This window comes from Ursus arctos, unplaced genomic scaffold, assembly GCF_023065955.2.
Source record: "Ursus arctos isolate Adak ecotype North America unplaced genomic scaffold, UrsArc2.0 scaffold_26, whole genome shotgun sequence".
Lineage (NCBI taxonomy): Eukaryota > Metazoa > Chordata > Mammalia > Carnivora > Ursidae > Ursus > Ursus arctos.
The window spans coordinates 39,234,108-39,512,131 of record NW_026622941.1 but is presented as its reverse complement, the minus strand read 5'-3'; the positions used below and the strand labels follow the sequence as shown (position 1 = coordinate 39,512,131).

The 278,024-nt window shown below is 46.7% G+C and overlaps 13 protein-coding genes, 1 long non-coding RNA gene and 3 other non-coding genes across 30 annotated transcripts in view; 11 read left to right on the top strand and 6 right to left on the bottom strand.

Moving 5' to 3' along the window:
- Positions 1 to 1,060, top strand: part of WNT10B (Wnt family member 10B) — a 5,642-nt gene extending 4,582 nt beyond the window's left edge. Inside the window, exon 5 of the mRNA XM_026501975.4 lies at positions 1 to 1,060. This exon is cut by the window's left edge and continues 127 nt beyond it. Coding sequence (XP_026357760.1) covers positions 1 to 332 — 332 coding nt within the window. The 3' untranslated portion in view covers positions 333 to 1,060.
- Positions 1,061 to 5,082: 4,022 nt separating this feature from the next.
- On the top strand, positions 5,083 to 23,043 carry ARF3 (ADP ribosylation factor 3). 2 transcript variants are annotated; one of them, XM_026501976.4, is made up of 5 exons: positions 5,083 to 5,327; positions 18,064 to 18,304; positions 19,123 to 19,233; positions 19,456 to 19,580; positions 20,105 to 23,043. In XM_026501976.4, the coding sequence occupies exons 2-5, from the start codon at positions 18,157 to 18,159 to the stop codon at positions 20,264 to 20,266; spliced, it is 546 nt and encodes a 181-aa protein (XP_026357761.1). In that variant the 5' UTR covers positions 5,083 to 5,327; positions 18,064 to 18,156; the 3' UTR covers positions 20,267 to 23,043. The 2 variants fall into 2 exon arrangements, with proteins under 2 accessions (XP_026357761.1, XP_044241432.1); XM_044385497.3 differs by lacking the exon at positions 5,083 to 5,327 and adding an exon at positions 14,069 to 14,191.
- Positions 23,044 to 30,080: 7,037 nt separating this feature from the next.
- Positions 30,081 to 33,172, top strand: FKBP11 (FKBP prolyl isomerase 11). Its single transcript, XM_026501980.4, has 6 exons — positions 30,081 to 30,319; positions 30,497 to 30,562; positions 30,958 to 31,045; positions 31,324 to 31,357; positions 31,726 to 31,796; positions 32,934 to 33,172. Exons 1-6 carry the CDS (start codon positions 30,191 to 30,193, stop codon positions 33,149 to 33,151), a joined length of 606 nt encoding a protein of 201 aa, XP_026357765.2. The 5' UTR covers positions 30,081 to 30,190; the 3' UTR covers positions 33,152 to 33,172.
- CCDC65 (coiled-coil domain containing 65) lies at positions 33,149 to 44,229 on the bottom strand. Of its 2 annotated transcripts, XM_026501977.4 has the most exons (8): positions 43,842 to 44,225; positions 43,120 to 43,287; positions 36,972 to 37,141; positions 36,296 to 36,434; positions 35,199 to 35,396; positions 34,782 to 35,000; positions 34,072 to 34,224; positions 33,149 to 33,957 (listed from the first exon to the last, which is right to left on the bottom strand). In XM_026501977.4, the coding sequence occupies exons 1-8, from the start codon at positions 43,971 to 43,973 to the stop codon at positions 33,640 to 33,642; spliced, it is 1,497 nt and encodes a 498-aa protein (XP_026357762.2). In that variant the 5' UTR covers positions 43,974 to 44,225; the 3' UTR covers positions 33,149 to 33,639. The 2 variants fall into 2 exon arrangements, with proteins under 2 accessions (XP_026357762.2, XP_057174805.1); XM_057318822.1 differs by lacking the exon at positions 34,782 to 35,000 and having other exon boundaries at positions 43,842 to 44,229.
- A 4,542-nt stretch (positions 44,230 to 48,771) lies between these two features.
- LOC130544864 (uncharacterized) lies at positions 48,772 to 70,099 on the bottom strand. The gene is made up of 4 exons (XR_008961544.1): positions 69,746 to 70,099; positions 66,821 to 66,895; positions 66,175 to 66,342; positions 48,772 to 49,279 (listed from the first exon to the last, which is right to left on the bottom strand). It is a non-coding gene; the product is annotated as an uncharacterized LOC130544864 (long non-coding RNA).
- Positions 70,100 to 72,708: 2,609 nt separating this feature from the next.
- On the top strand, positions 72,709 to 79,419 carry RND1 (Rho family GTPase 1). The gene is made up of 5 exons (XM_026501981.3): positions 72,709 to 72,928; positions 73,715 to 73,802; positions 76,422 to 76,531; positions 77,419 to 77,553; positions 78,306 to 79,419. The coding sequence occupies exons 1-5, from the start codon at positions 72,809 to 72,811 to the stop codon at positions 78,549 to 78,551; spliced, it is 699 nt and encodes a 232-aa protein (XP_026357766.1). The 5' UTR covers positions 72,709 to 72,808; the 3' UTR covers positions 78,552 to 79,419.
- A 3,164-nt stretch (positions 79,420 to 82,583) lies between these two features.
- On the top strand, positions 82,584 to 97,033 carry DDX23 (DEAD-box helicase 23). The gene is made up of 17 exons (XM_026501982.4): positions 82,584 to 82,726; positions 86,604 to 86,812; positions 87,232 to 87,342; positions 88,924 to 89,017; positions 89,126 to 89,191; positions 89,746 to 89,884; positions 90,162 to 90,295; positions 90,425 to 90,537; positions 90,787 to 90,930; positions 91,028 to 91,253; positions 91,556 to 91,701; positions 92,798 to 92,975; positions 93,708 to 93,950; positions 94,373 to 94,524; positions 94,737 to 94,845; positions 95,581 to 95,755; positions 96,134 to 97,033. The coding sequence occupies exons 2-17, from the start codon at positions 86,604 to 86,606 to the stop codon at positions 96,355 to 96,357; spliced, it is 2,463 nt and encodes an 820-aa protein (XP_026357767.1). The 5' UTR covers positions 82,584 to 82,726; the 3' UTR covers positions 96,358 to 97,033.
- Positions 97,034 to 97,820: 787 nt separating this feature from the next.
- On the bottom strand, positions 97,821 to 110,116 carry CACNB3 (calcium voltage-gated channel auxiliary subunit beta 3). 3 transcript variants are annotated; one of them, XM_026501984.4, is made up of 13 exons: positions 109,975 to 110,116; positions 102,834 to 102,956; positions 102,499 to 102,621; positions 101,936 to 102,051; positions 101,697 to 101,761; positions 101,460 to 101,479; positions 101,182 to 101,262; positions 100,921 to 100,979; positions 100,641 to 100,750; positions 100,191 to 100,342; positions 99,908 to 100,003; positions 99,637 to 99,786; positions 97,821 to 99,187 (listed from the first exon to the last, which is right to left on the bottom strand). In XM_026501984.4, the coding sequence occupies exons 1-13, from the start codon at positions 110,014 to 110,016 to the stop codon at positions 98,873 to 98,875; spliced, it is 1,452 nt and encodes a 483-aa protein (XP_026357769.1). In that variant the 5' UTR covers positions 110,017 to 110,116; the 3' UTR covers positions 97,821 to 98,872. The 3 variants fall into 3 exon arrangements, with proteins under 3 accessions (XP_026357769.1, XP_026357768.1, XP_057175025.1); XM_026501983.4 differs by lacking the exon at positions 109,975 to 110,116 and adding an exon at positions 106,644 to 106,886; XM_057319042.1 differs by lacking the exon at positions 109,975 to 110,116 and adding an exon at positions 106,167 to 106,419.
- Positions 110,117 to 127,677: 17,561 nt separating this feature from the next.
- ADCY6 (adenylate cyclase 6) lies at positions 127,678 to 148,321 on the top strand. 5 transcript variants are annotated; one of them, XM_057318764.1, is made up of 22 exons: positions 127,678 to 127,754; positions 132,758 to 133,610; positions 137,196 to 137,345; positions 137,727 to 137,848; positions 137,942 to 138,053; positions 138,193 to 138,320; positions 138,806 to 138,964; positions 139,040 to 139,181; positions 139,289 to 139,417; positions 139,686 to 139,711; positions 139,946 to 140,093; positions 140,334 to 140,431; positions 140,608 to 140,695; positions 140,871 to 140,987; positions 141,269 to 141,427; positions 141,728 to 141,906; positions 142,824 to 142,859; positions 142,943 to 143,072; positions 143,389 to 143,652; positions 144,462 to 144,666; positions 145,489 to 145,613; positions 145,831 to 148,321. In XM_057318764.1, exons 2-22 carry the CDS (start codon positions 132,759 to 132,761, stop codon positions 145,954 to 145,956), a joined length of 3,495 nt encoding a protein of 1,164 aa, XP_057174747.1. In that variant the 5' UTR covers positions 127,678 to 127,754; position 132,758; the 3' UTR covers positions 145,957 to 148,321. The 5 variants fall into 5 exon arrangements, with proteins under 5 accessions (XP_057174747.1, XP_026357773.2, XP_026357776.2 ...); XM_026501988.4 differs by lacking the exon at positions 127,678 to 127,754 and adding an exon at positions 128,233 to 128,302 and having other exon boundaries at positions 132,755 to 133,610; XM_026501991.4 differs by lacking the exon at positions 127,678 to 127,754 and adding an exon at positions 128,243 to 128,302.
- Positions 148,322 to 148,330: 9 nt separating this feature from the next.
- Positions 148,331 to 183,462, bottom strand: SPMIP11 (sperm microtubule inner protein 11). Of its 2 annotated transcripts, none has more exons than XM_026501993.4 (4): positions 183,318 to 183,462; positions 151,780 to 151,902; positions 149,345 to 149,489; positions 148,331 to 148,899 (listed from the first exon to the last, which is right to left on the bottom strand). In XM_026501993.4, the coding sequence occupies exons 1-4, from the start codon at positions 183,349 to 183,351 to the stop codon at positions 148,851 to 148,853; spliced, it is 351 nt and encodes a 116-aa protein (XP_026357778.1). In that variant the 5' UTR covers positions 183,352 to 183,462; the 3' UTR covers positions 148,331 to 148,850. The 2 variants fall into 2 exon arrangements, with proteins under 2 accessions (XP_026357778.1, XP_026357779.1); XM_026501994.4 differs by lacking the exon at positions 183,318 to 183,462 and adding an exon at positions 176,957 to 178,958.
- CCNT1 (cyclin T1) lies at positions 157,891 to 218,922 on the top strand. 2 transcript variants are annotated; one of them, XM_026501992.4, is made up of 11 exons: positions 157,891 to 159,009; positions 167,642 to 167,811; positions 183,303 to 183,970; positions 185,684 to 185,765; positions 192,270 to 192,398; positions 195,369 to 195,429; positions 197,003 to 197,065; positions 198,301 to 198,346; positions 200,031 to 200,194; positions 200,357 to 200,427; positions 212,847 to 218,922. In XM_026501992.4, the coding sequence occupies exons 3-11, from the start codon at positions 183,810 to 183,812 to the stop codon at positions 214,248 to 214,250; spliced, it is 2,181 nt and encodes a 726-aa protein (XP_026357777.1). In that variant the 5' UTR covers positions 157,891 to 159,009; positions 167,642 to 167,811; positions 183,303 to 183,809; the 3' UTR covers positions 214,251 to 218,922. The 2 variants fall into 2 exon arrangements, with proteins under 2 accessions (XP_026357777.1, XP_057174748.1); XM_057318765.1 differs by lacking the exons at positions 157,891 to 159,009; positions 167,642 to 167,811; positions 183,303 to 183,970 and adding an exon at positions 186,283 to 186,385.
- Positions 218,923 to 223,007: 4,085 nt separating this feature from the next.
- On the top strand, positions 223,008 to 241,271 carry KANSL2 (KAT8 regulatory NSL complex subunit 2). 4 transcript variants are annotated; one of them, XM_026501996.4, is made up of 10 exons: positions 223,008 to 223,088; positions 223,644 to 223,902; positions 224,651 to 224,829; positions 225,364 to 225,478; positions 229,170 to 229,333; positions 229,555 to 229,721; positions 230,234 to 230,330; positions 234,329 to 234,582; positions 239,756 to 239,875; positions 240,533 to 241,271. In XM_026501996.4, exons 2-10 carry the CDS (start codon positions 223,652 to 223,654, stop codon positions 240,662 to 240,664), a joined length of 1,479 nt encoding a protein of 492 aa, XP_026357781.1. In that variant the 5' UTR covers positions 223,008 to 223,088; positions 223,644 to 223,651; the 3' UTR covers positions 240,665 to 241,271. The 4 variants fall into 4 exon arrangements, with proteins under 4 accessions (XP_026357781.1, XP_026357784.1, XP_026357782.1 ...); XM_026501999.4 differs by having other exon boundaries at positions 223,010 to 223,088; positions 234,329 to 234,480; XM_026501997.4 differs by having other exon boundaries at positions 223,010 to 223,088; positions 239,756 to 239,906.
- Positions 230,422 to 230,558, top strand: LOC113258131 (small nucleolar RNA SNORA2/SNORA34 family). The gene has a single exon (XR_003317144.1). It is a non-coding gene; the product is annotated as a small nucleolar RNA SNORA2/SNORA34 family (small nucleolar RNA).
- Positions 238,402 to 238,534, top strand: LOC113258132 (small nucleolar RNA SNORA2/SNORA34 family). The gene has a single exon (XR_003317145.1). It is a non-coding gene; the product is annotated as a small nucleolar RNA SNORA2/SNORA34 family (small nucleolar RNA).
- Positions 240,206 to 240,341, top strand: LOC113258133 (small nucleolar RNA SNORA2/SNORA34 family). Its single transcript, XR_003317146.1, has one exon. It is a non-coding gene; the product is annotated as a small nucleolar RNA SNORA2/SNORA34 family (small nucleolar RNA).
- A 15,756-nt stretch (positions 241,272 to 257,027) lies between the features above and the next one.
- On the bottom strand, positions 257,028 to 259,751 carry LOC113257675 (lysozyme C, milk isozyme-like). Its single transcript, XM_026502000.3, has 4 exons — positions 259,450 to 259,751; positions 258,238 to 258,399; positions 257,566 to 257,644; positions 257,028 to 257,216 (listed from the first exon to the last, which is right to left on the bottom strand). The coding sequence occupies exons 1-4, from the start codon at positions 259,586 to 259,588 to the stop codon at positions 257,150 to 257,152; spliced, it is 447 nt and encodes a 148-aa protein (XP_026357785.1). The 5' UTR covers positions 259,589 to 259,751; the 3' UTR covers positions 257,028 to 257,149.
- Positions 259,752 to 266,600: 6,849 nt separating this feature from the next.
- Positions 266,601 to 272,950, bottom strand: LOC113257468 (olfactory receptor 11A1-like). Its single transcript, XM_048216570.2, has one exon. It carries the CDS (start codon positions 268,333 to 268,335, stop codon positions 267,304 to 267,306), a length of 1,032 nt encoding a protein of 343 aa, XP_048072527.1. The 5' UTR covers positions 268,336 to 272,950; the 3' UTR covers positions 266,601 to 267,303.
- Positions 272,951 to 278,024: the final 5,074 nt, after the last annotated feature.

Genomic DNA, 278,024 nt, shown 5'->3' with positions numbered 1-278,024 from the left:
GTCGGGCCATCTTCATCGATACCCACAACCGCAACTCCGGAGCCTTCCAGCCCCGCCTGCGCCCCCGTCGCCTCTCAGGAGAGCTGGTTTACTTTGAGAAGTCTCCCGACTTCTGTGAGCGAGACCCTACCGTGGGCTCCCCCGGCACTCGGGGCCGCGCCTGCAACAAGACCAGCCGTCTGCTGGACGGCTGTGGCAGCCTGTGCTGTGGCCGTGGGCACAACATGCTCCGGCAGACGCGGGTCGAGCGCTGTCATTGCCGCTTTCACTGGTGCTGCTACGTGCTGTGCGATGAGTGCAAGGTCACAGAGTGGGTCAATGTGTGTAAGTGAGGGGTGGCTTCGCCGCAGGGCTGGTGGAGGGCAGGAGCGCCTTTTCAGCCCTTTGCTCTGATTTCTGTCCAGGGTCAGTCTTGGCTCCTAGAAGCTCGAGGTGTCTACCTGGAAGCAGCTTTGGGGGTGGCGGGGGTCAGGCAGAGTCTGTGATGTGCAGCCTTCTCCCCAACAGAAGGAGGGCCTTGGAGGGAAAGCTGTCACCCCCTCTTCTGCTCCTGAAACACCTGAAATGAACCAAGGTGAAATGCACTGTATTGCCTCACTCTCCCCAGCCCTGGGGTCCCTTTAGCTCTGGTTCATACTCTTGGCTGGGGTGTCCCTGTAGTTTGACCACTCCTCTCCTTTGAGGGATAGCCCCAGGCATTGTGTGGAGCCCTGAGACCCGTATCCAGGGAGACCACTCATTCCTATCTGCTGTTCCCAAACTCCTCTATAGCAGCCCGGGCCCCTTGTTGGGGGGAATAGGAGACAGTGGTAGAGAGGTTTTTCTTGGGGAAGGGACAGAGTGCTGGGGGGGGGGCTCTCACTTGAGTCCTCGTAGAGTTGTTTGTCTAGGCCCTTAGGGAAACTGCTCCCCCCATCCAGATGTTAAAGGGAACCATCCAAGACTCTCTGAGCCTCTTATTTGTTCGTTAGCAGGAGGGATGGGAATGGATAATTTATTGTACTGAGACTTGTTCTTGGTTTCTGTTTGTAACTAAAATAAATTAAACTACTGGACCAGTGGATGCAGGTGGTTATGTTTCTGCCTACACTTGGGATCCCAGTGCATTGCTTCTTTTCCAGGTGAATTCTACTCTTATACGCCCAGTGATTTTACTTATGTGTATCCTGCCTGGTTCTGCGAAGGATTTGAAATGGTCCTCAGTGATTTAGTTGGCAACCTTCAGTGTGAAAAACCAGGGGGGTACTTCTAGGTATGAGGGACTAGATATCCAAACATAGGCCCAATTTACTTTTTATGTGCTTTAATTCCAGACTTCACCTGGGTTCTTACCCTAGAACAAGGGTTGGCACATTTTTTTTTCCTGCAGAGGGCCTGATAGGGAGTATGCAGTTGACCCTTGACCAACATCAGGGGGTCAGGGGCAACACCCTCCCCACGCAGTCAAAAATCTGTGCATAACCTTTGATTCCCCCAAAACTTAACTACTTATAGCCTGCTGTTGACTGGAAGCCTTACCGGTAATAGAAATAGTCGATTAACAGATTAACACATACTTTGTATGCTATGTGTTTTATATACTGTGCTCTTACAATAAAACTAAAGAAAATGTTATTGAGAAAATCATAAGGAAGATAAAATACATTTACAGTAGTGTAGGTATTTACTAAAAAAAAAAAAAATCTGCGTATTAAGTGGACCTGCACTTCAAACCTGTGCTGTCCAAGGGTCAGCTGTATTAGGCTTGTGGATTTTGTCACAACTGCTCAACTCTGCCATCATTACTCAACTCTGTTGTTGTGAATCAAAAGTAGCCATAGACCACACATCAACAAATGGGTGTGGCCGTGTCCAATAAGGCTTAATTCACAAAAACCGACTGCAGATAAGATTAGGTTCTCTGACTGTACTTCATTGACACCTTGCTACACCGCGTGGTTACCTCTGTTCTGGAGATTTCAAGACCTGAACGTATCTCTACATTAAGCCCGAACCCAAAAGAGCAGGTGCTTTCCTTTATGGCATCAAGTCAGAGAACTTGGGAGGTAGATATAAGACAAATCAGAATGGGAAACATATAAAAGAGATTCCAGTGCTCAAGAAGGGAGTGTTTTGCTCTGGAAACCAGTAAAACCAGCATGCTTTCCTACTGAATTATTTGCATGTGTATTTGTGTCCTTCCTTATTCAGAGCTCTTCTGCATTTAATCTTAAAATAATTCCTTTATCTTTTAGGAGATAACCAAAACTAGAGAAAACAGGTTTTTTAAAATTACAATCTGTCTATTCCTAGCCCAGTATCTTTGAAAACAAACGATTTTCAATTCAGAAAAGGGACAGGCCTCAGGCATTTAGAACTTTACAAGTGACTAAATGTGTTTGGGGTTGCAAGATGGTGCCCCTAACAGGTCATCTCCTTGGCCAGGGAATGTAGAAATGGTTTTCTCCATTTCTCTAGGCAATAGATATATCTGCTACTTAAATTACCCTCAAAATCAGGTGATTTTGCTACTCAGGTAGCAAGGGCATTTTGAGGAATGTTGGGTTAGGCCAGTACTTTATGGCAAAATTTTATGTCCTGAATTTCCACTTGCGAATCCTGGGCTTGGAAATTTGACGGGAGCAGGAAGATATCTCATCCTTACTTGAGTCACTGACTGACCTGGTGTGTTTGGCGGTGTCAGGCAGAGAGGGGATGCAGCTAGAATGGACATAGGATATGAGAGAGAATAATGATCAGGAACATCCAGAATGGGAATTTCTCACGCTAAGAAAGAGGGAGGAGAATCTCCAATGGTAGTACAGCAAGAATATTTCAGCTTTTTCCTGTTTCCTTCCTCTGTATTCCCTTTGGCTCTCTCTCTTTCTAGCTTTCTCTTTCGTCAGACACACTCTGTGGCAAACTTAAGCCCCAAACCACAACCTTGAGAAATTCCAAATGGATTTTGTCAGCAAGGCCAACACCCCCCCACCCCTGCTCCCGGCACACGCACTGGGCTCAGACCCAGACCTGGGGTCAGTGAGGAGAGTGGGAGTGTGCAGCCCACAGAGTGGGTGGCTACAATTTCAGCTTTTACTTAGCTCCACTGGCAGTCAGAGGGAGGGAGAAAGACTGATGAACTGTAAGTGAGGCCTCTAGGCCTCCTTCAGCTCTGGATGAGCTCTTTTCCCTTCGCCTTTCAAGTTGTTGGGAAGCTGGGGAGTGGCGGTGGCTGGCTAATTGCCAGCTAGGCAGTGCCCCCCCCATCTCTGCTCCTGTGGGAAAAACCCAGTGATGCTGCAGTGGACTCTAGACTCCAGACAAGTGAAGGACAGAAAGCCTGGGAGATTCTCCAGTCCAATTCGTCAGTTTATTTTATTTTATTTTATTTTATTTTATTTTATTTTATTGAGAAAGAGAGAGTGAGCACGGGGGGGGGCAGAGGGAGAGGGAGAAGCAGACTCCCCACTGAGCACGGAACCTGACAGATATGGGGCTCCATCCCAGGACCCCAGGATCCGAAGGTAGACACTTAACCATTTAACCGATTGAGCCACCCTGGCATGGCCCCATCCATCAGTTCTGACTCAAATGTCATGGTACTTGCTGCTAACCATATTAGGCTGTCACCATTTCTGTCCTTCTGTAACACCTGGGACCCAGCCTCAAGAGGATCTGAAGTCTCAGGCAGGAACACTGAATTTCTGCCTCCTGTCAGAATCTCAAAATGCAGGTTGGTGTGGTTGGGGCAGTGGTGTGGGGGGGTGCAAAGCATAATTTTGGTGGTTGGTGTGGGGACATAACTTGGTGGGGTGCACATTTTAGGAAAAGAAATGGAAACAGTAGTCATGTGGAAGTATCACAGTCCCTGATCCAAGATTCTGCAATAAAACTGAAGAAGTCTTCTGCTATTTGCAACACAGAGCTTAGCGGGGCAAAAGCCCTTAACAGCAACAGCCCAGGACATACACAACTCTCTTTGTTATAAACATGCTCCTTGTTAACCAGATTATCCATCCCTCACCATCTTAAATTAGGGTCCTCTTGGCTTCACATTCTAGGGTCATGTTATTCTCCACATTAGAATAAGAGAGAAAACAGACTGGGATAAGAGGAAGAGAGTGGTGAAGGTATACACCAGGGATTGATGGGGACGAGGGATAGACACGGTGTGGCTATCTACCAACCTGGTTCTCCTTGAAAGGGACAAGAAATAAGGCAAAAAAAAACCCAGAAAGGCAACAATTTTGGCTCAGGCCTTAGGGAAGAGCTATGTGTTCCCTTATACTGAAGAGAGAGGCCACTTAAAGAACCTTCTTCTGTTCTTAGTGTTGCTCGTGCCCTTCTTCTATCACAGCGGAGACTGTTCCAAGGCAGCTCTGCGTGTCTAGATCAGGCGCAGAAATGAGTGTAGGGGAAGTGGGGGTGGGCAGGAGTGGAGAAACATGGGTGTAAAATCTCTCATTTTCCTTGGGATACTAAAATTCATAGTCATCTAGTACACTCCCTCAAACCACACCTCTGAATATTAGGCTTCCACCGTTTGTCTTTCACTTTCCAACACTTTCTAACTGGACCAGAGTCCAGTTCTTTCCTCAGTCTCAAATTCATCACTCTCTCTCCTTTTCCTCATGGGGGAAAGGATCTCCTCATGATCTCCTGATTCAGACCCCTGAGTAACCTGGTCTTAGCTTGGGAGTAGTGAGTAGCAACAATGATGCAGCGAAGGCTCTCAGGGAGATGCATCTAGCCATGGTTAAGAAATAAAAATGTTGTCTGGAAGAATAGGGTGGGCCACAGCAAAGGCTCTTCGCTCATACCCTACTCCTGGCTTTGCCTCTCCACCCAGCCCCTTCCAGTATGGCCGGCACGCAGCTCCAGGCCTTAAATCGCAGGAATGGCCCCGGAGCTTGGGATTCTCACCTCAGTGCCCACTGCCTCATCCCCACTTCCCGGCTCCCGGCTCCCGCCTCCGCCGCCCGCAGCCTGCAGCCCCCACATCGGCCCCCGCCCAGGCTTCAGCTCCAGCACCCGGCTGCCTCTGCTGCAGCCGCTGCCATGGTGATGGATCTCGCGAGAACTGCCACTCGCTACCGCGCAGTTCTCGCGCGATCGGGGAGGTGGGAAGTATCCCGGTCTGGGGGTGGGGGTGCGCCGCACAGCTCCTGTCGCCGTCGCGGCTTCCGGTGCTAGGTGGAGGAAAGGAAGGAGGGAGCTGGGGAGCGGGGCCAGGGGAGCAGCCTTGCCGAAATCGGCTTGGGGGAGTCGGAGGGAGCGGAACCAGTGCCGAGCGGAACCTGCGGGGGCGGAGGCGGCGGCTGCGGCGGCGGAGCTGGGAGCAGGAACAGGTGAGGGGCTGGGGAAGGAAGGCGGGTCCCCGTAAAGGAGAGGCTCGGGGTGGGGGCTGAGGAGATATACCCCCCCTCCCTCCGGCATTGCCGGGCATGGAGCGGTGTGGTCCTTCCCACCCGAGAGCTCGGGGAGGGGGCGCCGGGCCAGTCTCTCGCCTGCCCCCACATTTGAAGGACGCGGAGCTGGGGTGGGGGTGGGGGGCACACATGAATTTGTGCTCTGCCTCGCACGCGGGGGCGACCCGGGCTGCAGTTGGGTTCCCCTCGCCTGCAGGAGGTGGGTTTACGAGGGGTCGGGGTTGAGGTGGGGGAAAAACAGTCCAGAGAGAGGTGATGCGGGGGCGGTGATGACTGTTTCGTATCCTTTTCCTGTTAAAGGGCTAGGGAATGCCGCTTTTTCCTACCCTCTCTTCTGCTCCACCTTAGTACTAGGAGACTAGAGCCTTGTAGCGGTGACACCCTGTACTCCCTTCATGGGGCAGGGGTGCATAGGGGGTTTAGGGATCAGTCGGCCAGGCAAGCTAGTGGGGCAACCCAGGGGCACTATTCCGGTAGAGGTTGCGCTTTGGGTCTTGGGAACCGCACGTTGGTCAGAGGGCAGCAGGTGGGGACCGGGAGGAGAAGAGGCAGAAGAGGGTGGGGGGATCAGATCTTGCTAGGAGAGGAGAGGTGGTGCCTTCCTCCCCCAGGCAGAGCGGGGGCGGTCTCACAGGAGGAGGGAGCAGCTTGTCGCTGGCTCTGAGTTTGTGTCTTCCAATCCGCTTTCTTTCTTTAGGAAGTACCAGGATTCCCGGAACAGAAAATGGAGCCATTGCTTACACCAGTGTTTGAGGGAAGGAGGGGGAGGTGGAGTTCCCTGTTAACCCCGGCCACTTGCATAGCAAAGTGGTAGCTCCTCTTTTGGGGGAGTTCCCTTCTTTCTTGGTTGTATTACTGCCGCTCTCCGTCTGGCCAGGCCAGGAGGAGTGTGGGATGTGGTCAGGAGTGAGAAGAAATAGTGAGGTCATCCGGTTGAGGGAGAAGCGTAACTCAAAACCTGCCTCTGCTGCTGTTGGATTGGGTCACCCCTGGTCTATGGCATGAAAGTTTTATGGGTAGGAGATCTGCTGCAGGAGTCTGATTGCTTGGGTCCATGCAACAGGACAGAATCTAGTCTCTGCATACTTTTCTCCTCTGGCCTTAATCAGGTGGTGACCATCTTTGCTGCCATTTTGTCTTGAGCTTCTTGGGGTAAGTGTCTCCACTTGATAAGACCGGAGTGGAGCAGTGAATTGGTTATTGCACATTAGACCTGAGTTTGAATAACATGTCTCTAAAAGCTCATTTTAAGAAAGAAGCTGATCCACCGAGGTCACCTTTTCACAGAATGAATCATTGACCTTGGATTTAGCTGGGAAGGGCCCCCTGTGTATCACATATTTACATACTTCCTGCCTACCAGCATAGAATTATTATTATTATTATTATTTTAAAGATCTTATTTATTAGAGAGAAAGCATGAGCAGGGGGAGAGGCAGAGGGAGAAGGAGGAGCAGGTTTCCCACTGAGCAGGGAGTCTGATGTGGGGTTTGATCCCAGGACCCTGGGATCGTGACCTGAGCTGAAGGCAGATGCTTAACTGACTGAACCACCCAGGCACCCCCCCAGGATAGAATTGTTACCTTGGGTCGTCAAAAATTTTATGTATAAGTCTTGTTTTTCCAAAGAGAGGAAACATTTTGATCTCAGGGATTGGATTTCATGTTGTGTCTCCCACAGTGCCTAATGCAAACAGTAGGCACTCAGGATGAATACAGGATGTGAATGGGTAGGACTCAACAAGCTTTCTGACTACAGTTTAAGGAAAGAGAAAGAAACGGCTTGGCTGTCAGGGAGAGTGCCTGGAGATAGCTGAGTGTGAGGGTACAAAGGTTCTTATGCATTGTAATTAAGAAGTCTTGGTCTCTCCACCTTCCTAAGAAGCACAAAACAGGCATGGATAATGGAAACTAAGAACCCAAAAGAAAAATATTACTAGAACACAAAGTTATTATTTATCTGAAATCCCAGATCTCCTGCTTCCCCATTGTGGGCAAAGGGGTCTCCGTTACATGTTAAGTCCTTCAGAGTATTGTCAAAATTGGAATTCTGGAGATTATGGAGGAGAGAGCCAATGTAGGTATGTGGTGCCTGGCACAGAATTGGTGCTAGTGAATGGTAGCTGCTAATATTAAACGGAATGCAAGTGTAAAGGAGGGGTGACCGCAGGCTGGAAAGAGTGGAAGCGAAGTCTCAAGTGCACAGATGATCATATCGTGTGTGTTCATTTCTGCTACTCTCTTTCCCACTGGAGTCATAATAAGAGGAAATGGACTCAGAGGATAGTGGGTGGGATTTGTTGCTCAGAAGGAGGAACTTCTTTAAAACCAAGTTTGTTAAAGCTGAGTAAATAACGGGGAAGTTGTGGAATCTGCTTCCCCATACACCTTTAGAAATGGATGCCAAGTAGCCCGAGTCTCAAAGCGTATCACCGTTTTTGGCTCTCCTCACCATTTTTGTTGCAGGTCAATTTAGAGGCACTGTGGTATGGTTATTCAGAGTATTTGGAATCAGACAAAATTGGGTTCAAACCCTGCCTCTGCTAATTACTAGTTGTACGATTTTGGTGAAATTGTCCTCCCTTAGCTTCATTTTCCTCATCAGCAAAGAGCATGATAATGATGGTGCCTACTTCATAGTATTGGCCTGAGAATTTAATGAGATAATATATGTAAAGTACTTAGCACTGTACAAAGCACATAGTAAGCCCCAAATAAGTGTTAGTTGCTATTAATAATCATCGTCATAATAGTAATAATGATATGAGCACTCAGGGCTGCCTTAAAGGAGAGGAAGTTGACAAAAGAATAACTTGCCGCCTGTGTAGAGGAATGATTGTTACCATGACTTTCTTTGCTGGTCGTAGGCTTATGAGCAATGAAATCTTTTTTCAGCATCGGCTTCACAGAGGCAGCTCCTGCTGCCTGAGTGGGAGGTGAAGCAGGAGCAAGGCAGGGGCCCTGAACCATCAACTTGGATGCAGGGTGAGGACGTGGGGGCTCAAGAATAGTGTTCATGTTAGAAGAGTCAGCATGATTGAAGTAATGGTTGACTTCTTCATACAAGAGCACTCTAATTGACCAAGGTCGGGGATTTAGGTTCCTGGGTCCCTTTATTTTAGGTCTCAGTCAGTATTTCAGCATCCTCCATTTCCTGGGCCACTCTTTTCATGTAGTCATATCTCCTTTATTTTTTTTTATTTTTTATTTTTTTTAAAGATTTTTTATTTCTGTGACAGAGAGACAGCCAGCGAGAGAGGGAACACAGCAGGGGAGTGAGAGAGAGGAAGAAGCAGGCTCCCAGCGGAGGAGCCCGATGTGGGACTCGATCCCGGAACGCCGGGATCACGCCCTGAGCCGAAGGCAGACGCTTTTAACGACTGCGCTACCCAGGCGCCCCCAATCAGTCATATCTCCTTTAAATGTCTGCCCCTGAGTATGTTTCAGAATGTACTGTATTAAGGTTCAGAGTTGTGATATCTGTGTAATTCTATCTGCCGTACCTTTTCAACATCTGTTGCAAATATAGGTAGAGTGCCGGTAAAGCTTTTTGATAATGAAAGAAACAGGGAGCATTTGGAAGTTCCACAAATGTTCGAAGGCTTGCATTATAGTCTGGGAAAGAACTGATGGAGGTAGGGATTCCGTGAATGTTTTAGAGCTTTGCATTGGACTTCTACAAAGGATCTGCTGTGCCATATGGACCAGAAGGGACATGGCTCGGGATTTCACGGATCCACCATTATCACCATATTCCGAAAGAAAGGTGAGATGACTGGGTATAGCAGATCTCATCGTACCCTTCAGCTCTTGCATTACTGCTGAGAGCCTGGTATAACCCTTCCTTTATGAGCTTTGACACTAGAGCGCAGGCATGGATGTTTAAACTTCAGCATGATTTAGGATGCAGGAGAACATTTGCTCTCTGTTGTAGTGGTTTTTGACCACGTCTTCCTCTTCTGTTAAAAGCAATTAAATGTTAAACCTTATATAAAATCTCATTTGAAGTCTAATACATTACATGGATAAGAATGGAGCTGCTCTGGTGGTAGTGTAGAGGGGAGGAGCATAATTAGAGCCTTTCATGTGGTTCCCCCCCCCCAAGCCTGTGAATCCCATCCAAGGAACCCTAGGACTCTGAGAATATAGTAACCATTTCTTGAGTTTGTCAGATACAGGAAAAAGATTAAGGATCACCTATAGAATACTGTCTTCCTCAGTCTCAGAAATACTTTACCACCATCAGTAGAACCGTACTCCTCAAAAGCAAGCACGTTAGTCACTAGCTACAGATTAGTCATGGTGCTGGGGACATGAAACATGAGTAAGGCATGGTCCCTGCTGACAGGGGCTCATAATTTAGTGCAGTACTTCCCTAACCTTTTGTCGTTATGGCATACACAGAACATGGTAATAGTGAGACAGACATAGTGCTTGCAACCTGAGATAACTGGCCCTTGGGCTCTAGCCGCCTTAAGCTCTTCCTAGCCATTCAGTACCGATGGGATGTATGGCAGACCTGTCATGCATTAAAGGCACATTATTTGGAAAGCAAAACAGACAAATGTGAACAAAACATACTATGGTAAGTCCTGGAGTAGGAGTGTGTTTGAGGTGCTAAAGGATCACAGATAACTCTTCTCCCCAGGCTAGGTAGTTCCCTGTTTTCTGAATCCTTAGACTGCTCTGCAATGGTGGGCCTTGTCTAAACCATAGCTTCCTGTGTCATTTGTTCACCAGCAGTTCCATCTTGACCTGTGAAGTGGGAACTTGACTGGGGCAAAGGTTTATTAGGGCTTTAGGCTGACTACTTATGGAATTTCAGTGCTTTTGTAATTAAGAAAGCATAGTGAAACATCAAAATAGTAGAATCCACAGGATTTAATGACTGATTAAATATAGGAAGGAAGAGTAGAAGAGTCAAAGATGATTCCCAGGTTTCTGGCTTGGGTGATCTGGTGGCAGTTCTTTAGCCAAGAAATACAAGAGGAACAGATCTGAGATTGAAGATAATTTGTTTTTATTTTTTATTTTTATTTTTTAAGAGATTTTATTTATTTGAGGGAGAGGGACAGAGCATGGCGGGGGGAGGCGGAGGGAGAGGGAGAAGCAGACTGCCCACTGAGCAGGGAGCCCAGTGCGGTGCTCTGTCCCAGGACCCCAGGATCATGACCTGAGCCTGAGCCACCCAGGCTCCCTGAAGATATTTGTTTTTAGATTAAACTTCAATTTTGAGGTGCTAAGGTATGAAGCTTAGGAGGAAGTTTGGGCTGAGTATTTGGGAATCGTCTGCACAGATGGTAACGTGGAGCCCTAAGAGAAACCAAGATCCAGGTGACAGCAGTTACTGGCTATCTACCCAAAGAGCCATTCTTTCCCTTCTTGCTTCTAACAGAATGCCTACTCTGTTCAGATATTGGGGTGGGGGGTATAAAGATACCCTTCCCCAGCCCTAGGGTATGAAAACTGATCAGCCTAAGGGATGTGGGCATTCCATTTCCCTTGCCAGTGACTGAGTCACAAATGGTCATGTACTGATTCTAGCCAATAAGATATGGGGAATGTCTGCTGGGAGCCTCTGGGAAAGTTTTCCTAAATCTTAAAAAAAGACATATGGCAACATTCTCTTGTCCAGCCTTTTTTTTTTTTTTTTTAAGATTTTATTTATTTTACAGAGACAGCCAGCGAGAGAGGGAACACAAGCAGGGGGAGTGGGAGAGGAAGAAGCAGGCTCACAACGGAGGAGCCTGATGTGGGACTCGATCCCAGAACGCTGGGATCACGCCCTGAGCCGAAGGCAAACGCTTAACGGCTGCACCACGCAGGCGCCCCTCTTGTCCAGCCTTTAAATGTTGATGTAGAAGAATGAGATGCTGGAGTAATTCCAAGAGCGTGAAGAGACAGACATAGGAACTCTAGGATGTCAGAGCAGAAAAATGGAGAAAATTTGGGTCCCTAATAACACTGTAGAGCTGGTGGATTAAAAAAACAAGTGTTCTAGCTCTAGATTTCTGTGCGTGCGTGTGCGTGCGTGTGTGTGTGTAGGGGAATATACGTAACACAATTTACCATTTTGATCATTTTTAAGTGCACAGTTCAGTGGCATTAAGTACATTCACACTGTTGTGCCGCCATCACCACCATCCATTTCCGGAACTTTTTCGTCTTCCCAAACTGACGCTCTGTGATTGTTAGACCATAACCTGCATTTCTGCTCCCTCCAACCCCTGGCAGCCACCATTCTACCTCTGTCTCTGTGAATTGGACTAGGTGCTTCATATACATGGGCTCATACAATTTTGTCCTTTTGTGTCTAGCTTATTTGACCTAGACTTCAAGCTCTGTGCTTTAATAAATCTACAGGTGTGTCTTCTGTCTTTTGCAGCTGTTGCTACGCTGACTGATGTATCTAGGGAGACTGTGTACAGTGGAGCAGGAGAAAAGGCCAAAGGCAGAAACTTGGGGGCACATCAGCATTTAAAGCAGCGGGCAAAAACAGAGGCCAGGAAAGAGAGTAAGAAGCAACCAGAGGGGCCAAAAGGACATCAAGACAATGAGACATCATAGACACCAAAGAGGGAAAAAACATTTTAAAAAAAGGGAGAAAGGTCAAAGGCTGTAGAAAGGGCAAATTAAAATAAGGCCTGAAAGGGGCGCCTAAGTGGCTCCGTCAGTTAAGTCCGACTCTTGGTTTTGGCTCAGGTCATGATCTCGGGGGTGAGATTGAGCTTCACTGTGGCTCTGCGCTCAGTGTGGAATCTGCTCGAGATTCTCTCTCCCTCCTCTCCCTCTCCCTTTGCTGATTAGCGTGTGCGATTGTACTCTCTAACTCTCTCAAATAAACAAATAAAATCTTAAAAAAAATAAGGCCTGAGAGATACCTATTAGACTTAGATACTAGGCATTTGATGATATTCTTACAAATTAGAAAACATATCTAGCTAAAATTAGGTTCCACTTAACAAATAACAGTGTTTAGGCTCAGGCCAGAATCATTATGCCAGTTTCCCTTCTAGTCTGAGATGACTCCAGTACAGGAGAACCTGAACGGAGGCCACATTATCAAGCAAAGAAGGATCCTAACTTACGCTGACTGATTGGAGAGACCCAAACACCTGGGAAGGGTCTGGCTTTTCGCATGGACAGCCCTTTTCCCGTGGACAATGAGCAAGTGAGTCAGAACAGAGAACCAGGTCTGTTCCAGAATAGGTGGCCAGATAAAAAAGTGACTAGATAAAAACTAGACTCATTTGTCTTTGGAACATTCCGTGGCACCGCCCTCTAACCGAAGCTTTCAGCTTGCCCTATTCTTAGAAACTGACCAGCTTACAACCGTTCCATCTCCTGATAGTCCATGGCTGCTCCAGTGCCTCTAGCTATAGCCTTGAATATTCAGAGCACTATGCTTTCTTGTTTTAACATTTTTTAAATTAATTTTAAAGATTTTATGTACTTATTTGAGAGCGAGTGCGCACAAGGCAGGGGAGAGGGAGAAGCAGACGCCCTGCTGAGCAGGGAGCCTGATGATGCGGGGCTCAGTCCCAGGACTCCAGAATCATGACCTGAGCCTAAGGCAGACACTTAACTGACTGAGCCACCCAGGCGCCCTGTTTTGATGTTTCAAATCTGTCTTCGTTTTTATTACCACCTGTGGTTAAGAACTTTAGATTTCTCAGCTGTATTACTGTACCTCCCACATGGTCTCTCTGCCTCAAGTCTTTTCCCCTTTTAATTTATACCCTAAATGACTGCCAGAATGGTCTTTTTTTTTTTTTTTTTTTTTAGCAAGCTTTACGCCCAACATGGGGCTTGAACTCACAACCCTGAGATCAAAGTTGGATCCTCTACTCACTGAGTCAGCCAGGTGCTCAGAAAGAATGGTCTTTCTAAAGCACATACTTGATCACGTTACTCAGTGTGGCCTTTATGGCCCTTCACGATCTAGTCCCTTCTTATCTCTCCAGTGTCGTCACTTCCTTTTACTCCCCATGCGGCACCCACATAAACTGACTCCCACCTGCACCTGGCTTTGGCTAGTAAAAAGTGCTGTCTCTCACTCAGGGCTTTATGCCTTGGACACACTGTTCCCTCTCCCCCACCCCCTCTTCTTTATTGTTTGATTACTTCCTAGTCTTCCATTAGGAGTCAGCTCAGGGGTGACCTGAGAATCATGTCTGGGAATTGCCCTTTAGCCCTCAGTCTTGATTAGCTGCTCCAGGTTTCTGTCCCCATAATACTTCGTGTTTATTCCACTCTTACCCTCGTGCAGTTTTGTAATTGTTTGCTAGTCTTTCCCACTGACGGAGTTTCATGGAGGCAGAAGTTGTCTTCCTCACTGTATCCCTAGTTCTGTATACTCAGTAAGTGCTTAGTGAACGAATGGAAGCTGACATCAGAAGCTGTTTCTCGGCTTTGGGAAATCTCTGAGCCCAGTAGAAGTCATTGAGATATTAATCTAGGAGTTCTTGTGTGCTTGTGATCACCGTGCTCTTGAGACAAAAACTTGGAAAGTTTATAGAGGTCACAAGCCAGCTGTGCTAAGGAAACTAAATACAGGCAGACCCTGCTTTTGTTTCCTTACGTTTTATTGGTCTGCTCCACTGGCTGTACTAAAAATAGCATCTCTATTAGTGATATCTCAATGTGAAAATTATCTGGGAACAAAGCTGCTTTTAGTGCTCCCTGCCTGGCAGCAGAGGGCTGGGGAGACCTTGGTCTTCCTTTCCCTGGACCCATGCAGCCTGAAGACGAGGAGGTGGTGCTAGATCAGAAGTCCCCTCAGAGGTAGGTGTCGTGGGATGCAAGCCCGAGTCAGCCACCAGAGTCAGGTGGGGGGAGTTGTGTGTGGCACACTGAGTATGACTCTCCGAACCGCTTGGAGAGTGAGGCAGGCATGTTCCTGCAGCACACACAGCCAGGATGGCTGAGCGGTCCCAGCAACAGCCTGCCTCTCCCGGGGGGGTGGGAGGATGGGCTTGGGGGCAGTAAGTCGTCAGTGAGGACATCCTCAGATGAAGCCTAAATCAGGCAATGTGCTAGATTGAACTCCTGCAGTGTTCCACACAGATTGTACTGGAACACACTCTTAAGAGCTCTTGGTATTTGTACCACTGATGACACAGTTTGTGACTGTAAAATAGAATGTTGAGATATACTTTTTTAAAAATAGGGATATTGCTGTAGTCCATTTTTCATCCTAAGCCACTCATTTTCAGCTTTAACTGCTGATTCCTGGTTTCTCACAGCCCATGGAACCCTGGCATTTTGCCCTATCGACACAGGAGTGCCATCTGTAGTAAAAGAGAGTAACTATAGGCTGTACTGTACATAGGGAAACAATCCAGGGTTTATGTGTTTTTTTGCCATTCTGCTTCCCAGAGCTTTTTCTAGGAATGCATTGTGGGTGAAAGTGAAAATCGGCTATGTAACCCAAGATTTGTGTTCATGACACAAAGCTGAAAGTTGCCCCCTTCCTCGTGGCAGAGGCAGAATGCTATCCAGTAACAGGGACAGAGAAAGCCAGGACAAGAAAACGAACCCCTGCTTTGGAATGCTCATCTGAGTCCAGCTCCTGATTATATTAAAGAGGAGTCAAAATGTCCACTAATTTCAAGGCGTGGTGCTGCCCCCAGAGGACACACACGCAGTGACTATGTGGGCATTTCATCAGTTATCCATCAGGCCCACTGCGTATTAAATGGCAAGAGAAAATTCCACTGATTTTAGTCCTCTAGTCCTTTTGTGGTGTTTCCAAACCAGTCTTGGGGTCAGCTATGGCGTGAAAAATGGCCAAGAATTGAGAGGGTATCTGAGAAACCATCTGTGCATTACACAGAGATACCAAGTACTGCGAGGGGAAAAGAAATGATACAAGGACATCCTCAGAGCAGGCTTAAATCAGCCCGTGTGCTTGGTTGAACTCCTGTAGTGGGCTTGGCACTGGGAGTGGGGACAGATCCAAAATAAATAAAAGGCATAGTCCTTGCCCATGGAGAATACAGTTAAACTGTAGAGACAGTAAATGTACAGACTTCTCAGAGAAACAGCTCCACGAGGTAGTAAGTGCCACATGAGTGGCTCAGATAATTCAGGGACCTGCCGGGAAAGAGAAATAAGTGTAACACTGGGATCAGCTTTTGAACCAAGACGTTAGCATGCTAGCTTAGCAAAGAAACAAACCAAAGGACAGCGTGTGCATGTTTTGGGGCGAGGGCTATTTTTCAGCCACTCACGGTTGGTAATCCTTTGATCAGCAATCGGCTCATTCATGAAGGGCAGCAAGATAAATGCGTGGTATAAATTCAATTCAGAACCTGGGCCAGAGCCTATTACCAAAGCCTTAAAGCAAAGTATCATCTAAAGCTGGAGAAGAGGAGACCTGAGTAGGAAACAAGATAAAGACTAGGAGGACTTGGGGAAGGTTTAAATTTCTGGAGGTGAGGGTGGCAGAACCAGAAGTCTGACTACTCCAGATTGCCAGGGTTGATGGAATCTGACCTTATTAGCTGGGCAGGTGTCCCCTCCTGCCTGGGGATCCTCCAGGATCTGTCTGCCTGGGTGGGTTTAGGCAGGATGGGCAGGAAGGGTGGCTAGTGGGCGACTTGGCTGAAGTTGAGCCCTAAGGTGGAGCCAGGTCCTCTCCCTGGGGTGTGAGCCTCTCGGTCAGGGGCAGGGCTCATCTGAGGAACCTACCAGGAGTACCACGCCTGGCTCATTAGTGGATGTCTGGGAAGGCCTTTGAAGATGAAACACTCCATAACACTCATTGTTTCTGTGTTTTGGACAAACTAGTACTTTGGTCTCCAGGGGCTGTCGATCTGGCTCCTTTGTACTAGTCTGGAATTTGCTGCAAACTGAGGGGAGTAGGAAACAAACAAACAAAACTGAAATAGTTTTTGAGAAAACAGCTCAACTCGCACTAAGCCCCCGTGCTTTAGCCTGTAAATCAGATTCCTCCCCATCCACCTTTCACAGTCTTGGGTTTGGGTGCACTCTGTCTTGACCTGTTCCTTCGCCTGCTGGGTTTGGGGTGTGTGTGTCTGTGCCTCTGGTTCCCAGACTCTGTAGAGAATGCCAGCAGCTGGCATATGGTGATTGCTGAATAAGCTGCCCGCTGACGCATGTCTCCCGCGGGCACAGAGAACTGGCTGCCATGGGCGATTCTGAACGCCTATTTCATTGTCTCAGAGATGCATTTCTGTGGTTGTCCTGTGCCATAGAGAAGGGAGGGAAAAGGAGAGGGAATGAGTGACTCTAGGATTCTGTCTTTTGGAGGCAGTGGGTGGGGTGGGAAGATGGACGTTTTGTACCTTCATAGTGCTTCCTACCGCCATCTTCATTTTTCCAGCAGATATTTGTTCAGATCCTAGCTGCTCAGTAAGGTCACTGTTAGACCCTGGGAGTTTTAGTTCGTTCGTTCAACTGCTGTGTACCAGGCACTATTCGAGGTACCGGGAACACAGCAGTGAGCACAGTAGATAAGGAGCTGACATTGTAGTGGGAGAAAAACAGTACAACAAGAAACAAATGTGTGATGTGTCTGGTAATGATAAATGCTATGAAGAAAAACGAAGTGGGATAAATGGGGTAAAAAGAGTGATGTGCGTGTATTAGAGGTGGTTGTGAAAGGCCTCTTTGATAAGGTGATATTCAAATGGATACCTGAAGGAAGTGAGGGAATACTCCATGAAGGTTATCTGGGAGACAAGCATTCAGGGCAGAGCGAATAGCAAGTACAAAAGCTTTGAGGCAGGAAAGTGTTGGGAGTTAAAGTGGAGTAAGCCAAGGGAAGAGTAGTAGGAGATCTGAGAGGAACAGGGGCATGCAGATCGTGCAGGACCTTGTAAGCCACGATATGGCTTTGGATTTTACTGAAAGGGAGACAGGAAGCCAAGAGAGGGTTTTAAACAGAGAAGCAGCATGACCTGATTTTGGTTTTAAAAGTAGTCTGGCTGCTGTGTGGAGAATAGACTGAAGGGGGTTGAGGAGGAGGCAGGGAATGAGGTGACTGCCTCATTGCAGGTGAGAATGTGGAGAAGCTGTCCTTGGATGGGCCACGATGAGCCTAGGAATGAGAGGTAGCGTCGGTACGCTGTTGTATGAACAGGGCGCAATTTTCACCTTATTTCTTCCTGATTAATTTTGGTGTGTGGAAGAAGGTGGAATCGCAGACATATAGAAAGGGAAGAAGTGGAGTCTCTTGATTGGAGCGTAGACCTTGGGAACCTGGCAAGCCCAAACCTTGTCAGGAGTCACAAAGAGCCACTCCTCATTCTGCTCCCTCCTCTCCCAGCCTTTCCAGGAGTCTCAGGGTAAGGTTGGGGGAGGGAGGGGCATTAATGGTCTTGCAAGGCCCTGTATGGTACAGAGTGTTAGAACTGAAGGAACTTCAGAAGTCCTCTAGTTCAGTCCCCTCCATTTATAGGGGCAGATATGGCTGGGTAGAATAACTCGTCCAAAGTCACACAGGTACATTGTGGCAGAGCGGGGGTCCTGAGTGTTCACGGCTTTGTCTGCGCTCCCAAAGACTCAGGATGTGTCTGAGTGGGACTTGATCTTCATAGCTTGTTTTGAACTCCAGCCATGACTTTGGCAAATCCCATTTACACGAAATTCTGACTAGCAGATGGTGGTAATGTGTTTGTTTCTTTGCCTAGCATCGAGTTCTCCATACCAGGGACCAGGCCAAAACCAGACTGCCACTGCTCCCACTTGAGCCGTCCTGTCTTCAGAAAGTGGTTGCTGTGATCATGGGTAATATCTTTGGGAACCTTCTGAAGAGCCTGATTGGGAAGAAGGAGATGCGCATCCTGATGGTGGGCCTGGACGCCGCAGGAAAGACCACCATCCTGTATAAGCTGAAACTGGGGGAGATCGTCACCACCATCCCCACCATTGGTAAGGGCACAGCTTAATGTAGGCTTTCGTGCCAACAGCTGGGTCAGGCAGGGGGCCTATTCCTAGATCCCCCACCTGGCCACCAGGCAAGTCCATGCAACTTGGGGGGATTCAGGGAAGGATGGTTATTTAACTTACTAGCAGGTGCTGGGGCTGCCGTTTGCCCACCTACCCGGGCCCTCTCTGATGCGGGAACTTCCGCAGCCTGGCACTGAACAGCTGCCCTCAGGCACTGAGCTGGTTTGTTCTCTGTGTTGTTTGGAAAGCGGGTGAAAGGCTTTGATGTTCCTGCCAGAGGCCAGGAGTTGTTTCAGTTTAGATCCTCAGTGGCCCTGATCCTGGTTAAGACCTGCCTGTGGGAGGGAGAACGTTTGCCTTATAGATGGGGCTCCAGGTCGTTTGTCCGCTGGTTCTGCATTTGGGGCTCCAGGATTACAGCTCACTTTTTCTTCGCTGTGTTTCCCAGGCCCTACATTTTAGCTGCAGCAGGCTCTGATGGCTGAGGTACAGGAGTGGGGCTGAGTCATTTCTTTGCAGGAGGGAAAGGCAAAGACAGAATGAGCAGAGAAGGTTAGCTCATGTTACCAAGGAGATTGTGAACCTCCTGACTGGCCCTCCTCATCCTCTTCCACTTTTTCTCTAAGGTTTTCTTTTTGGCCTTTAGGCTACCAGGTGAGGGAATACTAGGCCATGAGGAAGCCTTAGCTGTCTTTCCTTTGCTAGGATCAGGGCCTTCCTGGGGGAAACAGAGACCACTGGGGTATTGTTTGCAGGCCTGGTGTTTGAGGCCAAGAGGCCATTGTCTGTTTTTTCCAAAGGGTTCAACGTGGAGACAGTGGAATACAAGAATATCAGCTTCACAGTTTGGGATGTGGGTGGCCAGGACAAGATTCGACCTCTCTGGAGACACTACTTCCAGAACACCCAAGGTATGGCATATGAATTGCCCAGCTTGGCATGGGTTGGTTAGGTGTGGCTGTCATTCTTGGCTATGGGCAGCCAATCCTTGCCCTGCCACAGCTCCTAGGGGTGGGAGAACAGGAGGAAAGGGAGCAGATGTTTGGAGGGTGTACCGAGGGTGTTGTCTTTCAGTGGTAGGGATGAGGGGAGTTCATCTGCTCTCTTACGCAGCCCATGCTCTGCTTCCGTAGGGTTGATATTTGTGGTCGACAGCAATGATCGGGAGCGAGTAAATGAGGCCCGGGAGGAGCTGATGAGGATGCTGGCAGAGGATGAGCTCCGGGATGCAGTGCTCCTTGTCTTCGCAAACAAACAGGTGAGGTTTCTCCCCACCCCTGGATTGGAGACAGGTCAGCCTGGCTGTGGAAATCATGGGTGTTGGGGCTCCTTGTAGGAAGTGTGGGGAATATGATTAGCTGGCTTCTTTATGTTCCTCTTCTTGTCCCCTACCCAGCGCTAATCAGCAACACTTCTGTCCTCAGGGATTGGTGTGGTAGATAGCTCAAATCCCTTCTTCATCTTCCTTGTTGTCTCCTTTAGTGGAACTGCCCTCACTCCTACAGGCAGGCAGACCTGATTCTTTGCGCAGTCTGAATCACTTCTTCACTTCCCTACCAACCCCATATTTGGTTTGCCCCTCCCCAGTGGAATGACCTTTAGCGCCTTGGATCTGTGGTTGTGGGATGATTAAATCCAGAGCAGCTCTTTAGGACCTTGTTCTGGTTCCTACAATGAGGGAGGAGGAGAGGGAGCTGGTACACATCTCTTTGGTCGATGGGTGCTCTAGAAGCCTTTGAAAGACCCTGAGCCTCCTTTTTGTGTGTCTCCCTCGTGCTCCAGGATTTGCCTAATGCTATGAACGCTGCTGAGATCACAGACAAGTTGGGCCTGCATTCCCTGCGTCACCGCAACTGGTACATTCAGGCCACCTGTGCCACCAGCGGGGACGGGCTGTACGAAGGCCTGGACTGGCTGGCCAATCAGCTCAAAAACAAGAAGTGAGAGCCAGGCAGCCCTGTCCGACCACCCCACCCACCCCTGACACACCTCCTGTCTCCCTGCCCCAGCCCTGCCCCTTCCTTCCCATTGCCAGTGTGGCCAGGGCCCTGGGTATCATGTCCGCATGCCCAACAAGAGCCTTGCCTCCCCTGCCTCCCCTCTTCTCCCCTGTCCATGACCAGTCCCCAGTTGCTGTCTTGATGATGAATCATTCCAATTTATCGGATTTAAAACAAAAACAAGGTTGTTATGGTTTCATGGGTGGCCCCCCCATCCTCTGGGGTTTGGGAGGTGGGGTGGGGTATCCTCTCCGTTCGCTTCGTTTGGCTCTGGTTGCTGTGCTCTTGGCATCTCAGTCCCTTCCCTCTCCCCACAGGTTCCTCTCCTACTCCCCATCTTCCTTTGCCACTCTCTCCCTGTTCTACATGGAAATTGCACGGGCCTCTCTCTGTGTGTGCGTGCATGTGTGCGCGTGTAAATACATGTATAGAGAGATATATATGCAGGGGCCAGGGAGAAGGGTGGAGGGGTGGAGTGCAGCTGGGTGCTGGGAGCCAGGTCACTGCCCACTCCAGCCTATCACCTGCCTCTCCCATGCTGGTGAGATAAAGGGAAGAAGGTAGAGGGAAGGCTGCCCCAGTCTTGCACTGGTTCCTCTCCTCTCTGCAGGTAGGTTTTTCTGGATGATAGGACGGATGATGGATTTTCCACCACCATCTTCCTTGTACCTCTCTCTCCACCCCGTTCAGGGCAGGGGGTGGTGTTTATCTCTAGATGACTGTTCCCAGGGAGATGCCATTGTGCCCTGCCTTGTTAGTGGGTAGGAGAGACGAGCCCACTCACTCTTACCAGCCCGGTGTTCAGCTGATCCTTCCCTCATGCTTAGATCTGTTCCTCGGGAGCTTGTGAGGAAGACGGGGGGAGCAAGACCTTGGGGCGTGTTTGGGATCCAGGGCACTGGAGGGTGGGCCTCAGGTTTTCCATCTTCATCCTCTTGTGTTATTAGGAGAAGTCAAGGCATGGATCAGTCTGTTCCTGCCTTCCCGTGCCCCCCCTTCCTTATCTTCTGATCTTGGGGACTGGGTGGTTCATCTGTCCTTCGTCAGAAGTTTCCTCACCCTAGTAGTCCTGCTGACCTGACCAGGGCTGGCTGGGTGGTTAAATGGGGAGCAGGGGAGTGGGGGTGACATAGCAGACCTCAGTTTCAATTCCCCTATTCTCCACTTCTTTCTTTTTCTAGTCCAGGATGTGCTGAAGGCTGAAAATTTTCTATTCTGTTTCTAGACCCTCAGACTATCCTGCTGTCCCTCCTCACTCCATCCCAGCAGTTTTCTCCTGCCCATTTCAGCCACTTCCCATGAATCAATTTGAGGGTTGGAGTGGAGGAAATTAAAACTCTGAAGTAGTTGTTGGTGCTGGTGGGATGCAGTGGTCTTCAGCGTCCTCCCACTATTATCATGTAGTTGTTCAGAAGCTGCTGCTACTGCGTCTCTCTGTACAGGGGGCGCTTGTCCCTGAGGTCCTGGCCCGGGTCCTGACTGCGGTTTCTGTGAAGCCGTGGCTTTTCTGTGGGCTCCTGTGTGTGCTGGCTGCGCCCTGAGCTCCAAAATGGCCGCCCATAACCTTTCTGCTATGGTCAGGGCCCAGGCCCCCCCGCCCTCCCCCCCAGCATGCCTGAGGGACCCCTTCCCAGAAGGACTGTCCCAAGCCCCACCCCATGGGGCCAGGCTTCCTGCCACCTTTGTCTGCACAGGCAGATCAGTACCCCCACCCTACCCCAGGTCGAACTGTGAAAGAGAGGTTCCAGGGGTGTCTCCCTCAGTGCCAGTTCCTTAGTGATGTACTATTTACACAAGATGCAGTGGGAGTGTGCAGGTCTCCTGATCTCTAGGCCTGTGTGTGTGTGTGTGTGTGTGTGTGTGTGTGTGTGTTTGGTGGCAGGGGTGAGGGGAGAGGTGTGCTGGAGCTTCTAGTTCATTTTAACACGTATTCACTCCCCTGACCCCACGGATGCTTCCCTCCACCGCTTTCCTTTGCCTCCGCCTCCTCATTATTTTGCTCCTGCTCCTGTGGCCTCTCCCTTCCTGAACTCTTTCCTTTGCCTTCTCAATTCATTCACTGCTGTTGCCTCTGTCTCCCCTTTCCTTGTTTCGTTCCTACTTAGGATTCCCCACTTTTGGTCTTTGCAGTAGCTGAGGATTTTGCCTCTTCTCCTGCCTCCCAGTCTGACACCCCCCTCCCAGTTAGATGGCAGTCCCAGTCAGGTTTTTCTTATTTAAGGCCCACCCCTACCTTGTTTTGGGGGGCTCCTGCGACGAGTGGGCCTGAGGGTGTTAGGGAAGCAGCCTTGGAGGTTGCCTCGGTGCTGCTCAAGGATCCATCCAGCAGGGGGCAGTAAGCGATCTTGATAGTATCCCTGGCTGCTAGGCCCTTGGCAGGGGTGGTCCTTTGGACATTCCCATTCCCCTAAAAGCTCTTTTTGGATTGGGTTCCCATTCCATTTCTGCCTGCTCCCTCGCACACTCTCCTCTGGTCGATTTAATTTTGTGTTTTCCTTTGTTACAGCCTTTTCCCCCTAGAGAGTCCCCTCTGCCCCCTTCGCCTCCAAAGTTTGTTTTGTGGTGTTACAATGGTAACTGCAGTTCTGGTTTTTCTCTTCTTTTTTTCTCCTCTGGAATGTAGACTGTATATGTTTAATAACTCACCTTCTCTCTCCTTGCCCAAAATGTGGGACACGCGATGACTGTGACCCTGGTTGGAAATTAAACTTGTTTTATGCAGCTTTGGAGCAGACCTTCATCCTTGATGTGCAGCAGCCATGGGACAGTATTTTAATGGTGAGGGTAGTTCTGTCTCTGGTCCCTCTGTCTAGACTGCTCCTTCTCTCAGCAGAGGGGTAAAGGTACACTTGACAGGCGGAGAGCGAGGTTATGGAGGAACTTAGGCTTCGTTCTGCACTGCTTACTACTTTCCATCATGCTCTGGAGGGGAGCTTGAATGAATTGGCGCCAGGATGTGAGGGCTTCGTGACTTTGCTCTTTTAGTTCTAAAGGATTTCATTCTGTTCTTAGCCTTATTTATCACCTGTTGGTAGACATGAGGGACTTCAGTGGCTAGAGGGCCCTGAACTTGGAGTGACCCACCCTGCCTCCAGTCTCAGATCTCCCCAGCCCTGTGCCATCAGGTGCTTCTAGTTGGAATAGGTTCCCCTCATCCATAGATTGGAGTCCCCTCTCCCGCCTAGTTCTGGGCTTTGGCCGTGAGTCAACGTGAAGGATAAAGGTCTGGATAGTGTAATGAACTTGATCCTCCTTACAGCTGTGGCGCTGCTTCTGCTCTGCCTTCAGCTGTGCCACCTCTGCTTCAGGCACGTGGTTCCCCATTGTCAGGATGCCAGGCTTCATCCAGAGATTCAACAACGTCTTGAAGGGAAGGACAAGCCTCTGCCCTCCCAGCCCGCTCCTGCCACTACTCTCTTCCCCCCCTGCTGCTACTGTCTAGCTCCAGGAAAAGAAAGAGATGGTGCTCCCCTTCCTTCGGTGGGTGAGTTCTAGGTGAGCCAGGTAGGCCTTCCCCACTCTCACCGCTTTCTTAAGCTTTGGGGACAGAGCCTTCCCATCCTGATGTTGTGGGAAAGGGACAGGATTTAGGCATACAGAGCCCCAAGTACCAGTGTGAAGTGAAATCATTTGTATTCAGTCACCTTTGCGCTCAAAAGTCCTGCTTAGTGATCAAGGTTACTGATCACCACTTTCCCAAGTGCTTTCTTTGTTCATTAATAATCATATTCCTTCTAGTACGGTAGCCCCTCGTAAGATAATGATAATGGAGAGGACTTTAGCTTAATGGCAGGTCAGTGGGTGTCTTTTGACCCCTGAGGAGGATGACCTAGTCCCTTTTGTCCCTCAGTACTCCATTTAAGATGACAGGAAGGAGGTGGGGGGGGGGCCGCCTCTGGTGGCATTTGCTTTTTAGGGGCACATGGTGGGATGAGGGAGAGACTTAACCTGGAAGGTGAATGTTCAGCGTCTAGCTCTTAGGGCAGAGACCAAACCGTATCTGCCCAGAACTTGAATAGCTCTTCAGTTATGGCTCGACAGAAGACTTGGGCCCAGGGTCTACTTCAGAATAATCTGGGCAAGGGAGTTTCCGGCATGAGTCTGGAGACAGACAGCAGAAGGCCTTGGGTTGGCTGGGTGGATTGGAGGACAGAATTGTCCCCTTCATTTCAGAGTTTGGGGACAGTGATGGAGAAGATGAGTGTGGTATGTAGGAGTTTCTCAGACTTGAGGTGTAAGGTGTAAAGTCTCGGGGGGTTCACTGCATTGCTTCCAGTTCAAGTGCCTAGATTGGTCAGAGCAGGAAATCGACAGGTATTTACTTAGTACCTTTTAGGGTTCCAGACCTCTGCTAAGAAGGAAGTCAAACCACTGTCCTGATGGAGAAACCTGGGAATCCATTTCTGGGATGCTCTGAAGTCCTTTGGGATATCCATAGTATAGCACATGGGGTGGTGAGAGTTGGGGAATGACTGTGGGGGGGATACTCCTTTGCTGCTCCCTGGTGCCCGGAGTGGTGTCTTTGGGCAGGCAGTTGTAGTACTAAGAACGCTGCTTTTCCTGTTCTGAAGGGTGTGGAGATAGGAGGGCCGAAGTCCAGCTCTCTACTTTCTAACCTGGTAGGTAACTGGAGGGGTAGAGTAAGTATCCTGCTGGTCACTGGGGAGTGATAGGATCCAGAGGCCTTCCTTCCTCTGTAGGTTTTTCAGTCTAATTGGGTTTCCTGGCCCTGATTGCTGGGATTGGGTAAGAATGACCCCAAGTTCCTGAGCAAAGGGAAGAGAAGGTTAAGTCTGAGGAAATCCAAACTTTGGGAAAGGGAGCAATGCAATGGCTGAAGGTCTGGAAGTGAGGAACTTGGGTCAGGACCGTCACGGCTTGAAGGTGAGTGTCTGCTTGTGTGTGTCACTTTGGCCATGAGTGGCAGAAGGGAGTGTCTGGGCTGAACGAGGGCATAACCATACCTAAAAAGAAAACATTTTGTCATCCAAGGTATACATGCCCTTGAAAATATGGCATTCGATTTTGAATCCAGATTTACATATGCTGACTCACAGGCTTTTTGTTTATTAACACTCTGTTAAAAATAAACATATTAAAAATATTTAAAAAGCAGTGCCCTGCTTACTGTCTGGCACATAATAGCCATTCAGCCTTGATGAATGAACAAACATCATTGTCCTTAACCAAACTGGACCTGGTGGGTACCCTGTGAGTCCAGGGGGCTGTGGTAGAGTTTCTTCTACTTGCTGACAGAGACATCTTTGAAGGTGGAGGCCTTTCCAGGAGTGGCCCTCCGATTTCAAAGCTGTGGCTCCAGTCAGGGTTGTGCCAGTTCCCCTACCTTTCCCAGAACCATTTCACCTTTCTCTGTCCTTCAGGTTCCTCTTAACTTGGTCCAAGGAGAAAGCTCAGGTGGACTTGTGCTGCCCTCTGGGGGTGATATTGTTGTCTTAGTTTTGCCGGATTCCCACTACCTCCCCCCCAACAACATCCCCCCCCCTTCCCCTTCCCATCCCGGACAAAGCCTCAGACCTGGACTGGGCAGTAGCCTTCCAACTTCACGACACCACTCAGTCAGCCCACGCATCAGTGCAGTGTGCGCGGTCACGGCTTTGCTCAGAAGCCTTCGGTGGGTTCCCACCGCCTTCATCTGACATTCAGGCTCTCCACAGCCAGCTCCTGCTTCCCTCTCTAACTGCCTCTCGCTACTCCTCTGCCTAAATCCGTTACTTTAGCCAAACTGGTCCATTCATTTTTCTCAAATATCTGACCTGCTGCCTTTATCCCCTTTCTCACTTTTTAAAAAAATACTTTTCTTTAAGATTTATAAAGCTGTCCGTGACCTCTCTAATGACAAGGGCTACCCGGCTGGCTCCTTTGGTTTCATTAGCACAACTCATTCAACACCTCCCATACATTCCCTTGTATTGTTATATATTGTGTTCGTTCATTTAATACTTAATTTTAAAACTTATTTTTGTAACCAAAGTAATTTTCATTGCAGAACATGCAGACAATACACAAGTATACAGAGCAGCATGTGGAACCTGTTCCCCTCTACTTTTCTCACTCCCATTCCCAATAACCACCCGTGGCTTTTAGTGTGCCTCCTTCTGGTAGTTTCTTTTTAAAATATATATACCTCCACACATTTGGGGGAGGGGTTAAAATGTAAGTGGACTCCTTTCATATCTATTAGTCTTGCTTTTTTTAAAATTTTATTTTTTTAAAGATTTTATTTGTCAGAGAGAGATTGAGCACAAGCAGGGGGAGCAGCAGGCAGAGGGAGAAGCAGGCTCCCCTCTGAGCAAGGAGCCCAATGTGGGACCTGATCCCAGGAGCCTGGGATCATGACCTGAGCTGAAGGCAGACACTTAACCAACTGAGCCACCCAGGCTCTATTCTTGTCCCTATTCTTGCTTTTTTTTAAGCATAAGGGTATATATATTTGTCTTGGAGTTTTTCCAAGTTAGTATAGTTATATATATTTTACAGATTTATTTTTATTTTAGAGAGGGAGAGAATCTCAAGCAGACAACATGCTGAGCGCAGAGCCTGACTCAGGGCTTGATCTCACAACACCGGGATCACCACCTGAGTGGAAACCAAGAGTTGGATGCTAAACCAACTACGCCACCCAGGCGCCCCAGTATAGTTAGATATTTTTAATTCTATTAAAAGTATTGCATCGCATAATATTTATTCAATACAAAACTCATTTGTCTAGAATGTTATGTGGGGGGTATTGTGCGGCTAGTACCTAGGAGACCCCAGGCATGATCATAACCTTGTCTTTGCCATCAGTGATCTGGCTCTTTAGAGAGAGGGAGAAGTGGAGCGCACACAATTGCAACACAAGGAAGAATATGATAATGTCCCCCAGTGTGTGCTGGGAGTTCAGAAATAAGTGACTTCTAAATAAGGGAATCCGGACTTCACAGAGGAAGTAATATTTGAGCTTGGTTTGGAGGAAGCTTGACAGGTGAGGGAAGAGCACGAGCCAGGGCACAGAGCTGGAAACACATGATGCAGGTTCATCTGATGCCAGACCACAGTCCATGAGCAGGAAGAGGATTTGGTTCAATTCATAAATGTTTATTGACCCATATATGTATCAAACACCATACTAGGCAATGAGAATATAGAAATGAGAAAGATGAGGTTGCTGTCATTAAACGGCCTTCAGTTTAATGGAATAAAAGCCAAGTTTGGAAAGGCAGATTAGGGCCAGATGGTAAAAGCTTTCAACTGGCATGTCATGGAGTCTGAACTGTATTCCCCTGGGCAATGTGGGGCCGTAGGCTTCATGACTGGAGCTGAGCAGATAGCAGCGGTGTACAGAATGGGCCAAAGTAGGGAGAGGCTGGGGATGAGGGGCTTAGAGTGCTCTCTCTCTCTCTTTTTTTAAACCAGATAGAAACTCATTTCTACCTCAGTTAAATAGTGTCTGGTGGTAGGCAGTCCAGGGCTGGAGTGATGGCTCTATGGTTATCGAGGCTTAACGTCGTCGTCTTCTCCTTCTTCTCTTCCTCCTCCTCCTCCCTCCCTCCCTTCCTTCTTTCTTCCTTCTCCTCTTCCCTTCCTCCTTCTCCTCCCTCTTCCTTCTTCATTCATTCATTTTTTTTTTAAGATTTTATTTATTTAGGGAGACTGGGCAGCTCAGTGGGTTCAGCACCAGCCTTTGGCTCAGGTCACGATCCCAGGGTCCTGGGATCAAGTCCCGCATCAGGCTCCCTGTTCAGCGGGGAGCTTGCTTCTCCCTCTGCCTTCCACTCCCCCTGCTTGTGCTCTCTGTCTCTCTCTGACAAATAAAATCATTTCAAAATTTATTTATTTGAGAGAGGGAGAGGGAAAAGCAGACTTCCTGCCGAGCAGAGAGCCCCATGCAGGACTCCATCCTAGGACCCTGGGATCATGACCTGAACCAAAGGCAGACACTTAACCCACTGAGCTGCCCAGGTGCCCAGGGCTTAGACTTCTTTTTGCTTCACCGTCCTCGCACATAGCTTCATCCTCACGGTCACCTCATGGTCTGATGTGACTGCTAGAGTGTAATTCATCTCATCTACATTCCAGGCAGCAGAACAAAGGAAGGGAAGGAGCTTGGGGAGAGGAGGAGGAGCACACAATGACACACTTCTTAGCTGAATTAATTCCCTTTAAGGAGCCTTGCTGGAAGTCCAGGACAATATTTCCACCCCTTCTGTTTATGTCTTAGGGCCAGAACTTAGTCACGTGGCCTTATCCAGCTTTAAGGAAGACTTAGAAATGTGTTTATTATTTTTTTAATTTGAGGTATAATTTGCATGCAGTGCAATGCACAGATCTTCTCATGTAGTTTGATAAGTTCTGACAAATGCATACACCCATGTAAGCCACCTCCCTATCAGGATATAGAGCATTCTATCATCCCTAGAAATTCTTTCCTGCTGAGGGGACTTTTTCAACAACTCCAGAGAGAGGTAATGAGGGCTTACTTAATTAGGGTAGTAGCCTTGGGAATGGAAAGAAAGCTTGGAGAGGCGGTGGAAGGAGAATCCAAAGGAGACTGGTTGATGTGGGAGATGAGAGGAGAATCTAGGAGAATGCTAACAGCAGAGCCACTAACAGAAACATAAAATTGGGAGGGAATTCTAGATTGTTACAAATGGGATGGATGGAGAAAAAGGCATGAGTACAGTACTGGGTGTGTTGATTTGATGTCCTGGTGAAACATCCAGGTGAAGATACCCAGTAGGCAGTTATATCTAGAACTTGGGAGGGCATTCAGAGCTCAGTGGCACCAAATACGAGAGAGATGCTAAAGAGGACAAGGGACCAAGAAATGACCTAGAAAGTTAGTGACTGAGCTCACTGAGGACTTTTTGAGGGAACAGAATTCAGATGCCATGGCCTGAGTGGGCAGTGAGGGATTAAATCATACAAAAGGGGACTGGTTGCGTTGCCTGAAATAACTTAAAACCCCTTTAAGAAACTGAAGTCCTTGGTGTACCTGGCTGGCTCGGTCTGTGGAGCATGAGACTCGATCTTGGTGTGAGTGGGGCAAGATAAAAATAAAAACCGAGGTCCTTGCACAAACACAAAAGGGTTATATGTAGTTGCCCTTTTTGCCACTCGCTGATAAAGGAGGAGGAGAAATGTTGGTGTCAGAAAAAGATCAGGGTTTCGCCCCATCCTTATAGGAAAATAGCTCCTGGCTCTTTGAAATTAGCTTTCCAAAAGAACAAGGAGATGAGACAGCTCCCTGCCTCCTGTGACCTCCAGAATTCAAGCTGAAGGGCTGGAGGTGGGAGAGGGATGCCCTCTTTAACAACTGCTCGGGTGGGGTGGGCCAACCAGACACTGCCAGGACAGGTGTGAAGAGAACCATAGCGTAAGAGGAAAGAACAGAGCACACAGGCTGGACTCAGGCAATTCTCGGTTTGAATCTTGTCTCTGTCGCCACCTAGCTAGAAGACCTTGGGCCAGTGACTTAACCTGAACACCCCGCTCCTCATCTGTAAAATGGAAACAATTACGCCTACCTTTTAGGGTGGTTTTGAGGATTACAGAAAAGTGGCACACAATACGTCATCGTAAGTGGGTGCTCTTAAGTGATCCAGCCCCTCGCTATGGGACAGAACGGCTAACGGATGGGCCCTGAAACGCGACCTCCCGAACTTAGAGGGTAGGGAGGGCTCCCAGCCGCCTCCTCCCTCCAGGAGGTGGGGACAAGGTGGAGGAAGGGCTGCTGGAGGAGGAGCTGGCGCGTCGCGACCCGCCCCGTCCCGTCCAGTCCGGCCTGGGCGCCGAGGGAACCGCTGTCCTAGCCGCCGCCACCCGAGCAGCCTGTCCTGGTGCCCCGTGCCTTGCCCCGCGTCCAGTCATGACCCTGCGCCCCTCACTAATCCCGCTCCGCCTGCTGCTGCTGCTGCTGCTCAGTGGGGCGGTGTGCCGGGCTGACGCTGGGTTTGAAACCGAAAGTCCCGTCCGGACCCTGCAAGTGGAGACCCTGGTGAGGAGAGGCTGTCCCGGGGCTGCGGCGGCTGGGCCTTGGGAGGGCAGGGGGGTTCTGAACGAACCTGGGAGCGGGGAGGTGAGCGAGTGCGGGAACCGGCGGGGGAGTGCTGGGTGTAGGGGCAGGAGCGGGATCTCTGGAGGAGGCTGCGTGACTCCGGTAGTCCGATCATAGGTGGAGCCCCCCGAGCCGTGCGCGGAGCCCGCAGCCTTTGGAGACACGCTGCACATACACTACACGGTGAGGGATCTGGGGGGCCGGGGCGGGGCCTGGGAGGGGGCGGCGCCCAGCTGGAACACGTCAGCGTTGGCTGGGACACGTGGCAAGCGGTTCGGGAGTGAAGTTGGAGCTCTGGGGTCGTCGAGCACGTGGCGGGGGGAGGGGCGCTCCTCTCGCCTGCCCATTTCCCTTCCCTGCTTTTCCGCCTGTTCCGCCCCGGCTCAGAGAAGCGAAGGGTGGGGAGATCTCCGAGAAGTGCCAGCCCTTTGGGGCTTCCTGTTGCTTTCTGCCCAGAGGGGAACGCCGGGCTGCAGCTGCGAGGGGTTGCCGCCGCCGCCCAGGGGCCCGGTGTGTGTGGTGCACGCCTGCTGAGAGGGGGCTACTAGGTGTGCGCGCTTGCTGCTCTTTCCCCACAGGGCAGCTTGGTAGATGGACGCATTATTGACACTTCCCTGACCAGAGACCCTCTGGTTATAGAACTTGGCCAAAAGCAGGTGATCCCAGGTATGTGACCTGCGCCTCGCATTCGACTTCTTCCCAGCCTAAGCCCATCTTCGCCTCCTCAATCCCTAAAATACATTGGACATGCTCCCAGACTCTACCAGTTACCTCCTGAGGTTCAAACCCGGCTTCTAACACTCCTTTTGCCCCACACGCGACTGGTAACCAGGGATTGAGAAGTGGGGAGCTCAGTTGAGGGTCGTAGGGAGTCTTTGATCCTCCTGTCCTGGGATTTGGGGAATGTAGGTAGCTTCCTGTTCAGTTGTGTCTTCTTCCTCAAGGTCTGGAGCAGAGCCTTCTAGACATGTGTGTGGGGTGAGTATCTGGGCAGGGGTGGGCTTGGGTACCCCCTTTGCATGGGTGGAGGCTTACTTTGCTATCTTTGCGCCTAGAGAAGGCAGAAGAATGTGTGATAAAGGCTTTGCACTGGGCAGGTCCAGGCCATTGGGGCCCCTAGAGGCATCCAGAGCCACTGTGCCTATCTGGCTGTGGGTTTTGTTGGAGGAGTTGAGGCCTATGGGGGGGACAGAGACCTTTCCTGGTCACCTGTTTGGTGCTCAGGTGGCAAAGTTCCTGTTTTGGGGGGAATATCCAGAGAGTTTTGCTGGTGGGGCTGCAGACGGACTGAGGCTGCTGGCCCACCTGGTCCCACCTCTAGCTGTGATTTACATTCCTTCCCTCAGAGAGAAGCGAAGGGCCATCATTCCTTCGCACTTGGCCTATGGAAAACGGGGATTTCCACCATCTATCCCAGGTAATCTGACTAGGCCTCTCTCTCAGGCAATCAAAATACCCGGTCCCTCAGAGCTTTGTCTGGAGCTTGAAAAAGTCTAAATCCAGTTTGCTGAAAAGGCTGGGGGTGGCTGGGGCCTCCTTCTGCAGGGCTGCTTTTTTCCTCTTCACATCACCAACAGGGACTAGAGACAGGTCTGTTGCCTCTGCTACCCCTCTGAGAATTCTAGACTTCTTCCTGCCTTTTCTCCACAACTCCAACCTGTGTCATTTGTGCAGCTGGCATGGCTTCTCACCACATCCCCACCCGTCTTTTCAGCCTCCACGAGGGAAGAGGCAGTAAAAATAATCGCAGTCAAGTGATTCAAAACCAAGCAAAACAAAAACCAACTTTTAGGAGCTAAGCCCACTGTATAACTTTAAAAGCTGCCAACAGGTCCCTGGACAGATTTCCTAAGATGCGATCTCTTGCCTTGGATTATAACAAATGTTCCCGTAGCCAAAATGTTTTGTACTTCAGAGTATAGGATAAAAGTTCTTATCCTAGTTCCAACTTAGAGGAAGGACCGCAAAGAGGGTCATGGGACTAAAGAAAAACTCTTTTACCCAAAGCCCTATTATCTCCCCATTTCCAGTGTTTGCAGTTGTCCCCTGACTCACTCCAGGAGTTCATTCACCCACTCCTTCTTAAGCCACGTCCTTCCTCTGTGTTGCAACATCTGTGTTTTCTAACAGTCACATTGTGTGTGCTCATTGGTTGGTGACATCCTAAAATGTGTAGGTTAAATCCAGTTTAATTTCCGCCCTGCAAAGATTCTATCAATGTGGCTATTTGGAAGTGAGAGTACAGTGAGTATAGAGGTTCTCTCACTTATAAATGGAGAACGGCCTGTATGTCTTAGATCCACAGAAAGTTTCCCTGTCCTAAGACTCGCCGCTACACAAGCCACACTTGTAGATTCGGGGTAAAGGTCACTCTCAGTGGAGTCTGCTCATAACCCTTCTCTACTTTTGTCTGAAGGAACGCGGCATGTGTGTCTTGCGAGCTTCATGGTTGTTGCTCCGGTGGGGCCTGCCCCCCCCCCCCCGGCTCTCCTTTAGATTCTGAGCGCTGGCTAAAGTGCAGAGATTCTAACCCTCGCCTCCTCTCTGCCTCCAGCGGATGCAGTGCTGCAGTTTGATGTGGAGCTGATTGCACTGATCCGAGCCAACTACTGGCAAAAGCTGGTGAAGGGCATTTTGCCTCTGGTAGGCATGGCCACGGTGCCAGCCCTCCTGGGCCTCATTGGGTATCACCTGTACAAAAAGGCCAACAGACCTAAAGTCTCCAAAAAGAAGCTCAAGGAAGAGAAACGAAACAAGAGCAAAAAGAAATAATAAATAATTTTTTAAAATTTCTCTGGATTCTTCACCTGATACTTTTCTGAGGCTACTTCTGTAAGTGGGGTGAGGTAAAGGGCTGGGGAAAAAGGCACTCTGAGTTGGCTCTTGCCTGACATGGGGGTGGCTGGAGGCTTTGGATCACCTCTTCCCCTGCCTCCGCTTCTTGTCTTAACTTACTGCCAAGGACCTGCTCTTGAATGTTCCCACAGGAGCTCTACGTCCCAAAGGTATGGGTTCTGGGCCTCATGGTGCCCAGACTCAAAGGAGCGGTGCTTCGTTGAACAAGGAGCCTCCTGATAATTGCGTAGCTGTTATCTCCACTCTCCGGGGCCACTGTATTCCTAGGATCTTCCGAGTAGACTGCTCTGCCCAGTATGGCAAACATACGAGGAGCTCATACACCTCATGGGCATTTTTAATAGCAAAGTCCTCCAGTCTCTCCAGAAATTGTTTGGGGTTTGAAAAGCGATTTTCTCCTTCTGTCACAGGGTGTGGGAGATCACGTGGGCTGCTTCAGTGATGTTGTAAGTGGTTGGAGGTGGTCTGTCGCCTGGCTGGGTGGTAGGTGCGGACAGAGGCTGGGGCAAGTTACTTCGATGGTTGACGATAAAGAGCGGGTTGAGCTGGCTGAGCACTTCGTCACTCACCGAAATGCCATCCAAGTACCGCCTCAGCATCGCTCGCAGCTTCCCATTGATTTCTAACAACTGGCCATGTCTATGTTGGAGGCTCAGTTGCTCCAGTTTCACTTTGTTGTACCTCTTCCAGAAATTCTCCATCCCTGTGTAGTTCACTATCACCTGGGAGTTGAGTTAAAGGAAGAAGGAGCGTGTTGAGGCCCATCAGCAAAGGCAGCCTGGTGCCCCGTCATCCCCAGCCTTGGGTGATGGCCTCTGGGCCCTAGGAACGTTTACCTTTGCGAGCTCCTCGGTAAGCTCCTCCGGATGCATGTCTTCTATCTCCTTCTGCTCCTCAGGAGTCAAGACCGATGAGTAGAAAGGCAGCACTTTTTCTTCCTCTGTTTCAAACTTCCTACATATTTCAGCAAGTTTCAGGATCTTTTCACCCTATGAGAAGCAGGAAGAGACCTCTTATTAGGAAAGGGGGTGGGAGGGGAAATAGTGGAGCTGGTTCCCCTGCTTGAACCCAAGGAAGCTATTCATCCACATGTGAGACCAGGGTAATGAGTACATCTAACACAGAGTGCTTACTAGATGCTGAGCACCGTTCTTAGCAAATTCATTATTAATTCATTTAACTTAAAATGTGAGAGGGGAGGGGCGCCTGGGTGGCACAGCGGTTGGGCATCTGCCTTCGGCTCAGGGCGTGATCCCGGCATTATGGGATCGAGCCCCACATCAGGCTCCTCCGCTGTGAGCCTGCTTCTTCCTCTCCCACTCCCCCTGCTTGTGTTCCCTCTCTCGCTGGCTGTCTCTATCTCTGTCGAATAAATAAAATCTTAAAAAAAAAATGTGAGAGGGGAGGGAACATGGGATAAAAAAGGTACTCCAGATGGCCACTCAGGCAGGAAGCAGGAGAAAGCCCTCTTCCTCTCTCAAACCCCTTTCAGTTTGTAGGGAGCCAAGTTCCTTGGCATTGTTTTGACTACCCTCTCCCCTGTCACCTTATCGACGATCTTTCTCAGAGCCTTGAGGGTGGCATTACTTTCCAAGGTGAGTTTGACTAAGTTTTCCTGTGATAGCTCCCGGGCCTGAGTCCTTTGGGCCTTCAGTTTTCGCAGTTGGGCAAGGACCAGCTCCTTGTCCTTACGAATGTACTGGTTCTGGTCTTCACTCTCTCGGCCGTGCACCATGATCTTGCTTTTTAAAATAATTATGGAGTCCTGGAGGAACAGTTTAGAGGAAACCCTTGATGAGCTAAGGGTCTTCAGTGAGACAGGTAAAAGGACAATCTGGGGACTGAAATCCAGAGATCTCGTCTTTCCCCAGCCAGTGACAGGGTCCAGTAGAAACTGGGAGAAGCCGACCAGGGGATAATGGAGCAGTTAAAGCTGTGACTATTTGCAGTTGGCTGCACTCACCTGTAGTCTCTGTATTTTTTTCATCTGTGCTTCAATCTCTTTGGAGCTCTTCTCATCTTTCACCTTCAGAGTTTCAAAGGCAATCTTTTGGTCCTCTGTGGCATCGACGTAATTCTTGAGTGCGTCCTGGAACCTTCTCCACAGATCTTCTACTATGTTCTCCAGTTGCAATCTTAGAAAATGCTTCTCTTCTAAATTCTAGGAAGTGGCACGAGAGGAGCCAGTGCTTGGGATTACTGTATCCATGCCTCCAGCACCCTCACCCGCTTGAACTGTTTATAACCTAGCACAGTGCAGAGGTTGCCAATGAAAATGCCTCCAAAGACCAGGCAGATGATGTAAATAGCTGTAAGCTAGAGGGGGCCTGTGGTGAGCCAGAGAACTGCTCCCTGGCGTTGGGGGTGGGGGATAGCATATCTGCTTAGCTCCACACGAATGTCCCTACTTGGAAATGTGACCCAGTGTTACCAGATCTTTTTTCAAGAGAAGCTAAAATTTTGGGTTTTTATGTGAAATCTCCCCCATTTTTATTTTTATTAATTTCTTTTTTAAATAAGTAGGCTCCATGCCCAACATGGGGCTTGAACTCATGACCCTGAGATCAAGAGTCGCATGCTCTACGGACTGAGCCAGCCAGGCACTACTGCTGAAATTTCCCAATTGTTAAATGTAGGAAGCTTATTTTAAAGATTCACAAAACACTATGGAGAAAAACCAAAAAAAACCCAAAAACCCCATGCCCAAGCCCAGGTCTGCAAGACAGCTAAGTCTGCAGCCTCTAGGATGGTGGAAAGCACTTCGGGCCAAGGGCAGACCTGGATTCTCCTGGTTCTCCCCCAAAGCAGGAGCATGACTCTGCCAGATCATTTTACTTCTCTGGGCCTTAGTTCCTTCATCTACAAATCACAGGAGTGAAGCCAAATGACCTCCTTGGCGCCTTTTAGCTTAAACTGCATTTCCTTGACATTTCAGAATGTTTCTGCCCAATTTCTACAAAGTTACAAAATGCAGTAGGGGTACAGGCATTTTCTTGGTTGTGTTGGCTAGGTGTCTCTAGGGCCTCCAGTGGCCTTGCGCATTTTTCTCTCCCTCCATACCTTGTTTTTGACATCCTCCCATATGCTCTGGAACTCCAGCTTACTTTCATACTCAGAATCTATATAGTTCTGCTCCATGGCCATGAAGACATCTTGTAAGTAGTGCATCTCTTTTTCATGCTGGTCAGTAATTGTTTTCCTGTGGGAGATAAGACACTGTCCCTGCTCTGAGGGATAAAGCATATGGACCAATACTGACAACTCGAAGCAGTATGCAGTAAAACTATGAGTGGTACAAACTCCTAGGTACTGAGGGGTCACAGAGGGAGGGTAGGCTCTATTCGTTTTAGGGTCAGAAAGCGTGAATAAGATTATTTTGATTTTTGAACAGGCAATCCATCCATACGATAACGAAAAGCAAAAAAGTACAAAAGATTTCAGTGAGAAGTCTCCCTCCCCTCCCTGTCCCCTGCCAGATGGGTTGGATTTTGATAGCTGAAAGTAGGTGGTGAGGGTGTTACAGATAGAGACCTGGCATAGGCCTAGGGAGGCTAAAGCCACTAGCTTAAGCCCGCAATAGTTTAGAGGGAACACTGGATGTTCTCCGGTGGGGGTCATGTCATAAGCAGGGTGGGATGCTCCAGGTTGCTGGCTGCCCGCTTAGAGGTAGCTCCTTGACACGGGCTCTGGCTACTGTCCTGGACTCAATCCCCGATTTCCTTTTAGGCCCCCATACCTTTCTGTCTCAAACTCTTTGGTTAGGGCCTCCAGCTCCGTGGTGTAACTTTCCTCTAGGAGGCCGAGCCGGCATCTCTGCAGGGCTAAGAGCTGGTCAATGCTGTGCAGGTGGCCGCGCAGGGCGTGGGCGTACTGCTCCTCTGCTTCTGACAGGTCCCTGGCTAAAGACTGGGCAGGAAACAGAGAGTTACCATTTTGGCTGAATGGCATCAGTGCGAGAAAATAAGAGTGTATTCAGCTGGATGGCATGAATGGCATTTTCCCTTAGTTCCTGATGCCAGCTCTTTGGCTCTAGGAGAGCTGGTTCTCCCAGTCATGGTTGGAAAGTAAGAGTGACATCAGGGAACCCCACGTAGCCAGGCGCTGTCCTAGGGACAACAGACATTTATAATGATGAGGCTACCGCTAAAAGGAATTGAGGATTCTTGGAGAAATGGCTGCTCCAAGGTCTGAGGCAGAAGGTAAACAAGCAGAAGCTAGGGTACCTTGTTGTACAAGGTAGCAAAGCAGTTGTGAAAGATCAATGGGGTCATGTCAAAAGAACTCAGGAACCAAGAAAAGTATCTCACTGGGGCAGATTTTATCTTCCAAAGATGGGCATAACACTATCTGCTTTCCTCCAATCTTCTGCAATGTGACCTTGCCACTCCTCCGTCAAGAGGTATTCTCTTCTTCCATCTCCTTGATTGTGGGCAGACGCTGTGACCAGTTGGACCATTAGAATATGGTGGAAGTGACACTGTGCCAGTTGCCAGCATAACCCTTACATGACCTGGCAGCTTCTGCTTCCGGCCCCTTGGAATGCTGGTTCTTGGGACACTCCCTCCAGGAACCCAGCCGTCACTGTGAGAAGGGTAGTGCCCGGGGAGAGGCCACGTTAAGCCATTCTAGTCAGCAGGCCACTCGAACTCCCTCCCAGCTGACTGTCCAAATCAACCGCCAGCCACCTTAGACATCCAGCCCAGTCAAACCTTCAGATGACTAGCCCCAACTGACATCTGACCAAAAACTGCAGGAGAGACAGCAAGCAAGAAACACGTGGGTGAAGTAGATCAACAAATTGTGAGAAATAATAAATTGTTTTAAGTCACTAATTCGGGGATGGTGTGATATGTAGTATTGGATAACTGGAACACTTCACAGGCAAAAAGGGGACAATGTGAGCATCGATAAGGACAAAAACGACAATGAATTGAAAAATATCAGTTATGTTTATGAATTCGTAAGGATACTTAAAAAACTCAGTTACCATTGGAGCATACCAGACAACCCATTCTTTTTTTTTTTTTAATGGTGTATAAAGGGCAAAGAAAGAATCAAGCATTTATGCTGCCTTTATTATATAAACTATACATCTTGATAATTGAATGGTAAATGACAGAAGGTATCTCTTTATAGACGTATTCAAGCTAGGGGCACCTGGGTGGCTCAGTAGTGAAGCGTCTGCCTTCGGCTCAGGTCATGATCCCAGGGTCCCGGGATCGAGCCCCGCATCAGGCTCCCTGCTCAGTGGGAAGCCTGCTTCTCCCTCTCCCACTCCCCCTGCTTGTGTTCCCTCTCTCGCTGTGTCTCTGTCAAATAAATAAAATCTTAAAAAAAGAAGAAGTATTCAAGCTAATAAATGAAAAAGGAATGATACTCCTAGAAAATCAGCATTTTGCAACCCCCAATGAATTAGTGGATAGTCAACAGCTGCTAACATCATGGAAAGAGATAACCAGACAGGATGCCTGGGTGGCTCAGTCGGTTGAGTGTCTGACTCTTGATTTCTGGTCAAGTCATGATCTCGGGGTGGTGCGATGGAGCCCCGCCTTGGGCTCCACGCTCAGCAGGGAGTTTGCTTGAAAATTCTCTCCCTCTGTCCCTTCCCCCACTCGCATGCGTGTGTGCTTTCTCTCTCTCTCTCTCTCTCTCAAAAAAGAGATAACCAGACACATGTGCTTCTTGATGGAAGAATACAACACCTCCAGCCTTCTAGATCTAATTACCAAGATCTGGGAAATACAGAAGACAAAGTAACATGTTAAACTACAATACAGAATACTATACCGTTGTTAAAAAAAAATGAGAAGCTCTTTATGGGCTAATGTGGAATAGTCCCCAGGATATATTGTTTGAAAAAGACAAGGGGCAGAACAGTATGTAATACTACCATTTGTGTAAAAAAAGGCTTACTCGTGAAACTAAGATGATTGAGAGAGGCTCTGTGTGGCTGGAAGGCACAGGTGGGAGGGCACTTTTCTCTATATAACTTCATCTTTTGAATTTTGAATAATGGCAGTGTATTACCTATTCAAAAACGTAAAACAAATTAAAATGAGTGAAATGGGTGACTGGCTGGCTCGGTCGGTGGAGCATGCGACTCTTGATCTGGGGGTTGTGAGTTCAAGCCCCACGTTGGGTGTGGAGATAAACATAAAATCTTTATTTTTTTAATTTAATTTTTTTAAAGATTTTATTTATTTACTTGACAGAGAGAGAGACAGCCAGCGGGAGAGGGAACACAGGCAGGGGGAGTGGGAGAGGAAGAAGCAGGCTCCCAGCAGAGGAGCCCGATGTGGGGCTTGATCCCAGGACTCTGGGATCACGCCCTGAGCCGAAGGCAGACACTTAAATGACTGAGCCACCCAGGCGCCCCTAAACATAAAATCTTTTTAAAAAGTGAATGAAACCAAAGAAAAGGATTTAGTGAATGCCCACGTGATCGAGGCGTCTTGAGCCACTCCTTGTAAACTGCCACAACCTCTGTGCAGTCAGCTTTTACCTTAAATGTTTGGTATGAAACCGGATCTTTTGAAATAGGTGCTGATAGTGGAAACCTCTTCATTCCCTCAGCCAGTGTTCACTAAACCTGTCGTGTACCAGCGCTGTGCTGGATGCCAAGCATTCGGGGATGAAAAGACATGCTCATTGCCCCCCAAAGGAGCATGCGGTCTTGCAGTAGGAAAGGAGTTACATAAACAGGAAATTACAATAACATGGAAATTGCTATGCGGTTGATGATTTGCCAGTGACAATGGGATACCAAAGACTGAGTGCCTGCGTCTGACTAAGAGCACTGGGGAAGGCTTCACAGGACAGATGTCATTTGTAGCACTCCTGAAGGAGTGAGAGATTGCCAGGGAGACTGAAGAGATGGGGAAGAGAGAATTCCAGATAGAGGGAACAGCATGTGCAAAAACACATGTCAGAAACAAGGCGGGCTGTGTGAAAGATACAGGCAGACGCCAGATCATGGAGGGCTTTGATGTTCTTTCCCTGGAGTTTGGATTTTTTTCCTGTGGAAGGGGTGGGAGCCACTAAAATTTAAGCAGTGGAATAACAGGATCAGATTTTTGTTTCGAAAAGGTAATCCTGGTAGTTGTGTCGACAGTCATCTAGAGGTGGCTGGGCATGAAGGCTGGAAGATAGGACACTGTTGGAAGAATCCATATGAGAGAAAATGCCCAGGTCTCACCTGCAGCAGAACAATGGGGAAGGAGAGCAGGGTATAGCTTTGAAAAATACTTAAGCAGAGGGTTTACACAAAACTTAGTAACAGAAATCAGGGATGGAGGCAAAACCTAGGATGATTCCCAGATTTCTGTGTTGGGTCGTTTGGTGAATGGCACTGGCCACCTGAATAGAGAGTAAGAAAGACCAGATTGTGGAAAACTTGGTTTGGGCCTGGCCAGGGAAGGGAGAGCTCCTGACTTTGGTTGTGAGGACAATGCAATAGCCAGGAACAGATATCTAGGAATCTTGAATAGAATGATGTGGAACTCACGCAAGAAATCCAGGCTGGTGTCACAGAACTTGGAAGTCATTAATATAAAAGTGATATTTAAAGTCAGGGTAATGAGGGGTGCCTGGGTAGCTCAGTCGGTTGAGCACTGACCCTTGGTTTCAGCTGGGGTTGTGAGACTGAGCCCTGCATCAGGCTCCATGCTTAGCGAGGAGTCTGCTTGAGATTCTCTCCCTCTCCCCCTCCTCCCACCTATGTTCGCTCTAAATAAATAAATGAAATCTAAAAAAATTAAGTCAGGGTAATGAGCATGACTGTCTAGGCCCTAGACCCCTGGCTAAAAGGCGAGACGGCCAGACTCAGAAACGTGGGAAATGCTAAAGTTCAGGTGTTGGGAGAGAGGAAGATAAACTCACAGAGGATTCGCTATATATCCCAGAGGCAGGAGAAAAGCCAGAAAAGAATGGTGTCATGGAAGCCAAAGGGGAGTTTCAAGGAGGGCATGACCAAGAATGTCAGTGCCACAGGGGCACCTGGGTGGCCTAGTTGGTTGAACGTCTGACTTTGGCTTAGCTGGTGATCTCGGGGTCCTGGGATCGAGTCCCACATAGGGCTCCTTGCTCAGCGGGGAGTCTGCTTGGCCCTCTTCCTCTGCCCCTCCCCTCCGCTCAGGTTCTCTCCCTCTCTCTCTCTCTCTCTCTCAAATAAGTAAATAAAATCATAAAAAAAAAATGTCTGTGCCACAGAGGAGTCGGGTTAGATGAAGACTAAAGGATGGAAAGTGTCCGAGATTCGGGCCTGGTAGTCTTTCCCAGAGCCACTTCCTGGGGAAGAGTGGACATCAGATGTGGGATGCAGGATAAACAGGAAGTGAAGAAGTGGGGACAGCAAGTGAGGGTCACTAACATTTGCACATTTAACACCGGGTAGGTTCGGTTATTCAGGAATGACCCTGCAGGAGCTCCATTAGCAGTGTGTGATTTACCTAAGGCAGGGACCGTAAGCATTAGCTGCAAAGCTGGAAGCTGACTGGCTTAGGTCAGGGGGAGCCTGACCACTGCTCAGCATCCCTAAATGAACACTGCTGGTTCTCTTCTCAGCAAGTATTTGATAACTGCCAATAAGGGTCTGAAGAAGTCACTTAAAAAAGCCATGAGGTATAACTGGTGGGGTGAGGAATTCTAATGTATAATGGGTTTTTTTTTTGCAAATTTGGGGACTCTTAATATAAATCACTCGAAGCTTGCCTAGGTCTACTGAAATTGTTTTACCTCAGGAGTTAGGCTGTGAAGGAGAGACGCGTCTTTTCAAGAGGGGGCATGCCAGGCTGACAATGTGTATTTTGCTGTTACTGTGGGATTTCTTTTTTTTTTTTTTTAAGATTTTATTTATTTATTTGACAGAGACAGAGACAGCCAGCGAGAGAGGGAACACAAGCAGGGGGAGTGGGAGAGGAAGAAGCAGGCTCATGGCGGAGGAGCCTGATGTGGGGCTCGATCCCAGAACGCCAGGATCACGCCCTGAGCTGAAGGCAGACGCTTAACCGCTGTGCCACCCAGGCGCCCCTACTGTGGGATTTCTGTTGCTGTTGTTTTAAGATAGAAAAGACTAAGGAGGAGTCAGTAAACAGAGGTTAAAAGTAGAATGAAAGAAGGGATATAGCAAAATCCCTTAGAAAAGAAGATGGTATGGACTCAACTCAATCTCCCAAGAGCATATGGCTGACTGAGCTGCTTAGAAATCCAGAACTGCTCTTACGCATGGAGATCTCAGATTCCTCCAAGGCCACTGAACTTGAATCAAAGAGGCCAAACAGAATTTGGTTAAATAAAGCACGGGAGTAGGAATCAAGAAACTCATGCTCTGGTTCCAGCTCTCTCGCTGACTGGCTGTGTGACATCAGGCAAGCCAGTTCCCCTCTCTGGAATGGAGTCTTCTCACATCGAAGTGAAGATGCGAGACTAAGTTCAGGTCATTGGGTGATGTCTGCTGTGCCTTACAACTCTAATATTGTATAGTGCTGGTTTCAGGCAGTAGACCAAGGAAGATGGCTACGCTGGGGCAGGGGAAAGGGAGGACAGCCCAGTAGTCCACTTTTCATTTCAGTGAAGACGTATTACTAAAGCCAGCTCCATTACAGCCTGCATCTCGTAAGGGCTTTAAGACTGATGAGAAAATCAGGGGCACCTCGGTGGCTCAGTCGGTTAAGCATCCAACTCTTGATTTCAGCTCAGGTCATGATTTCGGGGTTGTGAGATTGAGCCCCCCGTCAGGCTCCACTCTGGGCATGGAGTCTGCTTGGGATTCTCTCTCTCCCTCTCCCCAACCCAAAGAACTTGATTAATAAATTAATTCAGTAGGCCCATTCTATTAAAAGATCAAGGCAGCCAGGTTCAAGTGTTTCCTTGGGAAGAGTGCCTACCTTGATGACACTGTCCTTGCAGTCCACCACTCGTTCAAATGTTTGACTGAGGATCTCAATGTCCTTGTGAAGCTCTCTGGTCTTGACTTCCCTAAGGACGGTTCTCCACTGTGTGTTAATCTTGTTAAGGTTCAGAGCACTGTTGTGCTCCTCCTTGGCCAGCTTGTCCTGTGTGAAGGAATAAATACACCCCCAGGAGGTCAGGGCCTAAAGCCCTGTTATGGTAAAACAAACAAGATCACAGTTTGTCACTGACACCTTACCCTTTGTCTTTTCTGAGAGACCAAAGTTCCTGATGACTAACACTCAGGGAGTTCCTGTTCTTGTTTTTGGGAGGGTCTGAGGTAAGACAGGAACAGCCTGATGGCACTTCAGGGAGGGCAAGGGTGAATTTCCTTCACGTGAAGACATCAGAGCAGGATGTGGTTTGTAATCCCCAGGGAGCATGTCAGAATCGCTGACCGCTCTGACGGCTGATAACACCTAGTGTCCCAGTCTGGGGCTCAGGTGTGACGGCCAACCTCTACACCACTGCCCCGCTCTGTGCTTCACAAAGAACTGCCTTCTTCCCAGTGTTGCCAGAAACCTAAGTATACTTGGGTTTCAAGATTTCCGGAGGAGGGGAGGCCAGCATGAAAACAGGCTGCCACAATGAGAGGGTCAAGGCGTGCAGTGCAGGGGGTGGGTGGGGTTGGGAGGAGAGTAATGAAGAAAACCATCACCTTCAAGAACTGGCTTAGGAGCCTCTCTTTCTTCTTGGCCATCTCCTCCTCTGCCAGCAACTTCTGCTGAAACAGAAGCAGCTGCTCCTCATCGGACAGGGGCATCTTGGCCTTTTTCCCTTTCTTAGGCATAGCTGGGTGGGCGGTGGGGGTGGATCTAGGCAAGGATCCTCAGTCCGCTTTGGCTAGCTTTAGGGGAAGTAGGAGGAAAAAGCCCCCAGAAAAGGGCCTCCTGGAACTGCCCCTGGATGGTAGTGGGACCCTAGATCTTAGTCCGCCCCCGAGAGAGAGCCTGGAATAGCGGCGAGGCTGGGGTCTGGAGCCAAAAGACGCATCTACGTCTCCTAGCAACGGGGATCTCGCTAAGATGGCGCTGTGAAAGGCTGGGAGGAGAGCTCCTGGCTTGGCGCGCCCTCTGCTGGCTGGAGGACCGCAGTTCTTGAAAGATCCTCGTTTTATCTCTCAAAAGCGTAGCCTCCTCACTGAACGTTTTAAAACTTGGGTGGGTGGGTTGTTTTTCATAGAATGTCCATATTTTAGCATACAGGTAATAACAGATTTTGGAGAGAATATGGAGAAATGGGAACCGTCACACTTTGCTGATGGGAATGTACAATGGTGCAGCCACTTTGGAAAACAGTTTGGCAGTTTCTTAAAATGTTGAACATAAATTTACTGTGTGATCCAGCAATTTCTCCATTACATATCAACCTAAGAGTAGTGGAAACGTATCCACACAAAGACTTGTACAGAAATGTTCTTAGCAGCATTCTTCATAATAGCCCAATTGGAAACAACCCAAATGCCCACCAACATGTGAATGGCTAGACAAATTATGCTCTTTTCATACAATGGAATACTATTTAACAATAAAAGGAACAGGGGCGCCTGGGTGGCTCAGTTGTTAAGCATCTGCCTTTAGCTGGGGTCATGATCCCAGGGTCCTGGGATTGAGCCCCGCATAAGGTTCCCTGCTCGGCAGGAAGCCTGCTTCTCCCTCTCCCACTCTCCCTGCTTGTGTTCCCTCTCTCACTGTCCCTCTCTCTCTCTCTCTGTCAAATAAATAAATAAATAAATAATCTTAAAACAAACAAAAAACAAGAAAAGGAACAAATTACAGATGCATACTACCACGTGGGTGAACTACAAAAACATGCTCAGTGAAAGGAGCCAGACATGAGAGACCATATATTGTATTTCAATTTATATGAAATACTCAGAAAAGGCAAAGCTATAAAGTCAGAATGTAGACTACTGATTGCTTGGAGGAGGGAGAGGGGAGATTCATATTAAATGTGCATGAGAGATCATATTGAGTTGATAAAAATGTCCTAAAATTGAATGATGGGGGTGTCTGGGTAGCTCAGTTGGTTAAGTGTCAAACTCTTGATTTCGGCCCAGGTCATGGTCTCAGGGTCATGAGATCAAGCCCTGCATTGGGCTCCATGCTGGACATGGAGTCTACTTAAGATTCTGTCTCTCCCTCTCCCTCTGCCTTCCCTTCCCCTGACTCTCTCTCTCTCTAAAAAAAAAAAAAAAATAGAAATAAGTAAAACATAAAATAAAACTGATTTATGTTGGACAACAATGAATTTGGTTTAAAAAATCATTTGTATTGTATATTTGAAAGGAGTGAATTATATGATATGCAAATGTGCCTCAATAAAGTTGTTTTTTTTTTCAAGACAAATACAACATTGATATAATATTTTTAAAGATCTAAATTAAGGGCACCTGGGTGGCTCAGTCGGTTAAGCGGCTGCCTTCTACTCAGGTCATGATCCCAGGGTCTTGGGATGGAGTCCCGCATCGGGCTCTTTGCTCAGCGGGGAGTCTGCTTCTCCCTCTCCCTCTGCTCCCCCTTCTTGTGCTTGCTCTCTCCCTCTCTCTGTCAAATAAATAAATAAAATCTTTAAAAAAAATTAAACATCTAAATTAATGCAAAAAATCCTGATGAACAAAATATCAACATTTTATTTATTTAAATTCAATTAATTAACATATAATGTATTATTGGTTTCAGAGGTGGAGGTCAGTGATTCATCAGTCTTATATAACACCCAGTGCTCATTACATCACGTGCCCTCCTTAATGTCCAGCACCCAGTTACCCCATCCCCCTACCCCCAATAAAGTTGTTTTAAATGTGAGATATAATGCTTGTATTAGGGTTCTCCAGAGAAACAAAACCAGAGGATGTGTGTGTGTGTGTGTGTACACACACATCTGATGTTTCAGTCTGAGTCCAAAGGCCAGAAGAGACCAGGCTCGACAGACAAACAGGAAGAAATCACTCTTGCTCAGCCTTTTTTTTTTTCTCTATTCAGGCCTTCAATTAATTGGTTGAGGCCCACCCACAGCACAGAGGGCAATCTTTACTCAGTCAACGATTCGGATGTTAATGTCATCCAGAAATACCTTCACAGACGTACCCAGAATAATGTTTGACCAAATGTCTGGACATCTTGTGGCTCAGTCAAGTTAACACATAAAATTAACCATCAGAGGTCTACTTCTTCTCAATTCACATCTTCTTAAAGCATACTTAGTCTCCAAATAAAGACAATAACAAGATATAATATTTAAATACCATGATATAAAGTCATAGGATACTAAAGATGATGATAAGGAAATTGAGAGGAAAGAAAACAAATATATTTTATTTTTATACACACACACATACACATATTCATGGCAAAACAAGGAGGAGCTGGTATGACAAGTATAGTTCTGTAATTACAGAAATTACATTTCTGTAACTGGTCATGTGGTTGTAGCTGACAATTTATAACTACCTTCTTCCACTATCCCTTCTGTATTCTCTTTGCCTTCAGCAAGCACCTCCGCTGGTCAAACTCCCATTTCTGAAGGATCTGGGCCATTAGTAGTCCTGCCCATTGACCCAAACATGGGGCACAGTAATACTAAGAGACACCCTGAGGGATCTCCTGTATCCCAGACATGCTTTTCCTTACCTCCATTGTGGAACAGTCATCCAATTTCCCCTTGGTAGTCAGAATCAGTCCCAGCCAGCACAGTGACTCGCTTCTTTGCTTGTTGACTCAGACGCAGGAGGAGCCCTAAGTGGCTGGGTGACCGTCTTAACTTCCAGTTCAATGGAATCATTATTGTGTCACCTGGTGAAAGTATTCCTCCTTTGGAGCTAAGACCTCCAGGCCAGCAGAGCATAAGTTTATAGGGCAGAGGCAAAAAATTTTGTGAGTGGATCACTAGGGATAATAGTTATTGGGGCTGCTCCCATCCCCCCCGCCTTGATTCCTAGACCTGTGCATCCTGGCTGTCAGAAAAATAGCATCATATGTTGGATGCTGATTCGGAGCACTTACAGCCTTCTGGAGCAACTTGCCCCAGCTCTGCAAGGTATTGCTGCCTAGCTGGTACTGTAACTGAGTCTTCAAAAGGCCAGTCCACCATTCTCTCAAACCAGCTGCTTCAGGATGGGAGGGAATATAAGACCAGTGAATTCCATGAGCATAGGCCCATTGCCATGCTTCATTTGCTATGAGGCGACTTCCTTGATCAGAAGCAATGCTGTGTGGAATACCATGACAATGGATAAAGCCGTCTGTAAGCCTGTGAGTGATAGTCTGGGTAAGAAGCATTATAGGCAAAGAGGGCAAATCTGTATCCAGAGTAAATATCTAGTCCTGTAAGAGCAAAACACTGCCCCCTCCCGCAGTGGAAGTGGTCCAGTGTAATCAACCTGTTCAGCCAAGGGAGTGACACGATGTCAGAGGCCCAGTGTTGGTCTCTGCTGCTGGCCGACCGAGCACTCAGTGATGGTCATAGCCTTGGGGAGTGAAAGTCCATGTTGCTGAGCTTATGCAAGACCTCCGTCCTTGCCACCATGCCCACTTTGTTCGTGAACCCATTGGGGGATGCAGGAATGGGCCACAGCCCATCGGTCAGTACATAATTGCACATCTGGCCATTTCTCCTTCCAAGCAAGACAGACAACCAGGTGCGCTGCTCACAGTTCTGCCCACTGGGAGGATTCCCCTTCACCACTGTCCTCCAGGGATGTCCCTACAGGGGCTGTAGTACTGCCACTGTTCACTTCTGGGTGGTGCCTGCACGTTGTGCAGAATAATCCATAAACCAGGCCTGAGTGTTTTCTTTCTCTGTGAAATGGTCTTAGGTAAGCGTGCCGGAGGCCATAGGTGCAGGCTGGGGAACCACGGGCCCTTGGGCCACATCTTCACATAACTCACTTATGCCATCAGGGCCTATATGGACCCCATCTCATATATTCCAATTTCATTTGCTGAGACAATGCTGCCATGCATGCCCAACTTCCGTGGCTTGGTGAGTCAGATAACCCCCAGTTCGTGATGGACAGCTCAGGTCACGAAGTGACTTGGTGGTCCGTTGTTAGGCACTCAGTCTCTACTAGGGCCCAGTAAGCAAGCCAAGAGCTGCTTTGAAAAAGAAGAGTTGTTATCCGTGGAGGATGGCAAGGCTTTGCTCCAAAATCCCATGGGCCTGTGCTGCAGTTCACCTACAGGGGGCTGACAAAGTCTTGAAACAGCATCCCTGTCTGACCTGCTACTTCAAGCACCACGAAATCTACTAGATCAAGTGACACAAGTGACAGAGCAGCTCGTATGGCAGCCTGACACGTTGCAGAGCCTTCTCAGGCTCCGGGTCCCATTCAGATCTAGCAGCTTTGCAGGTCTCTCGGTAAATGGGCCAGAATGACACAACCAAATGAGGAACGTGTTGCTTCCAAAATCCGAAGAGGCCCGGTAAGGGGTTGTGCTTTTTTTTGGTTATAGAGGGGGCCAGATGCACCAAGTTATCCTTCACCTCAGTAGGGATATCTCAACATGCCCCACACCACTAGACCCCGAGAAATTTCACTGAGCTAGAAGGCCTCTGAACTTTGGTCAGATTTATTTACCACCCTCTGACATACAAATGTCTTTTTTTTTTCTTTAAGATTTTATTTATTTGACAGAGCGAGAGCACAGCAGGGGGAGCGACAGGCAGAGGGAGAAGCAGGCTCCCCACTGAGCAAGGAGCCCAGTGCAGAACTCGATCCGAGGGCCCTGAGATCATCACCTGAGCTGAAGGCAGATGCTTAACCGACTGAGCCACCCAGGCGTCCCTGACATACAAATGTCTTACTAATAAGTCTAGAGTAGTTCTACTTCTTTCTCACTACATCCAATTAGTATGATGTCGTCAATGTAATGGACAAGTGTGATATCTTGCGGAAGGGAAAGATGTTAACCAGAACTCATGCTTAAGTGTCAAGGGAAGGTTCCAACTACATGGAGGATAGCAAAGATCATCACAGCACCAGTCACCGGAAATAGAAATCCCAACACTTCTGCCCAGCACATCGCGGTGTCAGAGTCACCAAGGAAAACACAATGCAGTCAATGCAGTCAAGCCCTGGATGAAACAATGCTGCTTCTGCATAGAGAAGAGATAGAACAAGATCAGCTTCAGTCATGGGCATTGGTCCCCCATGGCCAGCAGGTGGCTCCTGGAAGCCAATGCAGGGCAGTTGACAGGCACCCCTCTGATGCCACAGTAGAAGGATGTCTCCCCCTCACCCATGGAGCCTGACATAGCCGGGGGCACGCCTGAGGACTGTGGATGCTCACACTTAGGCAGAACAAAGGGGTACACATTGAGCATGAAACAGGCAAAGATATTCCCACACAAGGTGGTAAGTCTAGCACAGGCTGGGTGGGCTGTTTATCTCTTGGTAAGAAAGTGTTCCAGCCCCAAGATCCATTCTTAACGTGGCTGAGCAGGGGTGGAAAAATGGCAGGCATGAGATTGGCTTTTCCAACAAAAGGTGATCAAGATTCTTGTGAACTAAATGATGATATAGGGCTGGAGAGTTGGTATATCCTGGAGGTAAGAGTGTGAAGGTGTATTGCTGGCCTTGCCAACTGAAAGCCAGCTACTCCTGGTGGTCCTCATTGACAGGGATGGAGAAAAATGCATTTGCCAGATCAACAGCTGCACACCACGTACCAGAGGACATGTTAATTTGTTCAAGCAATGAAACCACATCTGGCACAACAGTCACCAAATGGAGTCACCACCTGGTAAAGCTTATGATAATCCACCGTCATTCTCCAAGATCCATCTGTCTTCTGCACAGACCAAATAGATGAGTTGAACAGGAATGTGGTAGGTATCACCACCCATGCACCTTTCAAATCGTTGATGGCACTAATTTCTTCAATCCCTCCAGGAGTGTGGTATTGCTTTTGGTGTATTTTCTACTATTTTCCTAGGAAAAGGCAGTTCTAGTCACTTCCACTTGGTCTTTCCCTATACTTCACAGGTCAGGGAACCAAAGTGGGGATTCTGGCAGCTGCTGAGTGCATCTGTTCCAGTTATGTGTCCAAAGCTGGGAAATTGACCATAAGATGGGTTCAAGGACCCATTTCCCAACTGTGAGATGGACTTGAGCTTAAACTCCATGATCACCTGACCTCTGTAAACCCCAAGTCTCACTGGTGGGCCACAGTGACATTTTGGGTCTCCTGGAATTTGTGTCTGTTCATAGCCAGTGTCCAATAGTCCCCCCAAAGTCTGATGATTTCCTTTCCCCCAGTGCACAGTTACTCTGATAAAAGGCCATTGGTTGGGGGGGGGAGGCCAGGACAAAGATTAACAATATAGATCTTTGGCAGTGTCCTGGGGTCCTCCCTTAAGAGGACCCAACCTCCCCTTCATTCAGGGGGTACTGGTCTATCAACTGGCTCAAGTCTGGAAACTCTGTTTTTATGATTAAGGTTAGAATTTTGTTCACTTGATCTAGAACTTTTCTGTTTGTATAGACCAAGTGAGAACTTCGTAGGCTTCTTATCTATCTCACTTCTATGTCACCATAATCAACTAGCCAATGGCATAAGTCTTTGTAAGTCACACTGTTGTGGGGTTTTTTTTTTTTTTTGAAGTTTATTAGGTTTTTTTTGTTAATCTCTACACCCAACACAGTGCTCAAACTCACAAGCCTGAGATCAAGAGTTGCATGCTCTTCTGACTGAGCCAGCCAGGGGCCCCAAGTCAGGGTGTTCTAATTTCTGCTTTGACTCTGCTGTCCCTTATGGCAACTACTCCCACATCGCCTTTGGTGGTTGGGTATGACCACTTGGCGTCTGCCACCCTGGGATCCAATTACTCCCATTGCATTTCGTTTTACCAATTCAGCACCTGCAGTTCCCATCATTAAGGTCTGGCCTATAGAGAAGAGCAATCACCAAGCTCTATAAGGATGCTGAAGCTCCCCTCCCAACTCCCCACTGCCCCTGCCCTGCACTCATGGTGACATATGTCATCTGAACCTTCCCGATGTGTGTGAGGAGATCTTAAATGACAACTCCACTCTAACATTCCAGTTCCCCTAACCCTTTGCATCCCTTTCTCTACCATAAACCAAGTCAGGGCTGGCGTATCCAGCTTGCTCAATGTGGATCAGCTTTTGGTCCATGTTTCAGCCAACCCATCAAACTGTTAAAATCCCTTCTAACCCCCAGGATGCAATATTAATTGCAGAATCTGTGCTTAATGAGCTCATGTCAATAAATTGAGCCAGATCCAACTTTATGTTTCTTCCGTCATTACCCCAGACCCTTCATATCCATTTTCACACATGTTCTCTAAATTTCTGTCAGTATCAGTTAGAATACTCAAGTAGTTCTTGGAGTGGAGTACACCTCTCCCAGGTCACACTTTGCACCTCCCCTTTAGGGGCCCGCTGGGACCTGAGTCTAGTTATAACTCTAAAGCAAAGAGGGCTGGTGGGTGTGGGTCCTGAGGAGACTAGGCCTTGTCTTGCATGGCAGCTGCCTCAGGGGAAGCCAATACTCTGTCCTCAGGCAATGCAAGGTCAGTTCCCTCAGATGGGGGGTAAGAAGGCCAATGCCACAGGGGGTAGGGAGGCCTTTTCTCCTGGTAAAGACTTGTTAGAATGTAGGGGCTCAATGTCCACACCTTCATCAGGGTCTTCCCATGTATCCCCATTTCAGCTTTCAAGATCCCATCCCTTGCCAGCCACTGCCCTGCTTTAGAAGTAGACACCCTGGGAGACCGGGAGTTCAGCCTGTGTTGTGATTCAGCAGGATGACATTCTATGTTCGGCTTTCAGCAGTGTCCACCCTGCAGCCATAGGACACGGGGGCTCTTTGAGGACACACGTAGTAGCTTTGAGGTCATTTATGTGGCGCTTGAGTTCAGAATCTGAATCTCTAAGCTCTTCCTTTTCTTTCCTTGTTTGTTCAGTAACAATCGAAACAAGCAGCTGATCGCATTATTTTTGTTAGTTTGCCCAAAATGTTAGCGTATCATATACACAGCCACCCAGGTCCTTGCTTCTTATAAGTGGTTAAGACCATCCAATGGTGATATTTTGCAGACCTCTCTAGCCAGATCATGCCATGGACAATCAGCGCTCCCTTTATCACTGGAAATAAAATTGTGTCTTTATATCGAATCAGATTAGAGAGTCAATTCCAGAAACCCCGGAACCAATTCAGAAAACTCACCTTTAAAGCTCTGTTTACCTAGAACCACTCCTAGTACCAACCAAAATCTGTAGTAGTCAGGGTTCTCCAGGGAAACAGAACTGATAAGAGATAGATAAGATAGATAGATAGATAGATAGATAGATAGATAGATAGATAGATAGATGATAGATTTGTTATAGGAAGTTGACTCCTGTGCTTATGGGGGCTGAGAAGTCCCAAGATCAGTAGTCAACGGACTGTAGTTTGGTATTGCCTTTTATTGAAGTGTGAATAAATAAAATCAATATGCTTGTATTATTTATATATTACTTACCTTTTTTTGGTTTTTTTTTTTAAAGATTTTATTTATTTATTTGACAGAGATAGAGACAGCCAGCGAGAGAGGGAACACAAGCAGCGGGAGTGGGAAAGGAAGAAGCAGGCTCATAGCAGAGGAGCCTGATGTGGGGTTCGATCCCATAACGCCAGGATCACGCCCTGAGCCGAAGGCAGACGCTTAACCGCTGTGCCACCCAGGCGCCCCTTCTCTCCTTTTTTTTATTTTAAGATTTTATTCACTTATTTGAGAGCTAGAGAGAGCATGAGCAGGGGGAAGGGGAAAGGAGAAGGGGAAAGGGCGAAGGGCAGAGGAGAGGGAGAAGCAGACTCCCCTCTGAGCAGGGAGCCCGATGTGGGGCTCTATCCCAGAATCCCGGGGTCATGACCTGAGCTGAAGGCAGTCGCTCAAGCATCTGAGCCACCCAGGAGCCCCTCCTACTATTCTTCTGTCAGTGCACCTTTGGATAGTTTCCCGTTTAGAGCTATCACGAATCATGGGCAGTGAATATTCTTGGACACGCTCCCTGGGGGCTCATGTGCATGTATTTCTATGGGTGTGTACGGTCCTGGTTCACAGACTGTGCGCGCATATGAAACTCCATCAGCATAGCCTGAGCTATTTTCCAAAGTGGTTGTGTCAGTGTCTACACCCACCAGCAGTGTATGAGAGTTCCTGGTGCTTCACATCCTCCCCCCACTTGTTATTTTCAATCTTTTTAATTTGAGTGTTTCTGGGGGGTGTGTATTTTCTTAATGATTAATGAAGTCAAACGCCATTTCCAATGTTTATTTGCCATCTGGGCGTCCTATTTTGCGGTGCGTCCATTCAAATTTCTCGCTCATTTTTATATCAGGTTTTATGCCTTTGTCTTATTGATTTGTGAAACTTCATTTTATGTGCTGGCGGTAGGTCCTTTATCAGTGTACGTGTTCCAAATGTGTTCTACTTTGTGGCTTAAGTTTTCACTTTCGTTTCCTTTTTTATCCAAATATAGTTAACATACGGTGTCATATTAGGTCAGGTGTACAATACAGTGATTCAACGCTTCTATACATTTCTCTGTGCCCTTTCTTTTCCTTTTTACAAAATTTAATTCACATACCATATTATTAACATTGTTCCTTTTCACATTTTAATTACGCTTTGCTTGTTTCTGGCCGACAGAAGATTTTAAAAATTTAATGTGGGCAAATGTATCAGTCTTTTTCTATAGGCTTATCATTTCCTTTCGTATACTGTTCCAGATGTCTTTCCCAGGGTGCTTGGGTGGCTCAGTCGGTTAAGCGGTTAAGCAAAATGTCTTTTGCTCGGATCGGATGGAGCCCGGCGTCTGTCCATAGTGGAGCTCCCGGCTGCGGGGAGTCTGCCTGCCCCTCTCCCTGTGTCCTTCCCCCCACTTGTGCTCTCTCTCTCAAATAAATAAAGAAAATCTTAAAAAAAAAAAAAGATTTCTTTCCTTATCCTAAGATTGTCAAGATAGTTTCCTGCCTCATTTTCTAGAGGCTTTATTTTTCTGCCTTTTATATTTATGTCTGTAATTCGCCTGAAGTTGATTTTTTTTTTTAAAGATTTTATTTATTTATTTGACAGAGATAGAGACAGCCAGCGAGAGAGGGAACACAAGCAGGGGGAGTGGGAGAGGAAGAAACAGGCTCTCAGCAGAGGAGCCTGATGTGGGGCTCGATCCCAGATCGCCTGGATCACGCCCTGAGCCGAAGGCAGACGCTTAACCGCTGTGCCACCCAGGCGCCCCTGAAGTTGATTTTTGTATATTGTAATTTTCTATATGCCTCAGGGATATTTCCTCACTGCTCTGCACTGTCCCCTTTGTCATACACCAAATGTTCATATGCAGGTGAGTTTGTGTTTCAGTTATTTATTCTATTCTGTTGGCCTGTTTCTTCATTCCCGTACCAAGACCACATTGTCTTAATCCTTATAGCTTTGTTGTAAGTCTTCATATATGCTACACCAGGAACTCACATCTTTTTCTTGAAGAGTATCTTGGTTATTCTTGGCCTTTTGAATCTCTATCTAAAATTATAAATCAGGGGCGCTTGGGTGGCACAGCGGTTAAGCGTCTGCCTTCCGCTCAGGGCATGATCCTGGCGTTATGGGATCGAGCCCCGCATCAGGCTCCTCCGCTATGAGCCTGCTTCTCCCACTCCCCCTGCTTGTGTTCCCTCTCTCGCTGGCTGTCTCTATCTGTGTTAAATAAATAAATAAAATCTTTTAAAAAAATAAAAAATAAAATAAAATGATAAATCAGCTTGTCGGTTTCCATTAAAAAATCCTGTAGGTATTTTATGAGGGATTGCAGGAAATCTCTAGATAAGTTGGGGGAGAAATGCCATCTTTATAATATTGAGTCTTCCAATTCATGGACATGATATGTCCATTTCTTTAGGTCTTCCTTAATTTCTCTTAATATTGTTATAGAGGTTTCCTATTAAAAGTCTTGAACGTATTTTGTTAGAATTATTCTTAGATATTTGATATTTCTAATTCAAATGTAAATGGTATCTTTTATAACTTACTTTTTCTGTTTGTTGCTGACATATTGATTTATATGAAACATTGATTTTTGGAAATTGATCTTGTATTCAGCAATATTGCTAAACTGACCCTCTTAATTCTTATAATTTATTTGTAGGTTTCTCTAGATTTTCTATATCATAATTATATCATCTGTGAATAATGACAAGGTTATTTCTTCTTTTCCTTAAATCTTTTATTCCCTTTTCCGGCCTTCCTGCATTGGTTAAGACCTCCAGGTCAATGTCAAGCAAAATTGAATAGAAAAATGATAGGGAGCATTTTGTTGTTGCTCTCCAAGGGAAAACTTTCAACATTTCCCTGCAAAGTGTGTGATGTTTGGTCGTGGGGATTTTGAAATTATTCTGTGCCAAAGGAAGAAACTTTTCATTTATTCCTTAGTTTATTAGATTTGACCATTTTAAATCATGAATGGATATTGAATTGTCCTAAACAGTTTTCTGCATTTATTGCTCTGCATTGTCTCCTTTGTCATAAATCAAGTGTCCATATATGTGGACATAATTATTTCATTTTTCTCAATGTTTGTTTGTACAGTGAATTACACTGATTTTCAGATGTTAAGATAACTTCATTTTTTGACTGAGGTGAACATAATCATTATATATTATTCTTTTTATAAATGGCTTGTATAGGGACGCCTGGGTGGCTCAGTCGGTTAAACGTCTGTCTTTAGGTCAGGTCATGATCCCAGGGTCCTGGGCTCGAGTCCCACGTTGGGCTCCCTGCTCGGTGAGGAGCCTGTTTCTCCCCCTGCCTGCCACTCTCCCTGCTTGTGCTCTCTATCTGATAATAAATAAATAAAATCTTGAAAATAAATGGCTAGTATAAATGTTTATACTATAAACAGAAGACTTGCTTATAGGACTTTGCATCTGTGGTCATGAGTCTAATTTCCCTTTCTCACAATGTTTTCTTCAGTTTTGGTATCAAGATTATGCTTGCCTTATAAAATGAGTTGGAGAGAGTAGCCTTTCTCTCTATTATTTGGAAGAATTTGTGTTCAATTGGTTTTTCCCCTTAAATATTTGGTGTTCACTGGTACCACTTCGGGGCCTGGTATTTGATTTGTGGGAATTTTTACAATAAGAGCTTTATTGAGATGTAAGTCACATATCATACAATTCACTCACTGAAAATGTGCAATTCAATGGTTTTCAGTACATTCACCGAGTTGGGCAGTCATCACCACAATCAATTTTGGAACATTTTCGCCACCCCCAAAAGAACCCCAAACCATTAGCAGTCACTCCCCTTTTGTGGGAATGTTTTAAATTATGGATTCAATTCAGAGTTTTCTGCTTCCTTCAGGGTCAAACCCCACGCCTACATATCAGGATTAGCTCTTCCCCGAGACTCTCGCTCCAGGCTCAGTGTCAACAATGACAACAGTGAGGTACTGTCTGTGGCACCGTGCTGGGCACAGAGACACAGAAAGGAGGTGAGTGAATAGGGCCATGAACTCAGGCTTTCTAGAACCCTGAGTTATAGCGTCAGGTTAGAGCTGAGCTGTTAGACAAGCTTCAACTCCGAATCTGCATCTTTGTCTGCCAAGTGGAGAGAATAATCTCTTCTCTCTTTTTCAGGATTGAGGTGGGACACATGAGAGAGTGTGTGTAAAAGCACTTTGCCAAGTGTGAAGTGTTAAGGCATTATTACGGAAGGGCTGCCGGTTGAGCCAGAGAGACACAGTGATAGATAGACATGGACAATAATAACCGTATTTCTGAGTGCTCACTACGTGCTAAGAACCGTTTTCAGTGTTGTATATGCATCACCTCCTTGGATTCTTGCAATGACCCTGCGCAGTAAGTGCTGCTGTTATTTTTATTTTACATTTGCCGATGAGGAATGTGATGCTTAGGGGGTTAAGAAGTCGCTTAAGTTCACCACTCTACGAGGGACTGCCCGGTGGGGAGGGGTTTGTCGGTGTGGACCGACCTGTGGCCCAGGAGGGGACTGCATTTACGGCCTGTCAAGGAAGGTGCCTCTCTTCGCAGGGTACAAGGTATTCGAATAACCCCCCCACCCCGATATCTCTCCTTGTCTCCACGATTTCTGTGAACGTTCTCTCTTTGGCCTTCCTATGTGCCCCCCACCCTCCACCCCAATCCAGAGTCTTCTCCTAGCTTCACAGATCAGCTCTGGGATGGACGCAGAAGCTCCCGTTTCCATGGTGACGCAGGGAGGCTGGTACAGCACACGCCAAGTGTAGGCAGGCGATGCGGAGAATTGGCTCAGGATCCCAAGGTGTCGGCAGTAGCCAGCTCCAGGGAAAAAGACGGATCCAGCAGAAAGCCAAGTGCCTCGAGTGACTGGACCGCCCTTGAGTTCTAGAAGAACCTCCACCCCCACCGCGTCCTCCGCCCTCCCTAAACTCCTAATTTGGGAGAAGACAGGACACTTGGGAAGGGAAGCGGTGGGGGGTCCCAAGCAGAAGCTACTGCCCCTGACTTGATTGAACATAAAGGCTCCTCTTGCCGGGAAAGACTGCCCAGCGGGGGCCGCCCCCTGCCTCCCCCCCTTGCCTGGCTCCCCTCCTTCCTGCTCTGACCTCATTCTTTGAGCCCGCGCTGAAGGGGAGGAAGGCAGCCGGCAGGGGGCAGAGTCGCCCTCACGCAAAGCCGCTGCCGGACTCCTTCCTCGGCTCCGCCACCCCTGCTCGCACGAGGGTTATTTTCAGCTGACAGGCTGCAAAGGCGCAGTGGGTGGAACTCGGGACGGCGGCTCGGTTCCGGCGCTCGGTTCTGGCACTCGGTTCTGGCAGGGGCTGGGAGCCGCTGGAGCGTTGGTCTTCCCCACTGGGGGAGGCGTATTTAAGGCCACAGAGTTAGGGGCTGGACTGGCAAAGGTTTCTTCTGAGGTTGGACTCGATCCGTTGAAAATCCTAAAAGCACCCTAACCTTGAGGTGGAGGCACAGTCATCCCTTCAATAACTGTTGGTCGCGTATCAACGCCCGTGTTCGTGGATGGGTGATGCAATCAAGAACAGGTGTCTACCGGTGCCTGCCTTATAGGTTCTTAACCTTTTGCGGGGGGGAGGAGGGAGGGGTGTGACAGGTCTTTTCGAGATGATGATGAGAAATACAGACTCCTAGAAAGAATGCGCTACAAATCCGTAAACATTTTCGTATGGTTTGGGGAGACTTGTGAACCCTTGGAAGCTCATCCGTGGGCCCCAGGGCACAAACTCCCGTCTATTCTGGGCTCTGTGCTGGGCACTGAGGATCCAATAGCAAATGAAATAAATGTGATCTCTGCCCTGCCTGGGTGTGGCAGGCTAGTGGCAGACAGGTGAAGAGCTGCTTAACAGAGAGCAGGGAACTCCAGGTGCTGGAAGACCCCCTGGCGCAGACCAGGAGCCTTACTGAAGCCTTCCTGGAAGAGTGTCAGGTGAGCTGAGACCTGAAGAAGGAGTAGGAGCTGGCCAGGCAAAGAGCCGGGGAAGAAGACTTTGGGCAGGGAAAAGAGCACATGGGAAGGCCCGCAGCAGTGCTGAGACGCTGACAGCAGGCCTGTGTGGCTGGCTCAGAGATGCCAGCAGGGGGACCGGAGAGAAATGAGGCTGGAGGGGGACACCCCAGTTTAGGGGTACAACAGAGAACAGGGGACAGTTGCTGCCCTCAAGGCCACACATAAGAAAGCAGGCAGTGACAATGTGGGAGAGTCAATGCCACACTAGGAATGAACACAGGGTAGTAGGGGAGCAGGTGGGAGGAGCTTTAAGTTCAGTCTTGGGGATCAGGCCCAGGGCCCAGGAAATGGGGCTCAGTGATATGTTCAGCGTACCCAGAACACCCTCAGCTTCTGAAAACAGCTGCCTGGGGAAAAGGCAGGGAGGAGTCACGAGTGCCTAGGTTTGACTGCAGCCTACCATTACAAATACCATCTATTCTTTAGGTGACCAGGGCTGGGCTGGAGTGAACTCAGCTCTGCCTTCTTTTTATTTATTAATTTATTTTTTATTTTTTCTATATTTTATTTATTATTTGACAGAGAGCACGAGCACGTGCGCACATAAGCAGGGGGAGCTGCGGGCAGAGGGAGAGGGAGAAGCAGGCTCCCTGCCGAGCAGAGAGCCTGACATGGGGCTCGATCCCAGGACTCCGGGATTATGACCTGAGCCGAAGGCAGACGCTTAACCAACTGAGCACCCAGGTGCCCCCTGCCTACTTTTTAAAGTACCCGACTTGTGGCCAGAGACAGCCATGGCTAGAAAAGCAGAGGAGGAGAGAGAGCAGAAGGCTTGGCCCCTGGTTGGAGGTCCGGGGTTGGGGGCGGGCGGTGGGGGTGGGGGTGCTGGGAGAGCATGGGATGAGACAGAGAAGATGTTGCAATGATTTATTGGCAGTGATTTATTTCACGTAACAAACACTCCTATTGTGCTTACGACATGCCAGGCACTGTCCTAAACATCTCATAAATGTTAACTCATAACATTCCTAGGAGGTAGGCCGGATCATTATCCTCATTTCACACATGGAGAAACTGAGGCACAGAGCAGTTAGTAACTTGGCAAGATCAAATAAGGGACAGAGAGCCGCCATCTGAACGCAGCCAGGCTGGCTCTGGGGTCTTTGCTCTTCACCACTCAACTACGCTTCCTCTTGACAGGAAAGGCCGTTACAAGGGGTAAGACTTGAACCTGGGGGGCGCCTGGGTGGCACAGCGGTTAAGCGTCTGCCTTCGGCTCAGGGCGTGATCCTGGCGTTATGGGATAGAGCCCCACATCAGGCTCCTTCGCTATGAGCCTGCTTCTTCCTCTCCCACTCCCCCTGCTTGTGTTCCCTCTCTCGCTGGCTGTCTCTATCTCTGTCAAATAAATAAATAAAATCTTAAAAAAAAAAAAAAAGACTTGAACCTGGGCCTCCCACATAAGACAGGCGAGAATCCCACCCTTGCAGCTCCTAGGACACGGAGAGGAGCACCTGCTTTGTGGGAGAATGAGAACTTCATCTCTTCTCATTCTCCCCTCACTCACAATTTTCTTACCACACTGCTCTTTCCTGCCCCAGGGCCTTCTTACTTGCTGTTGCCTCTGCCCTGACACGTCCCTGACAAGCATACACAAACACCTTCCCTCACCCCCCTTTTCCCAGGCTGACCCCCACCCATCCTTGATCTCAACCTCACTCTGGGTTCTTCAGAGAGGCCCTCTGTGAGTCAGTCTCTGGATTAGATTTCTTCTCTTATTCTCTCATAGTAGTATCCGATTATTTTCCTTTATCGCCTATGTCATCTTTTGAAATTATAGATCTGATCGTTTATTTGTTTAATGCCTGACTCTCCCATTAGACTCTAAGTTCGTTGAAGGCAAGGACCCCATCTTATTTTCCACAGGACACCTTGCTCCCGGCACAGCGCTGGGCACATAGAGATATTCCATGACGTTTTGCTTAATGAGTTCATGAATTTAGAGGGATCTCAGAGGTCTACTTGTCGGATGCTTCTACCTTCTCCTTGAATACTCCCAGTGACAGAGAACTCACTATTTCACCAAGAGGCCCATTCTACTTTTGAAGAGATTTAATAGTTCGATAGTCTTCCTTATCAAAGGAAAATTGGACCCCCTGTTACTTCTTGGTCCTAGTTCGGCCCTTTGGAACTATATGCAATTAAGATAATCTTTTACAGAGTTACAGAGAGCCGTCATGCTCACCCCTTCTGCCCTTGATCTTTCTCTGTGTCGGCTAAACAGGTCTTTCAGTTTTGGTAGGCTCGGTTTCTTAGCCCTTCTCTACCCTGTTCCCCTTTCTCAAGAAACACCCCCTTTGGTCAGCACACAGAATGTAGGCTGATTTATGAATTATCATCCTCCCCAGCCACCCCCACCTGGAATACAAGTCCAGCAGGATAAGGGAGAACAGAGAGGAGAAAGTGAGAAAAGAGAGCTGTTTCTCACCGATGTGACTGGGGATGTATTTCTCCAGGAAACAATGTTATTAGGGATGGTTGGGGCCCCGGGCTAGTCCTGGACTAGATGGACCATTGTCAGCTCCGTTCTGGGTCAAACGGTCTTTCTGGACCCATTTAATACTTTTTCTCTGGGAACAAATGTGTTTGGCTCCCAAACAGCCAAGTTATATATAAACCCTTTAGATAACCAGCTTACGGATTGGGAACTGCTTCCATAGAATATTTAGGTAACACCGAGTGGGAGAGTGAAGGGATGAGAACAGAGTGGGCTTACTCAGAGAAGTTTCCAAGAGGTTTTTGGAGCAAAGATGGTGAAAGTGGTAAGGCACACAGGCTTTAGTCAGACAAACCCAGGTTTAAATCTGAGCTCTGCACTTAATGGTTGTGAGACCTGCTGGCTTTATCTAACTTGCCCTCAGGTTCCTCTCTCTAAGGAAGACAGTAGTTTCTACCTGACAGAGTTGGAGGGGGCATGAAGGAGAGATGGTTTGTGGCCTTCAGCACAGGGCCTGGCACGTGAATGCTGATGAGGGGCAGATGTTGTCATGTTTTCAAAATGGCGGTCTTTCCACTGAGGTGACAGGCCAATGTCCCGAAAGCCAGCATGCCCCTTTCCCATCTGCGGGAGGGAGTTCAAGCTGATTACAGTGAAGACCGTCCTCTGCTGTCCTAAAGAGACATTCCAAAGAATGGCTTCGAAAAGGGGACTCCAGAGGGGGGCTAGGGGGACAAAGGCGTAGGGGGTCTGCGTGTTACCAAAGGCCCCCGTGCTTCGGCACACACTGCTTCTGTAGAGTGTGTGTCTTTGTGGGCCCCGTGTGGCTCTGCTGACTGTGTGTGTCAGTATGACAACATGCGCGAACCTTCTACCAGTCTCAGTGGGACTCAAGATCCCCCTCCCTCTGTCAGGCTCCATTACTCAGCTTTCGCAGCCCCAGGCCTTATCACTTAGCTGTCTGCCCTCTGGCCTCTTCCCTTTGTTTACCAACTTGGCTGGCTTTCTCCTCTGGGAACAAAGGAGGTGTTCAGTTCTGGGCAGTGCCTGGCTCCTGCTACCCCACCCCCACTCCCTTCCCTTTCCAGGAGCATTGCCCCTCTCTGTCTCAGGCAGACCCCTTGCTCCTGAGAGGCCCCTTCCCACAGTTCCAGGGAGAGGAGAGACTGAGCTCCTTGCTGGCACCCCCTTTTTCTCACCCTCTGGCCCCCATTCTTGTCCCCAGCGAGGCCCCTAAAGCTTCACTTGTCTAGGCTGGAGGCAGCTCCTCTCCCCATTGTCTGGCCAGGATTTGGAAGCTCTGGTTTCCATAGCAACCCCTGGGCATTTAATTAAGGGAGGAGGCCTTCATCTCTTCTAGTCCAGGCAGTTCCAAATCTCTACCCGAAAAGGATACCCTGAGGGGGTGAGGAGAAGCATTGTCCTCCTGTACAGCACAATTCTGCCTTCTCCGCAGAGACCGTTATAGCTTTCCCAGCCCGCCTCCTCCCACCTGCCACCCCTGTCCCCACGCCACACCAGAGCAGGCTGGGGAGACCTCGCGAACCAGCGAGGGCAAACCCCAGGTCCCAGGATAGCAGGGGTTTTGAGGGGTCGTGGGCATCCTCACCCATATACACTTTTGCTTTGTTTACTGGTTGGGGATGGGGTGGGCGATTCTTCAACATTGACCCTACTATCCCATTGCTTCTACTGTGGCATGAATGGGTTCAGGGGCTCTTTGAACTCCCTGAAATGGAACGTAAGTAAAAGATTGTACGTAAGTTCATTACAAGCTTTTTCTTGGGTACTGGGTACACGGCTTTCATCAGATCCACAAAAGGGACTGTGAGCTCAAAATGGTCCCTAGCTCGGCCATTTGCCAGCTGTGAGACCTTAGGCAAATTCCTCAACCTCTCTGTGCCTCGCATTCCTCCTCTGTAAAGGGGGATGATGGTACTTCACAAGATCGTTGGTATCTGCTGAGAGCTCAGTAAGGGGTTGTTGTTAGAGTTTTTGTTACTATGAGAGAGGGTGAAACGGAAGACCCCGAGGCTTATCCACTCCACACTGATACCCCCTCAAGGTGGCACGTTTTTTAACTCGGGAGGCATTAACCCCTTCCCCATCCTCCCCCCTTCCCCCCCTCCCCCCCATCCCCCCATTCCCTCTCTGCCCCACCCCAGGCTGCTGGAAAGTGCTCTCAGGACTCTAATCGGAAGCTGGCAGCTTTCAAGAGCCTCGTCATGGGCTGGAATTTCCATGCTCCGGTCACTGAGATTCCAGTTCCTGAAATTCCTGCCTCTGGTTTCTCAGCTGTGGCTGTGAGCACTTTTCCCCATTTCTGGTTAGTTTGTGTGTGTGTGTGCTTCCTTTGCAATGTATTTTTAGACTTAGGGAAAAATAAACACAGTTCACACACTAGCACCTTCCTGATAGTTCGGTTCCTCGCAGGCACGAGGGTGGGGGCACTTGTTTTCCCTGACCGGTCTAGAACTCTGCCCTCCCGCTGCTACGTCCTTACCTTCTGTTGAAAATTCCCAGACTTACCCCACCCATCTTTCATCACTCTGCCCCTTCCACCCCTGCAGCACTGATCAATGCAGATCGTAACACAGTTCTGAACCGTACGCGCCTCTGGGTCTTTTATCCTTGTTATATTTTTATCCTGTTTCCCTCCCGGAAACTTCCCCCACTGTCACCGTCTTTTCTCCCTTCGGAAGAGGCAACTCTATCCAGGCAGCTCTTGGCTTGTCCCGCTGATTCAAAGGAGGAGCTGGGGAGTCAGAGGAGCTGGGGACCCGCACCCCCACCCCCAATTATGTTGAGGCTTCATCATCACGAAAACAGTGTTTACCTAGGACAGCTGCGGAGAGAGCTCAGCGCAATAAGCCGGGAGAGCCCCGAGCGCAGTGCCCCACAGCAGCAGAGGCCTGAGTGTCGGAGCGGTTACTCCCCGGACCTGAGGGTACCCCCACCCCGGACAGTATAGCCCTCGCTTCAGTGCCCACGGCAGCCTGAGTCACGGAGCTGGACACCAGTGTCAGAAGACCTGGGTGACACAGGGAGGCGCGAAGGAGAGATGTGGGAAGGGCTGAGAGCTAGCCTGGGGAGACAGAGAAAGGGACTTACTCAATCTGCACAAAACCCAAGAGGGAAGGACAGGCTTCCTAAGAACAGCCTTCCTTCGGGCCTTTCCGGCAACTCGCTTGACTCTCCCCCAGGGAAGAGGTAGTGGAAGGGCTGGAGAGACAGGCTGGCCAGCAGAAGAACGCCCTGGCTGTGGCTGAAACCTCTGGCTCGGGAAATCCAAAGTTCTGGCTGAGGAAGCGGAGGCTCCCAGAGGTCGAGGCTTGTCGAAGGTCACGAGATAGCCTGTGCTGGGCACCTGACGCGGGGCCCCAACCCGCCCAGCGCGGACGCAAGGCTCTCTCAGCCTGCGAACTGTGCCCTGGAGGCGGGTGGCACCGCACCGGGCAGGTGGCAGGCCGGCCCGAGGGGAGACTCCCAGTTTGCTTAAGATTTGCACCCCGTAGAAAGGGCCAGAAAGAACACAAGGTAAGGCCAGTAATGGCCTGTAATACTAAAGAAAGCTCAGGAAGAGGTTGAGTCCCCTACCCGAGGTCACAGGATAGTGACTGAGGGTCAGGATCAGATGCAGGCAGCCCACGTGGCTTGAGCCTGCACTCTTGACCTGTGCTGCCTCTGGAAGTGCGGGACTTGGGTTTTGCATGTGGCCTGCCTGCTGCTGGACTCTGGCTGTCTGGAGTGCATTCTCGGCTGTGTCCTGGAAGACTGACTGTACGTACAACCAGAAGGGCTCTCAGAGAGCAAGGCCGAGTTCCAGTTCTGTAGATGACAAGCCTGGGGCCCAAAGGGAGAAAGGGCATTGATCTGAGTCATTCCTTCAGGTCTCCGAGTAGTTATTGAGCACCAGCTATGCTCCGGGCACTGTTCTAGGCCCCAGGGAAACAGCGGGGAACCGCGAGGAAAAGGCCCTTCTCCCACAGGGCCCACCTCGTCAGAGTGGAGGAGAGAGACAAGCTATAAAAAAAGTCAGTCGACAAAGAACATAAACCAGAAAATATAGTGACAAATGCCAGAGAACATGAAAGAGAATGATCGGGTGGCTTCTTTAGCCTAAGTGACCTCTCTGGGTAAGAGACACTAAACCTGAGCTATAGGGGATGAAAAGGGGCCAGTGGGGACAGTCAAGAGGAAGGGCATTCCTGGCACAGGGATAGCAGTGAAAGGCCTGAGCTTAATTCCCAAAGTGAATGCGTTGGGAAACTTTTGATTTCAATATAAATGTAGTGTGTCTGTGTGTCTGTGTGTCCGTGGGCTACCCATATGTATATATACATAATAGGTATGTATATAAGCATGAGTGTGTCTATGTTTTGGGTTGTGATTAACATGTTATTTCTAACTGTGACTTGGCGACAGAAAGTTGGAAAGCCATTATTGGAGGAATCAAACCAAGTTCAGCATGGCTGGAGCATAGTGGGAGAGAGGAAGACTGCAGGGGAGGAGGCCAGCTGGGGGCAAGGGCAGGTCCAGGGCAGGTCATGTATGGCTCTAGAAGCCAGGATAAGAATTTGGATTTTATTCAAAGTGGACCTGCCCCCATAGGAAGGCTTATGCCAGGATGGACATGATCCATGTAGTTTTTTGGTTTTGTTTTCAATCTAGCCGTTTAGAGAGAGAGAAACGGAGTCTCCTTGCAGTCATTCTCCTGCCAAAACATATTTGCCTCGCTTTTGCAGGCAAGATTTGTGGGGAGCGTTGGGGGGTAGTTATACTTATGTCCATCTTTGCCTGATCAAGAAGGACCAGATCAAGTAACCCAGGAGGGGCTCCCCAGGGAGGCGGTGAGAAGGAGGACAAGAGAAGGCAGAGGAGGGCAAGGGAATTGCTACGTGGGAGGATGGACTTGGGAGTAGGTCTGGCTTAGGGTCCACACCCTTGTCCAGCTCACTCCCATGTTTCTGAGGTGTTTTCCTCCCTGTGGATGCCCCCGCCACCCACGGCATGAGGCCTCCCTACTACTCACCCGGCAAGTGGTCACCTCGGTCCTCCCCGAGCCCTGGTGATGGTGAGAGAAGGCAGGCAGGTGCACCGCTGTGGTCTCATCGCTCTCCCGCTCCAAGTGCCTGCCCTGGGCACGGCTGCACGGCGCTTCCTCCGGCCGCCGCCTGCTCTTCTGTTCCTCCAGCCGAGTCTGAACCAGACAGAACACAGACTTCTTCCCCTGTTTCCCCTGCTGCCCCACACTCCACCATCCCATACTTCCCTCCTAAATCCCAGTCCAGCTCACGGAGCTTTGTGCGTGTGTCTTTTCTCCTCCTGTGCCCATCCTCACTCACACACGCAGACATGCGTTCCCAGGTCCTCTTTCCAGACCTCCATCTCTTGCTTCCAAGCCACCCCATTCCCCCAGAACATTCCCTATTCCCTGGCTCCATCTCAGCACCTTTGTTTTTTTAAAGATGATAAATAAAGTTTTATTTATTTATTAGAGAACGAGAGTGGCAGAGGGAGATACAGGCTCCCTGCAGGGTCCCTGCTGAGCAGGGAGCCTGATTCGAGGCTTGATCCCAGGACCCCCGGGATCATGACCTGAGTCGAAGGCAGACGCTTCACCGATTGAGCCACCAGGAATCCCACCCGCCCCTTTCAGCATCTGGTTCTTGTTTTACCTCATAGCTCAGTGCTGCTTCCTCCAGAAAGTTTTCTTGGGAAATTCTCCTTTTTCCGAGTGTCTCAGCAAACTCCTGTAACAACAGCCAGCCCCCAGGAAGGGGAGTGGAGAGCATGAGAAGGCGAAAAGCCCCAGGAATGGGCCTGGCACTCACAGCTTGGCTTTGGTTTTCTCCCGGGGAACAGAAACAATTTCACAGGATACCAACATCAACACCACTCTCTGACCATGCGAGGTCAAGAACAACACTTCCCTGTAGTCACACCCAAACTCAGACAAAAGCCAAACATTGTCCAAGCCACAGTTATGATCAAATACCCCCATCCTAGCCCGTGGCAGTGGCTGCTCTTTCTTCTACCCACCCCACTTTTGGCCCATCCCCTCTTCTCATAAGATGTATTACGTTTCCCAATCACAGAATTCCCCAGCTTTCCGATAACAGAGCAAACCCTCGCTTCCCTGACCTCTCCCTAAATCAACAAATATAAGTCGAAATCCCAGGTCCTTCCTATTGCCCTTTTCCCGGATGCCCAGAGTTCCACGGCGGTGTGTGGTCTCCTTGTTGAAATGAATCCCTGTGCCCAATTTTGTTCCCCTAACACTGTTGCTGGTCTTTGGCTGGAGGGCGTTGACAGGAGCAACATACAGGTGCACACTTTATGTAATTTTTAAAGTACAGATGCCTAGATTTTGGTTTTAAGTGCACTCTATGTTATTTTATTTATTTAATTTTTAAAGGTTTTATTTATTTAAATAATCTCTACACCCAACACAGGGCTCGAACTCATGACCCCTACATCAAGGGACACACGCTCCTCCGACTGAGCCAGCCCCCATTTTATGATGCTTTCGTGTCAGATTTCCTTCCCTATCATGTTCTGCCCTGAATCGTCCTCCCAGTCGATTGGATTGATTCTTCAGTGCTTGGGCACGCGTAGCATTTTCCTGCATCTGTACTCTCCCCTCACCAGTCTTATAACAGATTTGAGACCCTGGGGCCACCCGGGTTGCTCAGTCAGTTAAACGTCGGACTCAGTTAAGACTCTTGGTTTCAGCTCAGGTCATGATCTCAGGGTCGTGGGATGGATCCCCACATCAGGCTCAGCGCTCAGCAGGGAGTCTGCTTGTCCCTCTCCCTCTGCTCCTCCCTCTCTCGCGCTCTCTCTCAAATAAATAAATAAATAAATAAATAAATAAATAAATAACTTAAAAAAAGAATCAAGACTCTCTTCCATCGCCTTCCAGATTATGTAACCAGATCTGAACCCTCCCTCCTCATCACTCCCACTGCACTGGGTGTTAACTACCCAAAGGGCTCTTGCTTTATTTCTCCTCATAGCTGTAAACCCTCTGAAGGCTAGCACTGAGTCTTTAAAACTTGGTTAGCGCTCCAGCGGCTGCTCCAGCTAAAATGCCCAAAGGTCAAGGGTTCCCCAGTGCTCGGAGCCAGAGATCCTTGCGATCATGAGACGTGGTGGCTTTAGACTAAAGGAACAGGGCACCTGAGTCCTATTAAGGGGAGGGGAGAAAGGGCCTCATTCTGCCACACTCGTAGGGGATGCTGGTGGCAGGTTGCCTGGGAGCTCTTTGTAAGAATCCCTAGGGCAGAGAAAGCTGGGGCTTGTGTGCCCTCTCGTAAGAGTCTGGGTGAACTTGAATTTGCCATCACCCTGAACACCTTCGTGTGTTATGTCACTGTCCCAGATAAGGAATCTATCAGAGTAATCGGAGCCAAAAAAAGATAGGGCAGTTCTGAGCTTTGACCATGTGGTACACACACACACACACACACACACACACACACACACACGCTACCCAGGCTAGTGGGTTTTTTTTTTTTTAAAGATTTTATTTATTTGACAGAGATAGAGACAGCCAGCGAGAGAGGGAACACAAGCAGGGGGAGTGGGAGAGGAAGAAGCAGGCTCCCAGGCTAGTGGGTTTTAAACGGTGTCGCCCAGAGTTTGTTCCTTGGAAGCACCCCAAGAGGGGAGGGAAGGCTGACTGAGCCCCGCTCCAAGTCCCTCATTCTGATTCAACCGGAGCAGTTTGGTTTTTCATCTTTTTTTGTGTTTTGGGATTTTGCATAAGATTTAATATGTAAAGGAGCTTTACTACATGTAAACAGCACCATGCAGATGGAATGAGCAAAATCCCAAATCTGGAAGACACTGTAGAACAAACAACTTGCTTTCTTCAACAAACAAATCACAAGAAAAAAAAGGGGGGAGGTAGAACCTATGAAATAAAGACATTTACGAGCCGTGTCAACCAAATTCAACATGCGCGCCTTGTTTTAGATTAATGTGTGACGCAGCTGGGAAAATGTTAACACTGACTGGCTATTCGATGATACTAAGGAGTGAGTTACTTATTTTTAGTTGTGACCATGGTATTATGGTTATGTTAACACACTCCTTTTAGAGATGAGTACTGAAATATCTATGGATTAAACGGTATGATGTCTAACATGTGTTGGAAAATCATCGAGTACAGGAGGTCTAATGGTGAGAAGTGGGTGGGGGGATAGATGGAGCAAGATTATGTTGATAATTATTGAAGCTGGGTGACAGGTGCATAAGTGTTCATTGTTATTATTCTTTCTCCCTTTTAAAATGTTTGAACATTTCCACACACGCACAAAAGCCTTCTAAAAAAATAAGCTAAAGGAGACTATATAAATAAGATTCGGAATTATAACCTTAGTTTTTAAAGTAACAGATCTATCAAGATATGATTCACATATCATACAATTTGCCAATTTAAACTGTACAATTCAGTGGTTTTTAGTAAATTCACAGAATTGTGCAACCATCAGCTGACCAAATTTAGAAGATTGGCATCACCCCCCCCAAGAAACCTCGAATCCATTAGTAGGCACTCCCCATTCCCCTGATCCTGACGGCCCCAGGTAGCCACTCACCTATCTGCTGTTTCTTCAGTCCGTCTGTTCTGAACATTTCACACAAATGGAATCAGACAATATGCAGTCTTCTGTGCCCAGCTTTTTCCACCTTAGGATAAGGTTTTCAAGTACAACCTTGTTTTCAAGTATAACCTCTTTCTTGATAGGAAAGAGCCACCTTGTAAGTTTCTTACTCTGGCTATGGATTTTTAAATAAAGACACTTGGATAAGGTTTAAACAAACTTAGGGGAGGAAGTCTAAGTAAAATAAGAGAGAGAGAAAGAGAGAGAGAGAGAGAGACAAAGAAAGAAAGGCTAAGGGCCCCTTCTCCAGTCCAAACCCCTCACATTGCGTTTAAGGAATGGGCCCAGAGAGGGAAGTGACTTAGGCAAACATCCTAACAGCTTGTTAAAGGCAGAGCAGAGTCCAAAACCCACACCTGCTGAACTTTGGCTCCGTTCTCTATTCAGGTTGCCACGCTGCCTTCTGACCTCACACACACACATACACACACACATCACTTTTCCCACCGCAACTCATAACCATGTGACTCGCAAAGTATCTTCAGACACATCTGGAGAATCCGCCATGATGGGGGCTGTTTTGTCTCAGCTCAGGCTTTCCGCGGCCCTGCCCCGAGACGCAGCCGCCCAGGGGAGAATGAATGTTAGCACAAGCTCCCAGAAATTCTCCCTCAGAGGAGCTCAGGAATAGCAATCTTGTTAGAAGCCAGAGGAAGCTGTTTGCACGGCACGAACGGTTTTCACTTACATTGAGTGTTTCTTTGGAGTGGCTGGTAGAGAGGGTGTATATGGCGGCGGGAGGCTGGTGGAGAGCATGGGGGAGAGAGAGGGCTAAAGCCTTTTGGGTTTGGGGTCCATTGGGGGCTGCCATCGGAGGGAACTGAGTTAAGGGTTAAGAGGATGTATGGGAACCCCACAGAGGCCTCCAGAACTGAGTCCAGATGAGACTGAGGGTGAGGAAGAGGAGGGAAAGGTCAGGCTGAGGGAAAGGACTGCATGTTGAGGCAGTCTGTGATCTTACAGCTCTTCCTGGAACTCTCCCAAACCTTACTTATGGGCAGTTCAGAGCGGCTGTCAGCCTGCTGAAAAAGGGCAAGAAGAGGACAAACTCTATAGACCGAATATCATCCGAGGGCAGAAAATGAAGCCTCAGGGATGAAGTGGGGAAGAAACTTCCAGAGAGCCTGGGAGTGGAGGCTGTGGTAGTACCTGGATACCTTACTACTCAGGAGGTTCCCTTAGGAAGGGGCACCTCAGGAGAAGAGTAGAGGATCATGCAACACTTAGTCCTGGAGCCCTCAGCCCAGTAATTTAGACTGGATGCCACAGAATTTGACGAGAGGCACACAGGCTAGGCTGTATTCTCAAAGTACCCTCCATTCTCCTATCTAGAGTGAGCATGGAATCTCACTCTTAGAGGTCTGTTCCTTTGGGTCTGGGAAAGGTTTTTAAACATCCTTTATTTATTCATTAATTTATTTTTAGAGATTTTATTTATTCATTTGAGACAGAGACAGACAGACAGACAGAGAGAGCATGAGCAGGGCAGGAGAGGCAGAGGGAGAGGGAGCAGCAGACTCTCCGCTGAGCGGGGAGCCCAACATGGGGCTCAATCCCAGGACCTGGAGATCATGACCTGAGCCAAAAGCAGATGCTTAACCATCTGAGTCACCCAGGCGTCCCTAAACATCCTTTACATCAGGGGAAATATCCCTGGGTGGGACAGCAATGAAGGGAAAGCTCAGATGGGACAAGACCCAGGGCATCATGCTCCAGAGGCACTGAGCTCGACAAGGAGAAGAGACCTAAACTCTGCGTGCTCTCGTTTTTGCCCAAGACCAGCTTTACTCCAATCCCTGATATCCAGGAGGCCTTATTTAGACTGTCTTGGTTCCTGAATAATCAGTGGGCTATTCAAGCTGTGTCTATCCCACGGTTCTGCCTAGTGGAGAGGCTCCTTAATATGCAAGGGCTCTGAGAGGCAGGGCTGGTAGGCAGTTACGTAGCTCCTCTCAACCTTGGGTTGCCCTCCAGCCTGCTAATCCCAAAGTCCCAGGCCCAGGCTTCCAGTCCGGACTTTAACCAGATGACACACAGAGCGTGTCGGCATTAGTAGGTATCAACCTGGAATTGGACCTGTGCCTGATTCATCCAGGAAGCTGACCCCGGGCGGCAGAACAAACACCCTTAAGCAGCTCCTGCCAGGGTGAGAAGTGATCTGGCCCAAGAGGGACTTTGTTTGCTTTGTTCTCTTCTCCCTCATCCCCAGTTGCCAGACACCCTCATTCCTTTCCCTCTGCCCATCTTGTGTCAGGAACTACGTGGGTTTTTTCCAGATTATGCAAGAAGACTTATCTATCTATCTATCTATCTATCTATCTATCTATCTATCTATCTATCATCTATTTATCTATTTAGGTGAAGGCGATTCCAGACTTGGGTATTGAAAGGGGTACAGCGGGAACTGATAAAGGGGTACAGCAGGAGTCTCTGGGAGAGGAAGCCAGAAGTGGTTTGGATGGGGATTAGATGGAACAGAGGTCAGAGATCTGTGGGGCCACCCTCCCACCCCCCAGCCCGGCAGCCACCTGTCTATAGTTGAGGCAGATCCTGCTTTTCTCTTGGGACAACGCCAGCTTGACCTCATTTTCTGCCTTCATGGCCAGTTTGCTTTTGACACTAATTGATGGACACTCGAGACCATTAATTGTGCTTCACGTCCCCTCCCCCCTTCCTAATACAAATGCAAACAGCGTGGGAATCCCCTTGCAGAGGAAGCAAAGATGCAGCTTTAAGAGAAAGGGAAGGGAGGAAGAGGGCACTGACTCAGATTCTCCTACCATTGGCTGCCGGAGGGGATCCCACCTCAGGGATTGGCCTTGACAGAGTCCGCCTCCTCTTGTGATTGGCTCAGCCGGGGAGATATAAGGCGACCGTGCCGGCCTCCTGCTCATTTGGAGCGAGGCGAGGAATCCGACCGAGTTTTTGTGCCGAGGCGCACCTGGCGCAACCCTCTCCTCTCAGAACCTGAGTCCAAGTCCCGCGGAGGCTAAAGCCATGAAGGAGAGACGGGCCCCCCAGCCAGTCGTGGCCAGATGTAAGCTCGTTCTGGTGGGGGATGTGCAGTGCGGGAAGACGGCGATGTTACAGGTGTTAGCGAAGGACTGCTATCCCGAGGTGAGCGGCGCGCCCACCGGCCGGCGTTCCTCCTGGCCTGCTTGGCTTCCCCGGGGCTAGATTGCCACCTGCCCGGGGGAGCTCTCTGCCCCCAGCTTACCGCCGCCGCCCTGCCCCATCCTCACCGCCCGGCTGGAGGGCCGCCCTGCCGTAGCTTCCCCTGAGACCTGTTCCACTTCTGCCGTCCCGCTGGCTCCTCCTCACCTCTTCACCCACAGGCCCCGATCAGATGCCCTCCCACCTCCCTTCATCGGAGTCGGCTCTCGGGAGAGGGGCCTGGAGGCATTGGAGAGTCTGGGGTTTCTTTCTGACGTAATACCTGCCCGTCTCCTCATCCCCTCCTCAAAGGATCCGCGGGCATGTCTCCAGGCGGGCTTCTGCTGCCCTGCTGATCCGGGGGGCTTGGGGGAGAGAAAGAGAGCTAAGCATTTGCTTGTGCCTCTGAAATTGGGAGACGTGCACATCTGGAGAAGAGAGAAATCTGTGGGTTTGCCTCCCTGACCATCTAGGATGGGGCGGGAGGGGAGGGGGCTTGTCCCCGGCTGGAAGTCATTCAGATTCCTTTTTTCCATGGAGCAAAGTGCCTGTGCCTCTACACTCCCCTCCTTCCTGTGCCCTGTGGTCCCTCCTGCCCCAAGTATCCTCCTCCCCTCCGCTCCCCTGCCCCCTATCTCCTGCCACTTTAGTGTCTCGCTAGGGTGAGTGGCTTCTTGTGTGGCCAGCACTAACCAGAGGGTTATGAGAGTAGGGGCGCCAAGGGTGTGACGAACTCCTCTGTTTCCACAGACGTATGTGCCCACCGTGTTTGAGAATTACACGGCCTGCTTGGAGACAGAGGGACAAAGGGTGGAGCTCAGTCTCTGGGACACCTCAGGTAAGACTGCTGGCCCCAGATGCCCCCTTCCCACCCCCACTGGTCTGCTGCAGCTGCTGTCTTTAAGAGATTGTTTCCCTCTTTGACGGGGAGGAGTGTGTACGATGCTGCCCAGGAGACTGGCAGAAGGGCACCTGAAGATTCCCTTGGTTGGCGGGTCCAGGGGTGCAGAGTGCATGAGCCCCAGAAGCCACTTCCCTGGGTCTAGCTCCCTCTTTCAGAGGGCTGGGATGGTGAGGTGAATGGACCCATGACTATAACTGGGGGGCAGTCAGGCAGGGCTTCTCCATTGCCCCTCCCTGCCCTCCGTATCCCCCCACCCCCACCTTTACTGCCCCAGAGCCAAGCCAAGTAAGAGGCAGGAGTCAGTGCTGCTGGAGGCAGTGGTGGTGAGGCCAGGAGACGAGCCCGCTTTGGGGAAATATTGCTCCTGACTCAGTTTTCTCTCCTGCATTCCATCTTGGGCCACTGCTGTCCGCCTGCCGCCTGCCGCAGCTCTGTTCCCCTTGTCATACCGCTGCGGCTCAGGGATGGAGCGATGCATCATCGATGTTTTGGAGGGTGGGGGAGATGGCTTTAATGTGGGGCACAGTCTCGTTGTATATAGTTGCAGGGAGGGGGGTGGCTGTGACAGTCACCCCCCCACCCCCACCGCACCGTAAGGGGCTGAGGTAGAAGATGCCCGGTCTTTCTGGAATGTAGAAAGCAATATTTTTCCTCTCAACCCTAAACCCTCAGTGCTAGGCAGTTCTTTTGCTTTGATTCTGATCCGTTCCCCTTATCTCTTTTACTCCACTTCTTTTTTAATAGCCTGGACTCAGAGTCATAATTAAGGTCTAAAAGCTAGGAATAACAGAAAGAAAATAAAATCCACCCTCCAAAAATGCACATTCGGGCTGAGTTTAAGGAGGAACTGTGTAAATCACTACGGGTTTCCTGTTACATATAATAAATATGCCACCCTACTCCTCAAAGAGCTGTTGTTCCCGGGATCTAATTTTTGGGGTTTGAAAAGATTGGGAGTAGGGGATGGATAAACAGAAAATGAGACTCCCCCTCGCTTCCCTCCTTCCCCAAACAAAAACAAAACCAAAATTCCTCCACCTGGTATGCCTTCCTCCGTCGCAGTTCCAGGGGTTGGGAGGCAGGGTTCTGGTTATCCTGGACTGTGCTATGCTGGCTGGATCTGACTGGAATGCAGCTTGGCTGCATGATGTATGGGATTTCGGCTGCCCTACCCTGCCCACCCCTCAGTCTTCCCAGAATCTTACCGCAGCTCACCTCTTTACTACCACTGCCCCAAAGTGCCCCCGGCCCACCCCCATGTCAGAATGCAGCCCTTGAATCCCAGTCCAGAGAATGGAAAGTCAGCAAAGTGGTGTCTGTTCCCCGTGTCGCATCCCCACCCCCCAGTTTCAGAAAGGATGCAGGCTGTCAGCCATCCTCCAACTCCCGCTTGCAAATGAGGTGCCCACAAGGGAGGAAGAAGTGGTAGTGGTGTGTGGGATGGGGCTTCCCAACATCGTGGCCAGGGTCGAACCTGTTCCCATTATTCACTTGCTGGTCTTAGGGGAGGGGGACTGCCTGGAGCCAGAATGGAGGCCTCGTCCCCTCCCCTCCCCCTTCCCCAGTGCTGCAGTGCTCCCTTTGCTCAGTGCTGCCAAGCGAAGACCCCACCTCAGACAGGGGATGGGGGCGGATGGCTGAAGGGGCAGACAGTTACTGAGACTCCTCTTTACGCTTTTTTTTTTTTTTTTTACGACCAACCCCCCACCCCAGCTTGGATTCCCCCCAGTTTCCATGGCGATTGCAATGCAGGGAGAGGGGCTGCTTGCTATTCTGAGCACGGATTGTCTGGGTTCCAAATCTGCTACTGTTCCTTCCCCGGGATGGAGGGGGGGCAGGCCGAGCCCCTCGCCTTCTCCCATACTGGACCACCTGGGTCTGCATCGCCTGCTGCCCTCCCTTCCTTGAGCCTCCGAATCCCTAGCTCTGGGTGCTGCTCTCTTTGAAACTGCCTCCCTGAGATCTTGGGGGCTAGGGGCTGCAGCTTTTTGCAGGCAGAAAGAGTAAGGCACTGAATCCGTGATGTTCCTGCTCCCCTGCCAGCCTCCTAGAGTTCTGACCCCATGGCAAAGAAGCAGGGCAGCCGGTTACGTAACAGGCAGGTTTGCTTCTTTGTTGGAGAGACCCTGGAGCAGAAGCGGGGAGTAGAGATTGGGCAGCAGGCCGACTCTAGAAAAGACACCTGATATAAGCCCTGGTCTCTCTGCAGGGGTGAGGGCATCCTCCTCTGGGACTCAGAAAACTGGCAGACCTGAAATTTAGCGCACTGTGGGAGACCCAGACAGGGCCAAATTACAGTCTACCCCCTTTTTATTTCCCCTTTTCCCTTTTTCAGGACTAAGGAAGATGATATTTTTGTACTGCTTTCTGGCAGGTGGTCAGGTCCCAAGCTTCTAGGCTCTAGCATGTTCCCCTGGGAGGTGGGTGGGGCCAATGAACCTAAGGGCCAAGAATGGTATTCCCAGGGCTTGCTGGGCTTAGGCTCGCTGGGCTCAGGCCCGCAGGGCATGGCAAATCCCCGGCTCACCATCCGCTCTTTCTCCCGCATACCAGGATCTCCCTACTATGACAACGTCCGTCCGCTCTGCTACAGCGACTCGGATGCAGTGTTACTATGCTTTGATATCAGCCGACCCGAGACGGTGGATAGTGCACTCAGGAAGGTGAGTCTGGGTAACTGGGCAATCTCTGGCTCAGCTGGAGAGCAAGAAGGAATCTCGGGGACCTTGTTGTCCAAACCCCTCTTCTGTAGCACGAAGAAACTGAGGCCAGGGAAGGAAGAGATTTGCCTGAGACCATACCATTAGCTACAGCTCTAGGACTAGAACCCAGATTCCCTCCCCCTCTGCCTCCTGCCCTTGCCACAGCCTATGCTGCTCTGCCAGAGGCCGAGCGAGGGAGGGTGGTACTGAAGACGCAGGAGGCGAAGGATCGAGAGTCAGAACTTTTCAGTGGTAGAGTTGGAGGGTTGGAGATGGGGTCTTTTGGAGGCAGCTTCTGTAGCCCTGGATCCCAGGCCCACCAGGACTGGGCAAGCCAGGCAGGCCTGAGCAGAACTGCTGGTAGGAAACGCCTGGTCTAGGGGCAAAGTCTGCCCATACTGAGTAGTCAGGATACCTTGTGGAAGTAGTTTCCCAGAAGACTTTGGGATTCTCTCCTTTCCTTGGGAAGAGACTGGTTGGCTGCCTCCCTTTTCCTCCTGGCGTTCTGGACCCGTGAAGCCCTTTCACTGGGTTGAGGGGGCAGATCCATGCCCCACATGCTTGGCAGAGAATGGGAGGAGATTTTGCCCCTGTGCTTCCTTTGGTGAACTGGGCCATTGAATGAGGGGACAGGCTCTCGGGTCAGCACTCCCGTGGCCCCAAAGTCCTCACCGGTGGGAAGATGATGTAATGAGTGCATTGGTGATGCTGTGTGACTCAGGGAGGGCTGGGCTGGTGATAAGCCGGATGGCGTATGTGATGTTGCCAGCTGGGCTTCTCCAGGTATCTGCCAGCCACTGACTCTTCTTCCTTCTTCCTCCCCCCTCCCCTTTTACATGGCTCTTCAGTGGAGGACAGAAATCCTAGATTATTGTCCTAGCACCCGTGTTTTGCTTATTGGCTGCAAGACAGACCTGCGAACAGACCTAAGCACACTGATGGAGCTGTCCCACCAGAAACAGGCACCTATCTCCTATGAACAGGTGTGTGTGTGTGTGTGTGTGTGTGTGTCTGTGTGTGTCTGTGCGCGCGCGCGCATGGGCACACGCATGTGTTACAGGTGGGCACACGCATGTGTTACAGGTGGGGTGGGCACACACATGTGTTACAGGCTGCAGGCAAAGGACTGGAGATGTGGCCCTTGCTCAAACTCTCACTTCGGCAAGGGGAGAACTGGCGTGCTGGGGGGCCATCTCTAATCAGCAAACCAGCCGTCTTGCTAGAGGCGGTAGGCAGCTGTCCGCCCCGTTCATGCTGTAGATTCCTGGGTGTGCCAGTATTTCTCTGTTTTTTGTCGACCACCTGCATTAGAATCACTAGACGTGCTTGTTAGAATTCTTGACTCCATACCTGTCGAGTCACTCTGGGAGAAAGATACAGAAATTGGGTTTTTAATGAAATTCTTGGGTAATTTCCTTTCACATGTGGGAGCGTAAGGATCATTTCTTTTAAACCGGTGGTTCATGTTAGAATCGTCTGGGGAGCTCTTAAAAATATTAATGCCTAGGCGCTACCCACAGAAATTCTGATTTACTCAGTCTGGCATCAGTATTGTTTTAAAAGCGTTACAGGCGATACTAAGGTGCACTTAGGCTTGCCCTTCAGAAAATCATCAGTGGAGGGTGGTGGTGGGAGACTGGCACTTGGGTCCCATCGGGACCACTAAGCATAGAAGGCAGTGTCTCCGAGCCATGTGGGACAACTGCCCTGATGACAAGACCTCGCCCCCCCACAGGGCTGTGCCATAGCCAAGCAGCTGGGTGCGGAAATCTACCTGGAAGGCTCTGCTTTCACCTCAGAAAAGAGTATCCACAGCATCTTCCGGACCGCGTCCATGGTGTGTCTGAACAAGCCCAGCCCGGTGCCCCCAAAGAGCCCTGTCCGAAGCCTCTCCAAGCGACTGCTTCACCTCCCCAGTCGTTCCGAACTCATCTCTTCTACCTTCAAGAAGGAAAAGGCCAAAAGCTGTTCCATTATGTGAAGTGGGGGTTGGAGAAGGGAGGCAACCTCCCACTTCCTCCCTTGGGTTGCAGAGGCACGGGGAGAGGGAGGATGGGACAATTTAGGACACTGGACATGCGTTTTTCAGACGGCCACGGTGAGGGCTTGGAAGGAGACAGGAATGGGACGAGGAGAGAGCCAGGCCCGGCTTGAGGACCTGACACTGAGAAAGAACCATCACACCCCAAGCCAGGCACTAGGTTGTGGTGGGGGCGGCTGCCCCAGTGTCCCCCCGCCCCTGCTCCAGAGAAAGGAAAGGTGTGGGGGTGTGGGGGGCATGCTGGCCTCACGGGCTTGGGGGCCGACAGGAGCCTCAGCTTCAGCATCATGCCTCTTCCACACAGCGCTTCCATGTGGGCCACAGTGGGCCAGGGGATGGGAGGGGTCCCCGAGCCCTTCCCTTCCCCTCTGAGGAAGCCGCACAGGAGTGGAGTGGGGAAGCCAAGAGGCGGCTCCCTTGGGAGCTGAGCCCAGGTGCTTCATAACTGAAATCAGAAGGGCAGGAGCTGGTCCGAGCCAATGAGAAGGAAACCTCATCTTTGCATAGCCCATGCCTCATGGAGAGGTGACATCATACATTCATATGCTTCTCACCTAAGTCCGCAGGGTCCAAGGGAGAAGCCCCAGACCCCCTTCTCTCGCAGTGTGGGGGTGGTGGTGCTGCCGGGGGCAGGGCTGGGTGGGCGTCACCAGACTTTTTCTGCCCTAGGGCAGTACAGCTGGCATTTGTTTTATAGACTCTTGTCTTTGGAATCGGGGGGAGGGGGGAGTGTTTCAATCTGTTCTATGTTCTGTGTTTAAAGAAGAAAAACCTATTTATTAATGAAAAATATAACACATATAAAGAAGTGGGCTCCGTTTTCTTAGTTTCTTTCTCCGTTCTCCTTGTTTGTCCTTGGCTGATGCGGAAGAAGCTATCCTGGGGCCCTTTCTGTGGGTTGCAGAGTGGCTGCCTCCACTGTTCTCTGGCATCTCCAACAGGATCTGCCTTTCCCCCTACCTGCTACCTCACCCAAACCCTGCCCGAGTCCGATAAGCCAGTGAAGAGCTCCTTAGCTCCAGCCCAGGGTTTCTCAGCCTTGGAACTAATGACATTTTAGACTAGGGAATGCCTTGGTGCTGGGGCCTGTCTTGTGTATTAGAGGATGTTTACCAGCATCCCTGGCCTCCACCTGCTAGATTCAGTAGCACCCGCCTTCTCTCCACTGCCCGCCCCCCCCCCCCCCCCCCCAGTTCTCACAGTCAAAATGTCTCCAGATATTGCTAAGTGTCCTCTGGGACAAAATCACTCCTGGTTGAGAACCTCTGCCCCAGAGAGTCCAGAGGAGAGAGACAAGGTTGGGTGAAACCATCGGTAGAGGATCCAAGCCACTGAGAAGCCAGCCCCTGCAGAACGTGGGGCAGACTGAAGTCACGGTGGGGGGTGGATCCTGGGGTTCTCGTTTCCTCTGAGGTCGAGGCGCAAGTAATGTCCTCCGCTTTCTTGACCTCCCAGTTCCACTGCCCGTTGACGGCAGCTCAGGGGCTTTAACATCCCTTCCTTTCAGTCACTTGGAGCTCTTTTCTCCGAGTTTCATAGTGTGCTGGAAATAAAAAGTTACTATGTATTGAGTATGTACTATGTGCTCCGCGCTGTGCTGAGAGCTTTACCTACATTATCCCATTTAACTTTATAAATGATAATAGCTGACCTTTGTTAAATGTTTACTATGGGTCAGGAGCATTTATGAGTTCTTTCTATGTTACTTATTCCTGTGATAACCCTATAGGGTACTATCTGCCTCCTTTTACAGACAAGGAAACTGAGGTTCAGAGAAGTTAGTTAATGTGCCCAAGGTCACACAGAAAGTGATAGAACCTGGATACAAATCCGGCAGCTGCACTCCAGAAAATGTAGTTTTCTTTCCCCTTCCTCCCTCCTCCCTTCCCCCTTCCTTCCTTCCCTCCTCCCTTCCCTCCTCCCTTCCTCCCTCCCTTCCACTGCTATCCTATTCTGTGAGGCAAGAAATATTCCTATTTCATAAATGAGGAAATAGAAAAGTCAGAGATGGTATATAACTTGCCTAAGATCGTCCTGCTAGTAAGTAATGGAGTCAGGATTTCAACCGGGTCTCGATGTTTTTGTTTTGTTTTGCTTTTTAAAGATTTTATTTATTTATTTGACAGAGAGAGACAGTGAGAGAGGAAACACCAGCAGGGGGAGAGGGAGAGGGAGAAGCAGGCTTCCCACCCAGCAGGGAGCCCAATGCGGGGCTCCATCCCAGGACCATGCTTAACGGCTGAGCCACCCGGGCGCCCCCAACCGGGTCTCAACGTTAACTATACTCCCATGGGCTCCTTATTGTTAGCCATGTTGTAACTAAATAGGAGACTCTACCTATAGGCCTAACTAGAACGTAGTTCCTCTGTCTCCATCTCCAAAGGCGTGTGTTTGTGAAAGAACTAGCAGGGTAGGACAAAGCATAGGAGTATCGTTTAAGTACGATGCCTTACATGTGTAATGAGAAAGCTGTGCACAAACACTAGGGGAGCTCTGTCGCTATGAACTTGAACAAACTTCATCACCTTTCTGGTTTCTTAGTTTACTTATCTGTAAAGAAGAGTAGAAGCCTGGAAATAGGGGAAGAGCATGGATTCCAAAGTTAAGTGAACCTGGAGTTGAATCCCCGCTTCATTCTTTTAATTATGTTGCCATTGAAGGCATAGTTAAACAGTAAACTGATGATAAAACCCGCCTCATACTGTTATGAGAAGTAGGTAAAATAAATAATATAAGTGTCCAGCACAGAGTGGGGCACTTTGAAGATTCTCAGTAAATACTAGAGTTGCTGCTCTTAGAGTCTGATTGCTAGTTCCATTCTGTGAGTGGAGAGCCCTCCAGTGTTCACTGCATGAGTTACCTCTAGTACATCGCACACATCCTTTCCCTTCAGATCTACTTTAGGGTAAAAGTGGGCTTTTAAAGGCTGCAGAGTTCTAGGAGCAGAAGCCTATCTCTCCCCGGGTTACTTTGGGCCATTGTGTGTGATGTTCAGGGTTTTAGGATTATTTGGGTCTATCCTGAGGCTCTGTTTGAAGAGAACTGAACATACATTCAGAGAGAAAAGCCAGACCTACAGACCCGTGGTATTCAAACCAAAAAGCTGATGATGGGAAAATGGGAAGGGAGAGGGCATTAGACACTTCCTGGTATCTATCTAAACCATCCTAGAAGTTGTAAGGTTTGGGTTTTTTGGGGGGGTGGGGCTGGTGAATTATGAACCATAAGACCAAAGAGAAACGAAGTAAACATACAATTTGGGGTAAAGAAAGCTCAGTGAAGAGGGGGGACTAGGAGGAAGAAAGAAGCAAAACTGGGAAAGTAGCCCAACAAATGGCCAGATTCCAAGGGCAAGAAAATGAGGAAGCCAGGATCCTATTAGGAATGTCGAGAAAGCAGGTGCCACAGCCCAGGTGATACCATCCTTCCAGGAGGACTCTATAATCCACGTATGGGTTCATCTGGAGTTGACACAATAACTGGGGGTTTTTCCTGCTGGGCCAACATTGCCAAAATGTCCTCCTAAATCTGGATAGTACCGCATAATGAATTGTCCCACCCTCATTGTGAAACACTAGGCCACTTCTGTAACCCAACCGTTAGTTTGTCTACCTGTAAAATGGTACTAATCTATCTCACAGATTTTTTTATTTTTTTGTAAAAACGCTTTTCCACAAACGGTACAGTATTTGTTGTTACTGTAGTTTCTAGTGACAATTAAGCACTATCGATAGCTGAGGAAACCCTTAAATTCCTTCATCGTAAGCCACAGACCATGATGTCTGGGAAGACCAGCATATTCCAAGGAAGACTGCGCAGCGAAGAGAACCTCGGGCTGGAAGCAAACCCACGGGTAACTCTCACTCCCGCGGACTCAGATGTTTGGAGAACCACATTGCCCAGCAGAACCCTCGGCCCGGGGCCGACGCTCGCGCGGTGCATTATGGTATTAGTAGTTCTCAGGCCCCAGATGTCAGCCCGCGCCGCGCTGCATCAGGAACTCGCCTTCCCAGCTTGCCGCGGGGCCGGGGAAGCATCTCGGCGACCAGGAAACGGGAAAGATGGCGACTGCTCGGCGACGTTGAGGCCGCGTTGGGCGGTTCAGACTCAGAGTGGTGAGTCCCGAGCGATGGAGGCGGTCCCCACGAGCTTGCAGAGAGGGCGAGAGTGGGGGCACGGCGGTGGCCCCTGCCTCCGGGACGAGGCGGGGAAGAACGCTTCAGGGTAGAGGCACGAGCCCGGAGACCTCTGGCGGGCTGGAGCGAAGGGGCGCGGGCCCCAGGGCGGAGTGTTGGCTCCTGGGGACACAGGCCAAGTCTCTGGACGATGTTACGGCCAGACCTTTGCCCATGAGCACGCAGCACCTGTGATTCCCTCCATCCGAGCTTATTCCTTCATGTTTCGAGTAGCCCTTGCTCCAGCCAAACTGGAACTTTGGCTTTTCTCCCAGAATCAGTCATGCTTTCCCGCCTCTGCGCTTCCTGTATTATTTCTTTTGCTGGGAATGACTTTTTCCGCATCCTCAATTACACATCTTCAAATTCTACCTATACTTAAATGCTCAAGAGCCACTTCCTCCAGAGATCTTTCCAAATCTGCTTTTGCAAATGAAAGGAAACTTCCTTGAATTCCTATGATATTTCATCTGAGCCTTCCTCTTGGTAAGTGCCTCATACCCTCTATTGTTCTGTAATCTTCCTTTGGACAGGATCTTCCGGATTTCTTTTCGTAACTCAACACGACATCTAGCACGGTGTCTCGCATATAGTAGATGCTTGATAAATACTTAATTGGATGAGAAAAAGAAATCTGCCCCTACCCTGTAAGAACTGAGGAACTCAAAGACCTGGGGTTTGCAGGGAAGGCTGCTGGGAAGCGATGACCAGGGTAGGCATGGTTATCAGGCCCTTGTAATAAGTATAACCTATAATAAAAGTTGCCCATATTTACTGTTTACTTATTCTCACTTCTCATTCTCTTCTAAACCCACTCCACTCAGGCTTCTACTTTCTCCAGGCCGTCAAAACAGCTCTTGTTAAGGTCACCAACCATCTCCATTTTTCCAAGTGCGCGGTTCACTCCTCTGTCTCCTAGTCTTTTTCCATTTGGCAAAGTTGACCACTGTCTCCTTGAAACACACTTTTGGCTTCTGTGATGTCATACTTACTTTTCCTCCCCTTTTCTTAATGGTTGTTGCTTCTTTTGCTCTTCCTTTGCCCGACCTCCAAGTGTTCCAGTGTTCCAGAGCTTAATCCTGGTTCTCTTCTCTTTCCTTCTTTATACTGCCTACTTAGGTAATGTTATCTAAATAATATTTTGGCTTTAAAAGCCATGTATATATCGATGACTCAAAATTTTGTCTCCAGGTTCTCCTGAGTTCTAGAATTGCATTTTCAAAATGAAACTTTTGATATCCTCCTAAATCGGTTCCTTCCCCAGTCATTTCTGGTCACTAATGGCACCATGAACCATTAGTTTGGTCAAACCCTAAGTTCGGAGCTATATTTGTGTCTCCTCTTTCCCTTTCTCCCTTCATCAGCTCTGCCTCCGAGTATATCCTGAAGCTCTCTACTTCTTTCCATCTCCGTTGCCACTTTCCTAGAACAAGCTACTGTCATCTCTTGCCTAGACTACTAAATGGCATTCTCAGTGGTTCTGTTTCTCCTCTTGCCTCCCTGTTCTGCATTTTCTTGCAAGTCACCAGATTCTTTAAAAATATAAAAATAGATCACATCACTTCCTGTTTAACATCCTTTAAGGTTTCTGTTGCTTTTAGGTTGAAATCCACGTTCCTTTTCCCTGGCCTAAAACAGATTTCCATGATCTGACTCCTGTCTCCCTGAACTCCTCTTGAATCAGTCTTTCCTCTGGGTCACTGTCACTCAGCCACACGAGTCTGTTTTTAATTGGCAAACATGCTGAGCTAGTTTTTGCCCCAGTGCCTTAGTACTTGCTGTCCCATCTACCCCACAAGATCTTTTCCCTTATCTTCTCAGTCTTTCCCATCGTTCAAGTCTCAGCTGACCTGTCATCTAAAAAATTCTTTTCCTGAGCCCTCTCTTGTTCCTACCCCTCCCTGTCATATCCACCCTGTTTTATTCTGTTTATTAGTTCTCATGACTATTTGAAATTCCTTTATTCTGCTTGTTATCTGCTTCATTGGAATGTAAGTGTTATGAGATCAGAGACGTTGTTTACTGCCATATCTCCAGTAGGTAGAGCAGTTTCTGGCACCTACCAGGTGCTCAGTGAATATTTGTTGAAGGAGTGAGTGATGTCAGGGATGCTTTATAGAGAAGATACCGTTCTTCTGGATTGTTTTCTTAGGGTTCTAAGTAGAAGAGATAGAAGTATAATTGCATGATGTACTGATAGAGAACATTGTCGTGTCTCAGACAGCTGTGAGACACGATGGGTTGTCTTCACCTTTTGAAAGTGCTACTTGTTCATTTTTTTTCTCTTTACACATTATCCTTTCTTAAAGATATATGGCAGGAAATTACTTGAGGAAAGGAGACTGGAAGCGAAAGCCTGGGGGGCTGATACTCCAACGAACCATTGGGGATAAAATAAGTTCTAAGAAATGTATTCTTTTTTTTTTTTTTAAGATTTTATTTATTTATGTGACAGAGAGACAGCCAGCGAGAGAGGGAACACAGCAGGGGAGTGGGAGAGGAAGAAGCAGGCTCCCAGCAGAGGAGCCTGATGTGGGACTCGATCCCGGAACGCCGGGATCACGCCCTGAGCCGAAGGCAGACGCCTAACGGCTGAGCTACCCAGGCGCCCCTAAGAAATGTATTCTGAGTCTTACGGGTGATGGTGATGGTGATGGGGTAGAGGTAGGTTCAGACTTAGTGTCATTATAGCTCCTGGCTGAAGCAGATTTTGTAGTCTGAAGGACAGTTGATGGGGCAGCACGGTGTCCAGTGTCCCCCAGGCAGGAGGGGCACAGACAAATTCCTGCTCAAACCTTGCATGGGACCGGGTGGTGGTCAAGGCTGTGAGAATCTGAATAGGGAGTGTCAGTCAGGGTTCTGTGACCTTTAGTTTTTGGTACCTTTCTTTTTTTCTTTCTATTTTGAAATAATTATAGATTCACAGTAAGTTGCAAAAAAAAAAAAAAATGCATAGAGGTTCTGTGTACTCTCCGTGAAGTTTTTCCCATGGCGTAATGAAAAGCACAGTTCTTTTGATCTGGGTGAAAGTGAGTTTGTTTCTCCAGTTAAATTAGGTTTTCTTTGAGGTGCTGATTATAGTCCCAAATCTCAAAGTTAAACTCATTTTTTCCTCTTTTGAGCTTTCTTTACGAGCTCAAGAGAACTTACTTCTCTTAGCCATGTATGTGTCGACTGATCCCAGTGGGCTGGCAGTCTAATAGACTCCTAACAGAAGCAAAAGGGATGCTTCTAGAGGGAGAAGCATTACTAGCTTCACTAGCATGTCTTTTAATGCTCTTGCGGTCTAGTTATAAAAATAAGATATATTCATTATATACCTTTAAAATTAAATATACATGGGGGCACCTGGGTGGCACAGTCGATTAAGCATCTGACTCTTGGTTTCAGTTCAGGTCCTGATTTCAGGGTTGTGAGATCGAGCCCCGCATTGGACTCCGTGCCGAGCAGGAAGTTTGCTGAATTTTCTCTCTCCCTCACCCCTTACCCCCATGCCTGTGTGTGCGTACGCTCTCTAAAATAAATAAATAAATCTTAAAAAAAAAACCCAGAAATGAATATATACAAAAAAGGAATCACAGAGGGACAGTATGGTATGATGAATAAGCAGGAGTCTCTAGAGCCCAGACTGCCTGGCACTCTGTCACTTACCACCTGGGTGTCCTCTGGCGAGCTCCTTTATTTACCTGAGCTTCCGTTTCCTCATCGAGAAAGCAGGCATTCCAGTACATCTACCTGTTTGGAATTAAGCAGGTTATATACAAGCAGTTGAGAGCAGTCCCCAGTACATAACAAGTATCCCTCTTACCCGTGACAGATGGCAGGAGAGCTAGCTGACAAAAAGGACCGGGATGCATCACCTTCCAAGGAGGAGAGGAAGCGATCTCGGACTCCTGACAGAGAGCGAGATAGAGACCGGGACCGGAAGTCTTCTCCATCTAAAGACAGGAAGCGGCATCGCTCAAGGGATAGGCGTCGGGGAGGCAGCCGTTCTCGCTCGCGTTCCCGTTCCAAGTCTACGGAAAGGTGAAGTAACTTCGTGTGTCTTATATGGGAAGGGAGAGTACATTTCAAACTTCTTTATTCTTGGTTCCTCTGATGCCTCCAGTATTGGGACATTCGTCTTTTATATATTTCTCTACACCTAGTAACCCAGTAGCTCTTAAAAGTTAAGAGGGAACTTGTACGATGAAAGTGCAGATGTTCGAGGAGTATAGTTCCTCTCTTCACATAGGCCATGGCCCGTCGTTGCCATTAATGCTTAGTAGTACAACTCTGATCTGGAAGACTTTCTTAGAATTCCCTCATAGCTTCCCTTGGACATATAAGCCCCAGTTTGTAAGATATTACTTTGTGGAGAAAAGAGCATGAAAACCTGTTTAGGGCTGCAGTGAAGCTGGATACTCTTGAAATACTATGTGATTTCTTAAATTTGCTGTCTTTAGAGATCGAAGGCATAAAGAACGAGAACGGGATAAGGAGCGTGATCGGAATAAGAAGGACCGAGACCGGGACAAGGATGGACACAGACGGGACAAGGATCGTAAGCGATCCAGGTACCTGAGAGAATGGGAGTGGGATTTAGGAGAATGCTCCCATCTCTTCCTCTCTGCCTCTAAGCTGGCTCAGCATCATAGGAAAGTAAATTGTTCTTAGTGGCTCCTACTGGTAGCGATTGCAGAGCTGTCTTTTTTTAGAAGGTGTGTATCCTTAGATGCTACAACCAGTTACTGAAGTCACAAGCATTTAGGGTCAACTTGTTCTTAAAGGTTAGAAATTAGTTTGAGAGGGTTACCAGCCTGTAAAACATTCCCTTATCTCCATTAGACCATTCAGGTTTCTACCCAAGATAGACAACATGTGTTTGTTGGGATAGCTTAATGCCCCAGTATCTTGATCTCTTTCCCCTGGAAACTTTGTGTGCAAAGTTGTTTTTTTTTTTGTTTTTTTTTTTTTTTTAAGATTTTATTTATTTATTTGACAGAGAGAGACAGCCAGCGAGAGAGGGAACACAAGCAGGGGGAGTGGGAGAGGAAGAAGCAGGCTCCCAGCGGAGGAGCCTGATGCGGGACTCGATCCCAGAACGCCGGGATCACGCCCTGAGCCGAAGGCAGACGCTTAACGACTGCGCCACCCAGGTGCCCCTGGATGCAAAGTTTTTATTAGGCTCTGAGTGTGTAGGTTAGAATTCAGGGCAAAGGACGTAATTCCCTAACAAATACAAGCGGTTGTTTAAGATCTCTTTAGCTTGGGGGCGCCTGGGTGGCGCAGTGCAGTCGTTAAGCACATCTGCCTTCAGCTCAGGGCCTGATCCCGGCGTTCTGGGATCGAGCCCCACATCAGCTTCTCCACTGGGAGCCTGCTTCTTCCTCTCCCACTCCCGGTGCTTGTGTTCTCTCTCACTGGCTGTCTCTCTCTGTCAAATAAATAAAATCTTAAAAAAAAAAAAAGATCTCTTTAGCTTGGGCTTGTAGCAGTTGTGGGGGAAGGATCACTGGGGCTGCTAGAAAGGGAGCATGGGGATACAGAGCAGATACAGAGCAGTATCTGGGAAGGGCGGATTGGGGGGAGGACCTTGTAGACTAACTTCATTGTGTATTATAAAGTTAAGCAGGATTTTTTTTTTCAATGTGCACCTGCTATTTGGAAGAGATGATTTTGCCCTTGGTACTGAAGACCCACTTGTTTTTTTTTTTAAGATTTTATTTATTTATTTGACAGAGATAGTGAGAGAGGGAACGCAAGCAAGGGGAGTGTGAGAAGGAGAAGCAGGCTTCTCACTGAGCAGGGAGCCCGATGCGGGGCTCGATCCCAGGACCCTGGGATCATGACCTGAGCCTAAGGCAGACCCGTAATGGCTGAGCCACCCAGGCGCCCCTGAAGACCCACTTGTGAGAAAAGATTAGTCTTGGAAAAGGAGATTCAGGTAGAATGGGGCCAAGACAGTGCCATCGTTAGGTTTCAGAGCAGACAGTGACCATGCCTGCAAAGGGAGCTTCAGGGTATGATGGATGGCCATGGGCCAGTCCTGTGGAGTCATAGAAAAACTTCCATCCTCTCTGGGGCTTAGCCTGACCCTCATCTAGGGGTGGGGGTAAGATAGTGATATGGACCTTTCCTGTTCCTTTTTCTTAAAGCTTATCTCCTGGGCGAGGAAAAGATTTTAAATCTCGGAAAGACAGGGACTCTAAGAAGGATGAAGAGGATGAACACGGTGATAAGAAGCCTAAGGTAAGGGAGAGGAAAGATTTCTATTTTCCTCTTCAGTTCAAGTTCTCTGTTACTGATCTTCAAAGGGAGAGAGCCTTTATTGACTGAAGTCCTGTGGTTTATCTTCAGGCACAGCCATTATCCCTGGAGGAACTTCTGGCCAAGAAGAAGGCTGAGGAAGAAGCTGAGGCTAAGGTGAGAACATGGGGGTCTCTGTTGTCGGCGGGGCTGCTCCAACAGAACACTGCAGACTGAGGGACGCAAACAACAGAAATTAATTTTCTTACAACTCTGGAGCCTAGAAGCTGAGATCGAGGTGTCTGTGGGGTTGTTTCTTCTGAGGCCTCTCTCCTTGGCTTGTCGGTGGATGTCTTGTCGGTTCTCACACGATCTTCCGTCTGTGTGGGAGTGCCCCCAGTGTCTCTCTGTGTCCACATTTTCTCTTATAAGGGTACCCATCAGATTGGGTTAGGGTCCACCTGAGGAGTCTCATTTTACCTTAAACATGTCTTTAAAAGTTCTGTCTCCAAATACAGTCGTATTCTGAGGTCCTGGGGGTTAGGGCTCTGACATACAAGGTTTGCGAGGGACGTAGTTCAGGCCGTGGCGGGGTCTTAGACCTCTCCGTGTTTTCCCTAACAGGTGTGGTGCCTGAGCAGCCCTTGTTGGGTCCCTGCCATCTCCTCATTAGTGGTGCGATTACACTGTGCTCCTGTGTCCTTTGTGTACAGTTCCAATCTGTTTTGTAGCCCAAGTTCCTCTCCAAAGCAGAACGAGAGGCTGAAGCCCTAAAGCGACGGCAGCAGGAGGTGGAGGAGCGGCAGAGGATGCTCGAAGAAGAGCGGAAGAAAAGGAAACAGTTCCAAGACCTGGGCAGGAAAATGTTGGGTTCGTCTCCCTCCCCTGTGTAGCCCCCAGACCAGGCAGGAGAGGGTGGGATGGGACTGTCGTGTCACTCACGAGGTCCAGAAACCAGTTTGGTCTGGAGTTTGGAAGAGGGAGGGATGGGGGAGTTGATGAGAACACTATCTTTGTATTAGATTTCCACTTGCCTTGTGTCCTGGGTCTGCCCCTTCTCATTTGGTGGCCGTTGTCTGGGTCCTCCCCACGCCCTCTCTTTTCTTGCGCTGAGCTCTTCTGCAGCTTTGCTTTCATTGCTCCGCAGAAGACCCTCAGGAACGGGAACGCCGGGAACGCAGGGAGAGGATGGAGCGGGAGACCAACGGAAATGAGGATGAGGAAGGGCGGCAGAAGATCCGGGAGGAGAAGGATAAGAGCAAGGAACTGCATGCCATTAAGGTGCAGGCCTTGGTTCTGTGTTCATCCCCCCCCCCCCCCCCGAGAAATTTGGTTTGGCTGTTTGGCCATTCTGAGCTCCGCGTGTGAGGCCGGGCTGCGCCTCGAGCTTCGCGTTCTGTCCCTGGGCAGGAGCGCTACCTGGGCGGCATCAAGAAGCGGCGCCGCACGAGGCATCTCAATGACCGCAAGTTTGTCTTTGAGTGGGACGCGTCCGAGGACACGTCCATCGACTACAACCCCCTGTGAGTGACTCCAGGTCTAAGTGCTAAGTCTTTTGAACTAGTCCTTTCAACTGTTCCTGGAGACAACTGGCAACTATGGAAAGAGAAGATTCTGGGCCGGGGAAATTGGCCGGCGCGTAGTCAGCCAGCTCTCTGCGTGAGGAGGGACCCTGGCTGGGAAGGCGGACGGATCTGGACGTGTGGGTAGTCCGCCCTTCCTCCTGCCGCTGTCACAGCTTCTCTGTTTTTCTTCCTCTGTCTCCATCTCAGCTACAAGGAACGACACCAGGTGCAGTTGCTGGGGCGGGGCTTCATTGCAGGCATTGACCTGAAGCAGCAGAAGCGGGAGCAGTCGCGTTTCTACGGAGACCTAATGGAGAAGAGGCGGACACTGGAAGAAAAGGAGCAGGAGGAGTGAGCGGCAGGGCTGGGGGTGGTTGGCCAGAGCCCAGCGCCTACACACAGGAGCTGCAGGGTACTGATCCCACTTGCTCCTCACGTCCTGCTGCAGGGCCAGACTCCGCAAGCTCCGTAAGAAGGAAGCCAAGCAGCGCTGGGATGATCGGCACTGGTCCCAGAAGAAGTTAGATGAGATGACGGACAGGGACTGGCGGATCTTCAGAGAGGACTACAGCATCACCACCAAAGGTGGCAAGATCCCCAATCCCATCCGGTCCTGGAAGGACTCTTCTCTGCCCCCACATATCTTGGAAGTCATCGATAAGTGTGGCTACAAGGTAAGGAGGGGCAGATTGGCCCAGAAGACCTGACATGTTCCTACATTCCAGGGGAAACACACTTAACTTGGGAACAGAGAGCTTTGTTCCTTTGTTCCTCTGTTTGGTGCCTTCTCTGCCAGGGAGCACTCAGGTGACCCTGTCTACCCCTTTCTGGTGGAAGTATTGGCCTTTGGTGACCGTGTTTCCTCGCTGTGAACTGGCGTCCTCTTCCTGTGCTGGCACACGGGCCCACTCTTGTCAGCAGTAGCCCGGGGAGCAGAACTCCATCTGTACCCACTGCTCTCTCTGGGTCACTGCAGGAACCGACACCGATCCAGCGTCAGGCGATCCCCATCGGGCTACAGAATCGTGACATCATTGGTGTAGCCGAGACTGGCAGCGGCAAGACAGCAGCCTTCCTCATCCCATTGCTGGTCTGGATCACCACTCTCCCCAAAATTGACAGGTGGGGTCAGCTAGCACCAGTTGGAGTGGGTTTGGCTGGGTGGGAAAGGTCACAGTGGCAAATGAGCGTTTGGTCCCTCCCCTCCTCCCCCCCCTCCCCTCCCCCTCCCCTCCTCCCCCCTCCCCCTCCCCTCCTCCTCCCCTCCCCCTCCCCTCCTCCTCTTCCCCTCCCTTCTCCTCCCCTCCCCCCTTTTGTTCTTTCTTTTAGTAAGTTTTATGTATGTATGTATTTTTTTGAAGACTTTATTTATTTGTGAGAGAGAGCACAAGCAGGGGGAGCGGCATGCAGAGGGAGAAGCAGGCTCCCCGCTGAGAAAGGAGCCCAGTGTGGGATTCAGCCCAGGGGATCATGGGCCCTGGGATCCCAGGACCCTGAGATCATGAGCTGAAGGCAGATGCTTAACCAACAGAGCCACCCAGGCGTCCCTGTATTTATTTATTTTTTAGACAATGTTTATTTTAAGTAGGCTCCACGCCTAGTGTGGAGCTGAACACGGGGCTTGAACTCAGAACCCTGAGATCAAGACCTGAGCTGAGATCAAGAGTCGGATGCCTAACTGATGGAGCTACCCAGGCGCCCCTATTCTTAAGTAATCTCTACACTCAACGTGGGGCTCGAACTCACGACCCCATAGTCAAGAGTCTCGTGCTCTTCCAACTGAGCCAGCATGGTGCTCCCATTTGGTTTTCTTTTTAAGTCTATAATCAGAAGCCCCCTTCTTTAGTCTGGGTCAGATATTAGGGAATAATTGGATCACAGTATCAAAGAAGTATATGATTTGGTTGGTCAGGACCACTCCCTGAAGAACTTGGCTGTGCTGGAGTCTCTGATTTTTTTTTTTTTTTTGGTGGGCAGCAAAGCAAAATTTATTGAGCGATAGTAAAGTGATAGTTCAAAGCTCCCGAAGAGGGAGGGGACCCGAGAGGGTTGCCCTGGAGTCTCTGATTTTTAAGTGAGATCTTTGCATCCTTTTCCCACCACCCCCCCCCCCCCCCCGTCCCCATAGCCACCCTTAAGAGTGACTTTGTCTCGCTCCTGTTTGGGGCTGGATGAGAACCAAAGCTCACGGAACTGTGGGATGCCCCATTTACCACAGGATCGAAGAGTCAGACCAGGGCCCTTACGCCATCATTCTGGCCCCCACTCGTGAGTTGGCTCAGCAGATTGAGGAAGAGACTATCAAGTTTGGGAAGCCACTGGGCATCCGCACCGTGGCCGTCATTGGCGGCATCTCCAGAGAAGACCAGGGCTTCAGGCTGCGCATGGGCTGTGAGGTTGGTTCACCTTGCCGGCAGCCAGCCCGCTGGGCGAGGGCTCTCCGTTTGGGGGCTGTGTTTCTAGTTTCTGCCCTGGATGTACAGTAAACTGAAGAAAGGACTGGCTTGTATGTATGTGCTGTTACTTACTGAGAACTTTTGCACCAGGTGTTGTACTCGCACGTCCTTAATCCTACCGACAGCCGTGTGAGAATAGGTAGGGTCCCTCCCTTGTACAGGTGACGCTGGGGCTCGGGTGAGTAACTTGCCCAGAGTCACACCCGGCAGTGAGCAGAGCTGAGGTTCATATCCAAAGCCTGTGCCCTTAATTACTCTGCCAGACCGTGTCTTCTCGGAGGCGGGGGGGGGGGGGGGAGCTTTCTATAAGAACTCCGGTGCAGGAATTGTCTTTTGCAGACTTCTTACCATAATCCCTTTATGTAACCCTCTCCATAGTTGCCCTGAGTCCTTCTTCCGTCTAAGAAAGTTCCTTTGATTTGGCCTCTTCTAACTTCTGGACCTTATTCAGAGACCCTATTCATTCCTTTAAAAAAAAAAAAAAAAAATCCAAGGTGGCAGCAAGCGACTTCGTGCCAGTTCTTAGGAACTTTTGCTGCCAGTCCTAACCGGAGGTCGGGGTCCAGGTTCCTTAGCATTGGAGGTCTGTCGCCCAAGCGGGCGGATAGTTCACAGGCGGGAGAAGGAAGAAGGACGTGCTGGGGCCGCATGTGTTCCCACCGCGCTCTCCAGATCGTGATCGCTACCCCGGGACGGCTGATTGATGTGCTGGAGAACCGCTACCTTGTGCTGAGCCGCTGCACCTACGTGGTTCTGGATGAGGCAGATCGCATGATTGACATGGGCTTTGAGCCAGATGTCCAGAAGATCCTGGAGCACATGCCGGTCAGCAACCAGAAGCCGGACACAGATGAGGCTGAGGACCCTGAGAAGATGTTGGCCAATTTTGAGTCGGGAAAACATAAGTACCGCCAAGTAAGGCTGCCTCCCGAGGCTGGGAAATGGGGGCAAGTTGCCAAACCTGCTCTGAGGCCCTTCTCGTCCTGGGTGGGCCGGGAGTACCTTTCCCGGCATGTCAGTCCTCTGAAAGTCCTAGCAGTGGCGCCACTGGCTGTGCCCTAGAAAGTGGTTCCAGGGCATCGTGCTGCTGCCCACCGTGGGTGCCAGCAAATGCTCTCAGCCCTTCCTGTCATCACAGGATGTAAAGGACCTTGGTGAACAGGTACTGAGGAAGGAAGGAAGGGGGAAGGCCGAGGACATGATTCCCTCCGGTGGTGGTTGTCAGAGCTTACTCGCGGCTCACTGTAGGTTCTTCAGCCCAGGCTCTGCGGCCTGTGGCGATGGGGGTACGTGGCGCTGTCTGCCTGGGCCCAGGGCTGAGCTGCCTGTTTCCGTAGACAGTCATGTTCACGGCCACCATGCCCCCGGCGGTGGAGCGTCTGGCCCGGAGCTATCTTCGGCGACCGGCTGTGGTGTACATCGGCTCTGCGGGCAAGCCCCACGAACGCGTGGAACAGAAGGTCTTCCTCATGTCCGAGTCAGAAAAGAGGTACGGGGCAGCTGAACCAGGAGGAACAGGATGGAGAAGGGGCTTTTTTCAGTATGAGGGGTGGAGGGCAGCTGTCGGGCCGTGTTAAAGAGCTGGTTTGCTTGCTGGGGCCGCCGCGGGCTGGCGGGTCGTGGGATTGGTGCTGGTAGGGCAGGGTGAGCATTTCCCACGGAGGTGTGCCTCTGATTTTTCTCCTCTCCTCTTCTCCCCAGGAAAAAGCTGCTGGCAATCCTGGAACAAGGCTTTGATCCACCCATTATCATTTTCGTCAACCAGAAGAAGGGCTGCGATGTTTTGGCGAAATCCCTGGAGAAGATGGGGGTGTGTCTGGCAGGGGAGAACCAAGTCTGCTCTCTTTGGTGGGGCTTTCTCAAAATAGAGGGCCCCTCTAAGGCTCCTCCTCTCAGTTCCGTCCCGTTCTTTAGCCTCTCTAATCGTCAAGTCAGGGCCAGAGGGAGCGGGTGGCTGGATGGGGCTGACGGACTGGGTCTGTGCTGGGCTTCCCTGTGCAGTCCAGCAGTGCCAGCCAGAGCTGCCACGGGTCCTCCTCCAGGGGACTTAGCCAGGGACAGGTTCCGAGACTCACGTCCTGGCCAGATCTAGGCTCTGGAGTAGTGGGTCAGAGGTCTTCGTGTGGATACGTGTTTGGGAAAGGGGAGGGAGATGGGGGTGATCAGTGTCCTTTCGTCCTGGTGCTGGTGTTGGAAGGGAAGGGTGTGTCCCGTCCACTCCGCACTTGAACTTCCTTAAGGGTTTTGGTCCCTGCTTGCCGCCCACATCTCAGCCTCATTCTCTCTTTGATGACTTCCCATCTCTGGCTCCACATCCCCTGCCCCCGAGCTGCTTTACCTCTGACCCGACTCTGTCTGCCCCTGCCACACCACACCCTGTTCTCCGGCTTGCCTGTCCTCTTGCTTCCAGTTGCTCTCCTGCTCTCCCCTTCCGTTCCCTTCTACCCTGCTGCTGTGCAGCCCTCCCTCAGTGTCTTCACCCCCTTCACTTCTGTGTCTTTCCCTGACCCCGCTGTTCTTCCTCACCTCCCCATTCTCCCCACAGTACAATGCTTGCACGCTGCACGGTGGGAAAGGCCAGGAGCAGCGAGAGTTTGCACTGTCCAACCTCAAGGCTGGGGCCAAGGACATTTTGGTGGCTACAGATGTGGCGGGTCGTGGTATCGACATCCAAGATGTGTCTATGGTTGTCAACTATGATATGGCCAAAAACATCGAAGGTACGTGCAGGGGAAAGCAGCTTCCCTCCAGGTAAAGGGAGGCCGCTTGTCGGATGGGCATTCCTCACAGCTCCGAGTCCGGGATTGCTTGTCTCACTGAGACGAGCTCTGCTCTTTATCTCCCATGGGTTTGTCGTCCCAGTATGTGGGACAGCTCTGTCTTGGGCTGTGGGGAAGAATGGCGCTGGGCTGCTCTCAGTCTAGGTGTGGGGGGATGACCGCCGTCTGTAGTGGTGGGAAGAGCACGGTGGGTGCTGCAGGGTCAGGCGGCACGAGTGGGATTGACTGCCCTCGGAGGCGCGGTGGGGTGGCCCGGGGTGGGTGATGCCTGTCGGAGCGAGGCCTGGGACCCTCAGTGGCGTTCCTTCCCCTCCCCAGATTACATCCACCGCATTGGCCGCACGGGGCGAGCTGGCAAGAGTGGTGTGGCCATCACCTTCCTCACCAAAGAGGACTCCGCTGTGTTCTATGAGCTAAAGCAAGCCATCCTGGAGAGCCCGGTGTCCTCCTGCCCCCCGGAGCTAGCCAACCACCCGGATGCCCAGCACAAGCCCGGCACCATCCTCACCAAGAAGCGCCGGGAAGAGACCATCTTTGCCTGACACAGACGCTTCCCGGCAGCTTAAGGGCATGTTCTGAAGCCTGTTCTTCAGGACCCTCCCGTCTCTCTTTCCGGGTCCTCACTCTTACGGGGCCTTAGGAAACAATCAGACTCCTTGGCCCCTACCCTCAGGGCTGCAGGCCTGAGCGTGGGGCTGCAGAGGGAGAGGAAACTGCTGTGGGTGCAGAACCAAGTACCCCGGATTCTGGCCCAGCTCTGCCCCTCCGGAGGGCTTCGGGATTGCACTGGGCCTTCAGCTCTTGCCCATCGTGGGGCGGCCAGTTGGCGTTGCCTCACAGACGCAGCAAAAACCTGGCTACCTGGCCGGACCTCTTCAGCACAGACTCGACTGCGGGAGCGGCAGCAGTGTCGCCGTCCTCGGTGACCCCGGGGGGGTCTGGCACGGTGAGAGTTAGGGACCTTGGACTCTGTCGTTTCGACGGCCGTTTGCCCTGTTGGATGATGAAGCAAGGTGAGAGCCTTGCTTAGAGCTGTGCGCGGCCCCGCGCCAAGGGGCGCTCTGCACTCTCGGCACCCCGCACCCAGGGAGTTTTTTAGTAGACGTGGGGACAGGGTGAGCTGGCTGTGCCCATCTTGAAGTCACTGAGTGAAATTTCTGTTTTTTATTCTCTGAGAAGATGAGTTTGTATGTTCTGAGAATAAACACATGAAGACGAGGGGTGTGTCATGTCCTCGCTACACGCGTCTCCCAGGCTGTCCCTGCTGCCGCAGAAGACAGGTGGACGGCACGGGGCTCGGTGGGTTGACTTGGGGATGAAAGAAAAGCACAGCCGGGGAAGAGCCTCGGGCCTCTGCTCATAGTCCGAATGGACGGGAGGCCCCTTGAGGGGAGCTGTAAGAGCCGCTGACGGGATCAGAACCATCCTCCCTGCCGGCTCTGGCCTCACCTGGCTTGCGGCTCTGCCCGCCGGGGCACCGTCTGCAGAGCTCCGCAACGGGGTGGGAACAGAGCAGCCGTAGCCTCTGGCAGCACGGCTGACGTCCAGTCTTCAGTACGTCTGCTTGCGGCTCCCTCGTGGCCAAGCCCGCTGCTCACGGGAGGGGCGGAGGTGGGGGCCAGGGGCATTGAGGAGGGATGAGCCGGGGCCCACGGAGCTAGGGGGTGCGGGGAGGGCTGCAGAGCTGGGCGAGTACATGGAGTTCAAGTTGCAATGACTCTTGGGCCTTTTGGACCTGAGGCGGGGACAGTGTAAGGCTGTGACAGCCTCTTCCCCACCTCCCAGAATAGGGCCCTTCTGTGCTGCCGAACGTTCTCCCGGCACCTGGGCGTGAGGGGGGGCCTGGGAGCATCGTGTCTCCCCCAGTTCTGTCCTTGTTCCCTTCCCACTCAGTGGCTCCTTTGTGAGAGCGAGGGCCCAGGGTACTTGTTGATCTCCGGACTCAAGACTGCGCAGGGACGAGGCTGGCCCGCTGAGCCGGCGGACACAGAACAGGAGCCCGCGAGACTGTGCATGGTGTTTATTCGTGATGACAGTGAGGTGGGGGTCTTGTGGAACATGCTCTGTAGGTCACACACTAGAGCCGTAAGGCAAGGGTAGTCGGGTAGACAGGGCCTCGGGGGGCTGTCCGCTGTGTCCTCTCTCCCCCCATCTAACCCTAACTTAACAAGCAGCAGCTATGAATCAGCAAATAAAGTTGGGCCCGTGTTCCCCAGGAGGCGTGAGGGCCAAGAACAGAAATGACAGGATGCAAGAGCAAAAGAATGAGGGGGGCAAGGAGGCCCCCAAGCTGTTCCATACATTCTCCGCTATACACGCCCTCCCTTCCCAAACCCCCAATCCTGGTTGGCTCCTGCCCGCCACCCGTCTGGCTTGCCCTGCTCCGGTCTCTGGTGCTGTCACATGTTCAGAAGCTTTCCCGGCAGGTGAAGAGAACCGTTGGGAGCTTCAGCCCTGAGGCCTCTGGCCCCAGCCTAGCCTGCCTGCTGCTCCAGCCTTGCGCGTGGATGCCCCACCCCAGCTGATGGACGGGAGTGTCACCCTGTTGGGCTCTGATTGTCTCATTTCTAATGTGTGGCAGTGAGGTGAGTGGAGGACCTCGAACCCCAAAGCACAACCCCTGAGTCCCTTGACTGTTAGGACTCGTGCCTGCTCAGGGACCTTGTTTCTTCCTCATGCCTTGCTGCCCACACCCCCACCCTCTTGTCACTTTGAGGGGGCATCCCTTCCCTGAGTCTGGTGGGAAGGCCCCGGCGAAGGGGATCCTGGCCTGAGGGCACTGCCCAGTGGGGCAGCTTCTTGTGCAGGAGAGGAAGGTGCCAGGGGTGCGGTACCTGGAATGGGAGCCTAGGGGGGTCACTGTGCCCAGGAGGTAAGGGGGCTCCCTGCTTCTCCCAGAGCCTTGGGACCACAGGCAGCTCTGGAGCTGGGGCCGGGCAGGGGGTTGCGGGGGCTGAGCCTAGTGCCAGCCTAATGCCAGTCTACCTCCAACCTGCCTGGAGTGGGCACCCCAGCCAGCTGTGCCTGTGCCTGCCAGGGTAGGGCAGCAGGAGGCGGTCAATAGCTGTCCTTGGGCCAGGGCCGGTTGCGCTGCCAGTTCCGGTCATTGTGGTTGTGCTCCGAGTCCTGGGCGAGGAGCCGGTCTTGGGGGTCGTGCCCGTTAGCACTAGGCAGCCCCGAGGTGTGTTGGCGGTGAGGCTGGTACAGGTCCTGGTAGGCGTCTGCATAGTCCTCCTCCAGGTGGCGGGAGCTGCGCTGCGAAGACCCTGTCCAGGCCTGGCGGGAGCTCTCGCTGGCCTCGTCTGAGGGCATCAAGCTGTCCCGCTCCAGCGGTGAGTGCTCCTCGCCGCGCTCCCCCAGCAGCTGCTGGTTCTGGGGGCGACACAACAGCTCTAAGTAGAGGCGGCAGACCTCGCCTGGGCGTCCCTCCCACCTCTAGTGGGGTAGGGGTGGCGACTCTCCCCCTCAACTCTCAGTGCCTAAGTGGTGCCAGGAGGGAGAAGCATCTTCCACGTAGAGAGCCGTGGAAAGCCGGAGCTTTGGACTCCTGCAGAATTCAGCCTCTGCCCTCAAGACAGACTAAGAGAGGGAGTGTGTTTCTTCTGAGCCCAGAAAAGTAACCTCAGATTACCCATCTCATTGATTTCTTCCCTCTCTCATCAGGAAGTCCCTCTGCCCATCTGCCCAGCTATGTACAGCGGAGCGGAGTTCTCCAATCCTTTGGCCTTCGAGCTGAAGGCCAAGGACAATCCTCTGGGCCAGGAGGGGGCAGTGCTCTGGCTGGCTTAGCCTGAGCTTCTGTGCCCACTGCACACGGGTACCTGAAGTCCGGGGATGGCACTGGGAGGGCCCAGAAGTCCGGGGCCGGGGGCTGGGTGGTGGGTGGCCCTCCAGTAAACCTCTAGGTACTCGGCCAGGTGCTCGCAGGCATCCTCCAGCTGGTTCTCATCCAGAATCACATCAAACGACTCCTGGGCAGGAGAGGGAAAGAGGGGGAGATCGGCTTCCTCTCAGCAGCGGCCCCCCCATCTCCAGCGCTGCCCCAGCCCTGGAGAAGCCAGAGCGGCGCAGCAGTGGCTGACGAGCGCTCACCGGTGGGCACTGAACCAGCTTATCGTAGGCCATCATCTGTACCGTCAGGTGCTTCATCTGTGACTTTCCCCGGGAGCGGATGAGGCGCTGGAGGACCTGCGGGGGAAGGGCAGAGCTGGGCCTACAGAGAACTGGAGTGGCCCCCATCTGGGGTACAGCCTCAGTAGCAGGTGAGGCCGAGGTGGGGGGGGCAGCAGGGAAAGGGAGCTCCGGAGCCCTCGGCAGGGACCACACTATGGGAGGGCAGCCCCAGGGGCCTCCTCCGTTGCCGCGGCTGACCTACCTTTGGTGAGGATACTTTGACAAAGACGATGATGGGGGCCAGGGAGGTCTTGGCCAGCTGCGCCGGGTGGTTGATGGTGTCAGCGTCTAGCACGACCAGCTGCAGGGATTTGGCCAGCTCGAATATGCGCTCAATCTCACTCTGTACTTCAGCTGTGGAGGGGGCAAGCGAGCCGTGATGCTCCCGCCGGGAACCACCGACTTCTTCCTCCGGCGGGGCTGCGGGCTCTCCCAGGTGGGAGATGGGAAGGACTTGGAGGGCGAGGGTATTCATCAAGGCCCCGGGGCAAGCAGAGAAACAGGGAACCGGGGTGACTGGGGTGGTTCTCGCCATCGTGGGGCAGGTGGAGGAGCTGGGCAGGACTGCAAGGTGCCAGGGAAGAGAAAAGTGGGAGGAAGGGTCTCACTAATGCTCGAGCGGCCCGAGAAGCAGGAGACCGGGACTTCTCACCGATGCTGGAGCGGGCGGAGGAGCGCTCAATGATGGTCCTCTTGCCGGGATTGTTGAGCACAGATCGCTTTGCCAGCGAGAGGTCCGCTGTGACTCGCGTGATGGAGATCCTGGGGTGGGGGTAGAGAATCCCAGCCCACCTCTGAGTTTCGAGCCTTAGGCCTCTCCTTACCCACGTCCCACTAACCTTCTCTTTAGAGAAGGCCTTGCTACAGGCACCTGGAAGGAGTCAATGATCTCCTCCCCGGTTCTCATGCCACCTGCGGCCAGAGCAGCTCACCTGCCATCAAACCTATGTTTGAGGAAGTCGAAGAGAGCCTTCTGCATCATGTCTGTGACCTGGGTGGGAGGGGTGAGGGGAAAGGCATGCGACTGAGGGCCCTCTGGGAGAGAGGCAGCATCCCTAGGCATGGCCCTGGAGCCCGCCCCCTCTACACACAGAACTGATGAGGGGAGAACACCCCTTCCCACCGTCCCTGGGGCCTTCCCATGGTGCAGGCTAGGTAGAGACAACTCTTTGGGGTCAGGGACCTTCTCTCACCTCATAACCTTTCAGAGAGGGTCCCACCAACACCACAGGCCGCATGGAGGGCACCACGTCATATGGGGGGACATGTTCTGCCTGCAGAATTGACCTGAGGTCAAGCAAGGCCGTGGCCCTGTCGCCTGTCCTATGCCTGACCGGTGTGGGGCAGATTCAGAAGTTCTGGCCTCCCTCCCTTCTCTGTTTTCCTGCCCTTCCAACAATGACTTTCCAGAAACCTGTCCCCACAGCCATAAGCCATGAGCCCCCCAGCCCCGATCCCTTCCTTGACTCACCTGCTTTTGCTTCTGCTTGGCTTTTTGGAAAAGGAAATAAAAGATTAAGGTTGGTGAAGGGGGAAAGGCCCTGGGGGCATGGTATTCCCTTCCCCAGGGGAGATGCTGGGTTTCTCTGCGCTCTTTTGGTCCCTCCACCAACCCCTTCCCACACAGCTCACCTGGGAAGCAGCTCCCTTTCCCCCCTGTGTCTTAGTCACCCACCTACCCAAGATGGGCGGGTTGAGGGGAGGCTACCTAGAGATGGAGGAGGGGAGCGTCGGTTGCCAATGTCACTCAGGCTGGAGGGGTTCCCGGATCTCCTGAGAGCAGAAAGGGAGGCCGATAAGCGTCCTATGCACTATTTAATACTTGTATACATTTCCTTACATCGTAGCTAGTGAGGAAGGGGGGTGTGTGCCATCTGTGTTTCTGCACGTGTGTTGCTTCTGGGCACGAGGGGGGTATGTTGATGGAGTCACGAACCCTGCTCTCACCTGGCCTTCTGCTCCTGCTTGAGCCGGATGCTCTCCAGGCGCTGGGGGCTGGGGATGAAGGCAATGTCCCCGCCCTCTTTCACTAGCCTCCCGATCCACCAGTCATTGCTGTACTTCTGGGGGAAGGGGCGGTGAGAGGAGGCAACCAGGCCTCAGTCCTGGCTCTTCAACGTGAAAGAGCCAGGGAGGCATTCAGAGAGCTGGTCTGAGGAAGGCAGCATGAAAGGAGGGGGGCAGGAGAGGGAGCCGGAGGGAAGGGCAACCGGGTTTGAGCCACCCAAGGTTTCGGTGTGAGGTATCACTGACGTCACGGGGGACCTAAGAGGCAACTCGTCTACCTGCTCGCTTTACACATACGGAGACTGAGGCCCAAGCCAGGTCTCGGAAGGATGGAGGCCCTGGGGACTGGGTTTTAGATATGAGGGGCATACGGGTGTGTGTTCTGGGTAAGAGCTGAGGAGTCTGGGGACTTGATGAGAGACGAAGACTGGAGTAAGAGGCATGGGAGTTAGGGCGGGAGCAGGGGCGTTAGGCGGCTCCTCTTTGGGGCTGGGGTTGGTCACCTCTTTAATGTGCAGAAAATCCTTGGCCTCAAAGTTGACTCCAGAGCCCTGGACTGGGCACTCCTCGTCCAGTACGCCACAGTAGCTGACATTGGTCCTCACAGCAAATGCCACAGGTTTGTGCTAGGGAATTTGGCCATCCGTGCAAGTGAGGGGAGCGTCACAGCACCCCTTCTAACTTCAGTGCCCCATCAGTAGAGGGCGGAGGCCCCAACAGATCGCCCATGACACAAACACACTCTTTCACACTCATGAGCATCCTGCCCACTGACCCGTGGGGACTTAGGACCGAGTCTCCACCCAGCCTGGTCCGACCCGCCCACCCAAGTCGATACCTTGGCCCTTTCAAGCTGCTGCTGAGCCTGGCTCTCCACTTCCCGCCGGGCGCTCTCCCGGTCCTCCTCCAGGGACACGTCTGAGTCCAGAGATGGGCGGCTGGTATAGGAGTCGGCTGAACCCTGGCATGGAGGAGAGGCTGTGACCCCTGGGCTCAGGTGGGAGGGCACTACAGGCACCCTCTAAGCCCTACAGCAGTGCCTCCACTAACCCTAGCCTGTCCATGTCCACACGGGTGGCTGGGCCCCAGTGGTCCCTTCTATCTCCCTAAGAAGGGCCCAGCGCCTCTGGGACTGCAGGAAAGCCAGCCCGATCCATATGTGCTAAGATCTGGGCCCCTCCTCCCAAGCCTATTAATACTGCAGCCTTGAATAGAGCTTTCACTTTCCTCCTTGCTCCCTTTCCTCCCCTCTACCCTGGCCTCTGGGGCAGAGTGAAGGGAGACGTGCTGAAGATGATACATTGGAGATGATTCTGAATCTAAAAGACCCAGCCCTCTTGTTCGCATCAGCCTGCAAAGCAGCCTGGACCTTATCCCTTTAAAATGCGTGGCAGCAGTACAGTCAGCTGGGAACAGTCAAGAGACTCTGGTTGGCATGGCACTGGTCCTGAGTGTCAGGATAGAGCCGTCCACCCCCTTAGATCTCAGCTCCCCCAGTGCCTCCCTCTCCAGGGTGAAGAGGAGGACACAGAGCTGCCAACTCCTGGAAGTCACTTCCCCTCCACTCTCCCCGCCCCCACTTTCTTTCCTCTCACACCTGCTGGGGCAACTGGCCAGGTGTGGGCAGCAAACAAGACACAGACCGAGAAGGCAACACAAAGGTGTCTCCCTGGGCCCCAGGGAGGCTCGGCCACACCTACCATCTGGCCTACATCTCCCCAGCCCTGCCCCAAGGGGTATCAGCCCTAGAGGAAGGACCTCTCAGTGCCAGGCAACCCAGCCAAGGACCCTGGGGATGTTCGGACAGGGTCTTTGACAACCTGAGCCAGCAGAGTCTCTGAGTCCTGCCCAGAGGAAGGGTCTTTGGGCAGGGGGTACATTTGGAGGGTTGCAGAGCTCACCATAAGGGAGGCCCTGAGAGAGATGCACAAATGAACGAGGGAAGCTGGCCCTCAGGACAGGAGGATGGAAGTCAGGGTGTCTGGGGAAAGAGAATCTTTTGTTTTCTGCCTCAGTTTCCCCTCTTCATGATCAGAAGCCTGAAGCGGTACTTCCATCAATTCTGAGGTGCAAGTGGCAGAGATGAGATAGGGGCCTAGATAAGGGGTCCATGTGGGAGTGTGTGTGTGTGTGTGTGTGTGTGTGTGTAGGGAAGGGGTTTTAGAATGTTCTCAGACTGAGGAACATTCCGTCAAGCTCCATGCCTGACCACTTACAGAAGGCAGCGGAAGCCAGACTCAGTGGGGGAGGAAGACAAACTCACATATCGCCATGCCCTCTGCCCCAGTCCCACCACCCGCAAGAGGGCTGGTCAACTTGATATCGGCCCAGGGCCTTGAGCCTCAGCTAAAGACAATGTCTGCGGTAGAGGGAAGGCATGGAGACAGCACAGAGGGGAAAAGTCTCTCGTTTTACAGAGGAGTAGAGCCTGCCTGCTATTCCCCATCTCTCTTGAGAACAAAATAAGGCTGGCTTGACAGCAGGATAAAGAGCAGCTGAGCCCCGGCAAGAAGCTTTGCCCTGTCAGAGGAGTGGGGGGACGTCCTTGCAGGGGTCCCGGACGTAGGAGGTGGCTGTCTAAGGTGAACAGGGGCCAGTGGGAAGGGAGGCAAGAGACACGGCGGGATGACGGCTCACTTAGATAAGTATACGTCAGACGCCTCCTAGATGTCCAGGCCTGTGCCGGAAGAGGAGTCTGACCTTTACCCTCTGCTCCACAGGCTCTCGGCCTAATTTAGTCATCTTCACGTCCCTGCCTGGGGCATCTGGGTTACCCGGCCTCTCACCTCAGGATGGGAATGACAAGATCTCCCCCTAAATGTTTAGTGAGTTGTGCTCAGAATGGAACCCCCTCTCCCTCGTTCCCAAGTCTCAGAGCTCACCCATCCCTCATGCGCGGGTACCACCTGGGAGGCCAGGGCCGCCCTGCCAAGTGTGCCCCGGGGTCTTGCCTCCCTCACCCCCTGTTATGCCGAAACAGCCAGAGGTTCAGTACTTTTGGAGCTGCCAGGAGTTGGCACAGTGCCCTGGAGGTGCCCCCCTTGCCTGGGGAGTGTGTGGGCAGGCTGCAGCTCCGCTCTTGCCTGGCAGGGGGAAGAAGAGGAGGGAGATGAGCCGGTGGATTTATTTAGAGCCTGGTCTCCCTCCTACTGCTTCAGAGGGGGCCTCAGGGAGAGCAAGGAGCCAGGCAAGAGAAAGGGAAGTGGGGGAGGGTGATCCAGGAACCAGCAAGGGGTGGGGAGCCGGCGAGGGGGCAGCAGGCTGCCCCAACACCAGCCCCATGTCAGCCTTTACCTTACAACAGCCCTTGCCTTCTCACCAGGAACAGGAAAGAATCTTCTGGGGCCCTCCAGCCCCTCAGAGTTTCATTCTTAAGCTCACCTTGGCACCCTGGGCCATGCCAGCTGTCCCTTCAACTGTCAGAAAGAGGTGTCCACCAGAGCCTTGAAAATGAGCTGCTCTGGCTGCAATGTAATTAGCCCCGGAGGCCCAATGGGGAACTGGGCCCAGCAGGAGCCCAGTCCCAGAAAAGGACTGATAGCTGTCTACTCTGAACCCTAGAACTCCTGTATCCTGGGCCTGGCAGCAAGACACGGAAGAAAACGCAAATAGTCCCCTTTTGTCCGGAGTGCTCTACCCTCCACACCTGTCCGGGACCCCTTCCAAGCCACCTAGTGGTCCTCTCCGAACGAGGCCTTCATGCAGGAGGTTCGAGGGAAGGGACAGAGAAGCTGCTCCCCATCCTTGCCCCATCTTTCCAGGCACTCTCTCTGCTCCCTGAGCTCCGGGAATCACTGCCTAATGAGCTGATTTGTCTCAGTGGGTCAGGAGATAAAAGCAAAGAGGAGAATTAAATATTTATCAGTTGCCTAGTTCTCTGAGCAAAGAGCTTCCTCTCCATCCCCAGGCCCTCGGCCCCTCTGGCCTCACCTCCAGGCCCTCCATGCTGAGTAGGAGCCCGGGAAGCCCACTGCTCTGAGGACGCCCCAGCGGGAGGCGTGGAATGGATGGGGCTCCGTCAGCTGGCCCACCCATGTGCTGGGTGCCTAGTTTCCAGCCTGGGAGAGAAGCTGGGCTACAGGCAGGGTGAGGAAACGAGGCAATGCTCAGGGATGGCAGCAGAAGGGAATAATGGAGGTCCTCAAGTTTATGATCCTTCCGAGGCTGGTACCTGATTCTCTGAGGTTCTCCTAGGCTCTCTCAATTTGTCCTTTACTTGAAGCATGGGAGGGCTGAATGGTCCTCCTCCCAGAAAGCCCCAGCCGCTCCTGTAGCTGCTGTGTTCAGACCCCGTCAATCCTCCTTTGGGAACTCCAGACACGGCGTGTGCCCGCTCTACAGCCTCTGTGCCCTCAGCCTTCAGCCCTTCCTCCCTCTACCCTTCAGTCCTGGGCTCTGCAGCCACCTGCTTGAGCCTTTCCCCCGCACTACCCCCGCCTTGCACACACCCTAGACCCCTTGGTCTAGGACTGGGGTCCTGGGAAGCCCTGGGCAGGAAAATCCATCTCCCCACTTTCCAGGAGCGCCCCCCCGCACGCCCTGCCCCTCCACTGAGGCGTTTTTCAAAGTCCTGAACGGGGGGAAGGGTCCAAGGGAGAAGAGGAGTCACCCCAACTTCCCCACCCCCACCCTCGCCGTGGGCACTCACCGCCTCCGAGTCCTCAAACCCGGGCACGTAGGAGTCGTCATACATGGGGGAGTCCGGGTGGGGGGGGGGAGAGCGCGGCGCCGGGGGCGGCAGCAGCCCGGAGGCAGGGGCGAGGACAGCGGGCCGCGCCCGAGAGATGCCACCGAGCCCCGCAGCCCTGCGGGCGGCGGCGGAGAGCGAGAGAGCGCGAAGGAGAGAGCGAGCCGCGAAGACCAGCTGCTCGGAGCTCAAATCACCGCTCCCCCCACCCCACCCCCCCAAACCCTGCCGGTCCCACCCCGAGCGCGGCTGAGGAATCTGGCGCCGGCTCCTACAACAATAGTGCCCGCCCACCTGACCCCCTCCCCGGGAGCAGGCGGGGGCGGCGGCGGGGGGCGCCGGCCACCCGGGGAGCCCAAGACCGGGCCGGGAGAGGGGGGCCGGCCGCAGCCGGGGAGAAGGTGGGTCCCCAAGCACCTATGGGGCACAGGGGCGGCGGGGAGGAAGGGGAGGAGAGACTGCGGGCGGGGCGGATCCAGGCTCGGAGGAGGCGGGGCGAGGAGAGATGCGGAGACAGAGACGCTCGGCAACCCAGGAAATACTCCGCCGGGAAACAAAGGGCTGGAGCGGGGGAGGGGAGGGGGCGCCGAGATGGTACCCGAGCCGAGAAAGCGGAGGGCGCAGGTTGCGGGGAGGCAGGAGTCAGGGAAAGGAGGGGCCGAGGCAGAGGGAGGAAGGAGGGGAGACAGGAAATTGGGGAGACTGGGGGAGATCGGAGAGGCGGTGCGGGCGGCCGACGGGGGAGGGGCCCCAGGTGAGAGGGCGGTGTGTCGGGCCCAGGCGGCCCAGAGACTCGGAAAGCAAACCCCGCAATGGTCCCGGGGAGGAATGGATTTGGCCACCCCAGGCCAATGCCGTGACAGTAGCCCCTACCCCGGCAGGTGCTCGGCCCCCTCAGGCCTGGGACCTTGCAGCAAAGGGCCTTGTCGCCAAACCAGTGCAAAGGGGGGTTGGTTTTGGGTCCTGCCGCCCCACACCTGTTGCGCGAGCGGATTCCATCCTCGTCCGGCCGGGATGGGGGTTCCCTTCCTCACTTCCTTGCCAAGGACTGAGCCAGGCAGTGCCAAGGCATCCGTGGGAACTGGGGGAGGGAGGGGCTGTTTTAGGTGAGCCTAAAGGGAGGAGGAAAGAAACCGGAGGGTGGAGGTAGGGGGACTGTCAAGGCTGGGACAAAAGGTGGGATGCTGGCCACACTGGGGTTGGGAGGGGGGGAGGGCAAGACGACCGAATCACTAGTGTAAAGCCAGATTCTCTCCTTAGAGAAAAGATTGGGGGTGGGGTGGCCGATATCCGGGTTGGAGCCACAGTGCCACTCTGTACCCGTCAGTCTCTTTCCCAGGAGCACTGAGATGTGAGGTTACAGACAGAGCAGCAGCCCTCATCTCGAATAAACTTCCCCGAAGGTCCACGCGTTTGAGCTCCCTCCTTTCTTCCATTTCCTGGAACACTGTTCCTTTGAATTTTGATTACCTACCTGCCGCCCTCCCCCACCACTGGGGGGGATGTGAGATAGAAAGATGGTTACACTTGGAGCCCTTCTGAGCTCAGTCCTTCTCCAGTCCCAGTTTCTCACACCCAGGAGGGTGAATCAGGAATCTGCTCAAGGCTTTACCTTTCTGAGCTACAGGGGAGTCAGAAGACTGAAACTGACCCGGTTTGATGAGTCTGGGGGGAAAGCACTGTGCCCGGGAGAGAGGAAGACCACCCCACCCAACTGGCTTCCCCGTTCATGTCCCTTGTTCATGTTCCACTGCCAAGAAAGAAGGAGAGAAGGGGCCTCATCGTAAGACTACTTTAGTCTGCCTTTAGTCTGTCTCCCCCGTGAGGGAGCAGCCCAGCTCTGCTTAGCATCCTTGTCCTGCCGAATTGGGCAGACAACTTTGTTGGAGCCCCGAGGCCGGCAAGCACTGCTGGGGGCGGGGGGGGGGGGGGGGCAGCTGGCTTCACGGTTCCCTCTGCGGAGTCCTGCACCGTTTGGGGCTGGTTATACACTGGATTCTTTGGTAGTGCCAGTTCCCAGACGCTGTTCTTTTCACTTTCGTGCCTCTTCCAGTTCCTCAGAATTCCTCGGATCCTCCTCTTTGATTCCCTGCCTCTTCAGTTCCTTCTGTTCTTCCAGAAAGGCAGAAAGGAGGCATGAGGTGTGAAAGAATAGGACCTTCAAGGCGCTCCCTCTCCTGGAAGATGATCCCAGTGAAGACAGCTGCAGAGGCATCTGCTTTCTTCCCATCCCTGAATCTATTCTCCTGGTCTCTCCTTTTGGGACTCTTTCCACCACCAGGGGGTCCTGGGGATTGTAGTTATACAGCGGATCTGCCATCAGCTTCACTCCTTCCTCACACACCTTGTTGTCTTCGTCCCCATCTGGGACAGTGGTTTCCAAGTCTGCTTCTGAGGCATGAGTTGCCATGCCAACCACCCCCGGGAGATGGGTTCAAGTTTTTCATACCTGGGCTCATCCCTTGGGTCTTGCGGGAGCTTCGGAGCTGCTCTCTTTCCCTTATCTCTGAGTTGCTACTCAATGTCCCCTTCCATTTTCCTCACCTCACCCACACCTGCCTGGTCCAATTCTCATGCCAACTTCCTGCCCTGGAACAAGACCTGCGCCTGTCAGTATCCGTGTGGCCTCTAACCCCTTATATTTTCCGTGACTGAGCCTAAGGGGAGAGAGCGAGGGCACAAAAAGGATTTGAGGAGAGGATTCCTCGTTCTAGGAGAGATCTGTTAGACTGGCAGCTGGCTGGTAGCCAAGGCATGGATGCAGAACATGGGGGCGGGGGGGTGGTGGTGGTGGTGGCAGGGAAGCCCTGATAACCAACCAGGTTTGGGAGTTGGAGTTCTCGGGAGCCTCCAGAAGGCATTCTAGCTTCTCCTATAAGTGCACCAGGAAGCTGGACAGATCTAATCCCTCTGTATTAGGTGAGGAAACTGAGTCAGGAGCCAGTACCTCTGGGAACTCCTTCTCCCCAGCAGTCTTTAAGATTCGGACCAAGCCGAACCTCCCAGCATTCCAGCAGCTAGGCTGCCCTCAGGAAGCCTGGAGAGGGACACCAGGGGAACTTGGTCCTTTCATCTAGCCCCTTTTTTGGCTCTCCGGGCAGTCTTCCCCCTCCCATCCCAATCCCAGTGCTTAGAAGCTGCCAGCTCTGGTTGCTCCCTCTTCCACCCTTAGCCTCACCTCCTCGACCTTCCCTCCTCCCCATCACTGCAGTCTCCCCCAAATGCGGGCCCTCTTCCTAGCTTGGAGTGGGGCTCTCCTTCCACCCACTGGGGAGGGGTCCCCCGCGTTTACCTCATTCAGCAGGAAGGTTGCACTGGAGTCAGAAAAAGACATAGACCGGGCTAGCGGCCTTTTCCCCCTCCCCCGGGCCAGGGGCTCCGAGGCGGGAGCAGGACCAGGCCGCCGCTCTGCACACTGGCTCCCGCCTGCACGCCTGGCCTCGCCCCACGCCCTCCCGGCTCGCCGCCGGCTCGCGTCCCTCTCTCCGGGTTCCCTCCCCCTTTCCTCCTCTTTCCCTCCCTCTCCCTCCCTCTCCCTTCCTTTCTCGCCGCCTCTGTCACTCTCCCTCTCTCGTCGCCTTTCAGCCCCGCTCTCTCCATTTCCGTCTCTTCTCCTCCCCTCTACGGTCCATGTTCTCTGTTTATCTGCGTGCCTCCCACTGTCCTTCCATCCCCACATCTCGCCTCCCTCCTCCGCCTCCTCCTCCCTCCTCAAGCCGACCCCCAGAAAAGGCTGGGGCTCTGGAGCTCCCGCCGCCGCAGGCAGAAGGGCGGGAGTAGCCCCGGGGCTGCCCGGACTCCGGAGCTCCAGGCGGAAGGTTCTGGTCCCTCCCGACTCCTGCTCCGTGAGCCCAAGGCAGCCTAGCGCCCGAGCTCGACCCCGACCTCAGCAGGGGAAAGGATCGACGGGAGGAACGCCGGTGTGTGGCTCGCTGGCCCCCGCGGCAAGGCGCCCCCTCCGAGTTCCGGGGAAGCCACGTGCGGCCACCCGTCCCGGACCCAGAGCCTGTGTCTCCAGCGCTCCCGGAAGTCTCGATCTCCCCTCTCTGCCGGGTTCTGGCGCCGCGGGACTCAGCCCGCGAAGGCGCGGGGCGAGGAGAGGCGGCTTCTCCCGGAGCGGCTGCAGCGCCCCCTAGGCTCACTCGCCCGGTGGCCGCACACGCCCTCCAGGTGGCGGTACCCGCCCGGGGGTCCAGTCTGTCGGCCGGCTGGGGGCCAGCCCTGCCAGCAGGAGGCGCTGCCCTGGCCGGAGCGGAAGGGGCGCAGTTCGCAGCCAGACCCCCACCGAAGCCTAGGACGAACCCCTCTCCTTCTCTGTCCAAGAACTGCGGTCCCACTGGTCCGACCCCCAGTATGGGACTCCCAGGCTGCACCCTATCTCCACCCCCGCAGGATTCCTTTGAGACGCTTGGCTTCTCTGGGGTCTTAGACAGCTCCTACCTGCATGTTGGTCTCCAGGGGCGCCCCCGCTGAGCCCAGCAGCTTCTCGGCCAGGCCTGGGCAACTGGGAGTACAGAGTCGCGGGACCGCTGCTTCGGTCAGTACCCCCCTCCGCCCCCTTCGGCGGGCACGTCAAACAGGACAAGCCCAAGTTCTGGCGGGGGAAGGGGGAGCGGGGGTGTAGCCCCAGCCGGCTCTCTCCCTACACCCATCTAAGCGGATCAGCCTCTCATTGGTCCCTCCACACTCCCAACACCCCCAGGCTGGACTCTTCTGTATACCCAAGGCGGTGACTAAAGGGGAGGGGGCGGCCGAACCCCTCACGGACACAGACACGCCCGGATGTTGAGTGACAGAGTCCCTGAGTTCCCCTTACACCAGCCGGAACTCTTCCCCTTAAGACGAAGGGCGCTCCACCGATCCTCCTGGGCCCTTCTTTTATATCCCTTCCCCTGGGGGTTCCTGGAACACACCCTCCCCCCAATCCTCCCATCCCCTGGGGATCTTGGAAGACTTCTCTCCTTCTCTGTTGAGCTGACCCTCTCCACTGCCCCTATTTCAGAGGGAGCTAAACTGGGGAGAAGCAATTCTCCTCTCTCCACCCGTAGCTTCTCCTCAGGCTGGGCTTAAACCTGGAACGTGCCTTGGGAGGAGGGCACCTCCTCCCCTCCCTCTGTGGTCTAGTCCAGTGGGTCCAAGGATCTCCTACCACCCACCAACCCCCAAGTTACTCAGCTTCAACTATTCAGATAAAGAGGTCGTGTGTGTGTGTGTGTGTGTGTGTGTGTGTGTGTTATTAAAATGTGCATGGAGGTTTTTTATAGGTTTAGTTTTTTAGCTTTAATAGATGGAGCAGAGCTCTTTGCATTTCATTTGGCAATAAGACCTGGAGGGAGAGAGAGCCACCCCCCCAACACCCCTGCTGACCACAGCTAATGGACTGGCTCCTCTGTGCCTTGGGGCAGCTTAAGTTTCCATATGGGAAAGGGGGGTGGGGGTGCTGGCCAAAGCAAGCAATTGTCCCTGGCTTCCCCGTTCCTCCCCTCCCTCCCTCCAATCTCCCAGAACCTACTGCCCAGAACACCATCTCTCTCTCCACCCCTTATTTTAAAATAGAAATATCAATGACTTCTCTCGGAGCCTATCAGAGGGACTGAGGTGCCTCAGGACAGCTCTGCGCTCTTCACTTTTTCTTATTTTCACTCCAGCTGCTGGACCACACCCCTCTCCCTTCTGCCACAGAGAGAAGGTAGGAACCTCAGAACTAGAGCGGGGAGCCCAGCCTGCGGGCCCCCAGAATGTCCTCTCCCACTCCCTCTGTGTGAGATGACAAGCAGAATTATCCCTCTCTGGGCCCTGTGCCGGCCGCACACCCTCTTGCTCCCCAGTTTACCTACCTTGGGCCCCCCATCTCTGGCTCTGACCTCACAGTATCTGGCACCTTGCTAAAGGGGGACCCTAGACTGGATGCACTTCTGGGAACCACGCCTTAGTTGGGCCCTTTAGGCCTTCAGGTCCCGCATACAGACCTTCAGGGCTTCCCACGAAGTCTATCCCTGCTCTCCGGGGTTGGCTCACCATATTCTGTGACCTCCCAGACTCCCAGGGTCTTAGGACCTTGGCATATTTGGCCGGGCCGCTGCTAACCTTTTTGGCTAGTTTTTGTGCAGGTATATTCCGGGCCAAGGGGTTGTCCTACTGATCCAGAGTTGGATTTCAATCACCGCTTGCCTCCCCAGCAAAGGCATAACCTGCAAACTCTACTTGGTGGCCCTGGCATTTGAAAATCTGTGTATCATGGGGACAGAGAACAAATATCACCATGTCCATCCCTTTATATCTATTCTACTGAGACCATAAAGGGTCTTCCCAACTCTCCTGAGAAAGCTCTAGGAGGTAGCTACCACAGGGAATCCCCATTTGCCAATTCTGTGTATCACTCTGGGGAAGTTCCTCCAACATCCAACCTCAATCCCTTCTGCTGCAACCTCTTTCTTCTTTTTCTGGGCTCCACCTCTAGGCCCATGGTGATATTTGATGCGTCTAGGCACTTCTAGTCTCCATCCCCTGACGCAGCATTTGCTATAAATATGTCGGAAGAGCTTCTTGCTGACGGTACCCAGCGAGATTGCACCTTCCTTCCCACACCAGGCCTCTCTGGAGGGCCTGGGCTCTCAGCTGTGGCTTAAAGACCCAGCACTTGCCAGCTCTGGTGCAGGCAGTGTGACTGCTCTGTGGGTTTGGAGGTTCCTTCTGGTGCCCGGGAAGGAGGGAAGGTGAGAGGGCTGAGAAGCTCGGCTCTCATTCTCTTGCTGCCCAGAGTCTGGCTCAGCCTGGCACATAGTAGGTGCTCGATACATCTTTATTTTAGTCTTAGATCTCAGTTACCCCTTCTGCATCCCCTGCATGGGACTGGTGATTCCAGTTCTCCAGGATGAGCTGGAGTGAGCAAGGAGGCCGGGACAGGAGCAGAGCGAGAACTGTAGGGCTGCCTCAGGTGGAGGAAGGGGCATCAGCAGGGGGATCCGTAGGGTGGCCTGGGGAAGGGGGCCTGTCCTAGACTTCACTGGCCTTCTCTCCTTCTCTTGCTAAACCCTGAATACTTTAGGACTCTGAATCACAGCACTGCCCAAGGGGTCCGTTCAAGTCCTTCCTTCGCTCCCACATGTTTACAAACTTTGTAATCATCAGAGGTTCGCCAGGGAACTGGGGTTGAAAAGAGGTGGGTGGGGGTGGGAATCCCTGGGAGGCCCACCCTGTTCTGAGATGTTTGACTCAGATTACTGGCCTAAGCGGTCAGAGCTCTTTGCGGGAAGAGTTCCCCAAGCAGGGGCAGCTGAAACATCCCAGGGCTTTCAAAAGTCTGGGCCAAAGGGGACTTGGGCATCCTTTAGGAGGTGGGGCTGCTGACAAGGGGCTGAAAGTGGCCTTAAGAAGGCTCAGAAGGTACCCTTCTGCTTACTCTCACTAGCCCTCTGCCCCCTCCCGGACTCCCACCGCTCTCAATTTACGGATCTGAGTGAGGTAGTCCTCGCCGGCTCAGCGTGGGGCATGGTGCCCACAGCCTCCCTGGGAATGAATTATTGAGGACAGCGTGATGTTAGCAGCTCGCAGCTGCTGCCCCTTGGGCCTGCCATTGCCTCTCACTGCTTCTGCACCAGCTCCAAGGGGCATGAGGGATGGGGGTGTGAGGGAGAGGCAGGAACTGTGTAGAGACGAGGAAGTGTAGACTCAGACCCCGGGGAGAAGCCTCCTGGGGAGGAGGGAAGACGGCTGGCAAAGAGTTGTGGCCCTTCCTCACGAATCAGGAGGGCAGAAGGAGCCGACAGCCACCCTGGGGCTGGGTTGGGAGCTGAGACTGGAAGACCCTTGACCCCAGCGACTGCCCACCATTGGAGGTCGGAAGTCTTATGTGCGTCTGGGTAACACAGAGCCAGAAGGAGTCTGGATCCTTCTTTGACCTGGAGTCAGCACCAGGAAGGGTATTAGGTCATTCAGGGATGCTCTGTGCAGAGCCCTCCCTCCCTCCCCGGGAGATGGCACCTGCAGAGAATAGCTGCTGGGAGCACATGCCCAGTGCTGGGGACCGTGCAGCTGGGCCCCGGGTCCTGGGTAGGCTGGCTGCCCTGGTGCAAAGAACACGGGGCTTGGACTCTGAAAACCAGAGGGCGCGTCCTCATTCTATCACTTACTAGTTGTGGGCAAACGACTTATTATCTCGGAACTGGAGTTGTTTTTTTTGGTTTTTTGTTTTTTTACCTTTACAAGGGAGAAAGGACAGTGCTTGCTTAACAAGAGGTTCTGTGAGAATTCAACAGGAACCACTGTATTTCATAAAATGGAAATTGCTACGTAAATGTTCGTTGTTACTCTTGGGTAAGACTGTCAGGTGCAGGGAAGCAGCAGGCAGTGGACAGAACCCGTACACAGTCGTGGCCTGGGTTTTAGTCCAAGCCCTGTGACCAGCTCTTGGTCTTTCCACATCGAGGTCAAATGACTTTCCAAAGGCCAGAATCAGTCCCTGGTTGATGGAGATTCAGACCGAGATCTTTCAGATTCTACCTCCTGGGTTCTTTCCATTACGCTGTGTGGGCTGGATAACTCGGCTCCAGGCTGACCTTCCAGGCGCTCAGCCCTGGAGACTTCCCCTGAAAAGTCCCCCACACCCGGATGCCACAGTGATTAGTACTTCATTCCTTTGTAATTTGTGTGGCCACACCCCTCTCTCCTTTAGGAATAATGCAGCAAGTACATCCCCCCCAGACAGCATGAATAATATTATCTTGTATTTGGAATGCGGTTTAAAAACTAGCCTTTTATTATTACAGAAGGAATACTTCTTCCTCACACGATAAACAACACGGCACGATAAATCCAAACAGCATTCCCACCACCCAGAAATTAGCACCATTAATACTTTTCGTGTAATCCCTCTGGACTTTTTCTTAAAATTTTTTTAAAAAATTGACATATAACAATTGTGTACAACGCACAAGTATTAAATGTATAACTCAGTGATTTTTTTGCATATCGATCTATATCTGTGTAACCACATTCAAATCAAGGCTTATGATATTATCCCTGGCCCAGGGGTTTTCCTCAGGCCCCATCAGCCTCCAGGGGCCATGATTATTCAGTCTCTTACCACGATTTGCCTGTTCTTGAATTTCATATAAAAAGGATCATACAGTGTGTACTCTTTGGTGTCTGGCTTCTTTCCTGCAATATTATGTTCTTGCGATTGTTGCATTTATCGGCGGTTTGCTCTTTTTCTGGCTGCGTAGTATTCCATTGTCAGATCATCTCATTATTTATTTATCCATTCTCCTGTTGATGAACATTTAGGATGACTCCAATTGTGTCTACAATGAATACAGTTGCTGTGGACGTTCTTGAACGTGTGTCTTTTGGTTGGTATACGAATTCATTGCTTTGGATATATAGACCTAGCGATGGAATTGCTGGGTTGTAGGGTAGGCTGTATCTATTTTATGCACCACACACATACATACGTGTGTGTGTGTGTGTGTGTGTGTGTGTGTGTGTGTTTAGCAAAATGAGATCATAATGAACGTGCTATTTTGTACCTTCTTGTTTTTACTCAATAGTCTCCACCTTTCCATTTTATGCATTTTCGTTTTATCTAATTCCAGTCACTATTCAAATCTCCCCAGTTGGCCCCCAAAATGTCTTTTGCAACTGATATTTCCTAATCAGCATCCAGTCAAGGATCACACCGTGTCTAGGAGTGGCCTTCTGTAAGACCTCACCTTAGGTCCTCGCTGGCTGTTAGCAGGAGACATCAGTTCCTTGTCCCGGGGACCTCTCCAGAGGGTGACACACATCACGGCAGCTTACTGCTGACAGAGAGAGAGATCATCGTCCTTTTGTAACCTGGTTTTGGAAGTGACTTTTCTTCACGCTTGCTGCATTTTACTCCTTAGAAACAAGTCAGTAGACCCAGCCCACACTTACGGTGGGGATTACACGGGAGTTGAGAGCGAGCAACGGAAGGAGCAGAGGGACAGGGACAAGCAGAGCCCACGCTGAGTGTGGAACCAGATGCAGGGCTCAGTCTCAGGACCCCAAGATCATGACCTGAGCAGAAGCCAAGAGTTGGGTGCTTAACCCACTGAGCCACATAGGCGCCCTTGAAAATAAATTCTTAAAAATCCTCAGCGCCCCTGGGTGGCTCCGTCAGTTGAGTGTCCAACTCTTGATTTCGGGTCAGGTTATGATCTCAGGGTGGTGGGATCGAGTCCCGTGGGCTCTGAGCTCAGCACTCAGCCTTTCTCGCTTGCCCTCTGCCCCTCCCCCCTCATGTGCACGCTCTCTCCCTCTCTCTTTAGATAAATAAAATCTTAAAAAAAAAAAACCCTCCACCAGAGTAGTACATTTATTAATACTGATGGAGTCTGATTTCGACGCATCATTAGCACCCCAAGTGTATAGTCTCCATTAGGGTTCGCTCTGGGTGTCGCACGTTCTGTGGGTCTTGACAAATGTGTAATGACATCTATCCACCATTATAATATCACACAGACCAGTTTCACCGCCCTAAAATTCCTCTGTGTTCTGCCTCCCCCAACCTTTGGCAACCACTGAGCTGTTTTATAGTCTCCATAGTTCTACTTTTTCCAGAAGGTCATGGAGCTGGCTTCATAGGCTACATAGCTAGATTCTGCAATATACGTTTCACGATATGTAATTGTCTTATTCATTTGTCTTGCTGGCTGCTTCCCTGAAGAAGAATGCAAGTGGCCTGAGGGCAGGAAACTTGTCTGTCTTCTTGACTTACCCCTGTATCCCCAGTAGCTATCATCGTGCCTGCTAATTGGCCCTAATGCGTATTTGTTGAAAGGAAGACAATGTCTTGAGATTTGCCCATGTCATATTCTAATTGATTGGAATCTAGGTCTCCTGGACTTCACAGCCCCAACTGATGAGTTCATTCCACCACACTGGGAAGGAAAAAGGTAGTGGTGGGGTGAGAGAGAAAAGGGAAAGGGCAGGAGGAGCGAAGGGAAGCGAGAAGGAGAGTAGGGGCAAATAAATTTTTGACAAAACACATTGGCCAAGGGGGCAGCTCAGGAAGGGTCTCTTTTCCCCCCAAAGGGGAGCATAAGCCCCTTGTCCTGGTTCTTCTCAACATAGCTTAGAGAGGCTCACATGTGTTTGAAGCAAACAAAAAACTTTACCCAATATTAAGGAAGAACAAAAAGCAAATAAACAATGACAATGCATGAACAGTAGAACAGTCCAGGATAGACTGGAGTATAAAGTTTCCATTCGCATTGCAGCTAGCTTTATCCCTGGACTCCCAGACTTGGGCTCTCTGCATATCTTGCTCCCCAATTCTAAAGGGCTTTCTACAATTTTTCAGTCCCCTTGAATGCCTGTCTTCCTGGTTTCCCTGCCTCCCAGCTCCCAGTCTGTTTGCCTCAGTGGGTGTATGGACACATTAAGATGCCCTAAGCATGAAAAAGATTATGATGAGCCTTGTGCAGTGAAAAACAATTCAACAAACAACTCAACTGTAAAAAAAATTTGTCTAACAAAACTCTGAAAATTTCCATGACAAATCCCATGTTTAAAGGAAAATGACAAATATCAAAGTCTTTCTTTTTAAAAAAGATTTTATTTATTTATTTGAGAGAGAGAGAGAGAGGCAGAGCACAAGCAGGCGGAGGGGCAGAGGGAGAGGGACAAGCAGACCCCACTGAGTGGGGAGCCTGACGTGGGGGCTCCATTCCACGACCCTGAGATCATGACCTGAGCTGAAATCAAGAACTGGCCACTTAACCAACTGAGCCACCCAGGTGCCTTCAAATTATTTCTACATAAATATTTTTCAGTGCATCTGCTGGGCTGGCACCTAACACTCCATGTGCCTACTGAGTAAATATTCACTGTTGCACACCCCCTCCCCCGCCTCTGCAGGCAACATGAAATTTAGAGGAACCATGGTACAGTGTCACTTTCCTCATTTGGAGTATTTTCTTGCTGGCATTAAAACTCTGAACTGGCATTTCCCCTAATTTTTTTCTTTCTTTTTTTTTTTTTAAGTTTTATTTATTTAAGTAATCTCTACAATCAACATGGGGCTCGAACTCACGACCCGAGATCAAAAGTGGTATGTTTTTCCTACTGAGCCAGCCAGGTGCCCTTCCCCACATTGTTATCTTGAAAAATTTTTAACCTTTCTGTAGGTTTAAATTTGCAAGAGTCCAATTTCATCTAGATTCACTGGTTGTTAACACCTCCCCATATTTGTTAGGTTGTTTTTGCTGAAACATACGAGAGTTGATTGCAGACATCAACTTCATTCCTAAATGCTTCATCATGTGCTTACCAAGAACAGATATTACCACATAACCACAAAACATGATCACACTCAGGAAATTGAATGTTGTTACAATCTTATCTAATATATAGTCCAATTCAAATTTTCCCAATTGTCCCAACAACGTCCTGATGACTTAAAAAAAAAAAAAATCTGGGGTCCAGATTAGTTATGTCTCTCTTATTTTCTTAAAACCATAACAGTTTCCCAGCTGGGTTTTTTTTCCCTATAATACTGATATTTTTGAATACAACAGGCCAACTGTTTTAGAAATGTACCTCAATTTGTTTCCTTGTGGTCAGATTGAGTTTAAACGTTGTTGGTAAGAATATAGGTGACATTGTGTCCCTCCCAGTGCATCCCGCTGGGGGCATATGATGTCAGTTTGTCCCATTTTTGACGGTGTTAAATTTGATCACTTGGTTAAAGTGGTGTTCGCAGCATTTTCCTTCATCAGGGAGGATGTCACCTTAGAGAGGAGAGAAATGAGGGGAACTGAAAGGAGGAAGAGGAGGAGATCAGAGAAGAGACCTCAGAGAGAAAGGCGCTGCTTGTTCACCGTGTTCCCGGGGCCGAGGCTACATGGAGGGACTTGGTGCTTCCTGCGGCCAAGGTTGTGAACCATGGATCCGGCCCGAGCCATGCTGAGCATCTTCTTCGTCTCCCTTCCCTTCCCCTAAGGCCACGTCCTGCGCTAAGAGCTGAGATCCACTGGGTCAAAACCAAATTAAAAGAGGATACTTGTCCCGAATGCCTGCCTTCCACATCTGGGAGACGGTGCTGGCAACGAGCCGCTGATTTCTGGGAGCTGGTTTTCCACCCTGGGTTTTCTCCAGGATCTTTTCTCTTCCTAATCTGAAGGCTCAGGCACAACGCACAAGGGAGGAGTTCCATAGGCTGAACACCACTTTTTTACTGATGACAATATCTATTGACAGTATCAATGACAACCATCTCCACGCCACATTCTTCGGTTCAGGATTGATGGGAGAATTTCCGTGAGTTTGTATATATATGTGAGTGTATATTCGCAGCCCTAACGGGGGAGCCCTCTGAGGCTTGTGAGATGAGGCGGTTGGATACTTGCTAAATAGTGTTCCTTTAAAAGACTGTATTATTGGGGCGCCTGGGTGGCACAGCGGTTAAGCGTCTGCCTTCAGCTCAGGGAGTGATCTCGGCGTTATGGGATCGAGCCCCACATCAGGCTCCTCCGCTGGGAGCCTGCTTCTTCCTCTCCCGCTCCCCCTGCTTGTGTTCCCTCTCTCGCTGGCTGTCTCTATCTCTGTCAAATAAATAAATAAAATCTTAAAAAAAAAAGACTGTATTATTAAATATATTCTCACCTCTTACACACTCATATAAAGCTGGCTTCCTGGATCATTTCTGGCACAAGCCAAAGCAACTTTTTCCATGCTAACGGCTTAGTCAGGGAGATTGGGAAACAAAGGAAGAATGACCTTCTGGCTCTCTCCTTATTACTCTAAAAATTTTTAAGGAAAAGTGTGGGCACTACGATAGTCTATCTCCAAATACTTCAGCCGTCTTTCTCAAAAAGAACATTTTCTTACAGCACCAAAATAGCATTATCCCTCCCAACACAATTAAAGATATTTCCATCAAATACCTGGTACATCTTCAAGTTTCTCTGTTTGTAAGAGGGGAATTCGAATTAAATTTTGATGGGTTTGAAAAGCCCTCGAGAAGGAAGTGGGATTTTGACCAAGGCCTTGCATGATGACTAACAGCTACCTCATTGTGGCAGGACAGCTCCACGATTGCCCCCAAATGATCCCCATCTTCTGGTATTCATGCCCTTGGGTGATCCCCCCAGTTGTGTACGCGCTGGCCTAGTGATTTGCTTCTAGTTTGTAGACCACAGCAGAAGTGTTGGGATGGCACTTTGGGGATTAGGCTACCAGAGACGACGGCTTCTATCTTGCTAGAGGACTCTCTCCTTTGCTGGCTTTGATGAAGAAGCTGTCATGTCGGAGAGGCCCATGCGGCCCGGCCAACCACCTGAAGGAAGTGAGTCCTGTCAGCAACCACCTGAACTGGACTGGGATTCTTTCTCATTCGAGCCTCAGATGAGACTGTGGCCCTGGCTGACCCTTTGCGTCTTTGTGAGATCCTGAAGGCTAGAGCAGCCAGCTAAGACATGTCCCAACTCCTGATCTACAAAAACTATGAGATAACAAATGTGTGTTGTTTTAAGATGCCCAATGTGTGGTAATGTGTTATGTAGCAACATGTAACTAATACACACATGGAATAAAACAGCCTTGCATACGGACGTTGTTACCATCCCTTCTTACTGAGGAGGAAACCAAGGCTCAGAGAGGATTGTCCAGTGTACCAGTCATCCTTGGTTGCAAACACAGAAACAGACTCCAAGTAATGTGAGCAGAAAAGATATTTATTGGAAGCGCAGGGAATAACTTGCTCACAGAATTGATGGAAAGGCCAGAGTACTAGCCAGGCTTTAAAAACAGGCAGGAACCATGGAAGGGGCTGGTTTTGGAAGCTCTTGCCACTGTCACCGAATGCAGGGCGGCTGAGGGCACGATAAATTCTAAGCTGCTCTAGCTTCTTCGCATCACCAGCTCCAGACTCAAAGCCCTTATCGGGAGTGTCTGATCGTCTGAGCTTGGGTCAGCTTTGCACATGTCGGTACTTGGGATCAGCTCACAGTTGGTGCTCAAAAATCATTCGTTCAGTTTATAAACAAAAGACAAATCTGGTCCACGTGGAAGCCTGGTTTATGCCTCTAAGGCTCAGAAATTGATAGGACCCTTTGCTTTAATGCAATGACATTCCCAGCTCTTCCCAGGGCTTCCGAATTTCCCGTACTGCCCCCCAGGGAGCAGGTAGGCGGAGAAGACTAGATTGAGGAGTGAAAAACTGGGAAGAGCAACAATGGGTTGCAGTGTCAGAAATCTGCCACCAGAGGGCACACGAGACTCAGAAATCTACTAAGGGAGCCTGAGGTTATGGGGCTGCAGGATTGTGTGGAATGGTGGAGAAGGCTGAGGAAGTCAGCCTTGAGCGGGGCTCTCTGCAGGCTGGGCTCTGGGGACCTAGAGAAGAAGGAGCAGTGGTGGGCGCCAACAGGTTTCTCTTGTCCTCGTGGCTCTGGCTGCACCCTCTTCCTACTGTTGGGGCTTTGGGCTCCCCTGGTCTTTGCTCTGAGATCTTGGGAGAACTTTGGACTCGTTTTTATGGCATCAATTTTCCAACCGTAAACACTCCCCCCACCCCATCAACCCCAGCTCAACGTTGGAGCAGGGGTGGGGTGAGGGGTGTGCCTCTGGCCCTGAAAATGGGGCAGGGTTGGGATGGGCAGTGGCTTTCCCAACCTAGACCATGCTTGCTGTTTCTTTCTTTCTTTCTTTCTTTCTTTCTTTCTTTCTTTCTTTCTTTCTTTCTTTCTTTCTTTCTTTCTTTCGATTTTTATTTATTTATTTGAGAGAGTGAGAGAGAGCAGAAAGCACAAGTGGGGAAGGGGGGGCAGGAAGGGAGGGGCAGAGGAAGAAGGAGAGGCAGACTGCCCGCTGAGCTGGGAGCCCAATGCGGTGCTCAACCCCAGGATCCTGAGATCATGACCCGAGCCCAAGGCAGACGCCTAACTGACTGAGCCCCCCAGGCGCCCCGAACCTAGAGCTTTCTATGGCAATAGGGCAGGAGGGTAGTTTGTCTTCTCCTCTGGACTGTAACTTCCAGTTCCTAGCACCATGCCTGGCATATAGTAGGTGCTCAATAAGTGTTTGTTGGTTGTTGATAATTATTTGGTACGAATAAACCATGCAGAGGGAACCGAGGCAGGCTCTGAGGGTACTCCAACTCCAGAACATTTCCTGAGTCCCTTCGCTTCTCAACAGCCCACTGTTGCCACCCTTGCCCAAGCCACTGCTCTTTCTCCCGGTACCACTAGGATTGCTTCTTAAGTGCTTTCTCTTGCATCTCTTGATCCCTTGATTTATTCTGTTCCCACCAGACAATGATCTTTTAAAACCGTAAATCAGATCATGCCACTTCCCAGCTTAACATCTTTTAAAGGCTTCTCATTACACTTTGAATGAAATCCAAACTCCTTACCCTGGCCTATGAGCTTCTGTACTAGTTAGGACATGCTCCCTCTCTGACCTCATCTTGTCCTCTCTTCCTCCAACACACTGCCCTTCAGCCTTACTGACTTTCTTTCTGTTTCTTGGACCCAGTGAGTTTGCTATTGCCTTAGGACTTGTGCATGAGTTGTTCCCTCTGCCTGAACGCTCTTCACCCAGATTCTTTGCATGGCTGATTCCTTGTCGTTCAGGTCTCTGAACGCCACTTCCTCAGAGAGGCCACTGACGATCCAGCCAAGGTTTTTCCCTCAGTCACTTCCTACCCATCCCATTTCTAATTGTCATCATGGCACTTACCACCATCAAATACCTTTTCATCTGTTCCTGGGTTTCTCCAGGAGGATTGAGAGCCAGTCTGCTTACTGTATCCCCAGCGCCTACTACTAGAATAGGACCGGGCCATAGTAAGCACTCAGTAAATATTCGTGCGAGGAACGTTTGAATGAATGCACGGTGGGGAGCGAAGGAATGGGCAAGGGAGGTCTGTATCCCTCTGGAGTCTACGGGCAATCATTTCGTTCCCGTGGGTGTTCACAGCTGTGGGACTGGTGGTGGCCAAGGCCTCCTCCAACTCTGCGACCTAGAGGAAGCCAGAGTCTTTGGGGTGCTGGTGGTAGTAGCAGTCAGGCTAGGGGGTGGTGGAGCAGGCAGGGTATATTTGCTGAATTGAATGAATGTGGGCTTTCTTTACACATCTTTCTTACTTTCGGAAAACGCAATGTGCAGAAATCTGATCTTTAAGCAGAGAAGTCAGGGAATGGCTATCTGCACTGTAGAAGGAACCCGTGCTTTGTCAAAGGGAGTAGGCAGAGGCTTGCTTAGCTCTTCCCCGAATAGCCTGGGGAAGGCTCAGGGGACTCGAGCCCATCCATTAGTTTTGTTACAGCGTATTTTCAACACTGGATATTTATAGTGTTGTCCACATATGAAACTTGCATTTACATGTAATACACTCTCCTTGTAGGAATTTCTTCTTCCTGAAAGTGAGAGGTTGCAACAACATCACGGTGACTGTGGTCTGTATTAGAAAAACTGAGGTTGGGGCGCCTGGGTGGCACAGCGGTTAAGCGTCTGCCTTCGGCTCAGGGCGTGATCCTGGCATTATGGGATCGAGCCTCACATCAGGCTCCTCCGCTGTGAGCCTGCTTCTTCCTCTCCCACTCCCCCTGCTTGTGTTCCCTCTCGCTGGCTGTCTCTATCTCTGTCGAATAAATAAATAAAATCTTAAAAAAAAAAAAAAGAAAAACCGAGGTCATTGAGACCAAGCTAGACTCGGAGAAATAGAAACAGTCCGTGCCAGCTGCCCGTCTCTCATCGCAGGGAGGTCCTTTCTGAATATTTTCCTTATTGTCGCGGTTCTCAAGCTAGGCTCAGCAGGGTTGGTGTTCCGCAAGTTGGATCAAGGTGTTCTGTCATGAGAATTCAGTAATAGCCATCTTGTCCTAGTTCAAAGAAAAAGAATCGGTAGCATTTTCTCACTGTTCAGGATTTTCCAATTTTTTTCCCCCTCAATCTTTGGTGCCTGCGATTCTAGACTCTGTCAGATCTAGCAGAGCACAGATTATGTAGTTCTTTTAATATGTTCTTATTTCATCATGTGGAGCTAAGAGTATCATTTCTTCCAGGGGCTCAGAGTAAGTCTGAGAACCACTGTCTTAGAGACTAGACTCCATTATGGGACCCCTCTGTACCTCGATTTTTCCCATGTCTAAGGGGGGCATGTTAGTAATCATAGCATCAGGAAGTTTTATGAGGATTGATGAGTTATTTTATGGTAAGGGCTTTGAAGAAAACTTGGCACATCGTAATGCTGTATAAGTGCTTGCTGTTACAATTACAAAAAGGATAGCAGCTGAATTAGATCATCTTTATGACCCCTTCCTGCTCTGATGTCTTATAAGACTGAAAATCCAATAATTGAGTATTTCCCATGTGCACTAGCTCGTGTTTCCTATCTATGGAATGAGAGCCTGGAATCATTTTTAAGGACCAGACAATCTATCGAGCTAGAAGAGATCCTATGTAAAGTGCTGATGCTGAGGAGCCAAAAAAAAAAGGGGGGGGGTGCTGATGGTGGCTCTGCCCTCCAGCAAGGGCAGTGGAATTCAGGAAGTTGGACTAACACACCGGCCATACGCAAGGGTGGAGGAGGCCTGCGGGACTGAATGGACCCAGAGATGGACCCTTAGCACATTTCTCCAGCTTGCTTGGTTGGTGTCCAAGTTTGTTTTCATTCCAAAATAAAACGAAGGACAAAGCCTTCCATTCCAAAGTATAAAAATTTATAATGCGCATAGATGAATACAAATTTCAAAATTTCTTTCTTTAAAAAAGATTTTATTTATTTATTTGAGAGAGAGAGAGATTGAGAGAACGAGTGGAAGGAGGGGCAGAGGGAGAAGCAGACTCTCCACGGAGCAGGACTGGATCCCAGGACCCTGGGATCATGACGTGAGCCGAAGGCAGATGCTTAATGGACTGAACCACCCAGGTGCCCCCCCTTTTAAAGACAAATTTCAAAATTTCATAATTTCTTTTTCTCAATTGTTTTTTGTATTTTCACTATGTGGCCCACGAACATATTATTCTAAGAGGTAAATGGCAGATACTGGCTTCAGGTTGCAGGGGACATTTTTTTTTTTTAAGATTTTATTTATTTATTTGAGAGACAGAGAGAGAGCTAAAGAGCACAAGGGGAGGAGAAGGAAATCAGGCTCCCCACAGAGCAGGAAGCCCAAAGTGGGGTGATCCCAGGACTCTGGGATCATGACCAGAGCCGAAGGCAGCAGGTTAACCAACTGAGCCACCCAGGCGCCCTGGGAGAGGAAATTTTGATAGTGGTGAGAACACTGGCTACTTGAAGGGAGAAGTCAGGTGAAGAGGCCCCAGAGGTCAAAGAATAGGCCAGGCTGGCATAACCGAGAATCACACATGGCAGAATAATCTGTCCCTTTCTCATTTCCCTTTTTTTTTTTCTTTTAGGATTTTATTTATTTATTTGACAGAGAGAGACAGCCAGCGAGAGAGGGAACACAAGCAGGGTGAGTGGGAGAGGAAGAAGCAGGCTCCCAGCAGAGCAGGGAGCCCTATGTGGGCCGATCCCAGGACCCTGGGATCATGCCCTTAGGCAGATGCTTAACAACTGAGCCACCCAGGCACCCCTCATTTCCCACTGTTGAACTGAGCCTTAAAATCCTGTAAGAAAGACAAGGCAGATAATTTTATCCCTATTTTATTTGATTTTTTATATGCTATTTTAATTTTATTTTAGTAGAGTCTTTTAAAATTCCCATTTTAGGGGCACCTGGCTGGCTCAGTGGGTAGGGAGTGCCACTCTTGATCTCAGGCTTGTGGGTGCAAGCCCCACTTTGGATGCGGAGATTACTTAAAAATAAAATCTCAAAGGGGCTCCTGGGTGGCTCAGTCGTTGAGCGGCTGACTTGATTTCAGCTCAGGTCATGATCTCAGGGTCCTGGGATAGAGCCCTGCATGGGCTCCCCACTCAGTGGGGAGTTGGCTTGAGGTTTCTTTCTCCCTCTGCACCCCCCTCTCTGGCCTGCCCATGCGCAAGCGCGCAAGCGCTCTCTCTCAGATAAATAAATCTTAAAAAAAAGTTTTTGTTTTTTAGATTTTATTTATTTGAGAGAGTGAGCAAGAGAGAGAAAAAGAGAGAAAGAGTGATTTTCCTAATTCCTCCCCTCTCTTCCTTGCCTCAAACTCTGTCCTGGGTTTAGGAATCCAAGAGGGGATTTGGCATGGACAAGAGTTGCGCTTTGAAGGACTAGAACGTGGAAGGCGCTGAGGAGTGAACTGTAGTGGGACCTCAGGTGCGGGTGCGGAAGAGGCTGCCAAAGAGAAGGAGGAGCTACAGGTGTGGTTGAGGGAACCACTGGCCAGGCCTCCAAGGGAAGCCAGGCAGGCTGCCCTCTTCCCAGCTCTGGGGCAATGGCACTCATTCCAAAGTCAGACTCACCTATACTCTGGGAATTAACCCTCTTTCCCTTTCTGGCTATACCCTGTTTCAAACCCTTTAAGGGTTAAAGCCACTTCCACGTGATTTTCCCATCACCCAGGTAACCTGGGTTGCTGCTTTGTGCGAGAAAACATGGGAAATAAATAAAAGTCCCAAACAATTTTTCAGTATGTGCACCTAGCCATGCACCCCCCCTTCACCCCCACCCTCAACAGGGAAGCACAACCCGTGGGTAAAAGGTGCCCGGGGGAGGGGCTCTGCACATTCGCAGGTGCGGGGGAGGGGCTGCCCAGAGAGGGAGGGGAAGAGAGAGAAAGGGAAAGGGGCCAGTGGGGGGGGGGGGGGAAGCGCCCCTTCCTTCAGTCCCCCTTTTGGGCTCTGGGTGCAGCAGATTCGCGTTGGGTCGGTGCCCCAGAGGGTTGGGGGAGGAAGAAACAAGTGGCGTGTGGGGAAGCAGGCCGCACACACCTGGCGCCCGGTGGAATGAAATCTTAATTAATTATTAAACTGAGTTCCCGCGGGAGGGAGCGGGGCCGTGGCGGCTGGGCGGGAATGGCAGGGTGGGGGCTGGGGGAGGGAGGAAGGGAGGAGGAGTGAGGAGTGGGCGCTGGGCGAGGGTTCAGCCCCGGGGGACCCCGGCCGGAAGGAAGCCGACCCTCCGTGGTCCGGGCGGGGGCCAGTCGCCGAGAAACAGAGTGCGTTTGCAGGCGCGCCCGGGGACCCCTGGGTGAGGGTGGGCGGAGAACGCCGCAGGAGGCAGCAGGGGGGGTGGAGGGAAGGGGCAGCGGGCGGGACGGCCCCCTCCCTCGGGGTCTTGATCCCAGAACAGAAGCCGCTTGTTTTCCCAGGACTGGGGGAGGGAGCGGCGGGAGAGAGGAGGGGGCGCGCGGAGGGAGGGGCGCTGCTCGGGCTCCCCCACCCCTACCCGGCTCCTCGGAAGGGGAGTGGGCCCCTGCGCGGGGCTCGGGAGGCGGAGGGGGAGGGGGCGCCCAGACAATAGGAGCTTGTGCCTTTAAGGCGGGGAGTCCGGGAGCCGGCGGGGAGGGGACTTCTGGATCCGGGGTAGAGGGCGGCTGCGCTGGCCAGCAAGGAGGGGGCGCGGGCCGGGCGGACTGCGGACGGCTGGAGGGACGGCCGGGACGCGCGGGCACGGAGCACGACCGCGGGAGGGCCGGCCGGCGGGCCGGAGCCCGCGGGGGCGGCGGGGCGGGGGCCCGGGGGAGGCGCGGAGCCGGGCCGGCAGGTGAGCCCGCGCGGAGGAGCGGCGGGGGGAGCGGCGGCGCTGGGCGCTCGGGTCTCGGGGGGCGTGAAGACTCCCGCGCGGCTCCCGAGAGTTTTTTTGTTGTTGCGGGCACGGAAGCGTGCGATGGGGAGGCTCGATAGTGTTTGGAGGGGAGCCTGAGGCCGTTGGGGCTGGAGAGAGAAATCTGGGAGGAGATGGGGGGCTCAGGCTCCCACCCTTCACTGCCTTCCTCCATCCGAAGCGAGTGCCCAGCTTGCTGGGACCTGGGGGAAGGCTTGTACTGGGGGAGGGGTGGCGGAGGGTTTTGCAGCGGGGCTGTGGGGTGAGCCTACGAGTTTGGGGTAGAGTGTGATTGTGTTTAGGGGAGGGGGCAGGCCGGGCGGAGGAGGGATGCCCTCTGCCTGTAGGAGTTCCCTCCACTCCCCTAACCCCAGACCTTGGCAATGAAAAGGGTGGTGTCAGGGCCCGCTGCAGGGGGCCGGGGGGAGCAGACTTGATTCTCAGCAGGGCCTGACTGAAAACCTAGACGTGGAAGCAGGCGGCGGGGATTCTCTTCCCATACCCTCCCCTTACCACAACACCCCTGTGAGGTGGAAAAACCTTGTGTGGTGGTGGTGGTGGGGGCTGTGTGGTTGGGTGTGGAAGCGGGAGCCTTCTGCAGTCTTCGGGGAGACCGAGGATTGGGGAAGGGAGGAGAAGGCAGTCCTGGACCTCCAGACACAGGCCCTGGGGGAGGCTCCTCTACATCTGGAAAGGCCTGGAATTGAGGCCCACTTCCCAGCATGGTGGGCGGTGCTGGCACTGAAGAGCCCTGCCTGGGCAGCGCCTTCTACCATGAACTTTCTGAAGTCGTTTGAAATCCCCTGGAGCCTCCTTGTGCCAGGGAGGGCAGGGACAGACCGAGGTGGCCAGGAAGAGGGTTTGGGAGAAGCAGTGGGCAGAGCTATCCTTGGGGCTGGGCCTTGGCCTGCCTCAGACTCTGGGTCCAGGCTGGAGAATCAGGGTTGGGAGGGACTTGAGGTCTGGGAGGCACTGGGCCTCCAGCTGCCAAGCTGAATGGCTATGCCTGTGGTGCCTGGAGCAGCAGATCTGTGAGAGAGAGCAAGGGACCAGGACCCAGGGGAGGAGGAAGTCAGAGGCACAGGCTCAGGAGCCTGTCCCTAGAGAAGAGGGAGGTGGTCTGTGGTTTATAGTGATGGGCTGTTTCTGGACAGTGAGGGTTGGGGGACCATATAGGGAAGTTCTGTGGCTTTGAACAGTGCCCTCCCCTGTTCCTTGTCATACCAGCCTAGTCTGGAGTGCCAGGAGTGCTGGGAGCCTGGTGAGTTCCCCAAGGTGGGCAGTGCCTGGAGTGGATCCCCAGGTGGGATGGCTGCAGTTAGTTGGACCATTATACAGCTCTGAAGCTATCCCCCTGGGGGGTCAGAGTGTTCTGGGGACAGTGTCTGCCCCTTCCTCTGTGGGTATGAGCCAGATGCTAGGATGTGCTTCCAGGAGGCTGGGAACACAGCCAAAAGCAGGTCCTTTGGGAAGAGAGGTCTGGGCCATTTGGGGAGGGGGGGTGGGATGGTAAATACAGGACAGGGGACTGGCGAGTAGGAGGAGGCTGAATGAAGTAAAATGTCATGGTGGGGGTGGTGGGAAACCTGCTCGCTCTGGGCTCTGTCTCCAGCAGCTCTGAGGACTGACAACCGCGGACACAGGCACAGATAGAACCAGGTGTCTGGCTGGCTGGGGAGATGTGTGCTCTTGCTTATGACTTTTCTCTCTTTCCATTTCTTGGACAGGGGCAGACTTTTGGGTTCCAAGTGGTGTAGGGTGGGGGAGAAGAACTCACTTACCGAGTATGTACTGTGTGACAGATACTGTTGGAATCTTTCCTCACAACTGTTACTATTCCCATTTTACAGATGAAGAAACTGAGGCAGGGAGGCAGGCACATGTTCAAGGCTGTGCAGCTGGCACATAATCACTCTCAGGTTTGAAGCCTGGTTTTGCTCCAAAGATCATGCTTGTAATGAAGTATTTTGTGGTGACTTTTTCCAAATGCCAACCTGACCCAAAGTCTTGGATTTCTGATCTGTCCCTCCAGAGGGTGGTGGTGGTGTGAAGGGGTTGAAGGGATATGGGAGAGGGGATATCTGCTCTGTGGGGTATGGGAGAAGGGGCGCTGAGAGAGGTTGGCTGAGGGCGAACTAGGGGCGGTTTCCAGCCTGCAGAGAGGTCTCCAGTCTGCTTTGTCTTTTGTGGGCCTCTGGGTGTCTGCTTGAAGCGCCACTTGTCTGCCCCCCCCCAGGTGTCCCCTAGTGAGTACAAATGTCAAGGCTGCTGGCTCTCAAGTTTTAAGTACCGGGAGCCCCAGGGTGCCCTGTGGGCATGGAGGAGATGACAGTGCGCTCATCCTCACTTTCCCTTGAGCTGGGCTCAGCTCAGAGGAACGCTGAGGCTGTTGTCACGGAGCCCTCCCTGTCCTGGTTCAAGGCGCTACACCCTCCAGGAGACCTGAGATCTGGGGTGGGTTTGGTGGCCCCGGATCTCTGTAACTTGGGCCAGTCCTATAAAGCGGCTGTGCATCTTGTTTTCCTTTCCTTCTTTCCTTTCTTTTTTTGCCCCCTGTGAAATCTGTGCTCCAGGTGGCCCCAGAAGCAGCTGCACAGGGTTTTGGTGAAGATCAGACGGAATTCGGCATGTGAGAGAACCTCGGAAAGTTTAAATTAGCCCAGAGAAAGCATTGTCTACCCAGCCATTCGACGAACGTTTATTTAGACTCTGCTAGGTGTGGCAGAGACGGCAGTGAGCAGAACGGGCCCAAATCCCTGCGTTCGTGGGGCTGACATTCCAGGGAGGAGAGGCGATGAGCAAATAAGGAAAATATATAGAACGGCAGTTGCTGATAAGAGCTATGGGGGAAAATAAAGCATAAAGCTGGGAAGGGAGATAGGGAGCTCCAGGAAAGGGGGTTGCTATTTTAATAGAACGGTCAGGGAAAGACTCACTGATAAGGGGACATGTGAGCTGTGACCTGGAGGAGCTCTTGTAGCAGGCGGAGGACACGGGGAGCACCGCAGTCCCAGGCCGGCCTGTGCACCGTGTGTTGGGGAACAGCAAGGAGGCTCATAGGACTCGAGTGCAGGGAGGAAGAAGAGTCACAGGATTATCGCTATTTGTTTTTATTTCACATTAGCTGCTCAATGCCAATGCCCTTGAGCTTGCTTTCTTTTGTTTTTTTTTTTTTTAGATTTTATTTATTTATTTTAGAGAGACAGAGAGAGTGCTGTGGGGGGGGGTTGGGGGAGGAACAGAGTGGGAGGGAGAGGGTGAGGGAAAGGGAGAGAACCCCGAGCAGACTCTGCACTGAGGGTGGGGCTGACACGGGGCTCGATCTCACGACCCGGAGCCAAAACCAGCAGCCAGACAGTTAATCGACTGAACCACCCAGACGCCCCCCAGACGCCCCATCTTGAGCTTTCTTTTTGTCTTTTCAACCTATTTCTTAAGTCCTAACCATGAGCCGGGGTCAGTACTTGGTGCTAGGGATAAAGTGCTGAGCCAAATAGTGATAATCCCTACCCTCACAGAGTTTATAGTCAGAGGGGTGGGGACCCACATGGAACAAGGGGCAATGTCATTACAATTGTGATAAGTGCTATGGAGGAAACCTGCAGAGGGTAAACGGGACGAAGTGTAGTCTGGGTAAGGGAGCTGGGACATCTTCCCTGAGGAAGTTCCTTCTGAGCCGTGACCCGAGGAAGAAGTTGAATTTGGCCTGCTGAAGTGTGCATGGTGTGAGTGTGATGGGGAACGATGTGGAAAGAGATTCCCTTTTGTAGAGAGGTCACCGACTGGCAGCTCACAGGCTGAATTCATTCCACAGACGTGATTTATTTGGCTTGCAGTGTTGAAAAATGTGAATTACTTGCCAACATTTAAAAATCAGGGGCTGTCACATTAAAATGGACATTTTTTGTCAGCTTCTGTTAAAAATGAGAAGATGAGGCTCCGGCGGGAGGCGGGTGGCAGCTCTCCAGTAGTGCGGGGTGCTGTGTGCCCCTGCCGTGCTGGGGGGCACTCCGTAGTTCCCCCCACGTCTCCTGAGCACGGGGTGCTCTGCCCCTGGACACAGGCGCTTGAGTTTGTCACCACCCACAGATCAGTGCTTTTTAGGGAAGAGGTGAATGTTTAAGTTGTGCTGCTTGGGGGTCAGGCAGGTCTGGGTTCGAATGTCGGTTCTTACACCTCTGTGGCTACGTGATCCAGGGCCAGTTACCTCCCTCCCTGTCTCCCGTTTCCCGGCCTGTTGAAGGGGGACACCATCATCTTCCTCGGGGATTCTGTGAGTGCTGTGCCGACCGAGGGGCTTAGCTTGGCCATGGAAGTACTCAGGTTATGGTAGCTGCCGGTGGTGGAAGGGCGTGACGGTGGCGTTAATACCAGCTCGTTCCTCTCTCTCAGCAGCATGTCATGGTTTAGTGGCCTCCTGGTCCCCAAAGTGGATGAACGGAAAACAGCCTGGGGTGAGCGCAATGGGCAGAAGCGTCCACGCCGTGGGACTCGGCCCGGGGGCTTCTGCACGCCTCGCTACATGAGCTGCCTCCGGGATGCGCAGCCCCCCAGTCCCACCCCTGCAGCTCCGCCTCGGTGCCCCTGGCAGGATGAGGCCTTCATCCGGAGGGGCGGCCCGGGCAAGGGCACGGAGCTGGGCCTGCGGGCGGTGGCCCTGGGCTTTGAGGACGTGGAGGCGGCAGCCGGGGCGGCTGAGGCGGCCCCCGACGCGACACCCGGGGGCCGGCGATCGTGCTGGCGCCGCCTGGCCCAGGTGTTCCAGTCGAAGCAGTTCCGCTCGGCCAAGCTGGAGCGCCTGTACCAGCGGTACTTCTTTCAGATGAACCAGAGCAGCCTGACGCTGCTGATGGCCGTGCTGGTGCTGCTCACGGCCGTGCTGCTGGCCTTTCACGCGGCGCCCGCCCGCCCCCGGCCTGCCTACGTGGCCCTGCTGGCCTGTGCCGCCGCCCTCTTCGTGGCGCTCATGGTGGTGTGTAACCGGCACAGCTTCCGCCAGGACTCCATGTGGGTGGTGAGCTACGTGGTGCTGGGCATCCTGGCGGCCGTGCAGGTGGGGGGTGCCCTGGCTGCCGACCCCCGCAGCCCCTCCTCGGGCCTCTGGTGCCCTGTGTTTTTCGTCTACATCGCCTACACGCTCCTGCCCATCCGCATGCGGGCGGCTGTCTTCAGCGGCCTGGGCCTCTCCACCCTGCATTTGATCTTGGCCTGGCAGCTCAACCGCGGCGACGCCTTCCTCTGGAAGCAGGTGGGTAGTTAGGGAGGTGGGCCTTGGGGCACCAGGCCGGGAATGAGAAGGGGTCTGGCGATGGGGGGGGGGGTGGGTCGGGGGTGGATACTGGAGACAGTGCTGTGTCCAAGGGGAGGGGCAGATGACGGGAGGCCAAGTGTCAGGGGTCGGCTCCATCCAGGGTCTGGAGTGGAGGGCACTGCTGAGGAGAGGGGGCCCCCCGACCCAAGCCTGCGCTCTGCAGGCCACCGTCTGCCGCTCTTCCACCTGAGGCCCTTGCAATAGCCCATAGGTGTGAGGGAGCACTGGAGGTGGGAGCGTGATGTTTAGCCCCGGGGCCCGGGCAGGGCCGAGAGGGCAGCACTGGCTACGTCCGGCCTTGGCATCTCTGGCCCCAAGATGATACCTGAGACTCAGGCGCCAGCGCCATCCCTGAAAAGCAGCTCCAGGTGGTGATCTGGAAGGATCGAGCAGGGTTTGGATGGAGTTAGCCAGGGAGGAGTTGCTTCTCTCCGGACCAAGGCCATCTCTAGAGGACAGGGAGGGTAACGAGTGGGATCTGTTTTCTCCGGGCCTGGGCATGGTTTGAGTGGAGTTGGACTGTAGAAGAGGGGCGTCAGGGTCGGATCTCCTCCCCCCGTCCTCCCGCTGAGCACCAGGGCTCAGGCAGCTCTGCCTTGAGGTTCTCTGCCCATGCCAGCTACTGTATCCGGGTTCTGAGTGGTGTGTGGGGTGGGGCTTGACAGCACGATGGTGAGAAATCAAGGCTTGGCTGCGGGCAGACCTGCTGGTCCAATGGGCTGAGTTCTTCTCCGTGAGATCTTAGACAACGAACCTCACTTCTCCCAGCCTTGATTTCCCAGTCTGTAAAACTGGGATAAAAATAGTATCTACCTCACGATGTTGCTGTTAGGGCCCCACCCTCGACCAGAGTGGAGTAGAACCTGGCAGGGCAGGGTTCTCACCTGGGGGCAGGGAGGTGTGGGAGTGCTGTAGGGGATGGTACCCAGGGAAGGGCCTTCCCAGAAGTCCCTTTGAGAGAGACAAGAGCGTGTGGAGTCTGTCGTCTTGGGTCATCCCTCTAAGCAGGGAGCAGAGACCAGGACATCTTGCCTAGAAGATCCTTCAGGGCATAGCCCCAAACCAACACACCTCATGATCCCTCTCTTGGCACCCTGATTTTGAGGGTGCTGTCCTCTCTCTTGCTCAAGTTTTGAGGGAGTCCGCCTCTGCCTTGCCTAGGGCTTGTGGCCTGTAGCCCACCCTAGCCCCACCCACTAAGAGGAAGTTGCCTGGGGCTCCCAGGGTGAGAAGCTGGGTGCTCTGGCATGATGCCCTTCTCCGCCCAGCTTGTGCTCCGGAACAGAATGTACCTTTTTAAAAGTAACTTTATAGCCCATTTGTTTGTGGAGCACGCACCCACAGGGCAGTCAGACCTCTTAAAGGGCCAGGGTCTTTCTGCCTCTGCTAGCCCCCCACTTCTCACCAGGTAACTATGGCACTGGGCTTTGGAGTTGGATTACCCTCCTGGGGAAGGAGGAGCTTGGAGGTGGTGCCTCCCTTCACCCCTCCACCTTCTCTCTGGCTGGCCAGGGGTGGGTGGGTGTCTCTTCTCTGCTCTTAGCTGGCATGGTGCCCAGAACCAGGCCCAGGGCCTGACTGGGGAGGCGCAGCCCCACGGAGGCCAGGACTGTGCCAGCCTCCTGCCTCCCCAGGGGTACCCAGCTGCAGCCTGACCCAGTAGGTCTCAGCAGGCATGTTCTTAGAGTGAGTGGGGAAAGTCACCCCCGCCCCTGTGCCCGTCCTCAGAGCCAGGGTTGCCCATACCGCTTCTCTGAAGTGAGAAGGATTGATTCCCTGTATTCAGTTGGGCTGTGTGTATCTGGATAGTGTGGGGCTGTGGCCTCCTTTCTAGGCTCCTCGGGCAGCCCCTTTCCAGATCCAGCCCTGCTCACACTCCTGGGAAGGAGCCTTCGTTTTCCTCTGACCCACTCATTCAGACGCACTGAGCAGTTTCACCCGGTGACCCCGGCCCAGCCTGGAGTCTCCTAGAGTGTCCTGGAATCCCTTTTTTCTCACAGTTGGATAGGGGTCTGCGTACAGATCTATTTCAGTCCCCGTCCCCCTTCCCCTTCCCTCCCCCATGACTCACTTTTTCCTCTTGGGCTCCTGGGGCCAGGAAGGGAAGTTGCCTGGTTAACCCCCCTCCCCTTCTCCCCCCACTGGGGGCTATTCTTAGAAACCCCTAGGGGAGATAGTGTGCCCCCCTCTTCACCCCTGCTGCTAGGCGGGGGGCCTTGTGAGCTGGACTGGGAAGGGAGGCTAGCAGGCCAGTCCTAGAGGGTCAAAGTGAGAAAGGGCTCAGGGGTTTGCTGAACCTACCCCTCCATTTTACCTAAGAAAAATGAAACCAAGGTCCCAGAGATTAAGTTTGCAGGACTAGTTCTGGTTCTGGGCAAAGCCCAGAATTCCTGGCTTCCACTTGGTGCTCTTTCCCTCCCTTCTCCCCAAACCAGAGCCCTGCCCCAGCCAACTCTGGGGTGGAGCCACAAGTGCCAGGTTAACCCCTGAATTTCCAGAAACACTGAGGCCAGTTTTCCTTAGACTTGCTCTCTGGTGAGTACTCCCGATGCTGAGGAGGGCTGACCATCCTGAGATCAGGGTCCTAGGGCAAGGGGCCTGGCTGTGGCAAGAACTGGGGGTGCCGGGGCATGGTGGCAACCCTTCCCAGGTGGAAGGGAAGGTCCCACGTTAGTAGAATTGAAGACTCCCAAGCCTGGGCTCTGAGGCTGGGCCTCAAGAGCTCGGGTGAGTGGAGTGCGTAGAAATCTTGGAAATCTGGAACGTACCGTTCAGTAGGGTTTGGACACAGGCTTTGGAGTCTGACTATCCTGGATTCAAGTCACACACCAGCCACTATTAGCTGTGTGATCTTGGGCAAGTTCCTGAGCTTCTCTGTGCTGGAGTGCCTCACCTTTAGAGTGAGATACTGTTATCTGTCTGGTAGAGTTAGGAGAAATTTGTTAGTTACTGTGTAGACGCAGCTATAGAAGTCAGGAATGTTAACTAGGGGGCCGTCAACAAATTAGCTCCGATAATAATAATAATAGTAACTGTTATATCCAGCGGTGTCAGAGCAGGGAGGGACCTTAGAAATCTTACTGTCCCTCTCCAGGTTCTAGATGAACATGCAGGCCCCAGAGAGATGAGAGGACTTGTCCTGGGCATTCCTAGGGGGATAGAGAGCACAAGTCCCCTGGGTGTTGTCCTGTGAGGAGAACCACGTGCAGAAGGAGCAGCATTCGCTTTTTGTTTGGGCTGATTGTGGGGCAGGGAATCGTCGCGTGCTGGGTGCAGGCCCCGGGGCCCATCTTACCCTGGGTGGTGCTTCTGCTGCCCGGGAGTTGTGACAAAGTCCCGTTTCTAGCTGTGGGGTGATCCAGGCAGGGGGCCGGGGTCCTGTGGGGGAAGGGGGAGATGGCTTACAGGGGTTGGGACAGCTTGGGGACAGACAGGGCCCGGGATCCACAGAGCCTAGCAGGTCGCCCCTGTGCGTCGTGGGGGTGGGGGCGTCCACCGTCTGCCTCTGCCACCCTCCTGCAGCTGGGTGCCAACGTGCTGCTGTTCCTCTGCACCAACGTCATCGGCATCTGCACGCACTACCCGGCGGAGGTGTCTCAGCGCCAGGCCTTTCAGGAGACCCGCGGTTACATCCAGGCCCGGCTGCACCTGCAGCATGAGAATCGGCAGCAGGTGGGGCTGCTCTCCCTGTCCGAGGCCGGCCCGCTCCTCACCCCCACAGAACCCGCAGACTGGGTCCGCCGCCCCATACCACTCCATGGACTGAGTGTGGCTGGCCCGCTCGATTGTGCGTCACGCAGGCCCTGGGACACTGGGGTTCCTGTCCTGCCTGAGGGTGGGAGAGAGCAGATGGGGGCACAAGTGAGGGGTTGCATGGGGTGCTCAGAGGGGGCTGGGACGTGTATCTGCTGTAGGTTCTCATGGGGGAGGTCCAGAAGGGAAGCTCAGGTCTCCAGAGGCTTCTGGGAGGGCTCTGGGGTGGTGGAGGCATCAGGAGGCATTACAGTGTGAGGCCGAGAAGATAGCGGTGCCCTGTCGCAACCACTGGTCTAGGAACGGCTGCTGCTGTCCGTGTTGCCCCAGCATGTTGCCATGGAGATGAAAGAAGATATCAACACAAAGAAAGAAGACATGATGTTCCACAAGATCTATATCCAGAAGCATGACAATGTCAGGTAGGGTGGGGGTGGGAGGGTACCGGCAGGGACGGCGGACCTGGGAGTCTTTGAGGGCCATGTGGTCCTTCCATCTTCTGCCATCGTCCACAGCATCCTGTTTGCAGACATCGAAGGCTTCACCAGCCTGGCATCCCAGTGCACCGCGCAGGAGCTGGTCATGACCCTGAACGAGCTCTTTGCCCGGTTTGACAAGCTGGCTGCGGTGAGGGGCCTGGGGCTGGGGGTGGGGCGAGCATAGCCTTACTGGGGGCGGCCTGGCTCAGTGGGGACAGATGGTGACTCAGGGAGGGTGCTGGGCAGGCAAGAGAGTGAGCGCGACTCTCCCCAACTCTCCCCTTTAGGAAAATCACTGCCTGAGAATCAAGATCTTAGGGGACTGTTACTACTGTGTGTCGGGGCTGCCGGAGGCCCGGGCAGACCATGCCCACTGCTGTGTGGAGATGGGGGTGGACATGATCGAGGCCATCTCGTAAGCAGTGCCCCCCTAGGCTTCCTGGAACCGAGGGTGCCCCGGCCCACTCCTACCGTTTGATGCGTCCTCAGGATTGTTTCTCGGTTGTGGCCATTTCTCTGTCTTGGAGATCCATCAGTGGGGAGGGGAATGGATCTTTCTTCAGCCTGTGCAGCTTAGGCCCCCGCCAGAGGGCAGGGTAGGGGAGCCAGCGTGAGGGGGTTTGGGCCGGTGTGAGTGCTAGCTGAGCAGGCCTGAGGGGAGAACAGCGACCCCTCCCTTTCTGGCTCAGTGCTGCACCTGCTGAACAGGGTTCTTTTTGTCCCTGAGAGCCATGCAGCCGCTTGCCCACGTCCAGCCGTCCAGCCGAAGGCTGTGCTCCTGTGTCCCCCGTCTGGGTCTGTGCTGGTCTGTTCGGCTCCGAGGGGAGTGAAGGGCCCGAGCTCTGGGCCGGGAGTGGCGAGGACCGGGCCAGGAGCTGAGCCCGAGCCGCCTCCCCCCAGGCTGGTGCGTGAGGTGACGGGCGTGAACGTGAACATGCGCGTGGGCATCCACAGCGGCCGCGTGCACTGTGGCGTCCTTGGTCTGCGGAAATGGCAGTTCGACGTGTGGTCCAACGACGTGACGCTGGCCAACCACATGGAGGCGGGGGGCCGGGCCGGGTGAGTGTGGGGTCGGGTGGTGGGGGGCGGAGCGAGGCGGGCGAGCCCTGGTCTCACCCTCCTGTTTGCTCACAGCCGCATCCACATCACCCGGGCCACGCTGCAGTACCTGAACGGCGACTACGAGGTGGAGCCGGGCCGCGGCGGCGAGCGCAACGCCTACCTCAAGGAGCAGCACATCGAGACCTTCCTCATCCTGGGGGCCAGCCAGAAACGGGTCAGGCCGGGGGCGGGGCAGGCAGGCAGGGAGGAGGGCAGATGTGGGGAGCGGACAGACCTCTTCTCGGGCCCCTGTTCTGATCCTGCACCCGGCCGCCTGCACAGAAAGAGGAGAAGGCCATGCTGGCCAAGCTGCAGCGGACGCGGGCCAACTCCATGGAAGGGCTGATGCCGCGCTGGGTGCCCGACCGCGCCTTCTCCCGGACCAAGGACTCCAAGGCTTTCCGCCAGATGGTGAGGGGCCCACGGTGTTAGGACCCGAGGCCTTTTCCTGACACTCTGTGCCCCCCTTCCCTCTTCTGCCTTCCTTGCTGTGGCTCATACACCTCCACGTATGACTTCTGGTACTGGGGACAGGAGGGATGACTTCATGCCAGGGGTCCCAAGCGCCCCCCAAGCACGCGCGGGATCCCTCAGCACACTGTTGGGGATGGGGAAGGACTGATGGAGGCGAAGGTGGTCTGCCCTTCACCTCACTTGCACACTTTGTCCCTTTCTCCAGGGCATTGATGATTCCAGCAAAGACAAGTAAGTCAGGTTATAAAGGAGGGAGGAGGAGGAGGGGAGAAGGCGCTTGCACCCTGGGACAGGGTTGCAGGGAGCCGAGACTCCCTCTTTCCTGGACCTTAGGTGTGTCCTGTGGAAGCAGGGGCCACACACCCGCTCACTCCGTTTTGGGGTGCTGCCCATGCCCTTCCCTTCTCATTGCCTCGCACGTGGCAGTGCTCATGCCCCCGGTGAAGCCATGTCCCCTGCCCTCAGCCGGGGTGCCCAAGATGCCCTGAACCCCGAGGATGAAGTAGATGAGTTCCTGGGCCGTGCCATCGATGCCCGCAGCATCGATCAGCTACGGAAGGACCACGTGCGCCGCTTCCTGCTCACCTTCCAGAGAGAAGATCTTGAAAAGAAGGTTTGGGGGATTGGAGGGCAGAGGGCCGAGGGCCGAGAGAAGAGGGGAGGTCCAGGCAGGGAAGGCTGAGCGCAACTGAGGGAACCGGAGAGGTTATTTTGGGAATGGGGGGTGGGCGACCACAGGGCACAGGGGGGATTTCTATCAACTGGGCCACTGCTTCCCCTCCTTGAGGCCCCTGGTGGGGCCATGCCTCCCCAGGGCAGAGCGCAGCGCCCAGCTCAGCCTCCTCTCCCTCAGTACTCGCGGAAGGCGGACCCCCGCTTCGGAGCCTACGTGGCCTGTGCGCTGTTGGTCTTCTGCTTCATCTGCTTTATCCAGCTCCTCGTCTTCCCACAGTGAGAGCCCTGCCCCTCCTCGCTCTGCTTCTCTTCCCTCCACCACCTCCCCGAACCTTCCTCGACACCCGTGCAAGCTCACGGTCCCTGGAGCCTGCCCCCTGCCCGTCTGGGGAGTGGGACGAGGGCGCCCAGATGTTCCAGAGTAACGTTTTCCCGGCCCTCTTGTGCCCCAGCTCCACCCTGATGCTTGGGACCTATGCCGGTATCTTCCTGCTGTTGCTGACCGCCGTGCTGACCTGTGCCGTGTCCTCCTGTGGCTCCGTATGTCGGGCGTTCTTCCAGGGCCGGTCGGGGAGGGCTGGCTGCGCTGGGGTGGTGAGGAGCCACGCGGGGATGGGGAGGAGAAGGCCAGGCCTCCGCCCTGGGCCCCATCCTTGGTTGGTCTTACCCCTTGGTTGACACGGTCTCTAACCCTCGGTCTCTTGCCTGTCTGCAGCTCTTCCCCAAGGCCCTGCGACGCCTTTCCCGCAGCATTGTCCGCTCTCGGGCGCACAGCACCGTGGTTGGCATCTTTTCAGTCTTGCTTGTGTTCACCTCTGCCATCGCCAACATGGTAAAGGTCCAGTGGGGATTCTCCTGCCCTTCGTCTGTGCCGAGCACTGCTCTGGGTCCTGGGGGTGGGCAGAGGAAGAAGACCCATTTCCTGCCCTCTGAGAGCTCGTTATCCCAACGGAGGGGATGAGGTTAACTCCATCCCCCTTTCTCCTTGAATTCTGTACCTCCTGTCACCCCTCAGTGAGAACTTTGACCTCCAGGGTGTAAGGCGCTGGGGCATGGCTCTGGTAACCACTCCCCTCTGTGCTTACCCTGATACGTCTCCCCCAACTGTTGCAGTTCACCTGTAACCACACCCCCATACGGACCTGCGCAGCCCGGATGCTGAATGTGACGCCCGCGGACATCACAGCCTGCCACCTGCAGCAGCTCAATTACTCCCTGGGCCTGGATGCTCCGCTGTGTGAGGGCACCGCACCCACTTGCAGCTTCCCCGAGGTGTCCAAGCCGTGCTCAGGCGGGATGGGGGGTGGTCCCGATTAGCACTGGTTACTGAGTCCTCTGGGTCAGGCCTGGCGACGGGCACTGCGGGCCCAGGTCTCACCAGGGGGCCCAGGTCTCACCAGAGTCCCTGCTGGAGGAGCAGCCAGGGGCCCCTGCATGGTGTGGGGCGGGGTGCAGAGGCTGAAGGAGCTTCGGGTTTGAGGTCGTGGAGGGGAGTGCAGGGCTCTTCCTGCATGGGGTTGGGGTGCCTGGCTTCTGCCTCCACCCGACGCCGCCGCTGCCATCGCCCCGCAGTACTTCGTTGGGAACATGCTGCTGAGTCTCCTGGCCAGCTCTGTCTTCCTGCACATCAGCAGCATCGGGAAGTTGGCCGTGATCTTTGTCCTGGGGCTCGTCTATTTGGTGCTGCTTCTGCTGGGCCCCCCAGCCACCATCTTTGACAACTATGACCTGCTGCTTGGTGTCCATGGCTTGTGAGTTTATCCTCAGCCCTTTAATCCCCTAGGAGCTTCCTGACCCTGCTGGCCACTGTGAGTCTCTCTGGTGCCCAGGCCTCTTGTGCCCTTGGAAAGCTACCTACCACTCACCCCTCATCTGTGGGGGAGAAGGAGGCAGTGGAGGAGCTCCCAGCATATGACTCCTCCATCACCCCAAGGAAACCCCAGTCCTGGGAAGTCCCTGTATCTTTAGGCCAGACGTTTAAAAAAATTCCCTGTCTCGTTTGCATGGTTCCTTCATACGCATTCTCTTAACCACCTGTAGGTCACACAGCTGCTTGGTGGCAGCGCCCTGGCTAGGAACCAAAACTTCTGACTCCTGCGTAGGGGCTTGGCCTGGGATACCACACTGGCTTTTCTCTGCAAACCCCACCCCTTGTGATATGGGGCCATAGCTTGATGTGGTAGGAAAAGCCTCTGGAGTCATTTGGGTTTGAATCCCGCTCTGCTGCTCATTAGCTGTGTGACCTTGGACAGGTGAGTTAATGTCTCTGAGCCTCAGTTTCCTCGTCTGTGAAATGGCAATGGCGCCTGTGTCATAGGTGATTGGAAAGACTGTGGTACCTAACATTTGTCGAAGCCTTACTGCACGCCAAGTGCCAGGCCAGGCCTTTTGCGCATGTTATTTAGATCTCGTCCCTCTTTTACTGATGAGGAAACAGGCCTAGACTTAAGCAACTTGTTCTGGGTCACAGGACAGGTAAGTAGGGGAGCTAGCAGTGGAACCTTCTCTTAACGTCTGCTCTTAACGAGTTCATGTAAGCAAAAGCCCTGGCCCTTGCTGATTTTGTGCTATGTGCTCGGTAAATGCAGTTTCTGTCTCCCCTTCCCTCTGCTCCCACCCAGCAACCCAAGAAGAACCGATGACTTTGTTTCTTGTATCTTCCTGCCAGGGCTTCTTCCAATGAGACTTTCGACGGGCTGGACTGGTGAGTGAGGGCTCTGGGGCGGGGAAGGGTAGGGCTGCCACATGCCTCTGTCAGACGCTGAGCTTGCCTCTGCTTACCCTCAGCCCAGCTGCAGGGAGGGTGGCGCTCAAATACATGACCCCCGTGATTCTGCTGGTGTTTGCACTGGCGTTGTATCTGCACGCCCAGCAGGTGGAGTCAACTGCGCGCCTGGACTTCCTCTGGAAACTGCAGGTGACCGGGTGGGCTTCTGGGGGAGGGGGAGGATCTTGGCCACAGAACCTGGGCCAAGCCAGAAACAGACCTGGTTAGCCGGCCAAGGCTCGGGCCGCCCAAGCTCACTCTGGCTCCAAGCCTTCTCTGCGCCCATCCCCTAACCCCTGCCTCCTCCTGTCCCTGCCCCTTTCACCCTTCTGCCTGGTCTTTAGGTCTCACCCGTCCATGCCTTTCTTCTTCCCCGTGATTCCCTCTGATGCCCGTCTCCAGGCCTTGGCCGCCATACCACCCCTTGTGAAGGTTGGGCAATGGGTGATGGGTGTGGTATCCACAGGCAACAGGGGAGAAGGAGGAGATGGAGGAACTCCAGGCCTACAACCGAAGACTGCTGCATAACATTCTGCCCAAGGACGTGGCTGCCCACTTCCTGGCCCGGGAGCGCCGGAATGACGAGCTCTACTATCAGTCGTGTGAGTGTGTGGCCGTCATGTTTGCCTCCATTGCCAACTTTTCTGAGTTCTATGTGGAGCTGGAGGCCAACAACGAGGGCGTCGAGTGTCTGCGGTTGCTCAACGAGATCATCGCTGACTTCGACGAGGTACTTGTCTGGTTGGCTGCTGCTGGCAGGGTGGCTGGGGGGACTAGGGCAGCGGGGAGAACTTTGTTGGGAAGGCCAGGATGGGATGGGTAGCTGGATTGGGAGGAGGAAGGGAGGTTTGCTGGGACCCAGAGATGTCGGGGTAGGAGTAGGGTAGGTAGAGCAGAGACAAGGACAAGGACCCACCAAGGTGTCTCGAGGCAGCAAGGAGGTCGGCCTCAGTGGGGCAGGGTCATCACTGCTGGGGAGCAAAGGCCATGAGGATCTGTGGAGAGGACAGGATAGGTACCAGGTGAACGTTACCGACTAAGGCGGCAGTAATCTATGGACAGAACCCCCTGAGCCCAAGGAAGCAAGACGGGCCCCTGAATAGAGAAAATGGAAGCAAGCATGAGGAAGTATCCTGAATTAGCCAGGTCGGGATGGGCCATTTGCTCTTTCGGATCCGAGTCACTTCTTCACTCTGGCACTCAGTTTCCCAAAAAGTGATGGTTAGAATAACTGATGGCTAAAGTCCCTTCCGTGGTTCTGGATTCCGTGAGGGAGCTTTTGAAGTTGAGCTGAAGCTGTATGCTTAAGTCCTGGCCTGGGGTTCTGATAACGGGCTGGAGAGGGAGGCCTGTTTTCCTGGCTTCTCAGTCCCGCCTTGAGAACACCAGCTGGAAGGCGGGGGCTCACTCGCTCAAAAGAGGGGAGCTGTTGAAACAGGGAAGGGGGAAGAGGCCGAGGCATGGCAAGAGTGAGCATCAGGCAGGGCGCGTGCGTTTGACTTCGCCGCCTTGACAGTCCGGTCCCCCCGTGCTGTCCAGATCATCAGCGAGGAGCGGTTCCGGCAGCTGGAGAAGATCAAAACGATTGGTAGCACCTACATGGCTGCCTCGGGGCTGAACGCCAGCACCTATGATCAGGCCGGCCGCTCCCACATCACTGCCCTGGCCGACTATGCCATGCGGCTCATGGAGCAGATGAAACACATCAATGAGCACTCCTTCAACAATTTCCAGATGAAGATTGGTGAGATGGTCTGGTTGCCTGGCAGCTTTTCCCAGGGCTGTTTCTGGGTGAGGCTGAGGAAGCAGGCTAGGGATGGCATCACAGATTCCCCATCGGGAATCCTTTGGGATGTCCTTTTCTCCCATCTCCTATCTCGCCTCATATTTAGAACAGAGATCATTTATTGAGGGCCTACTGTGTGCTAGGCGCTGTCCTAGACATTTTAATCTTCGCTTTACCGCTCCCTCTTACAGATAGAGACTGACTCTCTGATGAAATAACTTGGCCGAGGTCAGACAGCTAGTAGGTGGCTGCACTGGGCTTCGAAACCAGGTTGATTTAAGCTCCAGTACCTGTGTCCTTCTCTCTCCCCGTCTGATAAGAGGCACTTGCTCACAGATGAGCTGGGAGCTGGTGGGCGGGAGGAGTGGTAGCGGCGTGGGTTCTAGATCCAAACTCTGGTTTGGATCCTGGCTGTTCTGCTCACTGGCCTATTTAGCACACCTCCCAGCTCCTCTGCTGAGGCCGTTTGTAAAATGGGGACGATACCCGCCTTTTAGGGCTGTCGAGGGGATGAAATAATGGAATGTGAAATGCTGACCAGAGGGCTTGGCGCGGAGCGAGCATTCAGTGGATTTAGCTACTGTTAGGGCAACGGCTGTCTTAACGCAGGGGAGCGCCTTGGGACATGCTCGGATCTGCCATTGCCTACAACCAGGACACTTGTCCCTTTGTCACTTTCTTCTCTGGGTCCTTCTAAAGGTGCCAGGAGGTGGGATGACTCTCTGGGCTGACCCTGGAATGTCCATTAGTCTCAGTTTTTTGCTGCTGTCCCCATTGCAGGGCTGAACATGGGCCCAGTCGTGGCAGGCGTCATTGGGGCTCGGAAGCCGCAGTATGACATCTGGGGGAACACAGTGAATGTCTCTAGCCGTATGGACAGCACAGGGGTCCCTGACCGAATCCAGGTGAGGGGGATGTGAGCAGAGGCTGGGAAGAGTATGGGTCCAGAGGGCTTCTGCAGGGGTCTCTCTGAGGTCACTAGGACAGGGGTAGGGTGGCAGTGTTCTGTGGTTTGGGGAGTGGGGATTGGGGGGGTGGCTAGCATGATTAGAGAACCCCTGGGCCCCTGCAAATGCAGCAGGAAGGATCCCAGGCTAAATGGGTTCCCTTCCCATCCCCCAGGTGACCACGGACTTGTACCAGGTTCTAGCTGCCAAAGGCTACCAGCTGGAGTGTCGAGGGGTGGTCAAGGTGAAGGGCAAGGGGGAGATGACCACCTACTTCCTCAATGGGGGCCCCCCCAGTTAGCAGGGCCCAGCTACAAATTCAGCTGTCAGGACCAAGGTGGGCATCTAAGTGGACTCTGTGCTCGCTGGTTGGAGCTGTGGCGGGGCCACCAAGCCTCCAGACCCTGCTGACCACAAAAGGGAACACCCCAGCAGGCTGTGCTTGGACCACGCTCGTCTGCCCTCAGGCTGGTGAACAAGGGACGCCAAGAGGATTATGCAAGTGACTCTTACTTTTCTAATTGGGATAGGGCTGTTGCCTCTTTCTTCCAGCCTTCAGGAGCAGGGGAGGCAGCAGAGGCAGCAGGAGCCCTCCTGTCTGAGGGATTAAAGTGGCAGCTTGCCATGCCTACCCTTTCCCTGTCTGTCTGGGCAACAGACTCAGGGCTGGGCCCTTCCTTTCCCTCTTTTTCCTGGGAATATTTTGTACAAAGACTGGGGCAGGCATGAGGAGTGCCTCTTCCACGCTTGCCTCTGCTATGCCTGCATCCCCAGCCTGGCTTTGGGTACTCCACCCCAGTCAGGTCTCCCTCCTAGGCACAGGGCCCAGGAGGGAGATGCTCTGGGGACCCAGCCCTGTCCGTATTTCAGGGGAATGTTTCCATTTGCCAAATCCTAGTCCCATGATCTGTCCCCAAAGGGGAACAAAGGGACTTTTGACAGCTCAGATTTAGCCCCAGTTCCTGCACAACTCCAGGGAAAGGGGCATCTGGCCTCATTGGTACTGTGAAAATGCCCAGCCAGAGAGCAAGCGTGTGTGTGGGGATGTCAGAAGATCAGGAGTTGAAAGTTCACCAGCAGGTGCCAAAGAGAGCAGGCCGGCCAGGGAGCGGGGTGGTACCAGACTCTTGATCTGAGGGCCCCACTGGGGTCATGGTCAGGTAACTCTGTCCCCGTGCTCTCTTGCTGTCTGCTGGCAAGGGGGCACAGAGCATCTCTACCCCTTCTGTTGCCAAAAAGAAAAGGGTCAGGGCACGGAGGAGGATGACCCTGATCTCAAACCCGTCCTCCCAAGTCTTTGGCCCTGGGGAGGGCCTGTGTGTCTGTGTAATGTGTGTGCATGTCGGCCTCTGTGTGTGTATCTGTTTCCCAGGTCTGTGTGTGTCCTTGTGCTCCTCCTCAGCTCTCTACCCGGGGTTGCCTCGCTCCTGTGGGGCCCTGTCTTCTGGGAGTAAGGCAGCGTTTCTGATTTCGAGAGATGGAGAGAGATGCCTAGGTTGCACAGGAGTGGCAGGGGGTGTGGTAGCAAGAGGAAGGTGGCCCTGGGGAGAGCAGTCCTTTTTGTGCCAAATCCCTAAGTGCCATTTGGGGGCCGCGCGTGCAGCATGACTGTCTCCCTGCCTGGGGCAGGGACCCAGGCGCCTGCTGGAACCTCGATGCTCCATGCGCTTGAACTGTCTGGGGTTTGGTGGGCAGAGGCTCAGGAGATTCCTGGGTTCCCCAGCTGGTGGTATACTTTGGGACTGAGGTAGCATGGGATCTCTCTGAGGACCCAGATACTGGTACTAGGAGATGGGGCAAGGGAACCTGAAACTTGGCGTTCGGCAGCCTTCAGTCTCAGTCTAGCGTGTTCCTGGCTCCCCAGTCCCCGTGAAGCCTGCAAGGGCTAGGAGGAGGGTTGGAAGGTTGGACTCTAGATTCCCTTCCTATCTCTGCCTTCCTTTTACTCCTTTCCCTACAGCCTCCTTGCCTCAGGCCTGAAGTAGTTGGTGCCTTGGTTTCTCTGTCTGTACCTATTTAAGCCAGAGGCATTAGCCTGAATTTTGCTTGAAGATCATTTGGTCTTGGAGGTGATTAGAGAGACAGAGGAGAGAGGGTCCCAGAGTTGCTGGGTTTGGGGAATGGAAAGGGTACTTGGTACTCTTGCCCTTTCCGACTCAAGCGCCTTGCAGAGGCCTGCTTTCTGGCTCATATTGCCTCCCTTGGGGATCTTCATGCATCAACCAAATGGGCCGTCAGGCACTTCATTAGCCATGGCAGGAGGAGGGGAAAAGACTAGTTGGTCCGGACAGAAAATCAACTTCCTTTCCCCAGCCATGTCCCTGGATAGGAAGGGACTGCTTGGAGCCCTGGGGTGGGGGTGAGGGTGTAAGGAGACCAGAGAGAGAAGACCTCAGTCTTTGGTGACTTGTCTTTGCTTCTTGCCAAGTGGGAGGAGCCTGTTCACACCGTGACTCCTCATACCATAGTGCCAACCATGCCCTTCTCCTGGGCTGCCATCGCCCCCTTTCTCACCAGGTGATGGGGGAGTCAGTGGATGGGAGGCCCATGGACTTTGGTTTTATAATGTAACCACTGTTGGGGGGGGGGGAGAGGGTGGTGTATCATGTATTTCAGTGAAATATTTAATATATTTAAATATCAATAAAATCAAATTCTTTGTAAAATTCCTAGCTTTCTGAAGGTGTTCTGGGCCCTGGGTTGGGTCAGAAATGGCAGAGCTGGGTACAGGAGGCAGCCTCCTGCCAGAGGGCTCTGTGAGCCTCTTTCCCCTGTGGTTAGAGGGCTTCCTCCAGTTTTATCGCTGCCAAAGTGAAGCTGAAGTCTTCAGAGAGCATGACTACTCTAGGCCCTTCAGCATCGTGAGGACCAGTGTGTGTCTTCCCAGACTTGTTACTCTGACACCTGCCATTCATGAGGTCAAGACACCCTTGGTGGTCTTTTCTGTACCCTGGCCCCTCCCAAACCAAACACCAAATTCTGACCCCCATACATCTGATCTCACAGGAATTCAGGCATTGGAATAATTTCCCTCCGCCCCGCTTCCAGTGCACACAAGTGACTTCTAGTCCAATCTGTTTACTCTGCTTTTGTGCCCTTCCTCCCATTAGTCAGTGGAACCAGGACACCTTCTCCCGCTTTCTCTTTCTTTGCCCTGCTTCCGCAGTCCATCTTGCCCTTCTGCAAACATCCTGCTCAATACAGACTGAAGTTTCTGTCACAAAGAACAGAGTGATCCATGAACCTGGAAAAGAGAGGGAGGGTCTCAGATTTGGCCAGGCCCAGGCCAGGCTGGTGTATGTGTGGTGGTGTCCTTAAACATCTCCCAAGACTGCCTCAGGGCAGAAGGGGCAGGGGCAGTAATGAGGAAGTATGGCTACTGCCAATGAATGGTGGTTGGAGGGTGGGAGGCGGGAGGCAGCAGTGAAGGGGGCGGAAGCCTCCCTGGACTCCCTAGGAAAGCGATAGACACTTGTCTTGAGCTTGCCCCAGAAGTCATAGCCATGAGGCGAAACACAAAGGTACAAACAACTCTAACTCCTTTGAATGCCAGATTCTGGGGCTATCCCTGGTAAGACCCAAACTTTGCCTTCTATTCCCTGAGAAGAGATGAAACAGTCTCTAAGGGTTTAAGGGAAGGGAGGGTGTACTTCTCTTAGTCTCCTCAGCCCCACCCATCCCAGCCTAACCTGGTCATTGGGCTTTTGATGAGGCAGTGGCGGGGGCTTCGGATCCATGGCATGGTTTCCTCTGGGCGCACTCCTGGATCGTGGGACCGCCAGAAGCTGAAGTTCTGAGCATCAGTCAAGGGGACTCTGAAGACCTGATTGGGGACTGAATGGTTGGGGAAGGGCAGGTTGTCCAGTATCTTCAAGTTCTTTCTCCCTTTTGTGCCTCAAGGCAGCACAAGCCCAACCTAGCAACTGGGCCTGACCAGGTGCTGAGAAGTCCTGGGAATCTGGCCACCACACCCAGCTTCACTTCCAGATCCCGGCCTCTCACACCCTTCATGGTCAGTTGAATCCGTCTTGGTTCTTCCTGCTACTACTAAGCCCATCTCCAAGAGTGCTTTCCCGAAGTGCTAAGATGGTGGAGAACAGCTGGTCAACCCACTTGGGAAATGTGCAAGATGGGTCTACTCTACTGGCTTCCTGTACCCCCACCCCCCAGGCTTAATCGTCCTCTTTACTTTCCCCCTTCTCTGAAAAAATTCCTTCCTTTGCTCATTCCAGGGAATTCTCTGAAACTAAGCAATGATACCACCTTGCATTTAGATACTGCTGGTAGGTTCATTTATCAAGTGCCTATCCTGTTCTAAATGTATCAGGTGTTCGTAAGATTTTGAAATAGTATCAATCAGACTTACCTAGTCTTTTTTTGCGTGTGTTTTTATTCTTGATGTGGATAAATCTAACTATACCATTGTATAAAATTCGTATATTCTTTAAACTTAGAATTATAGCCTAAAATCTGTAATATACCATTGAGTAGATGGTTCATTTTTGACTTAGTTTCCCTATTGATTGGTTATAAGCTCTTAAAAAGAATTTGCTATTAGGTGCAACTCTTAGACACTCCATCCCTATGTCTTTTTACATTTCTGAAAGCATCTTAGTTTTTAAATTAAACTTTAATTTTGAGTAATTTTGGATTCACACATAGTTGTAAGAAATGATACACATAGATCCTGTGTACGTACGCTTTACCCGATTTCCCCTAATAGGGTCAGGGAGTTGCCCCCCTTTTAAAAATATTTATTTATTTGACAGAGCACAAGTAGGGGGAGCAGCAGGCAGAAGGAGAGGGAGAAGCAGGCTTCCCGCTGAGTGGGGAGCCCGATGCAGGGGTCGATCCCAGGACCCCGGGATCGTGACCTGAGCTGAAGGCAGACGCTTAACGAACTGAGCCACCCAGGCGCCTCAGGAGTTGCCCTTTTATAGCCGTGTCCTCCTAGCCCCTATTGGTGTTCTTCATTTCTATAATTTTGTCATTTTATGAATGTTCTACAAATGGCATCATACAGTATGCGATCTTTTGGGAACTGGCTTTCTTTGCATAGCAGAACTCCCCGAAGATTCCTAGAAGTTCTCGCATGTATCAGTTGTTTGTCCTAGATGCTTTTTTAAATGTACGTTTTCTTAGGGTGCCTCCGTGGCTCAGTTGGTTGGGCGTCTGCCGTCAGCTCAGGTTATGATCCTGGAGACCCAGGATCGAGCCCCACGTCAGGCTCCCTGCTTGCTGGGGAGTCTGCTTCTCCCTCTGACCCTCCTCCTTCCTCTTGTGCTCGCTCGCTCTCTCTCAAATAAATAAAATCTTAAAAAAAATAAATGTGCATTTTCTCTAACTTTCACAGCAATGCTAGAGTATGATTCCCATTTTCAGATGGTTCAGAGAGGTTAAGTGTTTAAAGGAACTTGCCCAAGGTCACACAATTTGTTTGGAGTTTAAACTCCATTCAAATTCCAAAGCCAGTGTTTGGTCTACCACTCCTCACAGGCACAGCACATAATATGCAAAGTACTATCCTAAATTGCCTCATTTTGTTGTGATCCTCACAACAATTCTGTAAGATTGGCAGAGCAGGCATTTTCTTTTCTTTTTCTTAATGAATGAGAAAGCAGATTAATAGAAGATATGTGGCTACTCAAAGTAAGACACTTAAAAGAGGCAGAACTATGACTAATATGGAGCTTCCACTTCCAAGTCTGATTCAATTTTTGTTTTATCTTGCTCACTCCACCATTCAAGTCTACTTTCACCCTCCTTTTCTCAAGTCTCTCTTCTTGGCTGTTTTTTTCCCCCTGCCCTACCATGCCCCATCACAGCCCAACCACTCTTTACAAACTCAGGCATATCTATTCTGCCCCTAGCATGGTGCCCACTCCAAGATACTTTCATGTCTTTATTTTTTTTTTTAAGATTTTATTTATTTGAGAGAGATAGAGAGTACGAGCGTGTGAGCCCACTAGAGTGCACGAGGTGGTTGGGGGGCAGAGGGAGAGGGAGAAGCAGGCTTCCCCCTGAGCAGGGAGCCAGACCGGGGCTGGATCCCAGAAGCCCCACATCATGACCTGAGCCAAAGGCAGAAGCTTAACTGACTGAGCCACCCAGGCTCGATACTTACATGTCTTTAACAACACCTTCTTTACAGCTTCGTGGTACCGTGTGTGGCTATTCTGGTGCACGGAATAATTCCCATCTTCTGAGATAATAGGGGGAAGCCTAGTGGGTGCCAGTTCCTTCTGGTCTGAAACAAGAGCAGACTTGTTATGAGTATTAGCAAATGGGGCTCTTTGATTTTCTGAGTCTCTAGTCTCCATGCCAACCAGGCACACGGCAGGGATCTCTCCTAGCTGCTCAAATCTGATCTTAGGATCTCAGATGTCAAATTACAATGCCTGTGTCAGGAGGGAGAGAGGGAGGGAAGACCCAGTGATCATGAGACCTCCCTCACCATTCTCTTGCTCCTCTCTGACTCTTGGGTTTTGAGAGGCCTCCTACTGGAATCAGGATATTGACAGATACTTAGGGTTAGTGCAGGTGAAAAAGGTCCTTTATCTGGATGGACACTCATTTCCTGGAACTGGCATATTTGCAGAACTTTAATTGGTCTAATAGGAGAATTTATGTTTGAGCTAAGTCTTGGAGGATACGGAGGAGTGAGTCCATGGGACGTAGTGGTATCAGGAAGAGCATTTCAGGCAGGAGGATAGCAAGTGTGCAGAAGATAGGAGCATTAGAGAGGTTTCAGCTTGCTATTGATTTGGAGCCTGATTAGTGTGAAGTAAAGTGGAGAGGGGCAGGGAAGGGGCTGGAAAAGTAGTTTGAGTAGGGTAAGGTAAGGTAGGGTAGAGTAAGGAAGTGTAGACCTAGCAGCATTATTATTATTTTCTTCTCCTCCTCCTCCTCCTCCTCCTCCTTCTTCTTCCTTCTTCTTCCTTCTTCCTCCTCTTCCTCCTTTCTTCCTTCTTCCTTCTTCCTCCTCTTCCTCCTTTCTTCCTTCTTCTCCTGCCCCTCCTCCTCCACCTCCTCCTCCTCCTCCTTCTTCAAGATTTTATTTATTTGAGAGAGACAGAATGAATGGGGGGAGGAGCAGAGGGAGAGGAAGAAGCAGACTCCCCACTGAGTAGGGAGCCCAATGCAGGGCTTGATCCCAGAACCCTGGGATCATGACCTGAGCCGAAGGCAAATGCTTAACTAACTGAGCCACCCAGGCGCCCCTAGACCTAGCATTCTCATGGGGATTTGGGGATCCCCTCCAAAGCAAAACTGGAATCTCACTCTGGAGGCTGAAAAGACCAGAGCTTCCTTACTCAGGTCTGAATGTTTGTGTTCCCCCTAAATTCATATGTTGAAAACTCAATTCCCAAGGTGATAGTATTTGGAGGTGGGGCATTTAGGGGGTGATTAAGTCATGAGGGTAGAGCCCTTATGAATGGAATTAGTGCCCTTATAAAAGAGGCCTCAGAGAGCTCCCTCTCCCCTTCTACCCCATGAGGGCACAATGAGAAGACTACAACTTGAAAGAGGCCCTCACTGGACCACACTGGCTCACCGATGTCAGCCTTCCAGCCTCCAGAACTGTGAGAAGTAAATTTCTGTTGTTTCTAAGCTACCCAGTCTATGGCATTCTGGACTAAGATGCCAGGCTTTCTTGCAGCTAGGGCATGGGCAGAGTTTTGGCTAGGCCAAACACACCTGCTTCAGATTTGGAATCCAAAGAGGGAGGTTGCAAAGAAGCAAGGGCTATGTAGAGTCTTTTTCTACTAATGGGAAGTTGCGCAGTGAAGCTGCATTTTCTTTCTAGCAGCACATTCAGAGCCCAGGGTCCTTGGGGTCCTGCCACAGTACTGAACACAGCAGCGTCTATGCCCAACCAGGTCTGCAGCATGATTCTGGTTATTGTCCACCAAACTTGCCTCTCTGTTCCGTTTACAGCTTTTATGTACTTCCCAATACTCTTTTTTTAAAAAACGACTTTATTGTAAAATTGACATACAAGTAGTTGTACGTATGTAATATGTACGACTTAATGAGTTTGTAGGTAAGTATACACCTGTGAAACCATTCACCACAATCTAGGTCATAAACATCCGTCCCCTCCAAAAATTTCCTCCCACCCTCTTTATTGTTCTTATTTATTTTGTGATAAGAACATATGCTCTTAGGAAAATTTTAAGTATATAATACAGTATTAACTACAGGTTCCATGAGGTATAGTAGATCGCTAGGATTACTCATCTTACATAACTGAGACTTTGTACCCTTTGACTACTGCCCTCCATTTCTTCCTCCCCGAACCTCTGGCAACCACCATTCTATTCTCTGCTTCTACAAGTTTGATTACTTTAGATTCTTCATATCAATGGTGATATAGTATTTGTCTTTCCTTGTCTGGCTTATCTCACCTAGCATGTCTTCCGGGTTCATCATGTTGTTGCAAATGGCAGGACTCCCTAATTTTAAGGCTGAATAATATTCTGGTGTGTGTGTGTGTGTGTGTGTGTGTGTGTGTGTGTGTGTATACCATATTTATCCATTTGTGCAATGATAGACATTTATGCTGCTTCCATGTCTTGGCTACTGTGAATAATGCTGCAATGAACATGGAAGTGCAGATTTCTCTTTGAGATCATAATTTCAATTCCTTTGGATTTGAAAATAGGATTTACTTTGACTTTTTTGAGGACCCTCCGCACTGTTTTCCATAGTGGCTGCACCAGTGTACGTTCCCATACAAAGGTTCCCCCTTTTCTCCACATCCTCCCTAACATGTTATCTTTTTTTTTTTTTTTTATAACAGCCACTTTTACAGATGTGAGGTGGTATCTCATTGTGGTTTTAATTTCCCTGAAGATTAGTTATGTTGAGCATTTTTAAAATAAAGATTTTATTTATTTATTTGTCAGAGAGAGAGCACAAGCAGGGGGAGCAGCAGGGAGAGGGAGAAGCAGGCTCCCCGATGAGCAAGAAGCCCGAGGCAGGACTCCATCCCAGACCCTGGGATCATGACCTGAGCCGAAGGCAGACGCTTCGCCGACTGAGCCACCCAGGCATCCTGAGCATATTTTAATATACCTGTTGGTCATACGTATCTTCTTTGGAGAAATGTCTACTCAGACCTTATGCCAATTTTTAATCAGTTTTTTTTCTTTTGAGTTATAGGAGTTTCTCATGAATTTTGGGTATTAGTCCTTTATCAAATATATGGTTTGCAACTATTTTCTCCCATTCTGTAGGCTCCCTTTTCATTTTGTTGATTGTTTCCTTTGCTGTGCAGAGTTGTTCAGTTTGACGTTATCTCACCAATATTTCTTTTGATAAGTTCATGTTCTGCTTAAGTAGGCTAGGTTTGACTTGCATCTCAGAATCCTGAGCTTGTCGGGAGCTGGATCAAAGTTTGCCATTCTCCGGAAATTGTGGCGATCACAGACTCACTGCTGGTGGAGAATGGGGATGCCACTTCTCTTCTGGAGTATTTCCCCAGCTCCTGCTTTTCCCTATAATTCAGGCTTGACCCCACTCACTCATTTCTGTCCCTCCTTCCCCCCTTTTGCACTCCAGTGGAAATCTCCTTTCACATTCTTTGAGAATGATCCTGCCAGAGTGGAGCACTGTTTGAAACCCCTCCTTTGACAGTTGAAGATTTGGACAGGTGACAGAATACAGTTCTGGAAGCCTGAACTGACTCGGGGGCTGATTTGTACTTCATCACAGGTTACAGCAATGAGGGGCCAGTTCCTGGAAGCAGTGTCCTTTGACTTTGGTCATTTGACTTTGGGCAAGGTTGGGGTGCCAGAAGTCTGTGGCCAAGTCGATGTGTTCTGAGGAGAAAGAGTAAGAGCATATTCCTAGTGGGCAATGGGACCTTGTCTGTGAGTAATTACTGGTCTGGGTGCAGGTAATTGTACGAGCTCTTTGTCTGGTCCTGAGGCCTCAGACTGATGTCTGTAAGGGTACAGCCAGGTGAAGTTCTCTATTATCTGTTTTTAAGTAGTAGGCTCCCAGCTTCCCATATAAATAGTTACTGTGTACTTGGAGGTGTGTTGGACAATATCTATCACCCATTTGGATGCCTTCCTCCTGAGTCAAGCACCACTTGGCATTCTCTTTGGATTGATTTTTGGCAAGCTAGAAGATATTTTTGGTAACCCATAGTTTCCCCCAGCTGCCAAGTTTTGGAAGCCACTTGGGGTGAAGGGCGATGAGCTATAGGTAAAAATCATGCCACAGCTACTCTGAATGGGTATGTTCTGGGTAGAGGCAGGCAGTGAGCTCTTTGTAAGCAAACTACACTGTGCAAGTAGATGAACTCGGCATTCTGTGCGTAGTGTAACAGGTGCTCTTCATCCACCCAGCTAATACTATGCTCTATATAGTTTTTGGTGGCAAGTAGATATGAAGGGCCCTGACCGTTTCTTCTAGAACTGGGTCATAAATTGGGAGTTGCCATAAGACCACATCTAATACTTTGAATGTTCTATGAAGGACATTGGGGTGGTGCAAAAGTACTTGGGTGGATCTTCCACTTACTCAAATTAATGTTGCAGATTTTTCAATACTACAGGCTTCCTAGGACCACTGGGGTGGTCACAAAATCTTCCTTATCCACTACTGTGGCTATTGCTTCTAGTTGTAAGTGGGATTGACAGGCCCCAGTGTTTTCAGGTTGAAGAATTTTTAGAATGGGTTTACCTCAATGGCTCCCGAATTCTGACTTCTAGGTTAGGATACTTGCCTGACTGTTCCAAATACTTAGTACATAATGGTGAGACTATCTAACACACATTCCTTGCAAATTGGTGGTGCTGCAAGCAGGGGAATACCACCCTGATTAGAAATTCACACAAGATCAGTTTGAGAGAAAATGTGGTATTGTACATAAGAAAAATGACTCTTAGCTAAGATTTCCTATTAGATGCTGGCCATTAATCCCTTGAAGTTGGTTGAAGCAATAACATAGAGTGAAATTAGCTGAAATGTGTTTGGAAGGCTATCTTGCATTTATTGTCTTCCCTGACACAAGGACATTGTCAGTGCATTGGGAGAAAGTGGATGGGAGCATGAGCCCGGGGAACTGGGGCACATTTCACATATGGGGGCGGTTCCTTTGCCTCCATGTCCCAAAATACCTCCTGGAAGTGGTGCACTTGCTGAGGATTCTGAACACAGGGGGTGTAGGTGGGGCATGGGATAACAGAGAACTTAGTGTTGGCTGCAGACTGCTGGTGTAAAAGAGGCTGCATGGATCTTCCAGAGATGATAACGACAAACCAAGCTAATACTCGGTGAATGCACTCAGCACAACTATAAAAGGTAGGTACTATTATCATCTTATTTTACAAATAGGGAAACAGAGTCCCAGAGAAGTTTAGTAATTTGCCCAAGTTCACTAAACTAGCATATGACAGAGGCATGAATTTAACTCAAGCTGTTTGGCTCCAGAGCCTACGGTCTTAACTACCACACTAACCTGTTCTTGAAATCATCTAATCAGGGCTTCCAGGCAAGACAAAGGACTATGAGAAAACATAAACTGATAGAACTAGCCTCCTGCTGGAATCTCTTGTGTACAGCTCAATGGGGGTCCTGTCAAAGGTGTCTGCTCACCCTGGAAGCAGGCTTGAGTTGGGTGGGGCACATGATATCCATTACCTTGTTCCAGAGGCAGATCCCTGCCTCCTTGAACTCCACTGAAATGTGGAGTATCATTTCCTATTCCAGCACTGGGGCAACAGAGAGCGCTGAACCCAGTGGGCCACTCTGCAGTAGACTGGACCATTCCCAGTGGGGAAAACCAGTGGGGAAAGGTGGAGTCTCCATAGAAAAAGTGGCCTCTCTGCTGCTCTACAGACATAGTCACCCGTCTTGGAGGTGCCTACTCCTTAGACTTTGGCAGATTGAAGCTATGAGTAGATTGAGTATCTTTTCTCCTATAGTTTCAGGCAGATAGGGGATGATGGTCTGTAGCAGCTACAAGACATATGGGTTGTTTTCAAGATTCTTTTTTTTTTTTTAATATTTTATGTATTTATTTGACAGAGACAGAGATAGCCAGCCAGAGAGCGAACACAAGCAGGGGGAGTGGCAGAGGAAGAAGCAGGCTCCCAGCAGAGGAGCCTGATGCAGGGCTCGATCCCAGAACGCCGGGATCACGCCCTGAGCCGAAGGCAGACACTTAAATGACTGAGCCACCCAGGCGCCCCAAGATACTTTTTTTTTTTTTTAAGATTTTATTTATTTGACAGAGAGAGCACAAGCAGGAGGAGTGGGAGAGGGAGCAGCAGGCTCCCCACTGAGCAGGGAGCCTGATGCAGGGCTCTACACTAGGACCCTGGGATCATGACCTGAGCCAAAGGCAGACGCTTAACCGACTGAGCCACCCAGGCGGCCCAAGATACATTTCTATAACTTCTGTAGGTTTATCCTTTTGGAAAGGCAGAGGGGCTTGGAGGCTTTGGCCAGTTCATTCTTGGCTGAATTGTGCCATTCGTGCTCCTGTTTGAAAAGCCAGAACTACAGTGCCCTCTGCTGGAGCCTAAGAATGGCATCCCCAGCTGTTTCCTAACAGGTGGGTCACCGAACGGGCCGTTTGGAGAGATCAGAAGACCTAAAAGATTGAGCAAGAAACATTCCAGCCACGGTGGAGAAAACCATCTATTATATCTTCTGACAGGATCCAGAAAATGAGAACCCAAGTGAGACATGCTCTACTTTTACCACATTACCATATATTTGAAACTTAGTCTTCCTTTGAAGAGATTCATTTTGAACTGGAAGAGCAACTCTGAGGACCCCGTGAATTCCTCTGGGAAGAAGAATGATAAAAGCAGCAGTAGAGGAAGCTGTGTAGAGCGTGGACGTCATTGTGTCTGGCTAGAGGGCAGTTGCTAAAGCGTCTGGCAGGGAAAGGTCATTAGTCTCAAGACAGAAACAAGCATAATCTTTTCCTACTACCACCCCCATCAACTTGCTTCTGAGACTCTTATCAGTGGGAAATGTCCTGAGTATAGATTTGTGTTATGATGAGGCTTAGCCTCCCCTAGGGTTTTCATATAACAGGGCAAGGGAATTGTCTCAGCAAAGGGCCAAATTTAAGAGTTAATTTGTCTGAAATGAAGACCACGACAATCTGGACTAAGAGGACTGTCCAGATATGAAGCTTAGATAGGAAAGCAGAGTTCAAAGCAGGTGGAGAGACAGAATCTGCACGGAAAGGACAGATATAGGGCCAAGTTCCCCAGGGGAGGACACAGAAGAAAGCTTAGACATTCAAGAGACCAGGGTATAAGGTGAACAAACTCTGGAAGCTGGACTGAACCTGCAGGGGCCATCAGTATTATGATCAGGAAAGGTGAGTCTGGGAGGGCAGGAATCTATGATTGGTGGACATGTGAGTTCTGTTCACTGGTCATGGGTGCTCTTCTGTGGATAGCTGTAACTGGGTGAAAAATCCTCTGAAGTCAGCCAGTATTTTTTGCTTCTCAAGGAAACTTAATAGTTAAAAATACTGCTTTCCAGGTATCCTATCCTGGCAAGTATGTCTTGAGAAGTGGACAATGATACTTCAGTCATAGGAAAGGTATATATATATTCCACATGTATATGGTAACTTATATGTTATGGTTTATAACTTTTCCTGCAATTATCTATTGTACGGTTTTATGTGCTAGGTCATAAGTGTATTACATACATAATTTCACTTTATCTCCACAACAAATCTATAAGGCATTATCATCTCCATTTACAGGCAAAGAAACTGAGGCACTCTGAATTTGCTTAGTGTGTTAGCCCCCTGAATCTTAACAACTTTGGGTACCTGATAAAACTGAGTTTTTGAAGTCAAGGACAGACTGAAGTATGCTCTCCACACTCTGTTTCCCTCTTTGGTTTTTCTATTTTGGTTCTTTAGCAGAAGGAAAAGAGAGGGAGGAGGCAGAGACTTGCAGAATATTTAGTTACATGTGTTGACTCACCTCTATGAGTTTTCATTATGATGATAATAAGGAAAGCTTGAGTGGGCCCCTTTGAGTAGAATGTTAATATACTCACACCTACTAGGAAGGAAAAAACCCTATCTTTCTTCAAAGAAAAATTGTGAATGACTTAAAAATATCATTATAGTTAGAGTGTTAAGAATGAAAAAGTGTTAAAATTAATAGGTTCATTTTTATGGTTGCTGTTAAAGCCCTAGCTGAAGGGTAAGGTTAAGATTGTGGCTAATTTGAGCATAGGGAACAGGCTGAAGTGCCTTGAAGCCACTCGAGTGAATGTGTTGACAAGGTGAAATCAGCCAGGGAATCATTCTAAAGACAAGTGTGGATTACAAATCAGAGTCCTGCAAGACTGTTTGAATTGTGGAACTAAGGGTGAGCAGAGTTAGGAACCGTGGGTTCCTTGAATTAATGGATGTAGCATTTGGGATTAGGAAGACGGGGCAAGCAAGGGGGATGTGGGCTTGCTAGGAGCCAAATAGAATACTGTATTTTACCCATACTCTTCCTGCCCCCTCCTTGTTAATTTCCCAAACCAGCTCGAAATAGAAATGTAGGAGGCAAGTTCCCCATGATGGTGGTCCACAGGCCAAAACCTCCCTAGCTAACCACATATTGCAAGCTACCTCAGCAGTAGCTGGAGTCAGAACAATCTGAGCTCTGTCGGACTTTTCTGTTGATCTGCTGAACAAGATAAGAGCTAAGAGCTTAGCAACATGGTAAGTGGATATGAGCATTGGTGACTAGATATAAGTAGTTTCAGTGGAGTGATTGGGACAAGGGCCTGACTGGCATGAGTTCAAGAGACTGCGAGGAGAAGAAATGGGACAACTTTGTCTTTTGAGGAATTTTTCTGTATAGGGGGCAGAGAAATAGGAAATGTAGGGCTTTGTCTAAGCTGAAAGAAATTGTAGCATCCATGTATGCAGATAGGAATGGTCAGAGATGGAAAAATTGATGCAAGAGAGTACAAACAATATTGGAGTAACAGTGTCCTTGAATAGGCAAAAAGATGGGATCTGATGCACCGGTGGAGGGGTTGTTCTTAATAGGTGTGTGGACCATTCATTCATTTGATAAGACATGTGAACACAGATGCAGATAGATGGATAGATGTGGTTTGTGAGAGGTTATAGAAATAATCTTCTAATTGCTTCTGTTTTCACAATGAAAACTATGAAGTAGAAAGCAAGCTGGGGCACCTGGGTGACTCAGTTGGTTAAGTGTCTGCTTTGGGCTCAGGTCATGACCCGGGAGTCCCGGGATGGAGCCCAGTGTGGCCCTGCTCAGCGAAGAGTCTGCTTCTCCCACTCCCTCTGCCCCTCTTGGTGGTGCTCTCTCTCTGGCTCACTCTCTCAAATAAATAAAAATCTTAAAAAAGAAAAGAAAAAAAGCAAGTCATTACCTGAAAATGAGAATTGGGGACGTTGGAGGTCTGAGGAAAGAGAACGTATGAGGAGGCCTCCAGGAGAGTGCAAGAGTGCATGGAACAAGGAAATGTCTGACTTCCGGGCAGCCATAAAGGCCCATCTAAATTTAGTGATCATTAGTGAGGCCTATCAGCACGGTTGTTTTTCTCTACTTGATGAGTGCAAACTCCTCTTTCTAGAAGTTGTGGTATAATCGGGTTGGGAAGGGGGAGAGAATGGAGAAAGAAATGGGAACAATAGTTTGAAGGTGGGGGGGGTCCTTCCTTCCTCCCTCCCTCCCTCCCTCCCCCCCCATAGAAAAGGTCACAGCACATTTGTATACTGATGGAAATGCTTTAGGAGGAGGAACAACTGAGGGAGAGGGGGATAATTTCAGGAGCAAAATTCTTGAATAGGTGAGAAGGGATCAGATCCAGTGCACCAATGGAGTCATTTTACTCACTGTGCCAGAGGGAAGTTATGGATGCAGTGGAATGTTAGATGTGATGATGGAAAGTCTCTTCTGATTGCTTCTATTTTCTTAGCGAAAAAAGGCGCAAGGAAGTTATTAGCTCAGAGTGAGATTGGGAGAGTGGGTTTTAGAGACTCAAGGAGAGATGTGAAATAATTGCCTTGAGGAGTAGGAGAGTGACCAGAGAAATATAATAGGATCGTCCCGAGTGCCCACCTGAGATTTGTGGTTTTGGTACTAATTATTCTAAGAAGACTAAATGTCCTAGGTGGAGAGCCAAATACATGCATCTTTCTCTCGATAGGTTTCCCTGGAGCTCAACACTCCAACTTCCTGAAGTTTCATAGCCTTATACTGAGCTCCTACAGTCTATGTGCCCCAGACCTTGGCCATGTGCTCCTAGACTTCAGCTCTGGGGCAGCTCAAAAGGCTTCAAGGAAATGCTAGAAATACAATATAGTTACTATTGAATAGAATTTTAGGTAGAAGTCTGAATGACATGGTTGAAGCCAAACTTGGCAGAGGGCAACCACATTGCCTGAATGTCTTTGTGGAAAGGGTAGTAGTACCAGAAATATTGTTCTAAGTTTCCTTTTGTTATGAGGTCACGAACAATGGGCAGAGTGCATAGATACTTCAGGGCGTACATGATTAAAATGGCTTTTCAGAAGTGGGAGATGGGTTCCAGGCTTCTGGCTGGGATGCAGTGAAGGCAGTCTCTGATCAAAGTGCGGGTTGCAGGTGCTTTGCTACAGTTTTGGCCTTGAATTGCATCTAGATTTTAAAATTTGCTATGAAGATAAAGCTGTAGCCTCAGCTCTATGCATGGCTGGGTTATTCTCATTCTTCAGGGTGTAGCTCAAACATCACCTTCTGGATTACTCTGTTTTAAGTGGGCCTTTCCTAGTTACTCTCCATTTTGGGATCTGCAACTCAGTTGCCTGTAAGAGCCAGGCAGATAATGTTTATGAGTAAAGCAAACTCAGTAAGAAACCTGTCCCATCTAAAGGGGCAGCTGCTATTTTGCTCTGTTTGTGGTTATGCGGGAATTTAAGGCCAGTGTGACCAGTTCTAATTTTTTTTTAAGATGTCAGACATGTGGGTTTTACATAAAATCTCCTAATTTTTAAATGTTTGTCCAAATTTTTAAGAACAGAACACTGCAGGCTGAGTCTGGCCCTTTGGTCAACAGTTTATAACTTCTAATCTATTGCATTACCCTCCCCTATTTCCTTCCCAGCACTTGTTATCATCTGTGAATCTTGTTTATTATTTATTGTCTGATAGTCACTGTTGTACTTCCAGTGCTTAACACAGTACTTGGCATAGTCAGGTCCTACCTAATAAATAAATGTTTGATGTTGGATGAGAGGGGAGTCTGGATTGGTGCCTTACTTGGGAGGTCTTTATATATTCTGAATATTATTATGCATATGAATTATAAAGTTAAAAGGCAAGAAAGAGACTGAGAGAAAATATTAGCCATATATAGATGTGTGTATATATGAATACATATATACATACATATCCTCATGTATATAATGTCTTTTGTTACGCAATTTACAACTTCTTATTTAGTACAAATTGTCAAACTTCTTAGGTTTCCTGGTTTTATGTCCTATGAAAAAAGTTTTCCAAAACCACCCTAAGATTGTAAAAATACTGTTTTCTTCTAATATTTTTAGAGTTGTTTTATATATTTATCTCTTTAATCCATCTGCAATTTATTTTTATGTATGATGTGAAGTGGGAGGTCTTTATTGTAATTTCATTCTTAATTTACAAAGTGTGTGTGGTTTTTTTAAAAAGATTTTATTTATTTATTTGTCAGAGGGAGAGGGAGAGAAAGAGAGAGAGCACAGGCAGGGGGAGTGGCAAGCAGAGAGAGAAGCAGGCTTCTCTGCTGAGCAAGGAGCCCGATGCCCAACTGATCCCAGGACCCTGAGATCATAATCTGAGCTGAAGGCAGACGCTCAACAGACTGAGCCACCCAGGCGTCCCTACAAAGTGTTTGTTTTTTTTTTTTAAATAGCAAGTGCAGGGGTGCCTGAATGACTCAGTCTGTTGAGTGTCTGACTCTTGATTTTGGCTTAGGTCCCTTGCCCCCCCCCACCCCGCCCCAGCCCACAGCTTGTGTGCTCTCTAAAAAAACCTGAAAAACCCAAATGCCTTTCTAGTTTCTAGTGAGATAGTTGTACATATCTTTTAATTTGACATAGGTATTATGTATTATATTAATCTCTTCCAATATTAAGTCATTGTATTCCTGGGATAAGTCCTACTTGATGGGAGATGATTATCTTTAATATATTCTTGAATTTGATCTGATAGTGGGATTTGTCCATTTGTCCATTTATACTTACATTGGTCCATGGGTTCCTCTTTTGTGCTATATTCTATAGTATGTTTTATGTTATTGTATCAGTTTTGTGTTAGTATTACAGAATTATTTTCACTTTTTGTGCTTTTAAAAATGGAATTATGTCCTAACATTATGTCTCAAAATTTTGAAAAAATTCCCTATGAAAATTGCACACACCGCTTTTTTTCCAAGCAACTGTTTAGTAAGTTTTTCTCTTGTGATCATTGATTTAATATGGGTTTATACTTTTTTTTATTTTTTATTTTTTTATTATTTTTATTATTTTTTTAAGATTTTATTTATTTATTTGACAGAGACAGCCAGCGAGAGAGAGAACACAAGCAGGGGGAGTGGGAGAGGAAGAAGCAGGCTTCCAGCGGAGGACCCTGATGTGGGGCTCGATCCCAGAACGCTGGGATCACGCCCTGAGCCGAAGGCAGATGCTTAAAGACTGTGCCACCCAGGCGCCCCTATACTTTTTTTTTTTTTTAAGATTTATTTAGCTTAGAGAGTGGGGGAAAAGGAAAGAGAGAGAATCTCAAACAGACTCCCTGCTGAGTGCAGAGCCCAACGTGGGGCTTGATCTCATGACCCTGAGATCATGACCTGAGCCAAAATCAAGAGTCAGGAACTTAACTGACTGAGCCACAAGGCACCCCTATACTTACTACTTTAAATGTCTTGTAATCTAAAAATTTACCAAAAAACAACAACAACAACAACAACAACAACAACAAACAAACCCACAAACTTTTTACTTTCTTGATAGTGTCCTTTGAAGCACAAAGTTTGTAATTTTGGTGAAATCCAATTTATCTTTCTGTCACTTAGACTTCTGGTGTCATATCTTAGAAACCACTGCCTAATGTAAGGTCATGAAGATTTTTCTCATGACAAGTTTTAAAGTTTTAGCTCTTACATTTATGTCTATGATCCATTTTTTTAAAAAGATTTTTTATTTTTATTTATTTGACAGAGAGAGAGGCAGCAATAGAGCGAACACAAGCAGGGGGAGTGAGAGAGGGAGAAGCAGGCTTCCAGCTGAGCAGGGAGCCCAAGGCGGGCTTGATCCCAGAACGCTGGGATCATGGCCCAAGACGAAGGCAGATGCTTAACCACTGAGCCACCCGGGCACCCCTATGATCCATTTTAAGTTAACTTTTGTATATGGTGTGATGTGGGGTCCAATTTCATTCTTTTGCATGCAAATTTCCAGTTTTTGTAGCACCATTTGTTGAAAAAAGGATTCTTTTCCTATTAAATTGTCTTGGCATTCTTTTTTTAAAAAATCATTTATTTGTCAGAGAGAGAAAGAGCACAAGCAGAGGGAGTGGCAGGCAGAGGCAGAGGGAGAAGCAGGCTCCCCACCAATCAAGGAACCTGATGCAGGACTCATCATGATCCTGGGATCATAACCTGAGCTGAAGGCAGACACTTAACCGACTGAGCACCCCCGGCATTCCTGGTTTTTTTGTTGAAAGTCTATTGACCATAAGTGTAAGGGTTTATTTCTAGACTCTCAATTCTATTCCATTGATCTATCTATATATGTTAATTCTTATGCTAGTACCACACTGTCTTGATTACTGTAGCTTTGCAGAAGATTTGAAATTGGGAAATGTGTCCTCCAACACTGTTATTTTTCAAGATTGCTTTGATTATTCTGGGTCCTGTGCATTTCCTGAAATTCAGGAAATCTTGTCAATTTTTGCCAGGAACCATTACCTTTGGATGATCTGTCAGAACAAAGAATTCTAAGAATCTAAACTGCATCTGGAAAGGGATCTCAAATTTATCCCTCTCCTACACCCTAACTCACATACTGAATTTGGCAAACATTCAGGAATCTCCAGCTTGGTCCAGGACAAGGTTATCTAAGTTTCTATCAGTAATTAATTCTTTAAGATGTTTTAATTTCTTGATGTATTTTAGAACATTAAATGTGAATAGCTCAATATTATAAATAGTAGAAGTTCCACTGAATAGGCTTGCTAGATTAATTAATGTTCTTCATTTCCTCTGAAAAACATTAAAAGATGCCTGCAACATTCCAGGTGCAGCTGAGAGCTACTCTTTAGCATATCTGCATACTTCTGCTCTCACAAATTAAACGGCACAGTTACCAAATATCAGTAGTGTTGTGTTTTCCCCCCCAATTTATGCCAGGTTCCTTTGTAATTACAATTTTGCAATTTAAAGAAATATTAAACTAATAGATTATGTGTTAAAAAAAGAGCAGTGATTCGTATAAAAACTAAGTTGAATGTTTTAGAAAAACTCAAAACTTAACAAATTACTGTAAACCATGAGTTAAAATAGATTTGAGTTAGAAAATTACCATTGTGCAGCTATCATAGAAATAATATCACTCAGAACCATCAATAGATACTAAAACTAGTGGGTAAAAATTTGATGAAGAATAGGTATTTACATTTTTTCAAGTACCTTCCTGGAAATGAGTACAAATTACAAAACAGAAATAGTAACTTGACAAATTACAACACAAAAATAGTAACTTAACAGTGGAGAAAACTGGCAAACACCACCTTAATCAAAAGGCCAATGTTAACATCACCGGTAATGGGACAAGATGACATTATGAGCCTCCTGATATGACCTACTGAAGACATACTGCTGCTTATTCCTGCCTAAAATATTTATACCCAATCTAATTATGAGAAACATCAGACAAACCCATATTAAAGAAAATTCTATAAAATGTCTTGTATGTACCAATAAAAAATGTCACTGTCATGAAACACAAAGGAACAGAGGAATTTTTCCACATTAGACTAAAAGGCTTGCCAACTAAATGCAATGCTGATCCTTAATCAGATCCTGGCAGGAAAAGTTTTGCTCTAAAGGACATCAATGGGACAACTGGCAAAATTGTAATGTAGCCTATAGATAATTAGATAATAGTATTGTATCACTATTAAAATTTGCTGAGTTTAATACCTATATTGTGGGTTGTTATCTAAGAAAATGTTCTTATTCTAAAGAAATACAAACTGAAATATTTGGGGGTAAAGGGATATAATATGAGCAATTTATTCTCAACTAGCTGAGAAATATATCTGTATCTATTGATATATATAATATAAATTATATATTTGGATAGAGAGAGAATGAGAGGGAGAGGGAAAGCAAATGTGGCCAAATACAACTGGCTAATTTAGGTAAACAGTGTAGGGAATTTCTTTGTACTAATCTTACAACTTTTCTATAATTTTGAAATTATTTCAACAAATGAAGTTTAAAAAAAATGGACCATATAAGTTTCCTTCCTCTCCCAAATGTGCTAAAATGACACCAAAATAACAACAATGGCATTAACCTTCAAAGGCAAAGAGAGAGCAAGGATACAAGAGCAGATGAGGCATTTCAGGAGAAATATCTTTGGGAAAATAGTAAGTGGACAGATGAGTAGTAACTATCCTTTCAGAATCAAAAAGTTCTAACTTTAGTTTCTGCAGTGGAAGATAGAACTAGAATTGGGGTAATTCATCTGGTAGGTTCAAACCTTCTAATGTAACAGGTACCATAGAAGGCAGGAGTAAAGAATAGGTCTGAGAACAGGAAGGTGGATAATGAAATCGTCTACAGAATGTAGCCCAAGAGTACAAACCCCCTGCCCCAACAAAGATATAAAAGATTTCTCTGTCCAGCAATCCCACTTCTGGGTATATATCCAAAGGAAATGAAAACAGGATCTTGAAGAGTTATCTTCACTCTCATTTTTATTCCAGCATTATTCAGAATAGCCAAGACGTAGAAACTTAAGTGTCTGTCAATGGATTAATGAATAAAGAAGATGTGGTATGTATACACAGTGAAATATTACTTAGCCATGAGAAAAGAGGAAATCCTGCCATTTGCAACAACATGGATGGATCCTGAAGGCATTATGCTAAGTCAGGTAAGTTGGAGAGAGAAAGACAAATCCTGTATGATCTCATATGTGGAATCTAAAAAAGCTGAACTCATAGAAACAGAGAGTAGAATGGTGGTTACCAGGGGCTGGGGGGTGGGGGAAATGAAGAAGTGTTGGTCAAAAGGTACAAATTTCCAGTTTAAGATGAGTAAGTTCTGGGGATCTAATGTACAGCATAGTGATTATAGTTAATCATACTGTTTTATATAGGTGCTAAGAAAGCAGATCTTAAATCTTCTTACCGCAAAAAAGAAAAGGTAATTATGTGATGGGATGGAGGTGTTAGCTAATACTATGGTGGTGGTAATCATTTTGCACACATGTTGCACACCTTAAATTTACACAATGTTATATGTCAATTACATCTCAATAAAACTGGAAAAAAGATTTCTTTGGAGGAACTGAATCTAACAGGCACTGCACTCCTAGCCAGGATTCACTGTGAGGGATGGCATAAGGTGCAGGACTAAAGATCTGATGATTAAGTGAAAATCGAGATCCTCAAAAGTGCGACCCTCAATAGCCCCTTCTCCTGTCCTGGTCCGAGTGTGTTAGCAGACAAGCATCTAACCAATCCCCAGGGAAACAGTTACAGGATCCTTCCCTGGAAAAAATGCAGATATTCAGAGGACAACTCCCAGTGAAGCCCATAATGGACTCCCACACACTAGGCTTTTAGTTCCTCACTCTTAAATTATGATGGAGAGCCAAGGATCACCAGTTGTTTGACAACAGTCATCGAGAGAAAGAGATCAAAATAAACTCGTAGGAAAAAGAGCACCGAGGAGACAGAGCTTATGCAGGGAACAGAACTTCAAATAAAGTATAATATTCCATGAAGTAAAGAGAGAAGATGTGGACAAGAAAAGCCAGAGGACCAAAAATGACCCTTGGAACTTAAAGTAGCCAAAATAAAATATTCTGATACAAAGGTGTGGTGTTTTTCCACATATATCTACAACTTCTTAGATATTTCTTGAAGAAGTAGAGCTTATTTCCCCTCCCCTTGAGTGTGGGCTGCATTTAGTGACTCTCTTTTAACATACAGAATAAAGTGGAAGTGACAGTCACTTCTGAGACTAGGTCATAAAAAGGCCTTGTGGCTTCCTTCTCTCTTGGATCACCTGCTCTGAAGTTAGCTAAAACCTGAGAACACTGAAGCAGCTTATGGAGTGTGGTGTGAAAATTAGGAGTCTTGTCAACAGCCAGAGAGGAACTGAGGCCTCCAGCCATCAGATGACTGAAGCTCCTGCTAACGTCTTGTTTTCAACCACATGAGAAACCCTGAGCCAGAACTACCTAGCTAAGCTGTTCCTTGGATTCCTGATTCACAGAAACTGTGAGGTAAAATAAATGGTTGTTAAGCCTCTGTTTTAGGACACTTTGTTACATACTAATAGATAATTAACACAGAAAATTGGAAGATAATGATGGGCAATCTCCCAAAGAATGCATTTTTAAAAACCCAAAGAAAATAAAGAGAAATATTAATAAGTTAGAGGATCATCTCAGGTTTTATAGGTGACACAAGAGGTTTTTTTTTTTTTTTTTTAAGATTTTATTATTTGCCAGAGAGAGAAAGAGAGAGAGAGCAAGCGACAGAGAACACACAAGCAGAGGGAGCTTCAGGCAGAGGGAGAGGCAGGCTCTCTGTTGAGGAAGGAGCCCCATGTGGGACTTGATCTCAGGGCCCTGAGATCATGACCTGAGCAGAAGGCAGACACTTAACCAACTGAGCCACCCAGGTGTCCCTAAAACAGAAGTTCCAGAAAGAGAGAAGAGAGAAAATAGAGAATAAATAAATAAATATTAAAGGAAATTTCTCAGAAATGAAGGGCACAAATTTCCAGATTGAAAAAGTTCATGCAGTATCTATTGCAATAAATGGAAAAAGACCTACAGCAAATTCCATCATTATGAAATATCAGAACACCAAGGAACAACAAAAAATTAGAAGCTTCCAGAGAGAAGTAAGTCACAAAGACTCCAACTGGAAGCTAGAGGACAATAAAAACATACCTTCAAAATTCTCAGAAAATTAGAATTTTCAACCTAGAATTTCACATCTGGAAAAACTGACAAGTGTGAGGGTAGAATAAAACCATTTTGGCTTCAAAAATATACCTTCTACACATTCTTAGAAAGCTATTCAAGGATATATTCCAGGGAAGGGAGGCAGTAAAACCAAGAAAGAAAACATGAGATCCAGGAAATAGGGAATAAAACCTTGGAGAGAGGCAAAAGCAAATTCTATGGACAAGAGCTATGCACTAGGGTTAGAGAGTGAACAGTCCAGATGGAGTAGGAGAGATGCGGTTAGGAAAAAAATAGAATGGATTTATTGTTTTGAGTGATTGAAAAAAATATATTGGGCATTTGACAGAGCTGTTGAAATATTTGGGGAAAAAAGTAATCATATCAAGAACCAAGCAAATGAAAAATGGTGGCAATTCTTAACTCTAGGAGTAAGGAAAAGGTTAAATGAAAGTTATCATAGTGACATTATTTGGCCTAGCAGTGAACAATTTTTTAAAAGATTTTATTTATTTATTTCAGAGAGGGAGGGAGAGAATCTCAAGCAGGCTCCACACTGAACATGGAGCCCGATGCAGGGGTTGATCGCATGACCCTGAAATCATGACCTGAGCTGAAACCAAGAGTCAGAAACTTAACTGACTGAGCTACCCAGGTGCCCCATCAGTGAACAATTTTTACATATTTTTAAGACTACAAGACTTGGGGCGCCTGCGTGGCTCAGTCATCAAGCATCTGCCTTCGGCTCAGGGAGTGATCCCAGAGTCCTGGGATAGAGCCCCATATCAGGCTCCTCCACTGGGAGCCTGCTTCTTCCTCTCCCACTCCCCCTGCTTGTGTTCCCTCTCTGGCTGGCTGTCTCTCTCTCTGTCAAATAAATAAATAAATAAATAAATAAATAAATAAAATCTTTAAAAAAAAAGACTACAAGACTTGATTTAAAGTTTTATTCATGTTTTATTGCTGCATCACAAACTTAGTTACACTTAAGTGGCTTAAAACATGATTCTTTTATTACCTCACAGGTCTGTAAGTCAGAATTCTGGGCAGGCTTGACTGGGTCCTCTGCTTAATATCATAAGGTTGAAATTAAGGTGTTGTCTGGGTTGGGGTCTTATGTGGAGGCTCTAAAGAAGAACCCATTTTCAGGCTATTCAGGTTGTTGGCAGAATTCAGTTTCTTGCAGTTATAGGGCTGAGCCCTTGCTGGCCGTCAGCCAGGGCACTCTCAGTTCCTAAATGCCACCCACATTCTTTGGCATGTGGCCCCTTCCATCTTCAAAGCCAGCAATGATGTGTCAAATTCCACTCATGCTTCTAATCTCTGAATTCCTCTTTTGCTGCTAAATGGAGAAAACACTCTGCTTTTAAAGGGCTTGTGTAATTAGATTAGGCCCACTCAGATAATCTCCCTTTCTCCATATAAAGTAACAATCAAGGAGTGTTATCCATAATATTCAGAGGTTCCACCCACACTCAAAGAGGAGGGGATTATACAAAGGCAAAGTTCATTGTGGGTCATTCTTAGAATTCTGTCTACCACAAACCTAAAACTGTGATATAACTATACTGGAAAAATCAGGGTGGGAGGGGAGAAGCACAGGGTATGGCATAAGAAAGCTAAATTCTCAACTGTCAAAACAGGAAGGCAATATATAATAGCCAAAAATGGATAAATGAATACATATCATATGAGCATTTTCTTTAGAAGTAGGAAGGTTAAGTACCAAAAGAAACTAGAAGAGTTGAAAATCTGTCTCTGGAGAGTGGAGGTGAGAGGACTGGGGTAGAGGACTCGTTTTTCATTATAAGCTTTTTAGCACTATTACATTTAATATTATTTTGAAAAAGAAATACAAAGATTACTCTTTTTTAAAGATCTTATTTGTTTAGAGAGAGAGAAAAAGCATGTGCACATGTCTGGGGAAGAGGCAGAGGGGGAGGGAAAGGGACAAGTAGATTCTGTGCTGAGTGCAGAGCCCAATGTGGGGCTTGATCCCACGACCCAAAGATCACCACCTGAGCCCAAACCAAGAGTCAGACGCTTAACCAACTGAGCCACCCAGGCGCCCCAAAAATTACAGATAACTTTTTTTTTAAAAAAAGATTTTATTTATTTATTTGACAGAGAGAGAGACAGCCAGCGAGAGAGGGAACACAGGCAGGGGGAGTGGGAGAGGAAGAAGCAGACTCCCAGTGGAGGAGCCTGATGTGGGGCTCGATCCCAGAACGCTGGGATCACGCCCCGAGCCAAAGGCAGACGCTTAAGGACTGAGCCACCCAGGCGCGCCAACACAGATAACTTTTAAATATTTCTGATTAGACATGAGGAAGATAACTAAAAGTTTTGAAAAATACAAAAATCATAAAAAAATAAGTTTGCTTTGCAAATGCTTGACTCCACTTTAAATAGACCCAAATGGAAATTATACATGCACTGTAGGGGCAAAAAAGGCCATGGCACTCATCAATAGACACGTTTTCGAAGAAACAGAATTGGCATATCAAAAAAATTGGTGAATCTACAGTTACATGTATTAGGTGAAACTAAAACATATAAGGTATGTATCTTCTCTTGATTTCCCAATTTCCAATGTAATCTTTGACCAACTATTTGCCTAAGAGTCTACTGTACCCTTGAACAACATGGGTTTGAACTGCATGGGACCACTTATATGTGTTTTTTGTTTTGTTTTGTTGTTGTTTTTGGCTTTGTTTTTTGTCAGAGAGAGGGAGGGAGAGGCAGGCTCCCCATTGAGCAAGGAACCTGATGCAGGACTTGATCCCTGGAGCCTGGGATCATGACCTGAGCTGAAGGCAGACACTTAACTGACTGAGCCACCTAGGTGTCCCTACATGGATTTTTTTGATAAATACACTACAACAAAAGAAAATTAAATATTGTAAATGTAATTCTCTTATGATTTTTTTTAAAAGATTTTATTTGAGAGAGAACGAATGCGGGAAGGGGCAGAGGAAGAGGGAGCGGGAGAATCCCCAATGAGTGGGGAGCCTGACACAGAGCTTGATCCCAGGGCCCTGAGATCATGACCTGAGCCAAAGTCAGAGACTTAACTGAATAAGCCACCCAGGTGCCCCCTCTTAATGATTTTTTTTTTGAAAAGATTATTTATTTATTTATTTGACAGAGAGAGACAGCCAGCGAGATAGGGAGCACAAGCAGGGGGAGTGGGAGAGGAAGAAGCAGGCTTCCCAGTGGAACAGGGAGCCCGATGCGGGGCTCGAGCCTATGCCCTGAGCCGAAGGCAGACGCTTAAAGACTGAGCCACCCAGGCGCCCCTCTTAATGATTTTCTTTTCTTTTTTTTTTTTTTAAAGATTTTATTTATTTATGTGACAGAGAGACAGCCAGCGAGAGAGGGAACACAGCAGGGGGAGTGGGAGAGGAAGAAGCAGGCTCATAGCAGAGGAGCCCGATGTGGGACTCGATCCCGGTACGCCGAGATCACGCCCTGAGCCGAAGGCAGACGCTTTAACGACTGCGCTACCCAGGCGCCCCTCTTAATGATTTTCTTAATAACATTTTCTTTTCTCTATCTTTACTGTAAGAATACAATATATAATAATATACAAAATATGTGTTAATTGGACAATTTATGTTCTCGGTAAAACTTCTGGTCAACAGTAGGTTATTAGTAGTTAAGTTTGGGGGAGTCAAAAGTTATATGCAGATTTTTGGGGGCGCCTGGGTAGCTCAGCCATTAGGCGTCTGCCTTCGGCTCAGGGCGTGATCCCAGCATTCTGGGATCGAGCCCCACATTGGGTTCCTCCACTGGGAGCCTGCTTTTTCCTCTCCCACTCTCCCTGCTTGTGTTCCCACCCTCGCTGGCTGTCTGTCAAATAAATAAATAAAATCTTTAAAAAAAACCCACAAAAGTTATATGCAGATTTTTGACTACGTGCGGGGGTTAATGCCCCTAACCCCTGCGTTGTTCAAAGGTCAACTGTGATTATATTCAACTTGCGTTATATAGTACTTATTATAATTGATCTGAACCTGCTACCTTGATATCTATTAGCAGGTTTATACCAGGGATCTGTAGTTGGTGGTCAGGAGTTTATGGGTGTTGGTTAGGTTAGCCACACTCCAGGGTCAGATGGACAATATTTAGTTCAAGATGCCTCCTGGAAAGATGGAAGCAATGTACTAGTTGCCTTGTCAAATTATGGTTTCGCTAAATTCTTGTCCCAGAAGTGAAACTTCCTAGTTTTCTATGGAGCAATAAGATGTGGATAAACTTCTAGCACTGGGTTTCACCAATAACTCCAGCAAAGTTTGAGTTTTAAGCACAGAAAACATCAGACTATTGTTTTGATATCTGCATATAATAGACCACGTAATGACTGTGATGTGTGTGCATATGCGTGTATGAGAGAGACAAAAAGAGAGGAGGAGGAACCTACCCAGTTATTTTTCCCATGCTTGCAGACTACCATTCTGAGGCTGGAGAATTTTGACTTTCTTGGGAAGTTGTCCAGGAGCTATGAGAGAAGGTTACAAGGCACTGACTCCATGGAAGAGTTCCCAAGTCAACAATTCTGCCCATTAGCTGAGCAAAAAGTTACCATTCAGCTCCAGTGAATGGTGGGCTCCTGGGAATCTTGAGAACCACCTGTTAGGGAATAGTGAACAACTTTACATAAAGCCCACGTGATATTCAAATTCAGGGTTTAGGAGTTAACAGATTTTCCTAGAAAGGCTGATCATCAATCACTTGTATAGTGGTCTGCTCACAGCAAAAGACCTGTGTCATTTGTCCCCATTACTGTTTAAAAGTGAGTACAATGTGTTTGACAATTTGGAGTCAAATTCTGGCTCTATCACTGACCTTGTGTAAATAAGTCAACCTGTTTGAGCCTCAGTTTCCTTATTGGTAAAAAGAGACTAGTAATACCTACCTCACAGGCATGTTGAGAGAATTAAATGGAATCATGCATGTGTAATGCTCAGCACAATGCCTGGCATACAGTACATACTAAATAGATAGCTTCATATTATTAACTGCTTGAACCAACAAAATTAGGGATTTAAAGAGAAGTTAGCAAGTGGACCTCCTCTGTCCAAATCTTGAGGTAAGCAGAGGGTATAAAATTGAGTGGGAAGGGGAACAATTTGTAGGGGTGACAAATTTGATGTCTAGTCATCCTTTTAACCTTACATTTTAGGCCAACAGTTTGGACAAACCTCCAGCCTCTGATAGTCTGACACTGGAATGAAAAAAAATTGGGCAAGCACAAGATATCAGGATAGTTCCCTATTACCCCCATAGTTTAATTTAAAAAATTTTTTTATTAAAGATTTTATTTATTTTAGAGAGAGAGAGTGAGAGCATGCATGAGCAAGTGGGTGTAAGGGAGGGGGATGGGGCAGAGGCAGAGAATCTCAAGCAGACTCTTGGCTGAGCACAGAGCCTGATGTGGGGCTTGATCTCATGACCCTGAGGTCATGACCTGAGCCAAAATCAAGAGTTGGGTGCTCAACCTACTAAGCCACCCAGGTGCCCCTACCCCATAGTTTTATAAAGTGAAGTCTTTCTCTCTGCCTAGCCTACAAAGAAATTAATTGGAAATGACACTCAGACCTCTTTGGATTGGTACCAAGTCCTGTTTACTAGAGTTTAGGTAGCTAGCTGGGTAGGAAAACCCCAGGCTTGCTGCTTAGTTCTCTCATAGTGAGAAGTCCCATCTAGTAGGGTTAGGCAGGGCTGGAGCAGCCAGGAGAGGCCTATTCGTGGAACAAGGAAAATTTATAGAGCAGGCCAAGTGTGTTTCTCTGAGAGAGGGTGAAGAGCTCCTTATATGGAGAAAATAGCAGCCCCATGGCATAATGCTGGGACAGGTGGGGGCCAGCGGGGGAGGGCTGATGTGGGGCTATTAAGGGATTTCTAGGGTCCACCAGTGGGACCCTTTGTACAAACCTTACCTGAAAGCTAGATATGTAAAACAGAGCTTCTTTGTTGTCATTAGAAAAAGGATAGAGAGTGCCTAATAGAGTCCTATACAGTATTAGTATCTCTCAATCTTAACTTTGTGTTTTATACTTACCCGCTACCCTCACCCCAATAAAACTTTGCTTTATACCTGCCTACACTTAATTTCCTTCACATATGTTCTCCATTCTGTCTGAAATACCCTTTCTCCTCCATTTCTGTGCCTTCAAACAATTTACCTTTTAAGACCTTAACCAATTGTCACATCTCCTCCAAAGCCTCCTCTAACTTCCGGTTAGTCATTAAAATATCATTTATTAATTTATTTACCTAAAAGTATTTATTAAATCTCTATGTATTAGAGCATTATAGCATTATGTATTAGACATTGCTAGGCATTGTGGGTATAATAAAACCAGATATTTACTCACTGCCTATTAAAAATCCTTCAGTGGTTCCCTATAAAATTAAAATGCTTAGCACGGCTAACAGTATCCTCAATTATCTGTCCCCTGCCAAGTTTACAATGCTTACTTCCCAGCATCTGTCTTCTTTATACTTTATCTGTACCCAAGGACTTAGAGTTCAGTGAATATGTCTCTCTCTCAACTCTGTTCCTTTGTGCAATATTCCCTTTTGGTCTACTTGGCGAACTCCCATCATCCTGGCAGCATTTCCTGTGTGAAGTCTTTTCTAAAGGATTCTCCTGTGCTCATTCAAATCCAAAAGTATCAGGTACTTCCTCTTTTGTGGTCCCACAGTATTCCATATTTAATTTATTCATATACTATATTGCAAATTTTTTGTTTGCATATTTATCTTTATCCAATAGCCACTTTATGGCAGAGACCTTATCCTATCCATCCTGTCACCAACAGAAAGCCTGACACAAAACTGTACTTAGTAAATGTTAACTAAATGAGCAAATGAATAATAATGAACATTTATTCAGTTGAACAGATTGAATGTCTTAATAAGGATATTAAATGACAGAAGAGGGAAACTCAATGGATAATCTCCCCACTCCATAATTTTAACTGGTGACTGGTGTAATTGTTAATTATGGGCAATAAAGCTCTAACTCAAGGTAGAAAAAAAAATGGCCAAGAAGAAGCTCTTCTAACCCTCTACCCTATATTCCCCTTACTTGTTTCTTCAGTTGTGTCCCTTTTCTTGTTCCGAAAGGAATTTTGATATCCCAATAGATATAAGTTGAAGAAGGCCATCTCAGCTCCTCCCTGTCCTCTTCTGGAATGTTCAGGCTGGGGCAATGGACTTTGTGTTTGGTAACCATGGTAATGCCCTAAAGAATTACTATGACTAACACTCCCTTTGTCTAAAGGAGACACAGGATTCATGGGCTCACAGTAGATCTGGAGTGGGAGTGGGCTAAATAACTTCAGAAAAATGGAGGACTCAAGTGCCAGTTACCCTTTTTCTTGCCCCAGTCTTTATTATACTGTAAATTTCAGAAGGCAGTGACTAGAAAGAGCACTGAGCTGGGCTCAGATATTAGTTTTGCCATATTCTTAGTATCTGAGTTTGAATAGGTTAAGCCTCTGTTTATTTTAAAAAATGGCAACGGTATCTATTTCAGAGTTATGAGAATTAAATGAGATAATGTATGCAAATTTTCGTAGCATAATGTTCAGCATATAACGGAAACATAAATAGTATTTAAATGTGAATATGGTACTTCCAATGAGTCTAAGTTATTTCAAGCAGTGGTGTGCTGAGTCAGTTCATACTGATTTTTGAGCTGCCTCTTAAATTTTCAGGAATTTTGCAAGCTGGTTGTTAAACAAGCCATTATTTAAAATTATCTAAACTTACAACTGAATAAATTATATGAAAAGTAAAGTTAGTAAATACTAAAAACTCATCTCTTCCTAATTATTTTACTACATTTTACTATTATCTACGTTTATGACGTTATAACTATTGTATGTGTATATTATGTTGTTTTTATTATTTTTTCTCTCTGCTTTTCAGTTTGGGAAGTTTCTATTGACAGATCTTCAAACTCATTAATTCTTTCCTTGGTTGTGTGCAGTGTATTGGTAAGCCCATCAAAGGCATTCATTTCCTTTACAGTGGTTGTTTGTTTGTTTTTTTAAAGTAAGTTCTAGGTCCAACGTGGGGCTTGAACTCACCACTCCAAGACCAAGAGTTGCATGTTATACTGACTGAGCCAGCCAGGCACCCCTGTTACAGGTTTTTTATTTCTAACACTTCCTTTTGATTTTTAGTTTCATCTCCCTGCTTCATTACTCATCTATTTTTGCATGTTGTCCACTTTTTCCATTACAGTCCTTTGCATATTAATCAGTTAAATTCCCAGTTTGACAATTCAATACTTTCTGCTATATATAACTCTGGTTCTGATACTTGCTTTGTCTCTTTAGACTGTATTTTTTGCCTTTTAGCATGCCTTCTAATTTTTTTTGTAGAAAGTTAGACATGATATACTGGGTAGAAGAAATGGATGTTTTACTTTTATCTGTTTAGGAGTTCAGCTGCTGTATCCTCTTTGTTATGGCTGTAGGTATCAGAGGCTAAAATTTCCTCTGATGTCTTGGTCTCCCCTGTTGTCTTTGGGTTTCCTTACAGACTCCTTCTTGAGAGCTTGTTTGGAGGTTCTGGCAGGGGAGCGCAGCTACTCGTATACCCTTGACTGAAGAACGGTCCTCCTCTATCGAGGAAGGTCGTCCTCTTCGACCGAGCACGCAGTACAGACTCCTTCTTAAACAGGGTATGAGTTTGTGGTTCTTTCTGTTGTAATCCCCTTTTATTACGTAGGAGATCTACTGATGTGTTGGTAAGGGGGGGGGGCGAGAAAAGGACTTTATAATCCTATCAGGTCTCAGTTTTTTAATAAGCTTGTGTCCCCGCCGGACTGTGACCTTCACAAATGCTGGAGTTGGTTATTTTCCTTTTCCTACATTGATTAGGCTCTGTTAATTAGCTTCCATTGAGGACAGGCCTTTGTTAAGGGTAAATGAATTCTCTGGGTCTATTTCCAAGTAGCTCTTTTTTCCCTTTCCCTGCCAGAAGGACAAAGGGATTTTTCTCCAATCTTCACAGTAAGATTTATGGGGTTCCTGGAGGTAAAACTCATGAAAGTGTGGGGGCCCTCAAGAGGTTTTGTTTTTTCCTTTTTGTTTTTTTAAGTCTCTCAATCTAGAGCAAGTTCATTCTCCAGCAATTAGTCAATTGCCCTTTATGTATTCCCACCAGTTGCTGGTTTCAATAGTAGTTTTTGCTCTCAGTAAGCCATAGATCTCTGTTCTGCTTCTTCTGAGTCTGTCTCTCCAGTTTTTGTGGTGGTTTGCCCTGTCCCCTTAATTCTCTGCTTGATCTAACAAGGGTTGTTGATTTGCAGTTTATTCAGGTTTTTTTTTGTTGTTGTTGTTATAAGAACAGGAGCAATGACTTCCAAGCTCTTTACATATCAGACTGGAAACCAGAAGTCCCTGTCTATTGTATCTATACAGAGGAAATACTATGTGATGGTGTGTTCATCTCTTTCTAAGTCCATGCTCAGTGATGTCATATTGGTAGCTTGAAACTGGCCATAATGGGAGAATTTAGACTACAGAAATGGTAAACACTGCAGGCAAAAGCTTGATTTATTATTTTGTTGACTAGACTTAAGAAAGTGATAGTATGTAAATAACGTAGATTAAAAGTATATCGTGTATGCCCATTAAATTGTCAAAAGCATAAAAATTGAAAGGTTCTTCGGGTTTTCAAAAACCATTATCCAATCCAGCAAAGATGTTGCCTAAGTCACTGACAAATAAGTGAAGTTCCAACATAAGTTTCATTGTTTCACTTTTTTTTTGGAGGGGGCAGAGGGAGAGGGAGAGGGAGAGGGAGAGACAGAATCTAAAGCAGGCTCCACGCTTGGCCCCTTATTGTTTCACTTTTATCTTACTGATTAATGCAAATGAAAATGTCAACCAACAGTCAAAACTATTCTCATTTGCTGGGGTGCCTGGGTAGCTCAGTCAGTTAAGCACCCAACTTTTGATTTCGGCTCAGGTCATGCATGATCTCAGGGTGTTGAGATCAAGCTCTGCATGGGAATCTGTGCTCAATAGGGAGTCTGCTTGGGATTCTCTCCCTCTCTCTCTTCCTCTGCTCCTCCCTCATTTGTATGTGTGTTCGCTCCCCCTCTCTCAAATAAATAAATTAATCTTTGAAAAAAAAGCTATTCTCATTTGTCAAATGCAATCACAGGTTGGTTCTTGAATCAAGAAGTTGGCAAAACCGAGTAAAAGCATCCTGTGAGAATCAACTGGCTATAAGAAATTTATAATAAAGATTGCAAACTGTATTTTTTATAAATGTGTGCTATACATCCTTTATATCAGTAAGTTCATGCTTGAACTTATATATGTATACATACACATACAATTATTTTCTGGATAGCTGGTTGTTAATAATTTACCAGTACACACACCACGGCCAAGTTCAAGCTATCAGTATGACATCAACTGACTGTGGAATTTGGAATAGTTACAAATGGCACACCATCTTTTCATGTTTTAATTTGGAGACTATATAAATGTTGGAAAGAAATTATTTCAACAGGAGATGGTAATATTCAACATGGCTGAAATATGACATTCATAAGCACAATGCAAAATGAGATCAAACCATGAAATATGGTATAATCCTGTATCTGGAGCAAGATTAGTCTAGTGAATACAAAAAGTAGCCTCATAGGTTTCTTTTATAGGAAACAGAGTCCTATTTAAATTTTAAAAAAGAAGAGAAAAAAAAAAGGAAAATTTCTCTAAGATTTTGTCAATTGTTCTTTAAGGGCAATTTATCTGAAGGTTAACATTATTTTGACAATAAACATGTACTGAACACGTACTGTGTGCCAGATCGTGTCCCATCAAGATCCAGAGATGACATTTAAGATCATACAGCTAAGGGCAGCTGGGTGGCTCAGTCAGTTAAGTATCTGCCTTCAGCTCCGGTCGTGATCTCGAGGTCCTAAAATCGAGCCCCATGTCTGGCTTCCTGCTCAGCAGAGAGTCTGCTTCTGCCTCTCCCACTCCCCCCGAAAGTGCTGTCTCTCTCTAATAAATAAAATCTTTTTTTAAAAAATCACACAGATAGTTAAAAGAATAGCTGGGAATTTTAAGGACATTATACTAAGTGAAATAAGCCAGTCACAGAGACAAACACTGTATGATTCTACTTACATCTTTACCTAAGGCAGTCAAACTCATAGAAACACAAAGTAGAATGGGGGTTGTCAGAGCTGGGAGGAGGGAGAAATGAAGCATATAGACATAAAGTTTCAGATTTGCAAAATGAAAAAGTTGTGGAGACCTGTTGCATAACAATGTGAATATAGCTGGCACTATGGAACTGTACACATAGAAATAGTTGAGGGTTTAAAAAAAAAAAGAATAGCTCTTGTTTAGCAATTGTTATTACTGCCTCCTACTTTCAAATATTTATCCTCTCAAAGAATATTTCCCTTCTCTTAGTTACACAGGTCCCGGTCTTCTATATGGCAAGCCATTGATTACCACCTGCATTGCCTAGAACTTAACAGATACCAGAACTTTTTCTTGGAAAATTGGTATACTCAGCCAGGATAGCAAATTCAAAACGGAGCCATCAATCCAAGAGTTTAAATGGAGGACCAGGGGCGCCTGGGTGGTTCAGTCAGTTAGGCCTGTTTCGGCTCAGGTCATGAGCTCATGTCCTGATCCCAGGGTCCTGGGATTGTGCACCCCCCCCCGGGGGGGGGGGGTCAGGCTCCCTGCTCAGCAGGGAGTCTGCTTCTCCCTCTCCCTGCCCCTCCCACTGTTTGTGCTCTCTCCCAAATAAATAAAATGTTTTTTAAAAAATGGAGAACCAAACACAGGTCAGAGAAATAGGCAAGAGGGTTCTCGGAGAAATAATTTTGGCTGTTTAAAAGACAATATAATTGGGACGCCTGGGTGGCTCAGTCGGTTAGGTGTCTGCCTTTGGCTCAGGTCATGATCCCAGGGTCTGGGATCAAGCCCCACACAGGGCTCCCTCTTCAGGAGGGAGTCTGCTTCTCCCTCTCCTTCTACCCCTCCCCCCAGCTCGTTCTCTTTCTCAAATAAATAAATCTTTTTTTTTTTTTTAAAGATTTTATTTGTTTATTTGACAGAGAGACAGCCAGCGAGAGAGGGAACACAAGCAGGGGGAGTGGGAGAGGAAGAAGCAGGCTCCCAGCAGAGGAGCCTGATGCGGGGCTCGATCCCAGACAACTGGGATCAGGCCCTGAGCCGAAGGCAGACGCTAATGACTACATCATGCAGGCGCCCCTCAAATAAATAAATCTTAAAAAAAAAAAAAGAATACAATGACTACATAATTGAAAAAAAATGCTTATTCTATTAAACAAGTCTGTGATGTTAGAAGTTCGAAATCATAAATTTTTTACATGTTGTAACCTGAAATAAGTCATTTAAATCTTCCTGAACCTCAATTTTTCTGGAGTAAAATGTAGCTAATGCTAATTATAGATAATATATGGCAAAGAAGGGCCTGAAATGGAAGGAAATACTTCTGAGAATGAATTAGAATCAAACTGAGTGGGAGCAGCCATGTCTAAAATGAAAAAAACTAAAAATACTATAAAAGTCAAAGGATTCTAATACTATCCAAATTTAATTAAGGTAAATTCTTTCAGAAAAGAATACAGTTTGCTAGAACGGAAAGAACAATGGAATTAGACTTATTTAAAAATCAACACTTAGAAGCAGTGTAGAGTAGGGCAAACTACTTAATTTCCCCAAGCCCCGGTTTCTTTTTGTAGGGTGTTGTGAGCATTCATTTGACAAACATTTATTGACTACTAGGGCCAGGACTGTATTAGGTAGGTGTTATGGATACAACTCAATTTTAATGTAATAAATACTAAGATAACATCTACTCCATGTTTTCTATGTTCCTATGAGCCAGGTACTATTATAAAGGCTTTTAATTAATTGTATCTTCATTTAATCCTCCTCACAACCTAAAACGTAGGTACTATTGTTATTATTTACATTTATACAAGAGGCATAAAGAGGTTAGGTATCTTGCCCAGGATCAAACAGGCATCAGGCGTTCAGCTGGGATGGTTCTTGATGGAGGACAGGAATTTACAAATTCTTACGTGTACAAGGTGGAGGTGGAAGTTTTACACAATGAAGGAGCAGTTTTAGTTCGCTCGTCCACAGATTGAAATGTTACTACCCCTTGCGGTTGTGCCTTTTAAATGAAATTGTATACTTGTCAATAGTGTGCCTGGAACACGGTATTCACTAAATTAACACTATTAATTAAATTTCATTTCCTTACGTTGAATCACTGTGGTGAAATATAGGAATTTTTCAAGGTTTTAGATAAATGTTGTAAAGCGGCTTTGCAAATGGGTACCACCAAGAGCTTTCTAGTTGCTTTATATTACGATATACGATAGTTCCACTCTCTTTGATTACTTTTTTCAGTTTTGACAGTCTCACCTGCTCTCTCTGTCAAGTTCGCTATCTCCCCCATTTTATATCGCCACCTCCGCCACAAACGAAGTTCTCCGCGGAACCGCCGAGGGGCGCGTGGGCGGGCGCCTTATCCCGCCACAACAGTTGCCTCGCCACCCCGTCCATCACGCGAAAGCTAAACCCAGCTCTCGCGGGAGGAAGCGTGGTTTCGAACGAGACCTTCTACGCCCACCCTACCGCCCAAGGGTCACATGACTGGCGCCTGCGTCCTAGACTCAAGGTCTTTCCTGGTCGCCTACTGGCTGTTAACCCGGCTACAGGTTGCCGCGAGGTCCATTCCGGAAGTAGACTGTTTAACTATCCCTCCTTTGCGGAAGCCTGTCACAACCTAGCCGTCCACCTTTTAGCGGAAGTTCGTCACGTCGCAGTTGCCCCCGCACAGCGGATGTGTGTCGCCGCTTAGGTGACGCTGGGAAGTGCTTGCAGCCTCCGCCGCTGCCTTCTGGTTGAAGCACTATGGAGGGAGAGAGGAAGAACAACAACAAACGGTGGTATTTTACTCGAGAACAGCTGGAAAATAGCCCATCCCGTCGTTTTGGCATGGACCCAGATAAGGAACTTTCTCATCGCCAGCAGGCAGCCAATCTGCTCCAGGACATGGGACAACGTCTTAACGTGTATCCTTGCGGCCTAGGCCTCCGGCCTTGGAGTCAGACCCGCCTTGCTCGGGCGTCCAGGCCTCAGGCTCTGTCGGACGGAAGAGGGAAGAGGGTGGGCAGGGGCTGAATGTCTAGGTGGAAGAGCCTCGGATGGGGGGGGGCTGAAATTCAGTGTTTGCGCCAGGGAAGCGAGGCGGAGTTAATTTCCCGCTCGCTCACCAGTGCCACCAGCTTTGCTGGGAATTCGTATCCTTCGCAGCTTTGTGTTTTAACTAGCCCTTCCTAGTCCCCTTTCGTTGTGTTCTGGTCTCCTGGTCTAGTGACGTAGAGATTCTACTTTTCCGCTATTCTCTAGGGGTTTGGTGGAGGTTTCACTGTTGATGGCTGTCTCTTGAACTTAGTGTGTAAACAGAGTTGAGAAATTCAAGACCTGTAGTCTTACGAAGAGAGGGTGGCCTAGAATTAATGCCCCACCTGTGGTTCAAAATCTGTTCCTTCCACTTACTAGCTGTTTAAGAAACCTGTCAGATTCTTGGTTTTCGTGTCTGTAAAATGGAGTGATAATCCTTGTGTGTAATTTCTATACCTAAGAAAATGCCGGGCACTCATGTTCAAATGGTAGCTACTGTTAAAACTTTATGGAATTTCAGAGGACAGAAGGATGTCAGTTTCTGTTTGTAAGAATATAGACCCAGGGATCTAATGTTTTAAAAAACCATTTACAAAATGTTGAGTTTTTAATTTACTCAGAGTTCTAATTTGTATTTGTTTTCTCTATATTTCGAAGATCAGGTAATTTAGTGATTTTTTTTTCCCTTCAAGTATTTTTGTCAGAGAATATACTCATTTTGTAGCAGAGAAAGCTTACATAGTTTTAAAGTTCTTTCCACTATGGAAGTGAAAAATTATTTCTGGGTGCAGCTCCTATTTCAGTGAGTGGCTGGCAGTAATGTTTGTTATATCTTAAAGTTGAGCTCACCTCAAAAGAGGTGTCCTCTTTGTTACCGATATCCGATTTGTTTCCTAAGCATGGACAGTACTAAGTTAAGCTTTTTGCTTGAAGTTCTGTTCTAGCCCTTTTTTATGTGTGTGTTGTTACTAAGGTTGTTGACATTTTGGGACCACAACTTCTTCCCTGAATAACCCACATTGTCTTCTGAGGGCTTTAGAAGTAAGGCATTTAAAATTTTGTCAGTGAATGAGTATCAAATCATTCCACAGTGTTTCTGCTTCCAGGGATCACCGTATGAGAAGGCTTAGCTGCCACAGACAAGTGCAACTGAAAAGTTAATTCCTGGAGCTTAGAAAGTGAGGAGATAGTAGAGACATACCTAGGGGCAGATCAGGGAGGGTGTTACAGGTCATGTGAAGAGATATCCTAAGCTAATGGATCACCACTGCAGGATTTTCAGGAGGCAAATGACAGGTTTAGGTCCACATAAATTTTTTATATTCCTTGATCCGCACGTGCTAAGAAGCTTGCTTGTTTATCATTTCAGCAAATTTACATATTGAATACGGGTTGTAAGGCATTATGTTAAGTGTCTTTTGGTGGTTAATAATTTGGTGAAAGAAGACAGATTTGCTCTTTAATTTGGGAAATTAAAGATGATTTTCATTTAGAAGCATGTATTGTGTTTGGCCGCATGGTCCTTTTGGGAGGATATATAGGTTGTATTTTTGGGAATTGTTCTCCCTGCCTGTTTTGGGGCCTTAACTTTAACATTTTAGCTCACAATTGACTATCAACACTGCTATAGTATACATGCATCGATTCTACATGATTCAGTCCTTTACACAGTTCCATCGAAACGTAAGTTTTTTGTTTTGTTTTTTTCGTATGGTATAATCATTTTGTGATCTATTCCAGCAACTTCCTGTGTGTGTGGGGTGAGAAGGTTGATCTTTGTTGCTAAACTGGGATTTGAAGTTTAGAAAATAGGATTGATCACTTTCATTATGTGTCCCACTGAATCCAGTCTTCCAGTTTTCCAGTAAAGTGGGTATTTATTTGGTAGGTTTAATGCATCCTTGAAATAGGTGGATTCTCTAATAAAGGAATAGATTATTCAACACTTAAATTTTTGGGTTGGGAGAGGATCATTAAAGGGGAGAAGATGCTTAAGTGTATTTTTTGAAGTGGTAAATAATAATGTAGCCACAGGAAAACAAGTGAATGTAAGTGATATAGATTTTCTAAAAGCCTTTGATATAATTGCAGTCAATGACTGATTGGAGAGGGAAGGCACATTTTGTGATGATGGGGGGGTGACTTTTGAGACAGGAAAAAGAAAATAATAGTAATAAAGGGATTTTTTTTTTCTGGACAGAATTGTAAATAGTGCTATTTTCAGTTTTGATACCTGAAATGGTCCTATTTAACATTATTATAAATGACTTGGAAGCGAGTGCATAGTGATATCCCAGTTGCAGGTAAGACTATATTTGTTTACTAAAATCACAAGGTAATAGGGCTAAACCTGATGAATACTTCATGTGGGCTTGTGAGTCAAAGAAAAGAAATCTTTTTTTTTAAAGAAAGGTTATGTTTTGAAGAAATGTGTTTAAGACTTACCCTTAGGATGATAGGCTTTGAGCTCTTTTTTTTTTTTAATACCATGGAAAGAGAATCTATGACACTAGATATTGCTCTTGTAATGTAAGATATTGGCATACTCAGTTTTGGGAGTAACTGCACTAGAAACCCTTTGGCTCTGTGGATTAAGTATTCCCAATTTTTACTGATTATCCAGTCAGCTTGGCTTTCTCCTACCAGTAGACCTCTTACCTCCAGCCATGCCCTACCTCTGATTGCAAGAAGCAGTTTTATTAAGACAGAGAAAAGCATTTAATGAGGATGTCTGTCTCATAGCTCTAGAATAGAAGGTAGTGGATAAAGAATGAAATTTGAAGAGAAGTACATAGCTGTCTTGCCAATTCTGAACATTTTCTTTGTGTTTTCCCTTTTATTATGGTAAAGATTTGAAATGCAGGATGAAATACATCTCAAATCAATTTGTGCACTTTATGCACATATATATTGTATACTCCTTTTATTTTTTAAATAATATTTTTCCTTATTTCCTATGTAGTAAGCTCAGCAAGGACAGAGACTCACTTTTCTGTGTATCCTCCAAGTAAACTTGAATGAATGAATGATCTGGTAATTATCCAGGAAATACAGGGAAATTCCAGTGGATGACATGACCTTTTCCAAAATCCAGTGACTTTTAAAATTTAGGATTGTTGATCTTCTTTAGAGAATTGATTTCAGGCACATTCTGGAATTAACAGATCAAAAATATCACTCTTTAATATCTTAGTTTTAAGACTTGTGATAAATCCAAGTTCAAATTTGAGAGGACCTAATACATTGTTGTAGCATTGGTATTTGTTCTGTCAAGCTCCCATGCGTTTTTCATGTTATTTTTTTTCTCATTATAAAGGTAATAAATGTTTACAGTAAAAATTAATACGGAAATGTATAATGTAGAAAGTGAAAGCTCCTCTGTAATCCCAGCCTCCAGAGGTAACCATTGATAAATGTTTTGTCATATAGTGTCTTTGTCATTTTTGTGTACATATACCTAATATTTATATGTTTCTATTAAAAAAATAACTTCTGACTATACTACTCTTATGTGAGTTGCCTTTATCAGTTAACAGTATATACTGGATATCTTTTCATAGTGATTTTTCATTACAGTTGACCTTTGAACAGAGCGGGGGTGAGGGGTATCTACCTCTACACAGTTGAAAATCTACATATAACTCTTGACTCCCCGGAAAGTTAACTACCAGAAGCCTTACCAATAACACAACACAGATTTTGGGTGTTATATGTATCATATACTGAATCCTTACAAAAAAGGTGTGCTGGAGAAAAGAAAATGTTAAGAAAATCATAAGGAAGAGAAAATACAGTAACAGTACTGTACTGTATTTATAGGAAAAAAATCCATAGGAGTGGACCAACACAGTTCAAAACAGTGTTGTTCAAGGGTCAGCTGTATTTTAAATGGCCACATAGTATTTCTTTGTGTAGTTACCATAATTTATTTCACCTCCCTATTGGTGGATATTTGGGTTGTTTCTAGTTTAGTAATTGTAAATAATGTTACATAAAATTGGTACGTAGAGTGTATGGCTTACATGACCTTTCTAATATAAATTCCTATAGATAAAATTACTGTGTCCACAGGGCTGCATTTAAAAAATTTTTGTTGTGTCTATTTGCCTTACCGAAAGATTATATCAGTATACATTGTTTTGTTGTGTCAGTTTTGCCCTACTGAAAGATTTTATCAAGTGTACATTGTTTTGTCATATCAATTTGCCTTACTGAAAGATTGTATCAGTTATACATTGTTTCCAGCACTGAAGAGAGGGTCCTTTTCTCTGCATCCTCACAAATGACATATTTATTACATCAGGAAATACTAAGTTTTAATTACTTGTTGAGCACTTGGGATACAGTGGTGAACAAGGTAGAGGGCATCCTAAATTATTTTCTTAATTTACATTTTTTTCAATTAGTGAAGTTGAGCTTCTTATGCCTATTTAGGTCATTGTTTTCAGAAATTGAAGAATTGACTTAAAAATTGATGGTTGATTCTCTTCGTTTCTCTTTTATTCTGATTTTCTTATTTATATGAGCTTTATATATGTTAAAGCTGTATGTCATATGTTGTGAATACTTTTCTCATTTTGTTCTGTTTCTTTGTTCATAATGTTTTGGAGCCTGGAACTCTTGCCTTTTAAATTAAAAAAAAAATTTTTTTTTATTGAAGATTGACAGTAAAGCACAAAAATCCGAAGTGTGCAACTTGATTACTTTTTGCATTATTTATTGTATGTATATGTAACCACCACTCAGATCAAGATAAAGCATGTTTCTAACACCGTGGAAGATAGAGAACTTGCCTTTCGATGGAAATAAATTTTATTTCTTTAGCGAACATTATTAAATGACTGATTTGTTTTCATTTAATTTTTGGCATTGTATTACTCTTTTTGAGAAGAGATTTAACCTCATGACTTGAATTTCTAAATGTACTGTCTTAAATATTTTCAAATGAGGGAGTGTAAAATTAATGGTGAGCAACTTGGTGTGTTTATGTAATATTTCATAGATTATAAAATTCGGTGTTGTATTTTAATACCTAACAGATTTGTTTGGGTGTATTTTATTCTGGTTAGCTTATCCTTAAGGGGTCAAGCTTAGTGGTTAAGAGAATGGGCTCTGGAGTCAGACATGTCTAGGTTTGGATTTTTTGCATGGCTTTGGGTAAGTTATCATAGGTCTCAGTTTTTTTATCTCTTTGGAGTCAGTAATAGTGCTTATCTCCTAGAGTTGTTAAGATTTATTTATTTATTTATTAGAGGGAGTGCGAGTTGGGGGGGGGTTGGGAAGAGGGAGAGGGAGAGACTCTCAAGCAGACTCCCCATCGAGTAAGGAGCCCAGGAGCCCAACTCGGGGCTTCTTAATTTACCACGATCCTGAGATCATGACCTGAGCCGAAATCAAGAGTTGGACCCTTAACCAACTGAGCCACCCAGTAGTTAATATTTAAATGAATGAATTTACAAAGTGCCTGTACCTAACAAATAAATATTAGGTAGCATTTTTATTCTTTTAAAATGGAGAAAATCTTATATTCTTACCTGGTATAAGAATTCCTCTTAGAAATTGCCTTTGATAGGAAAATGCCTTTGATAGTAAACTGGCTTGGTAAGTGATTCCGTGAGGAGCAATGAGTATTTACATGGTTGTGCAGAAATTAGACTGAAATTTATCTCCTGCAGTCTTTTACTTAATGAGTTATTATCTTGCCTTCTTAACCATTATTTGTATACCATATTTTAGTTTGTGGCTTTTGAATATATTTTTAGCTCCTTGAAGGCAAAGTTGTAGGCTAAAAATCTTAGTGTCTTTAAGTAGTTCTTTTCCTTTCTGCTTTTTCCAGTCAATTATAAAGTCCTATTAATTTTTTTTTTAAAGATTTTATTTATTTGACAGAGATAGAGACAGCCAGCGAGAGAGGGAACACAAGCAGGGGGAGTGGGAGAGGAAGAAGCAGGCCCATAGCAGAGGAGCCTGATGCGGGGCTCGATCCCACAATGCCAGGATCACGCCCTGAGCCGAAGGCAGACGCTTAACCGCTGTGCCACCCAGGCGCCCCTAAAGTCCTATTAATTTTTAGAGTGTTAACTATTTTTTCTATATGTAGTCATCATAAAATTAAAAGAAGATAGGGGCACCTGGGTGGCTCAGTTGGTTAAGCGTCTGCCTTCAGCTCAGGTCTTAATCCCAGGGTCCTGGGATGGAGCCCCGCATCGGGCTCCCTGCTTAGCTGGTACCTGCTTCTCCCTCTCCCTTTGCCTGCCGCTCACCCTGCTGCGAGCTCTCTCTCTCTCTCTGTCAAATAAATAAATACAATCTTTTTTTTAGAAAACAGAGAATAAAGGAGGAAATGATGATATTCCTGTAGCTAACTGCTCAGAGATAATCCTGTTGACGTTTTAGAATTTTTTTTCTCTGCATGCAAATACATACACTTAGATTTAGTGAAGCCCTATTAATTTTCTAAAATCATGCCTGTGGTTTTTCCTGCCTCTTTTTCTACTGCTAATGCCTACTCTAAACTTTATTTCTTAATGTCTGGATTACTCATTCTTTTTTAAAATTGATTTTTAATGTGTTTCATTCTTTCCTCCTTTTAGTCCTTCCTAGGACCGGATATGTCTGTCTGTCCTTCCTTTATTAAAGATTTTATTTATTAGAGAGCTAGCAGAGCGGGGTGGGGGGGCAGAGGGAGAAGCAGACTCCCCGCCAAGAGGAGAGTCCGACGTGGGGCTTAATGATCCCAGGACTCCAGGACCATGACCCCAGCCAAAGGCAGACATCTGCTCAACTGACTGAGCTACCCAGGCACCCCTGGATATGTCTTTCTAAATGTTTCTTAAATTGTATACTTTTTTCTGAAATCTTTAGTGTCACTGTTGTTAAAGATCTTTGTGTTCCGCATCCCATTATCTGTGTCACTTACTCAATTTAGTGTGCTTCATGCTCTGATTCCTCACACCTATTCATGCCCATCTTCCTCTAGTTCTGCTTTGCTTATCCTAAGGTCTAGGAATATATATGGAGTTTGCTGCATACAACTGCAACAAATAGGAAGGAAGAGAATTGTTACTGTGAATTGGATTCGTGGATAAAAATCTCTTCCAGCAAAATAGCAAATAGCAGCTGGGATATTAATAAGTATTAGAATGCTTGTCAGTTCTACTCAGTAAAGTGAAATAAAATTATTTGTTATATTTCTTTTACTCCTGGTTCTTGCCATTGCCATCTTTGATTGATTGAAATACTCTTCTTAAGATTCAATAGAAGTTCTTCCTGAGATTTCCCAGATCACTACAAGGCTACATTTATGTCATATTGTTGTAATCTCTTGTATTGTTTAGTGACTGAATTTGTTGTCTACTTGTGTGTTGGCTTGAGATTTTTTTCCCTGAGTGCCTAAGGTTTGTGCTCCCCCCATATATAAGTAATAATCGAGATAATTCATGTACAATAAAATTTATCCTTTTAAAATGTGCAGTACACTGGGTTTTTGTTGTTTTTAAAGATTTTTAAAATTTATTTTAGAGAGCGAGAGAGAGAGTGCGTGTGAGCAGGTAGAGGAGCGGAGGGGGAGGGAGAGGCAGAGGGGAAGAATATCAAGCTGACTCCTCGCTGAGCATGGAGGTGAACACGGGGCCCTGATCCCATGACCCTGAGATCATGACCCGAACCAAAACCAAGAGTTGGACGCTTAACCGACTGAGCCATCCAGGTGCCCCAATTCACTGGTTTTTAATATATTCACAAAGTTGTGCAACCATTACCATGATGTAATTCCACCATATTTACATTGCCCCAGAAAGAAACTTCTTATGCATTAGTGGTCACTCCCATTTTCCTGTTCTAGTCCTGGGCAACCACTAATCTACTTTCAATTTGCTCCTTTTAAAAAAAGTATGTAGAGGGTTATGATATAAACTTAAGAAAGAATCTCATTTTAAATAGAAAGCCAACTATTTACATCTAGTAGTTTCTCACATAGATAGCCTTAAACGAGTTTGTTGAAGGATTGGTTTTGGGGAGTGGATGTAGATTAACGGATAGGAGAGGAAGGACATTTTAAGAAAAGGCATTAACGAGAGGCGATGAAGTTGAGGCAAGCAGGGAATTTGGTTTGAGACTTAGTTCTTTTTTAGATCTACCTTGATCTAGGAATAAATAATAAATATGATTTATTTTCTCTCCATCCAGTCTGTGGCTCCAGCGGCCTTATTTCTAGCAGCTAAAGTAGAGGAGCAACCAAAAAAATTGGAACACGTCATCAAGGTAGCACATGCTTGTCTCCATCCACAGGAATCACTTCCTGATACTAGGAGTGAGGTAGGGGATTAATTTACACATATCTGTTTTTCTTTCTTTATTTTGATGATAGCTTAGTTTTGTAACTTTGATTTACTGAAGTCTGAATGGAGGCTGTTAAATTTTTAGTTTTTGTTTTTCCTTTACAAAAACATCAGAAACTTTATGGCAAAAGTTAATTGTATTCATTATAGTAAAATTGGAAAATACAGAAAAACAAAAAAGAAAATATATTACCTAGATATAATTTGGCCCACAAGTATGTAAATGAATCATTAGTATTTCTAGCTTCTTTTCTATGAATAGCTACACACGTATGTGTTTTGTATGTCATTTCCACTTATTATAGTGCAAATATTTTCCCATTTTATTCTCCATTTTCTTTTTCCTTTTTTTTTTTTTTTTTTTTAAGATTTTATTTATTTGAAACAGCCCACGAGCTGGGGTGGAGGGTGGGGCAGAGGGACAAGCAGACTCCCTGCTGAGCGGGAAGCCCGATTCAGGGGCTCGATCCCAGGACCACTGAGATCATGACCTGAGCCAAAGTCAGATGCTTAACTGACTGAGCCACCTGGGCGCCCCATGAATAATATTCTTACCAATAAATTTTTATTATGGATTCTTTAAAAAAGTGAGTCCTGTCATTTTTTTTTAACTTCTAAAGAAATTGCAAAAGTTATATGTGCTTGTTAGAGAAGAACCCAAACATTTAAGAATCATTTGAAGTAAAAGTTAAAGCTCATCTCCCCTCCTCCCAGCAGGATACTGCTGATTATAATTCCAGTGTATGTTCTGTCAAACCTCTATCCTATGCATGTACATATAGCTTTTTTTTCCTTCCATCCTTCCTTGACTTTCTTAAAGAAGGGAAACTGTGTCCTGGCTTTAGAAGTCTGTTGTTGGGGAGTGATGAGTTGTGAGAAATTTTGAGATCTGACATTTGTAAGTGTTTAAACTGTGGATTTCTGTTACTAGAGTATTTAAATTTCTTAGGATGGATGCATGAGTCATCCTTTATCAAATAGATAAATAAATTTGCATGTTTTCATTATATTGAAGAAAGTGGTTCTTTGAAGGGGTTGTTTTTATTTTATTTATTTGTTTGTTTATGGATTTATTTGAGAGAAGAGAGAGTGCAGGGAGGGGCAGGAGAGAATCTCAAGCAGACTCCCTGCGGAGCGTGTTTTCCCACAACCCTGAGATCATGACCTGAGCTGAAATCACAAGTCAGACACTTAACCGACTGAGCCACCCAGGCACCCCTTTTGTTTTGATAATAGCCCCTAATTATGGGAATTGTTTCACATAGCAGTGTCTTGACTTCCCTTCGTTTTCTCTTGGGTACAGCAGTAGTTCTTGTTGAAAGAGTTACTGCCCTGGATTTTTATTTAGGTTTTAGACTAGTAAGTGACATTGGTCCATAGAACTGACCACATGAAACAGAATTTTGTTTTAACAAGGTAAAACAAAAAACAATTCTCACTTTTTTTTTTCTTTTAAAGTGTATTTATATAATTTCTCACCTGAGTTTCTATTCCTTGTGAGATGGGGAATCTTAGAGGAAGATATTTTCTTTACTATACGGAAAAGAGTACTAGCGTAGTTTAAGTCCTTATTGGACTTAATTCAAGATCATAAAGGTAGGTGGAAAGTTCACTACAATGTAGATCTAACTCCTGCCCCAAGTCTCATTCTCCTAGAGTTCTAGACCAGTGCTGTCCAACAGAAATATAGAGGGAGTCATGTGTATTTAAGAAATTTTAACTTTTCATTGAACTTCATTTAAAATCTTCGTTAGAAATTAAATCTTCATTTAAAAGAAGGTGAAATTGGGGCACCTGGGTGACTCAGTCCATTAAGTGTCTGCCTTTGGCTCAGGTCATGATCCTGGGGTCCTGGCCCTGGAATGGAGCCCTGTGTTGGGCTCCCTGCTCAGTGGGGAGCCTGCTTCTCCCTCTCTCTTTGCCCCTCCCCCCCACTCGTGCTCCTTCTCTTGTGCTCTCTTTCTCTCTCAAATAAATAAAATCTTCTAAAAAACAAAAATTTAAAAGGTGAAATTGTAATATTTTATATTATTAGTATCTTTTATTTAATCCCAAATATCATTTCAGCACAAAATCAGTATTAAAACATTATTAATGAGGTCGTTTACATTATTATTTTTTGATTAAGTCTTCAAAATTTGGCATATATTCTTTTTTTAAAAAGATTTTATTTATTAGAGGAGGAGCACATGCACGCAAGAGCAGGGGAGGGGCAGAGGGAGAGGGAGAAGCAAACTCTACACTGAGTGGGGAGTTGATGCGGGGCTTGATCCCAGGACTCTGGGATCACGACCCAAGCCAAAGGCAGATGCTTAACCGACTGAGCCACCCAGGTTCCCCAGTTTGGCATATATTCTATTGCACATCTCAATTTAGACTAGCTATATTCAGGTGGTCAGTAGCCATGTGTGGATAGTGGCTACAGTATTGGCTGGTACAAATCTGAGAGAACTTTTTTGTTGTTGTTTATTCCCTTTTCCTTTGAACTCTTCTAATTCTCAGAAATCTAGCATTACCTCACATGGGAAGGCTTGTCAGGAGTCAAGTGTTTGAGATTGCCTACAGTACTGTAGGAAGGGTCTACAAATGTATTTTGATGATATTGCAAAAAGATGTATTTTTAATTATCTTTTGTCTACATCACATGACTTTAAAACCTAAAATGTTAGTCTTGAAAATGAACCAAATCTCTGGTGCCTTTTCTGTAGCTAATTATGAATAAAGTGTTACTTCTCAATATACCACTTTTTTTCTTCTTTTAAGAGAAAGAAATAGAGATAAGGATTACTAAATAGAGATAAGGATTACATTTTGGTTCCTAGGCTACTTCCTAACTTCATCCCTGCCTTTTGTTGCTTTGGTTTTCCTGGAAGGAGTTGTTAGAATTGTTGATACTTTATATATTGTGCTTTTTTGGGGAATAATTTATCCGTCTTTTCACCTGCAGGCTTACCTGCAACAAGTTCAAGATCTGGTGATATTAGAAAGCATAATTCTGCAGACTTTAGGTAAATTTATTTTTCTTTAAAATATTAAGAAATGTATGTAATGTAAAATTTTAAAATTTGCAAAATAGGAAATAGGAAGAAAATCTCTAGTGAAGGTTTTTGCAAATTATAGAGGTTGTGGAATGCAGTTTGACCCTGACCTATACCATAGAGAGAAGTCAGGTATAGCCGTCCTTTGGAATAGCAGTTAGCAGGGTTTTTTTTTAATTCTACGTTCATGACTTGCTTTGCAAGGTGGGTCAGTTTTTAACGTTATGATAAATAATGGCAGAAACTAAAGAGCTTTTTTCCTTTCATGGATCTTTATGATCTGTTTGTCATTATATTTAGATAACAGCATTTATTTTGAAAATTGGTTAAGAGTTTATTTTTTTTTAAAGAGGTCATATAGTTTTGTTTTTGTTTTTAGATTTATTTATTTATTTAAAAGATTTTATTTATTTGAGAAAGAGCGAGAGAGAGCAGGAGTAGGGTGAGAGGCAGAGGGAGAAGCAGAATCCCCGCTGAGCAGGGAGCCTGATGTGGGACTGCAGGATCCATGACCTGAGCTGAAGGCAGATGCCTAACCGACTGAACCATCCAGGCGCCCTTTGATTTATTTATTTGAGAGAGAGAACAAGCGTGCACGTGTGCACAGCTATGTGGAGGGAGGGGCAGAGGGAGAGAATCTTCAAACACACTCCCTACCCCCAGGCTCCATGCAGGATGTCGGGGCTCGGTGATCTCATAACGCATGAATGAGATCATGACCTGAACCAAAAACAAGAGCTGGATGCTCAGTGGACTGAGCACCCAGGCACCCCTCCAATCAGTGTTTAGAACAGCAGAGTGGAGGTGGAGAAATTTCAGTTCTAATGGTTGATGGGCAACCCTGATGATTATCTATTATTATTTTTATCAGAGATACTACCTTTAAAAGCTTAGCAAATTTGGAAAATAAAGATTTTTTTCCTAGTTCTTCTGGGCTATTTTTCTCTTCTCTGGGTAAGGCAGGAGTTCATGAGTTGTGTTGGAAAGTTACTGGTACACCTGTATTTTATTGCATGTCTGTACACAAAATTCTTCAAGGTTTATCTCTCTCTCTCTCTCTCTTTTTTTTTTTTTTTTTAGCATATGTGCTGCCAAAGTGAGCACTCAAAGCTTATCTCTGAAGTTAATTTCTGTTAATTAGCTTTTTACTTTAAATTATCTTCAAAGTAACTGTATTTTAGGGGACAGTGATATCTTTCTGGTGGAATTAATTTTTATTAATATTTTAATGTGGAAACCAGTAAGATCTAATTCGCATGAATCATTTGTCCATTGAGAATAATTTTCTATTAGAGATTATTGGTTCCTTAGGGGTCTTGAGACTGCATTAGCTTTATTATTTAGTTAAAAATATGATTGTCTTTGAAGAGAATGTGCCTTAGAGAAGAGTGTGCTATATGTGTCGTGTGACCCTTTTAGCCTCTGAACAGTGATTTTGGGAGAGGAAAATGAGGGAGGCTTTTAATGGTGACTCAGATAAAAGAAGTATAAAATGTCTCGGGTATCTTTAGCTTTTTAACTAAAGTACTTTTTTTTTTTTTAGGCTTTGAACTAACAATTGATCACCCACATACACATGTGGTAAAGTGCACTCAGCTGGTTCGAGGTAAGGCATCCCTACTTGAAATGACTGTCTTAAATTGTTTTACCATTTAATTGCTATGATTTATGGTGGACATATATGTAACACAGCTGCTTTGTCTAGAAGTTAAATTGAAAGGATTACCTGGCTCAAATCAAAATGAATGTTTCTAACTTGGGATTTTTCTGCTGGGTTCTTAAAGTTTTTAGGTGATCTCCAGTTAAAGTGAACTAGCCTCTTGAGGGTGTTTGTCAGAGCCTGGAGCAGATTTCATAAAGTCAGATGACAAATATCTAATAGCAGTTTAAGGATATCTTGGGAGAGGTGATCTTAATGTGATTCTTAGATTGATTGTCCTAGACAGCCTTTCTTTTAATTTAACCTTAGTGGCTGTAATTGCATGAAACCTTGTTCTTCTTATTTAGTGTAAATAGTAATGTGAATATATAGACACTTGTGCATTGAAGTGCCTTATAATTTTGTAGATGAAACTGATAGTTGTTAGCCTTATTTTATATTTTGCTTATGTGTGCTTTATCTGTAAATTCCCAAAGTTTTCCTAAGTTTTTTGTATTTAGAAAGCATTAGGTTTACATTGAGTAAGGATAAGGTTAAACAAAGGTGGATATATCCTGAAATTGAAAAGACTAAGTTTTAAGGAAAATTAAGATTTACTTTATTACCCAGAGCAGTTTTTTGGGGAAGGGGGGATGTGTTTTGTTTTTTCCCCCTCTCCGTTGTAGTATATCAGGTAATTTATGTTTTTGATGATTTGAGGTCTGAATCACAGGCTATTCAATTAAAAAAAATTTTTTTAAGCACAGATCACTTTTCCCAAATATACAAAGGCCTTCTGGGTTCTGATCTTGCCTCCATATTAGTTCATTTTCTAGTTCAGTATTTTTCAGTGAACCCTTGCATCAGAATTTCTAGGTTACCTATTAAAACTGCATGTGTCTTTCTTCAAACATACTGAGTCACTCTTTAGGAAGGATGTCCAGGAATTGCATTTTAAACAAGTACTCCAAATACTTGGTGTGCAGTGTAAAGCTTGAGTTCCTAGGTCTGGAAGCAGGATAGTTGTAATTAAAAGTTACTGATTTGTCTTCTTTTGTAGAATGCTAAACATCAGGTGGTCAGGGACCAGATCTGCCTTAATTCGTTATTATGTTCTCTACTTGGAAATGTTAAATGCTTACTAAATAATTGAGAATGAATGGAACTAATAACTTTTCCCCTCCCCCCCCTTTTTTTTTTAGCAAGCAAGGACTTAGCACAGACGTCTTACTTCATGGCAACAAACAGGTTTATATTTTAATATTTTTCCCTTCTATTTTTGGGATAGGGCTTTACTTGGGTTGGAATTGTCACTTTTTGAGGGGTATATGGAAAGATATCAGGTCCAGCACTTAGTAAACTAGAACCCAGAAACCCAGGATGGATCTTTGATACAGTGTATTAAAGATAATTCTCTAGTAAATGTTGATTTTTCTGTAGTTTTTATATTTTACCTTAAATTTCCAAGGTGCTTTTTAATTTGTTAAGGTGATGTAATTATGTAGTACTGATTGTTTGAAAGCCTACTCAATTCTGCATGTCTTCCTTTGCTTTAAAACATCCCAAGAGCAGGGGTGCTGGCTGCTCAGTTGGGAGAGCATGTGACTCTTGATCTCAGGGTTGTGAGTTGAAGCCCCATGTTGGGTGTGGAGATTACTTAAAAATAAAATCTAAAAAAATAAAAATAAAAAATAATCCAAGAGCATAGTTCTATAAGTTTAGGTAAACTTGGGGTTGATGTGACTGAGAATCTAATTTGGAGGATTTTGCAGTAATTATGGTATTTATTTATTTATTTTAAAGATTTTATTTATTTATTTATTGGAGGGAGCGTGTGCGTGTGCGTGTGTGTGTGTGTGTGTGTGTGTGAGAGAGAGAGACTAAGCACACATGAGCAGGGGGAGGGGCGGAGGGAGAGGGAGAGCGAGAGGGACAGACTCCCCGCTGAGTGGGGAGCCCAACAGGCTTGATCCTAGGACTCTGAGATCATGACCTGAGCTGAAGTCAGATGCTTAACCAACTGAGCCACCCAGGTGTCCCAATAATTACGATATTTAAAAGTTCCTTTTTCTTCCCCCATTGCCAGATAAATGTGCGTGTATATGTGTGAAGAGTTAAGATGGTTTTTTCTTCTTCCCTTTTTAAAACAAAAATTAATACATGATTTGTATTACCAAATTACTCGATCAGTCTCCAATTGATTGTTCATGGAAATAAAGATACTCCTATTGACTGTCATTTCATTTTTATAGCCTGATAGGAGAACTTTTTGAAGTAAACCATCAATTAAGCATATTTACAATTGAGAAAGTGATTGTCTATTCATTATTTTAGTTTATTATATCTTTATTTTTTTAATTTAAATTTAATTCAGTTAACATGTACTATAATACTAGTTTCAGGGGTAGAATTTAGTGCTTTATCAGTTGCATACAATACCCAGTGCTCATTACATCAAGTGCCCTCTTAAATGTCCATCACCCAATTACCCCTCTATTCATTATATTAAATAGACCAGACCTGTGATTGGCAAGAGATAAGATAATTTTAAGGGGGTTTTAAGGATTTGATTTAGGGATTACACATAACTGAAAATCTTATAATTTTCCTTAAGTTCTAAGCTGCTTCTCAGGATAATTGATCCTTATTTTAAAAAAACTGAGTACTCTGTCTTTCTGGTTTTGGTCCTGGTCTTTCGTCAGTGTGTGGGATTGAATGACGTATAGCCAAAAAATTCAGAAATGTTACCTGAGCCAGGTGGGTTAATGGAAAATCATGTTGAGTGCTGTATCAGAGCACTGGAGATTTCTTACCCTTCTTACTCTCCAGTGTTTTTTAATTTTTTTTTCTTTTTAAATAATGGAGAGTTTTAACTTTGGGTTCAGAATTGAGAGCTCATGACACTCTCTTGTTTCCTTCCCTCTGATGTCAGCCTGCATTTGACCACATTTAGCCTGCAGTACACACCTCCTGTAGTGGCCTGTGTCTGCATTCACCTGGCTTGCAAGTGGTCCAACTGGGAGATCCCAGTCTCGACTGATGGGAAGCACTGGTGGGAGTATGTTGACGCCACTGTGACCTTGGAACTTTTAGATGGTAAGTTTTAGAGTAAGGGACCTTGGAAAGCACTTGCTCTTCATCTGTCACATATCTGGCCCAAAGTGACTTGATTCAGATGAAAATAGTTAGTTGAGGTTATTCTTGTTTTTTTACTTCTGCTTCTCTGAGTTTTTCTTAAATGTTCTATTTCATTTGTAGAACTGACACATGAATTTCTACAGATTCTGGAGAAAACCCCTAACAGGCTCAAACGAATTCGGAATTGGAGGGTAAGAATTATTGCTGTCAGCTTGTGGAACAAAACCAGTTTTTTTGTCTTTTGACTGCACAGTGAATATACCAGAAATGGGTATGTACCCCAGGCTTGGAATTTCCCTTTTCCTAGTTACGTAATAATCGTGACTTAAGCTTCCTAGCCTGGATACTGGCCCAGAAGTCAATGGTGATAGGTGATAGCAGGATTTGTTTTGTGTTGTGTAACTCTTGTGATACAGTCATTCGGCAACATTGGTTGAATGTTTTCTGTGTGGAGACTGTTAGGGAGAAAATATGGCTTCTCTGAGTCATATAGTATTGGGTTGTGGTAGAGGAAAGAGAGTTACAAGGTTAGAGCTGGTATCATTCTGCTTTGACATTATTTGCTTTTTAAATGGATTTTAGAATTTTGTTTTTATATAGATTACAGGCTAAAGTTGTATTTCAAACATTTTTCAAAGTCTTATAAAATGGAATCATTCTTTTTTTCTTTGGCATTAGGTAGAAAGTTCATACAAAAATGTTCCCTGTGGGGGCGCCTGGGTGGCTCCGGTCAGTTAAGCATCTGCCTTTGGCTCAGGTCATGATTCCGGGGTCTTGGGATCGAGCTCCCTGCTCATCAGGGAGCCTGCTTCTCCCTCTTCCTCGTGCTCTCTCTCACTATCTCTCTCTCTCTTTCTCTCAAATAAATAAAATCTTTAAAATAAATAAATATGTTCCCTGCATTCTCAGAAATCCAGGTTGAAAAACTTAATTTCATTCTCCTGAGTTTAGTGAATTGTAGAAAATGAGTTTGCCTAGGATTCAAAGGAGGCTTGAAAACACATAGGTCATCACTGGTGATCATAGGACACCTCACCAAAATTTCTGGAATTTGCTTTTAGACTAACTGCTGTCATAAGCAGCCATAAGGCATAGACGTTCATGAATGAGTTTTAGAAACGCACAAATTAATTTTTTTAATTGGCTTGTTAACATTGGTATAGATTGCTGTAACTTTTTGGGGGTGTGATGGAACACAACGTAAGATTACCGTTCTAGCAAATTTTTGATTATACAGTTAACTTATAGGCATTATGTTGTACAGTAGGTTTCTAGGACTTACCTTGTATAACTGATTTGGTACTCTTTTACTAATATGCCCTTGTTTTCCCCCTCCCCCAGGCCACTATTTTACTCTGTCTATAGGAGTTTAAATCTTACATGCCTCACATAAGTGAGATCATATTTTGTCTTTCTGTGTCTGGCTTTTTTCACAGCAAAAGGCCTTCCAGGTTCATTCATGTTGTGGCAAATGGCAGGATTTCCATCTTTTTTTTTTTAATTGTGGTAAAATGCATATAGCATAAAAGCTACCATCTTAACCATTTTTAAATGTGCAGTGCAGTAGTATTAAGTATATTCATATTGTTGGGGAACCATCATTACCATTCATCTGTGTGATTCATTTCAGTTTGTAAAACTGAAACTTCATACCCATTAAATAACTCTCCCCCTTCCCGCTCCCGCCCCCCAGCCCCTGACAACCGCAGTTGCACTTTCTGTCTTTGCCATTTGTCTACTCTTAAGTACTTCATGTAAGTGGAATAATACAGTATTTGTCTTTTCGTGGTTTATTTCACTTAGCGTAATGTTCTAACGGTTCATCCATGTTGTAGTATATTGTAGAATTTTGTTTCCTTTAAAGGCTGAGTGATACTCCATTTTATGTATCCACCACACTTTGTTTATCCATTCATCTGTTGATGGACACTTGGGTTGCTTCCATATTTTAGCTACTGTGAATAATGCTGCCATGAGCGTGGGGTATACAAGTATGTCTTCAAGACTTTGCTTTTTGTTCTTTTGGTTTTATACCCAGAATTGGAATTGCTGGATTGTATGGTAGTTCTGTTTTCAATTTTAATTTTTTTGGAAGTTGTTTTTAAATTTTTTAATTAGAAAAATAAAAAGATTTTGAAGTCCAGATTGTTCCTTTTTTTTTTTTTTTGGTTACCTGTGCCATTGATCTCATATTTGGGAAATTGCCAAATCCACTGTTGTGAAGCCTTTGTCCTGTTTTCTTCTAAGAGTCTTATTGCTTTAAGTCCTTTATCCAATTTTGAGCTAATTTTGTAATAGGTGTTAGGTAAGGGTCCAACTTCATTCTTTTATGTGGATATCCACTTTTCCCAGCACCATTTATTAAAAAGACTATCCTTGGGGCGCCTGGGTGGCACAGCGGTTAAGCGTCTGCCTTCGGCTCAGGGCGTGATTCCGGCGTTATGGGATCGAGCCCCACATCAGGCTCCTCCGCTATGAGCCTGCTTCTTCCTCTCCCACTCCTCCTGCTTGTGTTCCCTCTCTCGCTGGCTGTCTCTATCTCTGTCAAATAAGTAAATAAAATCTTTAAAAAAATAAAATAAAATAAAATAAAATAAAATAAAAAGACTATCCTTTCCCCGTTGAATGGTCTTGGCATCTTTGGCAAAAATCATTTGACCATATATGTAAGGGTTTATTTCTGGGCTTTCTCTTCTGTTTCATTCATCTGTATGTTTCTTTATGCCGGTGTCACATTATGTTACTGTACAGTGATTACTGTAGATTTGTAGTAAGTTTTGAAATCAGGAGGTGTGAATTCTCCAGTTTTGTTCTTCATTTTCAGATTGTTTTAGCTATTTGGGGTCCCTTGAGATCCCATATGAGTTTTAGGGTGGCCTTTTCTATTTCTGCAAAAAACATTGGGATTTTGATAGGGATTGCCTTGAATTTGTAGGTCGCTTAGGGTAGTAATGTTCACATTTTAACAATATGAAGTCTTTGAATCCAGAACATGGAATGAGTTTTCCATTTTAGGTCTTTTTTTAAGTTAAAAAAAATGTTAAAAAAAAATTTATTTATTTGCCGGGGGTGGGGGGATAGAGTGAGAGCGAGCACAAGCAGGGGGAGCAGTAGGCAGAGGGAGAAGCAGACTCCCCGCTGAGCAAGGAGCCTGATGTGGGACTCATCCCAATGACCTGAGCTGAAGGCAGACACTTAACCAACTGAGCCACCCAGGCATCCCTTCCATTTAGGTCTTACTTCATTTCTTTTAGCAGGGTTTTCCAGTTTTAATTGTACAAGTCTTTGACTTCCCTGGTTAAGTTAATTCATAAGTTTTTTTTTTGATACTATTGTAAATAGGATTGTTTTCATAATTTCCTTTACAGATTGTTCACGTACAGAAATGCAACTGAAATTTATGTGTTGACTTTGTATCCTGCTACTTTGCTGAATTCATTAATTCTAACTTTTTATGTGTGTAGAGTTTTCTATATAAGATCATATCACCTGTAGGGGCGCCTGGGTGGCTTAGTCAGTTAAGTGTCTGCCTTTGGCTCAGGTTATGATCCCAGGGTACTGGGATTGAGTCCTGCATCTGTCTCCCTGCTCAGCGGGGAGTCTGCTTCTCCCTCTCCTGCCCCTCCCCCTGCTCATGCTCTCTCTCTCTCTCTCTATCAAATCACTGAAGTCTTTTTAAAAAAATTATATCCTCTGCAAACAGATAATTTTACTTCCTTGCCAATTTGAATGCTCTATTTTTTTTTTTTTTTGAGAGAGAGAGATCATGAGTGGGGAGGGGCAGAGGGAGAGAGAGAATCTTAAGCAGACTCCATGCTCAGCACTGAGGCTGACGTGGGGGTCCATCTCACAACCCTGATATCATGACCTGAGCCAAAATCAAGAGGCGTTTAACTGACTGAGCCACCCAGATGCCCCTGAATGCTTTCTTTTGCCTACTTGTTCTGATGAGAACTTCTAGTACTTTGTTGAATAGAAGTGAAAGGAACATTCTTCCTTGTTCTAGATCTTAGCAGAAGAGCTTTCAGTTTTTCACTGTTGAATGTGATGTTTGCTTTGAGTGTTTCATATATGGCTTTTATTGAGGTAGTTTCCTTCTATTCTTAGTTTGTTGGGTGTTTTTATCATGAAAGGGTGTTGAATTTTGTCAAATGCTTTTTGTGTATCTGGAAGATGGTATGTTTTTTTTTCCTTTATTGTGTGTATGTGGCATATTATGTGGATGATTTTTGTATGTTGAACCATTCTTGCATTATAGGAATAAGTCCTGCTTGGTCATAGTGTATAATCCTTTTAATATGGTGCTAAATTCAGTTTGTTAGTACTTTTTTTTTTTTTAAGATTTTATTTGTCAGAGAGAGAGCGAGCGCACAAGCAGGGGGGGAGGCAGCAGAGGGAGAAGCTGACTCCTTGCTGAGCAGGGAGCCTGATGCAGGACTTGATCCCAGGACCCTGGGATCATGACTTGAGCCGAAGGCAGACAGAAGCTTAACTGACTGAGTCACCCAGGTGTCCCACTTTGTTAGTATTTTGTTAAGAATTTTTACATCAGTGGTCATTAGGGATATTGGCCTGTAGTTCCTTGTAATGTCTTTGACTTTGATATCAGGGTAATGGTGGCCTCATAGAATGAGTTGAGAGGTGTTGCTTCCTCTTCAGATTTTTGGGAAAGTATTAAAAAGATTCACCAGTAAAGCCATCAGGTCCAGGGCTGTTCTTTGTTGGGAAATTATTTTGTTATTAATTCAGTCTCCCTACTAGTTACAGATCTGTTTAGATTTTCTATTTCTTAATGGTTTATTCTCAGTAGGTTTTGTGTTTCTAGAAATTAGTCCATTTCATCTAGATTATCTAATTTATTGGCACAGAGTTGTTCAGAGTACTCTTTTTGAAAAAATATTTTTTAAGTCAGGTTTATTGCGGTATAATTTATGTAGAGTAAAATTCATTCTTTCCCCCCCTCCTTAATGTCCGTCATCCAGGTCCCCCACCCCTGACCCTCTCCCCTCCAGCACCCTGAGTTTGTTTCCTATGATTAAGAGTCTCATGTGGTTTGTCTCGCTCTCTGATTTTGTCTTGTTTTGTTTTTCCCTCTCTTCCCCTATGATCCTTTGCTTTACTTCTTAAATTCCACATCTGAATGAGGTCATATGATAATTGTCTTTCTCTGATTGACTTATTTCATTTAGCATAATACCTTCTAGTTCCATCCATGTTGTTGCAAATGGCAAGATTTCAGGATTTTTGATTGGTGAGCAGTATTCCACTGTGTGTGTATATATATATATCACATCTTTATCCATTCACCTGTTAGTGCACATCTGGGCTCTTTCCATAACACAGCTATTGTGGACATTACTGCTATAAACATTGAGGTGCATGTGCCCCTTCGGATCACTACATTTGTATCTTTGAGGTAAATACTTAGTAGTGTAATTGCTGGGTCTCAGGGTAGCTCTATTTTCAACTTTTTGAGGAACCTCCAGCTGTTTTCCAGAGTGGCTGCACCAGCTCGCATTCCCACCAACAGTGTAATAGGGTTCCCCTTTCTCTGCATCCTCTCCAATATCTGCTGTTTCCTGACTCAATTTTAGCCATTCTGACTGGTGTGAGGTGGTATCTCATTGTGGTTTTGATTTGTATTTCCCTTATGGCAAGTGATGTGGAGAATTTTTTCATGTGTGTGTTGGCCATTTGGATGTCTTCTTTGAAGAAATGTCTGTTCATGTCTTCTGCCCATTTCTTGATTGGGTTATTTGTTCTTTGGGTGTCAAGTTTGATGAGTTCTTTATAGATTTTGGATGCTAGTCCTTTATATGATAAGACATTTGCAAATACCTTCTCCCATTCTGTTGATTGTCTTTTGGTTTCTTCTTCGATTGTTTCCTTTGCTGCGCAAAAGCTTTTTATCTTGTTGAAGCCCCAGTAGTTCATTTTTGCCTTTGTTTCCCTTGCCCTTGAAGACGTGTCTAGCAAGAAGTTTCTGCGGCCACAGTCATAGAAGTTGCTGCCTGTGTTCTTCTCTAGGATTTTGATGGATTCCTATCTCACATTTAGGTCTTTATCCATTTTGAGTCTATTTTTGTGTATGATGAAATGGTCCAGTTTCATTCTTTTGCATGTGGCTGTCCAGTTTTCCCAACACCGCTTGTTGAAGAGACTGTATTTTTTCCATTGGATCTTCTTTCCTGCTTTGTCGAAGATTAGTTGACCGTACAGTTGAGGGTCTATTTCTGGGTTCTCTGTTCTGCTGTGTGTCTGTTTTCGTGCCAGTACCATACTGTCTTGATGATTATAGCTTTGTAATAGAGCTTGAAGTCCGGGATTGTGATGCCACCAGCTTTCATTTTCTTTTTGAACCTTCCTTTGGCTACTCGGGGTCTTTTCTGGTTCCACACAAATTTTAGGATTGTTTGTTCCAGCTCTGTGAAAAAAGTTTGTGGTTTTTGATAGGGATTGCATTAAATCTATAGATTGCTCTAGGTAGCATAGATATGTTTTTTTTTAAATTTTATTTATTTATTAGACAGAGATAGAGACAGCCAGCGAGAGAGGGAACACAAGCAGGGGGAGTGGGAGAGGAAGAAGCAGGCTCCTAGCGGAGGAGCCTGACGTGGGGCTCGATCCCATAACGCCGGGATCACGCCCTGAGCCGAAGGCAGACGCTTAACTGCTGTGCCACCCAGGCGCCCCAGCATAGATATTTTAACAATAGTTTTTCCATTTCTTTGTGTCTTCCTCAATTTCTTTCAAGAGCGTTCTATAATTTTCTGAGTACAGATCCTTTGCCTCTTGGTTAGGTTTATTCCTAGGTATCTTATGGTTTTGGGGTGCAATTGTAAATGGGATTGACTCCTTAATTTCTCTTTCTTCTGTTTTATTGTTAGTGTATAGAAACACAACTGATTTCTGTGCATTAATTTTATATCCTGCCACTTTGCTGAATTCTTGTACGAGTTCTTGCAATTTTGGGGTGGAGTCTTTTGGGTTTTCCACACAGAGTATCATGTCATCTGTGAAGGGTGAGAGTTTGACGACTTCTTTGCTGATTTGGATGCCTTTTATTTGCTGATTTGGATGTCCTTTATTTCTTTTTGTTGTCTGATTGCTGAGGCTAGGATTTCCGGTACTATGTTGAACAACAGTGGTGATAGTGGACATCCCTGCCATGTTCCTGACCTAAGGGGAAAAGCTCTCAGTTTTTCTCCTTTGAGAATGATATTTGCTGTGGGCTTTTCTTATATGGCTTTTATGATATTGAGGTATGTTCCCTCTAACCCTACACTCTGAAGAGTTTTAATCAAGAAAGGATGCTGTACTTCGTCAAATGCTTTTTCTGCATCTATTTCGAGGAGCATATGGTTCTTGTCCTTTCTTTTATTAATGTAGTGTATCACTTTGATTGATTTGTGGATGTCCTTTTGAGCCATCCTTGCAGCTGAGGAATAAATCCCACTTAGTTGTGGTGAATAATTCTTTGAATATACTGTTGGATCCTTTTGGTTAGTATCTTGGTGAGAATTTTGGCATTCACGTTCGTCAGGCATATTGGTCTGTAATTCTCCTTTTTAGTGGGGTCTTTGTTCTTAGGATCAGGTAATAAGTTTGGAAATTTTCCTTCCATTTCTATTTTTGAAACAGCTTCAGAAGAATAGGTATTAATTTTTCTTTAAGTATTTGGTGTAATTCCCCTGGGAAGCGATCGGGCCCTAGACTCTTGTTTGTTGGGAGATTTTTGATTACTGCTTCAGTTTCCTTGCTGGTTATGGGTCTGTTCAGGTTTTCTGTTTCTTCTTGTTTCAGTGTTGGTAGTTAATTCATCTCTAGGAATGCATCCATTTCTTCCAGATTGCCTAAGTTCAGAGTACCCTTATAATCCTTTTTATTTTTGTAGAATTCATAGCAACGTCTCCACTTTCATTTCTGTTTTCAGTGGTTTGAATCTCTGTTTTTTTCCTAGACCATCTAGCTAAAGGTTTAATTTTATTGATGTTCTCAAAGAACCAACTGCTAGTTTTATTAACTTTTCTCTATAGTTTTCTATTTTGTTTATCTCTGCTATAATTTTTGTTATTTCCTTCCTTCTGTTTGCTTTGGCTTTAGTTTATTCTTCTTCTGGTTCCTCACATTATAGTTTGTTACGTTGAGATCTTTAATGTCAATGTTCACAGCTATAAATTTTTCCCTTAGTGCTGCTTTTGCTGCATCCCATAAGTTTTGATATGTTGTGTTTTTGTTTCCGTTCATCTCTGAGTATTTTCCAGTTTCCCTTTTGATTTTTTTCTTTGATCCATTGGTTGTTTAAAAGTGTTTTTTAGTTTCCACACTTTTTTGAATTTTCCAGTTTTCCTTTTGTTACTGATTTCTAACTATCTTGTTGTGGTCAGAAAAGCTAATTTGTGTGGTACCTATCTTTTAAAAATCTGTTGAGACTGTCTATGGCTTCACATATGGTCTGTCCTGGTAAATGTGCCATGTGTACTTGAGAAGAATGTTTATACTGTTGTTGGGTAGGGTGTTCTGTATATGTCTGTTGATCTAGTTGGTTTATTTTTTTAAAGTTCTCTGTTTCCCATGAGAGACTATGGACTATGAGAAACAAACTGAGGACTTCAGAGGGGAGGGGGGTGGGGGAATGGGATAGACCGGTGATGGGTAGTAAGGAGGGCACGTATTGCATGGTGCACTGGGTGTTATACACAACTAATGAATCATCGAGCCTTACATCGGAAACCGGGGATGTACTGTATGGTGACTAACATAATATAATAAAAAATCATTAAAAAAAAAAAAAAAAAATGAAAAAAAAAAAAAAAAAATAAAGTTCTCTGTTTCCTTATCTTTCGTCTGGTGGTTCTGTCTGTTGTGGGTGGGTATTGAAGTCTCCAAGGGAAGTCTTCTGTCAGTTTTGATTGTCTTTTATTAGGTATGCAAATGTTTATAATTGTTACAATTGCTAAATTCAGCCTTTTATTAATATATAATGTCCTTTTGTGTCTCTTGAAACCTTTTTTGTTTTAAAATATATGTTGTCTCATATTAGCGTAGCCACCCTTGCTCTTCCTTGGTTACTGTTTGCGTGGTATATGTTTTTCCCTCCTTCCATTTTCAACCTGTTTGGGTCTTAGGATCTCAGTTGCTTGTAGACAGCATATAGCTGGATCATATATTTTTATGCATTTTGACAATCTTTGTCTTTATTGGACAGTTTAATCTGTTTACATTTAAAGTAATTATAGATAACGTCATTATGCTTATGCTGTTTATTTTCTACACGCCTTGTAGCTTTTTTTTTTTTTAAGATTTTATTTATTTATTCGACAGAGATAGAGACAGCCAGTGAGAGGGGGAACACAAGCAGGGGGAGTGGGAGAGGAAGAAGCAGGCTCATAGCAGAAGAGCCTGATGTGGGACTCGATCCCACAACGCCGGGATCATGCCCTGAGCCGAAGGCAGATGCTTAACCACTGTGCCACCCAGGCGCCCCCGCCTTGTAGCTTTTTTTTTTTTTTTTTTAATTTTAAGATTTTATTTATTTATTTGACAGAGATAGAGACAGCCAGTGAGAGAGGGAACACAAGCAGGGGGAGTGGGAGAGGAAGAAGCAGGCTCATAGCGGGGGAGCCTGATGTGGGGCTCGATCCCATAACGCCAGGATCACGCCCTGAGCCGAAGGCAGACGCTTAACCGCTGTGCCACCCAGGCGCCCCTCGCCTTGTAGCTTTTTGACCCTCATTTCCTGCATTACTGTCTTTTAGTTGATTTTTTCATAGTGAAAATTCTAAATTCCATTTTCATTTCTTTCGTGTATATTCTATGTTTGTTTTCTTTGTGGTTACCATGAGGATTACGTTTAACATCATAAAGTTATAATTTGAATTTATACTGGTTTAACTTCAGTAACATATAAAACTTCTCTTCTTTATAGTTGGGTCCCCATATCTTTTAGTTGTTGAAGTCACAGAATTGTCTATACATTGCATGCCCCAGAACATAAACTAATAATCCTTTTTTTTAAACAGGTTTTTTTTAAAGATTTTATCTGTCAGAGAGAGTGCGCACGAGCACAAGCAGGAGGAGAGGCAGGCAGAGGGAGAAGCAGGCTCCCCAATGAGCAAGGAGCCAGATGTAGACTTAATCCCAGGATCCCAGGATCATGACGCAAGCCAAAGGCAGACGCTCAACTAACTGAGCTACCCAGGCATCCCTAATAATCCTTTTAAATGCCTTAGGGTCCTAAATTGAATAGAAAATAAGGCTTGAGTTACAAACAAAAGTTACAGTAATACTAGCTTTTACACTAATAATTGTGTTTTTTTCCTTAAAATGTATTAATGTATTAACCATGTAGAAAACAAGAAGCACAGTCATAGACCATTGTTAAAACAATAGTAGCTTTTGGGGCACCTGGCTGGCTCGGTTGGTACAGCATGGGACTCTTGTTCTCAGGGTTGTGGATTCTAGTCCCACGTTGAGGGTAGTGATTACTGCTAAAAAAAAAAAGTAGCTTTTATAATTGCCCATGTATTTACTGAAGATCTTTATTTCTTCATATGGCTTTGATTTACTATATAGTCTCCTTTCATTTCACGTTGCAGGACTTCTTCGAGCACTTCTTGGACAACTGACTGGTTTAGTAGTCATGAACTTCGTCGGCTTTTACCTATTTGGAAATGTCTTAATTTTTTGCTCACTTTTGAAGGACATTTTTGCTGGATATAGCGTTCTTGGTTGACAGGTTTTGTTCTTCTAGCCCTTGGAATGTATTGGTTCATGGTCTTCTGGCCTCCAGCGTTTCTGATGAGATACCTGCTTGTGATCTTTTTGAGGATCCCTTTCACCTGTTGATTCACTTCTCCTGTTGCTTTCAGATTCTCTGTCTTTCACTTTTGAAGTTTGATAGGTCTTGTGTGAGTCTCATTGAGTTCATCTTACTTGGAATTTGTTGAGCTTTCGTTTCTATTACTGTCTTTATCAAAGTTGGGAAGTTTGCAGCCATTGTTTTTTCATATATTCTCTCTGCCCCTTTCTTTCTTTTCTCCTTCTGGAGTTTTCATGATGCATGTGTTGGTCCAGTTGATGGTATCCGATAGGTCCCTGTTCACTTGCTTCAGTCTTTTTTCATTATGTTCCTTAGATTTAATGATTTTCATTGTGCTATCTTAAAGTTTGCTGATTCTTTCCTCCACCTGTTCAAATCTGTGTTTGAATCCCTTTGGTGGATTTTTCCTCGTGGTTACTGTACTTCTCAGCTCCAGAATTTCTTTTTGGTTTTCTTTTAGATTTTTTACCTCTTTATTGATACTTACATTTTGTTCATATATTGTTTTCTTAATTATCTCCATCACTTCCTTTAAGTTATTTGAATATATTTAAGGGAGTTATTTTAAAGTCTTTGTGTGGTGGTGGTTCTGTCATCTGATTCTTTTCAAGGGCTGTTTCTGTTGATTTATTTTTTTTCTTTGAATGGGCCATACTTTCCTGTTTCTTAAAATGCTTTGTGATTTTTTTGTTGGACACTGGACATTTGAATCTAATAATGTGGAATCTAATCAGATTCCCAATCAAATTTCTGTTCTTTTGTTATTATTTTTGGATGGGGGGTGGGTTTGATTTTGAATGGTGTCTCTGCTGAGGATCAGCCTGAGGTATATTCTCACTTCTTTTCTGATTCTTTCCCTGGGAATGTGTGGTCAAAATTTTCTGATTTTCTCTGTATATGCAGTTGTGTTTTAATATCCTGCTCTTTAATGTCTGGCTCCCAAGATGGGAAAAAAGCAAAAAATGAAGGGGAGAAAGGGTGCTGGTCCTTTAAGTCTCCTGGAAGTCACTTTAGCCAGAGGGCGAGGAGCTTGCAACAGTAGAGGGAGGCGCAGTAACAGTGACTGCCTGCCTCTTAGTCTGTACCTCTTTGGCCAGAAGTGCAATCAGGGGTCAGAGCACAGAGTCTGATAGTTGCAGGAGAGAGTCTTTTTGCTGGTACTGGCTCCCCCAGAGTGTGTAAGCTGCTCCAGCAGCAGGTGCACAGCTGCCTCCATTGTGGCTGGGGTAGGAGATGGGAAGTTGCTAATGTGCTGAGAGGTAAAATTGATGTAAATTAACCCCAATTTACTATCCAAGGCTTACCCCAAAAGTTGCAAGCCTTTAACAGACTCCAGTGTTCCAGAATAGTTACATTGGACGAATTCTGCCAGTGCAGTTGTTGTCTGAGGGGGAGAGATTCCTGGTGCTTCCTACTCTAACATTATCCGAGAATCCTTCTCCTCCTTTTTTAAGGCTAAGTGTGATTTCATTGTGCTTATATACCACATTTTGCTTATCCATTATCCATTAATGGACATTTCAGTTGCTTCCGTATCTTGGCAATTGTGAATAATGCTGCCGTGAACATGGGAGTGCAGAGATCTCCTTGAGATCTTGTTTGTATGACTATTGACTGAGGGTTTTTAAAATCTTACTTCTAGTGGTTATAATTAATGATCTTAGAGTAGCTGCCTACCTATGGCTATCCAGAACTTCCAGTGTTGCAGGAAGCAGTCTCCTCATTCCAGTTTTTCTTTCCATTTTATAAATTACCTGAGGTGAAGAGATGTCATTTGCTTCATTCTAGGCATGCCAGGCTGCCAAGAAAACAAAAGCAGATGATCGAGGAACAGATGAAAACACGTCAGAGCAGACAATTCTCAATATGATTTCCCAGAGCTCTTCAGACACAACAATTGCAGGTTTAATGAGCATGTCAACTTCTTCTACAAGTGCAGTGCCTTCCCTTCCAGCCACTGAAGAATCATCCAGCAACTTAAGCAATGTGGAGATGTTGCAGGGCGAGCGTTGGCTGTCCTCCCAACCTCCTTTTAAACTGGAACCTGCTCAGGGTCATCGGACTAGTGAGAATTTAGCACTTATGGGAGTTGATCATTCTTTGCAACAGGATGGTTCAAATGCATTTATTTCCCAGAAGCAGAATAGTAAGAGTGTGCCATCAGCTAAAGTGTCACTGAAAGAATACCGTGCAAAACATGCCGAAGAGTTGGCTGCCCAGAAGAGGCAACTGGAGAACATGGAGGCCAATGTGAAGTCACAGTATGCATATGCTGCCCAGAATCTCCTGTCTCACCATGATAGCCATTCTTCGGTCATTCTGAAAATGCCCATAGAGGGCTCAGAAAACCCCGAGCGGCCTTTTCTGGAAAAGGCTGACAAAGCAGCTCTCAAAATGAGAATCCCGGTGGCAAGTGGAGATAAAGCTGCCTCTTCAAAACCAGAGGAGATAAAAATGCGCATTAAAGTCCATGCTGCAGCTGACAAGCACAATTCTGTAGAGGACAGTGTCACAAAGAGCCGAGAGCACAAAGAAAAGCACAAGACTCACCCATCTAATCATCATCATCATCATAATCACCACTCACACAAGCACTCTCACTCACAGCTTCCAGCTGGTACTGGGAACAAGCGTCCAGGTGATCCAAAACATAGTAGCCAGACAAGCACCTTAGCGCACAAAACCTATAGCTTGTCTAGTTCTTTCTCCTCTTCCAGTTCTGCTCGTAAAAGGGGCCCCCCTGAAGAGACTGGAGGAGCAGTGTTTGATCATCCAGCCAAGATTGCCAAGAGTACCAAATCCTCTTCCATAAATTTCTCCTTCACTCCTCTTCCTACAATGGCCCAGTTGCCTGGGCATAGCTCAGACACAAGTGGCCTTCCCTTTTCACAGCCCAGCTGTAAAACTCGAGTTCCTCATATGAAACTGGATAAAGGGCCCACTGGGGCCAATGGTCACAATGCAACCCAGACAATAGACTATCAAGATACTGTGAATATGCTTCACTCCCTTCTCAGTGCCCAGGGTGTTCAGCCCACTCAGCCCCCTGCATTTGATTTTGTTCATTCTTACGGTGAATATCTGAATCCACGGGCTGGTGGAATGTCCTCCAGATCTGGCAATACAGACAAACCCCGGCTACCACCTCTACCATCAGAACCTCCTCCACCACTTCCACCCCTTCCTAAGTAAAAAAAAAAAGAGGAGGAGGAAAAAACTTCCTTAAAAACATTTTTTTTTTTTTTTAACTACTGATTCTGGACTAAGGAAATTACTTCCCTTATGAAATATGTCACCCTTCTTGGACTAGGGAATAATTAATATTGACATGCAGGTGGGAGGGTGGTAGAGGGGCTTGGTAATTATATCTACTGCCTCAGAAATTTAACTATTTTATTATAGTTTTTACTGGTATTAGAGAGGTGAGAATGTGTTGAAGCTGTGAAGGATTAAGAATACTTTCTCTGTTCTTGGCCTCTCCACCTCCTAATTAGGTTGATTAGAGTTGATGTCTTCCCTCTTCTTGCCAGGACTGAAATATGGAGGGTTTGTTTTATCAGACAGTTGTGGATTCTTTTGGTGTTTAATATATCAGAAGAGAGGAAGTATTTAAACGTCAAAATCTTTTAAGAGACTTTTAAAAAATAATTTAAAGAAAGTAAGTTATCTGTTTAGTTTTTTTTATATCATCGGGGAGGGGATAGGGATTTTGCTGTGTGTATGAGATACATAGCAATGACTCCTGGGGGGTGGGATTGGAGGGTGGGGGGTGTGTAGGGGGGATGGGAGGGTAGGCTTTTGGCCTTGAGTTCTGTCTGATAGGCTCCGGCCACTTGAAGTGTTGAGACCTTTAAGTGTGTACGTAAGTGTGGGTATGTGTGGTTTTAAGTGTGTGTGTTTAAAAATCATGTTTTATCTTTCCCTCCCTGTCCCTCACCATTTTCACTTCCCAACAGTCTACTAGAGAGAACACGGTGTGGCCTTTAGAACATAAAGGAAGGAAGAGGCATGTGTTAGCATGGTATTTTCCCATTTCTTTATGTTGTAATTGAGTGGTAGCCTTCTAAATTCTAGTTTGGGCAAGTGCAGCCAGTGGCCTGTTTCTGGACTCCATTATAAAAACTTCCCTTTTACCCCTTTTTCCTTTGGATGCAGAACAAAGGTGGGGTTGAGGAAGAAGGATTGGAGAGCAAGGCTGGCTTCTGCCCTACAGAATTGGGTGTGTCTTTTTTTCAAGTTGGGCTTTGGGAAAGTGTTCAAGTGAGAGCAATCTCAGGGTCTCTGAAGGGAAGGGGATGTGCTCTATATCCTGCCTCTGAAAGCCCAGACCATATATGAGAGTAGTTCTGAGAGAAGCCATGGACCTAGAGGATACTGAAAACAATGAAATTGTGATTGGGTATTTTTAGGATATTGTATTTTAAATTGCATTATGAATGTAAGACTTGCTTTTTATCTGTATATCTGAAGGGAAACAGCTGCATCCTTAAATTTGCAACCTATATGACTTCAGAGGTTGGAGCTTGTGAATTTAACAGTACTGATGTCATGAGGGTGAGCAAGCCTAGCCCACAGATGCAGGTTGTCCATCTTTGGTGGCTTTAGTTTCTAGGCAGAGGTTTTTCAGAAGATTTTCTAAGAGTCCTTAAAAAAAAGAAAATGGATCCAGGAGTCCTGTTATGGGTGCTTGATTATCCCAGATTTCAGGATAGTTGGTGTTCAAGATCCCAGCAGTCAAAACTTAACACTTTTGTTGAGGAAAGAAATCTTTCCAGGGACTAGAAAGAATTCTAAGCCAGGTTGTCTAGCTGAAAATGCCACTAAGCCACAGATCATTTGATGTGATATTCTTTGGTCTTCATGGTATTTTTTGCTATGGAAAAGATGATGCAATTTGAATTTGTCTTGTTGTTTTTAATGCAGCTTCCTTTACACCAAATATTCTGTATAGATATATAGAAAAATTGAATATTTTTCATTGGAAGTCATAGGGAGACAGGAGTTGTACATGTGCTGCTGCTTGCCAGGAACAGGTTGGGGAGAAAACTGAGGCAGTTGGAATTGTTGATGCACTGGAAGGAATTTGTACAGGAAACCTTGAGGTGAATTAATGTCCTGCATCTCTGCATATTTGAACTGTCTAGAGTGCCTGCCATTGCTGTGTAAAATGAGCTCTCTGCCGACCTATAAACCATTAATACTTAGAATGTTAGTTCATTTTCACTGATGGCATTTTCCTGTATCTCCCTGATATTTTCTGTGTTGTGCTAGGTAATTGGTAGATGTGTGATGTGTTTACTAAATCTAGGCTTTCTATTTGTTTAGATTTTGTTTGGTGGAGTCTGCTTTCCTTCTGACCTTCCCAAAAGTTTATTTAGTTTGGATCTGTATGTTTGTGGAATTGATCACTGATTTGATTATGAAAATGCCTTTTCCAGCATTCAGTTTTTCTCATCAAATGTCACATATTTTCTAATCGTATGCACTCCTTCACCACAGAGGCAGACATATCCACTTGGCCTCAGAGCAGTTCTCCATGGCATCTGTAGTTAGTTCCTTAGACCTTGTGTTAGGACTGAACTAGAAAAAGTGCTTACTAGAGCCTCAGAGCTGCTTCATGCTGTGCAGTCTGGCCTTTGCACTAGTAGTTCATCGCTGATGTAGGTCAATTTAAAGACCTCTATATTAATGCCTCCGGATACTGTTTTAAGATACGGTGTCTGCTTTTAGATCTGTGTATATGTCTTGAATGTCCTGTGTGCTCTGCATGAAGCTGCTGCATTTGGGTTAGCAGATATGCCTGTCGACTAGCATGTATATTGTTCAGATTACATAAATTTAGGCTTCAAAGGCTTGCGTGGTTTCTAAACTCTGTGTTTTCTCTATGCTCACACCTTCAAAGGGTGAGAAAGGGGATTTATACATCCAAAGTTAGTCTAGTTAAACATGGCTTTTTTTCTCCTTTTAACCTAGACTATCAAGGATAAGTGGTGGTAAGCAGGCCTGGAGCCTCAAGTTCTATAAATCTCATTACTAAAACCTTGCGTGACTCTTATGTTGGCAACAACAAACACCTGTGGAATGTCCTTAGGGCTTTTAATCAGATACCTGTGTTACTGTTGGCTGAACTCTAGTGAAGCATTAATTTAAAGCTAAATTGGTCTTCTGCGATATCAGTTATGCTTTTTGGGTTTAGAAAATATGTAGGAATTAGTCTAACCTGCTCACTCATGAATCAATGTGTTTCCATATCTGAGACTCTCAGCTTCCTTTTTTTTTTTTTTAATTATTTTGTGTTTTGATTCAGTGTATCATTTTTCATAGTTCTGTATTATTGACTTCACCGGTGTTGATAGAAACAAAAACAAATCGCCAGTTGGAACAGCAATGGGTTAGGATATAGAAGTAAAATCATGGTAACATCAGTGCTGGATTTCCTTAAGCTTCTGCTACCTAATTCCCCATGTTGAAAATGCATACCCCTCATACTTTGCTTCTGGACAAAGGCAGTTAGAGGGGTCTTAGACCAGTATGGTAGGATTTTAAAAATCTTTGTTTCCCCACAGAAACAGGAGTTGTGGGAACTTGGGAACAGATTAATTTTTTTAAAGGATTATTCTTTTGTCAGTGAGTTATTTTGATACTAATGCTAGGAAAAGGGATATTCTAGAACATCTTAAAGTTGGAGTACAAATATTATCCTCTTGGGTTTGGGAAAATTTAAGCAGTCTATGCAACCCTTCACAATGGTGAGAAATAAGCCCTTTGCAGTCCCAACCAAACTTTCAGTGACTTTCATACCTCCCCAGAATTCCTGTGTTGCTGCTTGTTAACACCCGGCTTTTAACCGAAAACTGAATGTTTGCTCCTGATGGTTTAAGAAATGTTTGTATTGTATCACACTATCAAGTTTTATTTTGTCTTTTTATCCCTCTGTGGTTGTGAGTTTGAAACAAGCATGGTACTGTAATCCTACCTGATAGAGTGGTCTGGAATGAGAATTATTTTCTAAGTGGGAGACCCTTCCATTTTAATGTTTCTAAAGTTTTTAATATGAACTTGGCATTGGAAAAGGGAGGGAAAGAAAATGTTTACTAAAAAGCAGTGTCTGCTCTTCCCCTTTATGAGTGCATATCTGTGGTTGAATGAAGAGAAGAGAAAAGACTCTTGGGTTTTCCGTTGCCATGTTAAGCATGGAGAGGGATGCTTGACAGCATGCTAATTGAAGCCAGAGCAGGTATGTCTCCATCAGGTTACAGGAACTCTTCAGTTGAACGCTGAGGACCTAACTGGTTAGTGGTAGATCACATTGGAATTGGTTACAAGATGGAAGTGCTGTCTGGGTTAAGCCCCCAAAGAAAAGAATGCAGCAGCCTAACTTAGCGTTTAGACCTAGGTTTCTGGATTTGAAACTGACCTTTCCCTCACCCTGCTCCACACACCTGAAACTGTCCGTTTTCTTATCAGACCAAAGAGCAAAGAAGAAGAAAAAAAGTAAAATACTTTACCAATCTATGTCACTCAGGTACAATTTTGTGGTAATATTTTTGTCTGTTTTCTTTGTATTGCTCTTAAGAGTCCTTTCTCAGCATACTATTCTGCTGTTGCCTCTGTCTTCCTTGGGGCACCTCAGTTCTGGATGCTACCCCGGGGATCTCTACTGCTGTTATGTGATTGATAGGATGTAAGTGACCATTACAGTAAGGGCTCTTTGTAAAAAATTCAAAAACATTTTTAAAAAATTTAAAAAAGGATGTTGTATACATTTTATAGTCTGGCTATCAGTTTGATATCTTGCTGTCAAGTATGTTTCTCAATATGTATTTATCCATCCCATCAATAAATGTTAATGATAAAACACTCATCTGATTGTTGCTTATGTGTCCTAAGTCTTCAAATTAGTCTATAACTGTCATTTTACTGTTACGATTACAGTTTTTAGTTTTGGTAGTAATATGTACTTTCTGACTACACAAGATCCTGTGGGAATTGAACTCATTGGAAAGACTAAGATTTGGTTGTCACAGTGAACCTGGTAGTATAAAGTATGATGTAGTCAGAGGGGGGAAAAACCCTCACTCAATGTAGCATTCTTGGTGGTGCCTGGAAAAATGGATAGTGAAAACTCACTGTTTTCCTGGAACATATAAAACCACATACACAAGGTAAATCTTGTAAATAACACATTTAAAGAGAAAGAATTCTTATGCTAAAATACTCCAAACTTACAACACAAAGTTAGCAGAAGCTGTAGTTTAAAAACTAAAAGGAAAAAAATATCAATTTGACAGAATGAATGATGTACACTTCTGAAAAACAATATCGAGTTCCGGTCATCCTATCATTTTCTAAAATAATACAACTTAAGATTTTTGATTGCTGTACTTCTGAAAATTTTGTGGAAGTTGCTAACATTTTAGAAATTCTGGTCTGGTTTGGAAGAAAAGAAAATGAAGAATGTAGGAATGGATGATATTACAAAATCCTTAAGTTTAGTGATTTGCCTTTGTTAAGAGAGTTACTATCAACTGTGTCATCCTTGGCAATAGATGAGGTATAAATCAGTATAAAGGTGGTGTGCAACTGGATCCCCATTAATAGGGCTTGTCAAACCAATTGGTACAGAGTTAGGCTTCATCGTATGGTCAGTGCTTACATGATCCTGGTCTCCATGACACTTCATAGAATAAGATAGGCTTGATCTCTATCATTCAATGATCTGAGAAAAGTTTGAAGCCCTTTCTATGTCTTCTGTGGATTGTATTTACTGTATAAGAGGCACGTATTCACTGCAATCTGTAGCTCTGGGGCCTATTTCTGAACTGATTTGGTTTATGTCACATGTCCTACTTGTGCTGCCTTTTTTTGTACTGTGGTAAATCAGCCGCTTCATTTCACATAGCACTCAAACAGGTAACAGAAAAACCACAGTGATAAAACATAAGAACAAGCTAAAATTGAATACTAGATAGACCTTTTCTGAAGAGTAGTTTCAGGTACTTTCCTGCCTTAAATTTATTCAAGTGCTATGTACTGTTTACTGATGGGAATATGGCTGTAAACATGTCAAACATCCTGCCCTCGTAGAATTTACACATTTTAGTTGTAGGGGAGACAAATAGGTAAAACTTAGTATGTTAGATAATAAGTACTTTGGAGAAGTAAAGTGGAAAAGGGGGGATAGAGATGTTTTGTGTAACTGTGTGTAGCTAAGTAGGGCTCTTGAAATTGGAAATGAGATGGCTATGATTGAGATTGGAATGAAATTACAGTTCAGCAAAGATCTGAACGAGGTGAGAGCACAAGCCATGAGAATAGCTGGGGTAAGAACATCACAGGCTCATTCCAGGAAACAAGTGCAAGGTTCTGAGGTGAGAACATGCTCGTATGTTTGAGAAATTGCAAGGAGGCCAGTGTAGCTACCATGGACACAAATGAGGAGAGACTAGTAGGACATGTGGTTAGAGAGGCAATGGAAGACTAGATACCGTAGGACCTTGTAAGCCGCTATGAAGAGAGTATGAAATGCACCATTGAAAATCTTTGAGCAGAAAAGTGACGTGATCTGGCTTAGGTTTTAAAGTGTTCATTTGGCCTGCTGTGTTTATTTTGTTTAAAAAATATTTTATTTGAGAGAGAGTGAGCGAGTGAGAGAACACGAGCAGGGGGTGGGGCGGAGGGAGAGGGAGGAGCAGGGTCCCCATTGAGCAGGGAGCCTGATGTGGAGCTGGATCCCAGGACTCCAGCATCATGACCTGAGCCGAAGGCAGACGCTTAACCAACTGAGCCACCCAGGCGCCCCTGGCCTGCTGTGTTTAAGATCGTTTTCACAATAATTAAGGTAAGAAATGAAAGTGGCTTGGACCAGGTAATGAGAAGTTACTTATCTTGAAGTTGGAGCCAGTAGGATCTGCTGTATGTTTGGAAGAGAAGTCACGGATGATTCCCAGTGTTTGGCCTAATCAACTGGAAAGGTGGAGTTGTCATACTGAGTTGAGGATGACTTACAGAAAGCAGTTTGGCCTTCATTCATATTCATTCTCTCTCTTTCTGTCACCCATGCACACACACAAACCCGGTTCTCTAGGATTGGCCCCCAAAACGCCAAATTCTCAAAAATTATTTTTCCTTTAAGAATTCATTTTTGCCAAATTCTATTTACAAACAGCCTCAGGTCCACTTTAACCTATTCAATAGCTAACAAAGTGTTCAGTGGATTAAAAACAGCCGTCTACTTTGCTAAACAGCACAAAGAACTTGCCAACATCTTAACCCTTCAATAATATCTGTCCTCTTCCCCACTTAAGTGGTTCTAAATAGCAATTTTTTTGCCTGTTGGGCTTATGAGGAGGATTTTTTTTTTCAGCTAAGACCTATAAGAGACACTCTAATTAAACAATGAAAGGCTGTTGCATCCCTAACTAGTTCCTAATGCCTCTTTTCATTGTTCACTATAGTAGAGTTTTAATATTCCTTTTTGATATTATCACATTTGGTTGCAGATTTCTTTTTTTTTTTTTTTAAGATTTTATTTTTAAGGAATCTCTACACTCAACATGGGGCTTGACCTTAGGATGCCAAGATCAAGAGTTGCATGCTCTAGCAACTGAGCCAGCCAGGCGCCCCTGCTTGCAGATTCTGATTCCCATATTTTCTATAATGTGATTGCCTCCAGCTAGTTTTGAGTTGTAGGGAGTTTATAACAAATGTCTTCTTTGTACCCCTTCTGAGGGTTGGAGTGTTTGCTTATGTGTCTAAATCATAGTTGCTATTGATATTATGTTTATATTGTATCCACAGTCCCAAATTGCTCCAAAAGAGCAGGGTTATCTTTCTTGTACTCTATCTCCAGTGCCTGGCACTTAGGTGCTCAGTAAATATTTGTTGAATAAATGAATTTCAGGGAAGGGCCTTCTAGGGACGCCCTAACCTGGAAATGGCATCTCTTCCAACTGCCCCCCTCATTTTTGTTTTAATCACTTCTTGTCTCTTAAACTGCTGTTGTTGAGCATTGTAGATTCTCTGTGCTCACCTGCTGTGTGAATCATACGTGCTTATTGGTGCTGGAGAAACCTCTTAAACTGACACTAGATAAAGAAGCATTGGAAGGATGGGATGCAGAAAAGATCCAGAAGGGTTAGAGGGAGAAATTGTTGGTTCCTTTCTACAAGAGGTGTAGTGGAGATGAAAAAAGATGCTTTTAACTAAAAATCGTTAAAGTATGATAAAATTGGGGTTGTATCTGCCATTTCTACATACCTGCATTATTTAGCATGAACTTGTAGAGGATTTTAGAGAACTTGGGCCTAAACCAGAACTCATATTTCCTTACTCTCAGTCTAATGGTCTATACTATATGAGAGGCAATAAGGGATACAGAATGAGGACTGGGTTCAAATTCTCCTCCCATTTACTAGCTAGAGGCCCGTTCTGTTCCTCGGTTATCTTATCTGTAAAAATGGAGGTAATAGCCTCTATTATTTCAGGGTTGCTCTGAGAATCAAGTGTTTATATATGTAATTCCCCAGGCTCCGTAAATACTCAATGTTTCAATAAATGAACTGTTCACAAAAGAAAACTACAGCCTTTTCCGGTATAAACAGAGTCGACTGACTGTACAGTGATCTTTTAGCCTCTGTATGTCTGATTTTTTTACCCGCTTTGTCGGGGTGGTGAGGTGGTAGCAGCCTAGTACTACACAGCGGCCAAAAGCAGCCCGAAAACCGGCCACGCGGTGAACTGGAAGTAAAGCACTGCGGCGTGAGCGAGTGCCGCAGCCAGGGTACGGTCAACCCCACTCTCCCCGGGGCGGAGTTGCTGACTGACGGACAGGTTGTCTTAGCCACCCCAGCCGCGCATTTTCTCAGCGCCCCGCCCCCATGGACATGATAGGTAGCTGGCCTCGGCCAATGGTGACACAGAGCCGTGGGCACAGTAGCCAATCAGGGGTTGGGAGCCCGGAAAGGAGCGGGGCCGAGTTAGAAGCGGGTGGCGCGGCCGGAGGGCTAGCGGCGCGGTGCGGCGGCAGAGGTAAGATGGCGGCGGTGCTTAATCTCGCTTTCGCAGTTAGACTGCTGCTTCGCCCGTCTTGCCCTCTCCGGGCTGCTACTTTGTCTCAGTCAGCGTCGAGGTTGCTCTCCTCCTATAGGCTTCCAGAAGCCAGATTCTCCAGTGCCCGGAGCCGGAGGACAAAATGGCGCTTGCACGGGAGGCCGAGGACGGGCTGGGCCCAGCCGTCAGCTCTGAGGCGGGCCGGGACAAAGGCGGCATGGAGGGAGGCGGAGGCCGGGTGCGGCGCTGCGGCGTTGCTGCCGCCGCGGGGAGCGGGCGCGCGCTCCTCGTGCTGTCGCCGTGCGAGCCCGAGATACTTACGACGTGCTGGTGGTTGGGGGTGGGGGGCGGCGCGGGCATGGGGGAGAAGTTTAAGTGAGACAAATTGACTAATGGCCTGGGGCAGACGTGGGCGGAGGGAAGTTACGGAGCGTGACTTCTACCAGTCTTTTGGAAGCTGCCCGCGGTCGGTCCGGATGTCGTGGAGCAGGAATTTTCGGGAAGGGTAAGGGCTTTTTGATCTTCTGTGTGCAGGTTTTGGTATGAACAGGATTCGGATCCACGTCTTGCCGACCAGTCGGGGGAGGATCACCCCAGTGCCCAGGTCCCAGGAACCCCTGTCTTGTTCATTCACTCATCGCCCATGCTCGCAACCTCGCCTGGAGGGGCAGGAGTTTTGCATTAAGCATATCCTTGAAGACAAGAATGCACCCTTCAAGCAGTGTAGTTATATATCGACGAAGAATGGAAAAAGATGTCCCAGTGCTGCTCCAAAGCCTGAGAAGAAAGATGGGTATATATGTATAGATAATCTATGTCGTTTGTACTTTTAAAACGAAAGAGGGGTGTGGTATATTGTGGGCGTGTGAATAGCTGGAGTTTTTGTAAAATTGGGGAAAAAAACCGTTGAAAACTGCAAAGAGGCCACTTCCAGTTGGGCCACTCAATTTCTTTAGACCTTTTCCCTCGTCTATAAAATAAGGGATATTCTAGAATATTCTTAACCCTGGGGTCCCTGACTCTTTGGGTCATCCCTGAACCTTGTTAGGTTGTGTATATGTGTATTCTTCTGGGAAAGGCTTCATAGTTTTCATCATGTAAGTAAGAGTATTCATGCAGAAACGTAACTTGGCTAGTTAATTGTTCATGTATATTTTGGTTTTAAAATTGTGCCACACATCTTATTACCTACAGTGGATTGATACTGAAGTAAAATGTAGAGTTGCCAGAACCGGTTTTGAGAGATGAAAGTGGATCTCTTTGATTTGTTCTAGGATGATGTCAGCATTTTTATAGTTGGGATGTTTTGTTTGATGAATGAAGCACCAGATTATGCTACCTGCATTTCCCCTTAGTAATACCAAATAAGTTGACCTTGGGCCAGTTAAATTACTCTGCCTCACTGGCTTTTTCAGTATATAAATGAAGGTAATAGTTATTTTAATTTCCTAAAAATGATCTGAAGACTAGTGACTATGAAAATGATTGAACTCCTTCAAGAAGGGACCTGAGTATAAAATGTTAATATTTTGTCTCCTTAGGGTGTCTTTCTGTGCTGAACATGCTCGTAGGAATGCCTTGGCACTTCATGCTCAAATGAAGAAGACCAATCCAGGGCCTATGGGTGAAACACTCCTGTGCCAGCTGAGCTCTTATGCTAAGACAGAGCTGGGGTCTCAGACTCCAGAAAGTAGCCGCAGTGAAGCCAGCCGAATTCTGGGTAAGGATCTTTTCTCATAAGAATGAAAAAGGAAAAGTAAGTCAAAGAACTTATTTTGGTTTAGTACAGTGCCTTGAACATACATGGCACGTGATAATACAATAATATTGTTAATTGGTTGACAGTTTGGTGAGAATTCCAGGATTGCTGTGTTCACCAGTTCTTTTCAGTTTGAAGTAATGTGTGCTTGGGTTTACTTTCTTGAGTTTATGACTGTTTCCTTCATTGCTGTTTTTATGCTTGTCTCTGTTAGGCAAGGTAATTTCAGGAAGCAAGAATAATTTTGAGTTGGACCTTTCTGTCCTTTTGAGGGCATGGTCACCTTATTTGTTTTAAGTAACCTTACCTGGGTTATATTTTTTCAAGCCAATTTTATTTGCCAGTACCTTTTTACTAAGTTGTTGGGGTTTTTGTTTGTTTGTTTTGTTTTCTTAAATGTTAAGGTTTGGGTTGATGTGTTAAGTAATCTAGTTTTGTGTGGTGGAGTTACAGAGGTGGGAAGTCTTAATGGCTGCTCTCCCTTCCTTGCCTCAGATGAAGACAGCTGGAGTGATGGGGAGCAGGAACCCATTACTGTGGATCAGACATGGAGAGGTGACCCTGACAGTGAAGCTGATAGCATAGACAGTGATCAAGAAGATCCCCTAAAGTAAGTTGTAACTCCACATAAGGCTTTAAAATTTTTTTTGTAGTTAGAATGTGGACTATAGTAATGCATGCTACTAATAGATAAATAACTTAGGAGGGGTGAAGAGAGTTCAGCTATTTGTGAGCAGTAATAGCTTCTGCATTTTAAAGTGTCCTGGTTCATCACTATCCTGCTGCAGGGCAAGACTTTATTCTTTTTTGGAAGCCGTGTAATTTGGAAAAATTTTAGATATCAAATTCTACACATGAAAAGTATAGGGGAGAAAATAGGAAATTTCTTGGACATAATGGGAGGTTGGTTGAGAAATGCTTAGGTCAGTTAGAGAAGAGGAAATTGATGTAAATGGATTCCTGGCGTAAACCTCAGGAACAATAATGTGCCTATATTTGAATACCTGCTTTTTTTTTGCAAAGTTACATTTTATGAGGTTTGTTTTTTTTTTTTCCCCCTAGTAGAAAAATAAAAAGATGTTCAAGAGTTTCCTTTGGTTTCATGCCTAAGAAAGAGAAACTGATTTAGAAACCCAGAAGTGAGTAATCAGTCTAATTATATCTTAACTAAGGTTCTACTCTTCACTTAGCCCATGATCGCCTTAGGAGTTGTAGAAACAAAAACGTTGCCACTCACAGTCTCATATTTCTGTCTCATGGTTTGGGTTTAGTTTAATTTTTTTCTTTTTTTGTTTTCTTCATTTTTTCTGACTACTGTCTCAACACTTCCATTGACAGTTTGCTTAGAAGTATTGTAAGTAGTATGAGAGATAATGAATTTCTAGTCTCTATAAAGTCATTTAGGTTTACATTTTCTAAGTAGAATAATTTCATCTTATTTTTCTTGAGTATTATCAGTATGGTCACCTCCTCAGGAAGTACTTGTTTGGAAAGTCATCTAAGTGGTTTGAAAAGGAATGTTCGTTGTCTGGCAAGATTCTCTCAAAGTAGTAACTTTATACCAAACATTTTTTTTCCCCATTGTGCTTCTGGAAATGCCAGACGTGCTGCTTTGAAGAGGTATATGCTCTGTGGGGTCACAAAGTGACTGTCCTTTGGTGTGGTAAATACTCAGCTTCGAAGGTCCAAAAACTTGATTTTGTCAGTAGTCTAGAGTGGATCAGTCTCTAGGGGACATACTTATGCTAGTGTAACTTAAAAATACCAGTTAATTTTATGAGATTTATAAATGTTAAGAGGACTAGGTACTTGGTGTCAGTTTCTCCTCAGAGGAACATTCAAAGGGGAAAATGAAGCAGGCAACTAAATACAAGGCTTCCCTTAATTCCCCTGTGAGATTACTCCCCCAAAATTTCAGCCTCCTAAAATACTTGCATTTTTAGGGATGTCAGTAGAGTTGTTAAGTGTCTTATAATACTAAATTTTTTAATATGGTTGCATATTGCTGTCTTAAATTTAATAAGTCTTTTTATTTAATGAAATTCTTTTAATTTCATCTCTGGTGTCAGTGTTTTTTTGTCTCTAGGACCAATTTTTCAATCATTAACAACTTTTCACTTCACTTTTCAGAAGGGTGCCTTTTGTATTGTTTATGATGATGTCATTAGAAATTTTATCCTAACTAGAATTAATAGTGGTATAGTTTCTTTCCGCCCTTGTAGGTATATTTATGTGATTTTCCTCAAAGTCACCATTTACTTAATTGCTTTGTAAAAAGAAATCTGAAGAGTTCATTTACAACAACATCCTGCACTGGTGAAGTTTTAGCTTAAAACTAATTGTTAAATCTTTCCTTATTTAAAAAGTAATTTTTACCATGTGACGTCTACAGGCATTCAGAACTAGTTTTGTAAAGGTCATTTCAGGTTATTGAGTCTTCATCGTTATTAAATTTGGGGGAGTACTCTTTCATAAGAGACATTATTTAATAGAAGATGACTCCCTCTTTTTTGAAGATGAATTCAGATAATAAAACTGTGACTTAAATTTGTGAATATCAGATAAGGGAAGTTGGTACATGATTTTAGTAACTAGCTGTGAATGTTTGGAACATCCATCTTTAAATAAAACCCACTCCCCCACTCCTCCCAACGATGTGTAGTAAATCCTAATTATAGTGGCCTTCCATTTATAAATTCTAGTCCCTAGACTATTAGTTAAATTCTCTTCTGACAGGGTACAATGAAATTAATTTCATTTTAACAAAATTGATATAGGTTAAGACCTCAGTATTTTCGGTGTGCAGACATACAAATGCAGCAAACCCATTTTCCTGAAGATGCAAACTAGTCTTATTTAGACTTCAGATATTTTTAAAACCTTTTCACAATTTTTTGATAGTCTTAGATTTTGTCATTGGTATAATTTGCTAGTTTTTATTCATCATGTTTTGGTTCTTAATTTATTTTTACTTCTGAGTACTTTGTAATTGTACTTACGCACAGGTAGTATTGGCTTCCATTTATATTCGAGGAAAATTTTGGGCAGAGATTCCTTGCTTTCAGTCCTGAAGTTAATAATTTTATTTATTCTGTGTGTTTTAATGGCTTAACAGCTAATTTTTTAAGAAGGTGTAATTTTTGGATTTAAAATTAGTTTGAGTATGTAATTTGTATGTATTGTTTTTTAAATAAAGGAAATAATTTTTATTCAGTCAAAATATGAAAATAGGATGTCAAGTATATATCTGATTTCCTCTTCCTGATTATGTAATGATCATACAAGGCTAATGGAACCAAAAATCTTTTAAATTTGAGGCTTATCTTTTTTTTTATTTTTATTTTTTTAAGTTTCCATTTATTTATTTGAGAGAGAGAGAGAGAGACAGCCAGTGAGAGAGGGAACACAGGCAGGGGGAGTGGGAGAGGAAGAAGCAGGCTCCCCGCGGAGGAGCCTGATGTGGGGCTCGATCCCAGGACTCTGGGATCACGCCCGGAGCTGAAGGCAGACACGTAACGACTGAGCCACCCACGCGCCCCGAGGCTTATCTTTTCATTCAGACTTACATAAGTCAGAATCAGGAAAGTCTCCAATTAAATTGCTATTTAACTCAGTTGCTTATGTGACCTCATCATAATCACTAGAATAACTTTTTTAAAAATTCTGTTAAGTTATAATTGGTGGCAAAGCTCAGTAAAGTTGATGTGGATCTGGATCTTTGGCAGTTAACGGCTAACCCAGGGTACTGTATTTTGAGAAATTTGTCAAGAAAGTGAGCTGGGGACAGTGAATAGCCACTGTGGACCAGTGTTTTGAGGGCTTATGTAAATTCCAATATAGGAGTGTATTTTAAATTAGAAATTGAAATTATTATTTTTTATACTTCCATTAAAATATATTAAGATATTAATGCTACATTTTAAATGGAATACTTTTAAGCTGTCCTGACTTATAAGTGACTAAATTATGAAATGTAATAAGATTGTAGGTTAATAAAAATTTTGAATGTTCCATATCTGCACTTCTTAACTCTAGATAACTGGGAAAAATGAAGAAACCTCTTCCCTTCCTCATGTTGTGAGATCATACATTAGTATCCATGCTCGGGGATTTTCCTTATTATTTGTTTTTTAATAACTTGAATGCTGTTTGTGAAAACATTCATATTTAATAAGGTGATGGTCTCAGTGCTGACTTCTTGTTAAATAACAAACTTAAGTCTCCTCTCTACCCTTTTCTCTTTTTAAGCTTGGGTTTAATACTGTGTTTTCTTATTTTTGCTGAATACTGTTTTATTCCAGACATGCTGGTGTCTACACAGCAGAAGAAGTTGCCCTGATAATGCGTGAGAAGCTAATTCGTTTGCAGTCTTTGTACATCGATCAGTTTAAACGACTTCAGCATCTGCTCAAAGAGAAGAAGCGACGTTATTTACATAATCGCAAAGTAGAACATGAAGCTCTAGGCAAGTTTTATGCTAGTCTCCACCAGCTGTTTGTGGTTTCAGAATGTGAATTTGTTAGTAGTTAGATTTATTTCTATCTTGGTACCTGGAGTGAAGGAGAATTTGCTTTTGAAAGTGGCTATCTTATGGCCAAAGTTTACCGTTTTTTTCTTGTTAATTTGGAGCAGCCATCCCTTATTGGTTGCTTGGCACATAACATCTTGACTGTCGTGACTCACCAGGTAGTAGTCTCCTGACTGGCCCAGAGGGACTTTTGGCCAAAGAACGAGAGAACTTGAAGCGTCTAAAATGTCTTCGGCGGTATCGTCAGCGCTATGGAGTGGAAGCCTTATTACATAGGCAGCTGAAGGAACGTAGAATGCTGGCCACAGATGGTGCTGCCCAACAGGTAATTCGTGTTTATACCTCTAAGGGGTATGTATTTGCTTTGTTTACAAAGTTAGGGTAATAGTCAAAACACTGTACGGTCTTGGCTCTGAAACCTGACTTAATTGGATGTGGGGTAGTTTGAAAAGAGCACGTGAGTCCAGAGACTCTTGATCTTGAGGTTGTCATATGTTGAGTTCTTCAGCCTTTAAGGATGTACCTTCCTTAAATGTGTTAAGTAAGTATTCTCATAGATAATTGGTTGTATTTTCTTTTTTGGGGGTGTGTGTAAGATTTATTTATTTATTTACTTTAAAGAGAGAATGCATGTGAGTGGGGTGGGGACAGAGGGAGGGAATCTTGAAGCCGACTCCCCCTGAGCAGAGAGCCCAACACGGGCTCAGTCTCTCAACCCATGAAGTCATGACCAGAGCTGAAACAAAGAGTCGGATGCTTAACCAACTGAGCCACCCAGATGCCCCAATTGGTTGTATTTTCTTTTGACGGTTTGTTTATCTATTTTCTCCATTTTAGGCTCATACGACTCGTTCCAGTCAGAGGTGCTTAGCCTTTGTGGATGATGTTCGTTGTTCCAATCAGTCTCTTCCAATGACCAGACACTGCCTTACCCGTATCTTTTTTATTCAGTTCAGTTTGCTAGCTAGACTAAAGGCTGGTGGGAATCTCTGATAGTTTGCTTAATTGAAGGTCTTTGTTTTCCTTTGGCCCTGAATCAAGGCCAGCAGTTTGCTGAAGCTGTTGGTTTCAAGCAGGAGCCTAAAGAAATGTCTTTCTATGGTCTGTTGGCCATTTCAGAACTTTGGAAATGTAATGGTCAATTCATTAGAAAGAAACATCTGAGTCATTGGAGATAGGGGTGGGCTAATACTCATTTGTAGTAGATTAATACTGGGATTCCAAAATACAGAGATCCCCGATAGAACTTTTTCACTGGAAATAGAATAGTGTTAAATCCAGTTATCACACACACAAAAATTACTGTGGGTTTTCCACCAAAAAACAATAGGTTCTGAACTGTTATCTTTCTTTGAGAAGTATCCTTTTGTATGGTCAGGGCCCTAATTTGTATATTTTAGACTTCATTCAAATTGGAAACTTACTATTTTCAAAAATGGAATGATTCCACTCCCTACCCTCCTAGTTAGTTTGCTTTTGAACCATCATAGTATCTCTTGATTCTGCCATGAGGCCACATTTACTATCAGGTTGTAAGACTTTTTGCGTTGATTGGATTGTGAAAGTGCGTCTTTATTATGGATATCAAGAAAGTTACTTTCACAGTAAAAGCACTTGTTCAGTATGATGATCTTTATTATCTGAAAGACTTAAATCTTGCTGGATTTCATTTGCCTGGCCAGCGATATAAAATATTTGGAAATGAAGTATATCTTCTTTAATAGGAAAAGAAGGAGAACCTTCTCTCGGTCTTCTGAGAGGAAAAAATTCTTTTCCCTTTATTGAATATTTTACCAGTTTATTAATTTTTGTAATGAATATCTGATAAAGGATTACTGTCCTTAATATACAAAATACTTGTGCAAGGTAATTAAAAAATAAAGATAAATGCTCAAAACATGATTGGGCAAAGGTGGACAGATTTAAAAGAAGTGGCTCAGTGTTGAAAGTGTTTATTTTCACTGTACGTAAGTGAGATAGGAAATAAGGAAATTTTTAATCTATGAATTTAATACTTGTAGATATATATTTAGTGAGTGAGTGGATTGCAAGTTGGTGAGATTGTGGTGAATGGGTCCTCAGTACTGCCAGTGGGAAGATCGAGTGGTACAAGCTTTTTAGAAAGCAGCTTGGCAGTATTCATATTGTTTGATACTATAATGTTACCTTGGAATTTATTTTAAGGAGATAATCAAATGCAGACCGTTATTTTTACATAAAATTCCTTCAACTGGAGACAGCCTTAAAATTTTCATAGATGGGGTATAGAGAAGAAAATTATGATACAACATTATGTGGAATATGTTTAAGCAATAAACGTTAGATTAACAAAATTTATGAATGACATAGGAAAATGATTGTGACAAAAATAGGATATGGAATTACATATAATCAAATACTGGGAGGGGAATTAACAGAAATTGGCTACTTTTCAATGGTGGGGTTATGAATACCCTTTATTCCTCTGCCTTGTACTCTTCAGGTTTTCTTCAGTGAGCTTGAATTACTTTATAAGTCAGAAAAACTCAATTTGCAGTTATTAAGGAATATTTTAGACTTACGGTATTATACTCAAATAGTTTATTAGGATATTAATATTTTAAAAAGCGAAGTTGAATATGAAATGTATTTGAAAAGAGAAGGGAAGTATGATTTCTTTTGTTTTATGCTTTTTTTCCTTTCCACTCCATAGTTGCTTAAGTCACTTACCCTTCCTTAAGTCCTTATCCCAGAGAAAGATGCGACTGCCATTGGTGACCTGTTAACTCTTTACTCTGGTCTAATGGAGACAGCACTGGACTGAAAGTGAAGGACCCACACTCTAGTTGTAGGTCAACCATTCCCTTCTCTTTGTCTCTCTCGTCCCCATTGGAAAGGAAAGGGGGTGGAGGAGGATGGGGGAGGGTTTTTCCAGGATATTGTATTAAATAAGAGACTTGTGAAAGTCCTTTGAAATCCGTGAAAAAAGTTCTGATTAAAACATTTAATTTAATGGATGATTAAAGTATTAATAATTTAATAAGATTGGACTTTTAAAGCACATCAGAGACTTTAGATTTTTTTTTTTTTAAAGATTTTATTTATTTATTCGACAGAGATAGAGACAGCCAGCGAGAGAGGGAACACAAGCAGGGGGAGTGGGAGAGGAAGAAGCAGGCTCATAGGGGAGGAGCCTGATGTGGGGCTCGATCCCAGATCGCCGGGACCACTCCCTGAGCCTAAGGCAGACGCTTAACCGCTGTGCCACCCAGGCGCCCCTAGATTTTTTTTCTTAAGCACATAGAGAATGCAAATCTGGTTGTTCCCGTTAGATTCATGTGTTCATTTGATTGTTCATTTTCATTCAATAAATACAGTTTACTTTGTACTATTTACTGTTCCTTTAAAGTAGTGGTTCTCAACTAGGGATCATTTTATCCCCATTTGGCAATGTGTGGAGACAGTTTTGCTTGTTATAATTTAGGGATGAGAGTGCTACTGACATCTAGTGGACAGAGGCCAGGAATGCTGCCAAGCATCCTTCAATGCACAGGATGGCCAGTAATGTCAGTAGTACTACAGTGGTGAAACCCTGCCTTAAGAGTTCAACAATTTCCAAGAATTGATCTAAACAAATGGCTTTATTCAAGAAGTTTTATTTGGTTTAAAAATAAAATGTATGCAGACTTTTTAATTTTCAGAAATTACCCTAAAATTTGGGAGGAAAGTTTACCCATAATTCTACAATCCTGGGTACAATTAATTTGTAGAAAATTGTGCTTTCTGGTTTAAAAATAAGCCCACAAATCTTTAAAAAAAAAGAGTGGGGGGGAGTGCCTGGGTGGCTCAGCCGTTAAGCATCTGCCTTCGGCTCGGGTCTTGATCCCACAGTCCTGGGATTGAGCCCCGCATCGGGCTCCCTGCTCAGCAGGAAACCTGCTTCTCCCACTCCATCTCCCCCTGCTTGTGTTCCCTCTGTCGCTGTCTCTCTCTGTCAAATAAATAAATAAAATCTTAATAAATAAATAAATAAAAAATAAGCCCGCGTTTGAAATAACAGTTGCTTCTTAATCTAGGGGAAAATCCATGTTAAGATTTCAAGAAATGGTTATCACTTGAATAAAACATTTCATAGAGTAACTTGAACTAAATTTTGTTGTTTTATCTAATCAGTTTAATTTTGATTCATTCTACAGAGCTGCTTTGCCACCTTGGAAACGGGCCCTTTTCTGTTAATAGAAGTTGTTAGTGCTCCTGGAGTGTTCCTGGAGTACTTCCTTTCCATGGGACCTCATAAGCAAAGTTATCTTCTTTCCTTTCTCTTTGGGGCCATGACAGAACTCCCCTGCACTAGCAGCCCATCCTCCAAAACAAGGGGGCATGGGAATTTATTTTTATTTTTTGTCTTTTACTAGAGCTCCTATTTTCCCCAGTTCTCTGCTGCTTTAAACATATGTAAACATTCTGGAAACAAGGTTCAAAAAGTTTTTGCAATTTTTTTGCCAGTGTGCTGAACAGAGCAGAAACAACACTATATTTCTTGACTCTTGGGAGGGCTTGGTAGCGCTTCTGCAAGCTATTTGCCTTTGCCATAGCATGTTTCTTCTGAATGGGTATAGATTCCTAGAATTGTTCTTGCTGTTTGCTTAGCAGTGTTTTCAGATGTTTTGTGTTTGACTCTCCTAAGTGAAAACAAGATTAGTGTCTCTAGTTAAATGACTGGGATCCTGAAGTGTAGGTTGGGGTCTAGATTTAAATTACTGGTAGAGAATTAGATACCAGTGAATGACACTTATTTTGAGAACTTTAAAAATTGCTAACTGTGTTTGGTTCTGTTTCAAGTGTAACCAATTGTCTTCTGTAGTGCAGACCTTGAATTTTACATGGCAGACAATACTTGTATTTTGTGCCTCCAATGGATCCATTTTATTTCCCTTGACCATTTTTCTACAGATATTTGTCAGGACACGAATCAGGTTCTCTTCAAATGCTGCCAGGGGTCTGAAGAGGTACCCTGCAACAAACCAGTTCCTGTAAGCCTCTCTGAGGATCCTTGCTGCCCACTGCATTTCCAGTTGCCTCCTCAGATGTATAAGCCCGAGCAGGTACTGTCTGTGCCAGACGATCTGGAAGCCGGCCCCATGGATCTGTACTTGAGTGCTGCTGAGCTTCAGCCCACTGAGAGTTTACCTCTGGAGTTCAGTGATGTAAGTTAGAGAAGCTCTGCTCTGGTTGGCCCTTGAGGCAAGGCCTTATTTATTAATGGTGAGACTAGGTTCATCTTTTGTGGCCAGGAGACTTGATAAAGTTTTTGAAATGATACATGTATGGTTGTATGTATATGTTGGCATATTGATTTGGAGACAGTTAAATTGGCAGGCATTTTTCTTTTTCTGAGGGAATGATAAGGGAATTAAATTGTAAACTATGGGAAGTTGGAAAGTCAAGATTATGGTTGGATTTGATATAGCCAGGAAACTTGGTACCCGTCCACAAGGTGAGCGATTCACTAGAATCTTAATCATACAAATGAATTCTCATATCTACTCTTGACAGTTGTAAGCTTGTGTTTTTGCTCTTTAGTAGTAAATGTTTAATTTTCAGGTTAATGTGCCCCTCAGGAAATGACTCTAAACTTAGCTCTGCCTACTGGCTTTTTTTTTTTTTTTATATGTTATTGTAGATTCTGTTGTGAATGGACTGGAACAACAGTGATCTCTTTTTAAGTATTTACAGCCTTCTAAGTATGTACACTTTTATAAGCTTGTTCCTCAGTTGGTCCCATAAACCCATCTCTGATTTTATTCGTACCCTTCGTTAGTACTACCCTACTGTCTGACTCGGGTCAGTCTGTTTTAGCACTACACTTAATATTTAGCGCTCTGGATAAAGGTCTTCGTTATTTGTTCTGAAGATAATCTGTATTTCATAATAAAGGGGTGTTGTATATAACCATGACATATTTAATGTAACAACTCTAAATGGAAAATTGAATATAGGTTGCAAGATTATTTGCTAAGGGGTAGAGGCAAAGTTTGGGTGGCTTCAAGGGTATTGCTTGCAAAAAGGATATACCAGGACAAGGTAATATCTGAAAAAGAAAGGTGGTATTAGGAATAAACTGATTCTAATATATATATATATTTTTTGGGTAATCCCCTCCCCTCCTTTTGGCTACATATGATCTACAGGCTTATTAAACTTTTTTTCATTATTTCATTTATAATAAAATAATTTTTATTATAATCCTGATTATAATTGCTTTTTAAAAAATTTCTTCCACACAGACTTCATAGAATATGGAAACTAGAAAGGGACCTTATTATATACTTCAGTGCTTCCCAAGTTTTTCCAATGAGATTACGTTGAAGAGGGCAAATGAACAGATAGCCCTTTGTTGATAAGGACAGAGTTTTGTCCACTTCCCTTCATTTTTAAATGTGAAGAAAATGCAGAGAGATGCTATCTTTTTTTTTTTTAACTTTAACATGAGCAACTTTATAAGGTCTGAAAATCAACCTAATCACTATCAGCACATTCCTTTCAGATAATAATGTACATATGTAGAGGCTAGCACATGTATTTTTTTGTAGATGTATTAGGTTAATAACTTTTATTTCATCTGATAATTTCTTAGAGCCATTTCTGTTTTGACCTTTTTGCTTTTCCCCTTTCACCCGTTTTTACCATATTAGTATTGCTCTTTGGAGAATTTTTACACAAAATATTAGAGATTATAAGATTCATGATTATATGTGAAACTGACATTAAGGAAATCTTGAAATCGGGGCTCCTGGTGGTTCAGTCAGTTAAGGGTCTTAATCTCCGCCCAGGTCATGATCTCAGAGTCCTGGCATCCAGCCTCACAGCAGGACTCTGCACTCAGCGTGGAGTCTCTTTGGCCCTCCTCCTCTCTCCGCCCCTTCTCCTGCTTGTGCCCACGTGCTCGCTCTCTCTGTCTCTCTCAGATAAATAAAATCTTTAAAAATACCTAAAAACATACAGTCAAATCTGTTAATTCTTATTGCTTGTTTTTTGTTTTTTTCCGAAAGAATGTGTAAGAAGTAACCTTATTTTGGGGATTCCAGTGGATTTTTAAGATGGACCTTTGATGGGGGCTCCTGGGTGGCTCAGTCATTTAAGTGTCTGCCTTCGGCTCAGAGCGTGATCCCGGGCGTTCCGGGATCGAGCCCCACGTCAGGCTCCTCCACTGGGAGCCTGCTTCTTCCTCTCCCACTCCCCCTGCTTGTGTTCCCTCTCTCGCTGGCTGTCTCTCTCTCTGTCAAATAAATAAATAAAATCTTTAAAAAAAAAGATGGACCTTTGATGTTAGAGGTTTAAAAATGGTAAACAGTCATTTGTACTTGATCATCTCCTATGTTCATATTAATATACTTTTGATAAACCATATTGGTCATTATAAGTATAGTTTTATTCTTAATCTTTGGAGGTAAAAATTCTCCAGAAAATGTTGAAACAAACTCCATTTAGAAAAGAAACTTTGTCCTCCCATAAATTCTGGATATATTTATTAGTATGCAGTTTTGCTGGGGAAAAATGATTTCTTAATTGGATGAATTTCCCCAAGCAATCTTAGCTTATAAACCTACATTCTGCCATAGAATAACTTCTGGTAATTTTACCTATGGGAGGACCAGGTATTAGATATTAATCTAGGTTAAAATTCAGTCTTTCATTCTGGATGTTTAATACTTGCCTGTTTTCTGTGCTTTGATCCAAGGATGTTTGGCAAGTAACAGCCTAATACCATAATCCTATTAACTTTTTGTGTGTGATTTTTGAGATCAGAACAAAATGTGGATTCTGTCTTTATGTCCTTATGGACTTATGTGTTTGAATATTCCTGTTGTGATAGGCATTTCTGCTGATCCTCTCTTCTTGGTTTAGGTTCCTTTCCCCAATTTTAATTCTTGTAACAGAAAGCATGAATATTTGAGAAAAGCCTTTTCAGTGTCTATTTTCTTTAGAAAACATTTCCATACCATTGTCATCTTGAGACTTGGAAACTTTATGCCTCATTACTTAAATGGGTTCTTTTATTTTCATTTATTATTTTTAAAAAATATTTATTTATTTGCCAGAGAGAGCGAGCGAGAGCGTGTGAGAGTGCGTGCACCAGCAGGGGGAGTGGCAGGCAGAGGGAGAAGCAGGCTCCCAGCTGAGCAAGGAGCCAGACACCGGACTGGATCCCAGGACTCTGGGATCGTGACCTGAGCCAAAGGCAGATGCTTAACCGACTGAGCCACCCAGGCGTCCCTAAATGGGTTTTTTAAAAATTCCAAGTTAATTATTTGTATAATAATTGTGCATAGTAAAAGAATTGGAGAAAACAGTTCAGAGGCCTAACCACGTGAGAATACAGGTTTCTGTGGATATTACAGAAGTTTCTAGGGGCACCTGGGTGGCTCAGTCAGTTTAGTGTGGGACTCTTGGTTTTGGCTCAGGTCATGATCTCATGGGTTGTGAGATCAAGCCCTGTGTCCAGCTGTGTGCTCAGTGGGGGGAGTCTGCTTGAAGATTCTCTCCGTCTGTCCCTCCCCCCACTTGCGTGCTCTCTAAAATAGGTAGATGATAGATAGATAGATAGATAGATAGATAGATAGATAGATAGATAGATAGGTTGATTGATTTTGACACTTCTGAAATCGATGTTAGGTAGCTGACCATGTCCTTTTCTAAATTTCTGCTTAAATTGAGCAGGTTTAAGTGTGGTGCATTCTTTAATTAATATTCTTTACCTTAATTATTGTGAAGTGTGATACTTAATTCGGTGATTAGCACACCAAAGAAGTGGAAAGGGTTTCACACTCTTAGACTTAATTTAAAAGCATAAAACTAAGTCTGTTGTAAAGCTAGATTACTAGAAACAGAGCCTCTATAAAGTGGATTGGGCATAGGGGAGTAGAAGCCCTTTGTAATTTTCACTCTTGGGAAGGGAGTTTTGCAGTAAACTCTTGGTAGCATGAAAGTCAGTTTGACACATTGTCTGTGGCTTTGCAATGCTTTTGGCCCTGAATCAAGACCAGTGGTTTGCTGTAGCTGTTGGTTTCAAACAGGAGCCAAGAGTAATGTGTTTCTGTGGCCTGTTAGCCATTCAGCATCTCAGTGGGAATGGCTCGTTCAATCGGAAGAACATAGTTTATGGAATATGATTTATTTTCTTCCCTTCCTTCCTTCCTTCCTTCCTTCCTTCCTTCCTTCCTTCCTTCCTTCCTTCCTTCCTTCCTTTTTTCTTTCTCTCTCTCTCTCTTTTTTCTTATTTTTTAAAAAAAGGTTTTAATTATTTGAGAGAGACGGGAGAGAGTGGGAGAGAGAAGAGGGAGCAGGAGTGTGGGGGGAGGGGCAGAGGCAGAGGGAGAAGCAGACTCCCCACTGAGCAGGGAGCTGGACATGGGGCTCCATCCTAGGACCCCAAGATCATGACCTGAGCTGAAGGCAGGCACTTAACCAACTGAGCCACCCACGTGCCCCCCTCCTTTTTTTAAAAGAGCAATTGAAGTATGTTTTGTTTCAGAATTAGGGATTTCTGGGTGGGGATAGGGACTTAATCAGAATAATATTTCCTAGCTCACTGTGACTGTTAGGACATTAATCAAGCAATCTTACATTGTCCAGTCTTTTTTTTTTAGTAAGCTCTCTGCTCATCATCGGGCTTGAACTCACAACCCTGAGATCAGGAGTCACATGCTCTACCGAGTGAGCCAGCCGGGCACCCCACATATCGTCCCGTCTTTTAAAGCAGTATTTTATTTTAGTTTGTGATTACCCTAATTGTCCATATTAGATTCACTACTGGTGAACTTACATGGTGACTATAGTTAGTCTTAGAAGGAATACACTTTTTTTTTTAATAAAATTTTTTGGTGAAAGATTTGTAACATGAAAAATTTACTGTTTTAACCATTTTTACGTGTACAATTCAGTGGTATTAAGTACATTCACAATATCGCACATTGTCCATCTATCAGCCCTGAGACTTTTTGCCCATTGAACTATAACTCCTGCTTCCTCTCTCCCTCCAGCCCCTGGTAACTACTATTCTACTTCTTGTCTCTGAATTTTTCTATTTGAAAATAGGTGTGGGGTTTTTTGTTTTGTTTTGTTTTGTTTTGTTTTGTTTTGTTTTAAAGCTAGTATAGTGGTCTATGCTTTATACTCAGCAGCAAGCAAAAGTTCTTAGTGCTTTTGGATCTTATCCCATTTGTTGGACATTCTGGGAAAATCTTTTTTTGATTAAAGGTAGGCAAGGGGGTGAGGGAAATATGGGAAAATTGCTTTGAGGTTTGTTGAAAAATACGCCAGCTTCAGCTTATTGATTCCCTTGGTTTTGCTGATAGGCTTTTCTCTTTCTTTTCCTAGGACTTGGATGTTGTGGGTGATGGTATGCAGTGCCCTCCTTCACCCTTACTTTTTGATCCTTCACTAACCCTTGAAGATCACTCAGTCAAAGAAATTGCTGAAGGCTCAGTGGATATTCTGGCAAGTGAAGGACAACCCCATCCAGGCACAGGTCTCCCTGCGGGCTATGGCTAGCGTGTACTCCTAGTGAGTGGGATTGTCATCACAAGTAGACTGTACAGGTGCCCCAGATGGCAGGTCTCCAGATGGTCCCTTAAAGAGAACACCACTAGTCCCAGAGCCTCAGAGAGCGGGACGCGTTTCTTTGGTTAACTAGAAGAGGTTAAGACAAGGAATCTACATAAATGGTTCTTTTTAAAGGGAGAGTTCAGCACTGGAATTGTTTTCATCATAGAGTAAGGACAAGTAATGTGACTTGGCTTTTTTCTTTGAGCCTTGGGTGGGGTACTGGTGGCCCTGACTGAAGACTGGCAGTTGTACTATAGCTGTTGGTTTCAAGCAGAGGCCCAAAGGACTGTCTTCCTGTGATCTGCTGGCTGTTCTGGAACCTCAGCAGAGAATGGCTGTTTCATTGGAAGAAACAACCACAGTTTGCCCTCCCGTTGGGAGGGCCTCGGGAATGCTACATATCATGACTGCTGACTCCAAGGGTTAGGGGTAGTTAAGTATGGGGAAGAGCAACGCCTCAGAGTTACTGTATTTCTGCTGTGATAAGTTAGATTCATGTTTCAGACCATAATGAATGGATTTGTGACCAAAGTGACTTTCTTTTAACAGGGCCACATGCAGATGGCTGGAGATGGGTGCAGATCCCAGGGGTCTCGAAATTCTGAGAAGGCCTCTGCACCACTGCTTCAGAGCGGAGTGGCTACTGCAAATGGGAAGCCAGAACCCTCTTCTATCAGTTGATAATTTGGGGAACCATTTGACGTTGGCGGATTTGAATTTTCCATTCTTTAAACAAGTATTTATGACTGTCTCTCACTGAAGGACAACTAAAGACTATGAGGTGGTTTTTCCTCTGGGTTATTGAGTGCTGTAGTCAAACAAACCAAATTTGTGGGGGAGGGACCAATAGTGTCTTCCCACTCTGCAGGGAAGAGAGAGATGGGTGACTCCTGTCAGAGCTGCTGCGATTGAGAGAGTATTTGGGATTGTGCCTAAGGGGAGAGACATCTTTGTAATGGGAATTCCCAAGTCCAGGCACAAATACACACAGGTTTTAGGTAGGAGATGTGTACCCTTGGGATATTAATGGAACTCAGTGTCTGATTATCTAATGGCCTGTGTTTTAGCCTTTCTTCACCTCTCACCTGACTGGTAATCTGAACCCATCCTTCCTCCACTGAACTCTGACCTATGACCTCTGAGAATAGCCCACAGGACTGGGCCCTCCTTAACCATCCATCTTGCTTCTAACATATGTAAATTTCTATAGTGGCTATCTTATGTAAGATAATAAAAAATTGTTGTATATAGTTTATATTAAATGTTAAAATGTTACGAAAATGTAAAACACTTGAATGCATGTTTTCTTTGTATTTGGATGTGTATATATATTTTTTGGGTTCTTAGGGAGTTGTCTCTGATGGGAAAGGGAAAAATAAGACAGGTAAACTTCCATCCCAAGAAGTAAATACATTTTCAGTAACTAGGTCTGCTCTGGGGAGGATAAGATAAAAACCTGTAAGAAGTAAGTGGACAGGGATGGAACTTCCTTATTAAAGCCTACCAGTTCCAAAAATCTTCCTTCTTTTCATCCTGCTCTCTGTGCCACCTACTCCCACTTGCATTTCTTTCTCCCAATTAATGTCTGATTATCTCAAAATTCTCTAGAGCTAGGAATGTATGTATGTAAAACTTCATTGAAGTTGAGCCTGATGCAAGATCACAGAGCTAGGCATAAACTGTCAAGATCTTTTTGATGATGAATCTAAAGATAGGGTTAAAATCTAAGTTCACTTAGGATTGAGTTTCCTATGCTAGAAGTTGTCTGTTACAGGCATACCTTGGAAATTGTAGCTTAGGTTCCAGACCACTGTAGTAAAAACAACCTTGATAAAGCAAGTCAGGTGAATTTTCTGGTTTCCCAGTGCATATAAAAGTTATGTTTATACTATACCATAGTCTATTAAGTGTATAATAGCATTATGTCTTTAAAAAGTGCATAACTTGGTTAAAAATACTTTATGGCTAAAAAATGCTAATCATCACCTGAGCTTTCAGCAAGTCATCATCACTGGTCACAGATTACCATAACATATGTAATAATGAAATCTTGCAAGATTACGAATGTGACACAGACACAAAGTGAGCAGATGCTTTTGGGAAAATGGTGCAGGGTTGCCACAAACCTTCAGTCTGTAAAACGTGCAGTATCTGCGAAGCGCGATAAAGCGAAGCACAGTAACATGAGGTACGCCTGTAATTGTCCCTTGACCTTGGTTACAGTGCTGCCCACCTGACTTCCGTTATTCAGCAGCCCTGTGATCCTCGTGGCTATCACCATGCTCAGTCCTGGCCTGCAGAGAAGGCTCATTGAGCTTAGTGATATTGGTGCCCTTCTTACCTGGCGGCTTTGGTGAATGGGAATGTCCTCTGGGCCTCACATAATGGACCCATTTTGGCATATTCTCCCTGTACCTTTTGATTCCTTTGCCAGGACAACTCCAGCGTTTTCACTTTGCTGAGTGTTTGTCATTATTTTTTTTCCAGGTTTCTGAAAGGCACCCCTGAAGCTAGTTTATCCCCATTCTCTGGGCTCCTGCCCAAGGTAGTTGTTAAATCCCGAGTACTGAGAACATGCTTCCAAGTCAATGACTTCTTATCCAAATTTATGTTCTGGTCCCCTTGATTAAGCACCTTCAAAATCCGATTCCAGGGGTATTCCCCTGCCTTCTATCAATACCTGCTAGCTAGTTCTTACAGTTCCTTTGAGGTACAATTTTCTTTACTCCCGTATCAGGCCTGGTGCGTTTCCAGCTAGGTTATGCTGGAATTTAACCCTAGTTATTGGCCTGGCAGCAAAGAAATGAGTGGAGGCAGCTTTGTGGGAGGAAGAGGACATATTTTGTGAGAGTGGCCCTCTTAGTCTTCTGCATGGGGAAAGGGCTAGCTCTTGCTAGGGAGTGATGGGCCGCTTCTGTAAACACGGTTCGTGGAAGTCTGCAGAGCCAGTGTTCTTGGGAGCTTCCATCCAGATGCCTTAATACTATACTTTATGGTTCCAGGTTTTTCCAATCAGGCTCCTGATCTTAGCATAACAGTACCACTTTTTAAGCTTCTCTGGAATTCAGCTCTAAAATCTTTAGCCTGCTACTCAGCTGTACTCAGCTGTGAGTGCTTTTGTGCTGCACGTGAAAGAGGCCTCCTTTTAAGAAACCCCTTTGGTGCTCCTACTTCCGATTTAGCTCTTAACTTTTTTTTCAACCTGTAATTACTTCTCCAGAGTGTATTCATCATGTAACCGGAAATTTTTACCTTTGACCACCAGCATCCATTTATCCCACCCTCACCCCCTGTCTATGGCAATCACCAATCTGCTCTATGAATTTGGTTTTTTCAGGTTCCATGTGTAGGTGGGATTATACAGTATTTGGCTTATTTTACTCACCATAATGCCTTCAAGGTACATCCGTATTGTCCCAAATGGCAGAATTTCCTTTCTCCAGGAAGTCTTGTGACCAGTATGTGGTTGGGATAAAGATAGGTTAATGCTCTCAGATTCCAGCAACCAGGGATGGTGTGTAATGGCTAAGAGATCGTAGTCTCAATCTTTGGAAATCTAGCTTCCTCTAAGTGGAGAGAGTATTTTTTGGATTCCCTGTTACTTCATTTTCCTAACACTTTGAGGTCCCCCACTAGCTCAGCTGCCCAGATCTCACAGCCTGCAATGCTTGTCCACTTTGGTTGTAACCCTAGGTCACCAGGACTGTCCCCATCCTGGCATCATCAGATAATCCCACCCAGCCTCACTGTTAGCGCCTGTGGATCCATTTGATGGGTATATCTACCCAACTTTTCTGACTTCGTCTGCTTACTTCCAGATGCCACTTTGATTTCGCCTGTTCCTTCGCTTGCCCAGGTATCACTGATGCAGCTGAGCTGAAGGTGTAGCGATGGGAGTGCTGGTGGGTAAAGAACTGAGGTGTACAGCTTGAAAATGACTTCCGTCTTCCTAGTCTTACATTCCTTCTGCTGATTGGCTATAGCTATCTGGATGTTCTTAAACCTCTCCTACCTGTGTTTCATGGCTTAGTGAGTGGCATACCATCCACCCAGTGACCAAACTGGAAATCTGGAAGTCATCCATTGTTAGCCCTCTCTGCTGCGCACACCCAATGGATCGCTATCACAATTCTTCCTTCATAATATGCTTTGAGTTTTTCTTCTTCATCTCTACTGACAATACCTTATTTTGAGCCACAGGTTGCAAACTGATGACTTTTGTACCAGATTTGGCCCATGTTTGGTTGGTGTGTGTGTGTTTTGCACAATTTTGAAAATGAAAAAAAAATACATTGAAATTTTCTTGACTGGAAGATTTAGCAATACTGAGCAATATTCTTGCATGAAAACAATTGACTGGAGCTGAATAGGGGTGGGTTTTTTTTTAAAAAGTGACATGTGCTTTTCATTTTCTACAGTTCTCACCTCTCCCTGTTGTCTTAGAGCTGGCCCACTTCACTCATGTGATGTCTGGCTCCTACAGGCACTGGAACTTGCGACTCCTTGTTCTCTTTCTTGAAAACTCATCTCCCAGCTTGAAGTCTTACCCTTTTATTTATTTATTTTTTAATTTTTTAAAAAAATTTTATTTATTTGACAGAAATAGAGACAGCCAGCGAGGGAACACAAGCAGGGGGAGTGGGAGAGGAAGAAGCAGGCTCACAGCGGAGGAGCCTGACATGGGGCTCAATCCCATAACGCCGGGATCACGCCCTGAGTTGAAGGCAGACGCTCAATGACTGCGCCACCCAGGCGCCCCTACCCTTTTAAAATCTATACTGCAGCCAGAATGATTCTCTGAAAGGAGCTTTATCTGGTCATTCTGCTGCTTCTGCCAAGCTCTCACCTTCAGTGGCACCTCACTGTTTTCAGGAAAGCAAACAAACAACCTCTTTAGGATGGCGTTTAAGACCTTTCATGATCTGCCCTTAATTATCTAATGACTGTTGTCTCAAAGAATGTTCATTCTCTCGTGTGCTGCTTTCCAGCCATATTCAACTTCTTGGGTGTGTTTGAAAAGGATGCATTAAAATGCGCCAAATGAATGGGGGTTGGGCTCGGAAGGAACTGGATTTTAAAACTTTGGGGCACTGGCTGACTCGGCAGAGCGTGCAACTGTCCATCTCGGGCTTGTAAGTTCCGGCCCCATGTTGAGCGTAGAGATTACTTTAAAAATGATGTTAAAAAAAATAAAAATAAAAAATTTGCTGAACATTTATTTTGTAGCTAGTACCAGATTAATGAATTTCCTTTGTATTTCTGGTTTGCTAAGTGAAAAAAAAAAATCACATTGATTTTAGTTTTATTAGAAGAACTCTATTGGGATGATTATGATTTTTCTTCTTTAATCTCTAATATGTTGAAACACAAAGATTTATTTTTAATTTTAAACACATTTGTATTCCTTGTATAAACCCAACTGGTCATAATTTATTACTCTTTTTACATATTTGTAGATTCCTAGATTTCATTTTCGTATATATTAGGATTTTTGCATCTGGGTTTGTAAGTGAAATTGGTCAGTAATTTTCCTTTCTTATTTTACTGTCAGGGTTTTATTGCCCTCATAAAATAAATTGGGCTTCTATCACCTCTTTCCATTCTTTGGAATAATTTGTGCAAGTTTAGAATTATTTCTTCCTTGACTATTTAGCAGATCTTGCCTATGGAGACATGGGGCTGCAGGGTTTATTTCATTGTTGTTGCTGTTGCTTTTTGTGGAAGATACTTACTTTTGATTGAATTTATTTAATGGTAAATGTTAAATTTACTGTTTTTTCTTGTGTCAGTTTTGTAAGATACTTTTTGTAAGAATTTGCCCATTTCATAAAATCTTCAAATTTATTACAAAATTTTTTGTAATATAATCTTAACAATTTGAAGACTGAATCATATTTAGTGATTCTCTTTTTTCTATGCCTGTTATTTATCAGCGCATTCTTCGTTTTTGTCTTAATCTCCCCAGATGTTTATCAATTTCCTTTGTCTTTCGTAAGAACCAACTTTGAGTTAAGTTGTTCTCTTCCATTGGATTTTTTTCTATTTTATTGATTGTGCTTTTATCTTGATTATTTCTTCCTACTTTCTGCCTCAAATAAATCTATTATTTTTATGTCTAATAATGCTTGGCTTTAAAGTATATTTTGCCTGATATTAATATATATATAGTTACTTCTTCCTTTTTTTTTTTTAAAGATTTAATTATTTGTTTCATAGAGAGAGACAGCAAGAGAGGGAGCACAAGCAAGGAGAGTGGGAGAGGGAGAAGCAGGCTTCCCGTTGAGCAGGGAGCCTGATGCTGGGGCTCTATCCCAGGACCCTGGGATCATGACCTGAGCCGAAGGCAGACGCTTCACGGCTGGGCCACCCAGGCGCCCCATATATAGTGACTTCTTTCAATTAGTGGTTGCATGTATCTTTTTTCATCATTTTTAGTTACAGTATAAGTGGCATCAATACCCTATTAATTTCAGATGTACATCAATTTCAGAGGTATATCATAGTGATTTGATATTTTTAGATATTATAAAATGATCCCCATGATAAGCCTAGGGTGCATACTATCATTTTAGATTAAACTTTTCTGTATTTTCATTTTCAATGCTAGTCTTATAAACAGCATATAGTTGGGTTTTATTTTTTTAACTACTCTTAGAAATTATCTCTTTTTTTGAATAGTTGCCTTTTAACTGAAACATTTAGACCATTTCCATTTTGGAGTGAATTTTTTCTTTATTTTGACTTTTATTCTTGAAGGAAATTTTGCTGGGTATAGGTTTCTAGGCCTGCTGTTTTGTTTCAGGACTATCTTCTGGCTTCTATTGCTGTTATTCCTTCAGGGGTTATCAGTTTATCTCCACCCATCCCCACTGGGGCTGCTTATAAGGTTTAAGATGCCTGTCCGTCCTCTGTGAGATTCTCTGGGCTGTGTGTGCGTGTTTATAGGGTGATTATTTAAATCAGAATCCATATAAAGTGTATGCGTTATGATTAGTTGGTATGTCTTATAAGCTTCTTTTACTCCATAGGTTACTCCTTTTTTCTTCTCCCAATTTTGTTGTTGTTGTGAAAGAAAACAGGTTGTTTCTCTTGTAGAGATTCCACAGTCTGGATTTAGTTGGTTGCGTCTCCGGAGTGCAGTTTAACATGATATTCTGTCATCTGTATTTCCTGCCAATTGGCAGTTGAGTCCAGAGGCTTAATCAGATTTCAGGCCATTATTTTGGGAAGTCTGCCTTAGAGACCGTGTTGTGCTCCGGCAGGAGGCACGTGATGTCTGGGCGTCTCTCTCTTGTGATGACAGCAGCCATTTGATGCTCAATGCCTGTATCTATCGATTCCTTAGGAGTTACAAAATGATGATATTCTGCCTTCATTTCTTCTTCTTTATTATCTGGGAAACTTCTAAGAAGAGAAATTTCTCCTTATCTACTATTTGTTTACCCAGTGGTACAGTTTGTATAGGAAAGGCAGGATAAATGTTTACTTCTTTTTCTCCATTCACTATTTTTAAAAATAATGAGTTGGTTCATTAGCAGCCTCTAAAAGGAATCGAGTAGGGTTTTAAAAATTATCATTACAAACTTAAGGGTTTAAGCATTTTTTAAAAAAAGGATTTTGATGGGGCGCCTGGGTGGCACAGCGGTTAAGCGTCTGCCTTCGGCTCAGGGCGTGATCCTGGCGTTATGGGATCGAGCCCCACATCAGGCTCCTCCGCTATGAGCCTGCTTCTTCCTCTCCCACTCCCCCTGCTTGTGTTCCCTCTCCCGCTGGCTGTCTCTATCTCTGTTGAATAAATAAATAAAATCTTAAAAAAAAAAAAGGATTTTGTTTATTTGTGAGAGAGCACAGAGGGAGAGGGAGAGGGAGAAACAGGCTCCCTGCTCAGCAAGGACCCCGATGTGGGCCTCGATCCCAGGACCCTGAGATCATTACTTGAGCCAAAGGCAGAGGCTTAACCGACTGAGCCACCCAGGCACCCCTGGATTTGAATATTTTTGCTGTGTTTTAGTCTAAGTTAAAATCCTTATTAATAATACTAAAGTTGTCTTTGCCCAGAAGGATGTTCTCTAAATTGCTTTCTGAGTCCTTTTGATGTGACCTCAGTAGTCTGATAGTTTCTTTGCTGTTTATATGCCAACATGAAGGTTTATCTCATTTATTTCCAGCTCCAAACCTAGAATCACCCATTTCTACCGGCAGCCGTGGTTCTTTTTTAACAGGATGTGGTGTTTCACGGTCTGAGTGCCAGGGATGCCCATTGCTACTAGACTGGTCATTGTTTCTAGACAGAATTAGGAAAGAATTATTTTTCTCTGTTTTCAAAAAGATACAATGCCTCATGGTTTCATAATGACACTTCTAATTCAAATTCGGAATTAAACAGTTTTAACTTAACCTCTTGCATCTTACATTTGTACGTTTTTTCCCCTCGTGTTGGCCATCTCCGTTCTCAAGGACACCGAGGATGATAGAGTTAGAATATCACCCAGCTGCACATTTGCTTTATTATACCTTGTAAACATAAAAATTTCATAATAACAATATCAACACTGTCACCGGAATATGATCAGTGAAAATAGTGAAGACATTTTTGCAGATCTTTTGCCCTTAGGGTAGATTCCACTAAGGATATTCAGTAAAATTACAATATTTTAAAAAGTCACTTTGGAATAGTTCCTTCTTGGATGATTATTTTGCCAGATGGATAAACACTTAAGTGCCTTTATATTTTTAGGGCTTGTTTAAAAATTATTTTATAATTATATAGAATACTACATGATTCCATAGTCAAAATTATAAAATAAAGCCTATGTTTTTAAAAAGCATATGCCTTTCTTGTCTATCTCCTCTTTATTATTCCACTTTAAAAATGTGAGTGTATATATTTGCATTATCATTTAATGACTGGATGTAGTGGCAACGTGTATTTCTTTGTTTTAGAGCACTCACCCCCTCACCTTTCCCATGGCTCAGCTTCACGGTATTCTTTTGATGTGTTGGTGATGGGCCTGGAGGGAATATTTATGTGCCAAGACGTGGAGTAGAAGGTCTTGAGATGTCCAGAGGTTACAAGAAACAGGGAAGAACTTTGCTAAGAGACTCTGAACGAGGTGTGAAGATTGTAGTGTCAGGCTTTCTCCCATGAATGTCATGGTGACAAGACAAGGGTTGAAATGATGTAATGGGAGTGGGATTTTATGCAACTAGTCTGTGTTAAAAACGGGCACTTTGGACCATGTACTATTTTCCATGATGTCCAGCAATATAATATCCTAATATTTTGCATGCGAGATGGTCTGTCTCTTATCTGCATTACCTTTGGACTCCAAAAGGTCATGCTAAGGCTCTCAAAAACAAGCACAAAATGTTAACATCTTCAGTAAATATTTGTCAGCCTTGACCTGGGCCATTCTATTTTTTTTTTTTTTTTTTTTTTAGATTTTATTTGTTTATTTGAGAGAGAGAGAGACAGCCAGTGAGAGAGGGAACACAAGCAGGGGGAGTGGGAGAGGAAGAAGCAGGCTCCCAGCGGAGGAGCCTGATGTGGGGCTCGATCCCAGAATGCCAGGATCACGCCCTGAGCCGAAGGCAGAAGCTTAACGACTGCGCCACCCAGGCGCCCCCCATTCTATATTTTTAAAGTAATTATAAGCGTCTTCCCGGTCCATTATAGATCCATTTTGTTGGTTAAATTCTTTAAGGTCAGTCATACCCCCATGTATAGGTCTTGGTGGGAGTGCCTCATTTTGCTTCCGATACTATCTAAAGCCTATATATATATATATATCCTATTCATGGCTTTATCTTCTTCTCTTCATAGTTTCACTCTAACACCTGCTTCTCACTTGCTTTGTATCTGAGCATTAATTGTAAGTAAATGAACCTAGAACCTGACCTTTACTGAGCATCTACTAATGTTCCGAGTATTGTGCTAGGCTCTTGGGACACCCAGATAGCTAGACGGCTCCCGCTCTTTTTGTGCTCGTCCTGGAGTATGAGAGGGAATTGGTTCGGCTCTCCTCTCACACCCTCACTGCAGAGCACGGAGTCTTAAAACTCCCAAGCAATCCTTTTTTCCCATCGGTTCCACTTGATGGCAGCTTCTCCTCCTCACCTGAGAGGGGCTGCTTGGGGTCAGGGATCCCCGTGAAGACAGTTGCTAAAATGACCAGCACAAATGCTGGAGTTCAGTGCTCGCAGCTACTCCTTTCCCTCCCTGCCGCGCACCACATTCACACCAAGTCGTGATTCCCGCCGCTCGCAGAGCCACTGTCCTGGGACACTCAGGCTCCCCTGCTGCATGACTGCCTCACGGACTCCCCACGGACCTTGCCAAACGTGTCGAACCGCTTTTGGAAGCTTCCACCCAAGCTCCTGTCCTTCCCTCTCTCCTTCACAAGCGTTGCGCAAGCTGGGGAGCCGGCTGGCACCCAGGTTGTAGGCCGTGTGACCTCAGCGCCTTAGCGCCGGGCACACCTGGCGTTGCTGGGGAGGTCAGTGATCCTTCTGAGTCTCGGTTTCCTCGCCTTTTACAAAGGGGGGTTATACGACATTATATACGAAATTCTTTGGGTGAGCTAATCTCTTAGGCCTTGGCTTCGCTTTCTGTGAGCGGAAGATGACGGTAACCGTGCCCGGCACGGGGAAGCGCCGAGGCAGCGTAGGCCGGTGCGGCCGTGCTCGCAGCAGCAGCTCTGCGATCTCGAGCGTGTAGCCGATCCCGGGGAATGCTGAGAAAGAGCCGAACGGGAGCAGAAACGTGCTGTCATTCAGGGGTGAGGACAGAGTAAGCAGGGGAACAGCAGAGAGACGTCCTAAATAGCCGTGACAGAGGGTCAGACGCAGGCAGAAGGGCATTCTTAAAGCAAGAGGCTCTGTCACCTCCCGCACTCACGCAGGGGCAGAAGTTTGTTCTCTCATCATTCTGGAAGCCGGAGGTCCGAAATCAAGGCGTTGGCAGGACCATGCTCCCGCTGAAAGCTGTCGGAAAACTCTTTCCTTGCCTCTTCCTAGCATCCGGTGGTTTGCCAGTGATTTTTGGCATTCTTTGGCTCGCAGCTTCATAACTCCAATCTCTGTTTTCATCACACGTCATTTCCCCTGTATTTCTCTGTCTTCACCTGGCATCGTCTTATAAGGGCACCAGTTACATTGGCTTAGGGGCCTGCCCTAATCTAGTATGACTGAATCTTAACTAATTACCTCTGCAATGACTCTATTTCCAAGGAAGTTCACGTTCCAAGGTGCTGGCAGTTAGGACTTTTACGTGCCTTTCTTGGGGGCCACAAGTCAACCCGTAACACCAAGTAATTAGTGTCAGAGCTGGTGTAAGAATCCAGATAGACTCCGCATGGTGCTCTGCACAAGTCCGTGTTCTTGTAAGGAATTATCCCAGTTGTGTAGGATGTTAACTCTGAAGTTTTAGTTCAACCTCTTTCCTTTTAGGTAAAGTTTTGACATTTATATCTTATTGTCTTGCTTGTGGTTGACCCTTTCCAGTTTTATTTTTTTAACAGCTTTTTTTAATTCTTTTTAAAAGATTTTATATATTTATTTGAGAGAGAGAGCAAGAGAGAGCATGAGCAGGGAGAGGGACAGAGGGAGAAGCAGACTCCCTGCTGAGCAGGGAGCCCGATGCAGGGCTTGATCCCAGGACCCCCGAGATCGTGACCTGAGCCGAAGGCAGACGCTTAACTGACTGAACCACCCAGGTGCCCCTAAACAGCTTTATTAGGCATAATTAATATGGAAGAAACTGTGCATATTCAAAGTACACAGTTTGCTAGACTTTACATATGTATAAAACCATCACAATAAAGATAGCAAACATATCCATTCCTCTGAAAACTTGTCTGTGGCTTTGCATCGTGTCTCCCTCCCATTCCTTCTATCCCTGTTCCCAAGCAACCACTGGTCTGCTTTCTGTCACTATACATTGGTTTTTGCATTTTCTAGAGTTTTATATAAATGGAATTATATACTCTTTTTTTGGTCTGGCTTCTTCCTTTTAGCAGAATTATTTTGAGCTTCAATTATATTGTGGATTTCCACAGTTCCTTGTGATTGCCGAGTAGCAGCCCCTTACATGGATATATTGCAATTTATCTGCTTACATGTTGATGGACATTTGGCTTATTTCCAGATTTTGCTCCTACAAATCAAGCTTTTCTGAGCACTTGTGTACATGCATTTGTATGCGCACATCTATTTCCTTTATTCTTGGGTGAACACAAGTCAAATGGCTGCATCAAACTAAAACATTGTTTGCCAAAATGGTTTTACCACTTTACATTCTCACTAGCAAAGTATGAGAGTTCATTTTTCCACGTCCTTGTCAACACTGTCAACACTTCGTATGGTCAGTCTTTTAAATTTTAGCCATTCTAGCGGGGGTGTGGCTGTATCTTACTGTCATTTTAATCGGCTTTACCCTAGTGCTTAATGCAGTTGGTCATCTTTTCATCAGATGCTTATTTGCCATCTGTATATCTTCTGTGGTGAAGCGTCTGTTCAGAGTTCCCCTGGTCTTGGCCATGCTTGTCAGAGAGGGGTTTGTAACCCCGATGTCTAAACTTCTCTTTCCCTCCCTTTGAGCTAAAGGTCAGTATTGCACAAACAAGGATTTCTAAAAATTCAAACAACAAACGCAATCTCCTTTTTCTAGAGAAAAGGAAGCTAATTGGTTTCGAATAAAATGATAGAACACAGGTCTATTAACTGTGCGGCAGGAGTTTTTCCCATCCAGAGAAGAACTCTGCTGACTCCGTTGGCGGCTGTTCTCCACCCTGGGGTCTCCTCTGCTGCGGGGTGAAAGGATTGCTTGCCTTTCCTTCTAATGCAGCTTCTTTTGATGTAACGAAGGAAAAAAAAAAAAAAAGGACGAGTTTCTAGGGCAGATGTTTTGTTTGATTCTGCCGTTCTGACGCAAACTACTTCAAAGTCCAGTTTATACCTGGATTTTGGGATGATGTCTACTATTACCTATTCTGTTAAATGTTTATTTATTAAATGAGTGGAAAAGTTCACAGCTGGTTAGAATCATGCATGTGTATCTGTCCCCGTTCTTCTAATCCTACAAAGAGCTCTGGGATGAGTAACAGATAACAAGACCGGCCGTACGGACAGCTGGTTGCTTGAGCACCGTCTGGGGGAGCTGTAAGCGTTTCTCCACTGCAATCCAGTCCTGCCTTTGTCTTACCCACTGGCCAGGTCTGTGAGAGCCACCCTTCTGTTCCACCAGCCTATCTGCCTATCTTTGCCCCAATACCAAGCTGTCATAATTATTATACTTTTGTAATAGTTCTTGGTATCTGATAGTGGGAGTCTTCTGGTTTTGTTTTTCCTTTTTCTTTTTTTTTTTTAAGATTTTATTTATTTATTTGAGAGAGCACCCAAAGCTCTGTCTAAAGAAGTGCCCCCCTCAAATCTTTCGTTTCATAAATTCCTAACCAAAATTTACAAAAACTATGTATACATTCCCTTCACTGGTTTATGTAGGGAGAGGAAAGGAGCTGTATTAGATTTTGACTAAGGGCACATTTAGGGGCGGGTGGGTGGCTCAGTTGTGAAGCGTCTGCCTTTGGCTCAGGTCATGATCCCAGGGTCCTGGGATCGAGCCCTGCCTCGAGCTCCCTGCTCAGCGGGAAGCCTGCTTCTCCCTCTCCCACTCCCCCTGCTTGTGTTCCCTCTCTTGCTGCCTCTCTCTCTGTCAAATAAATGAATAAAATCTTTTTTTTTTTTAAAGGGCCCATTTATATTAGTTACTGGTTGGATTGTTCTGGGGACTTCAGAGTCTCTGGGTTTGTAATATTTTTTTTTTTAAAGATTTTATTTATTTATTCGACAGAGATAGAGACAGCCAGCGAGAGAGGGAACACAAGCAGGGGGAGTGGGAGAGGAAGAAGCAGGCTCCCAGCGGAGGAGCCTGATGTGGGGCTCGATCCCATAACGCCAGGATCACGCCCTGAGCCAAAGGCAGACGCTTAATCGCTGTGCCACCCAGGAGCCCCTCTGGGTTTGTAATATGATAAAGGACAAGGCCCTCATATAAATCCCTTTTCAGGGCAATTAACCACAAAGCAAAGGCTCAGTAAACATATTTAAACTAAATGTAATGCAAATCCATCAAGGGAGGTACAGAATCTGCATCCTCACAGTGAGGTGTCCAAGCCGGGGTAGGATTTGCGGTGGTCCGGTAAGGGTGAGGGCTCTGAGAAGACACAGGGTGGGGAAGAGTATTAGTCTCTCTTTTTCTTTTCTTTTTCTGTTTCTTTTTTTCTTTCTCTCTGTTTCTTTCTTCTTTCTTCTTTCTTTCTTTCTTTCTTTCTTTCTTTCTTTCTTTCTTTCTTCTTTCTTTCTTTCTTCTTTCTCTTTTCTTCCTTCTTCCTTTTTTTAAAAAGACTTTATTATTTGAGAGAAAGAGTGAGAGTGAGAGAGATCACAGAGGGAGAAGGAGAAGCAGGCTCCCTGCTGAGCAGGGAGCCCAATGCAGGGATCCCCGAGATCATGACCCAAGCTGAAGGCAGATGCTTAAAGGACGGAGCCATCCAGGCACCCCAGTTTTTTTTTTTTTTTTCGTGTGTCATAAACCACCCCAAAGCTCACAGGCTTATAACAGTATTTTTTTCCTGCTCCTGGGTCTGGTGGGTTTTTGGTCAGGTGGAGGGGGAAAAGACTCTACCTCAGGAGCCAGGATTCGGACTGGGTTCAAGCCTGTTCCACATGTTTCATTCTGAGGCCCAGGTTGGGGGTGGCGGTTGGGGATGGTGAGTATCTGGGGTGTGCTCTTGCCTGGCGATCATGGGAGCACAGGAGGCCAAACAAAACCATGCAACCACATTTTTCATCTCTGTTTGTGTCACATCTGCTACCACTCCGTTGGCAGAGCAAACCACATGTCCAAGTTCAACGTCCATGTGTGGGGGACTGTGTCCGTTGTCGTGCTCCGGAAGATCACATGATGGAGGGAGGGGACGAGGAGTAGGGGATAATAGCTCACTCGAACACGGGAAGGGACAGGGTCCCTGGATGGTGGTGGGAGCCCACTTTGCTGCCCCCTGGAATGTGAAAGTGCAGAGAACTTCCTCCAGAAAGCCTGGGGGAGAATTAGCCCTGATAAGGAGCTCTGTGATGCCGGTGCCAGAATGCCAGCTGGCCTCTCTCTATGTCCATGTCACCTTACCCGCCGGTCCCTTCACTGCTTGCTTCTCCCACCTGGGAGCCTTCAGCTGGGGCTAAGCCATGGTGACGGCAGCCAGACAAGGAGAGGGGTCCGGCCAGCTGCTGGAGCAGCAGCAGCAGGAGGGGTGGGCCCCAGTCGGAAAGCTGGCTGCCTGGAAGCTGGCAGCCGCCGGAGGAGCAAGGCAGTATCGTGGCCATCCGCGTCTTTCTAGAACACACAGAGTGTGCTCAGAGCAGATCTGGTCTCCGAGAGTACTCTGTCCACCCTCGGACGTCGTTGTATCAGGAGGTTAAAGGAAACTTTTGTTTTAGGTTCATCTGAGGCTTCAAGATGGTAGAGATCACATTTCAAAACAGAATGTAAGACCACAAATATTTAAAAAGGAGATCTGGGGAATATGTTTTGCATCTTTAGTTGATCTTCCGGGGTCAGTCTATAAAAGATGTTGGAGATGCTAAGAAAAGAGCTGGAGAGAGGAGGGGAGAATTCCTTGGACAGAGTTGGTGTGTTCTCCTTACCTCACGGTGACCAGAAAAGTCATGGTACTTGCCTGAGTTTTTAATCCAGAGGCAGGAGAAGAACTTACCCCACAGAATAAATTTAAAGGGATGGTGGGGCACAAAAATACTGTTATCAGGAAACATTTACACTATAGGAATGTGATTATGATTTACTCTATTAAATGATTTATTAATTACTGCGGCAGAAACTACTAGTTGTCCATGTAAACCCATTTGGCCCTTTTCCTGTAATACTAGCATTGTTACCAGGACTTGGGGTGCCCAGCTGGTACCATGTCTCCCAGACCCGTTTGCAGCTGGGAATGGGTTGTGATTAAATTCTGTCTCTGGAGTATAAATGGAAGTGACATGTGCCTCTTCCAGGCCTGGACCTTAAAACATTACATGTGTGTTTCTCCAAACTTACTTCCCTTCCTGCAGTTAATTAATTATTTTTAAAGGATTTTATTTATTTATTTGAGAGAGAGAAAGCACGAGCGGGGGTGGGGGGCGGGCAGAGGGAAAAGCAGGCTCCCTGCTCAGCAGGGACCCTGATACGGGGCTTGATCCCAGGATCCTGAGCCAAAGGCAGATGCTTAACCCACTGAGCCACTCAGGTGCCCCTCCATTACTGCAATTTAGAGCAAGGAGTGCCTCCAATCTAGCGTTACCCATGTAGGACAATACCCTAGGACAGTGCTTCTCAATTTCTTTTTTAATGCATAAGAGTCACGGGGAGAGCTCATTGAAATGGAGATTAAAACAAGGATTCAGTAGGTCTGCAGAGGGCCCGAGAATTTGCATTTCTGACAGGTATCCAGATGTATGGTGCTGCCCATCTATGGACCACACTCAGTAGCACCGCTTTAGTGGATGGTGGAGATGCAAGATGGAAAGCATCTGAATTTCTGAATGTCTGTGTGGACAAAGGAGCCTGTCTACCCACCGTGGACTGCTTGGTGAGAGCATATTTCGGGGACTCCGTTACAGCAGCTTAGTCATTTACCCCAGCCAACACAGTCATCCTGACAGTCTGCCAGTCCTCCTCTACGTCTGAACCAAATCTCTCCACAATTTTCTTCTCTTTCATCTGAAACTTTCCTTCCTGGTGATGAAGAATAATACTAGCCACCTCTACTAAATGAATTTCCTGAGAGCTCACATCTGGAGTGTTGTATTCAACTGTCGAATTTAGCCTCAAGCAGTTCTCAGTAAAGGATTTTCCTTAATTTCCTTAACCATCTTTCCAGAGGAGATGGGGGAACTTCCGCGGTGGGTGTGGAGAGAACAGGGCCTCCAGCAGTCCATGGTGGGTAGCAAGTCTCGTCACAACCCAGCCCTTGGACACACTTGAGACAGCTGAACTTGAGTAACTTTTATTTTGGAGGCAGAGAGCAGGGGACATTCCGAGTTTCCAAGAACCTTGAAGAATTACTCTGCCTTCTGGGCCCCCTTCTCCAGGAGCCATATTCAGTGACCGTCTCACAGCTTACAGCCGGCCAGGTATTTGGACAAATCCCTGCCCTGGCAGTTGTTTACCCAGGCTCTCCTAAGAATAGAGAAGAAACACAGCATGAATCAGAGGCAGGGGCAGGAGTCTATAGGGGCTCAGCTGAGAGGGAATGGAGGGTCTGCAGGCTGGAGTCAGCGCTGTGGGAGAGTCTCAGGGAGGGTTTGCCCATCTGAGAACGCGTGAGTCGGTGCTGCGGGGATGCCTTGGGTGGCCGCGTCACAGTCTTACTCTGCCTCGTTTCATGTCGGGAGAAGAGTCTCAGCTCCCTACAACGCCCAGGGAGAATCCCACAGCCGGGATGCTGCTGATTCTACCAGCATCCCAAATACTGTCTGGGCCCATGCCTTGCCAGGTGGCTGGTCTCTGCCCTTCAGGCTCTGCTTACCAGGCAGACATCCCTTGAGGGTCTCTCACAACCCTCTTGGCACAGATGATGTCATCATCGATGTCGTCATCCAGAAACTCTGAAAGGAAAAGGGGCTGAGTGGGGAGGGACAAAGCCCTTTTCCTGTTTCTTTAATCAATACTTTTTAGAGGGGAATTTCCGGGGGAAACTGAGCCTGAGTGAGAAACCCTCTATCTCTGGAGCCCTTTTGTGGGTTTGCCTTCCGTTTGCCTGGGTTTTCTGGCCTTGCTTTGCATCTGCCTCTGAGCATTGTCCCCTCCGGAGGGTGTCTAGGACCCGATGGACCAGGGAGAGCCTTTTTTTGTTTCCCCCAGGAGACGGCTTCTGTGTCCAGAGTGCTGCGTGGGGGCACGTGGACTGGGGATGCAGCCGTGTGTGGACCAGGAACGGGATAACATGGCTTGAGGGATGGGGACCCATGAAGGTGAGGCTTAGTCAGGGGTCAGTGTCCCTTGCTTCCTCCTGTTTGGCAGGGGGAGTGCTGTGGAATCCTACTTTAGATGTGAGGACTGTCTGGGGCCGCTTTATTCCCTGGGCTGGGCTTCTGCAGTGCAGGCCGGGGGTCAGGTGTTAGGGAGGAGGGCATGCCATTTCCTCCCTATTTTACATGCCCCACTTTCCCCAGCGCTCAGACGGGGATGGGGTCCTTACTGCTGCACGTTGTGCCGCAGCCATTTGCCGAGGAACGGTAGCCGTTTTTGCACCACCACTTGTTGTTCAGCTGGAAGATCCCATAGTCACTACTGCCATTGTCATTTTTCCCATTAAAGGCCCGGGTGTTGAAGCGACTCTCATGCTCAGCCATGCAGACCCCTGCATCAGAGAGAGCAAAAGGTGTGGGTAGAAAAGGGGGATTGTTTTACGATGAGACACAGCTTGTGCTATACTAGCCCCGCCAGAAAGTCCCTTGAGACCAAAATGAAAAGATTATGAGATCCTCAGTGTTAGATTTATATTTATAATCCATTGTGTATTCCTAGTCCCAAGCCATAATCAGCCCAATGGTAAGTATGTAATCACAATTTGTTAAAAAATGCATTTGGCACGACCGATAATCCATCAATCACCGTCTGTCTCCCAGGCTACCTTTCCAGCCTCATGTCCCAGCCAAATTAGCCAACTCTTGCCTTGTATATTCACGTTGCCTTCCATCCCAAAGTACATGGAAGAGAAGAGGTGGAGAAGTAATGGAAGAGAATCCTAGAAAGGAAGCCCCAGAAAGCCATCTTTGGGGGGTGACAAGAAAGTATATTTAGCATGAAGAAAAATGAAGATATTCAAGGGAAATTGAAATAGCTTCATGTGTTCTCACTAATGAGATGGGTGACAGAGATTCTCGGTCCTTCTTGCACCTTGTCACTCACTGCCTCCCCTTCTGTTCTCACAGTCCCCATCCAACTCTCTTGTGACATGGGTAGAACAAGCTTTAGGCAAATGCCGCAGATGCAGGTTATTTTTTGGTGGACAGAAGGGCAGGGGAGAGGGTGGGAGGCAGAAGCAACTGTGCTGCAGAGACGGGACTAGAAAGGATGCAGATGAAAGCAAAGGTGATGGGAGCAAGATGGAGCAAGGTTGGGTGAGTCTCTGGGTGCTTCCGAGGAAGTATTCCAGGCCACTGAGTGGGAAGGTGATTTGGGGGAACAGCAGAAGAAAATTTGTTATAGATAAAACAATCCCTGGTGGAAAGAGATAAAAGGAGGTCCTGATAGGAGTGTAAGGCAGTGGAGGCAGAGACAAGAAGAGCAGTCAGGGAGTGGAAGAGAGCCCTGACAAATAAGTAAATCAGGAAGTGAAAAGGGAGAGATTGCTTGGCAGGGGAAGAAGGTCTCTTTGGGCAGAGACAGAAAGAACATTCACACTCACAGCTTGCCAGGCTTTGGCCATGGTAGCCATCCATTCCCATGGTCTTCAGCTTGCGGGCCAGCTCACACTTGGAGAAGACTTTGGCCTCATATACTGCCCAGAAGCAGCTGAGGAGGGTGATGATCAGAATAGACCTCATTTCTGTAGCTGGTGGGACCTGAGTCTGCTATGTCCAGGACACTGTGATCTCTTATACCCTCTGGGCTCAAAGGTATCTCTGATTGAGCAATAATGCTGGCATTTATACCAGGAAGGACATGGCTGTCCAAGACTAGTTCCCCAAACTGGTCCAGCCAGCGTGAACTTCAGGAAAGGGGCTGTAACCAAGAATAATACCAGGAATAAAGTCTCATTTTGGTGGGGGGTGGGTCCTGGATTTGGGTAAATGCATGGAGGAGGGAAATGGGGGTGAGAAGGGAGTTGGTAGGAGAAAGAAGTATGATTTTCAAGCCTCGTGCTTTTGTTGGAATGTCTCCAGAGGGGATTGTTCCTGGGTGCTTTGCTGATTTGGCTCATTATCTGTGCTTGGCTAAAGGTATTTCACCACTCAGTCTAGTGGGGGACCCATGATGAGCATCACTGAGTTTGGAGAAATTGAGGATCTTCTGGCATCTGCAATCAGTAAACTATTGGTTGAACAGGAGACCACTAGAGCCTAAGTTCATAATATCTCTGTGTCTGCAAGAAGTCATCAGATATAAAACCCCAACTATATTGAATTCTCTCTAATATCTGTGTGATCAGTTATCATCAAGCATCTTGTATTAGTCAGGGTTCTCCCGAGAAACAGAACTAATAGGGGATGTATATGGTTAGAAAAAGCTGATAATTATTAGAGCACAAGGTCTTGATTTCAGTTCGGTGGATAGGCATTGTGAAGGAAGGGTTGTCACTAGATCAATTCTTTCTAAGAAGACACACAAGAGTAATAATAGTGGTAGTGCTAGGAGGCGGATTCTGTAGGTCTTAGAGTAACTGGCAAGCTTTTGCTGTTAAAGGGCATTATATGATGTTGAGTTGGAGACATAAAGGAACGGATACGAGGCATAACTTATTTATAATATCCATTCAGGGTAGCTAATTGGTCTGGCTATCCATCTACTCAGGCTTCCACTGATTAGATTAATTCCATATCTATGTTCGGAGGCATTCAGGAGCCAAGTCGTGTTAAGGAGGCTGATCTTTAGTCTAAGGGCACCTATGAGAATATGCATTTGGGTTAGGTTTTTATTTTTGTTTTTTTTTTCCCAGACAAGTGGACAGAAAGATAATAAGGCAAGATAATGGAAGATTTTGGCAAAAGTAGATTTTGGACTATGGAGTCTTATCTGGGTAGGGAAGGAAGGGAAGATAGAAGGAGATTATTACATAGAGATACAGTAGAAGTGGCTGTCAGTGGACTGAATGTTTCCATGGAATCCAAACAGGAGAACTGGGAGCAGGTGAACAGGGGATCTGAAAGAATAAGAGGTTGGTGAGAGAAGAGCATACCTGAGTTTGTGGTTTTAGAGGTGAAGCAGGTCTGGGTGATGGCAAGATCCAGGATGGGGTGGTGAGGATGGGTGACTGAAGGGCATCAGAGGAGCTGCTTCTTGGGTCGGGGAGGCTAGGCATTGGACAGGACACTCATACGGATGTCTGACTCACTCAGAGTAGGAGTAGATCTTGAGATGGAGAGAAATTCTATGAAATATCAGTGTTCTCAAGGAATGGGGGAGGTAGTAGGCATATGGCCAGAATACATACACCTGAAAGAAATAGGAGACTTTAAAGAAGGTGGGGTTGGTGATGGTCTCAAAGTGCCAGGAGGGAGATTGATTACTTTTAGATTCAGATGTACCTGGATTGGGGAAAATAAATAGACTCTACTGGAAGCAATTATTACAGAGGTGGGGAGGATTCTGAATTTGTGTGTATGAGTTCTATTTGGTTTTCATCTATGTAGGTTTTCATGCCTTCATTACACATGTACACACCCACAAACGTTCTATGAATTGTTTTGTGTGGTTTTAAACTTCAAACAAATGCTGTAATAATGTGCATATTTTTCTGCACCTTGCATTTTTCATTCAACTTGTTTTCTTTTCTTTTCTTTTCTTTTCTTTTCTTTTCTTTTTTTTTAAAGATTTTATTTATTTATTTGACAGAGAGAGACAGCCAGAAAGAGAGAGAACACAAGTAGGGGGAGTGGGAGAGGGAGAATCTCAGTAGAGCAGGGAGCCCGACGTGGGGCTCGATCCCAGGACCCTGGATCATGACCTGAGCCAAAGGCAGACGCTTAACGACTGAGCCACCCAGATGCCCCTCAACTTGTTTTCCAGGTTTATTCATGCTAATACTTGCTGTTGCTGTCATTCACATGAGCTACTCTGTAGTATTTCATTGTGTTGCCACTGTTTTGTAGTGATTCTTCCGTTGATGAGTATTTAGACTGTTTCCAGTTTTTGTTGTTTAGGGAATGCTGAGCGTAATTGTATGTACCTTCTTCTTTATTCATAATATTCTGCAGTTTCGCTTCAGTGTGTCCAAGTGTGAATTTGTGTTTTATTTATTTTGTTTGGTATTTTAAATATATTCTAATGAGAATTTATATCTCTTTTCAATTCTGGAAAATTCTCACCATCTGTTCAAGTTACTCTTCTCTTTCAGTTTCTCCATCCTGTTTTTCCTGGAACTCTTATCAGCAAATGTTGGAGCTTCTCCATTTAAACTCTAGGCCTTTGAACTATCTTTGGTATTTTATCTCTTTGCCTCTCTGTGCTATGCTCTGGGTGAACTATACAACATTATCTTGGAATTCACGAATTCTCTCTTCACCTCAGTTAAGTATATAGTTTATTCCATCTATTGAGTCTTTAAGCATATTTTTTTCTTTAAGATTTTATTTATTTATTTGACAGAGAGAGAGAGAGAGAGGCAGCCAGAGGGAGAAGTGGGTTCCCTGCTGAGCAGAGATCCTGACATGGGGCTCGATCCCAGAACCCTGAGATCATGACCTGAGTTGAAGGCAGATGCTTAAACATCTGAGCCACTCAGGTGCCCCCGTCTATTGAGTCTTTAAATATTTCAATGACTATATTTTTCATTTCCAATTTTATAATTTGTTCTTTTACATATCTAACTGTGCTTTTTTTTTTTAAAGATTTTATTTATTTGCAGGAGAGAGAGAGAGCGAGCTCGAGCAGTGGGAAGGGCAGAGGGAGAGGGAGAAGCAGACTTCCAGCTGAGCAGGGAGCCCGATTCAGGACTCGATCCCAGGACCCAAAGGCAGACACTTAACCAACTGAGCCACCCAGGTGCCCTTATCTGTACTTGTTTTAATTCTGCCTAGATATTCCATGATTTTCTCTCCTGTATTAAATGTAAATTATTCATTCACTATCTTTTTAAGGATCTTAGTCCTTTATTTTAAGGCATTTCCAGAATTTTAATATATTTTTTAAAACTCGAAGTATAGCTGACGCACACTGTTCCATTAGTTTCAGGTGTACGACATAGTGATTGGACAGGTCCATACATTGTGCTGTGCTCACCGCAAGTGTAGCTCCCATCTGTCACCGTGCAACATTGTTACAATACCACTGACTGTATTCACTCATATGTGGAATTTAAGAAACAAAGCAGATGAACGTAGAGGGGGCAAAAAGAGAGGCAAACCAGAAAACGGACTCTTAACTATAAAGAACAAACTGAGGGTTGCTGGAGGGGAGGTGGGTGGGGGATGGGCTAGATGGGTGATGGGCATTAAGGAGGGCACTTGTGATGAGCACTGGGTGTTGTATGGAAGTGATGAATCCCTCAGTTCTACTCCTGAAACCAATATTACACTGTATGTTAACCTACTGGAATTTAAATAAAAACTTGGAGAACAAACAAAAACAAAAACAAAAGCAACAACAACAAAACCACACTGTTGACTCTATTCCCTATGCTGTGCCTTTCATCCCCATGACGTACTCCTTCCGTAACCGGACGCCTGTACCTCCCCCTCGCCTGCATCCACTTTGCTCATCTCCCAGCTCGGCTCCCCTCTGGTAACCATCAGTTTGTTCTCTGTATCTATGGGTCTGTTTCAGCTTTTTTGGTTTGCTCCTTTGTTTTGTTTTTTAGATTCCACATAGAAGTGAAATCGTATGGTGTTTGTCTTTCAGACTCAATATTTTAGTATTCTCTAGTGTAAATTTATCTTCCAACTGTCGATTTTTGGGCTGCGTTTTGTAGAGTTCGGTTTTTTCCAAGTATTTTATGGTGTCGGAGCTCAGACTCATTTCGAGCGGGGGCCACGCACATGTGCTCTCAGCTCCCAACCCCTGAAGCTCTGCGCTCTTGCCCCCTTAGATGTGCTCTGGATAAGTTTTTGCCTCAGACAGTAGCGGGCAGCCGTTGTTTTTTTTCCATTTCTCTTTAATGAAAAAAAAACCCTGCTCTCAGTCCTTCCCTTCTAGAGTACCTTTGGCTCTAGTTCCTGCTGCAGGGGCTGAACTCATAGCTGCCTCTTCTTGCTCCAGCCTGGGATCGAGCAGGCCTTTGGCTTCAGCCCTCCTCACAGCTTTTATTATTAGTTGCCTTACATTTGTGGCCCATGGAGATAGATATTTATTGTGTTTTTGAGCTATTTATATGCCGCTTACATTTTCTCCTTTTGCATTTTTTCAGTTATTGCTGTGTGCTTGCTGAAGATAGGGTATCGCAAAGCATGGCCTTACCGCAATATTGAGCTGAAGTCCGATTAATAACTGAAACATTTTTTTAAAAAAAGATTGTATTTATTTATCTGAGAGAGAGGGAGAGAGCGTGAGCCCGGGGAGGAGCAGAGGAAGGAGGAGCAGAGGGGGGAGGGAGAGGGAGAAAATCTCCAGCAGACTCCACGCTGAGCACAGAGCCCACTGCTGGCCTTGATCCCGCAACCTTGAGATCATGGCCTGAGCCAAAACCAAAATTCGGACGCTCAACCATCTGAGCTACCCAGGCGCCCCTAACTGACACATTTTAATACAATCCATTAAAAAACCAATCTCCTTTCTTTTCATTAGGAACATAAACATGTGGTCCCAGTGGAGGAATCTGGGGAAGGTTTCTGGAACCCTTCCTTTCTCCTTTGCTTCTCCTACTTCTTCTTCTTCTTTTTTTTAAAGATTTTATTTATTCGTTTGAGAGAGACAGACAGCGAGTGAGCATGAGTTTGGGGGAGGGACAAGCAGACACCCCGCCGAGCAGGGATCATGACTCCAGGATCCTGACCTGAGCAGAAGGCAGAAACTTAACCGGCTGAGCCACCCAGGCGCCCCCTTCTTCCGTTTCTTACCTCTCCCACTTGTGGCTTTTACTTTCCCTTCCATTATCCCTCTGCTTCCCCTGTCTTGTCGTTTCCCTTCCTCCCCCTTCCCTCTTCCCATCTCTTCCTCTTTTCTACTTTCCTTCTCTGACTCTCTCCCCTGGGGTTTCTCCTCTATTTAGGTCCAGTTTGCCTATGACCTGGCGTCCTCCCAGGGTTGTCTCAGTCCTTCAAGGCCAGGGGACGAGAAGGAGCAGCTGTGGCTCATGTTTACAGGCAGCGAGGCTCTCAGGGGAAGCGCTGGCCCTCAGCGATGGGACTGAAGGGAGAGGGGGTCTCCTGACTTTCCTTGAGGAAAGGGAGGGTGGGGAGGACATTAATGTTTGTTAAAATGTGTCATAGGCCAATCAAAGCACGGAGGTATGTCTAATTCTTCCTTTCATAGTATACCTTGGGAATTTGAGACTCAGTTTGCCCAAGCTGGAGAATGGTAGAGCTCAGATCCACAAAGAAGGGTCTGCTGCTTTCCTCTCCTGCAGTACCCTCCGCGTTTGTCCGTAAAACGGTGACACTTCAATAGGAATTCCTGGCCTTAGGAGAAGGCACGGGACTGCTCATGGAGGGGCGTGTCAGGTGATGTCAGTGATAGGGGTGAGGAGAAGGGCTTGGAACTTTCTCAAAACCCTGGAAATAATACCATAAAGGCAGCCACATGCTTTGTGCAGGACTTGGGACCCACACCCCCCTGTGCCTCCAGAACAATTCCCGACCTGTCTGTAGACGGTTCTCCGCTCACACAGCCAGTACAAACCCCTGCGGGCATGGGGTGAGGCACGCATCCTGAGGAAGCCGCTGGGTTCTTTGTTTGGGGAACCGGATGCACACCGTGTTCATTCTGTCTGGGCTTTCTGTCCAAGATGCTGTTACAATGCAGGCTTTCACTTTTGACTTTAAGGCAAAGAACAAATATCACAGAGACATTTTTAGTACTCATATAAAGCCCAGGTTCTGCCCACTTTCTAAGCACCATTCTGGACAGGGAAACTTTCTTTCTTTTTCCCTTTTTTTCTTTCTTTCAGTTTATTTATTTGAGAGAGAGAGAGAGGGAGTGTGAGCAGGGGGAGGGGCAGAGGGAGAGAGAGAATCCCAAGCAGACTTCTGCTGAGTGCAAGCCACATAGGGGGCTTGATCTCACGACCCTGAGATCATGACCTGAGCTGAAACCAAGAGTTGGATGCTTAACTGACTGAGCCACCGAGGTGCTCCCAGACAGGGAAATTTCCTGTTTGGTGTTTCTTGCTCTGTATTTCCACCCCGCCCAGACAGGGCCAGCTATCCCAGGTTCTCTACTTTCCTCCAGATCCTCTCTCTGACCCTTTCTGTATATCTAGCATCTACCTGATTCCCACCATTCAGGGCTACATCTCTTTACATCCATGAGGAACTATGTTCCCCCTCCCCCCCTTTTGGTCAGTTTTCCTGTTATCTTGTCATCCCTGGTAGCCATGCCCTCTCCCTACACTGAGGATCAACTGTGGCATTTGTTACATGTAGACCCCAGGCCCTGTTTCTAGAGGTTCTGATTTTGTAGGCCTGGTGAAAGGCCTGTGTAAACAGCTACTCTAGATCATTCTGGCACAGGTAATCTATATACCATACCTTGAGAAACATGTTGATATAGTTCTAATAAAAAATTAGAAATGTTTTTGTGTCATTTTTAAAAGACCGCAGGGGCGCCTGGGTGGCTCAGTCTGTTGGGCATCTGACTCTTGGTTTTGGCTCAGGTCATGATCTCAGGGTTATGAGATCGAGCCCCTGGATGGGCTCTGTGCTCAGTGCAGAGTCTGCTTGGGATTCCCTCCCTCTCCCCTCTGCCCCTCCCCCTGCTCTCTCTCTCTCAAATAAGTAAATAAAATCTTAAAAAGAAAGAAAAAAGATTAAAAAGATTTTCTGTTAGAGGCAAAATTTCAGAATTCTCTCATTGGGTTTAATTTATTTCCCTCTCATTTAATCTCCTTCCTTTTCCCTGCTTCCTACTTGTCTGACATCAACAACAGGAGGACTAATGGGAACTCCCAGAGCGGTGGCCCAATTGGCCTCCTGGGCTACAGACATGAATGGCTGACCCTTCCTCTCCCAAGTGGTTCTTGTGCCATCACTACCTACATCATTAGTCTACACACTTTAAGTCCAAGTCTGTCTCTCTGTTTCTGAGATTTCATTTGAAGCATATCATGAGATCTTATCTTAATTCTGGTCCTTATTGCCATCTCCCTACCCCTCCTTTCTCTATCTGCCAGACTTTATCTTGTCATCTTAGATTAATAATCTGCAAATGTTCCCCACTTGAGTTGTGCTGTGCTTCCTCTCGCATTCTTTTCCATATTCATTCATTCATTCATTCATTCATCCATTCATTTTTTCAACTAATATTTGTGGAGTGTCCATAATATTTAGGCCCTGTACCAGGCATAAGATTTTGAACCCTGCCGCATACCCCCTGGATAAATGAAGTTACCTCATTTTGTCAGACATCTGTTTTCAATCCCACAGTATTTATCTTTTCATCACAGTGGTCTCTAGCCCTCTAGACTTTGAGGGAGGGGCTGAGCTGGAATCCAGGAAAAAGCCAATAGCTGCCCTATCCGTCTCAGTGGAGTATGTCTTGGGATAAGCTCTCCCCAGAGCCTCTGAAGGGCCCCCTTTACCTCTTGGTTCTTGAGGCTGTAGATGATGGGGTTGACCATAGGAGTGAATACAGTGTAGAGGACAGAGAAGGCCTTTTGGAGCAAGGGGGCCATGTGGTCTGTTGGGGCTACATAGACCACAATGAGGGTGCCATAAAACACCCCGACCACGCTGAGGTGGGAGGAACAGGTGGAGAAGGCTTTCTGCCTACCATGGCCTGAAGGTATTTGCAGGACAGTCCTCAAGATGAAGACATAGGATGCCACAATCAACAGGAAGGGGGCCAGCGTCAGAAAGCCTGAGATACTCACTCCAGCTCCCCACATGACCCCCACATCCCCGCAGAACAGCCCTACAACTGGAGCAAAGTCACAGAAATAGTGGTCGATCTCCCTGCTGCCAGGGCAGAGGGGCAGAGGGGCTGCCAGGGCCAGAGTGAAGGCGGAGAAGGAAAAGCCACTGAGCCAGGCTCCAGCAGCCAGGCAGCCACACAGCCAGGAGCTCATCAGGGCACGATAGCGAAGGGGGTGGCAGATAGCCAGGTAACGGTCATAGGACATAGCAGATAGCAGGAGGCACTCAACGGCAGCCAGTGAGGCAAACATGTAGAACTGGACCAGACAGCTGACCAGTGAGATGGCTTCCCTCCCTTCCAGGAAGCTCCACAGCAGCTGAGGCATGATGTTGGAGGTATAGCCAATCTCCAGCACGGAGAAGTGGCAGAGGAAGAAATACATGGGTGTGTGGAGTGTCCGACTGGAGGCCACAGCCAGCACGATGAGGGCATTGCCCCCAACTGTTACCACATAAATGGCCAAAAAGAAGGTGAAGGGGAGGAAGCCCAGATGTTGCAGCTCCCCAAAGCCGACCAGGATCAGCCACGTGGTCTGGTTTTCGCTGTCACCACTGGACTGCTTCCTCATCTAGATCTGGGCCCAAGAGAAGAGAGGAAGGTAATTTTAACCAAGATCCTATTAGGACCACACACTATGCTTGGCTTATTCATTTATTCATCACAGCAAGCATTAAAGGTAGGCCTTATTGTCTCCTGTATACAGAGGAGAAACTGAGACCCAGTGAGATTAAGTCAGTTATTCAAGGCAATTAAGATGGAGTCATGATGTGAACCCACATTTGCTTGACTCCAAAACTCTTGCCACAGTCTACTATCCTACAGTGCTTTCCCCAGTCCTTCCCGAGTGATAGAAATCTGTGTCTGAGAGCAGCATTGGACTCTTCCAGTCATCAGTGAGCTATTTATTGGCAACTTGGCTGAGGATCAACAGCAGAACCGCACCTGGTGAGCTCCTCCGGGCGGAATGGGAGGACTGCCCAGCACTTAGTGGTCAGGTGGTCCTACCCTGAGGTCATGCACATTCCTGAAGTAGCCACTCATCTCAAGCTGTTTTCCCTTTTTAAGGAAATGAGACTTGAACATTTTGATGAGCAATCTATATCATTTATTCCAAAAGAGGTGCAATATAGAAAGATGTGAATTAACTCAGATCCCATTTCCCTGGGAATCCATTCCTTTTCCTTGGACAAGTGGCCTGGTGACCATTGGTAAAGCCATTTTCAAACTATGCTCAGTCTCTAATCAGTTTGTTGGAAGCCGAGAATACTTTTTTCCCCTTGGTTCCCCTGCTCTATATTCTCTATGCAGGTCACATGGTCATTTTATCTCACCTAATGTGGATTATTTAGACATTTCTACCCTGTTACAGGATTCCTTCTCTTAATCATTACAAAACTACGCTAACACCAAACACATAGGAAGACCTTGATAAATACCTGTGGAATGAATGAATAAATATGTGAATTAGTTACAGTAATTTTCCAATGGTAAATTGCCACAGAAAATTTGCAGCATCTGACAATTAATGCTTGGGCGAGGGAAAGAGGCACTTAAATGATTGCTAAAATGGAGAAGGAATCTCTGGGTCCTCCCCTAACTGAGGGAATGTTGGAATTTTGTCACTCAGTTTGAGACAGAACCATGGTTAAGGTTGGAGATGGAAGTCAAGTAACTGTGTGTGTATATGTAAATGGTAGGAGGAAAAAACCAGAAAGTCCAACACGATAGAGAGTTTTCTCATTTTTGAAGTTAAGAAAGATGGCATTCCACATTAGCAAATGGTAGCAAGAGCACAGGGTTTTTGTGTTCCTTCCCTTGTCCTATCTTTCCCTCTGGTTTTGGGCTTCCATAATGCAGACACACATTTGGTCACATGGGGGATACAAACATAGAGGGAACAGAATACTTTCATATGTATTTGATATATATTTTATCTTTTTGTATACTAGTGACTTTTTTTTTTTAGAGAGAGAGAGAGAGCAGGGGGAGGAACACTGGGAAAGGGAGAGAGAGAATCTTAAGCAGACTTCCTACTCTACGCAGAGCCCAACCCAGGGCTTGATCTCACGACCCGAGCTGAAATCAAGAGTTGGACGCTTAACCAACTGAGCCACAGGAACCCTTACTAATGACTTAAAGAGCCAGGGAGAGACTTGAATTGGGAATGGAATAGATCCCAGGTTAAGCAGAAAGATGGAGCAAGGGAAGAAGCTAGTAAAGCTAACCAAACCAACCAACCAACCAACCAACCAACCAACCAACCAGTCAACTGACCCAAACTTCTTAAGCCTTCTCAAGTCTCTGAGTCAGTGCTTATGATAAAAAAGTTACTGTTTCCCTTGTTAACCAGTAAATTTGACCTTGGTCCCTGGTAAAATTCTTAAATAGATGCTTTATAAGAACACATGGAAGTCTCATAAGGAGACATCACCAGGAGCTATATAATGCTAATTATAATGTCAAACCTCACATAATGACCCTTATTGGTAGTATTAATAATTTAGTAGATCAGGAGAAAGGAGTAGAAAAAGGACATAATTTTGGTAAAGTTTCATAGAAAAGATGATGACTGTGAGCTTAAAGATAACACTTTTAGTTTGGATACTATAGACCAAAATTATTCATTAATGACTTTGAAAATCTGGAGAAACACATCTCGTGAAAAGGAGAAGGCTTTGTCTTTTTGTCTTCTTCACCTGTTTTGGTAGTGACTTCGATAAAGAGCAAATATGCATGGCTCATCAAACTTCAGATGATATGAAACAAAGAAGGGAAACCAATATTATAAGTGATAGAGTTATAATCCAAAATAATCTTGTGTTTGGATGCTAGGGACTAAAAACAAGATGAAATGTAACAGGGGCGCATGTAAAATCTGCTTGTAGGCTTTAACAATCAGTTGAAAAGTAGCCATTTATGTGAATGTGATTTGAGATTTTTGTTGACTATTGTGAGTTAAGACTTTGGAACTGTGAAGTATGAGGAACATATGAAGAATGTGGACATGTTTACTCTGGAAATGACAAAATAATGGGAGACTATAATAGCTATTTTCAAGTATTGGAAGGATTCCTCCTGTCCCCCGAGGACCTGTTTATTTTGTAGCTGGAAGTTTGTACATTTTGACCATCTTCATTCAATTCCTTCCTCCCTCCCCCTTCCCCCCTGCCCCTGGAAGGAGTCTTATGAAGAGTGACTATAGTTAGCTCATAGGTGCTCAGAGGGCAGGACATGGACCAAAGGGTGGTGGTGGTGGAAAACCCATACCTACCTACCTGTGCTGATTTCAAAGAGGTGATTCTTTTGGGGCTGACTGTTGTTATTTATAGCATGATTTTTGGGTATTAAAATAAAATAAGGCTCATTGGACAGGGTCAGAGGGGAGGGAATGAACTGTCTTCCTAGAGGCCCCAGAAGTTGGCAAATAATGGGTCCCATTCTTTGAAACCTACTGGAACAAACACAAGACATTTAAAAAATATGGGAAGCTCTCTTCCAAATTTGTTTAGGCTGGGTGAGAGGTGGTTTTTTCTGTTGGTAGAAAGTAGTGTTGAGCCAGATGAACCCTAGATACATACTCAGATGCAGTGGAAAGGGAGCCTGATCTGTTGTGGGCTTTGAGTCAACTCCTTCTCTCCTGGTTGTCTTACCTCCAGACTAGATTCTTCTGCCAGCTGACAGCTCTGTGGATTTTCTGTTTTTCTCTTATGGAGGCTCCATGTTATTGCCTTCTCCCTACTCCAGGGTGCTCACAGAAGACTATTGTCCTTATCCTATATGTGCGTCTACGGACACCAGTGCCTTTTCTTAAACCAGGGCAGCATCCTTCCCTTGTGGGGGTTGAAGAAGAGCCTCCTTGGGGAGGGGATGTAGCTTGGAGCCACCTGGAGCAGCTGCATCTATGTTTTGGTTCCAGGGGAATGTTCTGGTCCACCAGGGACCACATCCAGGTGTTTCACTCAAATCTAATGACCTCTTTCTTATGAGATAGGGAAAGACTGGAAAGACATAAGAATAGCCACAATTAAGAACAACATTTATCTAATATTTTATAATTCACAAAGCAAATATTAACTTATTTGGTGAATATCTGATGCTCAAATGAATCCCAAGTTGAAATGTGATTTGTTCTTGCAACATTGGGATGGATTATCTAGAGTTTGACTTCTAATGACTAGATTAGCGGTCTTTCTATTGTGGCATGATTTAGGACATAGGGTCCTGCTTTAATCTCTTAGCAGGGAGGAGGCAGAAGGAAACTACTATATATAATTCTGTAGATAATTTGTTGTTAGTTTGATAATTTAACATCATGGGTTAGTATAAAACCAGATCAGGCACCATCAAGATAGTGGTGGCAGATACTAAATGCAGCTGAATGACAAATGTGAAGAAGGAACCCTGTTGCAGAAATACAGCACCAAATTCCTTCCACGTGAGGCCAGAAGAGGACAGCACAGGGTCATGGCAGGAGGTAGGTCTCCCCAGGAACAGTCTAGGATGGCCCTTCCTGGAAGAAACTGGACAAGTGTCTTACCTGACAGGCAGAGTGGAAAAACTTTGATGAGGAAAAGGTGACCTGCAAGGAATTAGTCTATTCTCTTTGAGGGAGTAGTTGAGAATAAAATATGTCTGCCCAGGTCTTGGGTTGTGTAAAGAGCCTGAGGGATATGTCAGGTGAGAAAGAGAAGAATAAGAGCCTTTCTACATAGAAATAAACCTTGTGTTGATTGACTTAGAATTTGTGGTAATTGTAATAAAAATATCCAACGTGTACTTAAAATTTATTTTAATTTCAGCTCTTTTTCTGAAGTGTTATCTGTGAGTTTAAAGTGGCAATAAAGGATCTATAAACTGTTTTCTAGGTATTAGATTAAGATTTTGTATAAAAATGTGTCATAACATTAATTAATTCAAGAAATAATTACCAAATATTTATAACCTGTCAGGCACTGTTCTAGACTCCAGGTATACAGCAATGAACAAAACAAAAATTGGTTAGTAGAATTATCTACTACTTTCAGTTATCCATGTCTTGATGATGAGTTCATATTGCCTGATCAAACAGCCCTTTCACCCAGAGCCAGTTCTCTGGAATGCAGAAATCCTGCCTGGGGAAAAATTCACCTTCATAGAACAAGATTCTTTTTTTTTAAAGTTTATTTATTGAAGTAATCTTTATACCCAACGTGGGGCTTGAACTCATGACCCTGAGTTGGCTCCACCAACCGAGCCAGCCAGGTGTCCCTAGAACAAGATTTTTGTGTCTTTCATCCCAACTCACTGATATAAACATCAATTATGAATGGAGAAGATATAGGGAGGAGGGTGTGGTAAAACCAGATAGCAAAATAACTATACCGAAAGAGACCATTTATTGAACAGTCTGTGTGTGCGAGGCACTCTGATCAGAGTTTTACAAAATTGTCTCACTGAAGCCTCATAAGAACCATGGGAGGTAATTATTATCATTATCTACAGTTTACATGCATCAGGCAACCACAACACAGAGAGGTCACATACGTTGTGCAGGGTCATACAGTTAGTAAGTGGCAGAATTCATATTGACATTTCATAGCACATTTCATGCCTTTCAATAACCGAAGAGATGGGTGAATATAAGAAAAAGAAGAAAACTGTGATGGGCTGGCCTGGAAATATGATTGAGGTAGTCCATAAAAACTCTTCAAATGCTTGCTATCTCCTGATTAGAAGTATTGTGGAACAGACACACAGATGTACAGACATACGTAAAAAAAAACAAAACCAAAAAACCAAACACCGAATTTGTTCCTGTTGATTGCCCAAATTTCATCCTGGAAAAAATATAAAGTGAATGTTATCAAACAATGGCTTCAGTCATTAACAAAGTCTCAACAAAGCACTCCTGTGAGCAGTGAGACTTCCTGGTGAACGCTACAGGATAAACTTGGTGCACAAAACTACATGAACTAGTATTCTCAATAAGGCAGTTAGTTAATCCCATAGATGTTGGAGGATATTTAATAAAGTTTGGCTTTGGAATAACTGATTCATCCTGTGTCATACTTCCTGAAGGTAGGTAGTAGCCAGGCCAGCTGTCTTTCAAGACAGTTGGATCATGGCATTAAAAACATGAGAAGATCACACACGCATTAACTCCATTATTTAAAAATATATTTCCTTCGAGTTTTTATGCGTTTTTCCTTCTAGTTTTATGCGTTTTTTACATAGTTGTAACTATGATCACATATATAACTTTAATCCTAATATTTCACCTAACACTTCACTGTAAGCATCGAATAGATCCCTAAATTTAAAATATTCATGTAGGGTCACCCGGGTGGCTCAGCTGGTTACGTGTCTGACTCTTGATTTCGGCTCAGGTTATAATCTCAGGATTGTAAAATGGATCCCTGCGTTGGGCTCCACACTGTGCCAGAAACTTTGCTTAGGATTCTCCTTCTCTCCCTCTGCCCCTGCCTCCCGCTTGCACACTCTCTCTCTCTAAAATAAATAAATTAATTAATTAAATTAAAAAATGTGTGTAATATTCATTGTATAGATATGGCACAATTTTGCCTAACCATTTTTTCATTGAAATTTTGAGTTGGGAGGGGCCCCGGACCACATATATTCCAACATTTCAGTAAGCAGGAAGGTCATTTATCCTCTTCTTACATATTTCCACTGATGAGAAGACAATATTTTTGGGGTATCTCATTTATTCAACAAATACCTATTTTGAACTCCATAACATGTTAGGCATTGCTGGGTGGTCAAGAAGAGGATCTTCCCTCCTGCAGGGACCTGTGGTGCAATAGGGATGTGATAACTGCCACAAAAGGGCTATGGAGTTTATTGAAGTTGCAGAGAAAGGAGTAAGGGAAGTTAATGGAGTGAGGGGAATGCCAACTAGATTTTAAGGGTAACAAAGAGTTTAGAAAGTTAAAAAGGTGGGTAAGAGTCTTCAGCTTCCACCTATGGAGTGACTGGTACCAGCCTAGCTCTCCTCATGCAAACAGTTATATAATGGAGAAAACATATGAAATACCTGTTTTCAGCTATTGGAAAACATACAGCACATAACTATAATCCCTGAGAGAAGGCAAACAGTTGAAGTGAGCCCTACCAGTACCTTAGCTTTCTGCCTTCACACACTTGAGATCTGAGATCTAGGAAGGCAGACCGTGATTGTGTTCCTGAGTTGAAGAGACAAAAATTAGAGTTTGGGGAGGCAGCGATTGAATTGTGGGGTAGAAGAGGAGGGGCGTATGCAGAGAAAGAATTCTAGAAACCTGTATAAGGATCTCTACCAGACTTTAGCTGAGTATCGCTAGGAGCCGTACCTTGAGTAACTACTGGAATTCGTACAGGGTGCAGACATTTCAGTTCTGATCAGCCAGACCAGAGGAATCTCCCTGAAAACTTGGAGCATTCCTTAAGATATGTCAGAAAGGCCACCTTTTAGGAATAGGATCGAACTAGCTGAAGAATAAAAGCCCATCTAGACCTGCTGTAACAAAGTTTAAAAACAGGGTTTGAAAAGATTAAACTGCACCTTAAGTATCTTTCTTTTTCAGAATTGAAGTATAGTTGACACACGCTGTTACATTAGTTTCAGGTGTACAACATAGTGATTCAAGGGGCACCTGGCTGGCTCAGTCGGCAGAATATCTGACTCTTGATCTCGGGATTGTGAGTTCAAGCCCCACATTGGGTGTAGAGATTACTTAAATAAATAAAAACTTAAAAACAACAACAAAAAATCCATAGTGATTCAACAAGTCTATACATTATGCCAAGCTCACCACAAAAGTTACAGGAAGATGCCCAGCCAGGCATCTCTTACCTGGTTTCCGAATTTCTCAAAAAGGATCTGTCACCCTGCAACACTATTATAATACCATTGACTATACTCCCTGTGCTGTACCTTTTATCCTGTGACTTATTCTTTCCATAACTGGAAACCTGCATCTCTCCCCCCTTTCACCCACTTTGTCCATTGCCCCCCACCCTGGCAGCCACCAGTTTTTTCTCTGTGTTTATGAGTCTATTTCTGCTTTTTGTTTGTTTGTGTTTGAACCTACTAATACTAAGTCAAAACTCTTTTTTTTTTTAAGATTTATTTATTTGTTTTAGAAAGTTGGGGAGAGAGAGAGCGCATGCACATGAGTTGGGGGGGCAGAGGGAGAGGCTCTCAAGCAGACACTGTCCTGAATGTGAAGCCCAGTGCGGGGCTCGATCCCATGGCCCTGAGATCATGACCTGAGCCAAAATGAAGAGATGCCTAACTGACTGGGCCGCCCAGGTGCTCCCCAAGCCAAAACTCTTTAAAGAAAGACAACAAAATTGAGACAGTCGACAACAGAACATCCGTAATACCCAGCACCCAGTAGAACAATTCATAGAAATGCAAAGAAGCAGGGAAATGTGACCACTAGGCAGAGAAAAATGAGGCAATAAAAGATACCAACAATATTGCAGAATAGGAAACCCAGACCTTCCTTTTGCCATGGAGACAAGGATTTAATGACAATATATGAATCAACTGCCTTTGTGAGAAATTCGGAAACCAGGTAAGAGATGCCTGGATGGGCATCTTCCTGTAACATTTTGGGAGTTCCGTTTCTCTTCTGCTTCAGCTGTTAGATGGCTGCCTTCTTTCGCCACTCCACGAAATGACAAATCTGAAACAACATCAACAGGGAAAGTCTAGTGCTTTACTTCTTTAGAACATGGCAGACCCAATGGAATGGGAGACCCTGCTACTTGATGTTCAGTGAGTATGTAAAATAACGTGCTTCAGAGAGCCTGGGTGGCTCAGTCGGTTGGGTGTCTGCCTTCGGCTCAGGTCATGATCCCAGGGTCCTGGGATCGAGCTCCGTGTAGGGGCTCCCTGCTCAGCAGGGAGCCTGCTTCTCCCTCTCCCTCTGTCTGCTGTTCCCCTGCTTGTGTGCGCTCTCTCTTTCTGTCCAGTAAATAAATAAAATCTTTAAAAAAACCACACAAAACATATCCTTCTGCTTCAACTCTCCTGCTGGTGACTCCAGCTTGCAGCTTCCATTCTAGCTGGAGACAGAGCTGCCTTGAGTCTGGGTACAATGACACCAACCTGCTTTCCAAATGCTTATGAAGAAATGTATTTTCTACTAACCCATTTCTTATATTTGAGGAAGAATGGTGGATGTTTGTAGGAATCAGCATTTGTGGTTTTGTGAAATTTGAACTTTGAAAGCTTGTATTATTCCAGTGTATTCCTGAAAGTAGGCACAAACTGTTAATGTCCAATCTTTTGAGACCAGCCGACCCCAAACCTGGGTAAACAAGAAATAGTATATTTTTGGTTTGAGTGACAAAGGTAATTCTCTGTTAAAAAAAAAAAAGGTGGGAAGTCAGGAGAGAGAGAATAGATAACAGAGAGAGATTCTTGCATCCCAGCCAACACCACTGACGCCCCAGCAGGAAAATTCTTGGCATTCACTCACTAGAACCCTTCTCAGCATGGCATGGCATGGCATGGCCGGTCTGATTGGGAGGAAACCCTCAATTCCTGACTCCTTCCTTGGGAAGCAAAGGAGTAGAATGTATATCTGATGTGCTGATATTTTTGGGTGCTGCTAAGGGGCTGGTTTCTATCTTGCCTTAATCCAGGCACTGAAAGGAGTAGCATGTCAGGTTGGGGGCCATCGGAAATAAAGGCAATCAACATGGCTTGATCAGGCACCAGAGTTTGCAGTACCACAGACAGACACTAGGTGGAACTCCAGTACCACAACTTTCTATACCCACCAAAGAGGCTGGCTGTTGCAGACAGACACAAGCAGATCTTGAGTAATAACTCAAATGTCTACCAGCAAATAAATAGATAAATAAATATCTCGCAGTATATTCACACAATGGAAAACTATTAAGTAATAAAAAGGAATGAATATTTCCACACAGTAGCATTGATGAATATAAAAGATACTATACCAGGTGAAGGAAGTCAGGTACAGAACATGATTCCATTAACGTGAATTTCTAGAACAGGCAAAACTTGTTTATAGTTACAGAAATAGGATCAAAGCTTACCTGGTGTCAGGGAGGAGGCACTGACTGCTCAGGGATATGAGGAAACTTTTTGTAGTGATGGAAATGTTCTGAATCTTGATTGTGAAGTATATATATTTATCAAATCTTAGCAAACTGTACACTTAAAATACGTGCATTTAATTATGTGTAAATTTTTCTTCAACAAAGGTATTTAAAAATTTATGTTAAAGTCGTCCTGAGTAG

Excerpts from the sequence above, each read along its gene's own strand:
- ARF3 (XM_026501976.4), top strand. The coding sequence starts at position 18,157 with ATGGGTAATATCTTTGGGAACCTTCTGAAGAGCCTGATTGGGAAGAAG. Across the intron at positions 18,305-19,122 it reads CACCACCATCCCCACCATTG|GGTTCAACGTGGAGACAGTG; the intron begins GTAAGGGCACAG and ends TTTTTTCCAAAG. Across the intron at positions 19,581-20,104 it reads TTGTCTTCGCAAACAAACAG|GATTTGCCTAATGCTATGAA; the intron begins GTGAGGTTTCTC and ends CTCGTGCTCCAG.
- FKBP11 (XM_026501980.4), top strand. The coding sequence starts at position 30,191 with ATGACCCTGCGCCCCTCACTAATCCCGCTCCGCCTGCTGCTGCTGCTG. Across the intron at positions 31,358-31,725 it reads CTTCTAGACATGTGTGTGGG|AGAGAAGCGAAGGGCCATCA; the intron begins GTGAGTATCTGG and ends TCCTTCCCTCAG. Across the intron at positions 31,797-32,933 it reads ATTTCCACCATCTATCCCAG|CGGATGCAGTGCTGCAGTTT; the intron begins GTAATCTGACTA and ends CTCTGCCTCCAG.
- CCDC65 (XM_026501977.4), bottom strand. The coding sequence starts at position 43,973 with ATGCCTAAGAAAGGGAAAAAGGCCAAGATGCCCCTGTCCGATGAGGAG. Across the intron at positions 37,142-43,119 it reads GCAAGGACAGTGTCATCAAG|TCTTTAGCCAGGGACCTGTC; the intron begins GTAGGCACTCTT and ends TTTCCTGCCCAG. Across the intron at positions 35,397-36,295 it reads GGGAGGATGTCAAAAACAAG|AATTTAGAAGAGAAGCATTT; the intron begins GTATGGAGGGAG and ends GCCACTTCCTAG.
- RND1 (XM_026501981.3), top strand. The coding sequence starts at position 72,809 with ATGAAGGAGAGACGGGCCCCCCAGCCAGTCGTGGCCAGATGTAAGCTC. Across the intron at positions 72,929-73,714 it reads CGAAGGACTGCTATCCCGAG|ACGTATGTGCCCACCGTGTT; the intron begins GTGAGCGGCGCG and ends CTGTTTCCACAG. Across the intron at positions 73,803-76,421 it reads CAGTCTCTGGGACACCTCAG|GATCTCCCTACTATGACAAC; the intron begins GTAAGACTGCTG and ends CCCGCATACCAG.
- DDX23 (XM_026501982.4), top strand. The coding sequence starts at position 86,604 with ATGGCAGGAGAGCTAGCTGACAAAAAGGACCGGGATGCATCACCTTCC. Across the intron at positions 89,885-90,161 it reads CCTGGGCAGGAAAATGTTGG|AAGACCCTCAGGAACGGGAA; the intron begins GTTCGTCTCCCT and ends ATTGCTCCGCAG. Across the intron at positions 90,931-91,027 it reads GAAGAAAAGGAGCAGGAGGA|GGCCAGACTCCGCAAGCTCC; the intron begins GTGAGCGGCAGG and ends GTCCTGCTGCAG.
- CACNB3 (XM_057319042.1), bottom strand. The coding sequence starts at position 106,220 with ATGCTTCAAGTAAAGGACAAATTGAGAGAGCCTAGGAGAACCTCAGAG. Across the intron at positions 100,980-101,181 it reads CCTCTCTGAAAGGTTATGAG|GTCACAGACATGATGCAGAA; the intron begins GTGAGAGAAGGT and ends CCTCCCACCCAG. Across the intron at positions 100,004-100,190 it reads TCAAAGTATCCTCACCAAAG|GTCCTCCAGCGCCTCATCCG; the intron begins GTAGGTCAGCCG and ends CTTCCCCCGCAG.
- ADCY6 (XM_057318764.1), top strand. The coding sequence starts at position 132,759 with ATGTCATGGTTTAGTGGCCTCCTGGTCCCCAAAGTGGATGAACGGAAA. Across the intron at positions 139,418-139,685 it reads CCAAGGCTTTCCGCCAGATG|GGCATTGATGATTCCAGCAA; the intron begins GTGAGGGGCCCA and ends CCCTTTCTCCAG. Across the intron at positions 140,696-140,870 it reads CCGTGTCCTCCTGTGGCTCC|CTCTTCCCCAAGGCCCTGCG; the intron begins GTATGTCGGGCG and ends GCCTGTCTGCAG.
- SPMIP11 (XM_026501994.4), bottom strand. The coding sequence starts at position 177,167 with ATGAATCCTGTGTCTCCTTTAGACAAAGGGAGTGTTAGTCATAGTAAT. Across the intron at positions 149,490-151,779 it reads GAAGGTGTTGTTAAAGACAT|TCCCCAATCAGGTCTTCAGA; the intron begins GTAAGTATCGAG and ends CCAACCATTCAG. Across the intron at positions 148,900-149,344 it reads ATCAAAAGCCCAATGACCAG|GTTCATGGATCACTCTGTTC; the intron begins GTTAGGCTGGGA and ends TCTCTTTTCCAG.
- CCNT1 (XM_026501992.4), top strand. The coding sequence starts at position 183,810 with ATGGAGGGAGAGAGGAAGAACAACAACAAACGGTGGTATTTTACTCGA. Across the intron at positions 183,971-185,683 it reads ATGGGACAACGTCTTAACGT|CTCACAATTGACTATCAACA; the intron begins GTATCCTTGCGG and ends TTAACATTTTAG. Across the intron at positions 192,399-195,368 it reads TTCCTGATACTAGGAGTGAG|GCTTACCTGCAACAAGTTCA; the intron begins GTAGGGGATTAA and ends TTTCACCTGCAG.
- KANSL2 (XM_026501996.4), top strand. The coding sequence starts at position 223,652 with ATGAACAGGATTCGGATCCACGTCTTGCCGACCAGTCGGGGGAGGATC. Across the intron at positions 229,334-229,554 it reads AGTAGAACATGAAGCTCTAG|GTAGTAGTCTCCTGACTGGC; the intron begins GCAAGTTTTATG and ends GTGACTCACCAG. Across the intron at positions 230,331-234,328 it reads GACCAGACACTGCCTTACCC|ATATTTGTCAGGACACGAAT; the intron begins GTATCTTTTTTA and ends ATTTTTCTACAG.
- LOC113257675 (XM_026502000.3), bottom strand. The coding sequence starts at position 259,588 with ATGAGGTCTATTCTGATCATCACCCTCCTCAGCTGCTTCTGGGCAGTA. Across the intron at positions 257,645-258,237 it reads CTGCGGCACAACGTGCAGCA|AGTTTCTGGATGACGACATC; the intron begins GTAAGGACCCCA and ends TTTTCCTTTCAG. Across the intron at positions 257,217-257,565 it reads CCTCAAGGGATGTCTGCCTG|GAGAGCCTGGGTAAACAACT; the intron begins GTAAGCAGAGCC and ends CTCTATTCTTAG.
- LOC113257468 (XM_048216570.2), bottom strand. The coding sequence starts at position 268,335 with ATGAGGAAGCAGTCCAGTGGTGACAGCGAAAACCAGACCACGTGGCTG.